Genomic DNA, 207,951 nt, shown 5'->3' on the forward strand with positions numbered 1-207,951 from the left:
CTTTAAAACAAAACTAAACCTTATTTCTTTATTAAAATAACGTGTATATTCAGCAATAGAAATTAGTTTCCAAGCCCCTTCATTGTGATAATATCCCAGTCCTTCCTATCATTCTGTAATCTACAGACCCACCTGCAAACTTGTAATTTACTGACTCCCTCAAAGCTTCCGTCCCGTTTGTTGTCTCCATCATCACCACCACCCTGTTATTTATAGCTGTAACAACGGCCAGCAAAACTGTCCCTTACCAGAAAAGCTTCCCTTCCTTCTCACTCTGCCTTCGCTGGATCTTGCTCTTTTGAACTGATCAGAACAGACAAATGTAGCCACCCACCTCTAGGAGGAAAACTGAGCTGCAGCCCTGGTGAAACATAAAGTTTATTTGACTAAAGTGACGCAAAAATTCTTGAAGAGCTCTTTGGCAGCAGATTATCTGGAAATCAGACCATGTGAGGGGGATTGGTGTACAAAAACCTCACCAAGATACTGAGTTGCCCACAGGCTGAGTTCCCAAGACTCTGAAGTAAATGTGGGTGAAGGTTACTCGAGCTTGGATAACTCCAAGGAAAGCGCTTCAAACCGATCCGAAAGACAGGTACTTTATAATTTTGTTTTTAACACAGTGATATCTAAAGCACTTTATGAAATTTAGAGACTCCTAGACTGCTGTCTTCAGAGCCTACCTTCTGAAACCAGCAGATACTTGAGTTTCATTAACTTTCCCTCCTCATTGCTTCTTTCAACTTTGGTTATAAAATCTGAAATACTAACGATAGTCTGAAATATGTATACTACATTTTTTCATTTTAAATGAACTTTTCAGGTCTTAAAGAAATTTCTAACACATTGGGAAAAGGTACACCTAAAAAAGCTTTTTGGGGGGAGACAGATACATTATTTCAGGGGAAAGTTTGTTTTGATTTTTTTAAAAACTTCTAATGCTTTTTCTTGCTTTTCTGATGTTACATGCTCTACTCTGTCTTGTTCAGGCACTTGTCCAGCAATTATGAATGTTGGGAGTCAAATGCCTGTAGCAGAACGTGTTATGACAGTCTGAAATTAGAGTTTTGGCAGTCCACATGATTGCATTACGAATGTAAAGTTTATTTAATTTTTTTTAAGTATTAAACTATAAGGAAAACAAAAGAAGCAGAATCTGAAGCAAAAAAAACCAACCCAACAAACTGTTGTTTATTTTAAAATGGTAAAGTAAGCTTTATTAGCTATATTAAGTTATATTTTTAAAAGGTAAACTGTTCCAGCACAGTAAATTATCTAACTCAATGGGACAGATTTATTATAAGTAATAAATCTGGAAAGTATGTCATATATATGTATATTTATAGTCAATAATGTTTACTGCTGAAACCAACTGGCTTGCTGGGTTAGTTTGCTAAGTAAAATGGAAGTTTAAATGAGGAATGCAGTATAACTGAATATATAAATAGTCATGGAAAACATGGTTTGATGTGATAAGATAGCCCGGGGAGAAAAGGATCGTGCCTGTAATGGATCTGGATTCTCAGAAACATTGTGGAATTTTTTAATGTGGGGTGTTAGCTGTCAGGCATTTTACCAGGGAAGGTCTCACACAGATAGGCTTCATCTTCTGATGGTTTTGGTGAGTTAATTGACCATAATTTTCTCAGAGAGTACTTTGTAAACTTGGCATATAGCAACTGACTGTTGTGGGTCCGTTTTCTAATTGGGCAGAGTGTGATGAATTTCAGATGGTTATATACATTAAGAAAAACTGTTCTAAAATTGACATTTCAAATAACCCCCCTATATTATTCCCACACATGGAAATGTGCAGTGCATTTCAGCTTTCCTGCCTTCCTCCAGCATTCAGAGCCTAAAGAAATGTTCACTGTGCATCTTGGTGTCCTTTCTGACGCTAATGTTTTAACTCTTTTTCCAAAACTACGTATTTGCAGCTCTGTTGATCTGGCAATCTGTATTTTATAGAACTTACACTATATGAAGAACTTACACACACAATGAAGCCCATCTCCAGGATAAGTGTTTCATAAAGAACTTAAGTAGAACTTGGAGCCTGAGTAAAGGGGCTGTAATTTGGAGATAGGCATTAACAAGTCCCCTTCAAAGACATATTATCTGGAAACAACAGTGACTGTCCCTTGACTTTCTTTAGGTACTAACACTACAAACAAAAGTATATTCATGCTGGCATGTGCAGCCAGTCTTTGACCTGAGTCTGCAAACAGGTGTGTTACTTGAAACACCGTCCCCTTTAATTTGCCTGTGCAGCGTTATGTTAAGGAACAGTGCTCTGTTTGGTGATACTTGCTGTGTTATGACTCTTCCTTCAAGTTTATATAAATAATTTGAGGAAGAATACAAAAGGATTATCGTTCCCTCGAAGCTTATCTGTTTCCTTGCACTACATATGGACACTCTCAAGCCATAAAATGCATTTTCACCACCATCCCCCCGCCCCGCTCTGTTCTTTAAATGACTGTCATTAGTTTGGCAGCATTCCCACTACAATACATTGTCTTAAATTTTTAAAGGTAAAATCTCTCTTTCCTGCTGACACTTTAATTTCAGACTGAAACACGGACAAAATTATGACATAAAGCTCACAGTACATGTGTTTATTTCCTATTTTCACATCTTACCTACGTTTAGCCTTATCTGGGAATACATGAGTTAACTGGAGGGAGCTCACTACTCAGCCATTTTTACTTCGGTAAGTAGCCTTTTATTCTCCCAGAAGGGCCATTGTCTCAGTGGGACTACTTGCTGAGTACAGTTCTACTCTGTTTTAATAAAAATGTGAGCAAGCCCTTGGAGGACTACAAATATTTATATACAGGATCCATTCTGTCATCTACATATGCAAGTTTCTTATAAAATACTTGCATATTACAGTGATGTGCAGAAGTACCCAATCCAGGTAGATTTAAAATCACTGGTACTGGGATCAGACCTGGTATGTATGGAAATAATTCACTGGACCTATTAATTTCAAGTTAGCTTTGATTCTACTAAACTAGACTAAAGAAGCCCTGCTGAAAAAAAATGCCGAAAAAATCAATTTTCAATCTGTTGAGGGGTGGTCTCGATATCAGCTTATATCTGTTTTGCACCTAAATACCTCTGATTCTGTGCTTACCAGCAGCCCTACCAAAGCTGGGACTCTGTATCTTCTTACTATGTTTTTATAAATACCAGTTTTTGAAACCTGGAATACAATCTGTCACACTTGCTATCAGCTTGCCTAATGGAAACAAGCTATATAGAAAAGGATATTCTAGGTACTTAATGATACTAATGATGATTTAAAAAATAATACTTTTTTAAAGAAATCTGTCTATGTGAACATAGTCAAAAGCAAAAGGCATTACTTTTTTGCATTACGAACTCTAAATATGATTCGTGTATGACACATACTAGGTAAAATTCACCATAATCTGGTGCAATCTAGTCTCAAGACTTAATTGGCAGAAATTTTTATTTTCTAACAGCTCTTCACAGCATGGGAGCATCTGAGCTATTCCGTAATAACTTTGATTAAAGGGTTACTCCTGGCCTGCGCAAAATCAGAGGAAAAATACGAAGCCTCTATAATTCCCTCACACCACACGTGCAGCAAAACAGGAGTGCACTAGCCCACAAAAGCCTGTCAAAAGGGATAATCTTTACAAGATTCTCACTGTCACCCATGTCACGTACCTCCCCTCCTGTGCGTAAAGAGAGACTAGGACTTTGTGAGGAGATAGGGGTGAAGACTAGAAAATGTTTACTGCTAGCATTAATCAGACCAGTACCTGGGAACACCCAGGTGCGTGGCTGTTGGGGGGTCACGGTTGATACTGTGGCTCAGAGGTGACAAAAGTACCTACAGCTAAACAGCACAGCCTTTTCCCGTGTGGGATACGTGATTTCTGTCCTGTCATCCAAACGTCTTGCTTGATTTTCTATAAAAATGTAATTTCTTTGGACTCTTGCCATTTACACACAACTGCCTGTGACTGCGTCTTTAATTCAGGTGTAATATGTAGTCAAGCAGCTACATAATTTTAACAATCTTAAATATTCTGTGAGAAAAGTGAGATGTGGGTCAAGTTAACAACAATCATGTTAATGTTTGAGTCTGTTTGCCAACACCATAGGCTAGTACTTCAAAGTATTTAAATTCTTTGCAAGTGCTAGCGTGTAAATGGACAGAAGTAAGGCAGATGGAGGAGCAGTGTGAGTGAGAGAAGTGATGTGAGTTTTGCTACAGGAATGCAGCTGGAAGCCAGTGAGTGGCTGGTACTCCAGCAAGCTTTGGTTTATAAAATTTGCCCATGAAAAAATAACATAATTTGAGTGAAGTGGAATATGTGCAAATATACACATTTTGCAGCTGTGTGACTTAAAATGTATTTGATCATTTGTCGATAAGTAATGACTTCTGCAGTCACACACAGTGAGGCTGAACAAGCCCACGGGCTGAGGAATTCGGGAAGTCGGTGCTGCCCCACCTCAGGTAACGCATTCTCCAGGTGACCTGAGGCATTAAGATTTGCCTCACTTGGAGCATCGGGTGTTTGCTGTACCTCAACCTAATTGTTTTAACCTCCTAGATTAAAAGTCAATTTTCTCCTTAAAAAAAGCAGCACAACAAACAAGCAGAAAACGGAAATAATTTTGTTTTCAAGCGCTGGAGAGCTTTGTTTCGCTCCGTGGTGGAGCATTCAAGGACAGGGGTTCCCACGCTGCCACGGGGCGTCACTGCACACCTCAAATTGAGCAAGGGGATGCTCCCTGCTCGGGAAGGGACCGGACCCCAGCACAGGGATGCTCCCCGAGGATTGCTTTGATAGAGGCAAAGGAGCTGGGTTTGTGTGTCAGGGGATGTACAGGGCGTTTACATCTACAGTGCTGGTTCAAGTTTAGCTCTGTGTGGGAGTAACCAAAAATAATGTAATTAATATTTGGCTGAGCTGAACTGTTGGTGGTGGCTTCAGCCAAGCTCGTAGAAAACACATGTTTTCAATTATCAGTCCTGGTGTTTTCAACAAGCAAGCAAAGCAGGGAATACTTGTGGAGGACAGGCTGCTGGTCCCAGGGTGTTTTCTTTGGAGCAGAGCAAAGGGTGACTCCTGCTCCGTCACCCTTTGCGTAAGGAGGAGCGCAGTTTGCAGGGCTGGCGGCACGGCAGCGTTCCCATGCTCCTGGACAGCACAGCGGTGAGGAGATGGAAACTGCCCTTTAGAATGGTCTCTGTTCAGTGACCAGAGACAGAAAAGGCACAGGTGCTCAGGGCTTCTCGAAGGAGCAAAGTCACATCTACAAAACAGATCAAAAAGAAATGAAGGCACAGCTATCTTTCTTCTTGCTTTCTTTTTCTTTTTCTTCTGTAGATAATTATGTTGGTGCTAAGAAGCCGATGTGTATTTATGTAAAAGCAACCTTTGCAACAGCCAAGATTAAAAATAGGTAATAAACTGCCATTTCCTATATCATTCACTGTCCTCGTTCTAGCACCTGTAACTACTGAGAGATCAGTGCAGAGATGAACTGGAGGCTGAGGTGGGCAAAATCCTTCACTATCAGCATGATTTTCCCCTGGACATCTTCCGTAGTGGCCCTAGGATACTTATTAACCCGAAGTCCTCTAGTTCTGCAGCTGTTTACACTGTTTGTAGCGGTTACAATTCCCTCAGATAATTTTTTTTTTTCTTGAATTGTAACAAGAGAGGGGGAAAAGTACATTCTCCCACCTTTTTTTTACAGCATAATGAAATCTTCTGATTCTGTAGTGTTCTGTTTTCATGTGCCAACTATGCCACTGTGAACACCACTGCGTAGCTGTAAGAGCCTGTCTCTCCAGAGATTTCCCAGGGTAGCTGATGAGCTGCAATTCTCTTTCAGAAAGGAATAGTTCAAATTCCAGCTGAAGCCCTTGAAAGGTCACACATCATTTCACATATTTGAAGCTCAAACTACTGAAAATTGTACAGAAATATTTCAAATAATGTGGTATTTCTTTCCTGTGGTCTGCAGAAGACCAGAAGGAGCTCAGATCTGGGTAAGACAGCTATCTTGGTTGTCGCAGCAAATAATCAACAATACATTCAACCTCTGCTCAGTAATGAAAGTGCCAAAAGTATCGATGTGCAGAAACAAAGTGTTTTACAATACAGTAAGAGTTTAAGTCTCAGATATGGACAATTCAGTCTCATGAGATAATGCAGTTAAATCAACATCCTTTACTGCTTTCTCATTTATGAGTAAGAAGTGTAAAGTCCAGAACGGCTCAGGTTACTTTTCCATATTCCTACCTTGTATTTAACATGCTCTATACAAAGGCAGGATTGCTGTGGCCTTTCCTAGGAATTCTATGTTAGCACCAGGGGTGGCAGGACTGTTTTCATCTACACAAACTCTTTTGGGACATTTGGAAGGTTTCGGACTCCAAGGACATTCAGGTTTTATAGTCTTGCAGGTAAAACAGAAGCTCCTGTTCTTTGCCATAGTATTTTTCTCTGGATCTCTGAAGATGTTGCAGTCTTTGTGGATGATTAACTAATGGTAGCAAAGTACTGCTCTTGTAAGAATTCAGCATTAATAATGCACTGCTTGCTATATGATGAAAAGATCATTAGCTGGGTAAAGACAGAATGTAAGCCTGAAGAATCAGAGATTTCTGAATGTTATAAACAACACCTTCAAGTGACTTTTATCTTGAGAAAATACTCCTGTTTGCTCTGCAGCTTGGTAACTTTCCTTCTCTCTCCACTTGCACTGATAAATGTTTAGGAAGAGGTTTAACAAACTCGCTTTGCACAAGGCTGAAAACTGGCAAAAACTTGAGTTTTAGCAGCTCTGGCAATGAGTAAATTCGAGCAACGAGCAAAAAATATCCCCTGTCTGCTTTAGTTTTTCCAACAGTTAAAAGTGAAATAATGCTTATTCTTCTGCTAGGATGTGACAATGATGATATTTGGTGTGGTAAAATGCTTTGAAAAGGATAAAATAGATGTAATTATAGTAATTTAATCTGTAGTGCCATCACACAGGTTGTGTAACACTTTGCTAGCTATAAAACAAAGTTACTACCCCAGGGAATTAACAGTACAGAGGATCAACTCCTATTTCAAGGCTTCAGCCCTATTTCAATATAGGACAAGGGGTAATGGCTTTAAACTGATATAAGGTAGATTTAGGATAGATATAAAGAAGAAATTCTTTAGTGTGAGGGTGGTGAGGCTCCGGAACAGGTTGCCCAGAGAAGGTGTGGATGCCCTATCCCTGGAAACATTCAGGGCCAGGTTGCATGGGGCTTTGAGCCAACTGGTTTAGTAGAAGGTGTCCTTGCCCATGGCGGGGGGGCTGGCACTAGATGATCTTTAAGGTCCTTTCCAACCTAAATAATTTTATAATTTTATAATTTTGTTGAGTAAAGGCAGCTGGTCATTTACATTAACTGAGCAAATGCGCAGAAAACAAAACATGACTCACTGAATCACAATTCTTTTTCTGTTCTTTTTGTTCTGAAGAAAAAGTTAATTGTGTTAAACCATCCCAAAATAAAGAAAAAGTATATTTCCCCTGGACTGGTCTTCTAGCACCTATGAAGAAGGCATGTAAAGCAGGGATTATTTGCTGATGGGGGACAGTAGCACAGGAGTAGCGCTCACTATCCTTCCTGGGGCTTGGAATCGTAGTGCTGGCAGATCCAAACAGAATGAAAAATAAAACTGGTGACAAGTTTTGCCCCTTTAGACCCACATGTTAGTTCTTATTAAAAACAATAAAATTGAAGTTCCCTGATCTTTTTTCCCTTGTTGACTGAGCCTCAAAAGTTAGTTGATGCAAAACCACTGAGATTTAAATACTTTCCTAAACTTTTCTTTAAGCCTTCTAGATCTGCTGCTAAACACAGCAGACCTGTGGGATTTCTGAAGAAAGGTGGTCATGGAATGTACTTTGTACACCCATTGTTATACCATATCTGTTTTATTAATTCTTCTCCCTTCATACTGGGTGAATCTAGAAATCACCAGCAGAAGTCACAGGATGAACTTAAGAAAATACAAGCCACACTAAACTCTGCCCTCATTTTTGCAAACTGGGAGTCCCACAACCTCCCTGGGTATGAAACCGGTGTTCAAAGGGAGAATGTGGTACCAGAAAACAGCAGGACTGTGACTGCCTGTGAGTTGTCCAGCAATGTGGGCAGAAAGTCCAGCCAATCTGCCTGAGAGGTTATAAGCCAGGTATGCCAGCTTTGGCCGTGGAAGAGGATGGTTGCTTCCTTCCTTTCTCTGTACAAAATCCTGAATGGATTATGTGCTAAATGATTCACATTGCATGCTGCGATGGTTAATTACTTCTACAAGTATTTCACAGTACCTGTCAGTTGTGACTTTGAAGTTATCAGTGTCGGTAAGCCCTGTAATGGATTTTTAACTGTTTTTCATTTCTTAGATGGTGTTTGTGCCTTCAATCGGATGGATTTAAATATGGAAAAAGAATTCTAAAAGTGCTGGGAATACGCTAGGAATAAAAGCGTGGGAGGACAAGCCAGAAGGGGACTCTGTGCTGCTGTTCATCTGTTTAAGTGATCACAACAAATCTTGGAAAAAATGGAAAAAAAGCCAACAAGCAATGAGACTGAGCCACTGACTTCCAAGAAAGATGTCTCAGACTGTAATGAAGGAGAAGATTGTAAAGAGAACAGACTTCTGGTCAGGAACCCTAAATCTGCCCTACGGCTAGTGGAGGATGGCAATAAAGTCCGTCCCAGCCAGGGAGATAAAGGGGAGGCAGCTCAGATCTCAAATGGTTATTCAGGGGTTCAGAGCTCGGTTCCCTGCAATGGAATGGGAGAGGTGGAAGATGCCCAGTGCACTGCCCCAGCAGCCCCAACCACCACTACAACCACCACTTCTGCCACCTGTGGAGCAGAAGGCCAGCAGCAGCTGATGGAGCTAGAAGACAGAGAGACCTGGAGTAAAAAAATTGACTTTCTACTCTCTGTCATTGGCTATGCAGTGGATCTGGGAAATGTGTGGAGATTTCCTTATATATGCTACCAAAATGGAGGAGGTCAGTGACTAGTTTTGTATGCTGTTCCTTAATGCTGAACTTGCTTGCTTATAAATGGATGATTTAGTGACTTATTTTAGTATCATATATAACAAATGGCCAAGGGGAAATTACTTCTCAAGCAGGCTGGAAAACCTAAATACTGAGGTAGGATAATAGATACATTAAGACGGAAGAAAAACTACCTAGCAAGATCTAAAAAATCAGTACAACTAGAAGCTGAGAGCCAGTTAGGTGCAGGACTGCCTTCCAGGAGAAAAGCCTCTATCCCTGTCCCAGGGAGTATTTTAAGATAAACCAACATGTCAAAATCAACTCATCAGGAATGCTAGGTCTTAGACTCACTGATGTATCAGCCAAAACATAAATCAAGAAGACCTCGGAAAGGACTTTTGTCTCCCTAATGTAAAGAAGGCATTTTATGGAAGAAATTCTTTTATCTGTAGCCCATCTCACAATTGTATCCATTGTAGCCAGCACAGTCTTGGTGAATCCTGTGTATAATTGTTATAGAAATATGAGAAGCTTGGCCGAGCGTTGCTTCTTACTCACACTGCCAAGTAGTTACTCTTACAAGAAATCCATGGTAATTCAGTGTGGCACACTGGCTAGGGAGGGGATAGGCATTTTCGCTGTGGGATAAAAGGAACTCTTGTTTATGGAGTGCTGGTACTGTTGGAAGAGGAGTCATATGAAGAGTTACAATCATCTGCTTTCTTTATTGCAGGAGCATTCCTCATTCCTTACACAATTATGGCCATCTTTGGAGGCATTCCTCTCTTCTATATGGAACTAGCACTAGGACAGTACCACAGGAATGGCTGTATTTCAATTTGGAGAAAAATATGTCCTATATTCAAAGGTAAAGAAGGGAAATGGAAAATTACTAGGAACTTTCTGAATAAAAGTGAAATTTCTGGGAAAAGTAATCTCATAAAACAAAGTAAGGCTTGTTCTACACAAGATTTTGGCTTTACAAAGAAAGCTTTCATAAAACTTTATCTACACCAGGAGATGTGTGTATGTACTCTTGTATACACGTTTGATGTGCAACTCTTGCACCTTCTCTCACCCAAGCCTGAAATTATCAAAAAAATAAACAGAAGATGTGAATAAAGTAAGTGCAACATTGCTGAATCCAAGGCAAAATTTTAACCAGGAAAGAATAAAGATCTACTATTTCTATTACAAACATACTAGAAAGAAATGATTCCCCATTTTCAGCCTGGTCTGTCAATTACTATCCTACCACAGTCTTCTAGAGTAAAAGGACCTATTCTGTATGTACATTTTCTCTTGCTCCCTGTGTTATAGCTCTGGTCTTGTCTTTTTTATTTACTGAGAGTGCAAGATGCCTATTTCTAAATTCCAGGAATTTAGGAACAGATGAAAAAAACTATATAAGCATGTTCTGTCTTGATTAAGGATGCTTTTTTGGAATTGGAGCCTGAGTGTTTCTGAAGCCACAAGAAATTCCAGTGTTGTGGTATGTGTACTTCCTGCAGAGCTGCCTTAGACAGTTACTAGTTGTAGTTAATGTGGTACTCAATTCCTTCCCTCTTTTGTTTTTGTTTCTTTTTTTGGGGGGGCTGAAACTTACTTCATGTAATTGTTTCCTGCCTTACCAGGAATTGGCTTTGCCATCTGTATAATAGATCTTTACGTAGCCTCCTACTATAACACCATTATGGCTTGGGCCTTTTACTACCTCGTATCCTCCTTCACGGCGGAGCTGCCATGGACTAGCTGCACAAATGCTTGGAACACAGGCAACTGCACAAACTACTTCAGCAAGGACAATGTCAGCTGGTCCCTGCACTCCATCTCTCCCGCAGAAGAATTTTATACGTAAGTGCATGTAAGTGAGGACAGTAATATTAGACAGAATGGTGGAATATGTAGCTAGCTTTTCTCTGGAGGGGGAGCAGGGCTGTTTATTAATGGTTCCCTTTTCTGAACTATTCAAATAACTAAATACTGATAGGTGTATGTAAGCTTAGGGTGCATGGGAGGGTAGTCTATATTTTAGATCAAAGGCTCCCAGCCACTGTCAGCTGACATCACTTATCTTTTATCATTACTGTTGTACCATTAATATCAAACTTCTAATAAAAAAAAATATATCCAAAATTACATGACTCTGAAGGCTACTTATCAAGGCCTCAGGACTATTATTAATGCTCAGACCACAGTTTAGGACTGTTCACAGCATACTTAACATAAGCATTTGTTTAAAATATATCTATACTGTGTTCTTCTTTCCTCTTTCAGCCGCCAAGTTCTACAGGTGCACAGGTCCAATGGGCTGGATGACCTGGGAGGCATTAGCTGGCAACTGACCCTCTGTTTATTGTTAATCTTCACCATTGTATACTTCAGCATCTGGAAAGGGGTCAAAACATCTGGCAAGGTGATTGCAAAAGCAAGACAAATCAACTTGGTAGTATAGTCTAGCAGCAGTTCTAAATTAGCCAATTAATTTGACAGAGAATTATCTCAGACTGTCTTCATGACAGAGATTACAGACTCATGTACTTGCGAAGCATTTACTGTAGAGTGACTGCTACTGTTACCCAAGTAATAGATAACAGCAGTAAGTTACACCACTGTTCTCCGGACAAGAACAACCCTGCCGTGAGAAAGCGTGGATATAGATGTGCAAACTGCCTGTTTACAGACCTTCTGAGAAGTTCACATGAAGATGTTGTAAATGCCAAGAGCTATAATAACTCATTCCTGTTAACCTTCTACCCATGGCACATGCTATCTTACTGTTTTCCCTCACAGGTGGTATGGGTGACTGCCACATTCCCTTACATCATACTCTTTATCCTGCTTGTGAGAGGTGCAACTTTGCCTGGGGCTTGGAGAGGTGTCCTCTACTACTTGAAACCTGACTGGCAAAAACTCCTGGCCACTGAGGTAAAAAAACCCCACGTTATAAAAGGGTAGAGATTGGCTTTCAGCCTATCAGCATGTATACTTCAATGTCTATTTTCAGCATAAAGCATGATTACATGGATGTCTTAGCATGGACTTAAAAGCCTGATTTCATGCTCTTGTTTAAACAGTCATGCTATTCTTTCTGTAACTATAAAGATTTTTTGAGAGTTCACTGTCATTTTAGCTTGAACTAATAGTAGAGTTCCCATTGCATAGAATGAGTGATATGATTAGAAAGAAAACAAATGATCAAACAATTTTATGCCAGTAAAACGGTGAACAGCCTGACATTGAGCAAGAAGCTATGATTGCTGCTACACTGCAACAAAATCCTTTACCTGTGACAGTCACACTGAGCAAACTGAATTTACTAAACCCTAAAAACTGGTCTAGCTGCAGGTTTATTGGCTGTGAGCGGATCCCTACAAAGTTGGGCAGGCTCTTGCACAGCCCAGCAGTGACCACAGTTGCCTGTATTCAAATAATGCAGGTTACTAGAGTTGAAACTTCAGATCTCTGCCCTGTCACAAGCTTTGGCAGATAAGCCCAAAGAGACTCACTGTAGCCACCGATTAAAATATGACTCAGTAATGCTTGCAAGTGTGTGTGGAGAAGGAATAAATCAGTTAGGCTGGCATACACCACCAGAAAGAAAGGAGGAATGAGGACAAGACTGAGCTAACCCAACAGACCCCAGGCGTTCCAGTATCTGATGCAGCTCTGAACTCTGTGGATGACAAGTAGTCCATCGAGCTCCAAGGCTGCACTTACTTCACTGCCTATGAAGGCATCTAGTGAGGAGGGTGATGGAAAAACCCCAAACCAATAAATACTACAAATACAAAGATTAAAAATTCTAATGTTTGCAAGTCTGCTGCTGCCCAGCTGATATGGAGAGTTTTGAATGAAGAGGAAATGAAAAGACACCAGTCTCTGATAAAGCAGCATCTCCAATAAGGGACCACATCTTCTGAAAAAGCAATAAAGGGCATTGATATTGTATTGGATGTATCTGAAGTGAGGACAGCAGATTGCAATCTGCGTGCTGGACGATGACAGACTCTGTCTGTGGATGATACAGGGTGGCCTCACATGATGGAAGAGAATATTAGAAATGAGTTGTAATGAACTCCATGTTTCCATCAGAAGGGGATAAATGAATGAGGACTTTCACCTTCAGAAAGAGAACTGATATGGTACTTTAGGAACACAACTCATTAAGGCTGTGGCCACTTCTCAAGTACAACAGGCTTTTCATAACAGGATTGCACTTGCATCTGTCATGGCTACAGCAAAGCTGAACTGAGTCCTAAGGACTAGAGCTGGATCCACACTGTCAAATGTATTTCCATAAATCTAGGAAAAATCTGGGCAGTGATCACCTACTACTTAGCCTGGAGGGGACACAGCCAAACACAGGACTGACTATTCCACAGCACGCAGAAATTGGAGGAAGATGGGCCAAGTCCACTGCGAAATCACAGATAAAAAGTTCTCTGTACATTGCAAAACTTGTGTTAAACTGATCACAGGCAAATCACTGTGAATTAAATAAGATGTTGTCAGAAGTGAAACTGCCAGTGAGTACTTATAACGGTGCTGAGAGATACAATAATGTCGTGGTTTAAACCCAGCCAGTAACTAAGTACCATCAACATTATTCTCATACTAAATCCAAAACACAGCAATGTACCAGCTACTAGGGAGAAAATAACTCTATCCCAGCTCAAACCAGGACAAATAAGCACTGCATAGGCACTAAAATTATAGTGGATATTTACAACTCCCACAGATCTACAATAAATATTCATATTTCAACATGGTGTCTTAAGAAAATGTCTGTTAGACCAGGACCAGGATACAGGCAGACGAGTAAGACACAGTTTTGTAGGCCTAAGTGATATTCTGAATATGCCAAATTCATTTAATCTGTTTCATGTCATTTTTTCTTAATCTTCAATATTTTTCAGGTTTGGGTGGATGCAGCAGCTCAGATTTTTTTCTCCCTTGGTCCAGGTTTTGGGGTCCTGTTGGCTTATGCCAGCTACAACAAATTCCATAACAACTGCTACCAGTGAGTTCTACCTTATTCTACAAGTGAAACTGAGTTAAGAAAATGTAATCGTGGGTATTTACAAAAAAGAAGCGCAGTGCTGGTGAAAGGCACTGAACACTGTACACTGAAGTGTAACAGAACAGAAGTCCTTACTGAACCTGCATAGAACATTTCTCCTCTGTTGTGCCTACCCTAAAGAGATAATATCTACCAATTACAGTAAGGAGTCTAAGACGTGGGAACCTGCCACAACAAAATGGGCTAAACCCCTGCCAAACAATCACATTATAATTATTTAATCTCAGCATTCAGTTAAGAAATTACTTTAGTCTTGAGCTGAAAGGCAATTTATAGTTGTTTCCTTGTTATCTTAAAAAATTCTATTTATAACTTGTAAAACAAAATTCTCAGTTCTTTAATATTCCTATAGTAATTCCTATTTTTTTAAACCCCCAGCATACATCTAGCATTCAATCCAGTGTCAGACTAATGTTACAGGATGTGTTTGAAATTGAAGATGAAAAAGTAGTCGTGGGTTGTTTGGTTTTTTCTTTCTTTCAAATGCTTGGTTTTTTCACTGTATTCCCCTAGTTTTTCTAGTCTATCCAGATCACTAACTCACCCCACCTGGTAGTAAGCTATCCTTTCTAGCAGATGCCGATTCCCTGATATGAGTTAGGTCTTCTGTTGCAGAGATGCTCTGGTTACCAGTACTGTGAACTGTGTGACTAGTTTTGTGTCTGGATTTGTCATTTTCACTGTGCTGGGATACATGGCTGAGATGAGGAATGAAGATGTGTCAGAAGTTGCCAAAGATACTGGTAAGCTAACTTTTTGTACACATCTCAAACTGCTTCTAAGATGTATTTGTATATTATCTTCCAGATTGAGAACAGCCCAAATCATGCAAAATACTTAGTATATAATTCAGGATACTGACTTACTTTCTAATAAGGGCACTGTTACAGAGTACAGCTAAAAAAATCATTCCATAAAGACAGCATATAGAAGTCATACTGCGTGCAGCTTCACAGATGCGGTGGTAACTGGATACTGCAAAATAGCCTGGGGAAAGAAGTTTTCCCCTGGAAGAGAACCTGGCACAGTGAAACAGCCTGGCTTCCTCGCAGCAGCAGCGCACTAACAATCATCCCCAATTCTCTGTTCTTGTATCAGGACCCAGCCTTCTCTTCATTACGTATGCTGAGGCCATTGCAAACATGCCTGCTTCCACTTTCTTTGCCATCATCTTTTTCCTGATGCTGCTCACGCTGGGGTTAGACAGCACGGTGAGTAGGCAGCATGCGAGACAGCAGACCTCTCAGATACCTGGCGTTTGGCCTTACCCCCCCAAACACCCGAAGAAACAGAATTGCAAATATTGCACCATCTCTAATGGGTTTAAAGCTAGACTGGAATCTCCATGTGCATTCTGTAGGACAGCAACTATTACTCCAATTTTGACCTAAATAGGCCTAAATAAAACAAAATGATTTGTCAGTGTCATACTGTGACAATTAGTAACAGACTTGGAAACACAAGCAACACACTTGATTCATCAACCCCTGATTGAATGCAGCCTTCCAGGCTCCTTCTCTCTTGTACTTACAAACTTACAAAGCAATTATTAAATTCTGGGACTTTTTCACACTAATTGGATTTAATAAGTGGGAACTGGAAGTGGCATTTCCAGCAGCACTGCAAAAAGGAGATGTAATTACTTCCCATGTAAGCCTGTTTTTATAGATTGAGAATCAGCTCCTTCCAGGAAGGCAAAACTCAGCTGATTTCACAATCTCTGCTCTCCTGAACCACCTACCACTTGCCAGCACCCCGTTACTTGTAATGTAGTACTTCCTCTGGGTGCTAGGTACTTCCTAGAGATATGTGAAGACTAAATCCCCACCTTAAAGAGTTTAAAAGTTCTGAAGAAAGACTGTCTAAACACCAGTCACACCAACTCTACAGACAGAATTAAAGCACCAGAGTTTCAATGCTTTAAAGCTCCTTTAAGCTATGAAACATACTTTAAAGTAGGTAAAACTGCCCTCTATTTTCTAGTGATTTTTCCATGCTTTTCAGTTTGCAGGACTAGAGGGAGTGATTACTGGAGTACTGGATGAATTCCCGCATGTCTGGAGCAAACGCAGAGAATTCTTTGTCCTTGGTCTGACCATCATTTGCTTTTTGGGATCATTAGCAACCCTGACATTTGTAAGTATTTTAATCACTCCTCCATACTGGCATATGACTCTTCATACTGGCAAACGACATCTTGGAGAGGGCAGTATTTTTTGAAGAGAATTTCAAGAAATCAGATTAAATCTCCAGCCTGTTTTCTTTATGTATCAGAAATCTATATTTGGAATGAATGTGAACAGTATCTCTCACTAGGAAATGTGTTGCAAAATGTTCCTACTGCAATTCAGCAGAACTTTAATGTGCTACACATGATAAATGACGCAGTTGCTGTTCAGTCAGTAAGCAGTCAATCTTCCACATTCTGTGTATGGTGCCCTATCCTCAAAAGCTCCATGTTTAAAAATAATATGTATTGTTATTTTAACTTTCACAATATTTGAAATGTATTTTGAATTTTTAAAAAGAATGATCAAAAAAATATCGGCTGGAAAATGCTGTAATTGACTGCTGCTGTTCTCCAAAAATTTCTAGCAATGAACTTCCTGGATCTTCCTCATCAAATCAGGCCAGAAGTCATCATCATTCATACCATACAGTCCCTGTGGGGCTCATGGGACTTCATTTTCACAAGAAACATTTTGAATAATGAGTGTAATGATCACAAGGGACAAGAAAAAAATACTTGGCCTTCCTGTCACGATTCACTCCACTTGCACATTTATGTGCAACTTCCTCCTTGTTTAAAGCATTTGCTGTAAAAGGAGACTGAGTTCCTCTCTGAGCCACAGTGCTCTCCTCCTCCTTGAGTCCAGATCCCAAGTGGAAAGAAAGCAAAGTAACACATCATTTATTTCCTATTCAGTAACTATGGCTAGCATTGGAGAAAGATGCAATCGCAGAAAGCCAGCAACAAGCCATCCCATCAAACCCCAGCAAATCTCATTTGTTCATTAAAATCCAGCTAAAACATCCAGCAGATTCAGTTTTAGCTTTTCTGTGTGGTGAAATATGTTGACAGAGAGCGAGCAGAGCAGCAGCACGCTCGAGGATTTCACTGGCAAGAACAGCCACAAAGTGACAGAACTGACTGAATTGCACCCATCTGTGAATGCTCTGGTTCAGATGAAGGCAACAATAAACAACAGTATTACAGGACTGCCATCACTGGATCTTTGGTTCACTGATAATATGATCTTCTTTCTAGGGAGGCGCATATGTGGTAAAGCTGTTTGAAGAATATGCCACTGGTCCAGCTGTCCTAACTGTTGTGTTTCTGGAAGCAGTTGCCGTGGCCTGGTTCTACGGTACGTCTACTGCCACGTCAACAAACACCACCAACCCAAAGTACCGAGCTTCTGCAGTGTTGCATTTCCCATTTCTGCAGACAAGATCACTGACATCTCCAGAAAAAGTTTACAAAACCTTTTTACAAACTCACTAAATCTGTGAGAATTATTATTAATTTTGTCTGACAGACGTACCATGTAACAAAAGCTATCACTCAGAATAATTAAGGATTTAATATAATTAGAGAATTATAGGAACTCAACAGTTTTTCACGATGGATTCTGAATTTATTTGCTGTGCATACAAAATGCCATGCACCTACTTATGAAAAATTTGTATCTGCTGTCACCATTCTCCCCCACCTTGTCTCCACAGGCATCACCCAGTTCTGCAATGATGTGAAAGAAATGCTAGGCTTTACCCCAGGCTGGTACTGGCGAATTTGCTGGGTAGCAATTAGTCCCATCTTCCTTCTGGTGAGTTTTCTTTACAGCTTTTTCTTTACAGCACAAGAAAGTAACATTGCACAATGCAGTTCCTTAGACTTCTAATAGCTTACTTGCAGAATTTCGTCATGAAGTTCTTTAGTAACAATTTTTGTTAAACCAAAAAGGTTCAATCAGTAAAAAATCCAATACAATGCTGCAAGGTCTTGTTATTAAATCACTATTTTAAGGATTTTTGTAGATGATCTAGCTAAGTAAGACTGGCTTCTGAATAACTCCCCTCCTTCAACAAAGTTACTTTGTTTTGTTGTTTTATATTTCCCTCAGCAAAACAAAGCAGTAAAAGATTATGATGAAGCATACTCTCTGGGGAAGAAAACCAAGATAGGTAAACATACAGCCTCAGCAACGGCTGACTGACAACTTGAGACTATTCCACTTAAAATTTACAGCAGTTAATTGCAACCTTTATAAATCTGTAATTCAGAATTGGAAATACTGTCCCAATGTTTGACTTGGCAGTATTGATAACATTTTAACATAGAGTATTCATTTCCTGATCCAAAATTAGTTCACACTATCTTTTATTGTTACTAGCCTTAGTGAGAGCAGAGCAGGTCAAGATGGAATTTGTGAAGCACAGAATGTAGATTTAAGACCTACAGAGTGAATTCAAAACACTTGTAATCATCAATCCATAATTAACAGATTTTCATTTTATTACGCCTAGAAAAAGAAAGGGGGAAAAGGCTATAAATACAAGTGTGACACCACAAACAATTTTTATAGTACTGTCCCCTTTGTGATCCTAAAACAGTAAAATAAACAGAGAAGAATACAGCTCTGGTGATGTGGTTACTAGGCAGAACTATTTGTGTTCTCTGTGAAAACTAAACTAAACTAAGACCAGAAGGTACTATGTTATTCTGTACAGAATTTTTGCTGGCAATCCTGATCTTCTGATGATACGCTGGAAAAGACGAAGTCAGAGATCCTTCCAAGGATAGTCACAAGTATTATTCCTGTAATATTCAACTAAAAGTGTTTGTTGTTTTACAAGAAATTTTTCAGGCATGAAGGGCATGCACAGGAAAATGATCTAACACCATTAATCAAGCTGATGCCAGCATACCATATCCAAACTAGTATTAACATTTGTAAAAGCTACCGAAGAACTGAAATACTATGGAAAAATATCACAGAAAAGCTAAAATGTGTGGAAAATAAGTAGTAGTGAAAAAAATAAAATCTGTATAGCTTATCACAGAGAAAACTGAAAGCTGATGTGATTACCACAGGCAAGTATTTTAACAGTATTTGAAAGAGTATTAAAAGGGTCTACAACCAAATAAAGAACAGCGTAACACCACCACCGTGGCTATGAGTTAAATTCAGACAAATAAGAATCGACACTGATCATGATTAAATATGGGACAAGCAGCTAACTGTCTGCTGTTACTGTACACTTCCTATTTCTGGTGGTTTAAAATGAAGATGATGCTGTTCTGGAAGGGATGCTTTAGCTGGAATCAAGTTACAGGGCCCAGTACAAAAGTAACTGGATGAAATTCTGCACACTGCTATCAATCCATCTCATTTTGTCCATCCAACATTTTTTATTCCTTTAAGTGTACAAGTGTGGTCCTGAATTTTCTCTCTAATGCTTCTTAGGTAAGAACCACCACCATGTGTATTTATGGAATAAGCAACTTGTATGAGCATTTTTACCTAGTTCCTTTGTTACTGGTTGGGCTATACCCAAAAGCGCTTGAGCTCTTTTAAACTTCCTGAATGAAAGTCCGGATATCCAAAAGTGGGTTTTGGGGGTTTCTTTGGTTTTGGTTGTTTTTTAAACATCCATACTAATGTCATCTAGGATTTTTTAAGTGTCAACGTATTTTTAATCCTTCTTGAGTCCTACTCATTATTTTTTAGTTCAATGCTACACTAGGACACAGAGCTCCCTAAAGCAAAGTGTGTGCCATCAAAACACATGTATTCATCCTTTTCTCTTTTTCAGTTTGTCACTTGCAGCTTTCTGTCCAACCCTCCTGAGCTACGGCTTTTTGATTATAATTATCCCTACTGGACCACAGTAGCAGGTTATTGCATAGGAACCTCTTCTATTATCTTCATTCCAATCCACATGGTTTATCGGTTGATCATCACTCCAGGAACACTTAAGGAGGTATCCACAATGCTCTGTTGCTTCTATTTGACTGTTAGGAAGGAGACGATTCCTATAAATACTGTGTGTAGATTTTTCTAGGGTCTAATGACCTGGGACTTTAGGATTATTGCTGTTTTGTTCCTAGCCAGCTGACAGCTAATTGTCTTCAGCCCGTTCTGAGTGATTCACAGATCTCCCCAAGTCTTACTGAGGCCACTGACATACTCATATATAGTATCAAGTAATTTTTTTTAAGCTCTGTTGAACTAGAAGCTCTTCCTAGAAATCACACAAGACATAGTATTATGGGAACGAGGCAGTGAAAGATTGGTTCCCTTGGGTATGTCTGTAAGAACAAGTTTCTTTTTCTCTCCCACATTTAGTAAGACTTCTCTGCCATAAATCCGTGGCAGTGTGTGATGATATTTTGGGGACTTCTTCTAAGTTCACATAAGTTCAGAAAGAGTGTGTTCAGCCAGCAGGCTCAGGGTATCCACATAAACTGCAAAGTCCTAAAGCATGAATACAACATCTGTAAAACCTTGATTCAAATCATGTTGCAAATAATTAAAAAATAATGCTGTGTTCTTCTATAGCACCTTACATCTTCGCAGCGCTGAGATAACAGAAGCCTGAAACATCCTTACGTTGTAGTTAAAGAGGTGTAACTCAAAACCAAGTCATATTTTTGTCACAAATCTATTTCCAAATGGCTGTCAATGTTATGTATTACCTCTAAAATGAATCAACTTCTAATACTGATTTCTTTCCAACAGCGTATTCTGAAAAGCATTACTCCAGAAACAGCTACAGAAATTCCTTTTGGAGACATCCGCATGAATGCAGTATAAGCTAACCTGTTTTCTGGGGAGAAAGAGGGGGAGCATAAAATGTAACTTTCTCCATACTATGCCCCCAAATAATTACATTTCCAGCTGAGACAACAAATGGAGGAGTTTTCTGTGGAGGCTGCATCACTGACAATGGGCATTTGGAAATACAATGCCTCCAGCACATTTATCCAAGCAATTCAATGAAATCTACTGTGCACTTCTAACCAGACTGAACTGACTGACAACTAAGTCATTCTGGAAACAAGAGGTTGTCTGTGTGCACACCACTACTCCATGAGTGGGCACTCGAGCTGTTTGAAAGTGTGCGTGACTGCAAAAGCCACTGTAGGACGAGTATCAGCAGGTGGGAGTAGGTGTAGATCCCAAGTCTGTGGCAGTACTCCTGTATCTTCCTCAATGTGATTGTTCGTACTGGGCAATGTCGTATTTGCTTCTAAGGTTCTAATTGCTTAAACTACACTGAAAAATACAAAAATATTTCTGATAGCCATACATTACTCAAGTACCACAGGGTTTTATAAAGCAGGAAAAAAAAATATAGCAAATTCCCCAAGTTTGAAGTTGAGTAGACAGAGGAAGAGGAAACAATCCTGGGCAGCACTAATATACAGCTCTGCATACATTAGCACACGTATTTGGTAGCATTATCCTCTTTTGCGTTTCCTACATTTTGTAAATGGTAACAGTTTCTATTATTTCTTGCATAACAAATACTACAAAAGCATTTTTGTAATGTTGTAGGCTTCACTTTCCCTTAGACCCAGTCAAGCCACAAAAACTCATCGTGGGTTACTTGAGAAGTACCAGAGTTGCTACCACTTACTACAGCATTTTTATAACCAAGCTATATATTCACAAAATCACTGTCCTGACAGACCTAACACTTACACCCAAAGAAACTACAAACCAAAAATTACTTTTTTTTTGAGTTCTGATGCCAAAAAGTGGAATCTTAAAGATCTGCTGCTCTGCTTCGTAGTTTTGGTTTTAGGTTTTTTGTTTCTTTTTAATTTCACACCTAAAATTTGCTGGAGCCTGTGGCTTTTTCTATTCTTTCCTAGTACAGAAGTAAAGTTTAGAATAATCCTTTTGGCTGGCTGGCAAAAGTACATTTAACAAACTATACAAACCTACTTTGAAGATTTAATAGCTCATATTCTAACGTGAACACATTTGATTTTCACCCTGAAGAAGAAAAGGAGGGGAATTTTTTTTTTTTTTTTTTAACAAAAAGATGAGTAGAGCTCAGCAGGATTGATTCTCATCAGAACTATTTATATTAAATTTTGAGGCACTGATATACAGATTAACTTCCATGCACATTAACCTCTTTCTATTATATGCATACACATGCTCTCCGAATGTAACTGCCCTTCAGACTGACTGCAGCTGCCAAGTCAGTTGGAGGACAATAGTTCTGCTGCAGTTACATGGCGAAGTTGAGAATAAACCCTAAGTAGGCATCATTTATGTAAAAACTTGCATTGTATTTTTACTCTACTACATAGATTATAACAAAAGTAAAATAAAATAGAGGACAAAAGTCTCTTTTGTATCTCATGGTCTACTTAGGTAATGTACTGCTAAAATTAACAAGGTTATATATGTATTCACAGCAGCAGGCATTAAGAAACCTGTTGAAGAGTTTACATTGGTACAAAGAACTTGCCACACTAGGGGAAAGCAGTGATGGTGTGTTTGCCTTTTGAAAACATTTTCATCACCTCCACCAAGGTTTTTCTCCTTAGGCGTGCAGACATGTCCTGGAGGAAGGCCTCTTACACTTCAGCTATTGACTTCATTTCACTTAAGTCTCAAGCCCAACTTCAATACGGAAGTAAAGGGACAAGAACTGTTCTTTCAGAACTACAAACAAAAATATCCTGAACTGTTTTTAAAAAGGGAATATATTCTTTCATTACGACCCAAAAAAAGTTGTAATACATCCATCTTACTGGACAGGTACTCATAAGAAATGGTTTTGCGGCTTATCCCTCAAGTATATTTGAAATATACTTCCAAGACTGCCTTCATTGGAAGAAACGAGGAACAGTTTGGGAATTCTTTCAAGATTAGAAAGGCAGTTAGTTCTTCAGTTACCAATCAGAAAATTACAGATTTTTTTTAAAAAAAATTCAATTTTCTGTTAGGAGTTCATTAATTGAAAAAAACACAAATGACATGTCGAAGTCAGATTAATTAGGTATTTGTATGTATCCAGTATCAAAGTGTGGGAGATAAAGGAGAAAACTCTACCCAGCTTCTTCACTCTTCAGACTAGTGTTCAACTAGTGCTAGATAAGTTTCCTCCTAAATGGATAAGTATTTAAATAGACAAATCTTACAAATCAAATTTTTTTTTTTACCAGACTTAACACTATTTCATGCTAGGCTCATTAAACAAACCAAACACCACCCCCAAACTTACAGTTCCAATTTTTGGTCATTTACACATAGCCACTTGCTCTTTAAACAGATATTTTACTATCTTTTATTAGGAAAGGTAAAGGTGGAACAGAAATGGTTGAATTAAATATGAGCATTATCTCTATCAAAGCCAGAGTTTCTCTTTCAACCATTTCAAACTGAAACTGGAAACATTACTTCTAATGGAATACTTTGAAGAGTAGTAACTGCAGAAATCACTGCTATTTAGTGTGCAGCACTACTGATGTTATTCCTTTATAACAGCATTTGAAACGGCAAAAGATGTGTCTTTAATTCATATTTTTTAAGGCACTAATATACAATAGACATTGTCTCTCTGAGTGGTTTTAGCACAGAATGCTGAGCAACCTCCCAAGAAGGGCCACTGTTTTCTAGTGGATTAAGTCAGCCAAGAAGCCCTGATATTAATACAAGTCCTGCAATAGTCACAGGGCAAGATCTCTCAGCCGTTTAAAAATGGGAATAATGCACTCTGAGTATAGATGTACTGAGAGATGGGGAAAGTTTTTAAATTTATTTGAAGATATAAAAAGTAGACCTGCAAAGTCACAGGAAAAATATTTTTAGAAATAAGATAGTCCAGAAGATCATTTGTGATATTAGATCTTTGCTCTCTTTACTAGGATAATCCAGTCTGGTTTATGGGAAGAGAGGGCAAAGAAGCCCTCCAGAACTGGATTAAAATGGCTTTTCTTTTCCTGACTACTACAAAGATAAAATACATCCATGTTTTCATTCTATAAAAGCTGAACATGCAAGGCAGTTTAGTCCTCATCAGTTTTTTGTTACATGGCATACTGGTTTGAAGCCTTCTTAATCTTCTTAAAAGTTCACTATTTTAGTATCTCTATTCAGCCAAGTGGTTGAAATACTGAGAAATTATTTAATTTAATATCCATCTGAAAACATCTAGAGTAACCAGTATTTATCAGGTAGCTCAACAAGTAGTCATACAGTAAACACTGTTTTTGTACAAAACCCAGTTATATTGATACCAAACAGGCTGCACTGCAATTAAAAAGTGTTCTGAGGCAAACAAATTCCTTCTCTTCTGATCACCTTCTGCTTATCAATCACATCAGTATGTCCTACACCCTCTATTCCAAACAGTGAAAAGGAAGTTACAAAACTGCTAAATTAGGACCATGTTTGCCTTTTAAGCCAAGAGAATTAAACTGGATTTTTAGCTGTATAGAACTAAGTATTCTCTCCAACTTGTACATGATGCACCTGTATTAATTTATGCGGCTGTTTAGTTACAAGTGTTGCAAGCTGATTGTAAGTCATCAGTATGTGCCTTGTACTGTAAACTGTTATTGTAATAAATTTAATATTCATAATCCATCTGTAGAAGTCTCTTGTGCCTCTCTCTTAATTCCAAGAAAAAGCAGAGTATCTAGTCCAGTTTACTATACCAACACGGCGTCTTTGACAAAAAGCAGCGGATTTCCTTCAGTGTTTGAACCCTGGCCCACTGCTAAACACTTCCATTCTATTCCAACACAAGAACGAATGCACATTTCGTTTGTTTAGACAGAACAGCAAAACCAAACTGATCCATGCTTGGACTAAGTGCTTAGCTACTTGATTAGCTTACACATAAAACTCATTCCATTCCAAGCCTTTGTAAACTGGCAGGCTTTACTCAAATTTTGTCTCATTACTAAGACTGCTGAACAAAAGACTAGAGAAACACCAATCTCAAATCTTTATATTAATGACCTTACTGTAGCACAGAAGTTATAAACTTACTACAAAACAAAGTGAAAGAAACCATTGTGAAGAGTGTTGAAAAGGTATCCTAAAAACTACGACCAGTCAGACATCCTACTTACCAAGTTACAGTTTAAACACAATTTTATTCTTGAATATGAACCTTTGAACAGACTGATAGACAAATATAAAATATTACCTCCAGTAGAACAAGCAGATATGACTATAACACATGAAAAGAGACTCATTTCACACACAAAAAAATGCTGTAAAATAACAGAAGCATTAAAAAAGACCCACACATTAAGATCCAGTACGCATCTTACACTTTATTTAATAGTTTCTGTACATCGGGTCCCCAAAACCAAAGCCCACACATAAATACAGAATTCATGTATCAATATGCATTTAGCTTACAAAACACCATACTACATACAGAAATGTCCTAGATTGTTATTCAGGCGTTTTTTCTTGCTTTTTTCCCCACTTTTATAGGTCTGCTTCTCATTTTTGAGAGCATCAGCAGGCAGCAATGACTCCTGCTAAGGGCTGAGAACTCCTTTGTTTCAGCAGAGCTCAGTTTCAGCTGGTGACAGGAGTCGGGGCTGCCCGGGCAAGTATTCTCACCTCACACTGTTTAACACTCCTAGGTCTGTCCCAGAACCTTCAAGTACCTAGGACAGGGTACTGAAGGCCTGGGTGGACGGAGTCAGCCAAATTTCAACTGTATAAACAGACTAAGGGTGTGTGTCAAGTGATCCGTTAATCCATTTCAAAAGTTGTTCTGCTACTATGGCACACACAGTTTCTTACAAGAAAGCCAGGAATAAATAGCTAGGATACGCCTTTACTTCTGTACCAGAGTCCATGCAGCAGTGGCTTATCCTCTTGGTTGACAGACCAAGTGTTTTTGTCCACCACAGGGACATTAATCTTCTTCTTTCTCAATGTAAGATTTAGCACTGACACGTGCCATTTGCCTTGCCAAGTAGCGGTCCCTTGCTGACATGACTGTCTCTTCATTGCTCCGTTTGGCAAATTTGCTCATGCTCTCAGGTGGTTTCTGTGCTTGTTCTTTCTCCTCTTTCTCCCCTCCTTCTCCAGCTTTACGTTTCTGCTCAGAACAAACTCCAGAGCTGGATCTTCCCTTCTCATCCACCTCTCTCTCTTTTCCCTTTCTCTCTTTCTCCAGATCACCCTCTCCATCTTTTTCTAAAGATGCAGGAGTACCTTCCCTCCTCTCTCTGTATTTCTTCTCATCACTACCATGCTTCTCCCTCCTGTCCTTCATATGATCTTCCTTTTCTCTGCATCTCTCTCCTCTCTCCTTCTCTCTGTCATTATACCTGTCCTTACCATTTCTTATTCTTTCTTTCTCTCGTTCCTTTTCTGAGCCCTTCTCTTCTCTCTCCTTTGCCTTCCGCCATTCTCTGCCATGTCCCTCCCTCTCTTTTCTTTCCTTGCCCCTTTGCTTATCATCTTGCTCTTCCCTCCTTCTGTAGTTATCTTTATTAGTGTGATCCCCATATCTATGTCGCTCTTCCCTTTCCCTTTGGTGATTCTTCTCATGGGTTCTACTTCTGTCATAATCTTTTTCCCTGCATTGTTCATCATGTCCTCTTCTGCTTGGTCTGTTCTCTCCCCTCTTTGTAAGATGATTTGTTTGGGCTTTTGTGCACAGCTCTTCCTCTACACCGGATGAGCTTGGTGACCTGGAATGTCTCTGGTTCCTGTGATGTTTAGCCTCCTCTTCGCTGCTCACAGGGCTCCCTCTCCTTTTCTTCTTTTTCAAATTTACTTTACTATTTTTGTCCCTCTTATCATCATCACTACTATCAGTTCCTAAGTCGGTATCAGCATCTGGATTATTTTCTTTCTTAGCAGAGGGCTTCAGTCTTTGTCCTTCATATGGGCATTTGCTTCTTTGGTTGGAGTCTTCATAAGAACTTTCAGATTTTTCTTCCTTTATCCTACATTTTTAATGTTAAAAGAGAAAAAACAACATTACACAGCCTGAAATCTCAAGACTTTCCTATAAACTGAGTTCTGGTCAGGACTTAAGCAAAAGATGCTTCTGAAAAGTCTAAGAAAGCAACTGTATCTGTGGCTCAGGTTCCAGGAATCCAGCACAAAGGATTTCTATTAAGTATCTGTATTTGGTTCATTGGTGAAGGAGAGCTGATGCCTAGAAGAATGGCTATGGTTATGTATCTGTAGCCTCCATCTAAGGAAACAGACATAGATCTGTATTCTTGTGTAAGCTTTTTGGCAAGCTACTTTTCCTGTATTCACGTCAAATAATTATCCAGAGAAGAAGCAGGTTGTATATGTTGCTAACAGAAGTAGGAACATAGCTTCCATTAGTAGTAAATTTTTTTAATCCAGTATTTCTGAAGATCTCATTCTTGTGGCTAGATATAAATAAGTATCTCTTAACAGCTCGTAGATTCTTAAATAAAAAAAGCCAACCCATGGAGGACCAATTTGGGCAGTAGACAGAAAGGTTATGCTTTGTCATTCTTTTCTGACTGATAAGGAAATTATGTTTTCTCACAAAAGCCACGCCTCTTCTTTTTAATCATACAGCTACAGTAACAGCCTGTGGTAAATTCTTGTGAATCAGCACACAATCTAGTTAGAATGAATGTTTGAAGCATGCTTGAAAGCACGGTTAGTCTACGAACAATGACTAAAAATTATGCTGAAAAGTTTGATTATTTAGTAATTCAGTTAATTAAAATAAGTCAAAGGTGGATCCCTTTTGAGACAAGTGATGCAAATTCTGAGAACTAAAAATAGAGATTGTGCCACCATAAAAAAATTAAAATATACACCTGAACTACTTGTTTTCCCCTAAATTATTTTTATATACAATTCACAAAAGGAACATTTCCTTGATTTGCAAGATTAAGAAACCATCATTTCAAATGATCTCTAAACAGTACAAAACTACATCATCCTGAAGGCGCTGTAAAAGAAGAACTATTACATCAAATGGACCACCAAGTGGGCTGACCACTACTGCTACTGTTTTTAGAAAAGAGATGCAACCGAGTACCTTAGATTTCATCAAGAAAAAATAATAATCATGAAATGCAAAATTAATTTAACCACCTCAGTAGCAACCTCTGTGTACCACTGAAACCAAGGAGGTATTTCTCTTTGGTGAAAGCCTGAGACAGGATGTTTTTCCAAACACATAGGTATACTAATACTTTAAGTCTCAAATGACAAAACCGTTGATTTCAAATTTCCCATTTTCTGCTTAAATTCAGGAAGCTGTTTTGCTTTTCTTCGAGTTGGTGATTCTTACTTCCTAGTTCTTTTACACTGCTTTTCCCTATTTATTTCCAATAAGGTGGCATATCCTTATGCTGAAGACATAACTTATTTCAGATAGTCAAGTAACTTCACTGTGATTGCATTCTCCATTTAAGCTAAGATCATATTTTCTAATAATCCAATCTCAGATCCAGAAGATTTCTTGATGAAAGCTGCACTGTTTTTTTCTGACAGCAAGCAATTAGCTACTGACATCCAGGTTTAAGGCCTATCTCAGGTGAGGTTCAACCTGAATTAATTGTTTCAGATGATCAATTGTTGCATACAACAAACATATGCCCTTCACCATACTTATCCACAGGGCAGAATTTCACCATCTCAATTACAGAAATCATTCAGCCTCATCTCATTACATCACTTTGGAATGTGCATATATTAAGATTTTTAAATATTCCCACTGGGTTTCCTATATATTTGATTAATTTCCTTTTACCACAGCATAACACTCAATTTATTTTTATGAGCCTGTAAATGTGGAGTAAGTACAAAGTTAGGAATTCACATTCATATCACAACATTGCTTCCTATGACTTACCTCTGTGCTCGTTATTTTACATTTTCAAAAGTGATTCAAAACGTGTAACTTAATGCAGATGGCCAAGTATTACGTAAACCAGAGTAAATATAGGTTACAATCGTGCCAGTATTACAAGTATGACTGTCTTGATACTTTTAAAATGGCATCCCTCTCCTGCTCATTTCTGTCTTCTAGCCTATACCACTGATTGTCGTTGGACATTTTCCGAATAATTCAGTTAATCAACTGTATAGCCATCAGCTTACCCTACCAGTGTTTTAGTACTCTAATTCTTACAGTGTTCCAGTGACTCTGGAATCACAAACAGAAAGAAGCTGGTTTGTATATGAACGTGTTCTGGTATCGCATCCTACCTGGCTTCACGGAAGCTGCATTTAGGCATCTCTTCTTCCCCTACCCTCTGGTTTAAAAGATGTCTGTAAAATCCACTGAGATCCTTCTGTTTAGTCACATCCAGGTACGCTAAGGGGAAGAAAGTAAGGCTGGATTTACTGTACCACAAATACTCATCAGATACAACTCAAAATTGGTAAGACATCACCAAGACTGCAATCTCCACCCTGGAGGTTTTCAAGCCCAGACTGGAAAGGCCTTTGAGCTGCCTGATGTGACCTCAGAGCAGACCAAGCTTTGAGCAAGAGGCTGGAGCAGATGGCCTCCAGAGGTCCGCTCCAAGCTGATTTATCTTATGATACTACATCCCATTCTTCACACCCATTCCTGGGATACTGTACAGAACGTCTAAAGTAAGAAGTGTAAGCATCATTGTAGCCCAGGCTTATGAGTCTTCCTTCAAACACTGGCCCCTCCTCAAAAATTAAAAGTAGCGACCCAAATAGTACTGACACACAAACAGCTTCCTCTGTTCCTTTAGTAACGTGCACAAAGAAAAGTAACAGACAAAGTAGGATCTGATTCAGTATCTGCTATCTGGTCCTTTTTTAATTACCTCAAGCCTCACAGGGAGACTAGATAACAATGCTGTAAATCACGTACAAGGCCATAATTCTTTTTAAGGGGAATTACTTCAGTGTGAATCTCACCCTCAAGAGCTGCCTCTCTTCTTTCTCTTTCCTCCTCCTCAGCCCTTTCTTGCAGCTTCTTCTTATAGGCTGAAGTCACAAAAGCCTCTTTGTGAGCAAACTCTCCTCCTTCCATTTCACGTTCTTTCTGAATTTTTCTTTCCATTCTTTTTTCTTGCTCCTTCTTTCTAATCTCAGCTGCTTTGAGGATATTTTGGATGTATCTGGGCTAAAATAGGAGGGAAAAAAGGTACTGTGCTGAGAGAACACAAATTTGGATTGATGGAGATGTTGAAGAGAGTTGGTAATGGAAGAAAATTGACAGAAAAGCTAGTCTAACATACTCTCACCAACTGATAGCTATATGAAACAAACTGTCATTCCATTTTAGGTCACTAATGTGGCATGCTTCCTAATAACAAAAGAGGCTGCTGTATACAATCAAAACATTCAGCCCATCTCTGACTGGGATGATTTTTGCTCCAAGTTTAAGGAAATGTTTTTTGATTCCTCACCCCTCTGTCTTCTGTCTTGTAAATGTCTTGCTTTCTATTGCTGTAAGGCAGTGGGAAGCTTCCTTTTATACCCACAAAACCTGACAAGAGCTTTCGAACGAAACAGAATAAGTAACAATGAAAATATCACTTGTCAGAATAGTTCAGCAATGCTTTGAAACAAGGCTTTGGGCTGTGGAAACTGGCTCACATGTCATCACTGAAAGTTACTTTCATCTTCTAACAGTCCTCCAGTAAGCACACTAGTGAGTGAGGGGGGACGATTTATGTTCATTGGCTTAACAATAAAAAGTCTTTATCATCAGAAGTAGTATTGTTGCTGGCCCATTGCCTCTAATCTTATTATCCCATTGTAATATTCTCTTCAGAAACACACAGAAAGATACGCTATATGTACTTCATAAACCGGGTGGGGAACTTGTAGTCTGCTGCCTTCCCGAATACCACTGGATCAGGACTCTGAAGTATCTGATGACTAGCAGTTTTGCCAAAATTCTTGCAAATTACTACCTTATGTAACAGGATTTGAACCCAATACTTGCATGCCCCATGAGAAAATGCATTTGGCAAAGCTTAAAAGTTAATCATCATAGTTATTCCAAGCACACCAAGATATGACAGACAGCATACATTTTCAGGTATCGACCTTTTTGTCATCTTTTCCAGATAACACTCTGGCATTACTTTCTTTTTTCTTCTGCTGCATTTCATCATAAATACTGTCATATTCATACACTGTAGCGTCTTCCTCCAAAGCCTTCTGAATCTCCAACTTAGTCTAAATAAAAAAAAAAGGTGGAGAAGATAACAAAAAATTAAGCGTGAAATTTTTACTATTTTCAAACATTTTATTTCTATATTGTAATTTAAACAGACCTATATCCATTGGAACATTGAGTGTAAATTAAAAACAGTCTGATATACAGAGCGCTTGAACTGTTCACCAGGATTGAGAAGACTGACAACCAGATCATCACCAGTATTTGCAGTTACAGGAAATACAGGAAGCAAAGTGTACCGGAAACTTCTTAATGAGTAAACTGTTTCATCAGATTACTGTTTATTAAAGAAAAAGAATTAAGTTAATACCATTTCAGTAAGTTCTACTATCTGTTTTCATCTATAGTTTATCCCCAAAGCTCCACGTAATAAACACATACCAGTGTAATTCAGGATACGATTCCCTATTTCACAGTTCTATCTTCTGTTTGTACAGTCAAGTTGGAAGGAAGAACGGTGAAACCGTTCAGTTCTTAAAAGCCCTATCAGAAAAAAAGCCAACTACTAGGGGAACCCTTGGATCAGACCTCCTGATGACAGAAGAGGAATGCTGAACCACCACCATACAAGTTTCTCAGGCACGTATTACCTCCATTTAAAAACAGTGATATGTTAAACACATGATGCATAAGTATCTTTCTCTTCTAACTACATCTTATTAGTCTGGAATATTTAGAATGTCAAAATTAGTGTTTTCTCTGTACAATTTATTTCTCGATTACAGTAAAAAGCTCACTGCTGGTATCTATCTAAATATTTAAAAAACAATACTTTGTAACATTATATTCTACAAACGAAACAAAGCATCTGAGAAATTCATCAATGCATTCTATGGCACAAACCAAACTTCAACCTCTTGTGTATTTCAGTGCTTGCATTGAATAAACAGCAATTGTATTGTGTTTTAAATTATTACTAGCTCTGTGTTAAACCTCATTCATGCAGCTTTCATTGGGTAGTTCTTCAGCTACTCTGATATAGCCAGAAGAATTTCAAAAAGAAAAATCTTGCCCAGAAAAGTGAAACAAAATCTTTGCTAGTGGAAATACTCTGAGAACTTCAAGTCAAGTTTTAAAGAGAGTCTTGTGCTGCAAAGGGCAATGCACAAAAAATTTTTTTAAAAGGTGTCCTGGTTTCACCTGGGATAGACTTAATTTTCTTCTTAGTAGCTCGTACAGTGCTGTGTTTTGGAATTTGTATGAGAATAATGTTGGTAACACACCGATGGGTTTAGTATAAACACTACTTAGAAACAACTAAGTCAAGGACTTTTCAGCTTCTCAGGTCCTGCTAGCGAGAAGGCTGGGGGGCACAAGAAGCTGGGAACGGGCACAGTCAGGACAGCTGACCCAAACTGGCCAAAAGGATATTCCATACTATATGATGTCATGCTTAGTATATAAACTGGGGGGAGCTGGCTGAAGCGGGAGAGCGGGTCACTGCTCTGGGACAGGCTGAGCATCAGTCAGTGGGTGCTGAGCAACCATACTGTGCATCACATGGCTGTTTTTTTTTAAATGTATTTCTCTTTCTCTTTTTGTTATCTTTCTTTTCATTACAATTAGTAGCAGTAGTATTAGACTTTATTTCAATTATTAAACTGTTCTTATTGCAACCCATGGGTTTTACCTTGTTCTGATTCTCCTCTCCATCCAGCTGGTGGGGGGTGAGTGAGCGAGTGGCTGCATGGTACTTAGTTGCTGGCTGGGGTTAAACCATGACAAAGGGTAACCCTAGTTCTGAAGTTGCACAATTATGTTTCTGCAGTTATTTAATGAAAGGGAATGATGCAGTAATTTCTCAATCTGTCATGGGCATGAAGAGTCCCCACCGCATCTTACCTGTTTCATTGCTTGTTTTTTCAATGCTTCTTTCTGAAGACTTTCACCAACAGATGGCTACAAAAAGGAAACATTGCAGAAATAAAATTAATTACATTGACACAGCTCATATTATTTTTCAACTATCCTAACGAACAACTATATAATAGCCTCATTACATAGGTCAGTCTCTCACATCAATGGGATTTTCTGTAAGCAAGAAAAACTAAAAGTTCATCCACAAGCATACAATGAATCAGTCTTTTTACCATGAGCAACATATTGCAGTACCTCGACTTATATATGTGTATACATTTTTCTTACAAAAATGGCGATGAGTTTAAGAACGCTATTTCCATGATATGTGTACCTCAAAAGCTGCATAAAACTTCATGCCATTTCATAAAACAAGTAATCTCATGATTACTTGAAGAAATGCTCAGAGATATAGAAGTTCTGTGAAAACTGTTTAGTTCCCATGCCTTCCTCCAACCACTGCCAAAAAAAATGGTAGAAAAGACATACCCCTCCACTATGGCAAGGGTCAGTCTGTTGATGCAAGAAACTAGCATATCAGCAGGCAAACCATCTAGCAAAGGACAGCAAAAGCCAGTACTGAAACAAATTCCTAGAAGAAGGATGCTTGTAATACATCTACTCATGCCCGAACACCACAATTCTTTCAGTTTCTGCCATTAAAAAAAAAAAAAAAAAGAAAAAAGAAAATGCAGAAAACAAATCCCCTAAATCAACAGAAAGTGAATTATCCCCTCCTACCAATTTATGTATCAAAAATTTTTTAATGTTCTTGGGAATTATATGTTGTGGATAATGAAGAATAAATGTTCTTGATTATTTTTTAAATTATATTTCTAATAGTCCATGAAAGAGATAGGTGCTATTCAGGATATACATACTCTTTCTTCCAGCACATAAATGTCATCAGAGATGTAGCAGTCACGAGCAGACATTCTTACTGACAATCACATGGAAAACACTGTATTCATAGCAAAAAACCAAATATCCAAAAGGATTTGGCACTTATTTCAGGTTTGAGCTGTACCATCAGTTCATATTTTTAGAAATACGAATACTGCTGATTTGAACAGCATGTACTTCAATCATTCATGTTTAATTTCTGAAGATTAATATGCTACGAAATAGCAATGCTAATCTTTCCTAGGAAAAACATATCCACTACCAAAAACATGTTTTCTAATCATACTGTCTTTTAAGAAAAGCTTTGCATTTTATTATGTCTATTAATTAGTGCTGAAGTAAACTGCACATCTATTTTTTTCTCAACCAACAAATACTGTTTATTGATTCACTATAAATGACAGAACTCGTATCCTTGGTTATGTAATGAATTATCTCTTAATCTTAAAAAGCAGAAATAGAAGGGAAAAATCCTTTTGCAATTTGGCAGCTTCCCACGTTTTGCAACTTTGACTAATATGTGCTCTGTATCACATTCTAAAAAGACAGAGATTGTGTAATCAGTTCTTAATAAAATTTAAAAATGGAAATGAACTAGCAAGGAGCTTGGCAGCGAGGACTAGGATATTCTACAATGAAACAGAATTAGTACCATATAAATAAAAACAGATCCCCTGAACAAGGAGGCTTTTGAATTCATTTGATGTTGAAAATAACATGATATGGCCCCTCTTTTTTATGCTACTAGGATTTTAACAGATGTGTCAACAAGGAAAAAAACCCAACCGCTTTTCCACAGTTTTCTATATGACAGACTGTAAATAGTCCAAATATTTTTTTTTACTGGTTAATTTCAGAAACAGGGAACAAGCTGTGCCATGAGCAGCAGTTAATGGAGTTTCATGGTATGTGACACTGTGCCCTCTGTCTCTATTTCCCCTATCACCTCCTCAGACAGGGTGCCTATGTCATTTGGCAGGTGAGCCACACCGTGTGTGACCAAAAGCCAGCCCAGTGTTGAGCAGCCAGTCAACAGTTGCTCCTCAATGCTGAGAAAGATGAAAATCACAAATTCTCATCTGTGTTCATCCCTTCACCCAGCTGCTAATTTTCAGCAAGACCACAGGAACACAGTATCTTTGGGACTTCTGCTACCCACCAAGGGTGGTTAAGATTGTTAGTGAGTTCCCAAGTCATACAGGACTAACAGGTACACACAGTGACCATCACTAAGGGGTATTTTTCTGCTCTGCAAACCATGAATACTAAAATGACTTGCAAGCGTCTCTAGCTCTTTTTAATTAAAAAAATAAAAAATAAAAGGCAGTAAGGTTATCTCACAGGAGTGCCAGATACTTCTAAACTCAGCAAGAGAAGGTGCTACAGCGACACAGTCGGTATTTGGAGAAGTACATACGGTATCACGTAATAGCACCCACTGAATTCTAGACATTTGCTCGCTTCCCATAAACACGCTAGTACTCACTTTCCTAAGTAATATTACAAACAGAAAATCCCGAGGCACAGAATATTCAAAATATTCCTTCCTAGCCCACTCCAAGTGAGGGATTTAAAGTAAAAATGGGCACACGAAAGGGCACGTATTCCAACTTTTTCTGGTGCTTTAATTGCTACACACAGACTCAAATAACATCCATCTCTGCTTTCAAATTGTTAAACCTTGTGGTTAAACCACAGTAACAAAGGGAAAGCATGATACGCACTTTCGCGGCTGCAGTTACGCTCACCAGCAGAACGCAGCCCCTCTGTCCCACCCAGCTGCAGGTGACCAGGTAAGGAAGCAGACCACGCTTCAGGCTTTAGGAAGCTGGGCTTGGTAAACATCAGCAACACACTCCGAGAGCCCACTGCTGTATCAGCGGTACACCCTGTATGCGGCACCTTGCTGACTGTTTGGGCTAGAATGGGATAGAGTTTCTTATTTATTTTTGTAGCTGGTTGGTTGGCTGGCTGATGGAAGTAGATAGTGGACTATTTTGTTTAAAACAACCTACAAGAAACCTGACCATTCATCTAGTATTTACCTCTGGATTTCAAGATTGAAGAGCTGACGTTGAGACACATTTAAAATACTGTAATTAATTTTTATGTCCTATGCTTTCTTTTAAAAATGCTATAAATGAGCCAGTATAAACTTCTTAATATAAAGAGCTATTTTAAGTTGGCAGTGGGACACAGACCAGCATTACACAGAAGACCTAGACTTCCTCCTGGCTCTTGGGAAGGAAGATGGTCCTCTGCTTGACATACTAAGGGTCATCACTGAAGGTTTCCTTTATCAGATACTTACACTGACTGCTTTTACAGAAAGATCCCTAAACAGTAAGGAATCTCTCCTGCATTACGCCAGAAAGCAAGGGCTCAGTTCCGCAGTTATATTTACAGAATAAGCTTTATTCCACCAAAATATTTTTAATACTGCTTAGAAAGTTTTCTCTGCCTATGTGAAATAAACCTGTTGATCTACAAAGATTACATATACACAAAAGTAATATATGATCCTCATTATTGTACATGTAATTGTAAAGAAGTACACCTGCGATTTGTTTGTCTAGAGTGGCAGTAAGTTTACACAAAACAAACACCTTCCCTAATGGTTCATGGTGGACAATTTCCTGTTGTGCTATGAGCTCTGACAGATGAGAACTTCCCGTTCTTTTGTATTGTTTTTACTTATCAACTGCCCATTTATTAAAGGCCCTATAAGCTCAGCAATCTGTCTCACACTTTCTCCTTCCCTGCAGTCGTTATTCTTCTGATGCACAAAGCTTATAGTTTAATATTTTCTTGAAGGAGAAAATGTTTTAACCCTATCCTGTCAAAACACATAGAATCCATGCAAATCAAGAAACTCTTAGAAATTAAGACCTTCCAGCCTACCACTCCTATGAGACCATGGAATATACCTTGTGCACACCTGAAAGGGTGGGGGGAGAGAAATTACCCCAATTACTGTTATTTCCCATTGCTCTCTCCCATTTCTTATCTCCTTTGTGTATTTGCAAGTCTCTTTCAGGTTCTTAAGTGCTTAAGCTACCTTATTTTTATCCTGCAGGCAAGCACCCCTTCTAAGTTCAGAAACTTACTATGGGCAAACATCAGACAAGGGATTTCATAAAGCTCTTAGAAAATCAAACCAAAAGCAGGATAGCAAATGTTTTACCCAGATGTGCCTAGTTTAAAGAATACTCGGTCTCTATTTATTCTGAGTTACTACTTGTTTGTTCTTGGGGAAAAAAAGCCAGTTGCTGACATTGGGTTTTCAGAACTCCTCCTAAACTGCTGCTGTAAATGACATCATTTCTGGAGCAGAGTGTGCAGCACCATTTAAGCATAGTCTCAGAAAACAAGTCTTAGTCTGTAACTAGTATCATTCTCAGTGTTGTAGCTGTTTTCTAGGAAGTTACAACCTTAAATCTGAATTTCAGAATGTCTTGTAAAAAAGTCACAACTATTTTAATAGATGGTCTTGAAGTATATGTGGGATGCTTGACTTGTTTTTTGCCACTGACTGCCACAAGTACGAGACCAACAAATTCTGACATAATAGCTATTACTAATGGAGTATCTCATATTAGCTGCACAGCCTGTCTCCTAAGGACAAGCATTTGTGGTTGCTACCAGAACTCCAGGCATGGTACTTACTAAGAGAATGTAAGATGTCACTCCATTCCTTTTTTTAAAACCAAATGATGCTTCTGCTCTAATATAACCAGTTACAAAAGAACCAGGAGGGGGCTTTGCCCTTTAGATTGCCCTTTTGAATTCTCTACATGCTGCTTTGCAGTAGACACATAAAATAAATTACCTTTGTTTAAAGTGAAATACATTTTAAAGGGAAATTAAATGCTTCAGTGATGTCAGGCAGATCATACGTAGTTTGATTTTAATCTCTCACTACAACCATATAGTTTTAACTGAATGCATAGAAAAATATTTAACCAAACAGCAAGAGCAGGATAATTTGGAGCTCTATTTGATCAGCACGTAAAAGAAGCACAGTCAGACAGTTCACCAAAAGCAAAGCCTACATGTATAGTGAGCCAGCCAGTCCAAGAGCAATTTATTGTTATCAAGACTGAGAAATAGATACTTTCAGAGCAAAATTCACCTCATTGATTTTAGGTATCTACTTCAGCATGAGGTAACGTGTACCTGTGTCTCTACTGAGTGTAGACGGAGCTCTGGGAACTCAAGCGTAGATACCTGCAGGTGTTTCAATGGATCTTGCTGCAAGTCTGTGGCCTGATGTGGCTGTGTCTCTGAGAGGCTGAGATCTGACCCTGCTCACATCATTCTTCTCGCATCACGTAAGGAATCCCAGACTGTGAGATCTCTGCATTCATGACACTTTGGTATCAAGACATCTTAAAACGAGCTACTTATATGCTCGTGTATATGAATTTATATGTAATTAGTAGTAAATTGTTAAGGCTTGTCCTCACAGAGACCTAGATTATCCGACTACAGCCTGCACATGGATGACCACTAAATACACACAAGACCCAAACCTTCACGGGGTGGGGAAATCAAGTCAGGCACCAGATTCACCTCAATTCATAGCAGTCGTGGCTACTAGCAGAAGATTAGGAGAAAGAACATGAAAAACAAGTCACATACAAAATTAGCTTTCCCTGGCACTCCCTCCTAGCTTCCAGAAACCAGATTAGGACTTCCTGAACCAGAGGATGCACCTGGACCATTGTTTGACACCAAGAGCATCCCTTAATTTGACTAATCCATTTCTGAATCCATTTATGTTTTTGGCAGTGCCACAATATCCCATTGCAATGAGTTCTACAACTTAATGATACATTGTGTGGAGAAAACCTCCCCACTTCCTCTTGTTTAGACTAAACCAGTTACTTGGTAATTCCATAATATAGCCTACTGCTCAAATTATGAGAAATGGCAAAATCATTTTACTTTCTCTGAATCATCCTTGATTTTACACACATCATCTTGAGCTATTCCTCTCTACTTCCTTCTCAGTAATCTCTTTCCTAAGAGCTCCTTCAGCCTACTTCATCTTACCTTGCATGAAAACTGTTGCACAAACTTTGGCCATCAACAATACTCATTACTTGGCCAATCTATTTTTATTTTTTTTTAGTCATACTGTATCCTTTGCAAAGTTGCAAAGTGAACAGAAGGATCTGTAAGCAAAATCCAGTATCTGAGTCTACAACAGGATAGTTTTCTGCTTGCTTTCAGTCTCCTTTGTGCCTGCTTAAACACTCCATTTATCTTTCAGATGGTCACTAAAAACCACCACCACATCAAGCTGATCCATTCACAGAACTATCCAAACTGACTCCACAATCTCTCTCCTGAATTTAGCACCTACTGTGGTCTATGAACAGTTATTTTTTCAGCTACACTTTACACCCTGTAGCAACAAATCAGTTCTGAAAGGCTGGTAGGGTACAGGAATGTATGCTGGGTGATTCTGATACAATCAAGAAACAGACATTTTACCTGCTGTACAACAGAGATATTTTCAACTACATTCCAAAGATAAAATAGAACATGGAACAGTGCACTGGGAATAGTGACACGCCACCTCTGAAAATGCAAGGCATGAATAAGAGGAACAGTACTTTTGGAGAAAATTGATATATCATAAATAACTACACCAGAATGGAAACTTGTTTCTAACATACCAGTTTGTTGCTGTAACATTTCTCTACAGCAAGTTTTCCTAAGAGTAACAACCTTCCCTCCAGTTTTTAAAGACAGCAACAACTCTGAAGGCAAGTAACTCAGAAATATATTGGCTGTAATCACCTGGTTTACTTTTTCCCAGTCAACATTGAATTTCAGTAAAATTCCCATTCCAGATGTTCTGCTTCTTACAAACTAACCCAAAGACCATCTTTATTGGCAACTAACATCCATTAACGTACTTAACCACAGCAAGAACCCTTTCAAATTCCTTTAGCAAAGGTGCAGGCAAAATCTTAATGAAATATGCATAGTAACATTTTTTTAAAAGGGAGAAGAAGTTTGGTGTCTAATATATAATCACAGACCAAGTCAGGTGTGCAGATTTCCTAGCACAAACTTTATTAGAGTTCAGTTAAAAATACATAATCTCCAGACATTTGAGATGTAGTTCTGACTGATAAGGTAGCAGACAGGAAATGAAACCCCTCCCAAATGCTGCTCCTTATCTTGAAAAGCTCTGAAATTATTACTGAACTAATAAAGTAATTTTGCTTTTTTTAAAAAAATATCTTCTTTGATAGAGGCAGTTATGAGATTATTACTTTTTGCTGGATATGTACCATACTGATGAGCATGACAACTTTTAAGAGTCTTTGTAACAGACTCTGGTAGTGAATCTGTCAGCCTTTCTGAAAGGGAGGATACTTGAGCTGTTAAGCTAAAAGTTAGCAGACCACATCATACATTATTATTAATGTTGTTACTATTGTTAGAATTCATTATTTTGCTTTAATGTTTAGATATTATGAGAAAATGGTAAAGTGAAAAAATGCAAGATAGCCCCATACTCAGGAAGATTTATAATCCTACCATGTAATGTTTGATGATAGTAGATTAAATCAAGCCAGTTCTTGGGATCTCGAAAATGTGGGGTCAGTCCCTTAATGAAGAGAAAGGCAACAAATCCCAAACTGACAGGGAAAGCACTCCTACCACGGTGGACAGCAGATCCACTGTTATCACCATTTAAACAAAAGGCTCTCTTCAGAGCTACAGTGCCAGCTATGAGCTCAAGTGGACAGACGCACCCCCGAGCGCACTGAGGACAGCAGCTAAACAAGGAAAGAGATGGGATTAAGATGTGCTCCTGTCCTCTCTGTTTCCTGTAAGTCCTTTAAGCTGCATGGAGGCAGTTTAATGTTGAGGGCTGAGCGGGTATCACTAGAAAGGCCCTCAAACCTGTCATGCCCTGTACAAAGGGAGCTCAGGTACTTTCAACAGCAGCATTCTGGATTGTGTCATGGAAGCAGGTACACAGAGACTTGGAGTTGCTAGATTCAGGCTTTCTGTGATATAAAAATAACAACTGCTAGTTCATTTTAAAAATAAATGTTTTGATAATATGAGTCAGAAACTGACAAAGATTATTTGAAGCTTTATTAGCTGGTTTTTTTCAACCACGCAAAGGAACAAGCATTGTGTGAGGCTCCAGAGCAGTAAAAACATTTCTGTAACACAGGTTCTGTTTCTAAATTTCAACTTCTTAAAGGCTAACATTCTAGAGTACAGGTATATGTAAAATTTATTTTCCAGGTGTTGTGGAAAAAAGCTAAATATGCACATAATGACATTATGATTAAATTATCACAAGTAATTCCAGATCAATAAAACCCATAAATTGTAACATTATGTCCAGAAAGCTCCATCCATATGGAGAGCTCATCTCCACAAATCCAAGTTTCTATTCTTTATTTGTAAACTATAAAGCTACTGGCTTATACCCTTCAAAAATTCTGTTTTAGAAGTTGGGTTTCTGTAAGGTATCCAAACCAGCCTATATACTACACCAGTTCTTAGACGCTCCCCATACTCACAGCATTAATCCAGCAGTGTAACTTTTATAGTGTACAGCACCCTCTACTGGGACAGGCAGGAAGCCAGTATTTTGAAGGTAATACTTTAAAAATGTTAAAAATAAAGGAGACTATGGAAAAGAACACTTACCGACATCACACAATGTAGTCAAACATCACAAAGTATCAACACACTCTGTGATCATAGAAAAGCTGTGTACCAATACTGCAAGTACTGTAATTCCAGAACTACAAGTAATTCTCATTACTTGCCCCTACTTTATTTTTTTTTTTTTTTCGCTTTAGAACTCTGGGGTTTTAAAGCTTTGCTTTTGTTTACAGTGAGGCTGAACATCATAAATGAGTTCTATCAAATTTGGATGGAATGAACTAAAGGATTAAATACACTTCACTACTACACTCTTAAGTATCTGAGAAAGGACTGTTGATTACTGCTTGTTTTTCTATTTGCAGTCGTATTTACCAGCAATAACCAACAAATTTATTTACAAGCTAGATACTCTTGCAAACTGGTTCCCACATGGGATCAACTTCTGGAAGATTTGACAGGAAGTAACTAAGAAGTGATGTTACACTTTATGTAACTTGTGCTAAAGAAAACATCTATTTCATGCCCAAATCCAAAATCATGACATATGTCTTAGTAACACTGCCACAAGCTGATGCAAGCATTACGGGTTATAAGCAAGGAATTTGGAGAATATGAGCCAAATTTCAGAAGAAAATGGCTGGACTGACCTCTTCATCAGAGTCATCTGCAAACACCGAGAGTTTCTTCGAAACAAGATTTTTCTGCGGCATTTTTTTTGGCATAATGAGCCCATATCTAGGGAAAAAAAATAAAAATTACCTTTACCATTACTTACAACAAAACACTGAGGATGTTTCAAAACAAACATCTACCATTCACAATTTTGGAAACAAAAGATCAGCATCAACATAACGTATTAAGTATAGATCTGAGTAGTGTTGCCAGCAGCGTGCTCAGCCTTGCCATATGGTTGCTAGCTTCTCCCATAGCTGTTGCTGTCCTTTTCCACGCAGTTTCTGGGTGCCAATGATCCTCCTACATTAGAGAACAAATCTCCCCTGTCCAGAGCTCTCCAAGTGATTTTTTGTCCTGAGAAGTAAGGAATTACTATTGCTTAAACCTGCACAGATTTTGTCTTAGTCTACGCTAGGCGCTACTCCATAACTGCATTTGCCGGAGCAGTAAATTCACCTACTTTGCATGGCGATGGAAACCACCAACCCGCAAACACAGCTACGGCAAAACACAAGACTGGCAGTCAGATCATGTCATGCAGAGACTGATTAACTACACACAGAGAACTCCTCGGCCGACACAGCCAGTCTCTGCGCTCACATACACCTCCTACGTTTTTGACAATGAGCAATCTCCACCGCGGGATTCCCCCCCCCCCCCCCGGCACCCGCGGCCTCCTGATGAGGCTCGACTTCCCCAGAGAGAAAACGAGCCCCGGCAACACCGCAGCGAGCCCCGGCCCCAGGCAGGGCCCTGCCCGCACCCGCCCCAGCGCCCCCCGGCCGGCTGCCCCGCACAGCGCGGCCCGCTCGGACCCGAGGCCCCCGGTAGCGGCGCGGCGGGGCCTCCCCGCCCCAGCGTCACTCACTGCTTGCTCAGCGCCGCCATCTTGTCCCCGCCGCTGCCGTCGCTAAGCAAAGCCGCCCCGCCGTTCCGCAGCCGCAGATTCCTCGCGGCCGAGACGCCCCCCCGCTGGCTCGGGGACCCCCGCCGCCCCGCGCCGCGGTCCCGCTCCAGGAGGGAGGCAGAGGGCGGGCGCCGGGGGCCGGCGGCGGGGGGCGAGTTTTTAACGGCTCCTTGGCGGGTGGCGAAAGTGCCGGGGGGGGAAGGGCTGTTGCGAGCCGAGCCGGGCCGAACGGAGCCGAGCCGAGCCCGAGCCGGGCCGGGCCGAACGGAGCCGAGCCGAGCCCAGCCGAGCCGAGGGCGCTGGCAGCTCCTCAGGGCAGTGGCTGCTGCTGCCCGCGGCCGGGCGGAAAGGCCTGTGTAGGCCTGGGGCCGGCAGGCACCCCCGAGGCCGGCGGGACCCCCGAGGCGGGCAGGGACCCCCCAGGCCGGCAGGTACCCCGAGGCGGGCAGGCACCCCCAGGGCCGGTGGGACCCCTGGGGCAGGCAGCCCCCCTTGAGGCTCTCCCTACGCCCCCACCCCCGGGGGGTGCAAAGCCACCCTGTCCCTGCCCAGACATCGCCTACCTGGAGGTGTCGCTTGTTGCCAACTGAAGAAAGAAAGAGGAGTTTAATTTCCCAACATTTTATTAAAAAAGTGATTCTGCCGAAAGAAACGTTATTGGAAAGATGAAATCTTGCTACCGACAGTGCTGTTGGTGGTAATCTCAAGCTTTATCCCAATAAGAAAGGTTTTTCTGCTATATTAAAAGTGTAAGGCTTTTCTACAGCGTGTTCAGAACTTCACAAAATGCTGATGAACAACAACCTTTACTTAAAATTATTCCTAAAGAGTAATTTAAGGAGACTGAATCCTGGAAATTTTTGCTGTATCTTTTATGAGCATTGTAGCTTGGTAGTCATCAAGCCATCCCTGCTTATCTCTCTTTCCCATCAGAATTAATTAAAAAAATCCCAAAACCAAAGCTTTTAATCAAGCTTTTAAAATTTACTAGCTATACTAGCAAAATTGTTTCCTTTAATCTTTTTATTGCTTTTTCTTAATTCTGACAGACTTCCAACCATCTTTACAACAAATACTTAGTGGCTATGTGTAAAACATAAATAAAACAACAGCTAACTTAATAAAAGATGTCAACTAACAGATGTCAAATACCAGAATTGCTAAGGTTAGATGAGGAATTCAGAGATTTAATCGGAGACACGCTAGAACTGGATGCTGAGAGGGGCTAAAGGGGTTTTTCATGATCCAAGCTCCGTGTTATCTCTGCTAGCGACAGGCAGGTGTGTACCCAGTCATACAGGTACTCGGCTGGAGCCCCGCCGTGCTGCCGCACCGCCGCTCTAGGTACCCCTGCAACAAAGAAGAGCTGTAACTGCAACAGGGCAACTCAAAACCACAAGCAGTGTCACCACAAGATCATCCCATCAGTGGACCATTCCCTGAGTACAGTGATCCCACCCTGGAAAATGGTGGTGCTTTGGAAAGCACACAGCATTATTGTGACAGTGGCAGCCAAGCACAGGAGTGCTGCCTTTTTATTATAATTTATCTTGTATTGGGGTAGGCCCCCTGTTGTACAAAGTGCTCTGCTGTATTTTAATGCTAAACAATTGATAATTAAAAACAAGAAAAGTGCGCTTTTTTTCCCAAGCTCAGATTTAAGAGTAATATCTTTCAAAACTCTTTCACTAAATGCTATTAAAGGTCACCACAGAATCACACCATTAAAGGTTGTGCTGTGAGTAGGTTCTGTGCTCTGTTCTATGTTACAGCACACGTATATGGAACATATGAGCTTTACCTGATGTTAATTTTAAAGGAACGCCTATAATTGTAAGTTACGCCTGTATTCACACCACTGATCTCTCCAAATAAGTTCCATCCCAGGAAACCAACCTTTTGTAGCATACCCACAGTTTGCCAAAGCTGCATTCTTTCTAGTTACATCTGCATCCCTAACTGGAGGAAGACTGGATGCTCTAGGCCTGCTTTGTTCTTTCCAGTTAATTAGTGTAATATATATGAGGAGAACACACAAAAAGGAACTATGACTGCACTAAGTGTTCACTGTTCCTCAGTAGGCAGGGTAGTGTTGATAAATGCCCCCAGCTAAATTAACAACTCTTGTCCACATTTGATTTTTAACAGGCCTCTCAGGATGGCATTAGATCATCAAGGGAAAGATCTCAACAGAACAACAGTCATTTCTCTTGCAGAGATACTGCACATAATAATAGCCTCTTGACTGCTCTGGCACCAAAAAAGCCCACAGTCATTGAAACAGAGAAAGACAGACTGAAAACCAGCTCCTGTAGATGGCCAGTGAGTATATTAAGTACCTGGCAGATGGTGTTTACAAAGAGGAGGGCTCACACTGTCCTCCCACAATCATGGTGCTGTTTGGAGCTGGGTCAGTCCCCAGGGCAGGGCATGGAGGCCTGAAGTAAATTTACTTGCCAAAAGAGCCATCATTCTTAATATATCTTTACATATTACTTGCAAAAAGAACCATAATTCTTGATACATTTATCTGGAGGTTTACAATGAGATAGCTTGTTCTGGTAGGTTTCAAAGCTGATCTGCTCCCCTTAAGGCAGGGAATTTTGATTCTAAATTTAAAAGGTTGACTTTTACTGACCAAAAAAGACTACAGATATTCAGGACCCTTTATCTGTTGTTTAATCTATTGCGAATGGAAGTTAATTTCTAAAACAAGGGCCCTAAAAGCACTCAGCTGAAGGTTGCCACTGACACTGTTTCATTGCTAAGGTGTGTCTTGGTAATCTCAGAATTAGTTTCTGATATTTACCAGTAATGCAGTCTAGCAGCAGGTCTGCTTGATCTTGCACAGATGCAGCAGTTGGATCAAAGCAATAAATCTCCTGAATCAAATTGTCATCAAGTTTCTGCAATGCAGAGAAGAAAAAGAGTCAGGTGGTGGTGCAAAACTTAAGAGTGGGTTACAGAAGTAAAGATGGCTAAGACAAGGATATAGGAAATCTGTAGGCAATGAATTATTTCACTGCCAATTCACCCTTGTCAAATTCCACTGTATCTTTCTGGGGGAGGAAGAACAGAAAACAGTCTCAACATTTTGAAGTCTCACCAGTTTACACTGACTCCAGTTCTCCATCTCCTCTGAGACCTTCCAGTTTGGATGGAAAAGCAACAGCACAGCCTTAACTATGTTATGTACCAGAGCCGGTGGTTCTGCATAGCTCTTTATTTCAGCAAAGCTCTGGGCATTGAGTTTCTGGACACACTTGCGCAGGTCCTGCAGCATGAACTGGTGGAACAGAATCCCCGCATGCCTCAAATTTGCCACATGTTCTGACCCTGGAATCAAAAGCAAACCTTGCAAGAAGCTGCTCAGAAACACCTGCTACTCAAGTCTTATGTTACTGACTGAAAGGCTCTGCCCTCTTTATGATTAACTCTTTGTCTCCTTGCCTGATTGATTTGTATACAGCCCAAGTATTCTACAAAACTTTAAAAAGAGGTATGTGCTTGAGAAGGAGACAAAACTCGCCTTAGGTGCAAGCAGAGGTCCTGAGACTACAAAGGGTTCAGGCATGCAGGTAATTCTGCTAACTGTGAGATTCAAATTCTTTTGCTCTCTGTTGGGGCAGTTCTGAGGAGGACATGCTAGATCCCTGAAGGCAACAAAGCACTTTGATATCAGTGGGACTTGGGCACAAAACACCAGAGTCAAAACAGAGTCAAAATGTAAACATTCTGTTTAACTGCACTCTGCTGAGGACTTTGGCTTTCCCCGGAATAGTTCATGTGTACCAAAGGTTTGTATGTGTCTTTCCATGCTTGTAGGAACAATTCTTTAGACAAGATTCCTAATTTCACCCCTAAACCCCCCCTATTTTGGATTTGTATGCACAATACCCAGTACATAGGTTGGTTCTGTTTCCTCTAAAGACATCTTCAGTATCTCAGAGCAGGCAGCTTGGGCCATCTTTAGCATTTTCTGCAGGTCTTTGTGTTCATGAGGTGGTAATTTCTGCTGGCGTCTGATGCTGATGTCAAATAGGCCAAGAGCTTGCCCTGACAGGTCGTGGAGAGCTGCTGCAATGTGGTATTCGCCATAGACAGAAGTGCGAATGACCTCTGAACTGTCTATGCACTTAAACAGGTAATCTCTGAAATAAGAATAGAGAGAAGAAAATGCACTAGATGTTACCATTCTGGTTTCTTTTGGTAATTTATTTAGCATATTTTAGTAAGATGCCATTCATCTCTTGTTAAAACAAAGGTATTACACTACTAAACCATTGTTAAATTCCTTAAACCAAAATACACAGAGCTTTAAGTATCATTCAAGCCTTACACAAAAAGGAGAAAATAGCATTGTGGAAGAAAATATTGCCTAGCCAAGGCAATTACTGAAAATCATAAGAATTTAACAAACCTTGCTTTAAAAACAGTTTCCTGTTTATAACCGCATTGACATTTGTTCTACAGAGTTTTATAAGAAGTAAAAATATCTGCTGGAACAGCAAGTGGCTGTTCAACCAGCTCTGACAACAAGGATGATATCCTTAAAGGACAAGTCTGTGAGGATCTTGGCAGTGGAAGGAAACTGATCATTGAAGGAGATGAGACTAATATGGCCAGGAAAAAAGACAAATTATTCTAAAGAGCAAAATGGTTCAGTGTAGGCTCTAATCCTGCAGACCTTTCACAGCAGATGTAGAGCTTGCTGGGCAGCTCAGCTGGTAAGCATTAAGTTGGAATTTACGTTTTTGCAGGCCTAAACTCAAAGAGAACATACTGCTCACCCCTTCATAATTCAGCATCACATGCATACGCACCAGAAGCCTTGATAGTGAGAGCAGCGCTACAGCCAGATGCTCTTGCAGGGCTGCATTACCATGGGCTTTATGTAATGTGGACATGCCTGGTGCAGGCTGGGGTCACCTAGTTCGACTGCAGGTGCTGGAGCCTACCTTAAGAAGTTTTCTTTTCTGAGGAGAAGAACAGGAGAGCTATGAATTTCTTTTTGTCCTGTATTATCCATAGTAATAATTTTGCGCAGAGCATAGTCCTGTATCTGCTGGAGAGAAAAGGGAGGTTTAGCTGCATCCGAGAAAGGAACAGCCATTTGGAAGCTTGGAGAGGGAGGGAATTGTTTATTTCTTAAAGGAAACTCCTATGTACGTTCAAGGGCAATGGGATGGTTTAAAGACATCTCCCAACAGTGCTTGGTTTTATTCCCAGAGCGTGTCGCTCAAGATGCATGAAGAATGTGCCCTGGACCTCCCTCAGCCAGACAGTTTAATCCACCCGCAGGCTGCACACTGAGGAACAGCCACAAGCCAAGAAGAGGTTTCCCTTCTTTTTCCCATCCTCCTGCAATCCCCTTTCTCATGTCACGTTTGGTTGGTGTACTTGGACACATGGAAAGCGCAGAGGGGAGAAAATGACCTGGCTGTCAGGCAGCTAACAAGGGAACAGTGCAGAGCCTGGAACGGCAACAGAAAGCTGCCAACATAAACCATGCTTATCAGAGGAAGCAGCTGAATTATGGCTACAGCAGATGTCATACAGACTTTGTGATGACACAGGATCAGTCCTAAATATTGCATACCCTTTTCATCTTCTTAACTCACTTGTACATGAAGTGACAAGCTTCCCAGGGCCTGAGTGCCTGCTGAACAACTGGAATATGATCCTCAGGGAGGGAGCTGCCTTTACAACCTAGCTAATTGGGAAGCAGCCACTTCCTGAGTTGTGTTTATGTCTTGGCTGCTGACATTAGTTCAGAATGAAGAGCTAATACATTAGCTAGGGCATTCTTTTTTTCCTATAAAATACCATAATTTTGACATTCACAGAATTTCCACAGAAGAGCATCTCCCTCTGCGGAGGTCCCAGACAGCAAAGCTACAGATGGATGGATGGATGGATAGGTGTGGGGTTTTGCTCTATTCATTGCTATGCAGCTGTGAGCATTGAAGCAGGAGAATATTCCCTTTCCCACGGACAAGGGGGTATAGTAGCAGTGTTCTTGGATTGTGTTACACGGGAGGATGAAAAGAATGAAGACTGGCTTCCGTTAGACAAGAAAACTTCTCTCTTTACCTTTGTAGCCCTTTTGTTGCACAGGCATGCACAAGAATCTCAGGCAAACCCCAGTTTTTATGATAAAACCACTGGGAAATCACAGGCAGCTAGAAATGGCAGGTCCTCACTAGAGAAGTGTTTCAGCTCCTGGCTTACAGGCTTTTCAGTGCAGTGATCTGCGTACCTTGTCTTTGCCAGGCTCCACCAGGTACATAATGACATTGTGGATGCTGGGAGCCCTGGGATACAACCAGTCCAGAGCAGTAACAGTCATCTGTAGAACATTTTCCAGTGTGTGGATATGGTGGTAGGCTTTGCTGAATGCGTGAGAAACTCCCTGTGAAAGCAGAATCCTTCAAATAAGCTGGACAGTTCTGTACTATTTGGGGAAAAAAGCTGGGGAAAGGTTTGTGCAGCAAAATGAAGCAAAATGGTTGGAATAAATTACGTTAATCAGAACTTCTAAAACTGAAAAGTATCTGTGAAACATCCCTTATCAAATAATGCTCTGAAGCTCCAGAGTACCCAAGTCCTGAACCTGACAAAGTTGCTCCTCAGTGGAGGTTGCCAAATTGCCTGGTAATGTTGGCTTGCTGCGCTCCCTGCTGCCCAAATGGTGCATCCACAATGAGGCTGATCCTAAAGAGCATCCCAAAGAAGTCCCAGACTGCTGTGGCTTATAATTATTCCATCATATGAAAAAGAAGGTTTCAAGCCACTTTATGGAAACAAACACAAACATGAGGTTCAGAGCTTCAGGAAATAAAAGCTACTATCTTTGGGCTTTGCACAAAAGTGCGATTAATTTACTAGTCTGGAGTAGCTTAAATTATTGATGAAGTGATACCTCATAATCAATTACAGATAAGATGCTAATCGGTAAGATATTGATAAAGTGTTATGCTCACACCACTTGCACCATATACAGTAGAAAGGGACCCACGGTTCTTATCTTAGTTGTACATCTTGCAATTACTGAAACCAAACACATAAAATTCACACTGTCCCTACACAGTTGTTTGAAGAATGGTCTAACAAATTGCTTTGTGGTGGTGCCCACCTGATAGAAACTGATCTCATGGGTCAGAAAGATGGTTTTCTCACACTGGTCCCGAAGAGTGTCAAGTCCTAGAATGCCAAAGGCTCTCCAGCGAGCATCGTGCAATGGCAGTACCAGAAACGAACCTTTTCTTTCCTCCACTGGGCAGTCATAGTTCCAGAAGTGGATATTTCCGTGGAACTGAACTCTTGGAACATGGATTGGCTTTCCCTCTTCAACAGCTGCAAAGCTGAAAAATAAACTTATTGAGGAGGTTTGTTAAGAGTAGCAGAAAACTTTTAGCAAAACAATAAATACTGCAGCTTTGATCTCTCCCTGCTTTTTGGCATTGGAGAAGGAAGGTGTTAGCTCCTTACTTTGACCACACCCAGAAATACCACATTTACCACTTGCATCCCAAAGACAGTGGTAATAAATAAGGCACTTTTCATCCTTGGGACATTTTAAAAACGTAAACTAATGAATGTAATGAAAGGAATACAGAAGCAAGCAGCAGTTACATTTAATAGGTTAGAAGAAGCGATGTTTAAAGAAAGAGACAAGTGTGTCTAGCTTTTGGAAATGAGAAGTAAAGAGGCATGAAAGCTGTTTATAGTTTATATACACTAGGGAAGGAAAGGCATTGTTCTCGAAAAATATCCTGTGGATGTCAACTGGTATAAAGGCATTAATTTTAAAGAAGGAAATGTAGGCCCAATGCAACAGACATTTGCTAAAGAATGAGGTTTATTAGACGGTGAGCTAATTTCCCCAAGGAAAGTAGTGAAATCCCAAAAAGAGCAGTTCTAAGTAGACCGTGCAGAGTATAACGGCATGTATATGATAATGAATTATTCCACAACAGTCCCTGAGGGGATTTCCTCTCTGGAGTACTCTATCAACCTCTCTTTCCAGTGCCCCCCAAACACTGCCCGGTACCCCTACATTCCAAATATTTTTGAGAAAAAGGAACAGTCATTTGCAGCTTTTCCTACCTTACTCCTTTCATGTCTTTGTAAAGTGTCTGGTTTAGAACATATGGAGCATCATCTGCGGTACATGCCACATAGCGTAGCAGAAACTGCCCGTGCCCTGGTGAGAGCTGGTTCTCTTCCAAAAGGGCAATATATGCACTGATCTTCTTGTTATCCCCATGGGCTTCTGCATCCTAGCAACCACATGTTTCCCATTACATTATGTACATTACCCATTACACTTATTTCATGTACTTAGCACTTGTCTCATTTTTTGCTGAGATGCTGTTCTCGGTCACTGATTTTGTGTGTCACACACCAGCTGCATGACATGTATGTGTCTATGCTATGATTGTCTCTGACCGGTACAAAACACTTGGTATTTTGGCTGGCAAAGAAAATGGATTTCTTTTTTCCTGCTGCTAATGGGGAGAAGTTCATATAAAAATAATCCCTTATTATAATCTGCGCCTAAGCAAAAGTCCTATGGATTTCTTTCCCAATGGGGCATTCCTTAGGAAAAATCAGACAAGTGCCAGAGCTGCTACATTTACAAACCTACACAATATTGTAAAAACACTTCAGCTACCATCAGAGAAGTTTGGCTTTGAGGAATGCTTTAATGGTGAGGACAAACATCTAAAGTTGCAGCTGCAAGTTAAAAATGCAACTATCTCCAAACCGACTCTGGTGTCTTTCATTGCAGAAGCTCCAAAACTATAACTATGGATTTCCAGGCTCGATCTGAGTGAGCTTTTTCAAAAGTAAGACATAAGTATCCCTGCATTTTTTAGTGGTAGAGCATGCACAGGAATTCTTGTCTCACAGATCTGACTTGTGACTCTTTCTGTGCACAACCATGGGCTCTCCTGAACATCAGCCAAGTGCACAAGGAAACGAGCCTCAGACCAGCCTCCCATGCCAGTTCCACTCACACGCACCAGCGTCTGAAGTCAGTGTCACAATCCCAACACAAATGATGCTCGTGCTCCCTGGGATGCGTACCTGGGAGAGGGCCTTAAACACGGCTTTGTAAACAGGTTCCATGCTCGCTCCGCTGGTCTCAGCTGCTTGCTGGATATTGTGCAGCCATTTCCTCCTGGTTAAACTCCGCAAGCACTCCATGCGACTTCGCTCCACGCTTGTGGTCAGAAATTCCACCAAGTTGTCAATAGCTTCATCCTCATTGCCAGTAAACTCAGAAGCAACTAACTCAAGGAAAGTCTGGAATGCCCTTGGGGATAGCTTCCCCACTCTGCTGAGCTGTGGGTAACGGGAGCAAAGGTGTTTCTTTGCTAGTGGAAGAAACAGAAAATAAGACAGAGACAGTCTATTTGAATAGTAAGTTCTGCTTTTTCCTGTGCAAAATATGAATCAAGCCTAAACTGGCTTTGGGTGGAGTGCTCCAGTCTGTCATTCTGGGTTTCTTCCAGCTGTCTCCTAAATGGAAGTTGTCATCATGACAAGTAATCTCCAGCTTCCACACTGGATGTACCTTTTCCTCCTGCCTTCTCACCTCCTGAGAAAGAAACCTGCCCAGCATTGCTCCTGTGCCCTTTTGTACCTCTGCAACAAAGATCAATGGAAAATAGGAAAGCTGCTTGGAGTTATCAAAAATTAGAGGTGTTTCCACATCAGAACCAAATTTTGTGGACACTTGAGGGGCTGGTGGGACTGGGCCACAGGTAGGCATCCTGTGTACAGTAATATAGCTGAGACCTTACAGATAAACTACTCATCACTCCCATTAAAAATGTGAAGGCCAGGGTCTACAGATGATTTCAGAGATCACTTATATTCTTTGATTTTCCATTATATATACCATACTTGCAGACATTATTTTTTTCTTTTCAGGCCCTCCAAAGTTACTATCATTCTTAATTATCCTTCTTTAAGTGCCTTTGATGAATTACTGAAATAACATCTGTATTGTGCTAAATCTTATAGACAGAGAGCAAAGAAAATGAAAGCTCTGTTGAAGTCACGGAGAGGACAGGACAACGGTGCTCTGGCATCACCTGTACTGCACCAAGAGATATAGATGGGGAGCAAAAGGAGCAAGGGAGTTTTTATAAGAAATACATTGTTTAGAAGAATAAATTAATATGAGAAACATCTAAAACAGTGAAGTGTTGCCTGTTAGCTCCCAGGGGAGTGAAGAAGTAAAGATGAATGCACAGAGGCTGCTCCTTCCTGTCTTGCACAAGGCCAGCGAGTGGAGCCATGCCTCCATCCCCTTTTTCATGTCCCAGGGATTGCAGCTGAGCCGGCCCAAATGAGATGAAGTAGAAAGGACTGGCACAGTTTCCTGTTGCTTGGAGTCAGGGGGAAAGAGGAATGCCACAAGGGTCAAATGATTCTTAAGAATTGCTTTCCTGTGCCTACTCACTCTAGTTCACAAACTTCCAGTTTGCCCAGAGGTCCTGAAGAAAAATGGGACTCGTTTCAGACTTGTAATTCAATGAAAACATAGATTTTCCCCACCGCTTTCTATTCAGATGTTACTTAAACCAGGAGCCAGCCTAACAGAGCTGTTTAACCCCTGTGCCAGTTCTTCCAAGCCCCCCACCAGAGCGCTGGGCTCACGGGGGTGCTCTTGCACAGCCTTTGGAAGTTGCAGGCAGTTTCCCGGCTTTGGAAACCCGGGATTCATCGGGTGCTCTGCCCAAGCTGCGCTTGCCTGCTCTCGCTCCTGGCAGTGCCTCCCCTGAGCACTGCAACGACTAACACTTTCATTTTTTTCTGCATCCTGATTTCAAATCCTGTTGGGCCCGAAGAAGGAAAGAGTGCGATTCATCAAGCCACTTCTGAGGAGCAAACTAAGCAAGCAAAGATATATAGGTAGAAGTGTGACTTTACTGTTAAACTGAGAGTATTTTGTGATCAATACATACAGTGGGCTATATGGAACAGTGTAATAGAAAATGCTTTGATTAATGATGCAGAGGAACAGGCAGGGAGCTGCCTCAATTGCCTCCCAGGGCATCCAAGATAGGGATGTTTATGGGAGCTGAGAGCCTCCTCCTTCCCCCACAGAAGTCAGGGGGCCTTTTACCACAAGTTTTAGCTGTAGAAGTAGCAATACTAACTGGCCCTGACCATGGTGGAGCTGACCATTAATGCTGTCTTACCCTGCCCATCATCTAACCAATGTTCAGTGGTTTTTAATTTCATTTCTGACTTCCTGACAGAACTAGAATGGAGAATTTTTTGATGGTATAAAAGTTTGGATCTTCACTTCCACTTTCTCCTCTCTTTGAAGAAAGAGATGAAGAAAGAAATACACATGAAGTTGAAAAGGTCATGATCAGTTCCTTCATTACTGAGCCACAGCATAATGAATTAGTTTTCCCCATTACATCATTAATGTTACACTTTTCCCTTACAATGAAAATCAAATAATTTTACCCACTTTTCACCCTGTGTTTTCATCCAGGAGCAGTGCAATGTCTGTGAACTCTTCCACCAAACCTGTTTGTTCCATAATGTCTTTGAGAGATTAGGTTTGAGCTACTAGAAATAGTTTTATGTCGCTTGTAGGTGGTATAGATTTTGCTATGCTCTCTTTCTATTTATTTGTCCTTTAGTTTATGAGCTCTTCACGGAAGGGACTATGTCCTTCCATATTTCTGTAGTGTGTTCCGGCATGCCTTGAATACAAGAGAGCTGTTAACTGCCAGTTTCTTCTGTGGCTGTACAGCCTGGAGACTATTAACAGTAGCATGCTGGTGCTCTCCCCACCCTACCAGCTGCCTCAAGCGAGCTAAAGGATAGAGATTTTGGTGGTTGCCAAAATGAGCCATTTTTAGTAATGTGGGGCAGAACAAGCAACAGTAAGATGAACATAGAGATGAATAAACCTCTCCACTCAAGCACATATGTAGACATGTTCTTAACTGCTAATGGAGTATTTCAGACCACCTAAGGCCCACATGTTCACATGCATAAGGCTGCCAGACAGGTCCAGGTGAACCTGCAGCACTTCTGACTAACCCAAGTCTATTCTGTCAGTGACCAAATTTGCGAAGTTTGTTCATAGAAAGGAACCAACAGAGAAGTGAGACTCAAAGTTTCTATCTAATTCCTGAGAACTGCGAAACAGTGTGGATTACTGAAGGCTATTTGAGACCCATAAGGAAAGCTGTTGTTCTCTCCTGTGAGATACGTTCCTGCAGATAGCACAGTAAAATGGATCTATTAAAAATAGCTGGGTAACACAGATGGGCTAGACTAAAAGGGCAACAATGTCCTCAGGCTAACCATGTCCTCAGGCTTTACGCAAGTTTTTCACTGCCATATCACAAGTATACATTGCATGTTACAGCTGAAATAATTTTTCAGCACATCACAGTATCATGAAAGCATTGGGCCATCTCTCTGACTGGGCTTCTGTCACAGAGGAGTCTTGCACAGGAGGAGGGGATGGAGCTATGCATTAACAAGTAGGTCTGGATAACTGTTCATTTTATACATCATACCATGTATGCTTACAACCGCTCACAAAAACAAAAGAGACTGGTGCTTGCCAACAACCTCATCAGCACCGCTGTTGGATGGTTCAAGGCCTACTGTGTTGTCTCAGAGCAGAGCTGTCTCCTTACCCTTCCTCAAGGCCTCTTTTTCCATCCCTTCCTTGAATGTGCTTAGAACAGCATCTACCTCCTCCAGGTCCAGAAACCCAGATGCATTGTTGTCCCACTTTTCAAAAAGTGCCTCCAAAAGCAACTTCCGTCGGGCCATGTGAGAAATGTGGTGAACCTACAACAGAGGAACAGCCAGTCTTTGTTAACTCCTGGACATTAATGTTCAGTGTCTATACGTAAAGTATGGAAACTACAGTGGCATGCCAGTCATGTAGTTCCTATAGGCCAGGCCAAATACAAACATACACAGCTTGGACCTGGAGAGGAATCATTAAACCTGGGAGACAGATAACTGGAAACACTAAACACAGCCAACAGTTCAGTTTTACCAGGAAGAATCAGCACTGCAGTGTTATTTCACTGTGAACAATGAAGCTTGGATCTAAGGTGAGATCAATTCAGGTAAGTGCAAGTTTCCCAGAGTACAAATGTCTTCCTAGCAAGAACTAATCACAGCCTTGTTAGTAACACCCAAAGATGTGACAGTTTGCATTTCCATATATTGTGACTTTGCTGGTGCTGCCCTGAAGAGTGTGGGCTCCAAGCAAATGCATATAGAATTTGTCCTTTAAACCCAGTCTTTGCACAGCATACAGTGATAAATGGCTGGAGTGGAATTCTCTCCAAGGCCAAAATACTGCCAGTGTGTGTGTTGTGTTCAGTGTGAGGACAGTAGAGCCGTCAGATCCAATATCTCACCCAAATTAGGTCAGCGGCACAGAGGGAAACTAGAAAGAGCTCTGAGGAAAACGCAGCTAGAGTGGCTACTGTGGACAGACCCACCACAAAATACATCTGTACTATGAAGTGGTATGGGGCACCCTTATGCTGTGCATGATGGTATTGCTGAAGGGGAATATATTTTTTCAATGCATGGCAAGAGCACCTTGTAACTTAAACACAAAAAAGCATGTCCACATTCACATACAGCCATGCACATAGCAAACCCAAACATATTTGTTTTAAAATCCTCCCCAAAACATCTACAACCTCATATGTACATGCCAGTGCAGTAGGTCAGAGATCAGGTTCTTGGCTTTTATAAAGGTGAATAAGCAGAATGGAATGTTTTGAGCTCTTTCACAATTAACTATCAACCTGCTGTCTCACCAAGTCCTACTCTAGAACAGACAACCTCTTACAGGATGAGTCTGTCATCACCTCTAGAGCTAAGGGCTAGGGAGGGAGGATCCATATGAAAACAAAGGGGTAAAAGGTCTCTTGAAGAAATAGAGAATGCAAGGCTGTGAGTGAATATCTCTGCCAGCATGAGATTACAAGTTGACTTTGTAAGTGTCTGTAGGCATTTAATTGTTTTTTGTTTGGACACGGTGTCAGCAGAACTTATCAATATTTACTTTTTCTAGTTGTTCCATTTTTTCCTCTTCTGTCTGTTTGTATTCTTCTTTGATAAATGCAATAAGCGTCTTCACAGTAGGCAGAGAAATGTCTTCACCAACAAATGTTTCCATGAGCTGTACAAACTGTGGCAGGTTGAGGCAGCTTTCATCAAAGGCACTCCTAGTATGAGAAGCCCAGCGGTTCTGAATCTCTGCCATGACGGGATGTAAGTCTGAAAGGCAGAAAGCACAGTGCGTCACAGGAAGCCAAAAGCTACCCTAAAGCCAGCCACGTGGCAGGTATCAACACAGTCCTGAATTCTGCACTTCCTATCCAATGAAATTATGGCTGAATATGGACTGACTCCATGCTGACTAAAGGCCTTAATCTGCTTATACTTTTCTAATAGTATCTCTTCAGATTTATGCTCCAGTGTAGCATGGATGCTATCATACAACCAGGTCAAATCACTGAATCAGCTCACAGGTGAGCTGAAATTACTGTTACACAGCAAGTGGCCTTCTGAGACAAAGACTACATTGCTCTTATCGAAGTCAGCTTGGGGAGGTAGCGTTTGTATTCTTGCCAAAACGTTCAGCTCTCAGCAGTACTGGCACATCTGCAGACACCACCAGCCACTATGCGCCCAAGTGAACACACAGCTTTATGACCAAATACCTGGAAATCTAGTATTCTCACACTTCCAGTCCTCTGGAATTCTCTCTGCATAGCTGCTATAACTGCAACTTAGGTCACCAGTCAGAAGGTCACCTGATGAGAGATAAAATATATCTTGTAATCATGTAAGCTTTTAAAAAAGACACAAGATAGCTTTTCTAAAAGCTTTTATAAACATATATCCAAGCAATAGTTTCTGAAGCAGATGAAAAGAGCCATCACCTGACCATGGCACTTCAAATTCCTGGCTAGCTTCAGCTGGAGGATCCTGTCTGTCTGAGCGTCCTGGACCTGCAATTTTAAAAAGAAATCTTCTGTAAACGAGAGCTTACTAGTCTAAGCACCCTGCTGATTAATATGTAAAATCTACCTCTGTGTCTCTGGAGTTATCCTTGTTATCAGTAGCTATTTATTTTTACTGTCTGGAAATACTGCTTCCTGCAATTCACCTGGTGAATGTTCCATTTCTTAAGCATAGCTACAAACATCCATTTAGCAAGAGTAATAAGATAAATCTTTTCCAAGATCGGTTCAAAATTATATTCAGACTTCTTGCTTCCATTCACCTTTCTCTCAAAGAGTATCGTACCACCGCACCATTGTTTCTGGGAGAACAGGGTGAGAATCTGCTCTGAGGAGTGAAGTAGTACATGCCCCAAACAATGCAGGATGCACACCCAGGGCCTGGCTGAATGACAGGTTAGTGCTGTGTACTGGGAGTTAACCACAGAAAGCTGTAGGTACCAGTGGGCTGTACCATCAGTTTTACAGCCCTTTATGTAATAAATCTGTCACTAGACTGCTCTGAACCAGTTCTTACTGTGAGAAGAGTGTATTCACAGAGCACTAGAAAGGAAGAAGTTGGTCCTTCTGGTATGATTAAGCAAGTACCTCTTGCAAAGCACACAGTTGCCTGACCACAGCCTTCCTAGAACAAGGGCCTTTGTACACAATTAAAACGTATGATAGTCCTTTTGAATCACAGTAGGAGATTAAAATAAAAGGTTCCTGCTATTTGATCTCATACTGTGTCTCCCTATAGGCAATCACAGTCTAAAAATGATTAAAAGTAATTTTTAGATTTAACGTGCTCAGGCTCCTGTCTTATATACTAATATTACAGAGTGAAACAGAACATAAAAGTTTCTCCTTATTATAAAAATGCTGCTGCTTCAGAAAGTGCCTGCTTGAATTAAAGTGCCTGCTCAGTGCTTTGAATACAGATCACCAGCAAAGTGACTCACCTGCTGTCCTGTGAGAGGAGCACACTGAAAACTTGGCAGAAGACACCATGCTAAGAAGATATCAAAGCTTATGGTCTTCTGTATTCAGAAATCACCCACATGCTTTCAGTAATTTTGGAATGGATTAAAATCACACCTATAGTTAAACCAGTCCAAATTTATACAGTGCAAAAGATTCAGGTCTGCCAGAATAAAGGGGAATGCTTTACCTTTGCCCTGGTCTGGCAGAAGGTCCTCATCCTGCAGTCTCGTCTCCGAGCTTGTCTGTTGGCCAAACTGGCTGCCACGCTGCCTAGAAAAACTCTCTTCTCCTGCAGGAGTTTCTTTTACAACCTCTGCAAGTGGAGCATCCTGTTTTGAATCAATGACATCCATGTCTGCCACAGCTCTGTCTGCTGAGGTCATGGATGTAGCTTCAGGTGTTGGTCCTGAAATTGTGTTGGTTGTTTCTGTAATCAGCTTGTCCTCCACCTGACTAACTTGCCCTTCTGAGCCAGGTTCTCTGTCCGAGATACGAGAAACTTCTTCCCTACTTGTTTCTGTATCAGGCTTTCTACCCAAGCTAAATTCCTCTTCTTCCACCTGTTTTTCAGATCCAGGTTCTCCATCTCTACTGAGACTGTACCCAGTAGAGGCTGATCCTGGCAAAGCTTCCTTCTGCCTGTCTGCAGTTGCAGACTCAGTTTCCCTCTCAGGTTTGGTGTCTTCATGGAAACTGGATTTCTCACTATGTACGGTATCTCCATCCAAATCACTAGCTTCAAAATCAGTACTTTTCACTGCTGACACAGCATCCTCACATTCCTTTCTCACTTCAGCATCACTTGATTCTGGTGCTTGGTTTTCTTCCTTAGAAATTCCTCCAGTCTTAGCTTCAGTCATGCCCATTTGTTCAAAAAGATCTTCTCTGCTACTAGTTCTTATTCTATTTGTGCCTTGTCTATTATCACCTACAGGTTCATATGCCAAAATCTCTCCCCCAGAAATTCCTGTTTGAGACAAGACTAACTTTACACTGAGTTCCTCACAAACTTCCGGGTCATCAAGGCCTCCCCATAAATCTGCAGGCTCAATCTCTTGCAGTTCAATTATTGGCCCTAAAATAGAAAAAATTGTCAATAAGTTGATAGTTTGCATGGGTTTTATGTTCTTTAGCATTGCATAAGAAAACTTAAAGAAAAAGAAAAAAGGTATTCCAAGCAAATACAGACTATCAGAAAGTACCTTCTGCAAACACACATCTCAGAAACACAAAACTTCAGAATAATGTCTTTGCCTGCAGAGAACTGCACTTGTTGTTGTGTATTACACCATATTTCTTTTGAAATAATTATTGGTTTCATAATTCTCCATACTAAGAAGGAAAGCTGTAATTTGTCTTGCATTTGATCTTAGCAATTAATTAATGTCCAATATAAAAAATTATTACTTTCATGTAGATAGTTCTCTGTGTTTTTTCTTTATCTTTCCATGTTCCTGGAGAAATCTTAGTGTAAACACAAAATTAACTTATAATATTGCCCAGTAAGAAAGAACAATTGTTTCAGGAAAAGTAGTTTTTCTTTAATTCTACTTCCAAAAAGTACTTCACAATTTTGTAGGAAGGAAAAGTTTTGGATTCTGAAGTATTTCTAAACATTGTGTCACAGTTTGCAAAACATGTTTGCAAATGATGGCGTATAGGTCACATTAATCATTTGGGTTCTTTTTTAGGCTCTGTTCGCTTCTGGTAACACTTATAAGACATGTATTAACTATACAAGCTCATGTGGCTTTCTAATGTTTTAACCACAATCAAAACATCCCACATACTTACACTGTCTTGGGTTACAAAATCCCCTCCTAGCAATCACCGGGCTTCTGTCATAGAAGTCTGCCAGCAGGGCAAGTATTTTTTGTCTATCTAAGAGACCAACCTAGACAAGAAGATCATCGTTATTGTTTTTTTTCCTGTGGTTCTTGGGACTTAACATCAACATTTGCAGCACTACAAAGGCACCATTAGCTAAGAACTACCTGTGCCTGAAAATGAGCCATTACCAGAACATCAGTACAAATCTCAGAGAAGTGAATTTATTTCATAAAGGCAAAAAAATATTATCTGGGCTTAGCTGGAACTCCCCATACATATCACTTGGCAGGTACATTATGTATGTTGGATATTCTTGACAAATTGCAGTTAGGTGACTGTAGCCACTTCTGCCAAAGGAGTTCTTCATGCAAAGATCAAAGCTTCAACATTTCATACTTTCAGGACAAGTATTGATTGCCTGACAATACTGTGGAAGAATTTTCACATATTATGGGTGTGCTGTATTATGTTAGTGACTGCACACTGTAGTTTGTGTTTATGCCCCATCATTTCCTTTGAAGTGTTAGGTATTGGCAACTGCCTGGAAAATAATTAGTCCGAAAATCTGAGCTATTATGACAACCTCCCTAATTTCCTTTAAAAATTCATAACACGTTTGACCACAGAGGTGAGAGAGGTATCAGTAGTTCCAATGCAGAAAAGCACACAGAGTTTATTAAGTCCTTGGTGCTCAGGGTGAGTGTATAAAGACAATAAAACCAGGAAAAGACAATTAAGTGGGTCATTTCCAATCAGGAAATTGAGAGTTTAAAAAGTAAAGCAAATCTAAACGATCACAAGTTTTCCATTTTATGACGAATTCCTGTTGTCATTATTTGTCCTGCCACTTTCATAATCTCCCTTCCATTAATGAAATATGGTAGTTAATCAGAGAACAGATTTACTTCAGTTCATTATTTGTAGCAAGTAGCTTTCCATCTGAACTACTGACTTCCTTTCCACATTTTGCTCTTAGATTAAAAACTGCAAAATGTAAAATTCACCAAGCTTTTAATCCCTTGTGAACTTCTCCTGCCCTTAGGCTGAAGAAATAAAGGAAGAAGTTTGCTGCTCTTTGCTGGAAATGAGCTCAAGATGACCATGTTGTTTATAATCTAAAACCATAATTAATGGCATCAATGTTTAGGAACAGAAGATTTGGAAGCAACAGAGATACATGCATCAAGAACTGGTGAAGGGCCTCCCAAGGAGGCTAATACTGAAAACTAAGTGAATACATCACATTTTCTGTTACTGCAACACCTTTCCTCTACAGGGAATTGAAAGCTTTTTGCAAATTCTGAGGAAAGGATTAGAGAACTGAAATGTAAGTGGCTGTCCAGTCCAGTTTAGTGTTTCAGACTCTGGTAACTTAATTCCTGCTGGTAAAAAAAAATACTGGAAATTACAGTTGAATTTCAGTCACCTGTGAGGTTTGGAACACATGTCATCACATAATTCTGTTCCTAAACTTATATGATGTAGGCCCTGATTCCCAGTATCTTCATCTTCTTGACATTAATATACAAATATCTGGCACATTCCCATATAAACATTTCTTTATGTTGTTTGTTTTTCAGTTGAGTTATGTCAGAATGAGTGCTGCATCCATTTAGTAGATATACAGAGAACATGTTTTTAAAGATGTTACCAGATCACTATGGAGTGTTTGGATTCTCCATTCAGTGTTTCCATTACACACACTTAATTTTCCCTTTACATTTCCTCAGCTGTTACTTGTCACAGTCATCTGCTGGTTTCCTTTAAGTTGGTAGCACTAATCCAAAACTTTGTTTTATTAGAAAGGTAAATCAATGAATGAAGTATTATTTAAAAAATAATTAATTATTTCTAAAAAAATAGAAATGCTGGTTTGAGATTCAGATACTTTTTTGTCATGTTAAAATAATATACTTGGAGGATTTAGATAATTTAGATTCTAGAAGAGGTTTTTTGTAATTTAGATTAATTTTTTTATTGCTATATATCATTAAAAATAGTAAATTCCTTTTCAGAAATTACTGAATATTAATTAGGGGGACATTTTCCACTTTGTTTTAACATTTGCAATTTATACAGATTTGCCATTCTCCCAGAGGTCCCTGTTATTCCAGGCCACTTTTCCTTACAATTTACCTTGGGAGGAACACGTCACAGTAAAGCTGTCTGTAGAAGAGAGGAGCATTACAACAGGAAAAACATTTGCAAGGTCCTATCCCTAGCTGTGCTATCTACTGGGAAAGATCATGTTTCTTTGTACCTCATGTGTGGCTGGGCAGGCTGCTGAAAGATTCCTGCCCGTCAGCCCTTCAGTCTTGTTGGCAGGACAGGTACAGCACCCACTATAAATAACAGCAGACCATCTGTGTTTGTCCAACCACCCAAAACTTGTCTCCACTTTTAATGAGTGCCAGCTTTGGTGGCTAGAGAGTTGAAACATGTTGACCTAATTTTCTTGTCACCTCGATATTGGCAGGTGATGATTCCCAGTTGTTTTCAGAAATATGCTGTGATCTGTGAGTAATTAATTCCTTTAGCAACACAGACTAAACCAGGCTTGCCATTTAATCAGTGATAGGTCAGTGTTTAACCGTTTGATTGTTTTTCTGGAAATGTGATGTGTGTGTGTGTGTATCTTGAACACCACAATGTGCTTGTTAGCCAGCAAGATGGGAAGAACAGACACTCAGAAAAGGCCATGAGAAAGCAGACTTGTTGCTGTACTGCCAGAAAGGTAATCAGAAGTGTCTCAAAAACTTCATTTGTTTGAAAACTAATCCCTGACTAAATTCAGTTACATTTAAAGATCCCAGGCTTAAAATGTCCCTGAAAATTAATACAGATTCTGTTATAACGTATAAAAGAAACTGTACTTGATATACATGAGCACAGAGGGACAATGACCTTAAAATTCACAGAGCTATTGCCTTTTTGGGCATTAGAGTAATGATTGTGTTCTGGTCTCGTCTTGAAAAGTTTCTGCTTCACTGTATAGTCCAGACTGTTCTTGCTGAGCTGCCCTCCTTCTGGATGCATGCATTTGAAATCATAATAATGATCATGTGGGTACCTTCTAATTTGACTGTAATTTAAAACACTGCTTTCTCAGCTCCCTGGCCCTAATTGCAACTCACTGAGGCAGCCAGCCTCACTCACCATGCAGACTGGAATAACTGCCTGCTACCAAACAAATGTAAATTAGGAACTGAAACAACTGCTTTGCTGTGCTTTGCAGAATGAGTACTGCAGGTAATGGATCACATTCAGGTGGTAGAAGTCCTTGTGTTAGTTTGCATCTTTTATCTTCCCCGTGGGTACAGAACGGCAGGACTTATTAGAGCGATACAAAAGAAACCAGGTCAGGTTTAAAAGAACTGCATGGTCCACTCTACAGTTTAGTGAGCTCAATTTGCAGAGCAAGGAGGCTAGAAACAGCAACCATGTTTGTGCTCTGATCATATTTTTCTGGGCAGCGATGGAGCCTGTACTGATAGTTGCTCACTCGTGTTATGTTGTGCTAGCATTTTTGGCTCTTTGCCTCTGAGATGCCACTGGGAATAGTAGCATGGTGATGGTGATTACTGCCACAGAAATAATAGGAAGAAAGTCACATCAAAACATGAAAGGGAAAGAAGGGATCCTTTCAAAATGTGTGGCAAAGATAGCAGTTGGCTTTATATATTATTCTACCCAGGAGGATCCATCATAGCTCTTCTTGACAGAGCAACAGGAAAATGAAATGTCTTCTAGCTAAGAACTAGACACATTTCTTTCCTCACCCCTGAAACAGCAGCGTGCCTGCTATTCTCTAAAACACACCATGGGTGTTGAAACGTGCTCTGTAATTCCATTCTCTTAGAGGTAATGACATTATTAGCATGACATTGTGGAGCAATGGGTTCATTCTGGGAAAGCAGGCTGTAAACATCACTAGAGGAGTGCTGGATGGAATATGTAATTTAAATAGGGGAGAAAACTGTAAGATTATGGCAACCATTTGCTGTGTAGTAGCCAGCAACTGACTAACTGAGCCTACTGAAAACAAATACCATACTTTTTGAATTAAAGCCCAGTTTTTTAGCAATAGCTTATGCCACTGATTCTTCAGCTCATACTATTTTCTAGTTTACTAATAAGTCTGGCTTTTTTTTTTCTTTTTTAAATGGGGATTCAGGTGTATTCAGAGGTTGATAGATAGAGTTTAGAGCTGCTGAAAACCAAATTATAGCTTTTGAGTTCCATTTCCAGATCTGTAACTGACTGTATTTTAATTTCCTGTCCATAAACTGTGGTTGAAGTTCACAGTACTTTTCTCAGGGAGGTTGTAAAGATAGATTATTTTGCATTTTGAATTTTAACTATAAGATTTATTGATAGAAGCCCTAAAGAGGTATAAATTAATGCAACATAATTAATGCAATATATGTTACTATTGTAGCAATGTGCACATTTGTTAAGGTCAATCTATATCAGATTGTCTTTGCTGAAATATGTCTGAATAGACAAATTAGTGCCCAAACATTCTGAACGTGCTGTGGGAACAGGTAATGACCAGAAGTAGTAAAGACTGTGGTTAATTTCTTCTCCAGGATCATCAAACTTCAGCTCCAAGTCATCAGCTTAGGTCATTTGGTTTCTAATTAGCCATCAGCTTATAGGCTATTGGCTATTTCTGTGTCTTAAGAACTATGAATTTGAAGACAATGCAGCAGCTATTGTCCTCTGAAATAACACTGAGTAAGCACAAAGAGTATCTAGAGTCATGAAGACTAAACAGAAAGTGATGCCCCAGAGAAATACCAATCTGGAAGCATCACCATATTGAAATTGAGAGCTGCTTTGCCTACCTTTCCATAATCACAATCTAGGAAGAGATCAGCAAACATTTGCCTCCACATATCATGTCTTATTGCTACTTGGAAGTCATCAGCACACTGGCAGAGATGCTTCAGGATTTCTTGGAACAAGTCATTTGAAAAATGTTCAGTGTAGGAATGGACATACTATGGAGAGAAAGCAGCAGTGTAAATGGTTAGTTTTCTTCAAGTATTTTCACCTTCATTTGAACTCCTAAAAATCTACTGCATGCAATGAAATATATAGGACTTTGTAGTTTGATCTGCTAACATAATGCAGACTTGGTGCATGGATGCTGCACTGCCTAGTTTGTTCTTTCTTTCAGAAGCAGCAACATTCTCCAAACAAGCCTGGGACACTGCTGAACTAGGCACTGCACAAATGCATCTCGACCAGTTCCTCTCCTGGCCTCGAAGTCACTTATGCTCGGTGGTTTAGAGATGCTGTATCAGAATCCCTCCTAAGAAATGTAATTTCTTAAGCTAGGTTATCTCAGGGAGGATGTAAGTTCTCCATGGTTTTCTGTAGCAATTAATTCTGTAGCAAAAAAAGTCAAGTATTCTTGACTTTACTCCGAAGGAGGTATTTTGAGCCATTAGTTCTTGTAGAACTGACAGTCACTCAACTCTTTCATGCCACAAAAGGACCATTGCCCACAATTTTAGTGTTTAGAGAACCTGTTTGGATACAATAAAAAAAGGAAAGAAACTTTTGAAAATGAGCCTGCTGTCACCTAAGTCCTCTGAACTGGGAATACTACTGACTTGAAATTTATTTTAAGTTCTAGCCTTAGAGACACTTTAACACTTTGGATTTATAGCCATGTGGTTTTTATGAGCAAAAGCAATATGGTTCTAAAAATGTGGTGTGCATGACATAAATAATAATGGCCATCAGAACAAACCACAATCCCAAAGCCTGTACTGAATTATTATAGCAGGTTTCTGGAGCCAGCCACAGTAACAGGGAGCCTATACAGTTAAAAGGAGGGATTTCCAAAACACTGAATGTTTCCCATTATCCCATTTGTAGAGTATGGATACCTGACAGAAGTGCTAGAATATCTTGGACCTGTTGAAATGCCGCACAGGCATGAACGAACTGAAATATTAATGCATGTTATTATTATTCATGTCTCTGTTGCATAATTTCCAAATATATGGGACAAGTGGAGAAGAGAGGAAGAGCAGAAAAGCAGCACCCAATGGCCTGAGGGGTGGCTGGTGGCAAAGAACTCCTAACGCAATGTGTGGTTTTTCTGCATTTCAGCATAAAAAGAGAGCACGTAGGTGGATTGGAGAGAAGGTGGCAGATCTGGGGCTACGTGTATCTACTAGCTTTTCAGAGCTATTACAACCTGGAGCCCTGTGACAGATGAACCTTAACAATGACAGCAGTTGGGAGGGGGCAGGTTGAACAAGCAGCTTGTTATTTTGAGTGTCATCTTGATGACGCACCCAAAGGCTTGTGTATTAATACTGCTGTCTAACAGCTTCACAGAACATTTTTTAGAAGCGTATGTTCAGCTGTGTGGGCAGGAGAAACGATCGTAGTCTTAGCTTTTCTTAGCTGATGTGTGTAAAGCACTCTACTGTGTGAAGTACTGTACACATAAGAAGCATACATTTATTTATTATTAACCAAGAGATTTTGACACCCACCAGAAGAAAGCTGGCACACCTCCTTCTTGCTATCCAGTGTGAGACCTCACTGTAGTTTGTGAACACACTACCATCAATAACAATGGATCTTTGCTTTTTGTTTCTACTGGTCTCAACAAAAATGTAGTAAGCAGAAATAACATGTAATCATAAAAAATAATCTCACCTTTAAAGCCTGATTCTGACCCTGCAAAGGCAATGTATTTCTCTTGGTGTCAATAGCTTTGTGTCAGACTGCTGGGGGCTCTGCATGTTAAGAGTACAAAGCCTGTGAAATAATTTATTAAGGACTGGTGTCTGGGATTTAAATGCTTTTAATATAAAAGACCCCACGAGCTTGTCACGAAGGATGCAAAAATACAACAGCCACTGTTTTGCATGTCCAAAAAACCCCCCCCAAACCCCAACAACAACGTGTGAGGTCTCTCTACTGAGTTTCTAACAGCCTTTAAGTAACCCAAAGCTGCACTGAATTCAGGGAAGGGGGGGGGAAAGCACCATTTAATTTTAAGGTCCATTAAAAATCAATGCTTTCCACATGTGAAAGGGCCTAGACCAGTGTGGAGAAAGATCATCTCTCTTTCTGGTTTTGGTGGATGATGCAAACTGATGAACAAAGGTAAATTGTAGCTGAGGATTAGCAGCAGCCCTGTCCTGAGAGCAAGGCCGGTGATTATGGAGCAGTTCCCAAGGGAAATGATGAAAGCCTCATCATTTGATTCAGTTAAAACCCAACTGGAAAAAGCATCAGAGAATATATTCTAAGAACAACATTGCACTGGTTTATGGTAAATCAGAGAGCTTGACAGTCCATGTCTTTTGCACTTCTCATTTCTGTTGTCATCTCTTTAACTGAGTTAAAATAAGGAGTACACAAAATATATTTTGAAACATTTTTCTAATGCTAATGGAGCATGAATTCATTCAGTGCTTATACATATACCATAGGGGTTATGGATTGATGCTTCATTTCAGTGACAAAGGCAATTCTCTGGGCTCCCATTAGCCACAATAGTTTTCTTAATTAAATGCAGTTATTCTGAGGTTAAATTTAAAAATACCTCATTTCATGCTTAAGAAAGCCTTCAACAAGTTATCATAAAAATGCATTTCTGTGCAAAATGCCAAACATGTGAGTCTCCTGAGAGTGAAGAAGGCACAAAAATCACACATGGTTTCTTGAAATTAGTCTCTGCACAGCTGCTTTATACTCTGTTTTTAATTATTGTAACAGTACCCACCAGCACTGCTGCAGTTGAGGGTCTGGCATTATTTCTATTCTAAACACCCCTTTACACAGGTTTAACTACCCAGCCATAAAATTTAGCTCCATCATAGGTAGAAATGGCTGGCAAAGTCTTGGCCTGCAAAGTTTTTCAGTAAATATAGTTTGAACCAATTTGGATGTTTTCAAATTGATGAAGAGTAGCATAATGGGGTGAAACTTCCAAGTACATTGATTGATGTTGGTGAGTTAAAACACACTTCTGATGTTTCTCAATGACAGCTTTTGATTTTAAAACTGCCTATTTTTCAGCCTGGTTATGCTTCAAGCAGATTTATGACACTTGTTGCAGTTTGGTTATGGTTCAGGCCAGCAATAGTTCGGGGCAAAAATGGTAGAGCTTCTCATCCCAGTTCATCACTTGTTAGGCTTTCCTATGGTTAATAGAACCTAATCAGAAGTAACAGTACTTTGGGGACATTACTTATTACCTCAAGCTACCGGTTATATTGCAGCACCAAATCTCCCTTGAGCAGTAAAGGCAAAAACTAAATTCACAACTGATTCAGGGCTTTGGCATTGTAGAAAGGGACCGAGAGGGATGTCCTAAAACCCACTGCTTCAAAAGTAACTTCTCAGAGCAGCACAGGCTACAGTTCTAAATAAAGCAAAATACTTGTCTCTTGGTGGCCAGAATGGAAACGTTGTGACAGCAGAGGATGGATAGAGAGATGGAACATGAAATATCCTGATACAGTTACCTGGGATGCTGGAAAAGTGAAGCCCTTCACTTACTCAGCTGTCCCCAGGGAAATGCTGCTACTTTATGATAAACATCATATTCTGAATCAGATGCTCTTAATGCATTTCTCACCTCTGTGAATTCATCTATGTTTACTTTTTTTTCCAATGTGTCTAAGATTTCCAGCTTCCTGTTATAGATTGCTATTAAAAAATGAAGGGATATAGGTTTAGAAAGCAGTTGTGGTTTCACATATTGTACACATTTTGTTGCACACTTACGTTACATTCACTTTCTTCTCATGTTGCATTACATTTATTTGAGGTTATCCTACACAGTAGCTGAAGCATCTGACCATATAGAGGCTACTTAAATCTGATTCTTACATATTTCTCCTGCTGAGAATCTGCACTTACTTATTCAGAACTGTATGGTCATTTATTCTTGACATAGGTTGGTGGCAAACTGCAATGATTTTAACAGTACTTATAACTAACTAGGTGAGGGAATAAATGTTTTTTGATTTAAGGGACAGATAAAACTGCCTTTAAATTCTGTGAACATGGATCTTGGTTTGCAATACTGGAATCCGCAAATCATAGTAATTTTCCCAAGAAGCTCTGTGGGAATATTTTTACTGATGATGATATTCAAAACTATCTTCTGGGCTGCTGTAATGGAACTGAGAAGATATGTCAAATGTCTACATAGATTTCTGAATGAGCACAGACATGCTATTTCTGTTGGGATTATTTTTCTGTTCTTTCTTCTACAATATATCAGGAGTAATGAGAAAATTCACCACAGAATGCATTTATCACTTGTTGGTTAAGACATTCCTAAACTGTATATTATCTTTATTAATCTATAAAACAAATTTGATGTTCCGTTAATGTATATTGGATGCTATTAAATTAAATAAAGAAATGGAGCCACACTATTAGTGAAATATGACATAAAGCACCTCCAGCATCTGGAGAGCAAGCATCTGGACAGAAACTTCCTTCTCAGTCTCCCGTCCTAGTATCTGTTCACACATGAGAACCACCACAGGAGCACAAGGGCTGTGTTTGGCAGTCCCCCAACGTACTGCCAATATAGGATGATTACTCAGAGGAAAAATTCTGTAATACAGAAAGGGCTGAGCAAGGACAAGCTCTAGACAGAGGTGACTCCAGCAGCAAGAAGAAATGCACTCTGGAGTTCCCTGCTTATCATTCCATCTTCCAGCAGGGGCAGATTTGTTATTATTGATGATCATTACAGGCTCTCAATGTAAAGGGATGGCAGCAGGCTGTATGGTGCCATTTCAATGTTACTGGCTCTATCCAATTATCATTATTTGGGGAGGTCAAGTGTAAGCTATATAAAGTGGACAGGAATTATGGAAATCTTTCTGTAGCAAGCACTCTAGTACAGAGGCCCTTGTGCTGTGTGTCACTAGTATGCCTGGGACTGGTGAAGGGAATGGCTAAACAAGATGGGCTATTTAACAGAGCATTAGGCAAGCTTCAGCATTTCCCCTGAAACCATAAAAGACAACACTCAGAATTTAACTTTGTTGATCCTACCTTTCCTCCATACCTCCCAGTATGCCAAGCTCTGTGTGGGATTTCCAAGAACTCCCATGAGACAAACACTGTCTGATAGGGCAGGTGAAGGAGGAGGTTGTTACAGTGATTCTTAAAATAGGGATAAGCACATGGTAATAGCTGGCTAATGAAGGATGTAAATGGAAAAGGCCTGCCTCTGATCTTTCTATCTCTCTGAAAGATTTTTTTAAACTTCTTTCTATGCTTTTCAAGATCATATTAATGAACTACGTGGTAGTTCAGCCTCTTCCCAATCTGCCTGAAGATTTGTGGTTCATCCCTTAGCTGGTGTAATTACCCTTAGATATTCTTTTTCTATTATCAAATCTGTCTGCTGTTTGCTCACAGTTTGCATCAGAATTTAGGTCACAGAAATAAAATGAAAGGAGGCACATTGAAAACTTACCTTTTCTCTCATCTGTGGGAGCAGAAGCAATGACATCCAGAAAAGACCTCAGGGCACTCTGAACCTACAAATCAAGGTAATAGTCAAAGGCCTGCTTCACGCAGACAACAGTAGGCAATTACTAAAATAAATCATACGGAATAATCAGTTGTATGGGCCAGCCATGCTTCCTACCACACATAGGTGGCCTTGTTAAATGTTGACCTTGTATACGTTGTGCTGTGTGTAACCACAGGACAATTCTCTAGGGGAGTTGTGTGACTTGTAAGAAAGATGTTTGTGCCAAAAGATATATTAAAATTGCTGCAAATCTCATCATTTATGAGCTGCAGTATCATTTCATATGAGTCACAGGGGTAGAAAGACGATTTAATGGAGACCACAGGAGAGCAAGAGTGGCTGCCCTGGACCTTTTTAAGGGGATTCTGTGGGATAACCAGCTGCAGAGAAGGACATCTAGCGATGAGGTATATGCATCCACAACCTCAGGAGTGTTTGAGTACCTTACGGGGCATTTAGCTTCCCAGGACCTCTGTGGAAAGTGCATTGCAATCCTTCCATGTGCTTGTGGGGAATTAGGGCTTGGTGACAAGTGGTAGGCAATGACCTGCACCCTGACCCTAAGGGATGTCAGAGCCACCACCAATCCTTGTGCTCCATGCTGCCACCCCAGACCACATGGCACAATCACAATCTTCCTTTTCCTCCTGTCTGGAATAATCATAGCAGTGTGCTAACAAGGATCTTTCCTAGTTACCAGTGCAGCCGGTATTCTGCCATTGACATCCACTGTCCACTGTTTGAACTGATTTGCCAGTGCCTCCTTTCTCATCTCTTTCACCTGAGACTTCATATTGTCCACCTGCTCCCTGTTGTGACGTTTGCTCTTTGCCTCAGCCTTCATCCTGGCCAGCCTATATGACATAGGAATATGGTTTAGAAAGACAGCAGCATAAACATATTTAAGATACATTAAGCCTAGCCTGAAGAACAAAAGGGAAGTAAGTAACTTCTTGCTGAAATTCCTGTTCTTCTAGTACAAGCAGATTTTTTTCCAAAGAAACACTTGGTGTTTGAGGCACAGAATTACCAGTGTGACTATTGGACTAGATGTTAAAAATATGTGTCTTCAGAGGGCAGCTCCAAGGAGATGAGAGTATTGATATTCTGACATGTACCATCTCCTGAAATCTAGTGTAACTATGAATCTGAAGAAATAACCTCTGGGTATGGATATGTGCATGTGGAGAGAGCCTCAATAGAGTATATGGTAGACATTTAATGGAAAATCATCTGAACAGCTCTCCCAGTTTGTGTAGTTCAATAGTGATGAAATTTACCTTCACACTTATAATGGCATTAATCACTTATTGCATAGATATCCTTCAACTTCCTTTCAATGTTAGCAGGAAGAGAGATGACTAATTTTGCTACACTTGATTTACCAACAAAATTGCATCAGTATGCATTTGTCTCAAAGCCTAAGTACTGTTTCACATAAGCACTTCACTGGCAAAGAACAACGTTCAACAGAATTTCTTAAGCAGTCTCACACAATAAAGTCCTTACTGCATTAGGACAGGGATAATACACCAATCTCCCCATCATTTTGAACACATCGAGTTTGCAAGCTTGGACTAAAAGTACCTCCCTTTCTTCTTCTTTTTCCTTTGCTTCTTTAAGCACTCAGCTATATTTTTCCCAATCTTCCATTTCACACAACAGAAGAACTGAATAAAATTGATCCCATAGAACTCATCTGCTTTGGTTTTGACTTTGTTCATTTATGAAATGGAAAAAAAGCCTTAGGAAGCTCAAAATACTTAAAGTCAAAGGATTGGTTCATATGCGGAGAACAGTTCCTCCTTACTGAGGCTGCTGGAATCTCTGCACTGAGACAGCTGCCCTGCTCACCTTGGTGGCTCTCACACCCTGCATAGCTACTCAGAGCAAGGGGGATTTCTCCTCTTTTGTACCTGAGAACACACTAGTTCAGAAACTATATTTTAACTGCTCCCTTCTTCCCTCTGTGTTTCACATGTTGTGAAGATGGCCTGATCCTGTCCCTGCTCTCTTCTTGCTATGGGGTCATCCTAGAAATTATAAAACAATGTATTTTCTTTAATTAATAGAAAGGCCTGTTTAACATGTTACAGCAATACACTTTGATCACAATTCTATCACTAGGTACTTGTTCTTCAGAGCTACTTATCAAAGAGGTTTCTTAATGAATAAATGGGTTTCTTAATCAGTCATGGGCATTCACAAGTGCCTGCTGAGCAGTTTGGTCTCTGGCACTTTGATAGCAGGGGAAGGGAAAAACAATTTCCTATCTTCTGACTCCTTCACAGGCACAGAAAAGAGGGGGTATGTAGCAGGTACCAAGCTAAAGGCACTAATAGATTTTCCTCCAGTGTATGCTAGACAGAAAGAGAAAACCAGGCAATTTCTAGATGCAGCTTCTCCTCAGGAGCGGTCTGCAAACTGAAAGCAGAGCTCAGGCCACGCTAGGAGCTGCCAAAGTGCTCTGGTGATTAATTTGGGCAGTGCTCAGCACAAGTTACATTCCATGCTGCCTGCACTGTGCTGCAGTTTTGCATTTATTCCTAGGGTCCTAGAACACCAAGCAACTGCATCCTCTGCCTGGGGGACAAAATGTTTCCCCTCTAGACAGTAACAGCAAAACAGGCTGTGACAGTGCTGGGCACCCATTTCAAAGTGAGCTCATTTCAGTATTAGACATTTCCAGAAAAGATGAGATGGCAGTGAGGGTGACTTCTCCCTGCAGAATGAAACATGTTTCTTCAGGAAGACAGCCGCCTAACACCCACACAAGGATGGGTGACTCAGACTGAAGAACTACCATCCCTGGACAAATAAAGTCTCTTTCAGGTAGCAGTCCATTTGGATAAGGAATTTCTCCCATCTGTTCTCCTGCATGTGTTGATTCCCAGTCAGGTGGCAATTAAGGAGAGACTGGAGGATGCCTGAGAGAGCTCGCTGAAGACTGGTAAGCTTTAGGTGGGAACCCGTGTGAAATCCTGCGTTGCCTGAAGATAATGTCAAGGGTCTCGGGAGCTTCACTGGGGCCAGAATTGCATTCCCCATCTCTCCGTCCTTATATAAGAGACTTTAAGTACAGACTGGCCTTTCTCTTGTACCATTTTTTTCCTGTTTAGAAAGCCAGTGACTCGCATTACAAGTCTCTGTGCTGCACGGTGTTGGTAAAATCCTCTGTGCAGCATGCTGTGGTTTAAGAATCTGATGCAAATCCCACAATACAGCCATCACAAATATGTAAATCCTGAGCTGCTGTGAATGCAAATCCCATGATACTACCACCAGCAGATATGCAAAACCTGCTACAGCTATGGCTATATAAACCCCCGCGGCGGTGCTGTCTACGGATTTATTTATTTCTACAAGTCTTGATAGTCACTTCCTTTGCATCAGCTCTGATAGCTACAAATTGAGAACCTGTCTCCAAATGTAAACATGGACTTCACAGCCAAGGCCAAGATAACACGTCACTGGTAGCCAACACTTTGCATTCTACAGGAAAATCTGACCTCTCCAGACGTAAGCTCTGATTCACAAGGAAAGTTAAGAGTATTTTAGCTGAAAAAAAACCACCTTAAACCAAAACCAAACAAACAAAACACCCAAATCCCCAGGAAATTTTATGTATTTAAATTGAATTTATTTTGCAAAATAAAAATGAGATATGGTTCTGAACTTCCTGCATCCAGCTGTCCCTCTGTGAAGCAGATACACATGGTGCGACAGTCCTCAAAACAAAGGTGTGGCAAGGCTGACATCCTAAACATCCCCCCAGAACAGTCTGTGCTTGCTTGAAAGCTCATTGAAAAAGAAATTTCTCTAGTTCATTTGTTTCAGTGGACTGGCATTTAAAAAATAAAACTGAAAATCTTTTACCAGCTCTAGTTGTCTGCTTATGAAGAAAAACCAAAAAAGCTGAGCCCTTACACACAGACCACAGGTCAGTTATAATTATTTTTATCTGTGGGGAAAAAGAAGGTAAGGGAATGTATGAAATTCACTTATACACTGCTTTAGTTGTATTCACACAAGGCACGTTCTTATAAACTAACAGAATGTGGACTAGAAATGTAGAGAGACAGAAGCTCAGAACAGTAGAGAGAGATTTAACATACTCTTTTATTCATTATAATACTGGGAACGTCAATTGTCTTCATTTAGAGTTTATGCATAAGACATGTCAACAATTTACTTCCCTAATTCCTGACACTGAAACCTGAAACCAATATTCAAGCTGTATATACTATTTATGCAAATAGAAGAGACAGCCATTGAAATAAAAGCCATTATTCTACAAACACAGACACAGAATAAAGTGATCTAGTAGTGAATGAGTTATTTTTACATTATTCACAATCACCTCTGTGTCATCTATAAACACAAATGTTCACCTCTCTATTTTTTTGAATAGAGCGATGAAAATGAAAGCATTATTGTTCATCTAATGCACTCACGTTCTAACCTTAGCATATTGTAAGATATCATGGAATCCTCTTCCAATATTCATTAAATATCGGAAAAGCATGCAGCCTAGAATACACTCCAGAAATAACAATGTAATAAAATACAGAACGGTTCCTACTTTAAAGGAAAAAAAGAATCTGAAAGGAAAGCCTAAGTAAAAATCTCAGGAGAGAGTTTCTACAGTGTGCCAGGACAATATTGTTGTTGGTTTCGTCAAGAGTAATCAGCCTGAAGGAGGAAAAAAAGGTTATCTTTTTATTATGTTTGGAAGAATATAGAAGAAATTTTGATACTAATACCTGTCCTAAAGAACTGCTGTCACTAACCTAGACCAGCTTGAAAGCAGTTCCACATATGTAATTAAGATAGAGTCTAAACAGGAGTTACATACTTGCAAAGGACAGAATATTGCCTTAAACAAGAATAACCAGTGTTTCATTTGTGTGACATGTTCTGTCATTTGTCCTGCTTCTCAAGTTTTTATAAGAAACAACAACCATCTCACCCTGTACTCGACAGGTTCATTGTGTTTGACTTTACCAGCCAGGCTGCAGTCACACCATTCCTTTTGTAAAACAGACACCAAGACACCAGCTCTGGTCTTGTGACCAGACACATTCAACTCTCTTACCTCTTCGATGTTGTACCTGGCATCTTAGTTTTTAGTTCCTCTGTCAGCATCTTCATTCCTCTCAGGTATGGGCCTGGTTTTCTGGAAATACTATACTGAGGGTTGTGTCTCATCAGATATTCTCCAAGGAAATTAATGGGGTTAAATTTGGTTGGTTCTTTGTCTGGTGAAAGCACATTCCTTCTTTCCACTTCCATTAACAGTTTTTCCATTCCTGGAATTAATGTAGGTAGGAGTTTGTCGAGCAAATAGATGCGAGTATCTAGTGACTCTTTCACTTCACTGAACCACTCTTTGAACAGCCAGTCACAGGGTTCTCTCCTCTTTATCTTTTCCTCTCTTGCCTTTTGTGCACGAATCATCTTCACCTTTTTCTCCTGCAGACTCAGACACCTCTGCTGTACCTTTTCATAAAAACACTCTTTCCACAGAGCATAATTGCTAAGACATGGCAGCTCATCATTTCCCTGATTTCTCTTCATTTCTGTGGCAGTCATATCCTTACCTCTGAGTCTGGGATGTTTTAGACCTGCAGTTTGGGCTGTTGCTTCTGGCTGAGCAGCCATACTTCAATCACTGTGACACAGAACAAAAGCATCATGTTATATTGCACCAGTTCCTAGCTGATGACACAGGAAGAAAGTCTATTGTTAGGGATTAAGTAATATACTTTTAATCCTTTTTTATTTTGTTACCGCTGCTTCGTACTCTTAAATAAATACAGCCCCTTTACTTCAAAGGTCAGTAAATGATTTATAAAGATTAATTATGTATCACAACAGCCCTTGGAGACAGAGCAACTAAGTGTGTTCCTTTCTTATGGGAGAAGAAACTGAGACACAGAAGAGAAGTGATTAATTCCAGATCACTTCAGACTCAGAAACAAAGCAGTGAACAGTGCTCGGAAGTCTTGTCCCCCAGTTCTAACCAGTGGATTTCTCTTACCCTTAGTATCATTATTTCCATTTAGGTCCCATTCCATGCCTCCAGGAAATCCAGTGGATATGAGACAAAGGAAGCAAGTAATGGAAATACCAGTTGCCTAGGAGCAAGATTTCTCTACATGCTGCCTTCTGCTTTATCTTTTCTGTAGCTGTGAAAAACAATGCGGAAGCTTGTCCCATAGACTACTTAATTTCAACTTTGGCAACTATTTTTTCCTCTGGATATTTTGTTAAGGTAACAAGGACAGGGCTGTATGGGTCAGCAGAGCTCCTACAGAAAGGGAAACTATATTGTGAACTCTGTAATTAAGCTGTTCACAAGCACTTAATCTTGTAGATTATTTTGTAAAAGGCAGACCTACAGAGAGTTGCCTTTACAATTTCCCAAACTCCACTGTTTTCTTCTCAAAATGTTCACTCTGTGAAATATCAGGAAGAAACTGAGTTGTTCACAAGGCACAGTTTGAAAACTATTGCTGTATGTGTCCACACACAAGTTGGCATCTGTAATGGGACTTACACATACCAAATGGAGCAGAATGTTGCTTAACTACTTTATTCAAAGCATGAAAAATCACCAGCATGTGGCAAAAAAACAGCTCAATGTTAAACAACAGCAAAGAAAGGGCGATATTAATAGAGAGAGCCTAGCACCTTTCCAAATCAAAGATGAAACTCCACTCTGAACTTGCTGCCACACTATCCTTTTCAAGCTCTTCTTTAGAAGTGCTTTTCACTAAGGCCTTTCAGTATCCATAGCAATACTGTTGCTTTTGATATGTTTTGCTCTTCATGTTTAAGCATTTGTAGCTATTCTGAAGAGAGTTCAGCATTCCAGGAAATACATAAACGTGATCTACAGCTCTCCTGGCACACAAATGTAATTACTAGTATGTTGACCTTCTGGCTCATAACCATTGTTTGAGCCCAAAAACTGTTTGGATAGGTAGGATGCTTCACAGCACTAAATTTCTATGTCTGTTTTCTTGATGGGCTTGTTGGCATCTTGTGGTAATTTGTTTTCAAAGATGATTACCTGCTGGGGAGTGAGATGGATTTATGGATCAAGCTGCCTGCCTGATTCACAAGAAGGGTTTTAAGATAGTAGCTGGTTTTGCCACTGAAGGACATAAGCTGTAAAGGAGTCCAGATTTATAATGGTAGAAAGGGAAACCTGTCAACCCTGTCAAATTGTTCCTTGCTTAGGTGAGCTTCTTTCAATAAGCTGTAAAACCAGACTCCTTCTGATTCAAAACAGGGTGTTAACCAAATGTTCTGGTCACATTCCAAATCAGCTGGTTTTGTTGTGCCAAAATAAACTGTTCTTGCAGTTTCAAATACTTGTGTTATTTTTTAACATCCTTTATGAAACCGCTCTGCAGTTTCTGTGCAATGTTAAAGTCACAACTGCACTCTTTTTTATGAGGTAGCTGATAATGAATGATGACGAATGTATTTTCTACACTGCTTTCAACCCTTTGTTAGGATGATTTTGAGGATTAGTAAATGTTTACAAAGTATCTCTATGTCTCTGAAAAAACAAAAAACAACTAAGTGTGACCGTTCAATTTTGATTCCATGGCATTTGCCTAACTTTAAGAACGGAAGGAGAGTGTAAAGAACTATGCCCACTAACTGTGCCCACTGCTTTAATGCAGGTCCAATAAAGAAGACTAAGAGGGTATGGAAGAACATACAAACAGCACATAACTTATACAAAGGAGTGCTAGAATCAAGCCTGGAAACTTGGACTTTGTTGAGGATTACAGGGATACACCTCCAGTTTGTATAAGACATCATGGGCTCATAAACTTCAGTGCTGATTTACATTAGTTGAGAATTTGGCCCATAATATATAAAGCTCTCATGACCTGCATTCCCAAGCACAGGCTTGATTGTCCAAATAAAAGCAAGCATGGTGCACAGAGAGAAGCTTTAGAAACACCCAGGAAATTTGAAATGTGATATAAAGTTTCCTGTAAGCCTTTGTTCAAGCTGAAGTCAAGGTAAGCTTTTCATTATTTAGTAGGATGCCACTTTCCTGGCTCCTTTTCTGTGAGAGAAATATTCTTGCTGGAATCCCTGCAGGTACAAAAAGATTACCTCTCCATTTTCTGTCAAAACCCAAATCTGCCCATAAATAAGATTTTTATAGTTTCATTGTTATCCTGTTGGGAATTTTGATGGGTGGGATAGGGCCAGGAAAGACTGAAGTTTGTCTAGGTAAATATTTTGGAGATGTTTGAGTTACAAAAGTCTTTTCAAAACCAGCGTCCATCTCTTTGGTGCTCTATTGCTCAGAAATAGTTTTGCCTTCCCCTAATGTGCTTCATAGAGCATATTTATCTCGCCAATCACAAACAGCCCAATACCCTTTTCATACATGGTCTCCTTGTCAACACAATTAAAATTTAAAAAGACTTTATCTTTTGCTTTCTGAAGCTTTGAAGAATTGTTTTTCTTACCTTTGGAGCAGGTATCAAAATAGATCTTACTCTTCCTGCTTTCAAAGTGGCTTTGCAAATGAACAGGAATTTAATATGCCCATCTGTTCTCAACCATTAAAAATCTAAAGTGAATTAGGTATTTCTCAGACCTGCTGTGGAGTCAGGCTGTGAGTTTTACTCCTCTGTGTGTTTGCAGTTGCTAAGCAATAATCCCAAAGGTTGCTATGTCTCTTCCAAGACTCAGAATTGCTGTAGGTTGTCTTTTGGCTTTGGCAGCCCAACAGACTCTTCTGTACTGAACTTAGATCATTGCATCACAGGACTGAAAATAAAATAAAACAAAAAAAGACTAGGAATAGCAACAGGCAACGTTAAGGGCACAAATGGAGAGAGAAGCCACAAGTGCCCAGTGACAGGAGGTTTACCTTCAGACTGAAGGTTCACGATGTCCAGAACTGTCACAAGTCCGTTACAAGCTGAACTGAGGACTGTATTAACCAGATGTGAGAATCTGAGAGAGAAAAAGAAATTAATTACAAAATCAATTTAAACATTTTCAGGCTCTCTTTCTTGTAAAGAACGGTGTCACTTTGAAGTAGCCTTGCAGGAAAGGCACATACAGCACTAATAAGTGGGGAGTTTATAGTGCCGTTTTGTTAGACTGAATCTAAAGGAATTTATTGAATCACTGTTAATAATTTCTCCTATATTCTTGAAGAATAATATACAACACAGGAAAATGAGAAGGGAAAAGAAGAAAACATCTAAGACAGCCATTCTGCACCCATTTACATTAATGTAAATCAAGTGCCTGTTCAGTGACTTCCTCAGTGTTACACAGGACTTCCAAGTGAGAAATTTATGGCAATTTATGCCAGAAAACAAACTTTACCTAATGCTATTTCTTTCTGTGTATTTTGCACTGGAAAAGGCACGATTGTTGGATTGTCTACCTGCAGGAAAACTGAACTGTGGCTTTATCTACAGTACTGGTCATTGGAACAGCTGCACAGTACCCTACCCTCTAGCAAAGTATTAGTCTCCACTTTATGGGATGGCTGAGCTTGTTACAAAACTTGAAATAAAGGAGGTATAATATAAATAACAGATTTTTTCAAAAATCTGATACAGTTACTGTCAGAGTCACATATGTTCTTTAGTTTAGTGACTCTGGAGTTTCAATTGCAGACTCAAAAATTCTATTCTTTGTCATCTTCATCAAGCCACTTGTTATTTATTACAGCACTCACAACACCAAGGTAAATAAGAATTTGTAAAACTGTGGAACTGGAAATAGCTCTAAATGACATGCACCCAGAGTCCCAACATAAGACCAGTACAATATTTATGCTGCCCTTAAAGAAAAGGTTTCATTTTGTTCCTAAGACCTGCCATAGAAGTTCAAAGTGTGCATGCTGCGTACAGGTTTTTTACAAGGAGGAAATTTGCTCAGAAATTACAATAACAATTGTGCTTTAATGGACAGCCAAAACCCTCAATTTTTATTTTATTTTTATACTGTCTTTTCTGGAAAGTAGGATGCTATAGAAATTCCTGGTGTACCTGGCAAGATTTATTTTCCTCTATGTATTCCTGTACATATTTCAGAGAAATCTGTACGATTGTAACTTCTATAGGTACCTTTGGCCATCTGTGCTAACTGTCTCTCTGAAAAAATGTTACTTCTGGACATCTCAAATACCACTGGAATGTCAAGCTTACCAGTGTAGTAATATGCTGTAGACACTACAATACTGATGATTTTAGAGTGCAGTATTTGCTTGCAGAGAGGAAACATAGCACCAAAAAACCCACAAAACACATATAAGTGAACTTTTCTGTGAAAAATACACTGTAATAAATTATCATTTCTTTGCTATTTATTTGAAAAAAACCCCATGTATCAGAAGGAGATATGCTCATTAGAGTGTATTTCCAAGATCTGTTGAGGTATGGCATCAATTATGTCAATAAAATGAAGCAGAAAATTAGTGCACAGGAATGATTTAAAAAGAAGCTTTCAACTGGATTGTGCACTTTTTTCCTCAAAGCAGTTTGCACATGATTAACTCCCGTTATCTCTATTCCCAGGTGGGCTTGATTTTTCCCCTTTGCAAATCAGTATTCTGTTGCCATTACGATTAGCTCACAAAACTTCTTTCTTTTTTTAGTATGAAATATAAATTTAAAAAATACTTTCCCTTTTCTTAAAGTGTTTTCTTAATCCCAAAACAAGACCATACAAATAGAACTTGGAAGGAAGGACCAAAATGGCTCTATTTTTATTTTTCTGGAAGTGGAATCCCGTGGGTTAAGCAAACCTTTAATCGCACCCTATTTAACTTGGCTGTTATCCCTTAATGTTTTTGCTAAGCAAAGTGTATCCTTTTATTATGCCATCAAATACTTGCACTGTTGACAAAATAATGGGCTGAATATGTCATCACAGATGTTTTGCTGGAATTGCCTCTTCTATCTTTTTTTGGTTTTCTGTGTAAGATACATTTTGGGAGCACTCTGTTGCCTTTTGCAGCTGATGCCAAGATTATGCAAAGCCCTGACATGTAGTAACAATAAGTTGTGTTAGCCAGGGAAATGTTTGCAGTGGATTCAAGAAAATAGTCAATTTTGGAAATGTGTACCAAACCAGCTCATGTATAGCTTCACATCCCTTAAATGATATATTGGGCTAAAGCTGCAGGTGCTGACCACAGTCCTTTCAGCACAGGGAAGAATAAGGCCACAGGCTTCCAGCCTCTTTTTTGTACCAGCTATGATGCTGTGACCACAGGCTGCCCTCTAATAAATCTTTTCAATCAGAATACATCTGCCTTATAGCTTCCTCCACCACAGTTAAATTCTGCTGCTAAAAAACATTGCACATGCAAATTACACCTTTCTAACGGCTTGGAGAACCATTGTAATCTATGACTATTGTACTTATAACTGATATGTTGGACCTTTAGCTAACTGTAGATAGCAACTCCATTATTTACATGCGGTAAATGGATGTTTGATGTTCAAAAACTTGGAAGAGCTACAGGATATATGAAAAATACACAAAAGTCTATTTTGGAAACTGGCTTAAATAAACGTTTCTTGACAGTAATCCCTGCACGACTGTTGCTCAAAATCCAGAACGACACAGCACTCCAGGTGAGGGAACTGCTAGAATACTCTGAGAACACTCTGGGAACTTGTAGTCTTCCACCTATCCTCTCTATCAATGCTGATGTATCTGAACAGAAGCTACATGCCTTGAAGCAGTCCTATATTTGCAGGAATCCATTTGCATGAAACAAACCAACACCCTAGATATTATACTTTAGAGAAAGGTGAATAGCATTAAGATTCCTGTCATATGCCAGAGAAGAAAGGACTTTCCCATCCTCAAATGTGACTCTTGCCTCCAGTGAAAATCATGGCAAAAGCTTTACAGCAGCATGGCCTCATATCTCTTTCCGCTAAGCTTATGTAGCAGGTGCCAAGCACTCAGTCCACACTTTTTACATTCCCAAAACCTTCTCCAAGGGACTACTAAGTGATGCAGGACCACTTTTACCTGAAAAAAAGAAGTGCTTTGCCAGGAGATAAAGCACTTTTTTAGTTTCACAGAAAGTCAGACAGAAAAAAAGTAGATAAGAGAACAAATGCCATGTTTGAGTAAAATAACACAAAAAGCTACTTCAATGAATATAGCAGAAAACCTAAATAATCTTTGAAGTTATTGAAAATAAGAAGGTTCCCATGTGCTCTATTATATTGCTGATCCATGCCAATTTTATTTAACCTTTTATTCTGTTCTTTCCTAAACTGGGTACACACTAAATACAAAGGTGACTAATATGGTCTGAAAAATATACTTTATGCATTTTAGTTGTATAGGTGGAATAAGTGGCAAACACTGATAGGAAAGAAGTTCTGTTGAAACCACAGACAGAGCTTTTTTCAGTAGCTACACCTAACAGCTTTACTGGTCTAGCTACGTCATTAGAAAGTGTGAAAATACCTGGTACACGCAACCCACAAGCACAAACCAGTTCTTTTGCTCCCCAGACTTGCAGCTTGCTTTATCTATAATGGCAAAAGGATGTATGTATTTGCGATAGTCTTTGCCATTCTACACCTACTGTACAGACACACCAAATCCACATCCGTATTGTAGATTTGCCCACAGAAAGGACAAAGCATTTAACACATAAATGGCAGGGAGGGACTGGACAAGTGGCTGCTCAGAAAGATACTGTTTTATTGGGAATGTTCAGAACTTGGGGGGTATTAATTTCAAAGCAGTCTGGAAGGCATTTTCTTGACCTCTGTGCCATAAATCAGAGTGCGCTGCAAGCACACTTTCCATAAATGTTGTGTTTCAAAATAACAACATGATGGCTGCAAAAGTCAGGACAATGACTCTTTGTTTACCTATGGGTTTTCCTTATTCTCCCCATGCGCTTGAATCCTACTGGGGGCTCTTTCAGACTCTTTCACGTTCCAGATCCTGCCTTGCTATGCAGTTCAGTCTGTAAACTCGACTTTAGTCCAGTTGTAGGGAACCTGTCCTTCATCCTCTCTTGTCCACCAGGAGGCAAAATGCCTCCTTGGCGAGCCTGACTTCCATTGCAGTGAAGCCCAGCCACCAGAGCCTCCCTGCTAAGTATTTTTAACTGCAGGGCGCTGGGAGAGAACCTACGGAGCTACCATGTGGCTTCTCCGGTGCTTAGATTTATAGGGGTTAGTCCTGGACAGCGCTGCCAGTCTGAGGAGCAGATTAAAGCAGTATGAACCATGTGCTTAAAAGGAATCTATGGGTTAACACACACTCTTGACAAAGACGAGTTTGCTTTGTTTAATATTTAGAATGGCTTCTGTCTATCATGTATAGTGGTGTCGTTAGATGCCCAAGACGATTCTCGATCCCAGTTACCTCCTTGCCAACATTCCCACGAATTCAGTGGCACCAGGCTGAAAGGGCAAAACAAATGAAACCTTACAGTGTTTGATCTTTGTCTCAGAACCCAAACTGACAGGCAGTACCACATTCTGGGGATGTTTGAGCGCTTAAAATATCATGTATCCTTATTAGACTATTTTTTCGGTGTTTGGGCTTGCGCATTGATGCATAAAGGTGTTATACGGTGTTTTCATTACAGAAGGAGTTACTGTCACTCCCTAATCCAGGGAAAAGCTGCGGTGTGAGAGCATTAAGGCCAATTTCCACCAAGTACGGCGCCACACACTCCGTTAGGGCTCCAGAGGGATGGGGCTCCAAAACCCCCTCACTTTGGCACACCAGAGCGCTCTGCCAGCAGGCGCCTTCAGGGTGGCCGCAGCCAAGCCGGCACACACTACCCAACTCCATCGCTGGGGCCGAGGGGGAACGATGAGACCTCTCAGAGGCCAGGCCCCCCTCAGAGGTCGGATCCCCCTCAGAAGTCGGATCCCACTATGAGGCCGGACCCCCCTCAGAGGCCGGGCGCCCGCCAAAGGTCGGATCCCCCTCCGAGGCCGGATCCCCTTCAGCGGCCGCGGGCAGCGCGGGGCCCGCCGGCGCGGCAGGGGTTAAGGCGGCGGCACGGCCCGGGGGCGGCGCGGCGCTGACAGGTGGCGCATGCGCCCTGGCGCCTTATTGTGCCCGGCCGGCCCAGCCCCAGCGCGCCTCAGTCGGCGAGAGGCCGTTGGCGCGCGTGGAGCTGCTGCCCCCTGCGGCCGGCGCCGGGCCACCTCCGCTCCCCTCCCCGCCCTCCCGCCGGCGGCACTCGCCATGGAGTAGGGCCCTCCGCCGGCCGGACGGGGGGCCCCGCCGCGCCTCGATGGCTCTGGTCACGGTGCAGCGCTCGCCTACCCCCAGCGCCACCTCCAGCCCCTGCGCCTCGGTGAGTCCGCCCGCGCCTGCCGCCCGCCCGGCGCTGAGGGGAGCGCGGCGGTTGGTGGCCGTTAGGGTCCGGCACGCGCGGTGCGCATGCGCGCGCCAGACCGCTCGCGCCCCCCCTTCCCCCCCCCCCCCCCCCCCCCCTCCCCAACCTCCTTCCCGCCGGTCGCCGGGCCCTGACAGCACCGGGCGGGCGGTGGCAGCGGCCCCCAGCACCCCCGCGGGGCCCTCGCCTCGCCGTGGCCTGGCGGCGGGCGGGGGTCGCGGGGCAGGCCCGGCCCGGGACAGGGCAGCCGGCGGGGCTGGGCGCTGCCCACCCTCAGGGCGCGGAGGGGCTCTGCGCCGCCGGCTCCCTCGGGGCGCGCGTGGGGGCCGGCCCCGAGCCCCGGCCGCGGTGCGGGGCCGCCGCTGCCCGCCCTGCGGTGCGGAGCTGCCCGAGCGGAGCAGCCGGGCGCGATTTTGTTGTCATTGTGTGCGGAGGGGAGAGGCGGGAAGCGCGCGTGGACGCGAGCTGACACTGCGCGGGCTGCGGCTCCTCTGAGGTGATCCGGTCTGACAGCCCCCTCTGGGTATCTCCAGTACGTGGCTCTTCCTTTGCGAAGAGCTAAGATTTATGGTTTGGGTTTGGTTTTTTTTTTCCACACCTCCCCCCCCCCCCCTTTTTTTTTTTTGAATGTTACATAGAGTCTTCAAGAGGCTGTGCCAAGCCCAGGACAGGCACGGAGCAGCCAGATCCCAGGTCCCTGGATGAGATGTGGGGAATGAGCAGATGTACTCGACGCTGTCACAGCCTTCTTGCCTCCCTGCTCTTTAAACTTGGGACGAGCTGTTGTTACAGTACTTCTGAATATAAAATCTTAACCCCTTCAACCGCTTCTTAGCGGTTATGTGGAACTAAAGATGAGGGTGAAAACAGTGAGCTTCTTTTGCTTTCTGTATGCTTAGTTCCCACCTTTTTTCTTCAAAAAACCCCAACCTTCATGCATTATCACACTGGTGTTATGTCTGGTTTGCAAATGTTTGGGGCGATAAAGAGTTGGGATCCCAGTTGCTTCCCTCATGAGGGGGGATGAAAAAGACAACTGCTCTGAAAATATTTCTTGTTGTATTAGGTAACCTCTTCTGAAACTAGATCAGCCACTTGACAGGTCCTGCCTGCCCTGACAGCATTTTAGCTGTCAGAACACTTTTTTTATTTTTTTCTCCCCTCTTTCATTCCAGTGTCTCTCCTAAGCTGTGTTTATTTAGCAGCACAGATTAATTTCACTTATATTTCTCTACTGTAAATATTAATGTGCTGTATTACTTCAGAGGTGGCTTCCCCCTTTTGACTTATTTACCCTTTCCACTGTTTCTTTTCCCATATATTTCTTGCATTTATGACATCTTGTGAGAATAGGTAGGTCTCCCTTGGCATCTTTCTTCTTCCTCCCACTTGGATGCACAGCCCCTTCCTTTATTAAATATTTGATATATATGAACAATCAGTTGAGTTCTGTGAGGCTTTCCTGTCTGGAACAGCCAGGCTGTTTCCCAGCTAATGATATAAATTGAAACTGTACTGATTTTAAAGCAATACTTAGTTTTCAAATATAAAAACAACTCCTTCCAGAGCCTGATAAATCCAGAAAAAGCAATTTTTGGTATATTCATCTATATTCTCCTCCTCATAGTATTGAGGTTTGTTCTGTACCAGTGGTCTTTGTAACTCTGCGGTGCCCTATGCAGAAATAAATGCGTGACTTCTCCTGGCCTGGTTTTGGTTCTCATAATTACTTCTACTTTCTCAGACTTTTCTTGCAGTCTAAAGTGGGAAAGGTATTTACCACGTTCTGTCCTTAACTGCTATTGTTTGAGTACTTCTGCATTTCCTCTTTTAACTCCCTAACCACACTTGAGGGTTTTGAGTGCCCTTTTAGCCTCTCCTTACATAGCTAGGGTTGGTTATTTCTCCAGCCTTCTGCCAGCATTTTGTTGAGCCTCTGTGTGTTCCTCTTCTTCAATGTCACAAAATTGTTGTTTCTTAACCAAAACTTCTGGTGTTGTTTCAGATGATGATCCTGCCTAGGCTGCTAACAACTTGTGAATGGGACAGTCACCTTTTTGCTTTGGTCCAGTGAGACCATATGCTTGCCATCCTTACAGGTCCTTGTTGACTTCAGCAGGATGACTTGATTCTTTCGGTTTAAGTGGAATTGTTTCAACCAATTTGTTGTAAACCGATGGTAGCTTCCTTCTGTATGGACGGATAACTCTCTCCCCAAGTTATCTCTTTAAAAGAAAGCTTACCTTGCTGAAATAATTTTTATGAGTAGTATAAGGGTCTAACTTGCTGAGTGAAAGCCTGCTGTTTCTGAACAAAGATTCTGGTAACTGTTGGAACTTTACTGTTCCAGCTTGTGGGCAAGGAAGAAACATGTCTGTGTGCAAGCATATGGCTATGTCTAATTCTGTTTCCAGGCCACTAAGAATTTTGGGGACAGAAATGGATTCTCAAATTGCTTGGTGTCTTTTTGCTTTAGAGATAAACTTCTCAGACAAGGAGAAAGGGTGAAATTGATGTCCTCAAACTGAATTTTTACATTAAGTATGCCCTATAAACAGTTATAATTGGCTCTTACGGATTCAGGGGAATAGCTGATCTGAATCACTCTGAAATTGGATGGCTTTTATTTATAGGTTTTTATCTTGTTCTCATTGCATAGAGCATCTCATGAGCATTCATTTCAAGGTAGTTCATGCAAAGTGTTGATTATACATTTACAGCCCTCTGGTTGCTTGATGACTTGTAAAATTCTCTTAATTGTCTGTCCAGACTTCTTCTGTCTGTTTTTGGCCTTTGGTTGTGCAGCCACTCTGAGAAATAAGACTGCAGTCCTCCCTTCTGTACAGCAGAACAGTTGTCTTCTGAGGTGCTCTGTTAGCAGACAATGGTTGAAGGCAGGACTGTACTACAGTAAAATGTAAACATACCATGAGCAGAAGTGGGGCTACCTGGTGCTCATTGAGGCCTTTGTTTACCTCGTAACACAAAATAAGATTTCCTTTTTCTTTTTTCTTCTTCTTCTTTCCCCCCCTCTTCCTGTGTGTGTTTGAGGGAAGTCGAGGGGGGGCAGGTGTTCTCCCTCCCATTGCTCAAAGACGGTTTTGTTGGGAGGTGGAGGGCTTGAGTCAAAGTGAGGGAAGAGCCCTGGAAGTATGCACCTGCGTTAAACCAGGTGGGCACAGTAGTCCCATCACGAGCAAAAGCAGTGAAATAAAACCACCATGTTCACAAGTGCTGCTCAGATATGCAGTCAGAACTCTATGAGGGCAACTTAAAAATCTAGCTTGTTGCTTTTTTTTCCCCCCCCCCCCCCCCTTTATACCCCAGATTCTTTGACCCTGCTTCCCTCTATCTGTGCCATATTTCCTGTCTTGCAGAACAGTATCTTGTCAAGTGGTAGGCTTTCCTGTCCTTCCCTTCTAGCATCTTCATTTCAGTGGGGGAAAAAAAGGAAAGCATATTTTCTTCGGGTTCTTTCTTGAGAACTGTGAGATAGTAAACAGAAATGTGAATGATTTTAACTTGCTATATCCTTTGCTTTGGGGGTTAAATTTAAAAAAAAGGTTACTCACTGTTGTTAACCTACTTCCTTTTAAAATACTATATTTTGATTATCTTGCTTGGGCTGTTAGTGTGCATGCATTGTTGATAGAGACAGTTGTTAATACTGTCCTTGTTTACTTATCAGTTTTAAGTTACTTTTGCTCCTTGTATCTCTAAGCAATGGACCATCTCCCAATTTACTGTTGGTGTTAAACTGCAGGTGTCTTGTGCTGTCTGACAAACATGGAATATCTCTATCGCTCCCTCCACAGCAAAGTGTGGGCACCACAACCACGTTGTCAGATCTAGGGACAAGCTGCAAGAAAGAATTTTAGCTAAAGCAGAGGACAGCTAGTAAAAGGTGCCTGCCTCAAAATCCTTTGTGAGCTTTGTTATCTAAGGCCCTGGAAGTTGTTGGGTAACTGTCACCAGGATAGCGTTGAATCAGTCATCATGATGATGGGAGCAATGGAAAACTGATCTAATACTCTGTAGCTTTCCAGAATACTTTTGATAACTATCTGTGTTTGCAAATAATCTATTGAAACTTGTCCTTTTAATTTTTTTTCTATGCAGAGTTATAAAAAAACCCAACACCAAACTGCAATTTTTAAGTGCTGTTTTTCCTTTGTCTATTAGATCTCTTCCCTGAGAAGTGGAGAAGCTGGGCAGGCAATCTGGCCCTGACTGTTCGCGCAGTTCACTTGTCTTCCCTACCCTCAGGGAGACAATATGCTTTTATTGGAAGGGAGTGACTGACCCAGAAAGAGAGGATATGCTGTATATATTGTTTTAAAATGCCTGGTTTTTTAAAAAAACAAAGTTTAAAGTAAATGAAAACCTGAGCCATTTGACTTCCCCTCCTTAATCCCAGGAGAACAGCTCGAGCAGGAAGCAGCGTCCTGCAAATGTGTTTAGGAGTCTCTGTCATGTTTTGCTTAAGAGCTCCTTGATGGTGGAACATACAGGAAATATTTTCCCACTTATTTGTGGGGAAGCTAAATATAACATTTCTCTACCCTTGGTCCTGCAATTGCTATTAAACAGTGTGGTAATTCTAAGTTGACTTAATAATTGATAAGTCCGGTCTCTCTCATGTAGAACTTCTTGTACTTCCCCCCCCACTCCCCCCTGTTGTTGTGTTTTTGTTTTGGGGGGGTGGGGTGGGTGGGTGCAGGGCGTGTTAATTATTGAAGATCTTGATAGCTGCTGCTTGTATAAGGTTGTGGAGAGTTGAGTTTTGGAGGCAACTAGGAGAACAGAAGCTTCATATGAAATAATAAGTAGAGTTAGAAATGTGTAATACTTAAAGATGCTATCATCTGTTATTTGGGTTTCCTCAACTCATGTTTTTTGGGTACAGCCATAGCTTATTCTAAAACCTGCAGTTTTCAAAGGCAGTGGACCAGAGAAATGTGCTGATTCCTGCTTTGAGCAAACTTCTCCTAGTGCCTTACAGATCCCTCAATTTCCTGTGTTGCCAGATCTCACCATTTGGGCTATAAACCAAAAATGTATTAGTGAGGTGATTTGTAATGTCCTCCCTATCTTTCAAACTTCTACTTCTGTTGAAAGCTCTGCAAGAAAAACAGGGGGTCTCTGCCTCATGTTGAGTGTGATGCTGTATTGTTAGAAGTTTAAGGTTTCTATCCAGCTGTACAAGACTAGGCTCTTGCATTGCAGAACATTTTTGTATGTGCAGGTGCATTGTTAGGTGGCGAGACTTCCCTCTTACTAAAGCAGTGTGCTGGTTAAACTGAAGCTGCTTGGTGACAAAAGACTTAATCCTTTTCCTGAAGACTTGTTGTCCATTGTATATACACATACTAGGCTCTACTATAGATCTGCATAAAATTCAAAGTCCTTTTTTAGGTTGAGAACAGTATTTGGAGCTGAGAAGGATGATGATGACAGTTGAATTGGAACCTCATTAAGGATCATTTAGAAACATTCTTAAAACTTGGAGAGTACAAGAAAGAATCTTTTGGATCTAACTGTCCTTTTGTAGGATATCTTGATGATAGCTTGATTATTTTTTATTGTTCTTCCTGAAACAGCCAACCCTTTGATTTCTTAGACATGTTTCTGGTTTTTCTGAGCATTCATACCTTACAGCCACACTGATGATGATTAGGTCTGGTTTGTGGAGTGGAATGATTTGGTTTTTGCTGGCTTTTTTGTGAGAAGAGAAGTGTAAATTTGGACCTGGGTATGACTCACTTTGACCATCAGGTCTAATACACTGTGCTATTTGTTATTGTACTTATTGAGCTAAAGGACGTACTAAATATAAAATACCTCTTTTGTAGTATGTTTTACATTAGATCAGTCAGTCTAAGGTTTCTTTGCGAAGTTGGCAGCTACTTGTTCTGTATCCTTCCCTTTCTTCTCATTTTGTTTACTGGGACATTGCTTTACAAGTTGTCAGTTTTGGAGTATTTGTGTCTTGACCAATGAAGTCCAGCCAAAAGAAACTATGGTAGCTGGCTTGGAAGCTGAAGCCTGCTTTTCCTGGGTGTACTTTGTCAGTGTTGACCTAAAATGGCTATTTTTAGGTTGAGAGGAATTTTGTCTGTGTTGACTTTTTTTTTATTCCACTAAATATGATGCTGTTGGTGGCATTGTAGATAAAATAACTGCACAACTCAGTTGTGTCTTTCAAGATACAAAGTTATGTTGAAACAGTGAAATACATACTGAAGTTGTCATCTCTTGAGTTACAGCAGAACATAAGTTGTTGTGTTTTGAAAAGAGCTTATAATTTGAAAATGCAAATAGCCTGTGATGCTGTAATGAGTCATTATCTGACCAATATTGAGTCTTGCTGTTCAAGCAATGAAAGAAGGTGGAAAAGGACAGGGTACTGTAATATCTACAGCTGTTCCGAGAGTCAGTGACACATTTACTTCAGTGGAGACTGCCATTCAAAAAGCAGTCTGGTGGAAGTATTTTGGTGTAAGAGCGCTGCCTTCGTGCGGGGGTAATGCCTGAGGATTTCCAGTTACTGGAAGAAAATCCTGAAAGATCTATAGCTGCAACTGTTAAGTCTTGGGGAAATGAAGAAAGAAAAAAGAAAAAAAGAAAAAAGGAAAGAAAATAGCCTTTGGGCAGCTCGGCTCAGTGTAACTGCTCCCTGATCACAGCCTGCAGCTCAAAGGTTTTATTCTTCAGTCACAACAAACCACATCCTCCCAGTACCACAGCGCAGCTTCACTCCGTTGAAGCGAGAAGGCTGGTTTGCAGCCTGTCTCTCAGGAACATCTGTATGCTGGAAGCTCATGCTGTCCTTGCAAGAATATACTGGACGGAAAGAGTTTTAGAATTCAGCTGAAGCTTTTGCTGTCTTTGTATCTGACTCTTGCCAATGTGATTAGCAAGGAGCATGTACTAAGCTGCTGGACTTCGGCAACTGGTACTTCCCTTGTATAAACTGGCCTTGCAGAGTGAGCACTAGCCTTGTCAACTGCCTGCTCCAAGTGTTCAAGTTGTTTAGTGAATGTAAGAAGAGTCTCTTCTCTGTGCCATTGATTTGCCTGAGCATCCTTTCAATTTGTGATGTAATTTAATGAGTGAAGCTCATACCTCTTGTTTTAAAGGGGAATTTTGAATGCAAGAGAAGAAAGAGGTGATACCTATTGGAAGCAGTCAGTGATTTAAATAAGGCAGGCAGGGTTTCTTACCTTTTGGCTGGAAGCTGTTCCTCCAGAGCACCGTGTTTAAAGGGATAAAAACTTATGAAGGCTAAAAGCCATTTTTGGATTTCTGAGTTGGTCTGTATAAATCTATTAACTTGCTTTCAACCATCTGCAGAATGTCCTGTTGCAGTAGTATAATATTGCAGTGTGTGTGTTTGTGTGTTTTAGATAGCATTTGGGCAGGCTTCTGTGCATGCAGTTTTGAATATATCAATAGCTTTTTGCCCCAATAGAATTGCTCTGAATATGCATCTTATCAGTGTTGCTCATTGCAGGCTGATCTCCTCTCAGAAGGCATAAAACGTTGCTGTAAGATGAGTCACACAGTTACACAGCTTGTTGCTTCCATGGTGAGACGCACCCTTACTGTGTATGCCAGCAATCATGAAACTCCTGGCAAATACCCTGTGACGTGAACATCTTACGGCCTTGGTAAATGAAACGCCTATGGCACTCACTGAAATGTGTTTTGCTTGTGGCTGCTTGCTGCTTTTGGGCATGCTAGCCCTCCTTCCCCTGAGGAACTCCTCAACTCAGGCTTCATGGAAATAATTTACTGTATCAGTGTAGGCTGTTTCAAGGTGAAATTAGTGGGGCATTTAAGATTGAACACAGTGTAAACGTCTTGTATTGAAGTAATTGAAGACACTAGAATATTCTAATCTGACCTATTTTGAAACAACTGTTTTATCACAGATCATACTGTCCTTGTATTAAGCTCATACCAGAGCTCAGGAGGTGGCTTGGATGCTTGAGCTTCAGTGCAGCTTGAGTGCAGGTCTCTGGGAGGTAAATTTCAGAGATGTCTCAGGAGTTGTGCGGGTCTGGGACTCGTGATGCCAGGTTCCTTGTTGTGCAGCCTCCTCCCTGCCCACACCTCAGTGAGGTGAGCCACAAACAAGTCTGAGGTGAGATAGAGCAGGATCTGAAAGGCAGAAGACCAGGGCCTGACTCCTGTGTACTGTGGGTCCACTGAGTCATGTATTTTGTCTATTTAGTAGGCTTTAACACACTGGCGGTAGCAGCTGGTATATCCTTCAGAGGCAATCTGCAGTCTTCTTCTGTTAGTTTGCCTGTAACTGGCTCCGCTGTTGTATGAGTGGGGATGCCCCAAAGGGAATTTCGAGCAGGTTCCAAATCTAAAAGTTTTGTTCTCCTTGGAACAGAGGAGAAGTGATAGGAGGTAGTTGGGGAAGAACAGCACTCTAAGGGTTTTGCTGAGGGATACTGCATTCATTGGTTAGGTCTTGAGGCCTCCTTAGCAAAAAGGCAAGAGCTGCAGAGCTAGGCATGTTTGTCTTCAACTTTCAACTGGATTAAATATCTGAGAAGTGGATTTTAATGTGGAAAGCTGGTCCTGTCCCAGGGGACTGTAGTTGTCTTATTACTCTCACTGGCTGCTATAATGTCCCTTCTGTTTTGATGTACAAAATTACCACATTTAAAATTGCAGCAAGAACTTTTAAGACTTGTTCAACTGGCTTCGTTTAGCTTCAGCAGCTAACATCTGAAGTGGATTCTTAAGAAAAAAATACCAAAATGGAACACTTTAGGCTTTTCATCTCTGTACCTTTTAGCTGATGATGAGAGGGAGGGATAGGGCATGTGCCTTGCATGTGTAAAATGCTTTGCTTTCCAAAGGAGAGCTTTGTTGGTAGTTAGAAGTAGTCTGAGTCTTCTGTGTGATGCAGGACCAAGCCTTTGGCTTAATCCATCTGAAGCTGGAGTTTCCCACGAATCTCTGAAGCTACTGAATGCTTCAGTCCGAAGTGCCACGTTCCAAGCATTTAAAAACAAAAGCCCTTAACCCTCACTTGCACGTGGAAAACCTGTGGGCTGTGGTCCCTGTCTGAAAAAAAATTTGCAAGCTCTTGCTCAGCTATGAAAGGGCCAGTCCTTAGCAAACTGTAATTAAAAAAATAGAGCTTCTGTGTGCAGATATTGATGCTGAGTAGCAGGGAGTCAGTAGAGAGTTGTCTGTGAGATGGCCCGCTTCTTGTACGGTAGCAGGTATCCTCTTGAGTCTGCTGTTTCTTTGCAGTAGTCCTGTGTTCTGGAGCATCTTCCCTAGGAAACAGGGTGTCACACTGAAAATTTAGCTCATAAGTAGCTGTGGGGCAAGCAGGAAAGTGACTCAGCTCTCTGACCTACAGATGAGCTAAACAGAGTTGCAAGAGGAAATGCTAGGTGACAAGATAAAGGTGTTCCTGGAATAAGGATTGATTCTTTTTTGTTGTTAGGTTTTGTTGTCTTTTTGGGTTTGTTTTCTTTTCCACAATCCTCCTCAATAGTTGAAAATAGTTTAAAGGCAAACAGCTCTGGGCATGTTCTTCAGATGATGCTGTAACCACTGTATTTAAATACAGTGCTTCAAAAATGTGGCACGAAACAGTTAAGTAGCTACCATATTACATTGTCTTCCTGAGTGAAGTGTAAACCTTGAAATGACAGCATTCTCCTTCTTAAAATTGCAGAATGGTTGACAAAGACTTAATTCATTTTCTGAACAAGTGTTTTTTCTTATGTAACATCTAGTGAGTTTTGTTACTGGGAGTTTCCTCTGTTTCTGTTTTCAGCTGAGTTGTGCTTCTGTGGGCTAGCAGCTTGTGACTTCAAAAAGTGAAGTGAAACAGGACAGCTTAGGCTTCTTTGTTCTTTGAGGCATTTCTTCCTTCTTGGTAGTACTTTGGCTATGCAGCAGTTAATAGAATGTGTAAGCCTGCATTTCAACACTTAAATGAATCTCCAGACAGCAGCTACCCCTGTAGTGTGGGTTAAGTCTAATATTGCATAAACTTGTCAGTACGGTTGCACATGGAAATCAAATATTAATATGTTATCTCTTGCTTTTTGTGTCAGCCTGGCACTGCATCCACACCTCGTTGTGTGGTGGCTGGGGGTGGCTGCCTCAGTGATGCGCTGGGAGTGAATTGTCCTTCTGTGCAGCTTCTGCTCTGCTCCTGAATCTTAAATAAAGAGATTATCAGGGTAAAACAGTATGAACATAGCGTATTTTCAGATGCCTTCCCAAAAGTTAGGCATAGTTATATAAACTTGAAGGCAAGGGAGGCATTATCAGTTAACGTTTGTAGTGTGACTGGAATAGAGTTTGCATAGTCTCAGTGGGTGAAATGAATATATTTCACATATATTTTACAGATCTCTCATCTCAACTTGTGCTTCATGCTGCAAAGATAACTGTGCCACAGGCTTTTGCAACCCACACTTCTGGTCTTTGCAGTAATTTTTTTCTCTTTTACACATATACCAGAAACTGCTGTTGTCTGGAGAAAGCTGTATTTAACTTACATCTGTTCACGTTGACTGTGGATGGCTGAGACTGTTATTTTGGGGCAGTTTCTGTCTGGTACTCTTATGAGTGGGGAAGTTCAAACTTGACTCTCCCTTGAGGAGAAGGGAGAAGTTTTACATCTTAGTATTGAGGAGAAGGTGGTGTGACCCAAAATAATTTTTTAAGCTTGAGTAATTGCTTATATCTTGATTCTAAACATAAGATGTGCCTCACTGAAGAAAAAAAAAAAAAAAAAAAAAAAAAAGACCAAAACAAAAACCACAATCCCAAAGCCTAACACACACACCCCCACACCCCTACAAACACCTCAGAAAAACCTGCAAAACAAAACCCAAACCAAAACTCTTTAGCTTGTTCAAAGTTTAAAATTGCAAGTTTGTTTTTAGGACGGATGAGTGCAGAATGCCTTGAGGAGTATGTGCAAAGACAATTGAGGTGAGAAGCAGTCTGTATTTGCCAGAATTCTACTTGCTTGCCATGAAGTAGGACATCCTGACTGTATTTCACTCTTTTTAAACTTTGCTTTGATAGTGAACAGTTCTTTGCACGTGCTGTGGGAAATACTGAAGAACCCTGAAGTGGTTGAGAGATATTGACAGGGTATTGGCGAAGAATCTTTTCTGGGGGCAGAGGATGGGAAGTGATTTGCCAGCTGACTGGCAGTTGATAGCAGTCAGTGTTGCTAATGTGTAGCGTCACTTGGCTTGGCTTGGTTTCAGTGCCTCTGTGTGGTGTGGAAGCACGCTGTGTAAAACGTGAGAACTTCCTGCTGTGATAAGGAACCAACAGCTCTTCCAACAGGTGCAGCCTTTAGCTGCAGTCCTGAAGACGTAACAGAAATGTTTGCTTTCATGGGCCTTCAATACTGTCGACCTCAAACTGAGTAGCTTGCTGAGGAAGGAGCAGTGGAACTGGCCAGAGCCTGGCCTGAACCAGTTCAGAAGGCAGAGCTTTGTTTTCTGCCTTGTACTGCTACGATAAGAGAATTAGGAGGGGAAGCTGTGTTCAAGAATCTGTAATCCATAATGGTGGCTCTGACTGAAATGGAATAATCTTATTTTAAAGGGTGCTCCAAACCACTAAAGCTTTATAAATATTAATTTTGTTCTTTTGTTTCCTAATAAAAGGCTTTTATTCATGAAATCACTGTTTATTTATTAACCTGACAAAGTAATAGCAAGCTCTCTTCTTTCAGTGTATGCATGTGCCATATCACAATTCTGGTTGTCACCATAATAAGAACTTCATTCATCTGCTTTAAAATGTCATTGATAACAACCTGGCAGTGGCCCAGCTTGGAGCAAGTTAACTACAAAAGGCTGCATTGTAAACCTTCCTGAGAGTACATGCTACATTAAGTCTAAAATTAAAAAAAAAAAAAGGGGGGGGGGGGGCGGGAGAGAAATGTGCAGGCTGGTCTGGGCTGCATACAACTGCCAAATAGCTTCACAACTCTGAAAAAATGAAGCTCAGTATAGAGGAGTTCTGGATGAAAATGGGATAGTTTGGAATTAAGGGTGCATTCTGCTCACTTGAAAACATCTAAGGTACACTGAATTTATAAACCTCATCTTACAAAGAGAGGGAATGTCTTGCTGAACCACAAGCAGCTAAATAAGAACTTGTGTATGTAAGGAGGTTGTTATTTCCTTTAGTCTCCTCTTTCTTCGATTGAGTGCCCAGGATAAAAATTACAGTCTGAAAATGAAGTCATAAGCCTCTGGGAGTTAACTACTAGCAATACTGTGAGGTAGTTTGTCTTGGTTATAATAACCTTCCCCAACCCCAGATGCAGTCTGAACACTAAACTTATTTGCTCACACCGTAGGAGCAGGGTGTCTTGTCACTCACACCGAAGTTCAAGTGCCTGGTCTTTCTGTCAGCTCCTCTGGAGGTACCCGAACTGCGCGTTGCTCTGGCAGCCCTGTATATGGGGCTTCATGCTCACGGCAGTTCAGGGCTCCTTGCCTTTGACTCTCCTGTTCGTAAAACTATTACAGATGATATTTGTAGCCTGGGTGAAGGTGAACTGAATTGCTTTTGAAACAGATGCAGAGATTGTGAACTTGGAGGGAACTTCCCAAGGATCTCTTTGAAATGGGTCCTGCCCTGTGCTACATGTGAGAGCTGTGTGTTTTCACACAGCACCTGACTAACCTAGGTAGTCTCACTGAACAATTTAACAGCTGAGCAGAACTGAAGCTTTAAGGCATCTTCATCCAAGGTCTTTTGGGAGCAATGTAAGCATACAGTAAATTACCGTTGTTCTCGTCCTACACTCTGGAGATGCAACAGGCTTAGGCGGTGTGGTGAAGAGCTTGCCCAGAACTGATTGGTGTATAGTCTAATTTCTTAGCTGGAATGGGAACTGCCAGAGTTGTGTGTGTGTTTGGTTGTGTTTTTTTTTTTTTAAAAAAAAAAGCTACAATGTCATGCCACTTCACTTCTGTGGTTTTTTTTTTTTTTGTTTTGTCTCTTAAGTATAGTGTATGGACAGCGCCATGTGTTAGGGAACACTTCAACTTCATCTTCAGAGACTTTTCATATGTAGCCTTCTACTGAAGTCAATGGGCGTGGAGGTAAGCAGTACTGAGTGCTTTCTGACAACATCACTACCACCCACTCTGTAGCCTGATGCACACAACACTCCTTGTATTTGAGCATTGTTTTTCTCCAAAAAAGTCGCATGCAGTTGCACAATGAAGACACTGCTTATTTGTGTAATGCAAATGTATTCCTACATGTTGGTACAAAGTGCAAGCAGTGAGCATCAAAGTGTGGGAGACTTCACAGATACTGCATGAACACTTAGTGACGAGGCTGTAGTATGTCAAAATAAAGGTGACTTCACAATTGGTCTGTGAGTGAATGGGATTTGAATGATGGGTTGAATGTTCTGTCTGAAGTACTTGTGCTACTGATGCTCAACACCTTTTGCCCTGCTATTGTTTGTTTATGTGTTTTGCAACTACTGAGTTTAGTCTCTCTGTAGTTAATCATTTTATCTCAAGCCAGTCAGAATCAGTGAGAGTTCCTGTTTCCTTGTGTTTCTGTTGATTTCCTTTTCTGTTGAAATGCAACTTTCTCTGTTGAAACAACTTGGTTGCTGCACTTCTCAGTTTCCATCTAGTGGCTTAAAGTGGAGGGAGGGGGAACTGTTTGAAATGGCCTGATACTCTCAGAGACATTGACAGTTGGGTCTGGTGACTAAATTGTTATGATAAAACACAAATTCATTAGTTGATGCTGTTGAAATCCGCTGACTTTTCTGTGCTCCTAATAGAAGGCTTTAAAATATCCAGCTGCAGACTGATCCTCTCCAAGCATGTGACACTGACATCAGTCCTAGAAGTGAGGCATTGAACTGCCTCCAAAAATGAGCTCATCGGGTGATATTCAATGCACTGATTTAGCAAAATATTAGCTAATTTGATTACGTGGTCACCTGTACATACTGCTTGAAAGATGGGAATTCATTCCAATTTTAGCTGCTGTCATTCCAGATACCAATGTCATAATCCGGAGAGCCTTTTGGTGGGATGCTGTGCTCCCACTGTATGTTGGGAGCCAGGCTTAGCAGAGCCCATCTCTAATTGCCACTAACTTGCTCCAAGACATGCCAGTTTCTTTGCTGTTCTTCTCCTTGCATCCCTCCCAATAAGCTGTAGGGAGTAAGAGTGTGGAAGTCCCTCTAAAGCCACTCATAAAACTTGCTTAATTTTCTTTTGCCTCTCTTGACTTGTTTAAATAGCTGCATAAAAACACAGCTACATCCTTTCCCAGGAGCCTGGGTAGTGGTTCGTCTTTAACCTGACCTGCCATCCAAAGCAGAGTGATTAGTTATGACCGAAACAAAATTAAACCCTGGCAGAACTGTCCTGGAGGCTAGCCGCTGTGTGCCTCTAGCTTCCTCGCCTCCTGTAGCTTGAGGTCAACAGTAACTGCATATTTCCTCTTACGACCCGCACAAAGGGCGTGTGTTCGGGCAGCACATCAGAGTGATGGTGACCCCAAACATACTTGCCCATTATTTTGCAGACTTGAAGAAATTCTGCATTTATCTGTAATTACAGTAGGCTTATGTTCTAGATGATGCTGGTCTGAGCATCTCAACATATACCTGATTATTTATTTATTTGAAACGTGGGCATAAGAGAATACATTAGAAGAAGGGTTCGTGTGAATTTGTGCAGAAACATTGTTGTCTCCCTCCCCCCACCCAGTATTTTTTGCCTGTTATTGCACATTACAGGGTTGTTTGTTTTGGATGTTGTTTCCTGCTGAATGGAAGTCTTTATTGAGCTGGCTGTAATGTTGCTCTTTTCTTTCAAGAAATACTGCTGCTAACTTAAGACAGAGGAAGATGCTGTATCTTATGGGGCTGTAATAGTGTTGTCTGAATTGTGATCTGTTGTGCAACTAAAGAAACTGTGCACCTGTGATAAACAGAATGGAAAAACTGCTGCTGATGTATACAGGGAAGTGAGGTGATGAGAAGCTCCTAAATGCCCTATGTATAGACCAAGGGAAGAAGCTAGGTTTGAAGAGCAAGCAGTTGAAAATGAGATAGGAGGAACTCTTGCAGAAACAAGAGTAAGTGATCCCTTATAGTAGCCAGGGAGGCTGCTTGATGTGAACTCTGTGCAAAGTTCAGTGGAGAGCATGGTCTGATGTCCTGGGTGATAGATACTGTCTTTTCCGCCTTCTTGTTTACAAGAAGCTGGCGTTTTTTCAGAATAAGCTTCTGAAACATCCTTGGTGGGGAGGAGGGTTGGGATGACAAAATGCTTATTTGCGTCTAGAAAGCTAGCTACAGCAGTAACTATCCAAGTTGGCTTGATGGCTGCTGCCTGTTTTTTGTTAACTTCACGAATTGTGCTGGTGAGCAGCAAGGTCTAGGGGCAGGACCATGGAGTCTGTTGTGCCTCAGCACACGCATTCTGTAGCAGCAGCACCTCAGTAGCATACTTGAGATGCTGCCTTTGCAAAACGATGAAATTTCTGCTTTTCCCAGTAAAATGCCTGTGGTACGTGTGTCACTTAGTTTTAGTTTGTCTTTAACAATAGCAAGAGTTGTGCAGAAAACATGTAGGGCATGGAAATGGGGAACTGAGCTCCATCGTCTGTCCTCTGCTGATGGAGGGCAGGAGGAGGCGGAGAGAGAGGGAAAGGAAGAAAAGTGCTTTGCCTGTGCCTGTTTTGATACTGAAGAGCTCTTTCCAGTGATTTGAGAAGGGGGTGGGGAGAGAACCAGATGCTCTTAGGAAGTTCATACCATTGTTAATAATGTAATTCACAGATGGTGGTGAAGGCCTTGAAGAGGCTTTCATGCAGTACTTACGCTCTGTAATAGACAGATCATCACATAAGGGCTCACAAATAGAGATGACTTAATCCCAAGGATGAGTCTACAGTGATCTATTTGATAGTGGCCCTGTGGATCATTGTAATCTTTTTAAACAGTTAAGAGCCTTCAGGATCCTTGAATGTTGAGCACAACTCCAGGATTGGACCAGTCCCTAATTAAATTGTCAGGATAAAATGTCAGTATAGCTTTGAGACATTTCCAATAAAAGTGGCTCTTAGGAAATAAAAATTAAGTTCCTTTGTTCTGGTACAGAAATCAACACAAATAGCAAAAGTGTGAAAATCTGTTTGTACAGTTCCATCTTGTTAAGAGACAGTTCTGCTTTTATTTCCATTTACCTGGTTGGAGTTGGAAGCAGACCTTGTATGTGTTCTGAATAGCCCATCAGTACTTCTTGACAGCTAAGGAGAAGGATTGTGGGTTGCATGTCATCTTATTTATGAAAAGAAGTCACTCTTGCCTATAAGCTGTATAGCAAATGTATGGACCGCTGGCTTTCAGACATGCGGAATCAGAAAAGTTTTAGCTTAGGTCTATGCAATTAAATTCAAATGTGACTGACTGCTGAGCAACTCTTGATTGGCTGTAAGCTATGTAACTAAAAATCAGTATTAGGAACTTCTAAGCAATGCTAGCTTACATGTGTAGCACAAGAAATCAAAAGTTTCTGGTAACGTGAGAACTGATCCCTGCTTTGTTATTTGCTGCTGTCTTTTCAAGTGCAGCTTCTCCCTTCCTAAGAGTTGTTTCCATAATGGTTTTTATTATTATTCTTAATTTCAAGTTTAAGTTGTGATTAGTAAATTGTTTTCTTGTGATGTTTGTCATGTGGTGGTTCATGAGCCCTGAAGAATGTGCTTCCTGTGACTTCAGCCATGTATTTGCAGGCTGTATCATGTGTTCTTGTTAGTCTTGCGTTTTGAGCTAAGTAGTGAAGGCGGTGGGGGTGGAAAAAAAGGGGACTATTTCAGGGCTAAGCTACCAGAAATTCTCAGACTACTTAATTTGTGACCTTGTTCACTAGTTAAATGTAATCTAGGATTTTCTACCTCTACCACATTTACACAGAAATATTTTCTGCATTAGAAGCTGGGCTTTTCTTGTCTTAAAATCCACTTTAAAAAACAGGAAAGCCCCATGTTCTGGTAAAAGAAATCCTGGGGGAAGAGTTTGTTTGTTTATTTATTAAGGAAAAAGCCTTGGCAGGGGTGTGTGCTTTAGCTGAGAAAGTTAGAAATAATCTTTGTCCCACATTTTTTAATGTTATTAACTGTGACATCTGTACAGCAGTATCTTCATTACTGCAGTAAAGTGAGCAAAGTTGAAATGTGCCAAGAGTTTTACTGTTTCTCTGCAGCGGCCAAATTTTTTGAGCACTAGAAGTGTTGTTAGTGAACCTGTGTACAGCTCCTGGTCCCACTGCCTGCATTTGATGTCTACATCCATTCCACCCGTGCACAGTCCTGGAAGGACTCAGCTTCCACTGAAGAGCTGACAAGGTCACACTTCATATTAGGTTTGTTTTAAGCAGTGCTTTGAAGTATTTGAGCATCCTTCTGTTTAATTTCCTTCTTTGACACCATGTAATACTGTTTTTCATATATATATATGCTGCTACTGCTGTTCAGTCCTGTGTGTTTCTCCCCTGCCCTGCATTTGATACAGAAACTCCTCGAGATCAAAGCTTTACAGGAGAGATGACTGTCAGCTGAAGTCTCTGCACATGGATGCCCTGACAGTAAAGCTGTCCATCTTTAGTAGCTTTTGTTTTTCACCAGATGGGCTGTGCTCTAGAGTTCTCATACTATTAGACTTCTTTGTACTTTTTATGTCTGTGTGGGCTAATGCGTTTCTTTAGATCCGAATCCAACATCAAAGTAACATTGGTTTAATACAATGTTTTTTATATCACCTTTTTCCTCCAAGTTGGATTTTATTTTCAGCTTTGACCCTAGTATTTGTTCCTTCATAATTTGGGGCTTTTTGCTTGCTCTTCACATTTAAAAAAAAAAAAAAAACAACAACAAACAAAGCAAAACCATAAAACTCTGTTTTGCTTAGCTCATCCAGTATTTCCATTTGGCTCAGAAGATGTGGATTTGTGAGCTGAGGGAATCCTCATTTGGCTCATCACCTAAGCTTTCTTCAAGAGCATTAGAAGGATCTACAGCTTAAGTTCATCAGAGGGCTGACCTGCTCTAGTTTTAATGAGATTTATTATACATGTACCTTTTGGATTCTATGGTCTTGATCTTCAAAACAATCTGTACAAACCTGTTAGTAAAAGCAAAACTGTTGACATAAAACTCACTCTTTATACTGAATCTTCCCTGTGTCAAGATTACTGATTTTTGACATTAAAATTAAATCCTTTGTGCCATTGGCATGTGGTTTATCTATGTTGTTTGGCTAAGTGCTTGTATGCATGCTTCCCTTCTTAGCTCTTCCAGTCCTCCCTCTCAGAAAACCACATGGATCAAACCCTGATATCACAGCTCAGGCTTGGAGAGAGTGGAAGGAACAAATCTGATGTTACGGTTGATGGATGATTGTGTGCGAATGTTATGGATACAGCTTCAGTCCTAATACATGCAGGAGATATTGGGAGGGTGAGTCTTGGCCAAACTGAAGTGTGTATTTTCCCTAAAATCACCTTTGGCTTTCATAAAAACTTGGCAGCATTTAATAATACGAGTTTTGTTAGCTTAAAAGACCTAAGAGTTCTTGACTTGCTCCAAAACGAGTTCCTGTGAACTTTCAGTGTGTCTGATAACTGTGGGACAGCAAGGCCTCGAAGGGGATCCAGAGGTACTGGTGGGGTATAGACGGGCACAAGTTATCACTGAGTGAAGGTAATGTTGGAGAGTGTGGGCAACCCTAGTAGGGAGACTGGTGTCTGGAATGAGAATATCTGGGTCAGACTCCTCCAGAGAGCTGCAGGACACGTGAGATGCTGCAGTGGTCTGGCTTAACCTCTTTCAATCTGGTGACTTCTATGGCTGTGTTAAGTCTCCATGGAAGATGCAGATTGACAGGCCTATAGCAGAGGTGGCCAGTGGACAGTGATTTGACTTGTTCCATCAAGATTTGGCAAGCCTAATGACTAGGCGATCGCTGGAGCTGTGAAGGAGAATGTGGCTTGTCAATAACAATTACAGTAACAGTAACAAAAATAATAAAGAATTCATTAGCTTTCCCCTGCTTGTGCTGGGTGTTTGTACATGCAGCACTCATGTCTGGGGCAAATGCATTGATGGGTGTAACACCTTTCCTTTTTTTTATAAGTGTACCTATTAATGGAAGCAGAGTGCATAATGTAATCTTAAAATAGCTACTCCATGAATGCAGAAACATTCCACTTCTGACTAATCGGCCATTCACAATGAGCATTTAAATATGCTCCAGAGACTGAGCGGCGGCTTTCCATATCTGTGTGAATGGAGCTAGAAACGTACTGCAGCTCAGAGCTGTGCAGGTGTTTTGTTCTCTTACCCCACATCTACTTGTCTCAGTGTAGCTACTTCTAGCCTGGGAAGCAGAATGCATATTCTGCTTGCTATCCCTTTGGGCAAGCAAGCTTATGGGGTTTTTTCATTCTCACTAGCCCCAAGACTGAGTATCTTGGAAGGACTGGACTGATAAACAGTCCTCAAAACCAGATTTCTCTTTCTCTTGGTTGTGAATGACCAGGAACACAAAGAGCTTATGGTCAGAGTCCTGGCTGTAGTGCATAGTTTGAAGAGCTTGGCAAGCAGCAGGGAGCCCACGTGCAGTGTTTTTTCTCTGACAGGCTGCTCCACAGCAATGTGTGCTGCTCCAGAGCCTCTGGCCCAGCTTCACAATGAGAATTAGATGTGCAGATCTGTCTGGGGGCTGCAGGGGCAGGATCTGTGTGGTCTGTCAGGTACCGGACCCAAAGCCTGTCCTAGCTTAAGGATTTCTCTTGCAACTGCTCAGCGTCTGCCCGGGGGATGGCGCCAGGTTGCACAGGGCTCCCTCCCAAGGGACAGGTGCCATTGGAAGTGGTTATAGTCTCACCTGTCAGAAGAGGAAACGCTTTCATACAGCCACTTGTCCTCACTTTCTCCCTGCTATAGGAGGGAATGGGCAAGGCACTTCTCGGGATTCCTCTGCATTTTCACTGGGTGTGCTTTGGTTTTTCTGTGGCACAAATATACATCTTCACTGGACTAGGTTGTTGATGCCTCGTGTGTAATGAGATAGTCCTTATGGTCTGCAGGTGCTGGACTATGTTGCACAAGCCTCTCCTGGCAGGCTGAGCATGGAGGACCGGCTGCCTGCTGCTAGTGCTGCCTTCACTCTCCTGCCCATGGCATTCAGGGCTGAGGGAGCTGGCTGGGCCGGCCAGATCAGCCAGGCGAAGTCTAAACAAGTGATTTTCTTTTGCTGATCCGTGTTGCTTTTCCAAATACCGCGTGGCTTCTGTGGCTATAATTGTATGGCCATCTCATTTAGAGCTGACCTCAAAGGCAAGTTCTCTCCTCTCCTCCCAAAAAGGGGGATTTTCACATAAGGGCTTACACTGGTTTAAGGTTGCTTTATCTTAGTAGAGCATAAACCTGTTTCTCGTTATCTTAAGGCAGAAAGCAACTGGGGGATTTGGATTGGACTAGATGATTGATTCCTGCTGATTTAAGCAATCCATAAGGAGTGCCTTTTGCCCTTACATAGCTAATCTTCATTACCTTATCTGGCATAGGCTATAAGTACTTACTCTGTGCTGTCTCTTGCAGCAGGACAAAGTGCCATACTCTAAGCATTGGCTTCTGCAGCTCTGCTCTTCAGGTGGTTATTTATGCAAGGTACTAGCCAAAGGGAAGGGGAGTTTTAACTGGATTAACCTCAAGAAGAGAATGTGGGGATTTAGGGATTAAGGAACCAAAGGCAGCCAGCAATCACTGACTTAAAACCTTCTGTAAGAGATCCAGTTTCTATAGGTTGGAAATGCAGTCCTTCCTTACCTGCATAGTGTTGAGATTGGCAACGCTTTTACTTTTGAGGTATTAGAGAACATGGTTTTAGGGATGCACAGAGTATGTGTGTTTTCTCATATAAGAGTTATGTATTGATGGGAAACTGTTCATAACTGGCAACTCTTTAAGAAAAAGGTGTTGAAGCACTGAGTGCTCAGATGAGATCTTAAACCTGGCACTTAGAAGGTGTGTTGGTGGCTTGCTCCAATATAATGAGAACATCTGGTTTCAATAAACTTGTAGCTCTCCTAGCTTCATGCATTCCCCTTTTACACCTTCTCCCCTTGCCCTGAAGCATTTCTATCGTCCCATGTATTCTTTTTTCCCCCACTGATGCTGTTACACATCCCCTGCAGGGCAAATCCTAGTAGATTACAGGATTGATAGAAAGATTGGGAGGCGTGGGAGAGATCAACAAAAACCTGTTATGAAGGAGACATGAGTTTTAGCATTGTGTCTCTAATGGCCAGTCTGCCGAAGGGGAAACAGATGGTACAAAGGAGGCTGGGATTATATACACAAGTACCGCAGGGCCACAAATCTGATACATCTATTGAACTTCCAGGGGTCAGGCAAATCCGGTCTTGTGCCAAGACTAATGTGGTTCCTTTGCCTTTGGCACAGTGTTCCTGTCCTCCTGTCGTTAAGGGCTGTTCTGGACAGTGGGCTTCTGTGTCAGCCATTGCTATTCCTGGGAACAGCCAGGTTTGGCTTGGAATGAGGGCAAGTGGCTGTATGGAAGCGTTCCCTTCGACAGGTTAAGCTGTACGCACTGCCAGTGGCACTTCTGCATCCTGAGAGGGTGAAATAACCAAACATAACGCTGCCTTCTGGTTTAGTACAGCTTTTCTCCAGTTACCAATGTACACGTGTAGGAACGCGACTTCTTTTCTATCCTGGGAGAATGGGAGGATGGGTGGTGGCCACAGTCGCTCCCGGCTTTTGACACAGCCTGGCCGTTATTGCAATATAATGTTTCGCAGAGGCTTAAGTTTCAGGAGTGATGCTCCCAGCTGCATGCTGCTTGCCAGGCGCCTGCTTCCCCTGCTGTCACCTGCTCTCTCTGGAGAGAGGTATGAAGTGACACTGTCATTCTGGGCTGAGCAGTGGGTAAATAAGCAAAGGCTGAATTCATCCTGGCTGAGGAGAAGCAGTACTGGAGCCACTTTTGCAAGAGACAATGATCTGTTTTTCTTGTATTTAACTTTCAGGCCCTAGAGAGTGTTGCAGTAAACAGGACACTGATTTGTTAATAGATGGAGAGCGCTAGATGACTACAGTACTAGAATTAATAGCTTGACAGCATTTCCTTTTTTCCTTTTCTCTCCTCCCACAGCAATTTGGACTGATACCCAAATAAACAATAACAAATAGATTTTTGGAGGAGCTGACTGGGAGAAATAACAGAAGTCAAGGGGCACTCTTATGCAACTTTGTTCTGCTTATATTTGACTCATCCAGAAAACCCTGTTCTACTCTTCAGCTTTGTTTTCCTTTCTCTTTTTTTTTTTCTTTTTTTCTTCAACCCCTGTTGGAGGAGGTGCCATTGTATTTGCTGCCTTGCTTTTTGTCCCTTGGAAACTGCTTAGGCCCTTGTATCTCCAGTTGGCTGTAGGCATGCGGTGCTGAAAGAGTGTGGGCAGAATGCTACTCTGGAGAAACAGCATGCAAGAGCCTATAAACCAGCTGGTATCAGGCAAGAAAATGTCTCGGCTTGTTGACTTAGGTTCCAACAGCATGAGACTAATACCTGGGTGTATTTTTTAAAGAAGTGATTCTGAGTAGTTTATAACTGTTTTGTTTCAGTTGTAGTAGCAGTGGTCCCCTGCCAGACGCGGGGCAGCTGGGAGGGTGTTCTGCACCCTGGGGGTGGAGAATGTGAACAACGAGTACCTTCATACCTTGTAATTCTCTGCGGTGTCTTGCCAGGGACTATCTTCAGGCATTCCTTTCCATGGGCTCTCCAAAGACTCTGCTTTGTGTCCTGCATGTACAGAAAGCTGTCCCAGCAATTCCTTCTGAAGTTTTGCCTGAAACACTTGGTGAGTTTTTTCCCTACCCAAATGGAGGCTAGAGGTAAAGAGACTTTGCTGCCAGTTCCTGCTCTCACACAGAGTCTAAACTCATGTTCTTAAACCTCTACCAGCCACTTCTGTTCTAGATATGTCGCTGCGATAGAGCAGAGTCCCCGGCTGTGCTCTTGCTTGAATCCAGGGTTACGCAATAGCAGCCTGCAAGTGCCAACGCAGATGCTGCTGCATCCAGGCATGCTGTGCAATGTAGTTGCTTGGATACCTCCTTTTTTTGTGGTGGTTTTTTTTTGTTTTGTTTTGTTTTCCTCACAAAAGCTAGGTAACAATTTGCAACTTACAATTTACCATTGAACACAGATTCAGGTTAAGCAGTGTTAAGAATCTGACATATTAATGACTTCCTCTCCATATTGCTTTTTAGAGATTGAGTATCATGGAACTCGAAAAGATTGAGTGTTGATCTGTGCTGTTTTCAGAGTCTTTATTTCACCTTCTTAAGTGTTAAATAACTTCCCACTTTGAGAATTCTTTTCATCCAGAAAATCATGTTTTAATTATTGATGCAATAGGCCAGGGGCCCTAAGAGGCCTGGCTGCTGGTGCTTATAGTTCAGGTAGGTCATGAGGATTTCTGCACTGCTCCTAATTCATCCACTGTGTCGTATGTTTGTTACGTCAAGGGGAGATTTGACAGGAGCTTGCAGGGATTGCATCTCAGAGGAGCTGAGTGGGTGAGAGTCTCTTCTAACGTTCTGGCAGGGAGAGAGATGCTTGCGTGTTACAGCCAGCCACTCGGCTTTAAGAGCGTACTGCTGAGCCGGTATGGGGTGAAGATGCACCTTAAATATGTCTCATAAATGCCTGCATGTGCTTTCCTCTGTAGTTTAAGGCAAGCTATCAATATGAAAAGCCTGTGCCTGGTTATGCTGTTGCTGGCCAGGAATTAGACTTTTAACAGGAGAGCAGTGCTGGCACAGCTTTGTTCTCTAGACACAGCTATGACATGAATAGGAATGGTATCCAGATAGCTCTATTCTTATCCTATTATGGGAATAATATTTTTCATGTAAGTTGCAGGTGAAGCAGCATTGCTTCAGTGACCCTACTGTACATTCTGGGAGAAGTCAGAGCTCTGGAGTTGTAACTGGAACTGCGCCTGCACAGAGCCCTAGAATAACTCCCTGGGTTTTAATGGAGATAACTGTAGCAGGGATACAAATGAGGCTGCTGTGAGTGTGCACCAAGGTAAACTAGATGCTAACAGGAAGATGGCTGATTGCAAGACAAAGACCCTTCCCTTCGCAGTGTACCTCCCTTCCTTCCACCTTCCTTCTCCTAAAATAGCCCTTCAGCATGAGGAGTGAAAACCAAATATTTCCCTCTTAAAAGCACATTTAATGTGTGTTCATTTCAATGGGAAACTGACTTAAACCAGAAGCTGGCATTGTGCACCTTATGCCTTGTAATGCCTAATAGTGTTGCTCATTAATGATAAAAGATTATCAGCTGCCCTTCCAGGTCTCCAACTTCTCTGCGTATGGCTCATTAGCCAGTTTGCTTTTCAGGCTCCTTCAACCTTGTTTAGCGCTAGCTGTTTTGTTTTTTGGTTGGTTGGGTTTTGTTTTGTTTCATTTTTTTGTTGTTTTTGGTTTTTTTAATGGAGCAGTTGAGCAGACTCTCCCAGCTGGAAAGAGGCCCAGCTTCTAAGGTGAAGGTGTTGGCGCTCTGGGTGAGGAGGTGCACATGGCCACACTGCTTCTGAAAGCTCTTGAGTGCATTGGAAGGTTGAGCAAGGTCTGTGTATTAGCAGGTGGTGACTGGAGAGGGTCTAAGGTGTGGATGGCCATCCTTCATAATTGCATAGGGGCAATTTAATGCATGTAAATGTGTCGTCCTGCATGAATGGATAATGAACGGCTGCTCACTGTGGTAAATTGTGGAGCTGGGATTTCATTTTAATCACAGACTGTTCGTTGTGTAGAAGCCCTGCCCTGAGATTCACCAGTGTACACATGCATATCTTGACTTAGTCTTAGTCAAACTATAGCTCTGACATCAGCAACAGCTTCCAGTATGAAAACTGGAGTTAAAAGTGCCTATGTTTATACAGCAAGTGAGTTTTCTCCCACTTGTCCCATCACCATAAGCATTTGCTATCGTTGTAGGGAAAAAAATGCTTCTGGATTTTAAGATTTCCAGTGGGCATCTTCATTAGTTTTGCCTAAAAGGACATTAAGCAGATATCTTCAAGGTTCTGGGAGGGATCAAATGTAAAGCATCATAATTATGTTAAATATCTGCCTTTTCTTTCATACTTGTGCAGTGTTGAAAGGCCTTCTAAAAGTTAGAGGAAAGGTCTATTCAGGGAGACAATAGATTATTTTTTTTCTTAATGTCTAGAAATTATACGCTACTACATGGTTGTAGAGAGAAGTTATATATAATAGTCCTTTGGTGTAAGGATATTGAATGTAAATATATATCTACAATGTTTGTGTTGTGGGTTGGTTTGGGTTTTTTTTCCCTTGTCTGCATCTCTGTGATTAAGGCAAAAGCTGTTGTACTCCCCGTCAGGCAATCTTATTTCACTGCAGAAATTCAATTGACAGTAATCTCCTTTTTAATCTGTTCTTGTGGTGTAGTGTAGCAGGCTGTGTCACACTGTATTTCTCATCCTGACTCTTGTTGTACCAGTTGGAGCCTTCTAATTTTTGTCTTCAAGTGTTTGAGTTTTATTTCTGCAGTTTTTAGTGAGGCCTAATCTAAACAAGGCTTGCATAAATCTCTGCTCCAGCAGGAAGATGAAAGCTTTGATAAGGAACTTGTTTTTTTTCTCTCTCCAGAGCAGGAGCGCAGTGTCTTTGACCTAAATATACCAATTACTGACACAGCAAATGATACAGAAAACAATCCAGAAGGAATGCCAACCTCTGAGTGAACACTTGGCTGCAGAAAGTTACTGCTTGTGTGGAACCTTTACCACAGAAGAAATACGAGGATGAAAACAGTGTTCATTCGTAACATTTTAGGCAAATAGTGATGAGTGAAAGAAATGGTTGTAGAAAGCTTCTTGTTTACCCCTTATTCCTATAGCTTTGGGGAGGTAAAAGCACATGCAAGACACAGCGCAGTTCTCCCCTGTCCTGTTTGTGGCCAAGTTTGCTCAGCTTAACTTTTTGAAGAATTTTTATGTCAAACTTAAAGGCTTTCTGGTACCAGCTTCTATTTTTTAAAAAGTGTTTGTGTGGCAAATGTAAGTATTTCAAAAAGTAGCAATGGACTAGCTCTCCAGAGCATACCAGGTGACTTCATTAATTAGTTTCCTAATTTTTAATAATGGTTAAGGTTAACTATCTCCAGAGATGGAGGGATTCTGAAATGAACTGGTTTTCGATTCAGCATTGAGACCTATCCTCTATACATTGAATACTTGCACATTGCTACCAGATTGATAATTTCCATAATATACCGAATATATCAGTTCACTCAGACTGCTGCAAGTTTCTGGTTGTCTTTGTTCTCCATGTTGCAGCTGTAGAACTTAGAAACTCTGGCTGCCCATGTTTTTTTGTGGTCAAATCACCCTTTTTAGTACCGAACTGCTACTGGAAATATGGTACCTTTTACAGTTCAGCACCCCCCCTCCAGCCCTGGAAGCTTCATCTGGTGAATTTATGTGTAGTCTTGGGCTTCTTGCAAGAAAAAAGGAAACCTTTTATCAATCTGGGTTTTCAAGTCAGCCCTTGTTTCTTTTTACCAACCAGAGTTGTTGTCACTGGCACTTCAGCCTTACTGCAAATGCAGGATGTGTGGGCTTTTCGCTAACACAGTTTATTTAAGAGATTGATACAACTCTGACTACTGCATGGAAGTCTCTCTGCTACAGAAATGTGTAATAGATATTTGGCAATCTGACTCAAACATTTGTCTTGCTTTGTTTCAGCAGATGATTTGAGATTATTGATAGGACCAGCCTTGTGCAGGGCCTGCTGTTGAATAGGCATCTGTCAAATAATTCATCTTGGAATGTGTTGAACACCAGTTCTATGTGATGTCTGTGCACAGACCCTGGTCCCTTGGACTTCAAGGACCTCTATCCAGTTGCTTCTTTGGGCATCATCTAATGCCAGTCTTGTGCAGATGTTGGATACCCGAGGGCACCTCTAATATCACCATGTGTGTGTCAGGAGTTGAGTTGAGCCCTAAGGAATCTGAAAATCCAGTCGATGCTTTTATCTCTAGGTGACTTGTATTGCATTAGAGGGAAGGCTGTGGCTGCAGTAATGGCACCCTCTCTGCAATACTCGACCAGACTGGGTTATCCATGCATTATGTAACAGTTGGGGGAGGGTGGGTTTTGTACTGACTTGCTTAATACTTGCTGACACACAAGGAGAGGTCCTGTATCGAGGAGCTTGCCACATACGGTACAGCTAGAGCCCAAACAAAGATCCACAGGGCTGGGGATGCTCTGAAGAGGGGTGTTTGCATGGTTTAACCACTGGGTCGGTGCCTGGATGCACAGCCTCTGATTTGACTAAAGCAGCTGCCTTCTTCCCAGCAAAGGTCGTGATCGGCTCAGAGGCGCTTCGTGTGTGTTTGAACAACTGGATGGGATCTAGCCAAGGAAAGGGCAGGCAGAGAACTAGAAGACTGCTCGTTTAATTACAAGCCTTTTCTTTGTAGTGCCTCCTTTGAGACTGGGTCCAGAGTTGTTCACATGATGGTGGCTTGACAGTGTTAAGTGAAAAGCCTCCCTGATGGCATGGTTACATCTAAATCTTGCTGTGGGTTTGGAGGGATCTATAGGAACTAATTTTCTGTTGTATAAAGAAGCAGCTGCCAGTTGCATTTCACTTGAAAGACTTCAAATTCTTTGCCTCACATAGCTTCTGTGTTCCTACTCTTGCACAAGGCCTTGCTGCCCCTGTTAATAAAGATGTTTTTTAAAACTTTGAAAATTAATAGTTTCAAGAGATGAGTGTTTTCACATCCATCTCTTGGTTCAGCCTTCCTGTGAGGAATTTGGGATCACTCACTGTTGGTGTTTGTTGCTGGACAAAGGATTCCTGTCACGGGAAAGCATACCAAACAATGAAAATAATGAAGTTGCCCATCCAAAAAGCAATGCCTAGCCAAGATTTAGAAAATGGAGAAGGGGGAGAGTTCTGTAATGTGTGCACGTCACACCTGTGAGCAAAATGTTGACTTACGGGGTGAAAACTAAGTCGTTGGTGCTCTCCTGATACTGATGGCTGTGATCACTCACACTTCTGATAAAAACACTTCCCAGGCATTGACTATACAGGCAGCTATGTTGGCATAAAACCATATGTAGCAAAAGAGATTCCAATTTAATAACTGCTTAATATTTGAAAGGTGTATTTTTAGAGTTTAGTCTGTGTGAAATGTGCCTTGGTTAATAGAAATGTAGTGAATATTAGATGCATGACTTACGCTAACAGTCATATCTCTTACAGGAAAAAGAACTTGCTGTGATGTTCCTCATGTTAAATACAGACAAACAGCTCTAGTCCCTGTACATAAGAATGCAGATTGAATCTTGTTTATCATTACATCAGTCTGCAAAAAGGAGATTTATAAGAGCAGAATTGTTTGCATGACACGAAGTGACACCCATTGTATAGAACAGAATAGCACTCAAAAATTTCTCTCCTCTCCCTTGCCCTTTTGATGACAGATAGTTGGCAGCGGATCAAAGCACAAACAGGATTAATGTTTTGCATATTCTGTCCTACATGGCCTGAAAGGAGCAGAGATGGAATTTTTCATCTTTCACTTTAAACTGCATTTAATATCGTGGCCTAGTTTAGAGCTATGCGACTCATTCCTTCCATTTCCCCTGAGGCCTCTGTTTCTGGTCAAGGAAAGCAGGGCATGACTCCTTCTGGAGCTCATCAGTGCTTCCTCCTTGCAAGCTGGTGGAGGAGGCTGGAGCAATCCAGCATCAGGAATCTCCAAGTAGCGTATATGGAAGCTGCTGTCTCTTGCACCTATTGCTGTGATTACAGCACGGGTGCTGCAGGGCACAGAGACCTGGGGCTGGGGCAAGATCCAAGGTTCTTGCTACCACCTTTGCGATGGCAGCTTTCAAAGCTGAAGTGGGGCACTGTCACAGGTCATACCTCCAAATGGGTGGTTTCAGTGTCCAAGGATGCTGTCCAAGCACGTTCCTTCTCAAAGTGTAAACTGTCTTCTCAGAGACGTCCTCAGAAAGGACTGCTTTGATCCACATTTTAGCTGATCGTTGTTGCACTGGCAGCAGTGCTTCCTCCTCTTTGGAAATGCACTGAAAATGGCAAGAAAATTGGAAGGTGCTTGCTTTAGTAGTCGTGTCAGTATTGGAGTATTTCCTTCACTGAAGCTTGCACTTGACCATGCATTGGGCACGTCTTCTCTGTCCTGCCCTCCCCTCTAGTGGGGTGACTTGTCATTGCAGCTTGGTTTGGTGGACAGTTACTAAGGTTTTTGTGATGTTTTGCATCTTTAGAATTACATAGTGACCAGAACACAGCGCAGAGAACTATAGGACAGGTATGGAATACACTGCATGGTAGCACGGACTCATGGAAGAGGAGAAATAGTAGTGGTGGGTATGTGAAATCTGGGAGTGTTGGATGTATCTTCTTTCGTACTGGATGCTCTCTGTCCATGAGAAGGTATGGATGTGTTTGCAAAGGAGACAGTTGATGCAGTGAAGATGATTCAGATACCTGAATCTGACCGCTCTTGGCAATACCAGGCTAAAACATGACATACAGGGAGGGAGTAGGCTGCAGGCTGGTAGAATTGCTGGTGGGACAAGGAGGACATTAGTGAAGCCGAGTTTTGTTCCAGATAGGATTCCAGGTACTGCCAATGGGTCTCTTGCTCAAATCGCACTTGTCTACAGTTCTGTTTTTGTAGACAGTCAGCTATAATATGAATAGATGTGCTTCTCACACAAATCTGCTACATTTATGTCTGATATTAAAGAGATCTTGTAAGAGCTTCAGCAGAGACAGATGGTAATTGATTGGGCCATGTCTAGCCTCCTCCACACTGAGCTCCTGAGGGCTGAATTTTGAGTGGAGCTAAGATAATGATCTGCATATTTCTTCTGCTGTCATTTGTGGGACTTTTGACTATGCCATAGCAGACTTGCCAGTTGCTGTGACAAGGGGTTTTTTGGCATGTGGAAATGGCCATTCATTATAATACTAAAAATGTTTGCATAGCAAACATTTTCACAGTAGTTCAAGTGCTCTTTCAGTTGTTTTACCTTACTGTGGTTTGAGGAACTTGTTCTCAAAACTAAATATATGCTTTTGATCTATTATGTATTATTGAAAAACCCCATCGTGTCTTTAGCTGCCCTACGTGTAATTAAACCTCTTCCCCTCCCCTCTGACCTCTTCCTTTTGTGTCCGTCCCCCCCCAATCAACTTTTTTGTCAACCCACAGGGAACTCATCGCAGCTTGTGCTCTGGCAGGATCTGGGAAGTTCTGTCAATAACAAACACACCCACAACAGCTAATGGTGTTTTCAACAGGACTTGAAATAAATAATAAATTTGTTCAAAGGAGTCTAACTGCAGAGCTGATGCTGGTTTCCAGTTTCTTGTCTTGCTGATCTTGTTTTGGACATTTAGCACACCACGTCCTTAAGGTGATGAAGCATTGTGAATGAAAGGTGGTGTGGTTCTTAGTATCTTTGTTATGCTTGAGTTTGTCATCCCTATTTAACACCACCATCATAATGCTGTGAGGCCATTACATCAGATCAAGCAACCCAGAGTAGAGGGCTTGGGGATTGGGCAAAGCCAGTGATGGTAACGTGTGTATGGCTAGTATCTTTCTAAGTTTAACAGGGTGGATGACACTTGAATGACTGAAACTTCATACTTTCCAGATCTGAATCCTCATTCTTCAAATCTTGTGTCCATGTTTTATTTGGGTTTGGGGCATTTTGAGGGGTTTTTTTTGGTTACTTCTGCTACAAGAATTTCTAATGTGAGAGTCAGTTAAGGAGAACCCATTGAGATGTCTTGTGAGTTGTCCTCAACTCTTAGCACCTAGTGGTGTAAAGAACATGCTGCATCCCTCTGTTTCTGTAGGCAGATCTCTAGAAGCTAGTGCATCTGCTCAGGATAACCCAGAGGGACCGGTGTTTTCAAACACAGGGGCAATAGACAGTTGTGCACACTGGCACAGCCCGAGGTGAGTTTAACTCTGTGTGCTATACCTGTTTGTCAGAACTGCTGTGTGGCACTGAGGAGGTGGCCTGTGTGGCTTCTATGGTGACACTGGCTGCCTTGCTAGGAGGAGCACTGTGTGATCTTGGGGATCAGAGCTATCCTTTTCACCACAGTATCTTCTACTCCAACCCACAGGGAATTGCCTGCATTTCCCAGTACTGGGATGAGAAATGAATATACATACTCTCCTGGGAAGTGCTAGTAATTAGGATTACAAATTTAGGGGAAGAGGAGCAAGGCAAGGAGGTATGAGAAGTAGGTAGGACTGAAGCAGACTTTCTTTGCGTGCTCTAGAAATGCAGGTACTGCTTTTGTGCATGCAAGACAGTTAAGCACTAGTGAACTGCTTGGAAGTACTCGATGTCTTGCTTCTGCAAACTTAAAATGCTGCTGCTACCACCTGTCAAGCCAAAATAGACCAGAATGCAGAATGAGCAGCGCAATCCATTGAATAGTTATTGCCCCTGAGGTATTAAGCAAGACAGTCAAAATATGCGTTGACTTTGGCTGTGTGGGGAGCACAAATGACCAGGACAGCTGTCCAGTATCTGGAGCTGTGGACAGCAAACAGTCTGGCTTAGATAGGTCCTGAGCCAGCATGGTTATTGCAAAAGCTTGAGTAATGGAAAGTGATTCTATACCAGTGGATTCCTACTTAGCAAGGCCAGTCTTGGGTCTGTATCCCAGAAAGTGTCCTGGAGTGTCCTGCCAGACAGTGAAGGCAGCTGAAACTTCATCTTGGGAACAAGGGCTTGGCTCCCTGATCTGAAAGAGCTATGCTGCTGCTCCTCTGATGGCTGCTCTTCATCTGTGTATTTGCACCCTTCTGAATGATACTGCAGCTTGTTTTCTGTTGACTGTGGAGTTCACTGGTGTTCTTGTTTTGGAGAGGTCGGGCATGCTAGCTTCCTTATCGAGTTGCTGAGCTAATTCTAAAGTATGATGAGTAGAAGGTATTCCTGCCAGCTCTTGCTTGTTGTAGATGGTTTGCAGGTTTTAGCTTGAATTTGTGGTTGCAGGTGGCTTCAAGTGAACTACTTCATAGTGGTGTTCTGTTCTTAGAAATAGAAGACCAGTAGTAAGCGTGCATTTTCTAGTTATTCTTATATCTCACAGATTCAGATCATTTAAGTAAGAGAGAAGCAGAATATCCAGCAGGAGTATCTGTATTTAATTCTGTATTAAAAAACTAAACTTAGTATGATCTTTGCATACAATAAATACAAAGAATGTAGTTCAAAAGATTGTCACGAAAAAACATGGTTTATATGGTTACCTTACGGAAACTTTCCACTCCTCCCCTTTTCTGAGCTTGATGCTTACGTGTGCTAGTTTCTGTAGGGTTTGTAAATGACTTTACTCCAGAACCTTTCCCTCTCCTGTTGCTTCCCTTTGCCTCCTGCCCTGGGCGGCACGCAGGTACATGTCTTCTTTGGTTGGGCTGAACCAGAGGCCCCAGGACATGTAGTTTCTCATTTCCTTTTTTCCACCGACTCCATTTGGAATTAACATTTATCTTGTTCCCCAGCCTTCCCCTAGCCCATGAAACCTCTTACACACCTTTCCTTAGTTTCTGTCTGTGTGCCATGGTATGTAAAACAGAAAGCAGTGTATGCATGATAGAGCATCTTCCAAACTGCTTTCCTGAAGCAAACTGAAGAGGAAGAAAAGGATAGTTTTCTTTCTTGGAGTTCCTGTACTGTCTCCCCTGGGGTTGTTCATGGGAGGAGGTTCTCAGAGCTGTTGCAGAATTGTTTGAGCAGGGACAGTGCTGGGGAGGAGAGCACCGTCACTGGATTCATATAAATTGAACTTCATCCATGTGAGAGACACAGTCACTCTGCTGACATTTTGGCTTCAGGGTTTCAACTCTTCTGCAGGTGTTTGCGGAAGACTAACTGGACTTTCTTAATCCCAGCTTTCCTGCTTAAGAAGCATAGAAGTAGTACTTCATTTTGTGTTTGCCTTCAGGAGCATTATAAAGTGACCCGTGAGTTCACAGAAGTAATGCAGTGAACATGACAGTTCACTCTACTATTGCTGTGATGTTACATGTGCCAGCATCCTTGCTCATAAGAGGATGTGTTCATCTTGGTGATGGGGTGAGTGATAGAAAAAGGAGAGAAATGGAATATCTGTGCTGGAGCTTGATAGAAAGAAGATGGGAAGATAGAAAAGAGCTCTGTAACCAGTTAGGAAAAAAAAAAATGAACAGAGAATTAAGTGCCCACTGCATGACTTCATTAGTAAAACATTAGCACCCTTGTTGCCATAGTGGCGCAGGTCTCTTGCAACCACCTGTGTGCTGGTTCATGGCTTGAAAAAATGACCAAAATACATGGTGCCATGCTGACGCCTTCCTCTTAGTGTGGGTCAGTTCTGCGCAGCTCCACGGACCGTATGCTGCCAGCAAATGTGGGCGCTTGCTGGGGAGGAGTTCTGCAGGAGGGAAGCCTAAAGCAAGCTAGGAATAAAGTTAACTTTTTGCTTCCTTTGTCGCCTTGTGCTGAATTCTGGTTTTCTTGGGATGGCCCTGTCCTGATTGAACACTTGATATGTTTTAAAATGTGTTTGCTCCTGCAGACGTATACAAATGTAGTAAGTTTTCACTGATAAAACAGATCCTATACCCTATCTCCAGCCAGTGCCTGGCAATGCACATGTAAATGTACCGTGAAGCAGAAGTAATTGCTGAGATCTCTACTGAGGTATTACTTTGGGCTTTAGCAGGTAGACCTAGTAAAATTCCACAGCACATTAGAGATTGTGCATGTTAATTTTGCATCTAAAGCAGTGTAGTATGTCATATTTCTACTTTCCAGTCTATCTTCACTCACCCAGTCCTATTTGGCAGGTTTATTACTTGCTGGTTTTGTGGATTCTTACACTTGATTGCTGACACTGGACTATGAATTAATATGATCTACATCAAGGTGATAAAAAACCCAGAGATTTTTGCCCAAGAAGTAAACTATGTGTTTGGCTCTTGGCCTACCTGGTTTGGCAGGGGTCACTGGAATTCCATACAAAAGCATGCTAAATCCTGCAGTGGCAAAAATTCTTGTGATGGTGAGTTTTTCAGAGGGTTTTGTGAGAACATGAAGTGACAGCTGAGCCGAAAGTGAGTTCCTCTATCGTGACAGCTACATGCAGAAGCACTGAGAGTTTCTTTTGCCTTCTACAATCAAACCAGAGACATGCAAGTTGTTGGATTCTGCATATATTAAAGCATATTAACTTTTTTCTCCTTTCCTATATACACAGGAGGCAGACAGCGGGGAAGAAGAATGCCGGTCCCAGCCCAGAAGGTAAGACTGTCACTTGAGGCTTGCAAGAGTCCTCAAGGATGCCTCTGTGTAAAATGTGCCACAGGGGGTTTTGTTGTTGTTCTGGCATGTTCTGCAAACACGCATCACACTCTGCCTGTCCTTAATGTTGCACAACTGTCTTGTGTGTGCCTTACTGAAAAATATATTTAACTGTGGCCTAAATAATGTTCCCAGTAAAGGAGTTGCTGCAGCAGGAAATGGGAGAAGTCAGATTGCACACTAAAAAATACATATGGGGAACAGTTTGCAAAGATGTCAGCGAGTATATTCTTCAGACTGTTGTCTGCATCTGGGAAGGGGTGTCTTGCCTGTGGACATGCTCTGAATAAGATGGTGATACTCAGCTTCTCTGTGCGTGTGGAGACTTTGCTTATATCTTTAGGAACAAATCCTGGTTGTGTTGTTCCTTAGCTCCCTCTAATGTCGTATGTTGTTTCTCAGGATTTGGTCCCTCATCAGAATAGTCTGAGAGGAATAACCATACTAAACAAACTCTTGTTCTCTGGTTAAAAAGCCTCTGTTGCCACCAAGAGCTGCATTGGATTACTCTAGTTAGCAGAGTATAACAGGAGAGCCTTCAGCAGTGATAGTCATCCTCTAACAGTATTTTTCTTGGGATTTGTGAAAAGTTGTACTTCTGGAAGCTGGAGTACAGGGTGGTCCTGTGCCATAAGGGTGCATGCTGCTTAAAATAGTGTGTTCAGTGGATGCATAGATATTTGCTACTGATGCAGGGGTTAAATACCTACTCCAAAGTTAGGAGAACGCTGAGAAATTGCAAGGATTTTTTTTTTAGTTGTGATTGTTTTGCATGGAGATGTTCAACTTTTGTAAATGCTGATTTCAGTTGCTTCAGGAAGAACCTTTTTTCATAAATGCTTATCCCTAAAAACCAAACAAACTTGGAATTCAGCTGATTGAATGGTGACAAGTATTAATGGTGATTTTATAATGCAGTCATAGTCTTAAGGGTAGCCTTCTTGAAGTCTGGTGAGATTTGTCTCCTACCCTCTAAGCCATCAAAAGAATTACTTCAGCTAAACTTAATAAAAGCAAAACTTACATATACCAGGTAACTTCTCCAGCAGCAGGATCACTTCCTTGGCTTAAAATGTTGCAGTCCAATTTTATGAAAGACGTAAGATTCCCTCCAGAGGGAGTAAAGGGGAAGCGAAGGTGAAATAGTTTCTTTATGAGCTCTTAGGCTGTTACAGTTCTTTGCTTAATGTTTTTTGTGTGAGTAGGTAAGAACAGAAGCCGTAATTTCTAGTATTTGAAAGGCTTAAACAAGACTTGGGCTTTGGGTTTTGGGTCAACTTGGATGAATCTTCAAAAGTAAAAGCTGTCCTGGTTGCATGTTCCCATGATTTCAGTGTAGTCCTGTGACTGTGTGGCCTGGGCAAAGTGACTGGTCTGTTTTATTTAGTCTTCTACCTTTAAATGATGATTTAAGAATTGCTGTCTCTTCATTTTACAGCTTTCATGGCTGAGAGGAAAGCTGGAAAGCACAATTCCCAAAGGCAGAAATTGAACTCAGCTAAACCCCGATTTTTAATTTCACTCTTAGCCTTCCAGCAGTCACAAGATCAACTCATGACTTGGTCTCAGTATACATAATGTATTGGAGGGGATGGGAGGTATTTAATTGTTGTGGGCACTTAGCAACAATTGTAGGTTAGGTTTGAAATGAACATTTTAAAATATATTTGAAATAACGTCCTGGGGTAGGAAATGACAACCTGCTGTTGATGTGGTGATCTGAACTCTGTACCTCCTGTTACTGGGGTCAGAAAGCTAATTGAAACCATGATCCTTCTTAGGGAAAACAAGGGGGTGGGTGTCGAATGTGTCTGAATACAGTAGGATAAAAATAATACAGTCAAATGTGGTAAGTAGTCAACCTGGAGTCCTGCTGTGGAGGAGCAGCAGATGTCTATAAACAGCTCTTGAGTCTATCTAATCCCCAGTTTTCAAGAGAACATAGCAAGTAGTAGCTATTAAAAAAACAGACAGTAAAAAGGCAATGGACTGAGTTTGGCTTTAAAAGAAAGGTACGTTATCAGCTGCCATGTCACCAAAGTAGTGCTCTGCAGCAGCCTGACATTCCTAGCTGCCTGCCTGGGCAAGGCCAGGCTGGCAAAGCTCCCCTGATGCATAATTTGGGTGAACTGGCTATAGCTATGGTCAGTGTTTGGGGTGAGGTTTTTGCCATTTGTAATATTCTTTTGATGAGGAGTCCTTTTGTCTTTTGCACTCGTGTAAAATTTGTTCAGATGATTGGCAATAAGCATGCCCAAACTTGTGCTGTTAACTGGACACTGAATGCAGGAGTATGACTGGTAGTATTAAAAGCATGTTTGGGTTAATAAAATAACTTTTCAATGTTTATTAAATAGGATGTTAGTGCATAGAGATGTTAATGCTTGCAAGGGAATTAGCTTAAGACCTAAGCATATGCACATATGTGCACATAGGTATGTTTCGTGTCAGAAGATTTTTGCAGTGGTCAGTCTTGAAGATCATTGAGTACAGCTTTCACTTCCATCATCCTGAGTCCCCATGCCTCTGCACAGCCTAGGGACTGCTGTCTCAAGAGACAAATGTTCCACTTAATCCAGCTCAACAGCTTTGCTCGTCCTGTGGCTGGTGATTTCTACATAGCTTCTTGTGTTAGGTTCTTGCTGTTTTATCTCTTCTCACTGATGAGGTAGGGGATATATATATTGAGGTGAACATGCAGCAAAGACTGCAGTAGGACAGGAGTGACTAGTGCTTGTTGAGCAGAGGCTATGAAAAGCAACCAGTCTAAAATGTCTTCCAAAGAGGCACGGAAATTACTTTCAAACAGGAGCTTAAACTTGTAGGTATGTATATCAAGGTCATCGTACCTAAAACGAATCATCTGTCTCGTTGCTGACCTGTTTGTGCTGTTTGAGATCTAACACCACAGAGGACTGTGATTGCATGGACTCAAGTTTTGCAGACAAGGGAGAGGAAGAGTGTGAAAATATTGTTTAAACTTAAACCTGCTCTATAGAGCAGTTAAATGACATGTCAAGTCTGCACTTGCCCCAAGACCGCTTCTGCCAGCATCATCACGGAATGAGGAGTTTTCTGCTTTGTGAATTAGCAGAATCCATCAAAACCTTTTCTCCAAAAGATGGAAAAAGCTATTAGATACCCAGAAAGAGAGTTCATGTGTGCTCTGTAATTATCCTTGGAACATGCTTCGAACAGTATTTTCTGGCAAACTCATTTGTACTGATGCAAGGAGGAATGGTTTATTTCCTACTTGAGGAAAGTACTTGAGCATAGTGAACACGGATCTAATTTTTATACAGATTTCTATCCATTACTAAAAACCATAGCAAATTAATACTGAAGCTGAGCAAATAGGTGAAAACCAGATTGCATTCTGGAAATTTTTTTTCTCACACCCAAGCCCTGCTCTATGGGAAGCCGGGCAGGGAAGCTATGGCCCTGCACTAGCTGTGACCTACTTGTAGCTTATGGGTAAGATCCCCAAGCCCCTGACGTGGGTTCAGGTGCTTGCTCTGGAGTCCCTCCTTGAGCCAGACCTCACTCTTGCCTGATGGGACTAAGACAGTACTGTGTAAGAGGATGTCCTAAACAATCTATTTATTACATCTATTGCCTTCATTGCTACCTTCTAGACATTTTTATTAGGCTGTCTGGAGGCTGTGCAGCTAGCTGGCCTGTGCATCTCTCCTTCTGTCCCCAGACGTGCTGCTGCCATGCTAAATACACTCGTAATAGACTATCTATGTTAACAATCTCTTTGCATTATCCTGATGTTAAAACCTAAAATACACTTGTATTGAGCTTTGAGTTTTTTACACCAGCTGACCTGTTGACATTCAGGTTTTGTGTGCTCTGTGCCAAGGTTGCAAGAATTCAGCATCTTTGTTCTGCTGACAAATGACATCTCCAGGGCCCGGGGCAGCAGCAGTGCTGCAGCCTGCGTTGGATTTGCTGTCAGGATCTGCTGATTGCTTTTTGGGTTTGTTTTATATGCTGCCTCTATTTCCACACTATCTGTGAATTTACCACTTCTGTGTGCCTTGAAACAGCTCTGGTTGCTGAAATGCAATGTTTGAGGCTGCACAGTAACTGCTGCTTATAAAATTGGGTAAGCTGTATTGCCTAGCAAGGCTGCTGGGGACTTCAGAGGAATTCCTTGAACTTTTTATGGCCTGGTGCTTGGTCAGACTGAAGTCCATTTGCTTAGGTAAAGCTGAGGAGCCTGTCATGCCCTTTAAGTGCTATAGAAAGTGATTAGGTCCTGTTTGAGATCTGGGGTTTGTTACCTGAAAATGTTCTCAAAAAGTGCTTGTCCCCGCCTCTTCAGGTGCAGGCAGAAGGGTAAAAAAAGAAAAAAAAATAATACCCAACACCATTTGCAGCCTAAATATGCTTACCTTCTGGTTTGTTTTTTTTAGTCAAAGTAGTTCCTTCCAGGAGTGAACTGGGAAGGAAAGCAAATCAGATTATTGCCATGATAACAGTTGGATGTGCCAAGATGCCTCAAGGTTTCAAGCTGTGAAGAAATTCCTTTGTTTTAGGAGCGGAAGACCACAGTCTGATGCAGGAGCTTATGGTCTGTAGCAGAATAAAAGCTGTTTTTCAAATAGTAAGTGGAATTGGTGCATGTGTTTCCTTGTATAGGGCAACAGCTCAATAAATTGTAAGCCAACTTGTTTGATTTTTAAACTGAGACCCGTTGTAAGCTTCTCTCTACCTGAGGGTTACGGCAGATGTATGCTAGTTCCTGGGAGAGAGAATCTGTGATACCAAATTGACTGCATTTCAGAAGACTTATTTACAGTCCACACTGAGATGTGTCAGTCTGCAGCCTCCTGTGTCTGTTGTGACTTTTGGAGATGTGTATCACCACCATTTGGTGCTCCTGGGGCAAGCTCCTGACACTTGTGGTTATCCTTAAAGCCTGTCTGGTGTTAAGAGAGAGACTTCCAAAAACTATGTACTGTGAGTTCTAGCAGCTTAAACCTTCCTTGTGCTTCCTTTGTTTGCTGGTACTTGAACAGTAGCTGGATCTTCTAATGGATGTGCAAGACAGTTTGGTAACTCCAGTTCTTGAGTAAGAGGTTACTGTGTGTGTGGTGTACAGGAAAGCTTGTGTTTATCCGTGCCGGAGATTACTAAGCTCTTGTAGTATGAACCTTATCTTTAGAATGTGTTTCCTGAATCCATCTTTCTGTCTTTCCTTTCAGTGACAGCTTAGCCTCTCTGTGGCATTTACTACAGCTGCTTGTGGAGAATGTAATACCGAGATAAAGAGGGGTTCTGTTAATCTGCTAGCTCTGCTGCCACCAGAAAAAGTTTTGTGGGCCACGCGTCATGATTCGTTAAAGTAGGTCTGTGGTCTTCAGTTTTGAATACCAGGTGTTTTATCACCAAACCCTGAGCAAAGGTATAGCACTTGTAGTAAAACTTGGTTTTGTTAGATTACTAACAGGTATCTGCAGGGCTAGTTCACTGCAAGGTCTAAGGCTGCGGTTGCAACATGTTCAGTCCAGTCTGATTACATACCTGTGGATCACAATAATGTGTAAGATGAGTTCAGGTGTGATCTTCAGGCTGAAGGATCAAGCAGGCTTAATATTGTTGCATTATGAAATTACCAGGTCAGCATACGATGCTGTAGCAGGGAGCTCGCTCAAAATAGGAATGCTTAGGAAAAGGGTTTTTTGACTTGTCATTCTAAGGTGTGAACAGAGGAGAATGAGGAACAAAGCAAAGACAAACTGGGAAGTGAAAGGAATGAAGGTGGGTCAGATCCTTCAGCTACCAAAAGGGTCTGTTTGGCATGGAGCAAGCCCAGAACAGCTGCCCCCATGCACTTGTGCTGCTTCTTCAGAAGCTAGTGAAGGAGGGGCTGACCAGGAGGTGCTGTAAGGATTCCATACGTGCTTGTGTCTCCTGCTGAGCATGAACCAGGTGCTCTAAGCTAGAGGAATCTAAGTTAAGGAAAAATTCCTGTTGTAAATAGAAAGCAAACTCCAAAACAGTTGTTATGGTTTCTTTCCTGGGTAGGGCACCTTCACAAGACTTCAAAGTTAAGTATAAATCCTCAGTTTTCAGCTTTTTGTGGATTTCAGGCACTCAAATATATTTTGATAATCCGGGCCAGCGTTTCTAGACTTGTTGCCATTCAGCTTTTTGGTATCTTTGCATCCAAACTATTCCTTTATAAAATTAGGGGTGTGTTTTTGATAGTTCAGAGGATTTAGATCTTTCTTTTCCATAGGTCACTGAAATAACACATTACTTGCTTTATGATCTCAGACATGTCATTCAGGCATGTTTCTTCATTGCTGGACTTAGAACAGTCCTGTAACAGCTTGCAAGGGTCTGGATTAATTTTTTTAGTAGCAATGTAGACGTTTGCATGGAGAGCGTTTTGCTGTGCAAATAGGATGCGTTGTCAGTTTTGCATTCAAAGCTGGTCTTGAACTGTTTGAATGCACGTGGACGGCAGCTCTTCAGAAAGCAGGTGGAGAAGCTGGCTGTGGGAAAAGGTGTTTCAGCAAAAGTTGTGTCTTGGCATGTTACCCTTGTCCGACATTAGTGTTGCTTGTTGAGAGACCAGAGTGATAGATGTTGCTGCTTGTGCCCCTTTTCCTAGCCCTGCTGCCTGGTGGCACTGCTGGGGTCCCTTCAGTCCTCTTTGCTTCTGCCTCTCTCAAACGAGTGTAATTGAGCATTGGCTTCTTTGTGTCAGACCCTCTAAGATTTAACGATAAGTAAACTATACAGTGCTTGGGTGTGGGATTTGTGAGGGAAGGGTTTAATGAAGTGATAATATTGCAAAATAGGTGTTGAGTTTGCAACTAAGAAGCCTAATCATTGATCATGATGGGCAACTGACCAAACGGGCTTTTAAAGCAGGGTTTTGTTCTTTCTGTGATGCTTATCACCCTATCCCTGCATCTGTCTGATTTCTTTGCTCAAGAAGTGGAAACAGAAATACTCTTAGACAGCTTAAATAACCAAATTTAGAATGTGGCTTCCTGTTCTGACTGGTTCTACAGGATTCAAGTATAGTTTTGCGTGCTTTCCCTGTTCCTGCCTCCCCCTTCTTTTTTTTTTTTTTCCTTTCTTTATTTTTAAAACTAGATATGGGCTCCTTGATAATTACTTTGTTAAATTTCCTTTACTGTATGTAATAAAGCTGGTGTATGTAAGCACTGCCTTGGTGGGTGGTATGCCTCTTACTCACTGGGAAGGCTTTGTTTCTTCACTGTATCTCATTCTGCCCTGCATGCATTGGCTTGTTTATGATTGCTGCTACTGAAGTGGCTTCACATTTTCCTAATAAAAATTGGACTTGAATATTAGGAAAAATTTCTTCACTGAAAGGGTTATCAAACACTGGAACAGGCTGCCCAGGAGCTGTTTAAGAGCGTGTAGCTGTGATGCCTGGGGACGTGGTTTAGTGGTGAACTTGGCAGTGCTGGGTTAACAGTTGGACATGATGATCTTAGTCTTTTGCAACCTAAACGATTTTATGATCCAGTACGCAGTAAGCTTTGTCTCCCATGCTAAAAACTGCCAGAAGACTTCTAACAGATCGAGTTTTCCCTCCAAGGTGGGGAGGCAGCAGTAGGAGACAGGCGCAAGAGGTGCTGCTCTCAGTGGATCGTTCTCTACCTGTTTACAGGTTTGCTGCACTAGTTCGAGGCTCTCTGCAGATAGGTCATCTGTTTGGACTCTTAATCCAGTCAGACTCATTTGTAGACTCTTCCTTGCTGAAAGCCACATGTCCTCATAGCAACAGGCTGAATTAAATGATGTCCCACCAAAAAGGCAGAGGCATCAGATCCTTTGACCCTCAAACAACTGAGGTGTGGCATCATATTCTTCAAAGCTACCCCTTAGGACCCTTTTTCCCTATCAGACCTGATGCTGAGACAGCTGGGGGGATTGAGTGGAGGGGACTGACAGTGGGGAAAGATTGAGTATAGCTGCTGGTGAGAAAAACAAAGCACTTGGCCCCACCTCTGCATACGGAAATGAACTTGCTACCTCTCTCTGCAGTGGTGCGGGTGCAAGACTCCAGTGTTTGGCTGTGGTAGCGACATGTTGTTTTCAAAATTCTGTTAACTTTCATAAATGACACCGGAAACAGCTGCTCAGCAGCAAAGAACAAACTTTCCATATGCACACTAGAGGTGGCTGAGCAGGCACTGCCGTGGCTCATCGCTCTGTTGGGAGAGGATGTGATGGTGGTGAGGGGGAGGTTTGTTTGCCAAATGCAGCAGCTTCACAACTTTTTCATTCTCCCCTGAAAACATGGGTCCAGGTTCTGCATTGCCTTACCTCTTACACTGATACTAATAGATAGAGGCCAGAATTCCTACGCCTAGCATCCTACTGCTCCCTTTACCTTGAACATGACTAACACTACAGTTGTACTGTCCACAGGTTTACCCTGTTGTTTCGAGGAAGAAAAGAACATGCCTTGCTTTTGCAGAGAGTACCTGAACTTCAGTCTGAATGGACTTAATAGCCAACCTTCATGCCCACTGGAATTAATTTCTAGAGAGGCCATGGCAATATATCACCCTCATTAAGGCTCTTAAAAAGGAGAGAACTGAGAGGACAGAGAAAGTCTTGCTGGCAGACATATTCTAAAATGAAGAGAGGTCACCGGACCCCAGTGTAGGCTAAGAAATGAACATGCTTAATAAGACAATCCATGTTTCAGATTTAATCATCTTAGCATGCGAGCAGACACTCTGCAAACCTCTGTGGGATAGGCGTGGGTGGATTATGGTGACACCCACACCTTTGTGTGGTCTTACAAAAAGCAGCAATTCAGCCTTAAGCTGTTGATCTTGGATGGGAACATTAGCTTGATTAATGCTCTCTTTGCATGTGGACTATGTGCACTGACAGGACTGCGTGTCCAGCTGTAAGCATGCTTTCTGCAAGTGTCAAATCTGTATCTGCTAATGCAAAACTAGACTAGAGTGCTTCATGCATTTTTACTATGTGACCTATGTACTGAGCTGTAAAATCACATTTGTAAGCTGCTGGCCCCGTGCAGGACACAGAATTACTCTTATTTACATCACTGTAAGATCAAAACATGTTAAAAAGCTCGAGGAAAGTTAAGGCAGCTGAAGTTACTGGTGCGAGCTACTGTAACCGTATAGCTTTGGGATACAGACACTGCGGGAGATGATGACTGTATGAATAAACGATGTATTTTCAGCCTTGTCTGCCAGGCAGAACACTACAAGTCAATACAAGAGAACTGTGCATGCATGTTCTCCCTCCACTCCCTTAAACTTCACTCCAGAGGCAGCTCTGGTGGGCATTCCCTCAGTTCCCTCCTCCCAAAGTGCCTGGCTAGGCATTCTCAGCAGTCCTTGTCATCATTGTCGTAGCAAAGGTTTTCGGATGGTTTGTTGTTTGGTTTTTGGGTTTGTTTTTGTGGTTTTTTTTTAATACGGTGTGGCTTGCATGATGCATGTAACTGTCATTTATTAGTCGTGTGGTGTTCAAAGGTTAAATGCAAGCCTACTGCCCAATGGGGTCGGGCTGTACTGAGCGCAGATGCAGTGTTGTTTACCACTCGGCTCTGCAGCAGGCGGCACGGCCCTGCTAATCCTGTGACCTCCTGGGGAGTGAAATGCTGACTGAAAACTCGGACAGTGAGTGCCCTTTTCCACGCAGCAAAGTATATTTTTGTGCACTGGGCTGGGAAGCTGAGACCCCAGACAAACTTATGTACATCTCGTCATACAGTGACTAATGGCTATTGCTCACATGCTCTATTGCAGCACGGTAGTGATTTAGCCTGCTACCTGTCATCACTGCAATTTTGTGCACTTTAAATTCTTTATGTATTTGTCCCAGCAGAGTGCACCTGCTTCCAGCAAGGAGCAGTTTGTTGGCTGTCTTGTGACCTGCTGTCTTCAACTCCATGTATCCCCTGGATGCCCCTTCTTTCTGCCTGCTCCTTGCTCCTACATGCTGAGAGATGGAGTTGTTGGGGCAATAAACTGCTGAAAGTAGGTTGCAACTTTGGCAAAGAAATAGGGTTGTTCCTGAAGTCTGATTTTAAAAAGCAGAATATGAAAATAACATATGCTATACCAGCGGAGGTGGGAACTGAAATGTTAATCTGACATGTAGCCTGAAGGCAGTGTCAGTCTCAGGCTGGTATTTCAATCTTTATGGCAACAAACCCAGGTTCAAATACCTTCTATTAGTGCAGATTGCAATATATGACCTTACGTGAGGATTTCCTGCTGCTGTTTTCTAAAGGTTCAGAAAGAAAAAAGCTGGGATATTTCTATTATCGTTTGGTCTCCTAGCATATGGAGACACAGTACATGATTGTATTAATCCAGGACTAATTAATTTACAAATCTATTATCCATATGTTATGAGTAGCTGCTTTAAGAGTATTGCTTGTAGTTAATCACTGCACTTGTTTTTAGCAGTTTTTAAGAGCTTGCCTTTGTAATGTTAGTTTGCGTGTAAGAAATCTGCCATCTGTCTGGACAGTATCTTAACATTTAGTCTTCTATGCTTGAGTAAGGCCCTTAAGTTATTAATCAGAATAGAACAGAAGTTCTGGGTTTGTTTTTCAGTCTATGAATGTGTGGTATGTGTTACTATTAAATATGAGGTTCTTGCCAGTCTCTTGACCTCTGGAAAGATTGAGTTACCCTCCATTTCTCTAATGTCCTGATTTTTCCATTGCTTCTTGCAACTGACTTCATTTCTGCCTAACAAAATGGTATTTTTTTTTTTGGCACTGCAGCTAGCTGGCACTGCATTTTTCTTTACAGCTGTGAGGAACCATTACCAGAGATGTGCTCTTGGCTATATAAGATGACATTGCTTAAATTAATGCAACCAAACCATACTCTAGCAAAACTTGCAGAATCACAAATCCTACAGCTTTGTCCTTTTCTCTCAGAGTCCCCTGGAGTGGGGATGGCTGAGACCCTCCAGACAAGTGTCTGTCTTGCTCCTATGAAGTCTCAGACCCGAAGCAGTTGCTGTCATGCTGTACTGTTTTTTAAGCACCAGCTTCTCTGAAAGTTTTAGTTAATAGTTGGAAATAAACCCTAGACAAAGCTGTCGTTTGGCTTCTAGCTCTGGCGTCTGATCCTAGGGGCAGTCATGCCCCAGTGGTACCTTTTTTCCAGTTGAGTAGGTGTCATTAGTACACGTGTTTATCTTTTTATCTTCCACTGCCCGCTCACTTGTGCTTTGCTACTGGGTCTGAGCATGTGCCATCCACACCAGGTGCCTTAGGAACAGCGTATTATTGTGTCCCTCGGTGGTGGGATGACCTGTGTTCCGATGGGACCGATGGGAAGCAACACGGAGCCGGCTTCCAAGGTTTCTCGGCTGTTTTCCCACACTCCTTAGTTAAACAACTTGCCCGAGGTAAGGGCTGGAGAATGCAGATCTGGAACAGTTTGTGCTGTGGGGCTGGCCTGTGCGTAGGAGGGGATGGAGCAAGCTGCCCCAGCCCTTTCCCCGGCGCTGCAGCAGCACGGAGAGGACAAGGTTTTGTTCTAAAGCGCTGCCTTTCCTCTGGAGGAGTGATGGAGCTAAAGATTAAATCGCATCGGAAGGTAGCTGCTGCTCTGCTCCTTTGGCAGAAAACGAGTTGTCAAGTCTCTGCGTATGAAAGTTATTGCCAAGATCTATTCCCCCCCCCCCCCCCCCCCCCCCATGCCTCCTGCAGGAGAGAAATTAAGGTCGTTTCCCAAGCGCCTGCGTTGTCGCTGCTGCTTTTTGAGAAGACCCCTTTTGATGTGCTGCTTCAGCCCTTGCGGCTTTGCCCCGGCTGTTTCGGGGAAGCGGGGGCCGGGAAAGGGGGGGAGAAACCAAACCCAGCGCGCCCCCTCCCCGCTCTCTCGCCCCCTCCGGGGGGAGCCAGCGGTCGCATCCCGTTCCCGGGCGGGGGCGGACGGGACCCTCGGAGCGGAGCCCCGGGTCGGGGGGGACACGACACCCCAGGAGCGGAGCCGCGGGGCAGGGGTGGGGGGACCCGCACCCCGCCGGTGCCCGGCGCCACGTGCTGCCCGGAGGGCGGGGCGGGTCCCGGTCCCGCCCCGCTGGGACCCGCCCCGCTGCCGGGGCCGCTCCTGCGCAGTGGGCGGGCGGCGGCGGCGGGGCTGGCCGGAGCGCGGCGGGGCCGCGGGGCAGAGCGGCGGGCGGCTGCGCTCCCCATGCCGCGGGGCAGGGCGGCCGCCTCGGCGGGGAGCCGCGATGATCCCCTACTTCTCCGACAACGCCGTCATCTCCCAGGGTGCCATCGCCCAGCTGTGAGTACCGGGAGAGACCGGCACCGACCGGCTGCCGCTCCGCCTGCCCCGTTCCCGGAGCAGACCGGCACCGGGAGAGACCGGCACCGACCGGCAGCCCGCTCTGCCGCGCTTCGCCTTCGGGCAAACTTTCCCCCAGCCGCAGGGCTGGCCGCGTCCCCGTTACCGCGGGCTCGCCCGCCTGGGTTCGGTGTCCCTGCGAACCCCCGGGCGCCAGGGAGCGGGGCCGGCGCTGCCCTGCCCGGGGTGCAGCACTCCTGCGGCCGCACACCGGCTGCCCTTGAACCCTTCTGTCGGGGTCTGAAGCAGAGATCAGCCCCCTCAGCTGGTCTCCTTTGAGCCGATCGCCGGGTGGTTGGGGAGCTTTTTCAGGTGGGTGTAACAGGAACAGGACTGAGCCCTCGCCCCCAACACCTGCAGCTCATGAGGGCGAGATGAGCTGATGCCAGTTTTTAAGTACTCTTAGTCCTGAGCAGCTGTAAAGCACGGAGTGTCTCTGTGCCCCATCCTAAGCCGCTTGGAAAAAAAAAAATCAGCTTCTCCAGCTGCACACCTCCCTTTGAAATGCAGATACCAATAATCATTTAATTTGCAGGCAATTAACAGCGACTGCCCCAGTCGTGGGTTTTGGTTGGAAGGATTAAGGAGGGAAGTGGCTGCTATGGGGTGGTAGATAAGGCTTTTAGAGAGATAGTTGCTGTGGTCTAGCTATGCTTGATACTGCTTTAAAGATGCCAGTTTTATCTCTTAGAACCATGATGAAAGGCTTCAGGATAGTAGGATAAAATGCTGGATCCCACCTGGAGCTGTGTGCAAGAAGCTTCAGCTAGAAATTGTGCTGCATTGCACTTACAAGGTCTATAGTAGATACCCCTGCTTATGCTTGGTATGGGAATAAGTCCCCGAACTCTGTGGCCTCTTTCTTGAGCCTTGGCAATCACTGCTGTACCTGGTAATCGGTTAAGTCTCTCTGAGCCTTTCATACTCAACCCAAAATGCTTGTAATTAGTAATTTTTTTCCACTCGTAAGTGCTGCCTGTAAACATTACGGCTTTCCCTGTGGCTGCTGATAACGGAGGTTTAACAGTGACATACCTGAACTGTTCTGTGGAAGCAGGGATGCAGGTTGGATATGCCCTGGGCATTGGGAAGTAGCAGTAACTCTGGAATTATGGAGAAAAAACCAACCTGAAACATTTCCTTACCACTCAGCATGATTTAGCAAGCTGTACTAGGTAGCTAGGTAACAATTTAAGTGCTTTTAAGATGTTTGTTTTGTACACTGCTCGAACACTCAGCCCACAGTTTGAGACTGTATGGAAAGGGATCAAAGGAAAGAGGAAATACTGCTGGTCTCTGCTGCCCCAGCCGCATGTAGATCTGCGGTTTCTATCTAGCAGTAGTTTAAATGGCCACTTGGTTGGAAGGACCACCCTTTCCTTTTCTGGGGAGAGAGATAACTGAGTTATCAGAGGAGCTTATGCTGTCTTATGCCTCCTGGAAGAAAAGATTAATAAGCATGAGAATGACAGAGCTTTTGGCCCACGCATGAATTGTTTGCACAAGGCTGAGCACCGGATTAATATTTTGATATCGTTCTCAATCAGGACGGTGCTGTAGCTTTTGGGCTGGCATAATGAAGAGCTGTTTTAAAGGTAATACTACTAGTTGCAAGTTCACAAAGGCTGATTGATATTGGATGTGCTTATTTTGTTGCAGGCAAGATCTAAAAATCTAGTTTTTGTTGTTTTGCTGGGCTAAAAATGTGTTCTCTGTGGAATGGGAAGGGCAGTGGTGACCCAAATGCTATCAGAAATTTCTGTTTCAGTGTATTCTTTGGTAGATGTATTTGGCTAATCAGCTCTGACTTTCAGAGGTCAGCAGAAATTATTCTTGTGTTGACGCTTTTAGTCAGTAATGTAGTCAGCTGGTCTGGGTCTAATTCATTTCAGGTTCACAAGGATTCAAATAATGTCCGAGAGACTTGTGTTTATCAAAATGCTCAGAATTCATAGTTGTAACTCATTCCAGAAAGCCTTGTTACTCTCGTTGAACCTAGTGGGAATTCTGCTGATTTACTAGTTTATTTGTGTGTAGGATTCAAAATTTACTTTGGTCTAGTAAAACTCTAAGGCAGCCGATGGAAAGATAGAAACAAAAAAAGCAAAACTTCAGACAGCCTGCAAATACCAAAGAATTTTTAACAGAAGAAAGCTGGAGAAACTGCCATGGATCAGTTCTTCCTGCCTGTAGTCGCTTCCTCTGCCTGTGGCCAAGTTTTAGGTATCTGATTCATTGTTGGTGCCCCTGAAGTGTTTTTTCCATGTCCCTGTGATAATGCCAGATTCCCCTGTCGCTCAGTTTTCCTCTTTATCTTGGTAGCAAAGCAGGATTATGGAGTGATCAGAGTGCTCACTTGGGATTTGGGAAGGCCAAGCTCTTGGTGCCTGCTGTGCCATATCCTTCCTGGGCGACGGCAGCCACATCCCACGGGGCCGATGTTTGGTGGGAGCAGGGCCTGAAGACACAGAAGGATGCTTTGCCTTTCTTTTGAACCTGAGGATTAAGCACCTCGCTTTGGTGCCAGCATCCCCCTGGCGTTTTTGTGCAGTTTTTTGGAGCATTTAAAGATTTTTGTCTCTGCCTCGGCTTCCTTTCTGCAAAGCAGCAGGGAGAGCCCTCCCTGGGCTTACGTTGAGCACGTGTTAAAGCACTCTGATACTGTTTACTACTTCATCCTCCAATACTTCAGGAGCCAGATGGATCTAAAAACATGAGTATGCTTGCTGCTTCCCATGGTTCTCATGCTTGCTTCATACCGGTCTGTTTTCTATTATAAGATGTTAACTGATAGTTTTTATAAGTATTTTAAACTTCAGACAAAAAAAAAAAAAGAGCTAGAATAGATAGTTTCTTCAGTGTTGTGAGCATATCTTGGAGCTCTTAAAAAAAAACAACAAACCCAAAACCAAACCTCACAAGTTAAAACAGAATTGTTTTCAGCGAAAGGTTAATGATAACCACAAAATGTTCTTGCAGACTTGGCTTAGCAGCCTGTTGCTCTCTCACATAATCAGTTTTCTTGTAAGTGACAACCCTTGTTCTGTGTAGTGTGAAGAAACAACGCTTTGCAATGTAAGAGGAAGTTACAGGCTGTGCAGGTAATTACAAACTGTACGCTAAATTACACCACCAGGTAGTTCAGGCTCATTGTACTGCCGCCTCCTTGTTGCAGCCTGTCTTTGTGCCCAGCCTACCTTGGCCCTTGGCCTCCCCCACCCCTTCCATTTACCTTTGTCATGCGGCTACAGCCTCTATGCTAGGAAATTTTATGACCTTCTAATTTTAAATTATGCCAAGTGCCAAGTCGGGAACTTAGCTAGGTGTGTGTCTGCTGTTGCAATTGTCTGGAGAGCTGCTTATTTATTTATTTATTGTATGGGAAACGTTACAACCTTTTTATCTGCTCACAATGTTGTCACTGCCAAAAACCTTGACCATTCAGCAATTAGACCACGATCTTCCAAGCAGCACGTTATTGGAAATCTTTAATTGCCTCTATGCCATTGTAAGTGCTGTAGCTTTGTGACTATTTTACTATTGTGCTGAGAGTCGACAATATTTAAGAGTTGACAAGGAGATGCTTGGAAACAGCTGCTCAGAAGACTAGATCAGCAGAGTGATTCTGGTTACTGCTGTCAGCTCTAGTTGAAGCTGCTTTATGAGCTGAGGGTCACTGGTTGGAGGTGCTTGACACATGGAAACGAGTTGATGAGCTCCTCATCCTCATCTACCTACCAGTAGAGGCTGGTAGGATCAGTACAAGACTATAGCAGTTCTGTTTTCCATTGAAATGTGTGTGATGTGCTCAGGGCTGGTTTGCCTGCAGAAGACAGCCTCGTGCTCCACCAAGGACAGAACGGGAATGTGCAGGCAGGGGAACCTGACCCCTTCCCCTTCCTGCCCACCCCTCCGCACAGCTGAGCTCACGCCGGGCTTCCTGTTGACTGAGCGGAGTCGTCGGGCATTTCTCATCTTTTTTATTTCTTTGCTGATTGCGATAACGCAAATGCAGTGCCTAAACGGCCTCTTACTACCCAGGGATTGTTAAAAACTTTATGCAAATAAGTAGCGGTAATTGGGTAAAAGTAGTGTACTGTATGCTCTGAAGCTGATCATTAACTAAGCCAGGGCTGTATTGTTCATAACTACTTTTCCTGTTTGGCTTTTCCTTTTATTCCCCTGGAATCTGTGGGTATTTGTCTCACCGATCCTTCCTGGTAGGGGGGTTGGAAGAGAGACAGAGATGGTTATCAGATATAAAATCAAAACTTGAGCAGCAAACTAGTGTTTCAAGGACAGACCCCCCACACCACCACCAGTTTTGAAGCAGTATGTTCTAGTTAGGAAGCCCACACTGCTGGGCTGGCAAGTTCATGTTTTAAAAGGCTGTGAATGGTAGAGTTGCCTCTGAGATTGTGTTTTCTTGAAACTTCTGCAGATGTTCCTGTCTCTGGAAATGCTTGAGATTTTTCCTAAAGACTACAAAGCAGGAGGACCTGAGTGAGATTATCAGCAGAAAAGGACCTTTGGGGGCCAGTAAATAGGCTGGCTGGGATTTTTTTTTTTTTCGCCCCAGGACTGTACTTCCTTGTACCTTTATCACAGAGCCCCTGGCTAAAATATTACTTCATTGTTCTTTAAACAACTTCAGGCTAACTTTTTTGAAATGTTGCTTCTAACTAGTGTTTGTGGGGTCAGAGAAAGTTTAAAATTCTGCATCCCTTTCTGCAGTAGGCTCTGAAGAGTTGCTGTGTCCTCTGCATCGGGCTGACAAACAGCATTTAAATTATCAGCCCATATGGGCTTAAAACTAGTTCAGCAAATATTTTTTCTCCAGTGTAATGGATATAATGTGTGCAGAGCAAATCTGCAACTTGAGTTTCCAGCCATGGTGTTTCGTAGCAGCTGGCTGAAGACTCTGTTTCCACAAACACATGGAGTAAAACTCAGTCCTGCCGTTAACTCCGAATGCTTGTGCTTTTGCTGAAGTAATCAGAAGGCACCGCTTCACTTGGCGTAGGCACCTGGGCCAGAGCTTGAATTGAGCAGCTTGGGAAGTAGCTGGAGACTGGCAATAGTTGTTCTGCAGCCACTGATTGCTGCATTCTGTAGGATTAAGCAAGTGTTTGTGATAGAGAGAAGCCTTTTGGTTCAAGGACGTCAGGGGGAGGCTGGGGAAAAGAAAAATGTGTGGAGGTGAATGATAAAATGAAGCCATGCCCCAGTGTTTGCAAAGGCTGGGAGTAGTACAGGAATCAGCCCATGAGATCTCTGTGTAGGGTCGGCACTTCTTGGCATTGGCAGCTTTTCAAATTTGGGCATTTCTAGGTATATTAAGGCCACAGGCTCCTCGTTCTGTGCACTTTCCTGTTTATCCAAGTATTTATCTGGCTCTCATCAACATTGTATTCAGCCCTTTGGGGTCTCTGGGTTTATTTGTAATAAGCCATTTAAGAAGTATGCTTTTTCTCAAAACACCTTTGTTACAAGTAGGCTAAATCCAGAGACTGCTGAACCATAAATGATTTAGTCCTTTCTTGTAAACAAATGATCTTTGTCACTTAGCAGTGAAGTCCTTAGTTCGTTCACACACTTCTCACAATGGCTTAATGAGGTCCATATTGTCCCACCAGCCTGGGCTTTCTCCTGCCTGTGGTCTCCTCACTAACTGCAGCTCGGAGTCTGATCCGCACTGTTAAACTTCCAGCTTTTCACTTGAAAAGCGCAGATTTGTTACATCTGAATTTTGTGGTATGGCTCTTGTGGAGGCGCAGACAAGTTAGAGTAAGTTCATCCCTTGGTCCTGTGCTGTCTCGAAGCACCCAGGGTGGGTTGGGACCCCTACCCCTGCAGAGGACTGTTGAGATGAGTCGAGCTTAGGCTTAATTGTCTGTACACCGGTATTATGTATCGTGAGCTGTGCTGTATTTTCTCTCCCTGTGTTTTGTTTGCCAGCATGAAGAGAATACATTTGCTCATCTGAGCCTCTTGTTACCCTGCAGCCTCCATTCTTACAGCATCTTAGCAGGATGCTCTGGAGCGGGCTGTTCCCTGCATCTCACTCGGGCACCTCTAGCTCCTCGAGATGGTGGCTGACGGATGAGCACAGGCAGCCGAATGCTGGGTGTATTGCCGGTGTCTCGTGAGAGACTCCACAAGTCAGGTGGGACTGGAGGGGGGTCACTTCAGTTAGCAAATGGTAAATTTATCTTTGCCAGGTCATAATTTAAGGGGGAACCTAATTTGCACAAAGGTACAGGTGGGAAAAGCAATCATTGGTCTTGCCTTTGTCTTCTAAAACTTGGCCTGTGAGTTGTCTGCTTGCTTTCTGCAACTGGATGCTGAATTAAAATGAACCCCGAATTGTTTTTTCATTTTTTTTAAGGCTCATTGTGTGGTGGTGTGTGAAGAGTTTGTCACTGGCTTTATTGTTGTTATTGTTAGGGTTGGTGGCTTTTTTTCCTTTATTTGCTTTGAAAACAAGATGGAGAAATCAAAAAACAAATGCGAAGTGGAACAGCTGCATTCCTCTGTGTTGCAGAGTGAAAGCCACTTAGTCTAAATAAAAACAAATAATTTGTCAGCACCATTTCTAGCCCTCCTGGTGGTTTGCCTCGATGAGAAAGTTGTAAGAAAGCATATGGAGGAATATTCATGTACCTCATTAACAAGGAGGGGTGACGAGCACAGAATAACATCCATCCGAGCACTCTGTGATGATTCCAGGTGTGCAGGGCCGGTGCATCCTGCGAAGCCGCCCGCTCAGAGCTGGGTGGGTAAGCAAGCGCGGGAGCCGCGTGTCGGAGAGCAGCAAAGGAGGTAGGGCAGAATGTCACCAAGTTTCCCAGCACAGTCACCAGAGCAAAACCTTGATGCTGTTTTCATGTTACCGAATTTTTTTGTCCTTAGTTCCTTCAAGTACATCATGAAATTTTTTATGAGAGGCTCTGTAGCTTGAAATTAAGCAAATAACTATCTAGAGCCTTTTTAGAAGCCGTTTAAGAGCCTTTTCCCATAAGTACATGCTGTTCTTGTTAGAGACTTCTCTGGATCCGTGATACACAGCAGTATTTAGTATTCTGTTGGTCTTTCTACTTTAATGTGTGGTTTTTAAAGGGGTTTGCATGCTTTTAGGAAATATGAAGACCTGAGTTAACCACTGAAAATTGGCTGCCAAACTGCCTGAAGTGCTAATTCTGATGAAATTTAGCACCTGACTTCTGCAGGGATAAACACATCTGGAATCTCTACTCTTTGGAGTCCAAATTCTTGTAAAATAGAACTTTATTTAGTATGTTTCCAGTCTGAGTCTTAGTCAACAAAACTTTGCAGGGTTTTTATGTTGAGTTAGAAACTCCTTAAAATGCATTTTGAAGTTAAGCCCTGACATCTTTAGCTGAAAGTCACATTAAGGTGCTAAGAGTAAGTTAGCTTGCAGCTGTGTGGAAGGATCCCAAATGCAAAACTGCAATGTGATGCTTCAAAATGATGCATGTTCCTGTGTTTATTTTTTTGTGAGAAGATATCACAAAGTGTGGATGGTTCAGATGGTACTGCTTGCCAGCTTTTATTTAAAGTATCTGTCTAAAAACATTGCCGTGCTTAGGAACAGTTTGAAGAAGTTCATTTGTCTGCTACTTAACAAATTTCCCAGTTCCTTGTGCCTCCTGGGCTGCCCTTTGTTTCGGCCTTTATTTAAGTTGGGAGATGCTGCGGTGGTGTTAGACATCCCACACTCTGTCAGCTTCTGTTTAAAGTGGTGTATGGTGAGTGATTAATGGAAATTATTTCAGGAATAAAAGACTCTTGGTAAGCTGATCCCTATTCAGAGCACCAAAAGAAAAAGCAGAGTCACAAGGGATGTTGTCTCCAGGAAGAACTTGCTATATCCGCAGGGGGAAGAGTTGGATGGGAAAGTGGTGCTGAGTCTGCATTTTGAAATGCATCATAATTATATCTCACGGTCTTGATTTGGAGAGCTTTTCCTAATGGCTCCGGAGACAGATCATCACTTACACCAGCAAAACACTGGACTGCTTTTCTTGGCTTCTGGTGGGGTAGGTGTGCTGTACAGGGGAGGGCTGTGCGCTGTGAGCACCAGTGGACAAGGCAGCTTGTCTCCTCTGTGCTGGGGAGCAGACTGCCTTTAAAGGCTGAGGTACCCCATTTTCTGCAGTGTTGATCGGTTAGCCCAAAGCAATTCTGTATTTATTCTTTCGTCATCTTTCTTTAAACTGAGGCTGAAATTTGTATTAACCTTGCTTATGCGAAGGACCGTGCTTCTAAGTGTTGCCTTGGGTTGAAGACAAGACCCAGAATCCATGAACCTATTCCACCTGTAAAACGTTTCTGATCTTTTGTCTTTGATATTTTCTCACTACTGACTGATTAACATTTCAAGTTATTATTTACAGCCATGTTAAAGTTTGTATTCTCTTAATTGCGGCTTTGTTATTCCATAACAGGAGGTCACTGGCGTATTGATAAGGGTGAGCAGATCAACAACCTGGTTACAGGCCATACCAGCACAACAGGTGAAGCTCCCGGTGACTTCCAATTCAGATCAAAACCTAATGAAAGAAATCTGGCATATGGCTGTGCTCTCAAACGGTTCACAAAGCATCTCGCGTTGCTCGTTACCGCTGGCTGTCCTTTTTGCTAATCTAAAGGGACAGTCAGTTTTAAACTGATTTTACTGTTCCTGCTGGAAACTGTCATTTAGGGATCAAAGAGCCCTCGTGCACGGGGAGGATGCAATAAGAGTGATAGACCGTTGAAAGCACTGAGTGCTGCAGAAGTTAAAATACCGAACAAATAACTTCCTTCTATTTTTTTACGAGTCAAATCCAACAGCCTCTTGATGATTTTTTGACGCTTTTGGTAAACAAGCGTCTGCTTCTTTTTAGCACAGAGGAAAAGGCTTATTATTCAGCATTGATTTCTTTGTCTAGAGACAGAGTGGTCCTTGTTTTGGTGCTCTATTTACAGGGGTCCGTTGATGTATTTACTGAGGGCAGGCAACGAGGCAGCCACCAGAGCCAGGCTGCTTCTCCAGTGTAATTTCTCCATCCCGTGCCCTGCTCCAGGCGTCGGTGCTACTTCACAAGGCAGCCGGACCTCTGCTCCCTGGCTGGTGCCAGCTACCTCTGCCGTAACCAGCAAAAGAAGCAATGGAGCAACGTGTCCTCCGCGACCTGTCCGCAGCCGGGCTGTGGCTGCTCTGCTCTTTCCCAAGCCCACTGGTGCCGTGGCTGCCGGGGAGGGTGCGGGGCGGCACTGGGTGCCCCGCTCTGAGTGGGTGCGGGGGTGCTTGCCAGCTCCTGGTGATCCTGTCCTGGTCTTCGGGAGACAGCCAGCGCTGGCGGTGATTCAGGCAAGTCAGTCAGCTCCTTCCATCTTTAAAGTGCTGGGCATACTTTGTCTAAATATAGGTGCCCCTGGGCTTGGCTGGTGGGGGGGGACGACAGTATGTTGACCTTAGCGTGTCTCCTGTGACTTGTGTTACAGTCATATTTAAAGCAGAGGGGTCCTTCTTGCAGGGCAGTGCCAGTCAGGCCAAACATGGTCAGGTGTGTGACGGTGATGAATCCTGCATGTGCGGGAGATTGGAGTAAAAATTAGTTATAAAATACCCTGTCTTAACCATATCCTGTGTTTAACCGTAGTGGGGAAAGATTTGCTCGTTGTTAACCAACTGCTGGAGGCTGTGTCAGCTATTGTTTAAGGTTTAAAAAGAAATGTGCTGTGTGTGAAGGCAGCACTTTCAAACTCTGGTGGCAGAGGAGATTATTGTGTGGTTTAAAGATGATCAACATTGACTGTGTTAACTCCAAGAGAAAAAAGATAAGTACACGTCAATCAGAGGGGTGTTTCTTTTTGAAGATAACTAATCAAAAAGCTGGGTGTTTTTTTCTCTGATTCTTGATGTGATAGATTCTCCTTATGAAGTTTTCTCATATTGATTAAAGTGTTTTTAAGAATATTATTTGTGAAAGCATTTTGTTCATACCACAGCAGCTGGCTCATTTATGATGGGCTGAGCTGGTAGGACTGCAGCACGTGGTGGTAAAAATTGCAGAGTGCTCTCTTGGGTATAACCCTCCTGCTCTGTGAACCCAATGGTATGCATTAAAGTCTGTGGATTTTTAAACAGTATATAGTGCAAGAAGAATGTAGTGTAGGGCTTTAATCTGGGAATGTCTTGACTTGAAGACCTGGTAGCCTTTGGGGACTATCATGTAAAACAGATTCCTTTCACAATCTCGCTTCCGGTCTGGGTCTCTTGCTAAAAAAAAAAGCATCGAATCAAATTTCTTCTGTAAATATCAAGTGCCCAGATTTCTTCAGAAGCATCCTAATTGTGTTAGCTGCTGCCTTTCTAGTACATGGACTGCTGTGCTTGCACTGTAGAAAAAAATATTTTGTGCATATCTTACAGTCTTGAATTCCAGAGCACGTCAGAGCTTCATTTGCACAACTTCTTTTGCTGTTGCTTTGTGGTGTATTTTTCTTTTCCTCTGGGTGGATTCCCTAAAGCCGGCTCGGAGTCTGACTGTGGGCCACCCAACACGTGGCTTGCTGAGACTCCCTTCATGTTGTATAGCAAGGAAGACAGTCAGTAAAGGTTTTTGCTATTTGTGCTGTGTGGAAAATGAGTAAGTTTCAGCATGCGATAGCTTGCATTCATCCTTGCAAGACTCTGTTCTTCATTGCCATGGTGAATTGTACAGTCTGTGCTCAAGTTTGTATTCCTTGAAATAAATTGTTAGCTGACGGCCTGTGCTGCAGCAGGATGTCCCAGCCCATGCCACGCTTTGGTGGCAGCAGCAGCCTTGCAACTCGGCTCATCTAGCTCGCCAGTGAGCTGCCCAGCCTCAGCACGAGGACGTTTGCTCCCTTTCTGAGGCTGCTGAGCACTGGCAGGCAGAGATGCAGACGGGCTGGGCAGCGAGATGGCACAGGGAGGGTTGTATGTGTGTTACTGTATGAGCACGTGTTCAGCAGCAGCCCTGTGAAACATAATATGGAGCTGTCAGCAGCAGGCTTGGGCGCCCAGCGGGGTGGGAAGGCAGCGCCGAGCTTGCGGCGTTTGCTCTGCTGAGCAGGCTGGTGAGGAGGCAGCCAATGCCTGCGCCAGGGGTCTGCCTGCATTGCCTTTGATTTAGGAGTTTGTCTGTTGTTGAGCTGGCTTATATGTAGGCCAGGGGTATACAAGGGGAATGGGAAACCCATGTGGACTTTGATTTTTATCAGAAATTATAAAATGTTCGTCTTCTGGAGTCCAGCTTAAAACAAAACCCAGTCTGCTTTCCTGCACCTGTAACAAATCGTAGCCCTGCCTGCAAGGAAGTATGTTTGATAGGAGTCCAAAGGTTGGCTCACCGCTGCAGAGGGAGGCTCAGGCACTGGGAGGCAGAGGAATGCTGCAGGTGGTTGTGGTTCTCTTCAGCACAGTGCAGACCCGTTGCAGCTGCGTGGGCTGAAAACTTTGGCTTCGAGCAGCAGCTGTCATTGCTCCCCTTGCTGGCAGTGCAGCATCTCTGGCAGGGCTGAGTTTCTCCGCCCATAGCTGTCATCTTCTGTGCTGTCCTCAAAGGATGCCACTGCTCTCAGCAGCATACCAGCTTCAGCAGGGGCTTGGACTAGATCATCTCCAGAGGTCCCTTCCAACCCTGACCATTCTGTGATCCTCTGTACCTAGGCTGCCCAAGCTGCTTTGACTCTGAAGTTTCTAAAATAATTTCTGGAGCTCAATTCAGATGATCCTGGTGGCAGAGGAGCACTGAGGGCATGTGTGCATGTTTTTTTTCCAATAGTGGGCTTGACTTGTAGACTGTTAATTCAGTAGAGTATTGAGTGGGCATCAACACTCCCTTACAGCCTTGTTGGATGACCTGAGGCTGGCTGGATCCTGTTCTGTGAAACTCTCTGAGTATGGTAGTTTTGTGCATGTAGAGTGGTTGCTCTTCACTTGCAGACACAACCATGCTCACCAATGCTTCCTTTGGCAAGTTGTACCCCCTCTCAATTTACCATAAAATCTCCTCACATGGAGCAAGTAAAAGGAATGCCTTTAGAGTTGCAGCACCTTTAACATTCATATTCACAGCCGTCATCCTCACCTTTAGGTATTGTAGAATTGTTTAGGTTGGAAAAGACATTTAAGATCATCAAGTCCAACCATTAACCCAGCACAGCCAAGCTCGCTACTAAACCATGTCCCTAAGTGCCACATCTGCACAGCTTTTAAATACCTCCCGAGATGGTGACTCCACCACCTCCCTGTTCCAAATCCAGAGGATGGTGATTCTGTGAAGGATGGTTGCAAGTTCCAGTAAAGCTACAGTCTTCTATCAAGCATAAGTTTTTCTTGTTGCCTTAGCTCAGCTTCAGCAGATATCTGTATGGAAGACCAGAGCAAGGGAAAAGATGACTTGGCTATGTTGAGAAGGGATCAGTAGACAAGTTAATACAAAGGAATTCCCATTGGTGTTGCCAGTCTTTCTGTGATTATGCCTGTCTGTGTCATCGCAGCTGAATTACCTCTTCAGGGAGCCCCACCTTGGAGCAGAGGAAGTGCCTACAGACAGTTCCTTTTTTTAAAAAAAAAACAAAACCACAGATGCAGATGTGGCTAAAAATGCAGTTTGCGTCAAACATCTGAGATGGAGTGGGTTCCCACGCTTCCTTTGTTTTTCTCGTGCTGTTTCTTAAGTTGCAGAAGTGCTGAGTGGCAAGAGGCAGCCTTTGTTGGAGAACCACTTCCCCTTGCTCTCCATGCCCTCAATGTTGTCACCTCTGTTGACAGTGTTAGAGCCCTTTTCGGTAAGTCATGGCCCTTGTTTTGCTCTGCACTGGGTTTGTTTCTATTTTGAGTATCAGAGAAGCCTAGACTTGTCTGTGTGTGTGCTGCCAGCTGACCCTGTTAATACAAATGTCACTGTAGAGCAATCCTGAGTTATCCTTGCCTTTTCCATTTCCCTGTTGTTGTGGTGGCTTTTTGTTTATTGGCTTTGGAGTGGTTTGTGAGGGGGTTTTTATTAGTGACTGGTACTACTTTGCTTTACACAGCCCTGAGATCTGGCCTCTGTGTGAAGAGGCAGAAGGTGCCTTCATCACTCGCCTAGGAGGAAAGGCTTAAACTGGAAGCCAAACATTGCTCTCTTCTGTATAATTCCTTAACACTGTTGGCACTTATTAAACCAGGTGCCTTAAAAAGTAAGCAAGGGAAATGGGGCTGTTGTTTATTGAAAAACAAACTACAGCAAAGGTGAAAGTTGGGTGCTTATCTAGGAAGGGATGCTGGAGGCATGTGATGCTCTTGTCTGGTGGTTTGATGGAGAAATGCTCTTGGGCTGCCAGACTGCACGGACTTCCAGCTGCATACCCAGCCACACTTGCACCCTTGGCTGGGGGACTGATGCAGTATTAACCAGGATTTGTGGCCAGGTAAAGTGAGGGGGAGGCTGGTGCTGAGAGCTGGTCCCGGGGCCGGTGTGATGCTGTGCCTGGGCCTGCCTGTGAAGGAAGGGAAACAGCCGGTTTGGGAAGGGGAGCAGAAGGAGGGAGGGAGGTGGCTTGAGGTGCTGAGAAAAACAGCAGGCTGCTTGGCCTGCCCTCCTGTAACTTTTTCCACACTAGGCACAGCAAGCTGCCATTGGAATTGCTGCTCTTGCAGGGTGAGTCGTGGCGTGCTGCAAGAGCTTGCTCTCATGTCCCCGGCTGCCCTCCCTCCACGGCCTCGGGAATGAGCTAAGAATTGACGCCTGCTATGCCACTCCTGCCAGCATCTGAATTTGGGGCTTTTTCTTGGTTTTGTGGTTTGCAGCCTATGGATTAAAGGAGGATGGTAGAGCTGAGCTGGCAGCGGATGAGATGTGTGATGCAGAGATGGGCACTCCCCCCTGCAGCATGCTCCAGCTGCTCATGCTAGAGCAAAATGTCAGGGGGCTCTTGAGGAAGCAACTTGACTTAAAACCGCGGGAAAAGAGCTGGGCGCACAAGATTTTTTTTAATTTTTTTTTTCTCATTTCCTGGTAGACACCCTTCTGCAGTGCGTCTGATCCGCGTCCTATGCCTCTTTAGCTGCTGGCTCTTCAGACGGGGCTGCCTTTCCCTGCACATGCGAGCGGCCTTTGGTAGAGCAGCTCCCAGCTGAAATCCCCAGCGCTTTAGCACAGATGTCTGCGTCGACACTTCCCATTTTCAGGGCATGGGCTGCTGAATGCTTCCAGTTAGTTAACACCAGGGTTAACTTGTGTCATTCCTTACTGTCAGGCTTGCGTGCCTGCTTTCGGTCAGTGTTTCTGCTTTTCTTTGATTTGCTTTTGGTCTCACCGACCGCTGGAGGGCAAGGGTATGTCCTGCAGATGGGTTGGAAACTCGAAGCCCTTCCTGGGTGGTGCACAGTCCTGCCAGGCAGCTGCTTGTGTTTGCAAAGCTTGTGCTGGGTGGTGGTTGTGTCCCAAGAGATGCCCTTTAGGAAAACCTTGGTTTACTTAGGAGTTGGAAGCCTCCATGGTTACTGCACAGTGCTCTTGTGGGGAGCTCCCGCTGGAGCCGGGCTTGGCACTGAAATCCCAGCACAACGTCCTGGTGCTGAGCTGTAGCTTGCTAACTCTGTTAAGACGCTGCTTCAGAGCACTTTTCTGTAGGGTTCTGGTTAATAAATACCTGAGGCTGACTGAGAAAGTGTGTTTGTATTTCTGTAAATCGTATAGGTAGTGGACTTTTATCCAAAAGCCAAGTATCTTGAAATCTTCATTTCTCCTATCCCATTGCTTTTTAATCTCCCGCTTCTAAGGACGAGGGGGAACAGGACAGGATGCAACCTCCCTGCAGCGCCCGTGGTACCGCCTGCGTGTGCCGCAGGCATGGCTAGTGAGGAGGTCTGCTCCTCACCATGCTGACCCGTTCCTCTGTGTCGTGCAGGGGGATGCGGGGGAAGGACTTCGCCTGCTGAACCTTTCAGGCAACGGTGCCAGCTCTGTCAGCTGTGCTCCTTGGCAAGTGCACGATTAAGGGCTGGGCAGGACAGGACAGAGCCTGCTGTAAAGGACCTGCTTCGCTGAGTAAGAGCCGGCTGAAAAGTCATCCTCAGGCTCGCAATAACTTAAGTGTTTATTAGGATAAAACATTGCCAGAAGCTGTTCAGGTGCCTCTTTGCTTGCCTTGCTGTACTTCTAAAAGGGTTTTCTCTGCTTTCTTTATGAAATAGTTTCTAAAGAAGACTACAGGGTTCCTTTCTGAGTATTTTATGTTGAGGACTGAGCATTTTTCATTGAAAACTGGTGGGTGGTGCAGACTCACCTACCTCTTGGCTGGTGGTGCAGGGCTGTGGCTGAGCAGCCCCTTGGGTGGGAGGCGTCGTTCAGGGAGGGGGTCATGGAGGTTGTAGCATGTAGGGGGTCAGTCTTTTCTCCCAAGTTACAAGCAACAGGACAAGAAGAAATGGCCTCAAGTTGCACCAGGGGAGGTTTAGTTTGGATATTAGCAAAAATTTCTTCACCAAAAGGGCTGTCAGCACTGACACAGGCTGCCTGGGGAAGTGGTAGAGTCACCGTCCCAGCAGGTATTTAAAAGACATGTGGGTGTGGTGCTTGGGCACATGGGTTAGTGGTGGGCTTGGCCGTGCTGGGTTGAACTCGGTGGTATTAAAGATCTTTTCCAACCTAAACAATTCTATGATTCATGTTATTGCATCGCTTTGGCATAGTCCATAAACCAGTAACGTTTTCTCTTTTGTGTCCTCAAAACAGTTTATTTGGTATTTGCGCTTGCAGTTTATGAACAGAGCTGGGCAGGGTAACAGCTGGGAAGGCATCCACTGTTTGTTTGCCATCTGTAAGTTTTATGCAGTTCCCCAATTTTGTAGCATAATGAGAATTTGCTGTGAACCGTGCAGTGCTTTCCTCTTGCACGAAGAGCTCAGCTGCTGGGCAGCAAGTCGGGGAGCAGGGGAATCACTTCTGGTTTGTGCTGTTACTGCTGTGTAGAAACTGGGTCTTCTGAGGGGAAGAATGGTCTGTGCTGCTTGTGCAAAAGCCTTTACGTAGTTTTGATGATGTGCCTTGTACAAGTTCTGTAAAATATTTCCTGCCTGGGAGAAAAATCAGTACAATAGTAATTTCTGTAGGAGTTGTTTAAGCCTTCCGCTTATGTTGGGTCTCTTCCCAGTGAGCAATGAATTACAAATAGCACATCACTGGTGGCCTTAAGGTTGCTACTGCACTTCAGAGGTGAACAGGCCAAACATGAGAGAGAAGCGTTTTTTTTCCACAGCTGTAGTGCTGAAGAATGTGTAGATTTAATAACTCATAGGTATATCCCAAGTAAGTCTTCTCCAGAAGAAAGCCACTGTTGTAGTACAGAGGGCTGCTGACGAGCCTGGTGTGCTGATAAAATACAACTCGGCTCTGTTACCTCTGCCAAGTTGGCTCCCTGTCTTCTGCTCTCCTGGACTCAACTTCTCCCCTAACCGCATTTAGTGTCTTTTAATACCCGGTCTGTTTCTAGGAGATGGTTTCAGAGAGCATTGACGCTGCAGTAGGCTCTGACAAACCAGATTTTATGAAGTATTTCAAAGCCCAGGTTGTACTTGGGAGCCATCGAGCTGTCAGCAGAGGGAAATCGGTAGTGGTGGGTAGCACAGCTCTGCTGATGCAGTGAGCGTAGTCCCACATTATGATGTTGTTTTGAGCCTCTTAATTGCCCTTTTCACGCACAACTTTTTCTGCTTTTTATGTTTCTGAAGCATCTCAGAGTGGGGCCTGTTGCTAGCATCCCACAGGCGGGATCTTCTCTCCTTATATATCGGAGGCGGTATCCAAAGGAGATCTTGCCCTCAAACATGATGCTTTTGGGAAAAATCATGGTGGAGACTATCCAGGCAAGATGGACCCAAATGGAGCAGCCAGCCATGGGTTGTACAGGGGATGCCAGGCCAGCGATGGCTTTTTTTAGGTGACCCTATAGTGCATCACAGGCACCAAAATCAGCATCTCCCAAAAGAATGGTGTTAAGCTTTGCTGGTGGTTGTTTTTACAGCTGTTTGGATTTTCCTACAAACTTCTTGCCTTTCCTCTCAAGATTTTCTTCATTACTTCAGTCTCGGGGCCAGGGCTTGGTGGTGTGTGTGTTATGTGTGTGTTATCTGCACTTAACACTGCCCTGCCTGCTTGGCTCCCTGCTCTACAGGAACGATCTGCTGTGCCACGTTCTTCAGCTGTTCCAACCCTTTGGATGGGAAGTTACATTCTCCTTCCCTAGTCTTACCAAGTCAAATTTACAGCTTGTTGTTAACAGACCAAAGCAAGGCACTCCCGGGCCTTAGGAGAGGTGGCCTCCTGGAAGGATGCACCTAATGGGAATCTCTAGTTGTGCTCATGTTTCCTTTCCAGGTGGGGGGCTGAGAGCAGAGAGATAAAGGAAAGTGATGGAAGTGAGAAGATTTTTAACTTCCCAGCCCTCTAGCTACATGCTACTTTATCCACTAAAAATAGTTGCTAATTCAACCTTGTGGGGGAACCTCAGGCACAGGTTAAAGGATTGCTAATATTAGTTGTTGGCTTTGCTGATAAAATTAACTATGTGAAAATTGTCTGTGACTGCTGAATTCTTTCTCCTCCTGTGCAGCTCAACTGTTTGCCTCTGTGATGAGACTGTAAAGAGAAGGAGAGAATGTCTTCTCAGGCTTTCTGTATCATTGTCTTGGCCTCTGAAGAGGCTCAACGAAGCACAGCATGCTCTCTTGCCCCGCTGCCCTTGTGGGTGCTAGTCTGAAAGCAGAAGTGTACTTCTTCAGGACATCAGGGCACTGCTGAATCAAAACATGTTCAAGCTGAGTGACGGGGAAATATATTTTTCCCCCTTTAATTACTGTTCTTTATTTACTTACTTGTTAACGTTTATGGCTTCAGGATAGCTTGGTATTTCTCTAATTCAAGCTTTAAGACTTAAACTATGTAGCTTGAGGGCTTTCAGAGCATCTACTTGTCACCAAAAGCTAGAAAGGCTCAATCAGAATTTTTTATGAGAAGGATCTGAGGAAACATCTGTGCTCAGTGTGCCTGATGAATTTAATACTACTATTTTTGTTTTGTTTTTAACTTTAGCATAGGTGAACATCTCTGATCCATTTTAATTTGGGATGAGTGATTTTCTTCCTTTTCAAAATTCTGGTTTTGTTGAAACATCCAGTGCATCTGGTTTAATTTTAGAAAACAGTCCTGGGATAAACTTTTGTCAGTAAGGTGGAGTGCTGAGCTTACAAAAGACAGTGCAGCCTAAACATTGGGGTGTGCTACAGGCTTGAAAGAGAAGGTCTTTCTGAGTGTGTGCATCTGCTTTGCTGGAGCTCAGAAAATCTGATATTTTTTTTTTTTATATCCCCACCCAGAAAATGGAGAGGTGCCCAGAAATGTGCTTGAGGTTAGGGGGAGATCCAACTTTAACACAAGCTTTTATAATTCTTGTACCTATAAAAATGTAGTTGGCAAAGCCTATTGCTAAAGCAGTCAACCTCAAATCATGAAACTAGCAGATCGCAGGCTCCTGCCATGCTGTGTCCTGGTTCTTGGTCACATTTGATTTCTCTGTGATGCTGTTGTCTTCAGTCGTGCTTAGGTGTATGCCTGCCTTTGAGTAGCTACTGAAACGTGTCCCTGGAGTAAGGGGGCAGGCAGCAGTTAGCCTTTGCTTATTCTGCAGAGCCAAAGTAGCTGCAAAGCGTGGTGACTTGGGATGTTCTACTCTTCACCTGCATTTTGTAACATGGAATTTCTTCAAATGTACGGCAGGGTTTTTTACTCTATTATTATTTCCCAGTCCTTGTCTCTTAAAGGAAGGGAATAAATAATTAAGTTTAGTATTTGTTTAAGCTGAGAAAGGAACTAAGAAGTTCCTAGTCTCTTGTTCAGTTGAGGAGGACAAGCCAACATCTTTTTCAAGGCACAGAGCTGCTGGGGTGCATGATGCCAGGGACTCTCCCATCCTGTCTTATCATATTCATCAACCATCCTGTTGACTGTAGAATTGTTTTGGGCTGTCTTCAAAGCCTGTATGACCATCTTATCAATTCTGAGAAAAGCAGGAACCCTTAACTATGCAACAGGATGGCTTAATTGCAAAATCTGTAGTGTGTCTTGCTTTTTCCATGAGCCACAGCATCTCTTAAGAAAACTACTGGAAGATGTGCTTAAAATATCAGCTGTTCTGCAGAACTTGAACTCTTTATTCCCCCTTGGCACAAACCTCTCTCCTCATGTGACTTCAGAAAGGGCAAAATCAAGACAGTAAGTGATGTCTGAATTTAAAAGCATTACAGTTTTGCTTTTAATGCATAAGTCTTTGAGAGTTAATTATCATACAATTCATAGACAGTAGTTTCATGATTTCTTGATCTGTTACATACACTAATTTTCTTTTGTCTGACTGCTGAAGGGAGACATTTGTTTCTGCAGGGCATCAGCTGTGTCTGAACCGCAAAGCACAGGGTTAACAGGAGTCCGTAATTATAGAGATGTGTGGGCTTGCTGTATTAATTGCCATTTAGAAATGTGGATCTCTCATCTTGACTTTCAAACTGAAAATACAGCCATAGGTTAATCCCCTCTGCCTGCTCAGGTTCCACCTCTGCAGGCAGAGTGGCACCAGGCATGTGTTCTGCTTTTCAATGTTTCTTTCTCCATGTTGTTCCCAGTTATGCTCTGAATGTTTGCAGTACTTAGATGGGGGGTGGATTTCTTTACCAACAAAATAATCCAGTCTAAATGGCTTCCTTGCAAAAGAACAGAACATGCATTTAGTGCCTTGAACCCCTCTTGTTCCATTGCTTTTCTCCTTGTAAAGACAGTACGGAGTTTTCCTTACAGTTTGTCTCTCTCCTTACAGCATCAGCGAAAGCTTCCTCACTGTGAAAGGTGCAGCGCTCTTCCTGCCACGAGGGAATGGGTCGTCTACTCCCAGGATCAGTCACAGGCGCAACAAGCATGCAGGTAATGTGTTGCATCCAACGGCTGAGGCTTGTCTGCTCACTCTTTGTTTCCAAGCGCAGCTTTCTTGAGTTCATTCTCACCAGATGACACACATTTCTGTTTGCACCAGGTGTGCATTAAAGCTAGACCTGCCAGGCTCAAGACTGCAATATTTAATGCTGATAGAAAAAAAGGGTTTCAGTACTCTCTTGATTATCCTGCGCAATCAAACAAGCGAGTGACATCAGGGCAGTAATCATGACATAACAGAGAATTGAGAACAACTGCCTCCAAATATCCTCCTACAATCTTTGTTGAGAGAAGGGCTGGAGGATTGCCATCAAAACCTTCATGCATTGCACTGGGAAACTTGAGGTTATGATAAGGGATGAGTAATCGTTCTTCCTGATCTGAAAGTAACCAGTTACGGTGGAAGAAAGGGAGGAGACTTACCTCTACGTGGTGGAGGAGAAACATCTGAGCAGAGTCAGTGTGACGTTTCAGATGCATGAGCAGAGTGAGTAATACAGAGCCAGTCATAATTCCACCCCCTTTATTTGCTGAAAGTTTGATTTGTGGTTTTGCTTAGAGCCTTTGTTTGAAAAGTCAGCCTGAATAATGAAACTCAAACATTTCAGGGTAGGTTGTTTTTCATATGGTGCTTATTCACTGATGGTGTTTTACGGGGATCAGATAGTGTGGGGGGTTTTCCCTTCCATTAAACAATCAACAGGAAAAAACCAAACATTGGGACCTTCAAACTTTTGTGTATGGGACAGAGACAGATACATAGAGGCTGGCCAAAAAAGAGACCATGAAAAGGTGATTTGGTTTGGTTCCGTGTGTGGATTTCTTTGTACTTTGATAACATCAGGCTGTCATTCAGCAATCCATCCAGCAGAGTTACCGACCTGATGACTGGGCCACCTCAAAATTTGTTTACAAACATCTTTATAGAAAGAGTTGAAGTCTGAAAGCAGTTAATTACATACTTCCACTCAGACATAGCACAAGCACTACCCAAATTGCTTTGAGTGAGATACATTAATTACCAGTTGTCAAAATAAATTCTTCTGAAACTTAATTTAAAGCTGGCCTTTCTGGATGAGACTGAAGGGAAATTGTCTTTAGTGTGAAAGTAGAGTCGGCAGTCTTTGAGAAGTTTATGTGTCTTGACCTGTCTTGGTTTTAGATCTCTCGAAAGTCCTGTGCGTTACTGAAGCCCAGTCTCCACCTGGCAGTCGCTGTCTTGGCTTTACCTTGCAGAGACCTGCTGGATGGCTTTTGTGAGCCTGCGCAATGCAGCGCAAACAACTTTTGAGTCTCTCTTGTTGCTTCATCTACTTGCTGTGGTTGCCTTGCTTGAGATCTGGAGACCTTGGTGGAAAATAGTCACTCCTCTAATCATCCCAGAGTTCTTAGAAGCCAGGTTGCCAAGAAAGCAAATCCGGTGTGTTGTAATTGCTTCCAGCAAGACGTTTTGTTCTGAAGAGGCTGGTTTGCCTAAGGGATGGGATTTTTCTGTTCTTGGAAGACTTTTTTAATTCCTGTCTCTTCGGCTTATGGGGTGAGGTTTAATGAAGCATCAGTACTTGTTCTTTCCTCAGTTTCCCTGCTTGTCAAGTGGTGTGAATGGTGTAGTATGTTTTTTATGGTGCTTGGAGATCTCACTGAAGAGAGGGTCCTTTGTATGAGATTGTGCACCATCTTATTTTTATTGTGAACTTTTCTAACGTACAGTATATGCCAGCAGACCAAGCCACCAAGGGATCAGTGTGTCACCTTCCTGAGCAAAACATCTGTGCCACCAAAATTAAAACAGTGATGTAGAGTGGCTCTGAGAGGTGAACCAGCCTTTGGCAGTGAGCTCACAGAGTGTGTGGCAACTGTCTCCTTTCTTGGACTCTGATAATCCCTGCTCAACTTTCATTCCCATGTGTGTGTTGTGACTTATCTCTGGCACACAAAATTAGAATGGGGTTAGAGAGCGGACATAACTTTCCAGTGTGAGATTGCTGCCTGTGGATGCAATAGTGTTTCAAGTGGCTACACGAGCATTTTCTAGGAAGGCTGGCTAACCTTCCTGACCTGCCTTTCCAATTCGCTGGTGGTGCTAGAATCCTGCGTAAAGAGTAAATGCGTGACAGGCAATAATTAATGCTTGCACCCATTCCCATTTCTTTAATCGTATCATCTTCAGCAATGAAAATCACAAGTTGGCAGATTGACTAGATATGGTACCAGCTGTCCACAGTCCTCTTGCTGGGCGGTCCTGTGCCACCTGGCAAGCGGGCTGTGTGCCCTAGGATGGTGGGCTTGCTTTTGCACTCCAGCAACGCTGGAGGTGGCCAGAAGAGGATGTAACTTCCCCGGGGCTGTTGCCATCGCTGGGATACTGTAAATCACTCTTAACTCCCACCCTAGCTGATGCTTTGCACCTAGCCTGCCAGCTCAAGGAAACAAAAGCATTGCTGGACAATGTGATAGGAAGCTGCAGTCATGCCATGAATGCCAGCAAAGCGGACGGCTCTTCATAGGACAGGATGTGGTATCTTTGTGCTGATTCTGGCATGTTAAAACCTTTCCTTTGCTTTTCCTTAATCCAGGAAGCTTACAAAATGCCTTGTGTGTTTGGGGCTGAAAATGCTGCGGGTTGATTAAAGCTGGCCAAGGAAGCGATATTTCACTTTGCAGCTCTGGAGCTCCCAAGGCTGGCAGGGCAGGCTGGGGATCAGAGAGGGGTGCAGCGAGCTTCCTGAGGATGAGGGATAGTGGAGCTCCTTGACCCAGCCTTGCAGAAAGGGTTGTCTTAGAAACTTCCTCTCTTTTTAAAAGATTGACATAATTCAGTAGTCCTGGTGGTGTTTTTTAAATTCTGGAAATTTCAGCTCTTAAACTGGTTCCTGATGCTGAATTACTCGCAGCAGTAGGTGGGAACTGTTACCTGTTGGGGAGGGAAAAACTGAGGTGAAGCACCTTTTGTTTCAGGCTGCCTCAGGCATGTGAATGCCTCCTCAGTCAAATACTTGCTGGACTCTTGCAGGCTGCAGGCAGGAGGTGCCAGCTGAAGCAGAGGCACCTTTGTCTGTTGAGTCGACAGTTCTCAGCGCTTCCCACCGTGCTAGCAGCTGAAACTGGCTGGAAGTGAGCAGCACTGCCAGGATTTTGCACTGCTGTCGACATGGGGAAATCCTGTCTCCCACCGCATCCCTGGGAGGACAGGCATCCGATGGATGAGCTGGCCAGGCCTTTCCTGTGTTACCTATCTCCCTACCTAACTGCTGTTCAGGGAGGCACATGCCAACCGCTTCAGCACTGGGAACAATGTGCCGGGGCAGGAAGCAGCTTCAGGTGCTCATCGCTGCTGGTACTTTGTATGTGACTTCCTTAGCACCCCAGAGTGCTTCAGTTTTTCCCACCCCCAGTTAAAAATTCAACCCCAAGGCATTAACTCCTTTGCCATATGCTGAAATGTGTTTCAAGGGGGAAGGAAGAGGAGAGCAGGGAATGGCGTGTCCTGCGTAGCCCACTCCCCACCAGCTTGCCTCCATCCCATCGGGAGAGGGGCTGCCACAGCCCTTCAGCCCTGCTGTTCCACCAGCTGTAAAAATCGTACAGCAACTAGGTACCATGCTCTTGCTGGGCAGCATTTCCTTTCTCCCCCTTCCCTTTTGTGGCACTTCTGGATGCTGTTCTGTGTCCAAGGTTTCCTTATTTCTGAGAGTCCGTGAAATACCATGGATTCCAGCACCACTGATGGATTGGAAAGGGAGGTCAGGAAGGTTAGTCAGCCCTCCTAGAAGGTGGTCTCGTAGCCACTTGTGCCGAATACTTGCTTCGGCATTCGTCCTCCTCCCTGCAGTGTTGCCAAAACTCAGCTTCCCGTCTGTGGGGGAGCGGGAGAGGGTGGGAGAGTAAAGGTTCCTCTGCTTGCCAGCCTGTGCCACCCACCTGGCAGCCTTGCAATCTCCTTTCTGGGAATGCAGATTAATTTTCCAGGTAACGATTGAAAAAACAGCCCCATTGCTGGAGGAGTTACTGCTTACTAACACTCAGAAAGTGATGTGCTTGCTCAGCAGAGAAACTTTTGGCTCTCTACAGGCCAGGGAGTAGTGCTGAGCAGTCCAGAAAGGCATCTCACTTGTCTTTCAAATAGTTGGTGCTTTAGGAACCAGGGGCACTCAGCTCTGTTTAAGAAGGCTTCAAAGTTACTACGAGACTATGGTATTATTTTCTTTTTTTTTTCTCTCAGTTTTCCTCAGCCTCACCAGTAGAAGTGTAGCAAGCATTTTCTAGGAAAGATTGTAGGTGTTTGATTTTTCACATAGTTCTGCATTTAAGTTGTGTAAAAGAAATGGCAGATTTCTGATTTGAAGCATGTGGTAGAATGAGATGTTGAACCATGAGGTGGGATCCATTTCTACCTAGTTTGCCTTGCCTTGGAAAGGAACACAGTACTGAAATTCTTTTTATGTCTGCTAAAAAGATAACAGGATTTGGCAGGACAGAGCACGGTAAGATGGCAACAGGTGAGCACATGGAGCAAAGAGCAGCGCTGACAAAGAGATGGAGCTTTGTCATCTCTGAGTGGGTGGAAGTGACAGCACTTGCGGTGACGTGTCAGGTTTCTTGGTGGACATTTGCTCTGGCTGGACAGCCAGGAACTTGCATGTGATTAAAACTATTTTTGTGCGTTCACCTTTTCCTCTTGCCTGCAGGGGATCTCCAGCAGCACCTGCAGGCCATGTTCATACTGCTCCGCCCAGAAGACAACATCAGACTGGTAAGCTGGCTGGTTTTGCTTATCTGCTGTTAACAAATATAAAGGTTACGCTCCACTTGACAAATACACCTGCATAACTCATGAAAGCAGTGGTGTACGTGTGTTTGAGTGGTTTCATCAGCGGGTTTGGGGAGTCTTCTTTGCAACCACAAAGGTGGAAAAGCAGCTAATTATGAAAGGCGTGCTTATTTGGTGTTTCAGTGAGAGAAGTTGTATGGCTGGAAGAGTGCATTTGAACCAAATACTGAGTACGTACGCTCTGGAAAAGTACTGTAACAATTGTCAGACAAGCTGGGTAAATTAGCTTGATGTCCTATTTAAATCAAGAGTAGGTGACTTACGTCTGACCAGTGTGAACACCTGCCCTTCCACATCAGTTGTGTTCCTCACTACTCTCCTAACTTGTTGCATCCCAAAAGGCCATGGCTTATCAGGAAGGAGCATGTAGGATCCCTGTGTACCTATGCACCTATATTGAACCTTCTCTTTCTGCTTTCTGGATTGTTGCCTCCTATAATGATGTGATGAAAATTAGACATTGCTGTTTATAGCATTGATATGCAGTCCTAAAGACCTCTAGAAGCCAAAGAAGAGCAGTGAGGAATTTGTTTAGGACATGTTGAAGTGCTCTACAAGGTCAGGCATGAGTGTAGTATATCTGCACCTCTCACCACTTAATAGCCTGAAGTTTCTTTCCTGTGTTGTCTTGGTGGATCTTAGCAACGTATGCCCAAAGTAGGACTGCCAGCATCAGAGGTGTTATTCTGGCACCTCTTGTTTGATGAATCCTCCTGAGCTGTGTTGGAGCTGGACTGATGGTATGAGTAATGCTAGGAAACAGTCAAGATTACTATGGAATGCTTTAACTTTAAAAATGACCAGCGAAAGTAACATGCCGTAAGCAAACTGAAGGACCTACTCCTAAACTTTGTCAGGCACGCCTTGCTGTCACTAAAATTTCAGTGAAAGTGATGGGAATGGGGGTTCTCAGTGCTTTTCAGAATCTGAGCCAGGGTTAGAACATTGGAAACTATTGAACAAGTCATTGTTCGGCAATATCACTGGCTACATTGTGTGATTTGGGACAAATTAGCCTTAACAGCTGAATAAGGACTTTGTGGGCTGAGACATAAACCCTTTTGTTTGGAGCTACATTTGGAATGCTGAAATCTTGCATGAGGTTAAGTTCGATAGTCTACTTGAATTTAATTGATTCTTGACGAACGAAGAGTGTGCAGAGCTGCAATAGACTCTCATGGAATAGTAGATACAAACGAGATTTGAAATATAAACAGTACTGAGAGAAATGCATTCTCTTCTTGTGTTGGCTGCTGTCATTCGGGGGGCATACTTCACAGCTCAGAGGGCAGCAGAGGAATCTAATCTTCTATAAACCTACACTTAACATTTGGAACAACTCTTGTTTCTGTTGGAGCTATTGGCAGAGTTTTTTAGCCTTCCATGAGAGCAGGATTAGAGCAATGGTACCAGTGTAAGATCAGTAGGAAGGAGGAAAATGAGTGAAGAGTACAAACTGATTGATCCTATTCCTGTTGCTCAGCAGGGTGGGCACTTGTTCACTTATATGTGTTCAGTAATAAAAGAAGACTTCAGGAAGCTGGGCGCTTTTTTTTGTCATCAAATCAAATATCCCAATGAGAAGTGTGTATGAAACACCTGCTATCATGTAGCAAGAAAAAGATGAAAGGTCACTATGAACTTACTTCTTGGAATGTGCTGTTCATAAGGGCTGGCAAGATACCACATCACACTTCTGATGAAACAGAATGCAGCAGAAGATAAAGTTGGCTTATGTTTAGGTGAGCCTAAAACTAAGAAAAATGTTGCTGGCCCTGAAAGGACTACAGGGAAAGACTTGCTCATGAACAGACTATAAATAACCTTCCTACACTGAGGAGAAAGCTAGGTCTGTGTAGATGAGCAGTTGAGGCAGAACCTTCCATCTCATCACAGTCCCTGAAGCTAGGCCATCCTCCCTAGGTGGACTGGGATTTCAAATACCTTCATTTAAAAGGTATCAGACCACTTATGTGGTGTCCTCCTGCTGTCAGGTGAGCGTATGAACTAGTGCTTAATGAAAAAGTGAGAGACCAATTTGTGATTTGATGGGCATGTTGGAGCTCTAATAGTAACTTCTGAGATTGGCTGGTTTACAGTGTCAAGTTTGCTGGTTTATTATTCTAGTGAATTTTGCAAAACACATCATCTGCTCCACTCATGGTTCTTCGCTTTGTGGTAAGTGTAGAATCTAGAAAGCCCCAGTAAGCCATGCCCTGTTTCTCTTAATTGGCCCTCTGAAAATCCCACCCCACTGACCTGAAGCTACGTGACCTTTGGTCGCTGTTTGTCTAGCCATGTTCTAAAGGGTCTTGCATTAAGACCACACTTCCCCTTACCGCTAGCCAAATTGGTTTAGCAAAGTAAGTTAGATTATGGTAATCCTCTTGCTGCTGGACTGTCCTCAGGAGAAGCGGAACAGAACTGGTGTGCGGATGCCCCAGACACAGGGCAGCTGTTGTCTGCCTGCCCCCATTTTAGGCAAGTCTGTGCTTCTGTTTGAGGTTTCGTTTCTGATGTAGATAATGACTTTAACCACCAAGACCTTGGTGACTGCTTGCTCTTCTAGGTTGAAGAGCACCCTTTCTGTTTTGCTACAAGTGTTAGTTGTAGAAACAGCCGCCTTTGGCAGAATTCACACCTTGAAGGACTGACCACTTTGATCCTCCATGTTCCCAAAGGAATCCCAGTGACTCAAGGAGCAAGAAGGAAAATAAGGCTGGTTTTAGCATGACTTATCCTAAAAAGATGGGGTGGGGCACAGTCTTTTGCTGTACGGAGCACATCTGTCTGCTGGCATCAGCATTTGGGTAGTTTCTGTTAGTCTTCGGTCCCGTTGGACGTATCTAGAAGACGCAGTCAACAGTCTCCTGCCTGCACTTGCTGTTCTGCCCCATCACTAGAGCTCCTGCTTCCTGCAACGCCACTGGGAAGCTTTCCCTGCTGCGCTCAGCATAGTCTCCTGTGATAGAGCACCCCGGTGAAATAGCACGCTCCGTTTCAGCTGCCGTGTGCTGTTTTAACCTTTGGTGTAGACTGCCACATCTTGTGGCCGAGACTTACTGGCTAGCGGACAGGTGAGGTGCGAGAGGGGGTTTCCTCTGAGCTAGGAGGTGCCGTGCTGGTCTCCAGACCAGGTTAGAAAGAACTAAAGGAACATATTAGGAAAAGCAGCCTACTCCTGAGAGATCCCACCCAACAGGTGTTTGGTGAGCTTTTTTTTTTTTTTGTAAGGATAAAATGACTGTTTAAACTGTCGTGAACTCCGGTGGGCCACCAAGAAATCTATGCAAGCAGTGGCTGCGGGGGCACTGCTGGTGTTTGAGGAATTCAGGTTCAGTTTGGAAATGATGTCAAACACTGCTTGGAACTTCAGCTGTTGGGTCACGAGGAATTCTACAGTTAGGTCCCGTCGCAGCAGGCAGGTGTCTGTCCGCAGCAGCGGGCAAGGCTGGGCTGTGGCGGCTCCTCCTTGCCCATGTGTGCTCTCTGCAGGCCCTGCTCAAAGTTCAAGAAGCAGTTTAACTGTGGTAAACACAGAGGCCAGACAGCGTCTCAGTGTCAGATTAGGCCGTCCAAAGTTAAGGTTCAGTATACATAATTAAGACACTGCCTTTCTAGGGATGTCCTAGTTTCTCTAGTTGGGACGGTGTGGTGAAAACAACTGCACATGGCTTAGAACAGAGTCCAAAAAGCACTGCAAGTAAAGGCTGCCTGCTGCAGATGTTCATAGGCAAAACTTGCAATGCTGGGCTCCCTTCGCTGTGCTCCTCACTAACCAGCAGTCTGGCTGTAAGAAGACTTGCTGGAGTTGCTTTAGTTCTTACTTCCTCGTGGCTTCTGGAGGAGCATTATGTTTCACTGTAGCCTTTCAGGAGCTTTAGTGTTGGCCTGACATTCACAACTTAGCTGCACAGCTGCTTTCTGAATGCTGTCAGTAATATCTGATTTGGGGGAGTCTGGGATGAAGTTCAGGCATCCTCCAGTCTTGCCAGAGCTCGCTTTTGGCACGAGGGTACATGCAGTGTGGTAGGAGCAGTGAGGCACTATGACACTCACCATTTCTGGGAAGTCTGAATCCAGCTGGGGGTACAGCTGAGTAACAGGGGCCAGATGTAAGGCAGTAAGGTTGCTTCTGCACTGGAGAAGTTGTTAGAAGAATTCAAAGGACCAGCAGGAAACCACATATGAATTAGATTCTAGTTGTCTGTCCCGCTGCCTGGGAAGGTGGTGGAAGGAGTCTCTTTGGAGCTGTTGTAGCACACAGTAGTTTAAAGGAGAGCCCTAGCTCTTTAGTCAAAGCCCTCTGAGAAGTGAGAGTACATTCAACACCCGTCTGTCTCGTTGAATGCATAACGCTCCATGAAGCTGTCCAGACTGGGACCAGTCGGAGGACTTGGCAGCCAGCCTCATAGGCTACTCTTTAAACGCAGCCTTGGTGGGACAGCACAGGCCTGCAGCAAGGTGTGCAGAAGGCACCAGGAACATCCTAGCGGTTGGGGAAGGCATTATGTGAGAGAGTAAGTTGCTTCTCCCTCTTCTGCTGGTTACCCAGCTGAGAAGTATGGATCATTCGTACTAGTGCAAACTGCATCACTGCTTCTGCGCCTGTCACTCAGCATGAAAAAGTGGCTTGTAAAGGTAACGATGTGTGTTTTGCTGGCTGCGCTGCTGATCTCTCCCATTCCTTTCTTCAGGCTGTAAGACTGGAAAGTACCTACCAGAACCGCACTAGATACATGGTGGTAGTGTCCACCAACGGCAGACAAGACACCGAAGAGAGCATTGTCCTAGGAATGGATTTCTCTTCCAATGACAGGTACTCACAGTGTCCAGGTTGGGGGAGTCCTTGTGTTCACCCATATATGGAGTCAAGTGTAGAAATATCACTGTCTGGTGTCCGTGCTTTCTGGGGATAGACTGCTTCAGATTTTCCAGCCTAACACCTTCCTTGAGATCCAGAATTCCCCTTTTATTTCTTGAAAGGAGGTGGCACATGGGAAGGCAACAGTGCAGGTGTGCAGGTCAGTGTTTCCTTCATTCCTCTGAGCCTCAGGCTTGTGTGAGGACGTTAAGTGCCTTTAAGTGTCTCTGAATGGCGAGGTCCCCAAGCGCTGCACAGGGACAGCTTGCATGCAAAGAAAGAAGCTGCAATTAAAGAAGCTGGACATCAGGGTTCAGGAGAGCAGCTAATAAGAAAGTGACTGTCAGGCAGCCCTTTGCCAAGGTCATGACACAGAGGGCCTGATGGGCATGTCGGGGTTGCTGATGGCAAATCTAACACAACGTGTGCTCTCTCCAGGCATCAGTGTGTCATCAGGGTTTAGTGCTTTTGCTTTGTTCATTGAAATTGCTGCTAACCTCTCCAAAAGGTTGCAGAACGGGGCTGGGAAGCAGCGGTGGCTGCTAGAGTTGACTGTAAGCCAGGAGGCAGCACCCCAGCAGCTTCAGGGGCAGAAGCTTCACATCTAGAAGGGGACACTGGGTGCTTTAGGGAGGGCATGTAGGCACATGACTCTCCTAAGAAAAAGAGTTGTGAATAAACTTTGGCCTATATGGGGAAAGAATCACCTAGATAATCAAATTATTTTGGAAGGTTTCGTACATATGCTTACTTCTAGCACAGCTTTGTATGTGTTGTCAGCAAGGAATGAGCCTTGCTTTTGACCCTAGTTGAAAGAAATTACTTTCAGGTAGTTGGCAGGGTCACTAGAAAATACTTTTGAACTGTTTGGCTAAGAAATTGCCTTCCATACAGCCTGCTGATCACAACAGTCACTGTGCTTAATTTCAGGCAGCTTGGTTTGGATGCTTAGCTCAAGTGATGCCTGCTAAAAAGAGGGACCAGCATGATGCTGCCACTGGCTCCTGGCTCCCTTCCTGTGCATGTATGCACAGCTGTAGCTCAGAGATGCTCTTGTGGTAGGGTAAGAATAACTTGTCCTTACACAGGTTGCTGTGAGCTTGGAACTTGCTGTTGGCGGTGATATCCCAGCACAGCCACCTTTGATAACTGAGAGCTCACTGGTATTCAGTCTCTAATAACATAGCGGGGTCGTTTTAGCTTTCTGCTAGAGTTACTGAGGTTCTGGATGGTCAGTCTGATACACCCTCCCCTACCCCACTTGGTATTTATAACTCAATGTAGACTTGTTGCTATGGTCTCTGATAAGTGCTTGCTGAACAGTATCACTAAAAATACCCTGGGCACCTTGGGAAGCCTTTTAAAAACACATCTTTCCATGAGCTCATCTCATGTTGTCAACAGAAATAGCTGCGTGCCACAGTGTCTCCTTGTGCTGGGCACCAGTCACTCCGAAGCATGTGCGTTTACAGGGCTTCGTGTCTGCTGACCGTCTGAAGCCTGGAGTCTCACCCTTTTACCCCACTCCTCAGGAGCCGCAGAGGCTGCTGCAGGTGGTACGGCTTGTGAAAATTTGAGAGCAGCTCCTGCAAAGCGTGAGAGCAGGAGGCAATTGAATCCAGTTCTTCTGCAAGATGCTGCTTTGATTATGGACCAATTTTACAGCTTTATGAGATTCAACTTTTTTATTTGACAACCTGGTGCAGGTTGTGTTGGGGTTCCCCCACCCCTGCCTTTTTTCCATTGCTTGACTTCTGCTTTTAACTTGGCTTCTTGCTCAGCCTTACAGAAAGCAGGTGACTGTGAGGGCAAAGAGGTCAAAGCAGCTGAGAGAGGAGTGGGATTGCCAAGATGTGTCTTGTCTCGGCTGGCCGTTGTGCTCATCCTCAAGGTGTGGGAGGGAGAAGAAGGGGCCAGTGTCAACAACGGGTGATAGGCTGTGATTGCTAACCTATCGCGCTGCCAGTCACCCTGCTATTACACTACACTGATCCCGGTTCCCAGCAGCTGTGGCTGAGGGACAAACAAGAAAACAAAGCTGTGGATTGCAAAATCAGAGCTAGAACCAAACCACTTGAGCCTGAGAGGTACTAATCTGTAAAGAAAGCCTTGAGCTGACTGAAGACTGTGAGCCCCCTTTGACCTTCCGCACAAAGCCTGCTGCTTCTGAATCCTGTTTGCTCTTCTGGGCATATGTTAACCCTTTAAGCCTGCTTGAAAGAGCACTGCTGTACCCTGTATCTGGTTAATGATCCTTGACAGACACCTGTAGAGCAACACTGGCACTGTTTGTCCCTGAAGCAACAGTGGGATTTTTCTTTCTCTTTTCTAATATGCAACCATTGTTGTGAAATTAAAGTCACACCATGGTGCTGTAGTAGATGGGCTGACAATCTCTTTCTTACTACAGTAGCACTTGTACAATGGGCTTGGTGCTGCCGCTGTGGAGTGACACCTTGATCCACCTGGATGGGGATGGGTGAGTGTCTTTTGTATATTCTAGGTCAATAGCAGAGGGTCTCCGTGTGTGAACTTACAGCACGGTGTATGGGGAAGGATTTGAATGATTGCAGAGCCCTTACAGGTCCAGCAGACCTTCTGCTGTTGACCTGTATCGGGTTAGTAGGCTCAAACACCCTAAATAACAGTGGTTGTGGCAGGGAACACCAATAATTGACTTATCTGTGCATAAACACACACAGAGACAGTGGCTTATGTGTGTGTTTAAGCTGGAGTAAAGGAGCTTTTACTGGCGAGTGGGTGTGTAGTGAAAGCTCCTTAAAGGGATCCTATTATGTGTTCCTCCATCATGCTTGTAGCAGGCAGCATTCGGCAGAACATAAAATAAGAATGATGTTTCTGTGCCAAATAGACACCTGACTTGCAGACTCCTGTTTGTGCCAGTCACAAAGGCTGTCCAGTGCAGTGCGTGGAATGACTTTTCTTTCCTTGGTAGCTGCCCCAGGATCACTTTAGCGGGACTCTGTTGCTCCCAGCTGTGGCACTGAATTTGTGTTGCCAAGGTAAACAGCACAGCCCAGCACTGTCCCACTGTCTTAGTTTTGTTCCCAAACAGCAGCTGCTTAAAAGTTATCTTAGAGCTTTTAGCATGCTATTTTGATCTGTTGGCTAGCTGAACTTGGCAGTGTGTGCTTAGGGCTAGTCCTTTGCTGTTCTAATGTGCTACAAACTATCAGTTATTAACTAAAAAGTGGCTTTTGGGATACATTTTTACTGTGTCTTTTTTTCTTCTCACCAGAGGCTTCAGCGTATCAACAGATAACAGGGTTCATATATTCAAGCCAGTGTCTGTACAGGCGATGTGGTAAGTACTTACTATAATCCGTACCAGCTATCCTTTTTCCAAGGTGTTCTGGCTGCTTGAGCTTTTAAAAAGCAGGTGCTGCTTGTCATTACTGGTATCTTGAGACCTACTCAGGCAGCCAGAAGTCTCATTCAGAGATGGGGAAGGAAGTTTGATACCAAAGAAAGAAAACCATGCAAGTGCTGGTGTACAGCAGTGAGTTTATAATACTGCTGCAGCCCTGCCTTGGTCTCAGCTGAGGACAGGAAGGAATAGGGTAATTTTCCTTGCAAAGGCCTGCTGCTTTGAATCTCTCCAAAGTAAATTGCTTTGAGCATATGTTTGAAATGTTTCTAATTTTTTTTATTTGTCATAAATAAGGAAATACACCCTGTGCATATTTTAGAAGTCTCTGTCTCCGCTGAGACATGTTCATTGTGATAGCGAGAAGGAAAGAGAAGCTGCCTGCATTTTTCTTTCCTTTTAGGGTGGCTCATGTAAGAATGTGGTGGCCATGAAAGTATTTCTGGCTCAAGCTTCTTTACATTGCAGAAATACATTGCCTGTCAGGGTGTCATGCTACTGTGTCACTCCAGTGATTTTGACCTGGATCCTTCTGATCCCAGTCAAAGATTTAAAACAAGCTAAAAATAGGAGGGCCGGATTTGTTTCCCAGCAGCAGCTGAAGAAACTTCTAACATCCCTTGTGCAGTCAGAGAGGGCAAACACCTAAACACCTTAGTAAAGTCAAGCCCTAAGCCCCTGGTTGTGCAGCCTGCCATGTCTGATTCCTGGGAGTCCCTGCTCTGCACGCAGGGGAGCTGATGGCGCAGTAGGAGCTGTCAGAGCATCCTGTCTTGGACACAAACTGTGTGCGTCTTAGTTATGACTCAGGTAATGGTAGCAGTTTCTGGAGCCAGACACAGGTGCCCTCTGAATTGTGGGTGCCGTTGCTGCTATCCAGGCTTACTTTAGCATACTTCAGTTAAGACATGGAAGCTCTTGCAGCGTGGATTATCCCCACTCTTGCAGGGCAGCCTCCTGCTCAGTGCTGGGGGCTGTTGTGTACAGCACTGGGGTTTGTATGAACTGAAGGACGTGAGCAGCATGCTGGATTTGGCTGCTGCTTTGTGCTTGATATCAGCCTGAGGAAGAAATTATAACCCTGGAAGTATTTTTCCCTTTCTAGGTCTGCTCTGCAGAGTTTACATAAAGCTTGTGAGGTGGCACGGATCAACAATTACTACCCAGGGAGCCTCTTCCTCACATGGGTCAGTTACTATGAGAGCCATATCAACTCGGACCAGTCGTCAGTCAACGAGTGGAATGCCATGCAAGATGTCCAGTCCCACCGGCCCGACTCGCCCGCCCTCTTCACTGACGTGTAAGTGGGTCTGGCTCTGCTGAACCAAAGCGTGTGGCTGTCAAGCACTGCAGTCTCCAAATGAGGAGATGGTTTCCACAGGAGACTACTCTTAATTAGGTATTAATGAGGAGAGGTTTCCTGTTCCGGGTAATAACCAGACCTCTGGTTAGGCAAACACCAGCACTGGAAGTTTAGCTCCCTGGGGCTCCCTCCAGCCTCTCTTCAGTCTAGTTGTTTACCTTGGGCTTTAGGCTCACACACATTTGCTTCTGCAAGTTAAGTCCCGTGTTACTAGTGAGAGAGAGGTGTGGTGTACTCTAGTACCGAGGCCTTCCTCTTCGCTGGTTTTGTCCTCTGGTTTCCAGGCCTGGTGTCTCCTGGAAGGGACAGGTTTCTCTGGACTTTGCTCTTACACTGGCACATGTCTGAGCACATCTTTAGAGTAACATGGTCTTTTTTTTCCCTTAGTTCATTTTGCTGTAAAGTGAAGTGTTTATATGCGGACTTCTGAGACTGTGAGCTCAGAAGCATCCTCCTGGGCATCCATCTGATACACCTGAGAATGGGGACAAAGAGCAATGTAGTTTTTCATCATTCCAAGGAGTTCTGCAAGTGGGGAATGGGACAGTGTATAGATCCCAAGCTGTCTCCAGCTAAATGCTTGGATGTCTGGTGATATATGGTCCAAATCAGTGGCTGAGGTAGATAGGTAGACAGTTTGGCAAGGCAAAATTTATAGGCTGTATCAACATTCAAGGTTTACAGCCCCTGTAATTAGTAATTGCTGATGGTACTGATACCATATAACCGCAAAGATAGTCTGTGTCCAGATGTGGTGCCAAGTGTGAGGGCTTAGTTGCCTGTTTTGTAGTTGAAGAAATGACTTCACTAGCCCCAGCTGCTTTCCCAGTATAATTGTGCCATTGGTTGATTTACGCTCTCAGATATTTCCTGTTGTTGGAGTTCAGGGAGTGAATAATAACGCTAAGCAGTTGTTCAGCTGTGAACAAGTCTCACACTTGATTGTTTTTTAATGTACAAGGAGGGTGGCTGAAAAGTTTTGGCAGGCTGTCAATTTAATATTCTCTTGTAGCTTTTCATGTATAAATTCTATGTAACCCACCCTTTCACTGGTGCAGCAAGTGAATGATTTCCTGGGGACACCTAGACAACGTTCTCTTAATTGATTCCTGAAATAGTGCGTGAGGTTAAAAGGACCAGGAACTTTGATGATTTTTGTGAACCACCAGTGGGACAGTTGTAAAGCAGAGAAGTGTCTGTGCAGTCACCGTCTTGGCAGCCTTCCAGAGGAACAGAAAGGTAGTGCACGACGTTACTGCTGGGTCCCTTCTAAAGATGATGGGTGAGACAGATTTGTGCTGCTGCTCTGCTGCAGCTTCCCCTGGTGTTAGTCAGGCTATTTTTGCAGCTGGTGATAAGGCCCCTGGCAGCAGAGGCTGGAGGAATGCACAGAGGCTTAGCTGCTCTTGTCTCTCCATGTAAGGAGCTATGGAGCTGTTACCTTTCCAAGAAAGGTAGGGGGGAGCTTACATACTGCTCCAGAGAGTATAATGCAGCCTTCCCAATTTAAATTTTACCAAATACCAGAGGTTCTCTGGATGACTACAATGGATTAGGAGTATTCAGTTGGTCTCTTTCATATACAACTGGGAATCTAAACTGGGCTTTACAGTCACCTGGATTCCTTCCAGCTGAGGACGTACTTGGGGGAAATAGTGTGAGTATCTGAGGCTCTGCAGAGTATCCAGTCTATACAGTACCTGTTTAAAAAGTGCCATGAGACCAGTTTGTTTCCCATCCCAGTGACTGTTGCTTTCTTCTGATAGCCCAACTGAGCGGGAGCGCACGGAACGGCTAATTAAAACTAAGTTAAGGGAGATCATGATGCAGAAAGATCTGGAGAATATCACGTCAAAAGAGGTGAGTGGTGAGGGAGCAGCACTGGAAGTGCTGTTGGGCAAACTGGAGAGCTCTGTACTTTATGCCATGAAGAAAAGCCAGAACAAAAACTTCACATGGCTTCCCTGTGTTCCTCCTCCCCACCCAGATACGCACCGAGCTGGAGATGCAGATGGTCTGTAACCTGCGAGAGTTCAAAGAGTTCATTGACAATGAAATGATAGTGATCCTTGGGCAGATGGACAGCCCCACGCAGATATTTGATCATGTCTTTTTGGTAAGTCTAACAGTGAATTCAAGAGTAAACAATGCTTAACACTTCTCACTGTGTCTTGGTTGACACAGGGGCCTCTGGAGGAACTGAAAGGAACGCTGAAGGAGAGATTGGCTGATCCTGAGGTCATGTACTCTTAAGCAAGACACCAGTGCTACGGAACAGGGGTAGCCTGGCCCGTTCTTGGCTGTACTACACTTCACCAGCCACTAAACTAAACCTGCCAAGCTGTAGACCCTGTCACTAGAGGATGGAAGGGAAAAAATCTTAATTATAACCACTTTTCAGGGCTGTTTCCATTGATGTAAGACAGTTTTTTAGCTTTCACTGTCCAGAGTACCTACACACAGAGTTCTTGGAGTATAAATGTGTTTGGGAAGGGCATAACTACAGCAAAGAGGGAGGGGAGCCGCTGGGGAAAGCTGCTGAACGTTCAGGTGGAATGACACTCTTGTAACATGGAAAGCTCTGCGTTCATGTGACTCAGAAGAAACAGAGGAGCTTAACGAAGAATCCTGGAGATAAGTCACTCAAGGAAACATAAACATTTCGCCTTTTAATGTTTCGCTTGCTTAGTTGCCTTTCATGGCTGCTGGGGCCTGTCTTAATTACTGCACCTCCTTCTGGTGAGTCAGCGCTCCACAGGATTTCCCAGCCCTGAAGCAACGGACGCAGGTTTGGTTGGGCTGTCTAGCCTACAAGGTTGGCTCAACTTTAAACAAAGCCATTCCTCTTGGACCAGCTGGTCTTTCCAAATGAAGAGGGCCTCTCCCAGTCTCCTGAAGCTTAGTGCCTTGGCTCAGAAGGGTTGGTGTATGTTAGTGTGAGCACTCCCAAGAAACTGTGGCGGGGTAGGGCCAAGAAACTTAAAAGTACCTACAATGTAACAGACTTTTTTTGCAGACTATGTGTTCTTCAGAGAAAGAGTCCTGTTACAGGCTTACAGTGCTAGTCAAAAGCAGTACAGGCAGTTTAGTCTGCTGCAGGGCTTGGTATCTTGGCTCTGAGTGCATTTAATAGCAGCAAGACCTTTAAAACAAGGCTTGGCAGCAGCACCAGGGAGAGGAGCTGCGGCTGATGTGTGGAATAGAAGTATTTGCAAAGCAGCAGCCTGCAGTGAGGAGCAGTGCTGCTGGGACTGGGCACCAGCTTCATTCAGGAACATGTATACTGCAGGGCAGAGTGGTACAGTGAGGCCTCTGGGAGGCACCGAGGCAGGAGCCCTGCAGGATCCCACTTGAGGAGTGCTAAAATAAAAAGGCAGGAAAGAAGAGACCTGATGATGTTGTTGATTGTGGATCAGAGGACAGGAGAAATGGCTTTCACCGCTGCAGCATTGTTCTCCATACCTGTGGAAACTGGTGGTTCCCAAGCCTGAACTGGATTATTCTTTCTTAGTCAGAAAGAGACAATGTGAAGATAACTAAGTCTGGGGTCCAGGGTAAATATGTCGGGGATCAAAATATGTTTGTTGGCAGGTACTGAATAGCAAGAGCCCCCATAGTCATCTTTCAGATCGTGCACAGCTCTGGAATTTTCTGGGATTGAGCTGATCTCTGGCTGAAGGCAACAGATTCTGTTGAAATCTGGGCTACCACAGCATGCAATGTCTGCCCTTCTATTCTGCTCGAAATGCAGAGTCCCATCTGTGCTGAACCCTTGAACAGTGTCCTCGTTATGATGATTTCTCTTAGGAAGTAGTTCAGTTTGGGAAGAACCAGATGCTTTTTGTTTGTTGTATTCATGTAATGTCAAGACAAGACAACAAGACTTGTCCCCAGTAGCTACCAGAACAGTAATGCGGCGCTTTCCTTTGCGTGTACATCTAGACACGGGCTGTGAGTGCTCAGGACTTTTTCTACAAGTGCTGTCATGGGCCCAAGTTCATGCCTGTGAGTCAGAGCTCTTGGAGCTCCCCCGTCTCCATCTCAGACACAGGGTGCCAATGCATGCTTTCTGGGGCAAGCAGCAACCTATCGCTGGGGTGGACACTGCTGCTTCTGCCCGGCTGGGAGGTTCTCGCTCTCAGGCCGACGGGGTTTGCAGGCAGGCAGTGGGTGTGCTCCAAGGGCTGGCTCACCCTGGCTGTGCCTCTCCTGGCCCTGGGGTGATGTGAGAGCAGCCGTGAGCAGTGCAGTTCTGCTGGTGGTGGTAGTGCTGCCTGGGTCACTTCTGCTTACTCCTTCATCTGATCCGTCTTTCTGTTTAGGAGCTATTTTAGGGCAGGGAAGCAGATAGCTTGTGCACCTTAAATTTTGAAGGAAGCCTTTATCTGAGTGGTTTTGTGCTCAGTTTATGTGTTTGAACAGGAAGTGAGCAGACTGGAGGGCATGTGTGTGCTGCAGAGAAGGGGCTTAGCTAGCCAGGGTTGAATGTGTTTATTTCTCTGCTCACACAGGCTTTGAACATGGGGAGAAGAGGTGTAACCCCAAGTGAGCTTACGGTGTTGCTGCCTTTGATGTGTGAGATGGGTGTTTCACATATGAAGAGCACCTGGATGGTTTTTAAATGCAGGCAGTCTCTCTTCTGTAGGGTAGAGCTGGCAGCAGCCTCCAGGGAAAGGGTGGAGTGGTCTCAACTTTGCTGAGGTTGGTTTGTCGGCAGTTTGCAGGAAGTGCCAGCATACAGCCTGCTTTGCAGAGCTGCTTCTTGCTTCAGAATAGATCTGGTTAATGGGGCAAGACAAGGTGCTGCACATCAGCCCTGTTACCACCCTTCTGTGTACCCCTATACTCAAAAGACCCCCTGGCCCTCCAACACTTGGCTGGCCAGCTTCCTCCTCCAGTTCACTGGTGACAATCCCTCCCTCCATCAGTTGCTTGGCCATGCCTTCCTTCTGGCTGATGTGTCCCTTTGCATCATTTTCCCTGCAGGGCTCGGAATGGAATGCCTCCAATTTGGAAGATTTGCAGAACAGAGGGTAAGTAGCTTCATGCCATCAGCTTAAAAGCAAGAGCCTGGCCTCAACACTTGTCTGTGCAACAAAATCTCTTCCATACCTGCTGTGTAACCTGAGTCTCGCTAAAGGGTTTGCAGATCTCAACAAGCTCTTGCTTCCTCCAAACTCCACATCCCACAAACAGGCACCCTAAAGTAAAAGAATCTTGTTCCTTGACCTTGACTGACATCCCCTTGGCGAACAAAGGAAGCCAGCAATCTCATAGCTATAAGTAGCAAAAAGCTACAGTTACTTAACTGGATGCTGCATGGTTGGCTCTGTGCCCTTTACTCCAGCCTGTTGTTCTGGACTGAGGTCTCACCATTACAGAGGTGCTTTGGAGTCTGGACCTCAGCAGACTGCAGCAGGAAGGAAAATATGTAAAAGAGCATTTCTTGCTTTGAGTCAGGCCCAGTAGGAAGTCAAGTCCTGTAGCTCTCAGCCCTAGCACTGATGGGTTTCTCTGCCTCCTGCCCTTTCTACCTTTCAGGCTTAAGCATAGTGTGTCCTTTCTCTAGGCCAGGTGGATCTAAGCACCGAGAGTTTGCAATTAAATCACTATTTATGGGTTTGGCTTATTTGTGCTAATCCAGTGGAAAAAAATAATCACACTGCTGAATTGAATGGATAGCGTACTTCTGTACCCTGGAAATTAGCCTGGCAAAATTGATTCTTCTCATTCATCTCAGGGTCTGTTGCTGTTTCCTTGGGTCAAACAGGTCCTACTTGACTGCCGGTGATTTCATACCTGCTAGGGAGAAGGGATGGCACTCCCTTGCAGTGCTCTTGTTCTGGCTGATATCCCAGCGTGAGTGCAATTCATAAGCATCTTACAAGTAACCCTCAGGGCTAAAAATACTGGATGTAGTGTGCATAAATACCATATGCTTTCTCTAGCAGTTTTCTTTCCAGAAAATTTAGGGATAAGAAATAAATCCTCCCAGTGGCTCATTGTCTGTAATGTCTCTCTAGTTATTTTATGCATTTGTTTAACTACAGTCTCGCTCATGAGCTTATACCTTCAATCGTCCTGTGGTGTTGGTGCTGTGGGAGGAGAGATTCACAAAGGGGCTTTGAGAAAGTGTCCAAACACTAACTGAGCAGTCTGTGCAGGAGCTCTGTGTCACCAGTGTTGCTAACACTTAAAATAGAGAGAATGGTGGGCAGGCTGTGTAACCTGACATGCTATGGAGGAAGTTTCTATCCGTTATGGGTGGAAGCCCTTTTATCAGAGGCTGGGCTCTATATTGCTCAGCGAAACCTTTTGTCTGCGTTAGCCGCTTCTTCCTTGCATGAAGCCCTGGTTGCCAGGGAGGTATGTTCAAGACTGCAACTTCAAATGCTTTGAGTTTTGCCATTCTCAAAGCAAGGTGAGGCTGTTGTGTGGCAGCTGTGATATCTCTCTGAACTTGCTGTGTTCTGCACACTCTGCATTTTTATCTGCTGTCTGTTTCCACACAGGGTGCGGTATATTTTGAATGTGACTCGAGAGATAGATAACTTCTTCCCTGGGCTCTTTGAATACCATAATATTCGGGTATATGATGAAGAAGCAACAGATCTTCTGGCTTACTGGAATGACACTTACAAATTCATCTCCAAGGCAAAGTAAGTCTTCTCAGAACAGAGCAAACACATTTAGAAGATGTATACTGAGCATTTTATATTTTCCTACTGATTTTCTTAACTACTTTTCCTCCTTGTCTATCTAGCATCAAAGCAATTTCATTTTTATAGTTTCTAAGTGCTAGAGTTGCCTTCCACAAATTTCCATTCTTGCAGGTGCTTCTACAAGGAGTCAGTAGGACCTAGTGAGGGGTTTCTGCCCAGCTGCAGTCCAAGCTAACAGTGGAGATCATTCCTGTACTAGAGCTAAGAGCTTGCCTGCCGCTTAGGAAATGCGGTGGCTCTGCGGAGGTGCTGGTGGGAGGAAACAGCAGTAACAGATTGAGTAGGGTTTAACAAAAGAAAGAAGCAAAACCTTGTAAGCCAAACACAAACATCAGTTGTTCCCTGCATTGTGAGGTTGTACAATGAAACCCACAGTCTGGAAGTGATTTCTTGTAGTGTAATGCCGTAGAGCAAACTCTTCCCTTTAACAGGAGTAAATGCCTGCATAGGTCTCTGAGCTGTCACTTACAGTGAGTAACCTGATAGCAAATGCAGAAAGTAGGGCCTTTTTACTACAAAGAACTGCATCCCAATTGTATGAGCTGTCTCCAGTTAATTCAGCAGCCTTCTTAAGGGAAAACTGGTCAGAAATCAGGTTGGTATATGTTGCCTTTGAAGTATTATTTCCATTACAGAAGTCTGTCATCTCTTAACCATAGCTAGTGCTTGTCATTTCTCATAGCCTTTAAAAGCTGACTTGTTTGAGTATGGCTCGAGACTTACTTTATTTAAGATGGTTTCTTTAAAAAACATCATTGTATTCCCTTAAGTATTAATTTTGTATTGTTGTCATCCTCAGAAGTATTCTGCCCAGAACATTTTCCACTGGGGTTTAAGCGATGTGGCCTCAGCACTGTCTAAGAGTTAATAATCTTCCAAACTGGGGCAATTACTGTCCCCCCTTCTTTGCCCTGTCTTCTTGTGCTTGGGGTGTTTCGAATCACCAAAAGCATTGCAATGTTTTGACCAACTGGATTTGCAAAGTTGAGAAAGTCTTAGAGCATCCCAAAGGCTGCTGTGGCCCTGTATGCCCCAGGCAGTGCAGGTGTCACTCGGAGGCTGGGGAGCGTGGCTGCAGGTACAGGTCAGGCAGCTGCGAGCAGCCGAGCTCTGAGCTTGTGGAGGCACATGACCCTTGTGCTCTGTGGCCTCCTCGTTTATCCTGTGGGAACTTCACATGGCTGGTGATCCAGAGCACCTGGCACTTAAAGGAGAAAACGAAAGGTGCCAAACCAAGTTCTGTCAACCTGCTCTGTGCCACTGCTGTCCAGCGCACGGAGATCACCAAGAAGGATCATAGCCTTCCTCCTCGTATTTCATGGCAGACAAATGTTTAATTCCTTGGAGCAGAAAGTACTGGCTGCCCTTTCAGGCTCTGTACCAGCCTCACCAAGCAGAGTAGCTGCTCATTGCACTCAAAGGCACTGTTTGCTTTGCCTTCAATAAGAAGGAATGAGTTAAATCTGCAGGACCTTCCATCTGATTGCAGCAGAGCACTGCACTGCAGCCATCATTTGAGGTCTCTACCTGCAGCTGTGGGGAGGTCATCTTTTCCACTTGCTTGATTTGGATAAGGTGCTGAGGTGAAGGACTGTTGCAAACAGAGCCTAGGGGGTGAGCTTTCTACCCATAGGCAGTCCTGAGACATGGTGGTATCAACAAAACTCTTCCAGGTTGTTCCTTGGAGCTTTTGGCTGGATTTGCATCTACCAGTGTCTCGAGATGTGGATGAGAGCTAGGTGGGGTTTCAAACACCTGACTAAAGCGATGTTGGTCTTGTTCAGCCAATTGCCACAGCCAGTAGTACGCTGTCAGAAATTTGCATAGAAGAATATCTGTGTGCTAGAGGCTATACTGAACTGCTCAGTATCTTCTAGTGGATGTGTTTCTGAACTGATGCCGCATTTGTGTGATAGGTGTCATTTTTATTTGGAGTACTGCTTGATACTAGTGGGCCATTTGGGCTGAGTTCAAGGATGCCATAATTAGTCTTTAGCTGCCTTCATAATAAATGTCTGCAAACAACTGATGTTTGTCCACTTGGCGATAAAAGCTTTGGAAGAGTTTTTACAGCAAAATCTGTTAAGAATATTAAGACCTTGTTCTTCACTTTCTGTGTGTCTTGCTCCAGTTTGTAAATTGGATTATCAGATCACATCCCAGACTTCAACTATGGCCGCAGTGTTGAAAATGTGTTTGATAATACTCTGGTAAAGAAGTTGCTGTTTTCTTAAGCTTCTCAGAGGCTGTACTTTCTGTTTAATGATCCTCCTTTGTCTGTCTCCTGCTTCAGGAAAACCGGTTCTAAGTGTCTGGTGCACTGCAAGATGGGAGTGAGCCGCTCAGCATCCACGGTGATCGCCTACGCCATGAAGGAGTACGGCTGGAACCTGGACAGGGCTTACGACTACGTGAAGGAACGGCGCACCGTCACCAAGCCCAACCCCAGCTTTATGCGACAGCTGGAGGAATATCAAGGGATCCTGCTGGCCAGGTGAGTGGAAGGAACGATGTTGATAACCCACATTAAGTGATAACACTTAAATTATTGACTCCATTATTTTGATTAGAACTTCCATCACTGCATTATGTAAGTAAGCTCGTGATTGTTTTGGGAAGGATAGTGCTCTGTTTTCATGGTTTATCTCAGCTGAGCCTGGGAAAATGGGTGTAATAAAGAGCTTTTAGGAGGCTGTTTGGCTTCTAGGATGGCTGTTTTTTGGAGAGTAGCATCCCATGAGCTGCCATTTGAATGCAGCATTCAGAGCTGTGCAGACTCCAGCAGAGATAAATGATGTCCCTATTGCTTGTAACATCACTTGGCAGGGAACTCGCTTTGTCTCCGTCGCAGCCCTGTTGAACATGCTCCTCCTCAGCAGCTGGTCTGGTTTTATTTAGATCCCTTTGGTGAGTGTTGGTGTTAGGGGAGGGGACAGGATGTTCTGTGCGTTGCAACAGCGGTGTTTATTCCTGCATGGAGTCCTGAGGCTGGTCTGGAGCTGGGCCTGTGTATGGGCCAGTGTGTTGTAATCCCAAGCCTATCACCTGATTAGCAAAAAGACATAAAGATTGCATGTTTCTGAGAAATGCACTTGTAAGCTGTGTTAAGCAATGCCTTCACGTGATCGGCTGGAAGGAGGTAGTGATACTCTGTGTTTTGCCAGATTACGGTATTTTGTTTAGGATTCTGGTGTGCTTTGCCAGGGAGCAGATCTGAAGCAAGCAGAATTACCCAAGCTGAGCCTCCTGCCGCAGGAGGTGGCTCTTAGCATGTTTTCACCAAAGTAGTTACTGGTGCTGTTGAAGGGTGCCTGCCTTACGCTGTTCTTTACAGCAGCTCCGGCACTCGTGTACCCTCTTTAGGGCACACTTCTCACCTCTGTCCTCTGCTTGGGTTTGTCCCTTTAGGTCTGTCCTGTCCACTCGCAAAGACCTCCCTGCCTTTGTGCTCAGTTAATGACTTACTGTTCCTCTTTTGCTCTCCACCTGCTCCCAGCAGTCTGGCTCTCTCTGCTGCTGGGCTAGGTTTGGATTCCCAATTTTTACACCAAACCCCTAGTATAAGCCGCCCCTGTCACTGAAGTGTGCTTCCTCTTTCCCTCTCTGCAGAGACAGCAGCCTGAGGGCTCCTCCCAGCTTACTCCCTCATCAGGTGCACTCACAGGATCTTTGCCCTCTACGTGCCTGCCGCCTTCTCCCCACTGCTCCCCAAACATTGACTGCCATAATGACCCTCTCTCTCTCTGAAAACGCAGCCGAGTATGAGTCTCAGGATAGATCACAGTGGAATAGGTATTTTAAGAAATTGTGCTCTTCTGGACTGAAACCTTTGGAGACGAACACCACACCTGCCTTTGGCGTCCTGTGTGACAGCAAACATGCTGCTGGCACCAGTTAATAAAGGTCAGTGCATAACTCTGAGCTAGAGGTGACCTGACCAGTGTGGTGTGCCATGTAGCACTGAGCGGACTGGGAAATTAGATCTGACTGGAACCAGACCAGCTGGAGGAAAAGAAGCTTTTCAGATGCGAAAAACACACCAACATCCTTTGCAACAGGTTGGTGAACACCTGTGAGGAGCCCTGGGCTGGTACCAGCTGGTATAGCAAGCACATCTTCAAGCCCTCTGCCTTGCAATTGGTTTAGGTAATCTGTTCGTCTGGTAGTTGGTGGCACACCTGCAAAGCCACCCTCTACAAACAGTTTGGTTAAGGATTTATTTTATTTTCCTGTCTTCCCGTAATTTATTTTTCAGCAGGTAAATCTTTCTTGCTGCCATCATTTATATAGTGTGTGTCTCCCCTTCCCACTTAAGCACACCACTGCTCCTGACCTACTCTGCAAGTCCCAATACAATGGCACGAACAGGATTACTTGTGAGGCTTTAAAAAATGCAAGAGCAGTGCATTACATCTCTGTGTGTAGGGCTAAAAAGCCTGCAATAAGTGAAGCTTCACTGAAGCAAGGAATGGCCTCTGCACTGCAGAGATGGTCCCTCTTTACGCAGTTCCCTTCTCAGCTCCAAACTGCTGCTTTGCTTTTTTTTTTTCCCCTCCCTCTTTCTTCTCTGTGTTATTTAGCTTTGCCCTCTGGCCTCTGGCTGCCTTGTTTATTGCTGCGGTATTCCAGGACAGGTAAAAAACAAAACCCAAAAAATGAACAGATTCACGCTCATGTGACTGCTCCAGTTTCAGAGGGAAGGTATGTGAGGGCAGCCATGTGCTCGCACTATCTAGTTACCGTTTTGTGTTGGGGTTGTAGCAACTGGGATATGTTTTCCAGCTGTAAAATGAAAACCCTCTGCCTGCTTTTAGTCACAACAACAAGTGTGTTTTGCTCTTTGGGACTGTCATACTTCCTGGGGTTAGTTAAACTGTCCCCCTCCCTCTGGTGATAGACACAGAAAGGCTGAGCCAGCCCTGTTTCTTTTATTAGTTATGGATAAGTTACAGGAAAACAGTGTTTGGGATCCCCTGTGCCTTGAGCAACTTGTGAATCAACAGCAATAGTTTTATACCAGAGCCTGGAGAGCTGGCTGCAGCATGGTGGGAGGTGTGGGGGTCTCCTGGTGCGAGGCTGGTGTGGACACAAGCCCTGGTGCTGCCCACAGACCTTGTGCCATGCCTGGCACACTGAACATCTGGGCTGCCATGGGCTGTTCTCCCTGGTGCCAGGAACGCTGCCCAGGAAGGTCAAGAGGTGGCTGTGAGCTCTAGGAAGGGGTGTGGGCTCCTGACCCTGCTTTTAGCACCTCTTGCTAAGGGCTGGAGGAAGTGTGAGATTAAAAAGTTACAGTATACCTCTGCCAGTGGTTGCTGGCATCGGGTTTGATTCGCGGCTCAGGGCTGTGCTAGGAGAGTTTGGTTTGTGCATGCGCGAGGTGGGTTTGACTTTCAGAGTCAGATGCGCAGCAGAGTGCTGGATTTGAGCGCTGAAGCGACGGGGTGGGAGGTGCCCTCAGAAAACACCAACAGCTTCTTTCCAGGTTACACAAGCAGAGACATGGGAAATCTTCGGCATTCCATACAGAGCCTCAGCACAACCTGCCTCACAGGCGAGCCTGGTTCTGCTGCCAATGTCAGACTTTGCTCCAAAACCCGTTAGAGGTGGAGCACACACACACACCCCGAGCAATGCCTTTTGGCCTCTAGTCTTCACCCTCCTGTCCTCTGAAGGGGCCCAACTCTGCCCTGTGTCATACATGAAGATTGTAGCTGATTATGGGGTTGGAAAGCTAAATCTGCGATGAATTATTTTCCTTAGCTGTTGGGCACCCACAACTAAACAGGTACATTGTAATTAGTTCAATAGCATCTGTTAATTACCCTACTGCAGCCAATGGATGTGTCTGGGAGCACCTGCTCACACTAGCAAGGGACTGGAGAGGTTTAGCAAGGTCTCCTGCAGCTCCAAGGACCTTTCTGTGGTATCTGCTCTCCTCCTAGGGGCAAACGGTGGAAGCACAGCCCTGTGGCCATGGTCACTCAGCAAAGCCCTTGCAGGCATGGCTAGCTGGTGTGGTCTCACTGTGAGAAGTTGCCTCCTTTGCTCTCTGTAAGCCCAGGGGCATGGGCTGAGTTTTTTGGCAGGTGGAGCTAAGGATGGTGGTGCCATACCGCTGGCAGTTGCTTTTGCTTTGTGACCGCTCAGACCTTCCTAAAGGGGCTGTCCAAGAGCTGGACAACTCTTAAGCTTCCTTCCTGTGAAAGGCAGGTGGTGTTTTGTGCTACTTGTTGAAAGTTGAGGATGTCTTCTGTGTTCTACACACACTCATACTCACATCCACCCACCCCACCCTAGCCCCTTGGTTACCAGAGCCTAGTTATATCACTAAAGCTATTCAAAGGAGCCACAAGGGAAATTGGACTTATCTTCAGTGTCCACCACCCATTCACATCCAGGACTAGGGACCCTGTCTCTTCTGGTCATTGCTCACCTGCTAGCAAATGGAAAAGTGCTTGCTGGCTGAGAAAGGACCAACTTCTGTAGTCAATTAGACATCGCGTTTGTTGAGTAGACCGATAAAATACTGCTGGGGAATACACGTGTGTGGAGCAGAATGGTGCCGTGGGGTTCAGCTCCTGGAAAAGTCTTTTACTGGATCAGCTTCTCCAGCAGCAGGTTTGGCCCTGCACTGTTTAGGTGAAGCTGCAGTTGTGGTCAGTGAGCCCAGTATTTGGCACGGTTCTTCATGAAGGTTGCATCCTCTTGCAAGAAGGTGGGTCTGCCTCTGGTGGGTGAAAACACTGCTCAATGTTTTCATTTGCTTTTCTTCCCCACAGCAAACAGCGGCACAATAAACTGTGGCGCTCGCATTCAGACAGCGACCTCTCAGACCATCACGAGCCCATCTGCAAGTCTGGGCTGGAGCTGAACAAAAAGGAGATCACCACCTCAGCTGACCAGATCTCAGAGGCAAAGACCAATGACAACCAGCAGCCGATGTCTCCCATCTACTCAGCTGAGCTAGACAGGGAGCAGCAGCTCCCAGAGGATGCAAACATGATCGAGGAGATGTGTGTGAAGGAGGGAAGGATCCACCTAGAGTTTACGTGTCGAGATTTCCACACTGAGCAGATGGAGGACAAGCTGAACCTGAACAACATCAATGGCTGTACAGCAGGATGTTGTGTAGACTCTGTCCCCCCCGATAACTGCCATGCTTCTGAGGCCTTAATGCAACTCCAGCACCCCTTGGAAATAACAGAGTTTCCTGATTTGACGGTGGATGACCTAGAAAAAGATGCTCTTAAGCCTGATATGAACGTGCACTTGGTTCCCATGGAAGAATTCACTTCGTGCTTAAAAGACTTTCCCCAATCCCCAAACCAAAATTCACCGAGTCTCCACCAGAATCCCCAGCCCGCAGTGACAGACCTCAGTACAGACAGGATTGATTTCTTCAGTGCTTTGGAGAAATTTGTGGAGCTTTCCCAGGAGAGCCGGTCACGCACCTGCTCCCATTCCAGGGCAGAGGAGCAAGGGAGTGGAAGGAATGGGGTCTCCAGGGTGCCTGTGCTGGAAGTGTCGCCTGCTGCAGATGGGGGTGTAGACACTCGAAGGAACAGCTCTGGAAACTCTCCTCAGGCATCGGATGACTCTTCTACAGATGAAGAACAACAAAAGGTTAAAATAACTTGCTCATTTTTTTAGGAACTGCTGCTCGAACCTATCTGCAGCTAGTTCTCTTGTGGGAGCTTGCTGCTGACGGGATTTTCTAGTCCTGACTGTCACTGAACCCGGGTAGCTGTTCAGGGAGGGATTGCTAAATGCTCCCCTGCCTCCTTTTTTCTTTTTTTTTTTTTTTTTTTTTTTTTTTCTTCACTTTTAGATACTTGCCTTTTTCTGCACTTTTTCCTTAAACATCTGTTTGCTGGCAGTGGCAGGGCACTGGCTGAGTTGACCTTGACCTGCCGTGCTGTTCTCGTGAGAAACTTATTTTTGAGTTTTGCATCAGGAGAGCAGATAGGTGGGACCTGACCCAAATGCAGCTGAACCCTCAACAGCTGAGGCTAGCCAGCATCCTAAACCTGTGCAGATATTTATCTGACTTGAGAAATCCATCAAAGAATGGGACAAAACTGGCACCTTTCCCTGGTTGGGAAGCACCAGCACTGGGATAGTAAATCAAGGCAGACATAGAGTTTCCACTGCTGGAGGAAGGCCTGGGGTGATGGGATCAGGCATGTCATGGCTCACTTCTCTCCTGGCTAGAGAGATGTTCCTGACAAAATGTAGTAACCTCTGAACCGAGGTACCTTTCTTTTATAATTGCTTTCCACCCTTGAGGACTCTCACAGGGACTGATGATGTCCAGGGCCATCATTTTCTGAGAGCCTCTTATTTAAATTCCACACTGCATTGCTTGAATCTTTTCCATCTCCATGTGAGGCAATAAGGCTCTTCCAAATATAATAGGCTAAGGCACTCTCCAGTGATTTGGCAAAAAGAGTGTGTGGATGGGGAGCCTCTCTGGCCATTTTCCTCTGGGAAACCAGAGCATTTCAGCACTTGGTCATTCTTTATGCTGTACTTCTCTTTGCTCCAATACGTGAGCAGAATCGTTCATGTATTCAGTTCAAAACTGCACTTCTAGCAGCATTAAGTTGTTGTTGTTGTTGTGAACTGAACTTAAAATAACTTTATTTTTCTAAAAAAGGTACATTTCGCTTGGAATTCATGGCAATTAAACAGAAGTTCTTAAATCTCAAGTCTAGGTGAAATTCCAGCCTGGAATATGTTAAATGCAGTGCCAGAGACAGTAATGCTTCTACGGTGGTGATCACAGCAATTGTGATGTATCCCCACACACTGGCACGTGCGCCTTTTGTTCCTCTGGGGACATGAAACCCCGTTTCCTTTAAGCTGCTGCTCTTTGCTGTCTGTCAGCGCAGCTGATCCACTTTGTAATTCTCCTGTTTCTGTGTTGCAGGAGGTCCCTGAGCTGCCTAGCACAGGCCATCTCACGAGATCCCACTCGGAAAATGCCATTTCTGTGAAGGAAATTATCACAGAGATTGAGTCAATCAACCAGGGAGCAGGACCAGCCCAGCAGAAAGAGGGTTCGGCCAACCTCGCCCAGACACCAAAGAGGAACACGGTGCATGACCTGCCAGTGGAGGCCATTTGGGCATCTGAAAAGGTGGAACAGAGTGAAGGAGCCAGTGCTGGACACCAGGAAAAGGAGAAGGACCCTCTACAAGCTGAGCAAGAAGCTGCCCCCTCCCTGCAGGCAGCTTCTGGTAAATCAGATCTGGAGGAAGGCAGCCCAGGGGGGGAGCAGCAAGAGCCTCATGGCTCCATCAACCCCAAGCCCAAGTGGTGCCCCGGCTCTGTCCGGCGAGCCACCCTGGAGTTCGAGGAGCGCTTGAGACAGGAGCAGGAGCACCAGCACGCGTCCCCAGTCTGTGTCTTACCCACCCGCAAGAACTCCAGAAATGACTCTCCCGCTGCCGAGCTCCTGCTGCGGGGGAAGAGCGAGGAGCTGCCCCTGGAGCTGGCTCCGGAGGGTGACAAGGTGCAGGGTCCAGGCACTGAGGAGCTGCTGCCGCCTCCTGGGGCAGGGCTGCCTGCACCCCTTGCCTCCCCTGCACTCGAGTCCTCACCTGCAGAGCCCAGCCCAGAGCAGGGAGGAATGGCACAAGAGTGCAGGACAGTGGTGTCATTTGATGGGACGGAGGAGCCATCCCTGCCCTCCCTCCCCACAAAGAGAATCGAAATCATTGAATATGCTCCCCCGGTCAAATCTGCAGAGCGCCCCGATGCAAGCTGTGAGCAGAGCGGGCTGGCCACAGCCACCCCGTCTTTAGATGAAAACTTGAACCCTTCGTTGTGCTCAGAGAAGGCACCAACCTGTCTCCGAGCTCTGACGCTGGTAAATCTCTCGCTGCCGGAGCACGCGGTACACAAGCAGGCCACCTCCACTGCGGGCAGCCCCAGCAAGGAGGGTGCTGGGTTATCTGTTCACCTCGGTGCTGCTTCTCCCTCTGCCCAGGTGACCTCTACACCTTCAGCCAGCCTGGATCGCTCTTCTTACCCCTACGTAATTCACCTGGAAGGTGTCACCGAGCAGAGCACGGGTACAGACGATGAGCCGGTCACACCGTGTGGCGTTGAGGGAGACGCGACTCTCCCATTCAGGGACGAACCCAAGCCTCTCTGCAGGGGTGGTGCCAGCACCTCGAGGCAGCTGAGCAGCAAGGACTTCACCAGCCAATGTGCTGAAAACATGGACCTTGTGGACATCTCTTTCTTGTGTTACGGCCTCCCTCACAGCTCCAGTAGCCGCAGCGTGGAGGAGCGCAGCAACAGCCCCGGGCTGGTCAAGCAGCGAGCGAAGGAAATAGAGGCTCGGATCCGGCACGCGGGGCTCACCACACCCTCCCACATGAAACGCTCGGCATCTTTGGCCAAACTGGACTGCCTGGACCTCTCCAAGGACGACTTATCCGAGAGGGAATCGGCCTCTTCTGATGCCAACCCGGTGCTTCTCACCTGCGTTGCCCTCAGTCGAGGCTTTCGCGAGGGGAGTTTGGAGAGGGGCTCGGAAAGCGCGTGCGGAAAGCATCGCCTTTCCTCTCCGGAGCCCGCTAAGCATTTTGTGGAACAGCTCAGAACAGCCGAGTGCATTGCCCAGAGCAAACCGGTGGAGAGGCCGCTAGCTCAGTACGCCAAAGAGTGCGGCTCCAGCCAGCAGAGTTTGTTTTCCGGCACGGATCCGACGTGGACTAGCTCCGAGGAGAGTCCCCCGCTGCTCCAGGTGCAGGTCCTGGACTCCTTGTCTCTGGCTCGTGGTCTGGCTGTTGCACCCCGGCAGCAGCACGGGAGAACTCACCCTCTGAGGAGGCTCAAAAAGACCAATGATAAAAAGCGGACAACCAATCCCCTCTACAATACTATGTGATCCTGAGCCCTCAGCTGTGATTTCTTACCGAGAACCCGTGGTGTTGTGTTCACACAAGGGGCAGGTGTAATATAAGGAACATGCACTTTATTGGTTAATTTTATATATATTGTCATTTTACTGTTCCTGGCGCATGTAGGTGTGGGTTGGTTCTTCTGTGTGTGACTCTGACTGCAGGACTGTTTTGGTTTGTTGTTGGTTTTGTTTTGTTTTTTTTTTTCAACTCAGATAACCTCAAATGTTGGGGTTTTTTTGTTAAGTTTGTTTTAAAAGAACACCTTTATGATGCAAAAATTGATGTTGGCTTGCTTCGGCAAGGAGTTTTGCTTAGAACCAGATCCTAGTTTCTAACTTGAATTTTCCCCATGCCTTGAAAGGGTGCTGGGCAGTTGTTGGGGTGAGAGCCCCCATAAACATGAAGGCTGTGGCAAGGTCCCTTTTTTTGGGCTTTCTTCCATTTCTGCAAACTGGAACTGTATGATGCTAGCAGATCACTCACAAAGCTGCTTCAGGACAAACCCCTTGGGCTCAGTTTGGCTGGTGCATCCCCGAAAGGAGCACAAAGGGGTAAATCCTCCTGATGGATGGGCTCGGAAAACCCCGGGCAGCCTGGCACCGAGATCAGCGCTCCCCTCCTGGAGTGGGTCACGCAGAGCCCCCCATGTTTTGGTGAAGTGGAGCAGAGCTCCTCCACAAGCTGCCCAGCTCGCTTCTCCTCAGCTGCCCTGGACATATGGGTGAGAGGAGGAGAAGCCCCCAAAGCCAGAGTGTTCTTTTAAAACAAACGCCTCATTAGGGTTTTAACCCTCCCATTACTTGAATACTGCTGTGGGCCTTCCAAGTTCATGGCCATATCATCTGTCCTCTGCCCTCCTGCTGCCTCCCCTCTGCCCCAAAGCTGTTCTCGTCTCGTGCTGCCTGAGTCTTCCTCTCCCCTCTGCCACACTCACAGGAACTTCTGGTCGCTCCCGAACCTAGAGGCTGTTGTAATTGTTACATGACACATTGCCCCTATGGAATGCAAAGCTTTGTCCTCTCTGCTGTCACTCCTAACACTCAACCCAGAGGGAAGATCTTTTCTGGAAGTTTTTTCTTTTTTTTTCTTTTTTTTTTTTTTTGCCTAAATTGTATATATGGTATTTATATAGATTTTTTTTTTGTCGTTTCTATGTTTTTTTTTTTTAAAAAGGGCAAGACTGCATTCTGTAAACTGGAAAACAAAACCACCTTACTCAAACTCAGTGCTGTTCGTTGTAATCTGCACGGAAATGGGAGTGGGTTTGACTTTGTAAGCTGTCTTCCCTTTCCAAAAGTGAGCCTTGATGCCAGCCTTTGCCAAATGTCTCCCTTCTCCTCCAGTCCTGTGTGAACCCCTGTTACCCCGCTGTGGGAGGGGAACTGTGTATCTGCCCACTTGAAGCTGGCTGTCAGCAGTGCCAGTCGGACATGGAAGGCCATCGGCTGCTCTGAGCCATTCTGCAGGTTCTTGCTTCCCCGGAGAACCTGCATTGGAAGGGGCTGCTCCAAATTTCAGCAAATTATTTTACGGTTTCCGAGCAGTTTGGCTAAAGCAAAGCTCCTCATTTGCAGCTGTATGTATCAGCAAATTGTTCGTGTGCTGTAGGAGCAGAGAGGAAGGCACTTGGCCGTGGCAGGAGAGCTCTGGGTGTCCTGTCTGCAGTCCCGTGGCAAGTCTGTGGCAGAAGAGCCAGTCTGAGCTGGTGCTTGGCTCTGGCCCAGACCTGCCCTCCAGGGAGGAGCGAAGCAGAAGATGCAGAATGGCTCCAGCTGCTGAAAGCCCAGCATGGAGAGGATGTGGTGTGGGAGGAGCAGCAGACAAGGCCATGCCTAGAAAGCAGCACTGATGCTGCAGAGCCTTGCAGGCTCCGATGGGACAAGCTCATCTTGAGCCGGAGAGGAGCGCGCAGCACCAGAGCACTGGGGAGTATTGGGAAGCAGCATGCATCTGCCCTGGGGAAGGGGTGTCGCTAGCCCCCCAGCTTGCCAGCAGCAGAGGAGAGCCTAACAATTCGCAAGGTAGATCCCACCTCACTGTCCTCCCCCAGCTCCCAGGGATCCTCCAGCAGCAGCGTGCGCTTCATCCCTCCCTTCCCAAGGAGCTGGAGCTCCGCTGGGGGGCTGTCACCTGTGCTAGTGGCAGGCTGGAGCCTAGCCCGAAGTAGCCCAGCAGGGCCCTGTCCTGGCTCAAATAGCGTGTCATCCCAGGCCATTTCAGTCACCCAAGTCCCTGGCCCAGGAGATCAGATACTTCTTCGGGACACTGAAAGACATTTGGCTTCTCCTAGCCCACTCCAGCTGGCTTCAGAGCTGGGCGGGCAGCATGGAAAGGCCAAGTGGCTCATGTCATCTTGTGAAGGACGGTCTCAGTCCTTGCCTCCCCCACAAACCTCGCCAGACCCTGCTGCCACCATTCCTGACCCCAAGGCCTTGTCTGCCTACCCCTCCACAGGTGGAAGGGATGGGGTGCCACCAAACCTGCCTGGCATTGAAGTGAGTGTGCCTGGCTGGCACTGTGACCTGGTGACAAGGATCTGCTTGGGAGGGGAAAAGCCCTGTGTATAATTCCTTCCCGTGGGAAGGGGGGAGGAGAAGAGGATAGGGTTTCTTTGCCCAGCTGGATCTCAGGAGATGTGCGCTATAGGAAGGCTCTTCCATGCAGACCAGAAATGCTGCTTCTTTCCAATACTCTGCTGCTGTCGGGGCGCTTCAGCTGGGGAGGGCGGCGAAAGGGCGAAGGGCTGTTGCAAGGAGGTGCTTTGCTGTCCCCTTGTCCTCGGCTCTGGCCCAGCACAACGGTGTTTTTTCTCTGTGAAGCCTGTGGACGGGCGGAGGGAGTTGGGGAAGGTGGTTCTCTTGCGGAGTTATGAAGGCCTCGGAGGTCTGGAGGCTCTGGGATGGCTGGAGGGAAGGGGCTGGAGGGGCACGTCACGTGCAGCTCTCCAGGGACCCCGGCTCCTCCTCAGCCAGTGTCTGGGCAACGAAGCCACCGAGCCCCTGGCATCCAGAGGTCTCTGCCCGGGGACAGTTGTCCCTTCTCCATGCTGGTGGCTCACGGGTGGGTGGGTGGTGGCTGGTTCCTGTGGCCACCCCATGAGAGCTTCTTGTGGCCCACTGAGCACTGCGGGGTGCAGCACCTTCCCCGGATGGAAGGAGCAGCACCCCCAGGGTGCTCAGCAGCTGACAAGCCTCGCTGATAGAAGGGGTTTAGGAGAAACATGTTGTTTTAAGGGCATTTTTGTACAAAACAATTGTTCTTTTGGTCTCTTGCAAAGCCCTCTCAGAGGACGCTTTATTGTTTACATTGACTCTTGTACAATATCTCAGCCATCGCCTCCCCCCTCGCCCGCCCCATCTCCGGCTGTACTGTAACGTGTGAGCCTTGCACAAACGGATAGCGTGTGCGTGAAACTGGTTTTTACACTGCGTTCTGTTGCACTCGATGGTGTGTGTGTGCGTGTGTGTGCGTGTGTCCGGTCTGCTTGAGAAGTTGTGACATGTACAAATCTCCCCCCCTTCGGCCCTTTCCTGGGGGCACGGTCCCAGCGGGTGGCAGGAGGGGCAGGCGGTGATGCCGCTTCTGGCTCACTTGGATGTTAAACGGAGCAGGGATTGGCTCTGTGCCCCTCTGCCAGCAGAGGCCTGGTGGAAGGTAGCCCGCCCCAGCTCTGGCTGCCCCTGGGACCTCCTGGGAGGAGCGAGCTGCTGGGAATTGCCGTGGGCACCTGCCGGGGGGCTCCCGGAGCCTCGCAGCTCTCCCAGCCGGGTGGCAGGAGGAAGCCATACCTGCCGCAGGTCCCCTGCTCCCGTCACAGTACGTCCTGCCTTAATCTGGTCCTAGCTCCACGCAGACCCCCACATATCTCCCTAAGGGAGGGACCCCCCAAGCCCGTGCTGGCGTGGGGCAGAGGCAGGCACCGGCCTGGCACAAGTGGGGTCCAGGCTGGGCAGGGGGCTCCCCTCCGGCAGTGCCACCAGAGGTGCTAACAGCCCGCCTGCTCTGCAGACATCTCTGTTGGCACAAAAGAAGGTGCCAGTGCCTTTTTATTTTCCTTGATGGAGATGCGGTGTCCTTGCGCTGGCTTGTAGGGGTTGCCCCAGGGCCGGGCAGCCCTCGGGACGGCCGGCGGTGGAGTTGCAAACCGGGGAGGGGAGCGCTTCTGGCTGCCCCTCCTGGATCTTCCACGGTGGCTGGGATCGTCCCCTTTCCCCCTAAAGACTTTATGACCGATGTGCTCAGCTGTTTTTAAATGTGAACTTGTGCACTGATGTGCAGATTCAATGTTCTTGTTACCGAATGAATAAAGTTTTATTTTGAAGATGACCTGGGCGTGCTGCCTCCTGTGTTGGGCGTGGGGCTGGGGGCGATGCATGGTCTGTGCTGCTGCCGGAGTGCCGAGCAGCAGCGGGGATGTGGGCAGCCAGAGCGGGGTTGCTCACTCACACTCACGTCCCCTGCCAGAAGGACAGATGGACCCATCCTGTCCCAAGGCATCTGTACAGGGGCTGCGGAGCCGGTGCTACCAAGCACGATGCTCTTCCAGATCCTGCTGCAGTCGCAGGGAAAATGCCGGGGGCTGCATACATAAAGCTGCTCGGGATGCTGCGGGTGCCCTTGCTGCACTGCCACAGAGGAACTGTGGGGAGGGTCCTGGGGCTTCAGCTCCAAGCGGGACGTGAGGTTTTAGCTAGACCCTGGAGCAGACCCACCATGGCCAGCCAAGGAGCTGAGCCGAACCCAAGCACCGAATAGCCACAGCCCAGGCAGCTTCTGTGCCGGGAAGCAGCCGATCCTGGGTGAGCTGCTCCTGCTCCTCGTGTCCCAGCGGGGCAGGCAGCGTGGCGCAGGGGTCTCTGCGGGCTTCCTCTGGCCTGGCTGTGAGCAGGGGGTACGGAGGGAGCCAAATCCCCACAGCTCAGCCTCGCCATCCCTGCGCAAAGCTTCCCGCTGGGCTGGGGCTGAGCAGGCACCAGGGGTGCAGCGCCCAGGGGTGCGGGGCATGACGGGGGTGGCAGTGCCCCTGGGGTGCCCCGTCCCTTCCCGCTCCCCCCAGCACCACGATGGGGAAGGGCTTCCCAGGGCCTCTCCTCCACTTGCTGGGGATGTGGCTTGGAACTGGGGACATGGGACACGGGGCTCGCTCCATCCCCGAGTGCCGAGGGCAGAGTGAGCCCCGGCCGCGGTGGGACGGGGCAGGCAGGGGGGTGCCTCTGCAGCCCCCTCCCTCCCTGCCGCCCCTTTGGCCAGCCAAGCGGGGATGTCACCTTTTCCCTGCCGTTTTGGAGCTGCCCCCTCCTGCCCGGCTCAGCCAATGCTCGCCTGGCTCCGCGCGGTGCCCTTGTAGGGTCCAGGGCTTTGCTGCCTTTCCAGGAACCGCAGCTCCCCTCCCGCCGGTCCCCGAGCCCCACGATCCCTTAATGCCCCCGGGCCAGGGCATCCCCGCGGGGCCGGGCTCTGCGAGCCCCAATCCCCCCCCGGAACGGGCCGTGCCCATCCCACTGCGCGGGGCGCCGCTGGTGTGGGCTCACCCCCCGGGTGTGCAGCCCCCCTGCTCCGGGGGGAGAGGGGAAAGGGAGCCCTGGGGGTGCCGTGGGTGTGGGGACCCCCGGGGCCAGCCCCCGGGAGCCCCTTCTGTGCCCCATGGTGCCCCCCCGGTGCATCCCCATGACCCCTGGGAGCCCCCCCTGCGCCCCATGGTGCCCCCCGGTACATCCCCAGCACCCCCGGGAGCCCCCTCTACATCCCGTGGTGCCCCCCAGTAACACCCCAGCGGCCGTGGTTTCCGTGGGGCTGGGCTGGCCCCGGGGTGGGGGGGGAACCAGCGCAGGGTCGCAGTCCCCAGCCCCGGGCAGAGCCCCGGGGGGGGTGGGGGGGTGGGCTGAGGTCTGACCCTCCCCCCGGCTCTGCCCGGTGCTGTAGGAAGCCGCTGCCCGGCGGCAGGGGGCGGAGGGGCTGCTCCTGCCCCCCCAGCGCGGGGCCGTGGGGAGGGGGGCTGCCGGCAGCCTCGACCCCCCCGCTTACGGGGAGGGAGCCAGGGCCCTGCCAGCGCCGACCCCATCCCTGCGGGCAGCGCCGGGGGCGGGGGCCGGGCCGGGGGGCCGGGCAGGGTGCGGGGGCAGGCGGGGCCGGGCCGGGCCCCCCCTTCTCCCGGTGCCCGCCGCGGGGGGGCTGTGCCGGCCCCGGCGCCCGGCTCGGCTCAGCTGTTCTCTGCGGCAGCGGCGCTGCGCGGTGCCGAGCCCAGCCGCGCCGGGCGGAGCGGAGCCGAGCGGGGCCGGGCCGAGCCGGGCCGGGCGGCGGGGAGCGCAGCGGGGCCGGGCCGAGCCGGGCGGAGCCGAGCGGGGCGCAGCGCAGCGCCGGGCGCGCAGCACCGCGGAGCGCAGGTGGGAGCGGGAGCGCGGGCGGCCCGGGGCCGGGGCCGGGGCCGGGGCCGGGGCGGGGGCGGGGGGGGGCGGCGGGCGGTGGGTCCCCAGCCCCCGGCCCCGGCCCGCCGCCCGCAGGAGGCGGCTATATTTGGAAAGTGACCTCTGGTCGTTCCGGAGCAGCCGCTGCGGATTCAATTGTGGCAACGTAATGGCACGGCCGGGCAGCGGGGCGCGGGGAGCGGGGCTGTCCGGCCCGTACCCTGCCCTGCATCTGGCCTGCGCCCTGCCTGTATCACGCCCGTTCCCCGCCTGACCCCGCCTGCCTGCTGCCAGCACCCCGCCTGCCCCCTGCTAGCACCCCTCCGACCCTGCCAGCACCCTGCCTGCGTGCTGCTAGCACCCCTCCGACCCCACCTGTACCCCGCCTGCACGCTGCTAGCACCTCTCAACCCTGCCTGCATGCTTCTAGCACCCTGCCTGTACCCCGCCTGCACCCCACCTGCATGCTGTTAGCACCTTGCCTGTACCCTGCCTGACCCTGCCTGCATGCTGCTAGCACCCCTCAACCCTGCCTGCACCCCTCCGACCTCACCTGCACCCTGCCTGTATCATGCCTGCGCCCCATCCAGCTGTCATGCCTGCAGCCTGTTAGCACTCTGCCTGCAGACCTCTAGCACCCTGCTTGCAAGGTCCCCTGTGCTGGTCTGTGCTGGTCCCTGCCTGTACCCTGCCTGCACCCCGTTCAGCCCTGCCTGTGCCCCGTTCAGCCCTGCCTGCGCCCGTCTAGCACCCCTCCAGAGCTCTAGCTGCACCCCATCAGTCCTGCCTGTACCCTGTCCAACTCTGCACCCCACCTGCACCCTACCCAGCCCACCCTGCACCCTACACACTGCTAGCACTCTGCTCAACTCTGCCTGCACCTTTCCTGCATCCCGCACCCTGCCTGCACCCTGCCTGCACCCCGCATGCACTCTGCCCAGCCGGCCAGGCCATCGCCCCTTCCCCTGCAAGACTGCACCCCCAGCTCTGCTCCCACTGGCAATGGATGAGGTGCTGCAAAACACCTGGAGGGCATCCCCACGGAGCCCACTTGCTCTCCCCAGCCGTGCCCAGGGCCAGGGGGGTGACAGCAGTGGTGCCGGCACCCAGCCCTGCTGGGCAGCAGGGGTTCAGGCCCCCTTGGCGCCCCGCTCCAGCCCACACCCGTTGTGCCAGGCTGGGGATGATGCTCAAGGGCCATGGGGACCCCTGGCCAAAAGCCACCGGCCGGGACGCGAAGGGGCCGATGTGCCCCTAACAGTGCCCACACCGGCCCCGCAAGCCTGTGCTTGGGGGCTGGGGACAGCCCCTGGCCGTGGCTGAGGCCCCAGCAGAGCACAGGGTGTCCCTGGGGCGGTCAGTGGCTCGTGGGTCCTGCAGAGCGCCAGCCAGGGGGGTTTGGGGTGCTGAGGGGCTCAGTGCCCCCCAGGCAGGTCCCAGGAGCAGGGCAGGCTCGGGACAGAGATGGGTGGTTGTGGGCAGTGTGCCCAGCTGTGGCTGAGGGCTGGGGACCACCCGGGGGGCTCCTCTGCACCCCAGCGTGCCCATGGGGCTGCGTGGCTGGGCCAGCTCCAGCCCTCCCCAGGGTCAGTGCCAAGCAAGTGGGTTGGGGGCCTGCGGGGTGTGTGTGCAATGCTGGAGGCACAGCCTCCGTCCTGGGTGCTGGGTCCAGCCAGGTGACCTCAGGCCACCGATGCAGGATGGGGCACGAAGGGACGAGCTGTGACCTGGTGCATGGCACCTCCGTGCCTGCCCCAAACCCCCCTTCAGCCCCACTTCTCTATTGCAGCCGCTCACGTGCCAACCCCAATGCCAGCTGTGGGGCACGGCACAGCCACAGGGCACGGCACGGCCGCAGGGCACAGCAGGGCTGCAGGGCCCAGCACGGCTGCAGGACACGGCACAGCTGCACACCATGGCATGGCCGCAGGGCACGGCACAGCCACAGGGCACAGCAGGGCTGCAGGACACGGCACAGCTGCGCATCATGGCACGGCCATGTCCCTGCCCAGCTGTCAAGCGGCTCTGACCGCAGGATGCCGGTCCTCAGCGCTTGCAGCACCCACACGCCCCTGCACGAGGGCTGCCCCCGGTCCCCACCATGGGGCCAGGACTGTGTCTGGCACCATCCTGCCCCCTCATCCCCCACCGTCTCTGTCCCCCCAGGCTTACCCCTGTGCCCAGGGTAGGAGGGGGTCTCTCAGAGCACGAGGCCTGAGGGGTCGAAACCCCTCCATGCTGTGCTGGGGGGCGTTCGTGGCCTGACCCTGCGCCCCCCAGCCATGAGCCGCCGCGTGGTGCGCCAGAGCAAGTTCCGGCACGTCTTCGGGCAGCCGGTGAAGGCCGACCAGATGTACGAGGACATCCGAGTCTCCAAGGTGACGTGCGACAGCTCCTTCTGTGCGGTCAACCCCAAGTTTGTGGCCATCATCGTGGAGTCTGGTGGCGGGGGGGCCTTCATCGTCCTGCCCCTTGCCAAGGTGAGCAGCCAGGGCCTGCCCACCCTCCCCCCCGAGGATGTATTGTGTGGGAACATGCTGATGGGCTCTGCTTTTGGGGGGGGCTGCTGTGGCCCCAGAGCCCCCCAACTTTGTCCCAACATCCCCATCCTCATGTGGGGGCTCGGGGCAGGGACAGCCTGGCTTGATCATTGGCACCTGTGAAGGGTGACATCCCAGGGGCCACCGAGGTGATGTGGGAAGCCCCTGACTGCTTTCTTCCCAGCCCAAATTCCCTGGGGCACATGGTGCCCAGGGAGCATCCCAGTGGGGTGGGTCTCTGCCCTGCCCATCCTGTCAAAGGGGCTGGGAGGGGGTCCCCAGCCCCTCCTTGCCATCAGAGGGGACACAAAACAACCTCTCCCAAGGCACATAATTTCCCTCTGTGTCCCTACGGGGCCCCATTCCCACTCCGTGCCTCAGTTTCCCCATTCAAGGTGGGTGCAAAGCTCTGGCCACCACCGGGACCCCCTGCACATCCGCACTTGTGCCACATCTCCACACAATGGCCAGGCTGGGGCCTGGGGGACACCTGGCAGGGTCCCCCCCAGCTGCTGGGGGCTCATCCCAGCACCTCGGCATTGCAGACAGGCCGGGTGGACAAGAACCACCCGCTGGTGACGGGGCACACGGCACCTGTGCTGGACATCGACTGGTGTCCCCACAACGACAACGTCATTGCCAGCGCCTCGGAGGACACCACAGTCATGGTGAGGGGCTGGACCCCGGGAGGGAGGGGGGCAGTGGGCGCTGGGGAGCGGTACGGAGCGTTCTCCCCCCCTTTGCTGCCTGCGAAGTGTCACTGGCCTATTTTTAGCCCCAGTGCCATTCGTTTGCGCTGGCGGCGGCTGCTCTCTCCATGATGCAGCAGTTTGTGCTAAATATACCCGTCCCGGCGACTCAGCACCCAGGAATAGCTGGGGGCTGGGGGCTGCACCCCAGCCGTGCCCTCCTCCGTGTGCCCACCAGCACCCCGAGTGTTGGGGATACACCCCAGGACAGAGGTGCTGCCGCCACCATCCCCTCGCCACCCTCCCCGCAGCCTGAGCTGGGATTAAAGATGAGGTTAATTGGCTCCGAGGCCCTCAGCTGCTTAGCGCTCACACATGGGGTGATCCCCCCCACCCCACGCCCTGCTCCCCATCCTCCCCCCAGGTGTGGCAGATCCCTGACTATGTCCCCATGCGTAACATCACGGAGCCGGTGGTGACACTGGAGGGACACTCCAAGCGGGTGAGCATCATCTCATGGCACCCCACCGCCCGCAACGTCCTGCTCAGCGCAGGTAAGGGGGTCCCGGGTCACCCTCCCGGGGGACAGGGGTATCCATGTGGGGTGATGGTGTCTACTCCATCGGTCCTCCGCAGGCTGTGACAACCTGGTGATCCTCTGGAACGTGGGCACGGGGGAGATGCTGCTGGCACTGGACGACATACACACCGACCTCATCTACAACGTGGGCTGGAACCGCAATGGCAGCCTCCTCGTCACCACCTGCAAGGACAAGAAAGTCCGCATCATCGACCCCCGCAAGCAGCAGGTCGTGGCGGTGAGTGCCTCCACCATGTCCCCCCCACCGTCCCACCGCGGGGTCCCCCCCGAATGCCTCCTGACCCTACTAACCTCCCGCACCCGCGCGTCTCTGTGTTTGGTTTTAACCCGCTAACGGCCGGCGCAGGAGAAAGCCAAACCGCACGACGGCGCCCGCCCCATCCGCGCCATCTTCGTGGCCGATGGCAAGATCTTCACCACCGGCTTCAGCAAGATGAGCGAGCGGCAGCTGGGCCTCTGGGACCTGGTACGAGACAGCAGCTCCCACCCAGCCAGTGCCGCCCCGGGGACCCCGCGGAGCTCAGCCGAGCCAGGGATGCCGGGAACGCTCTCCGGCAGCACACGCACCCCAGGAGCCTCGTGCGCTCCCCAGGAGCAGGACTCAGCGGCTGTTTTGGGGGACGGACCCGGACCCCCCCATTTTCCCCCTTTCCCATGCCCCGTGCTGACTCTCTCCCCCTCCCCCAGGAGAGGTTTGCCCCCCACGAAGGGTTGAGGCCCGTGCGGGCCATCTTCACACGGGAAGGACTCATCTTTACCACGGGCTTTACCAGGATGAGCCAGCGGGAGCTGGGCTTGTGGGACCCGGTAACGAGGCCGCATGGAGTGCTGCCCCGGGAACTTGGCCCCCCCGCCCCTCTGCCCCCCCTGCCCAGGGATGGGGTGCAGCTGCATCCCCCCTCCCCCAAAGATGCCAAGTTCCCAAGTGTGCTGTGCTGTGCTGGGCATGGGGAGGGTGCTGGGGGGAGCGGGGAGCACTGGTGGGGGGGCCAGCCAGGCTGGGGAGCACCTGATGGTGCAGGTAAGCAGGAGTGGGACAGGGGGTGCCGGGGGGGATTGTGTATCCTGGGGGGGGGAGTGAGTCCCGTCCCCACAGTGTGCCGTGGCTAACGTGTGTGACTAACTGGGGTGGGGGTTTCGGGGCCACCACTAACTCCCCCCCCCCCCCGCTGCTCCATCCCCACAGAACAACTTCGAGGAGCCCATCGCCCTGCAGGAGATGGACACGAGCAATGGGGTCCTGCTGCCCTTCTACGACCCCGACTCCAGCATCGTCTACCTCTGTGGGAAGGTAACACCCCTGGGGTGCACCCCCCTGTGCCACCCTGTCCCTGGGGGTGGCCAGGGCGGGCTGACACCCATCTCCACACCCACAGGGTGACAGCAGCATCCGATACTTTGAGATCACGGACGAGGCACCCTATGTGCACTACCTGAACACCTACAGCAGCAAGGAGCCGCAGCGGGGCATGGGCTTCATGCCCAAGCGTGGGCTGGACGTTAGCAAGTGTGAAATTGCCAGGTGGGAGTTTGGGGGGGTGTCTGGGGGTCTGGGGGGGGCAGCCAGAGCCTGACTGCCTCCATCCCATGCAGGTTCTTCAAGCTGCACGAGCGCAAGTGCGAGCCCATCGTCATGACGGTGCCGCGCAAGGTGAGCCCGGGGGTGTCTTGGGGAGATGAGGGGGGTCCTGGGGGGACACACTCCCTCTCACCGTGGTCTCCCTTGCCCCCGCAGTCAGACCTCTTCCAGGATGACCTGTACCCTGACACGCCGGGCCCCGAACCGGCCCTGGAGGCGGATGAGTGGCTGTCGGGGAAGGATGCGGAGCCCATCCTCATCTCGCTGCGTGACGGCTACGTCCCCATCAAGAACCGGGAGCTGAAGGTGGTCAAGAAGAACATTCTGGACAATAAGCCCCCCCCAGGCCCCCGCCGCAGCCACTCCACCTGCCATCCCGACTTCTCTGTGAGTGTCTTGGGGACGGGGGCATTGCAGCGGGGCTGTCCCCCTGCCCAGGGTGCTGTTGGAGGGACTGGAGGGGGCTCACTGGTGACCCTGCGTCTCCCCCCCTGCAGCAGTCAGCCTTGGAGGAGGTGCTGGAGGAGATCCGTGCCCTGAAGGAGACGGTCCAAGCGCAGGAGAAGCGCATCTCCGACCTGGAGAACAAACTCTGCCAGTTCACCAACGGCACGGACTAGCGCGGCTGCCACGGGCAGGGCGAGGACTGCCCCGGCCCTCCCGGGGATTAAAGCCGAGTCCCCGCAGAGGGCAGGAGCCCAGAGCCATGTTCTTCGCCCAGGAGCCGAGGCTGCAGGGAGGGGGTCGGACCCTGACCCCCCCATCACCACTGGCATCGGTCGCATCCTCCTCCCGAGGTGGCCTGGCACACCAGCACCCTGCTGCAGCACCCGAGGGGGTCCCACCTGCTGGGCAGGATGCTGAGCATCCCTCCTGGGGACCTGCAAGCTGGACACCAGCATCCTCCCAGGACGGGGGAGCTGTTGGGCCACCCCCCCAGGCAGGATGCGCTTGGGTACGGTGCTACCCCCCCCATCAGCCCCCCCCCCCCCCCCCCCCCCCCGTGCCTCCCCCTGCCCCATCGCCCCCCTCCGCGGGTGCTCCCAACCAGCTCTTTGCTCCTGGGTCCCCTTTAATAAAGGGCGCAGCTGCCCATGGCCGTGTGGCAGGTACCGGGGTCGTGGGGCTGCCATGCCGGGGGGGGCCCCTGCCTGCACCCCGCTGCCCGCACAGCCCCAGCACAGGCGGAGAGAGGCAGAGACAAACGTTAAAGAGCATTTATTGGTGGTGGCCGCAGTTGGAGCAGCTCAGGCTCCCTCGGCCCTGGCCCAGATGTCGCTTGTAGGGGTGCATGAGGGGGGGGGCGCCAGCTACGAAAAGTCCCAGGGGAGCGAGCCCAGCCCCCCCCACAGCCCCCAGCCCCCCGTGTGCAAAGGAGGAGCAGCCCAGGGTGGGGGGGCCGGGGGTTAGCACCATTTGACATAAGGTTTCTCTCAGGGTCAGCGCCCAGGACAAGGGGGTGCAGTGCTGCCAAGGAGGGGGGGCATCGGAGCAGGGCGGAGGGGGTTGCGAGCAGGAGTTAAGGTGGGGGTGACACCGGGTGGGCTTCTGCAAGCACCCCCTTGGCTGCCCCAGCAGACCCCCGTGCTGGGGTGGGGGGCGGCTGTGCAGCCCCGCGCTGGCTGTGGGGTGCAATGGGGCTGAGCCCCCCCCGTTGGCAGGCAGAGCAGCTCCCGGGTAAGTGCACTTGGTAGCGCCTGGGCAGGGGGGCCGAGGGGGCTGGGATGGCCCCGGGGGGCTCCCAGGCACCCCAGGGCCCCCTGTGACCAGTAGGCCCCCCCCATCTGGGGCAGGATGTGCCCCTCACCGCCTTCCCGGGGCGAGGGGCTGAGCAGCACCCCATAGGACGGTTGGGGGGGCGCTAGGACTGTCCCAGGGGAGGGGTACAGTCCATAGGGTTGTCCCCCCTGGTCCCTGCCACCCCAGCTGCAGGGCTGTCACCCACCCGCACCCTATCCTGCTGTGGGGTGCTCCCCCCCCCCAGCACCACCCCGGCTATGGGGAGGATTTCCCTCACACCAGGGCCAAATCCTGCACCCCCCTCCCCCTTTGCCCTCCGCAGTTCTTGGGCTGGCTCCCCCCACCCCAGTCCCCCTCCGTGTCTCCATACACGGCACCGGCCGTGTCCCCAGCCCCATTGGGGTGGGGGGGCTCAGCAGGGGCGCGGGGTCACTTGTCCGTTAGTGAGAGCTGCAGGATCCGCTGCAAGTCCTCCTCCTCCTGCCGCGTCCGGCGCTCGGCTTCCTCCTGCTCCCGCGCCGACAGTGCCATGGCCAGCCGTAGCTGCTCCGCATAGCTGGGGAACAGGGCGCTGGGCCCCCTGCCGCCCCCTGGGGCTGGGGCAACGGGGGGCCTGGGAGCTGCCGTGTGCTGGGGAGTCCTGGCGGGGGGTGGCAGGGTCTCAGCGCGGGTCCCCCGTGAGGCCAGCACCCGCTCCCGCTCCTCCAGGGGGGCTGGCTGGACCTTACCAACCTGTCTCCCCGGCGGCCCTCGTGCGACATGGGGTGGGTGCCCGGCTTGCTGTTGGTCAGTGCTTCCCAAATGGTCACCTGTGGCCCAGACAGAGGGGTGCTTGGAGGGTGGGACCACCCCTTAGCACCCCAAAACCTGACCATCCCCCAGCACCACAAAACCTGGGCCCCTGGCATGAGCTCCAACCCACCACCACGGGATGCAGGGTTAGGGCAAGGTGGGGTGAGCATCCTGGGGTGAGCATGGGGACAGGGTGGGCAGCAGGGTCCCCCAGCCAGGGAGGGAGGAGGTGGCAGGGGGGTGGCAGCACCCACCTGGTCGTACTCGCTGCCCGCTTCCAGCAGGCTCTGCTGGATGGCAAACTGCAGCAGGTCATCCTCGTCCTCCCGCAGGGCGTCCTGGTGGGTGCCCACCACGCTGTACCCCCCGCGGCACCTCAAACAGCGCCGGGTCCATCTCACACACCCGGCACGAGGCTGCAGGGAGACAGGTGGCGGCATGGCTGGGCACCCCCCTATGTGTCCGTCACCCCCCCTGCCACCAGCCATGTCCCCCCCACCCCACATACTCAGGGAGCTGGAGCTGCTGACGCTGGAGGAGTCGCTGCTGGGCGAGGGTGCCTCGCTGCTGGGGCTGTGCCGCAGGGAGCTGACGGGCTCGTCGCACCCGTTGAGGTTCCCAAAGGTGATGCGGGCGTTGAGAATATGGAAGATGGGGATTTCTGCGGGAAAGGGAAAAACCAAAAGCAGGGAGGGAAGCTGGCTGTGCCACCCATGCTGGCAGCAAAGACCCCCCCCCGTACCGATCTTGACAGGGAAGCCGGGCGGGAGGCGCAGGGTGATGAAGTCCCGCAGTTTGGCGAAGAGCGCATTGCTTATTGCCATGAGGTCGATGATGGGGGCAACTTGCTCGCAGAGGGACAGCGGGTGGTCCTCGCACAGCCATAGCTTTGCCTTGAACCTGCCGGGGACAGGTGCTGGGCTGGGGACCCCTGCCTGCCCTCCCGGGGGCTCTGCAGCGATCGGGGGGATGACAAGGGGGTCCCAACACGCTCCTTCCCCCCTCACTTCTGTGTCTTGGTGGTGAGCTCCATGGGCCGCCCCATGTCCCGGTTGCCCAGCTCAAAGTTGGGGTTGAAGTACTCCTCGGGGGTGATGGCAGTGGGGTTGGCGTGGCTCAGGGTCTGCGTGATCAGCGTCTGCAGGACAGCCCGGCGGGTTGAGGGGTACGGTCCAACTGCGGGGCTGCCCCCCAGACCCCTGGGACACTCACCCCGTTGTTGGGCCCCACGTGCTGCTCGGCAATGCCCAGGAAGGACTGCAGAGGGGTCTTACTGCCTGCGGGAGAGGAGGGGGTGAGGGCCAGGGTCGGCGCAGCCCCCTGCCCACCCGGTCTGCGCCGGCTCCACCTTTGCTCTTGCCCTTGTGCTGGTCCGAGAGGTGCTCGGTCCGTGTCCGCGTGATCAGCTCCACGTTGGACGCGCCGTAGACCTGGGCGAGGAGTGGGGAATGGCAGAGGTGGATCCCCCCCCCCCCCCGTCGCAACAGGCCGTAGCTCCCCACCCCCGGCAGCCCACCCCCTCGCCCCTCACCTTGGCCTCGTACCCATTCACCATTTCCGTCTTCTCGCTCCTCCAGCCCAGGATCCCGGACTTGTTCCTGGGGTGACACAGGGCACCGTGACCAACGGACAGTCTCATTCAGACAGCCCAAGGTGCCAGCACCCCGGGGGGCTGCACAGCCCTGGGGGTGGGCTTGGTGCCGCCCCCAGCCCACCTCTCGAAGGCGATGTTCTTAGTGTCAAGCTGGGTGGTGACGACGGGGGCCGTCAACCGCCCCATCACCTGCTCCTCGGTGGGCTGCACAGCAGCCAGCAGCACCTCCTGGTCGTGGCTGGCTAAGGCCAGCGTCTCTGAGTAGACCACCCGCCGGTCGTGGTCGATCTCCATCACCACTGCGCTGGTGTCTGCAGGGAGATGGGTCAACGTACACTGGGACAACCACAGTCCCCACACCACGTCACCCAGCCCCACTGCAGTGCCAAGGGGCTCTGCCAGTGCTCCCCAGGGAGGGCAGGGGGGGACCCCGATGCCAGCTCACCTTGTCCCCGAAAGACAAAGCTGCGGTTGCCCCGCTGCCAGGTCATATGGTCAAAGCCCAGCAGCGTGGTGTCCACCCGCAGGTTCTGGCCACTTTTCCACACCTTGTAGGTGTCACTGGGGCAGATCTTGGACACCAGCGGCACTGGGGAGAGATGGCGATAGCCCAGCTGGGGATGGGGCCACCCTACACCCCCGAGTGGGCTGGCAGCACTGAACTGGGTCGGGGATGCATCTGGGAACCCGACGCCTTGGCGGGACAAGGTGGTCTGCAAGCATGGGGGGCGAAGGGCAAGGGGGTAGGTGTCCACTGGCTGGGGGATGGATGCTGGGGCTGGGGGACTCTGCTGGGAAACTCCCACTCCCCCCCAGTCGCGCTCTGCCCCAAGCTTACCCCAGCTGGTGAACTCCCACTTCATCTCCACGTAGAAGTCCTGGGCCTGCGGAGAGCACAGCAGGGTCAGGAGGAGCCCGTGGCCAGTGTCCCCCCCTCCGCCCTGGCGGCCCCCGCTGAAGGCAGGTCACCTTGCGCAGCTTCTCCAGCAGGATGGGGATCCCAGCCAGGCGCTTGATGGCTCTCTGGTAGTCACGGTAGCGCAGGACCAGCTGCACCAGCTCCAGGTCACGGGTGCTCACAGCCTCCTGCAGGACTGCGGGGCAGAGAGGGGCCGTGCCCAGGGGAGTGGCACAGCACGGTGTGGCATGGCATGGCACCGCTGGCCACTGCACAGGAGCCACGTGCATGTACCACCGCGTGACCTGTCCCTCGGGGAGCTGTGGCACCAGGATGAGCGTGCCCGTGCCTGTGCCAGGGCAGGCTGATGGAGGAGGGAGGCAGTGAGCCCCCCCAGCTCACCTGTCCAGCCACTGCGGTTCTCCTTGCCCACATCGGCACCATGCTTCAGCAGCACCCTGGCACACTCGAGGTGGCCCAGCGTGGTGGCCAGGTGCAGGGGTGTGCGTCCTCGGGGGTCCAGCTGCTCAATGTCAGCCTGCCAGGAGGGAGGGGGGCTCAGGGATAGCTGGGGTGGCCGGACCTTGGCTCCCAGCACCCCCCCACAGACATGAAGCTCCCGGCCGGAGTGGCCAGGGAAAGCGGCCGACGTTTGATGGTATCTCAGAGAGCATGATCATCCCTGAGCTCCCCCAAGAGTTGCACCCCAAAAGGCTCTCCCTGCTCCCCACAGCTGCTGCCAGACCCATAGGGAGGGCAGGGAGAGTGCAGCGAGGGCTGCCAGCACCCAGCACGGCTCGGCATGGCCAGGCTGGGCTGCACCCACCACACAGGCATGGAGCAGGGCATGGCAGCGCAGCGGGGGGCACGGATGCCCCCGGCACAGAGCTCTGCGTGGCTTAATGCAGCTGCAAGCTCGGGAAAAGCCCCCCACCTCTGGGATTAGGAGGTTGCAGGGGGGCTGCTGCCCAGTTGCCAGGCAGCAGCTGCCGGCAGCCCCCCTCCATCGGTGCCGGGAGCACGGCGGGCGACGTGGGCTGCGGCGGGCGCACGTGTTCCCCTGCCTGAGCCGGGGGCGGCTGCGTGAGCGGAGCAGCTGCTTGGAGGATCCCCGGGCCCTGGGGAGCTGCGCGCTGGGGCTGCGATTGTTTGTGCCAAGCCTGGAGCCTGGCACCCTGCCAGCCCCAAGGAATCCCTCGCCCACCAGCGGCAGCGGTGGGCACCCTGAGCACCCACGGGTCCTGCTCCCCGCCTAGGGTGCGGCATTGCCCCCGTGCCCAGGGCTGGGGACGTGGCTTGGGGTGATGGAGCAGGGGGCGGGGGCAGCCTCTACGACCCCAGCACCCAGCCTTGTGGCAGGAGAGGGGCAGTTGGATGCGGACGGGCAGGAGGCCGTGGGGATGAACCCCCAGTCAAGGCATGGGCTTTGGGGAGGCCACCCATGGGAGAACAAACCTGGGGTGCAGGACCCAGAGGTGCCAGCTGAGACTGGGCACCCCAGAGGTGTCTAGGGCTGGGCAGGTGTGGGGGGTGGGCTCTGGGGTGCCCAGGCTCTCACCTGCAGCACGTCCCTGCCGTGCTCTTGGGCATGTCCTGCAGTCACTCTGCCCCAGGTACGTCCCACCCCTGCCCAGGCTGTGGGCATCCCCATGCCGCCACCCCCCCAATCCCCAGGGGCTCACCAGGCAGGGGGACCCCTCAGGCTGCCCCCACTGACAGAGCAAAACAGCCCCCCAGTTCCCCAGGAGCCAACATGCTGCTCCAACACTCTCCAGACGACTGCTGCTTCTTAATTGCACTAATGAAATGACTCTAATTAAACCAATCACCCCCCAGCTGGGGGACGGGTGCCGCAGGCTCAGCAGGGCTCCCCAGCCTCAGCCCTGCCCCAGTGCCAGGCAGGACTAGGGTCCCTGCTCCGGGGACACAGCCCTGGAGCCAGCCCCAGGGGAGACGGTGTGACCCAGTTTTCACCAGCAAGAGCTCGGTCCCAGGCCCTGGCACGGCTCCGGCACGGGGGCTGCGGCACAGATCTCGGAGCGCTGCCTGTCCTGGGGCTGTGACACCCACCGAGGATGGGGACAGGGACAGGGATGGCGTTCAGTTGGGAATGTGGCACAGTGCATCCCTTCTGCCAGGGCTGTCCCGGGGTGGGGGACCCCAGCGCCAGCTCCCGGGTAGCTGCGGGGGACACGGGTTGGCAGAGGGAGGGGGTGCTGGGTGCCGCTGTCACTGTGCAGCCCCAGGTCCCTGCCACGCGTGGTGGGGCAGGCTGTGGTGGGGGGTGTCCTGGCACAAGGGGCTCTGTGTCCTGCCTGCCGCGTCCTCCCACTGTCCCTGCCACGGGACGCACTGGCCCTCGCTCCCCGGGTGGGGGCTAGTGTGGATGGCAGCTTACGGTGACAATTCAGGGTGACCTACCAGCGTCCTTATGGGGCACATGGAGAGCAGCAACACTGCCAGCTGCCCCAGCACTTCCCAACCCAAACACCCGCACGTTGGCGGGGTGGGCATGCAGTGCCAGTGCCCCCGTGCAGTCCCTGGGGTGGCGGGAGGGCAGAGCCCCTGGGCAGGGGGACACCCAGCATCACACCCAGCCCCAACCCACTTACCCAGGGGGTGCTCTGGCAGGGAGAAGGGCTAAGCCATGTCCCTGGATACCCCGGACAGAGGTGGGGGGCTCGGCCTGGGCTGGGTCCCACCTCCTTCCCCAAACCCCCACCTGCCCTGGTGCCTGGCCTACAGCACCCATGGGCCCCCCCCACGCACCCCAGGGGTGCACACAGGGCCGGCTCTGCTCTCACCCTGCAAATGGCAGCAGGAGGGGCCATGGCAGAGCCCCACTGCTGGCCGGGCTGGGGGGGTTAGAAAACCCCTCTGCAGGCGAGTGGGGCCAGAGCCACCCTCGCAGCCCCTGCATTTCCCCGTGCCTGCTGAGCCGCCTGCACCCAGCTTTGATCTCTGTCGCGCCGGGCTCCTGGGAAAAATGACCCCGAATTACCACGGAAATAAAACTGCTGGTGATGGGGTGGGGGGTGATGCTGGCGCAGCCTCCCGGCTGGCCCCCACAATGGAGGCGGGTGTGGCGGGAGCCATCGCCTGCATCCCGGCAGGAGCATCGCGGCACGGTGGCCCCCTGTTTTGTGCATCACTGGGGTCCATCCGGCACGGCCCTCAGCACCCTGGGGTGCCCGAGCTGGGCCGAGGAGCAGGGATGCTCACCACAACCTCACCACCGGCCTCCCTCCAGCGCCTGTGGTTTCCTGCGTCTTCGGGGCTGGGTTTTATTACCTGAATTGCAATGCCACCGGGGAGAGGGAGGCTGGGAACCTGCCTGGGATGCGCCTGCGGCCCTGCTCCATCACCGGCCAGCTGGGGGGTCCCGGGTTGGGGGACACCGTGTGTCCCCCTACCCTGAGAGAAGCCACCTGGCCTCCTTGGGCTGGGGGGCTGCATCCCGGTAGCACCAGAGCCCTGCGTGTCCCCCGTGAGGGGCTCGGTCTGAGGGTGGGGAGCTGGGGGCTGCACCCCGAGAAGCAGGGCTAGCAGCACCCCAAGAAGCAGGGTGCGAGTCGGGGTGCCAGGGACCCGCTAGAGGCCCAGCAGGGAGCCGGGGGCACGTGGGGAGGGATGCTGGGTCTGCGTGCGGCAGGGGATGCAGGGGACCTGCGGGTGGTACCCACCGCTCCGTGCCGGCCCCGGGGGCCGCTGGCACAGGCTGGGGGTGCAGGGGGACGACGCCACCCGTCGTCCCCCCCGAGCCCTGCCAACGCAGGAGGGCCCCCATCCCCACGCTCATCCTCATCTCCATCCTCAGCCCGGCTGCAGCCCGGCAGCATTGCATCAGCCCGGAGCCGAACCGGGCCGTACCGGGCCGTGCCCGGGGGTTCCCCCCCTACCCCGCCGCCCCCCCCACCTGCTTGGCGCTGAGCTCCCGGTCCAGGTCGCGGGCGCGGTTGTGCCAGACGAGGTAGTGCAGCGGGTACCTGCCCTCCGGCCCCTTCCTGCCTGAGCAAGACGCGAGCATCCTCCGTGCATGCTGGAGCGGCGCGGCGGGCGCGGCGGGGCGGGGCGGGGCGGCGGGGGGGCGCGGGGCGGGCCGGGCACGGCACCTCCCGCCCGGTGCTCCCCCCGCGCCCCCCGCCGCCCGGCCTCATGGGACTTGTAGTCACCCTGCCCGCATCGCCCCCTCCCTCCTCCTCCTCGGCCCCCCCACCCCTCACGCACCGTTCAGCCCATCACCGTGGCCCCCCACCCCGCGGGGGCGTTGCAAGGGGTCACCCTGCTGGCGCTCAGCCCCCCTAACACCCCCCCCCCCCCATTTTCCCCCTTCCCATCTGACCTCCGCTCCCCCCATGGGCCGGCGGGCACATGGTGGGGCAGGGGCGAAGGCAGGGGGCACGGGGGCCCCCAGCCCCCCCGGGCGGCGGCAGGCTCGGGCCCCCCAGCCCCGTTTCCTTTTCGCCCGCGTTCCTCCGGGCGGGCGTCGCATTTTCCGGCTGCCGCCCGAGAACAATGCGAGGCTGGGCCTCCGCGGCGCCACGCTGCGGCCCCCCACCCGCCGCCCCCCCCGCCCCGGGCCGCTGCCCCCTCCTCACTCCGCTCAGCCCTGACAAAGGTGGCGGTGGTCGCCCCCCCCCCCCCCCCCCCCCCCCGCACAGCATCCCCCACCTCCCGCCAGCCCCGCTGCCCATGACGTCATGCACCATCACCTCGGCAACCAGCGGTGAGGTCACTGGCTGCACAGGCCCGGCGGCCTGGCCCGTGGTGCTGGGGGGCAGGATGCGACCCTGCTGCGGTGGCTCCTGCTCGGGGGGGGGGGGGGGGGGCTGTGCCGTGAGGGTCTGACCCCCGTGGCTGCCTGCAGGGTCCCCATGGCCATGGCTGGGTTTTTCCCCCCTGCTGCGAGGCATATATGACCCTAGAGCAGGGAACAGGACCCCAGTGGTGCCCAGCACCCCCAAACTCCCCTGCTGAGCAGCCCGGGGTGCTGTGGCCCACCCCCACACATCCCCAGTGCAGCAACCTGCCCGCACTGCTGGGACAGACAGGGGTCCCTGGTGTCCTGGGACCCCCAGCCCAACCCTGGCTGCCCACACAGCACCCCAAGGTGTGCCCGGGATAGGGGTAAGGTGGGGGTGCCTGGCAGTGGGGTGCCCAGTGCCAGAGTGGGCACTGGGAACGGGACTGGGGCTGGATCCAAGATGAGTGCCCAGGGCTGGGGCTGGGATGTGCAGGACCCAGGCTGGGACCAGCACCAGAGGGGTGCCCAGCACCGGAGCAGGGGATGAACAGTGCCCGGGCGGGGATCAGGACCAGGACAGTGCCCTGGGCTGGCAATGGGATCAGGAGGGCACCGAGGCCTGGGAATGGGGTCAGGGCCAAGGGATGCCCGGGAGCAGGGGCAGAAGCAGGGCCGGGGATGCCCGGGAGCAGGCAGGTTGCACAGGACCGGGCGGGGGTGCCCGTGGCTGGAACCAGACCGGGGAGGGGGGCTGCCCAGGACCGGGACCGGGACCGGGACCCGACCCGGAGCGGGCTGTGCGGGACCGGGTGCTGGCGCGGCCGCAGGTGCGGGTGCGGAAGCGGGGGAGGGGGTGTGCGGTGCGGGTGCGGGTGCGGGTGCGGGTGCGGGTGCGGGTGCGGGTGCGGGTGCGGGGCGGTGCCGGTGCCGGTGCGGGGCGGCCGCGGCGGCGCTGCCGGTGGCGGGGCGGGGGCGGTGCGGCCCCTCCTCCGCCGGGGCCGGGCCTGCGCCGCTTCCTGCGGAGCCGCCGGGCGCTGGGAGCAGCCGGCAGCCCCCGGCGCGCCGCGGCCCCGGGCCCCCGCCGCCCCCGCCCCGCCGCCCGCCCCCCCGCCCCCCGGCGGGCCCGGGGGCGCCGCCGCCGCCGCCCCACGCTGGCGCAGAGGCCCGGGCCCGGGCCCGCCTCGCCGCTGAGATGTCCCGGAAGGCGCCGCGGGCGGAGGTGTGCGCCGACTGCAGCG

At 45.6% G+C, this 207,951-nt stretch overlaps 7 protein-coding genes and 1 long non-coding RNA gene across 15 annotated transcripts in view; 5 read left to right on the forward strand and 3 right to left on the reverse strand.

The window, feature by feature from the left end:
• Positions 1–226: 226 nt before the first annotated feature.
• SLC6A4 (solute carrier family 6 member 4) lies at positions 227–24,756 on the forward strand. 3 transcript variants are annotated; one of them, XM_056333139.1, is made up of 15 exons: positions 228–595; positions 2,653–2,713; positions 8,446–9,066; positions 9,794–9,928; positions 10,695–10,914; positions 11,338–11,476; positions 11,854–11,988; positions 13,980–14,083; positions 14,759–14,886; positions 15,242–15,354; positions 16,148–16,279; positions 17,412–17,511; positions 17,870–17,970; positions 19,961–20,128; positions 20,887–24,756. In XM_056333139.1, the coding sequence occupies exons 3-15, from the start codon at positions 8,604–8,606 to the stop codon at positions 20,959–20,961; spliced, it is 2,013 nt and encodes a 670-aa protein (XP_056189114.1). In that variant the 5' UTR covers positions 228–595; positions 2,653–2,713; positions 8,446–8,603; the 3' UTR covers positions 20,962–24,756. The 3 variants fall into 3 exon arrangements, with proteins under 3 accessions (XP_056189122.1, XP_056189114.1, XP_056189105.1); XM_056333147.1 differs by lacking the exon at positions 2,653–2,713 and having other exon boundaries at positions 227–595; positions 10,722–10,914; XM_056333130.1 differs by lacking the exon at positions 2,653–2,713.
• Positions 24,757–25,434: 678 nt separating this feature from the next.
• NSRP1 (nuclear speckle splicing regulatory protein 1) lies at positions 25,435–43,492 on the reverse strand. Of its 2 annotated transcripts, XM_056333160.1 has the most exons (7): positions 43,278–43,492; positions 42,382–42,469; positions 33,164–33,220; positions 31,189–31,320; positions 30,049–30,256; positions 29,359–29,467; positions 25,435–27,095 (listed from the first exon to the last, which is right to left on the reverse strand). In XM_056333160.1, the coding sequence occupies exons 1-7, from the start codon at positions 43,295–43,297 to the stop codon at positions 26,054–26,056; spliced, it is 1,656 nt and encodes a 551-aa protein (XP_056189135.1). In that variant the 5' UTR covers positions 43,298–43,492; the 3' UTR covers positions 25,435–26,053. The 2 variants fall into 2 exon arrangements, with proteins under 2 accessions (XP_056189135.1, XP_056189141.1); XM_056333166.1 differs by lacking the exons at positions 33,164–33,220; positions 42,382–42,469; positions 43,278–43,492 and having other exon boundaries at positions 31,173–31,301.
• Positions 43,493–44,321: 829 nt separating this feature from the next.
• Positions 44,322–86,191, reverse strand: EFCAB5 (EF-hand calcium binding domain 5). Its single transcript, XM_056326358.1, has 21 exons — positions 86,034–86,191; positions 80,617–80,702; positions 80,341–80,513; positions 76,801–77,376; positions 72,403–72,559; positions 71,646–71,709; positions 69,780–69,850; positions 66,010–66,165; positions 61,127–61,226; positions 59,520–60,407; positions 57,406–57,620; positions 56,006–56,162; positions 52,410–52,699; positions 51,426–51,598; positions 50,452–50,680; positions 49,576–49,728; positions 48,275–48,372; positions 47,214–47,467; positions 46,423–46,652; positions 46,126–46,222; positions 44,322–44,666 (listed from the first exon to the last, which is right to left on the reverse strand). Exons 4-21 carry the CDS (start codon positions 77,364–77,366, stop codon positions 44,542–44,544), a joined length of 4,023 nt encoding a protein of 1,340 aa, XP_056182333.1. The 5' UTR covers positions 77,367–77,376; positions 80,341–80,513; positions 80,617–80,702; positions 86,034–86,191; the 3' UTR covers positions 44,322–44,541.
• Positions 85,782–189,458, forward strand: SSH2 (slingshot protein phosphatase 2). The gene is given in 16 exon segments (XM_056326348.1): positions 85,782–85,808; positions 85,810–86,064; positions 120,574–120,617; positions 152,933–153,036; positions 157,734–157,798; positions 162,574–162,695; positions 165,151–165,219; positions 166,000–166,065; positions 167,234–167,428; positions 169,258–169,351; positions 169,479–169,607; positions 172,478–172,524; positions 174,004–174,150; positions 176,507–176,707; positions 180,996–181,839; positions 183,146–189,458. Coding segments are annotated over 16 exon segments (4,362 nt in total). The 5' UTR covers positions 85,782–85,799; the 3' UTR covers positions 185,117–189,458.
• LOC130143605 (uncharacterized) lies at positions 86,196–104,407 on the forward strand. 2 transcript variants are annotated; one of them, XR_008819805.1, is made up of 3 exons: positions 86,196–86,638; positions 99,139–99,236; positions 103,383–104,407. It is a non-coding gene; the product is annotated as an uncharacterized LOC130143605 (long non-coding RNA). The 2 variants fall into 2 exon arrangements; XR_008819808.1 differs by having other exon boundaries at positions 99,139–104,407.
• Positions 189,459–191,324: 1,866 nt separating the features above from the next.
• On the forward strand, positions 191,325–197,940 carry CORO6 (coronin 6). Of its 4 annotated transcripts, XM_056325152.1 has the most exons (12): positions 191,325–191,515; positions 193,817–194,016; positions 194,622–194,744; positions 195,190–195,319; positions 195,402–195,583; positions 195,713–195,832; positions 196,054–196,173; positions 196,553–196,657; positions 196,743–196,888; positions 196,960–197,017; positions 197,102–197,332; positions 197,443–197,940. In XM_056325152.1, the coding sequence occupies exons 2-12, from the start codon at positions 193,819–193,821 to the stop codon at positions 197,563–197,565; spliced, it is 1,536 nt and encodes a 511-aa protein (XP_056181127.1). In that variant the 5' UTR covers positions 191,325–191,515; positions 193,817–193,818; the 3' UTR covers positions 197,566–197,940. The 4 variants fall into 4 exon arrangements, with proteins under 4 accessions (XP_056181127.1, XP_056181112.1, XP_056181104.1 ...); XM_056325137.1 differs by lacking the exon at positions 196,054–196,173 and having other exon boundaries at positions 193,703–194,016; XM_056325129.1 differs by lacking the exon at positions 196,054–196,173.
• Positions 197,941–198,148: 208 nt separating this feature from the next.
• On the reverse strand, positions 198,149–206,057 carry ANKRD13B (ankyrin repeat domain 13B). The gene is given in 16 exon segments (XM_056325117.1): positions 198,149–199,325; positions 199,418–199,494; positions 199,732–199,842; positions 199,844–199,893; positions 199,986–200,138; positions 200,220–200,377; positions 200,485–200,615; positions 200,690–200,754; positions 200,826–200,907; positions 201,009–201,075; positions 201,193–201,382; positions 201,517–201,660; positions 201,910–201,955; positions 202,041–202,165; positions 202,372–202,507; positions 205,886–206,057. Coding segments are annotated over 16 exon segments (1,857 nt in total). The 5' UTR covers positions 205,997–206,057; the 3' UTR covers positions 198,149–199,114.
• A 1,752-nt stretch (positions 206,058–207,809) lies between these two features.
• Positions 207,810–207,951, forward strand: part of GIT1 (GIT ArfGAP 1) — a 9,795-nt gene continuing 9,653 nt past the window's right edge. Inside the window, 1 exon segment of the mRNA XM_056322844.1 lies at positions 207,810–207,951. Coding sequence (XP_056178819.1) covers positions 207,906–207,951 — 46 coding nt within the window. The 5' untranslated portion in view covers positions 207,810–207,905.

This window comes from Falco biarmicus, chromosome 1 (assembly GCF_023638135.1).
Source record: "Falco biarmicus isolate bFalBia1 chromosome 1, bFalBia1.pri, whole genome shotgun sequence".
NCBI classification, from domain to species: domain Eukaryota; kingdom Metazoa; phylum Chordata; class Aves; order Falconiformes; family Falconidae; genus Falco; species Falco biarmicus.

Coding starts and splice junctions, on each gene's coding strand:
- EFCAB5 (XM_056326358.1), bottom strand. CDS start 77,366: ATGGCTGCTCAGCCAGAAGCAACAGCCCAAACTGCAGGTCTAAAACAT. Junction 52,700..56,005: donor AAAAGAGGCCTTGAGGAAGG/GTAAGGAGACAG, acceptor TTCTTCCACTAG/CAAAGAAACACCTTTGCTCC. Junction 46,653..47,213: donor AGAACCAACCTATGTACTGG/GTATTGTGCATA, acceptor TTTTGATTCCAG/GGTCAGAACATGTGGCAAAT.
- SLC6A4 (XM_056333139.1), top strand. CDS start 8,604: ATGGAAAAAAAGCCAACAAGCAATGAGACTGAGCCACTGACTTCCAAG. Junction 9,067..9,793: donor ATGCTACCAAAATGGAGGAG/GTCAGTGACTAG, acceptor TCTTTATTGCAG/GAGCATTCCTCATTCCTTAC. Junction 10,915..11,337: donor CCCGCAGAAGAATTTTATAC/GTAAGTGCATGT, acceptor TTCCTCTTTCAG/CCGCCAAGTTCTACAGGTGC.
- NSRP1 (XM_056333160.1), bottom strand. CDS start 43,297: ATGGCGGCGCTGAGCAAGCA. Junction 42,470..43,277: donor ATGGCGGCGCTGAGCAAGCA/GTGAGTGACGCT, acceptor TTTTTTCCCTAG/ATATGGGCTCATTATGCCAA. Junction 33,221..42,381: donor CAGATGACTCTGATGAAGAG/GTCAGTCCAGCC, acceptor TCCTTTTTGTAG/CCATCTGTTGGTGAAAGTCT.
- CORO6 (XM_056325152.1), top strand. CDS start 193,819: ATGAGCCGCCGCGTGGTGCGCCAGAGCAAGTTCCGGCACGTCTTCGGG. Junction 194,017..194,621: donor TCGTCCTGCCCCTTGCCAAG/GTGAGCAGCCAG, acceptor TCGGCATTGCAG/ACAGGCCGGGTGGACAAGAA. Junction 197,333..197,442: donor CCTGCCATCCCGACTTCTCT/GTGAGTGTCTTG, acceptor CCCCCCCTGCAG/CAGTCAGCCTTGGAGGAGGT.